This window comes from Bos indicus, chromosome 7 (assembly GCF_029378745.1).
Source record: "Bos indicus isolate NIAB-ARS_2022 breed Sahiwal x Tharparkar chromosome 7, NIAB-ARS_B.indTharparkar_mat_pri_1.0, whole genome shotgun sequence".
Classification (NCBI taxonomy): domain Eukaryota; kingdom Metazoa; phylum Chordata; class Mammalia; order Artiodactyla; family Bovidae; genus Bos; species Bos indicus.
The window spans coordinates 37,316,683-37,605,040 of record NC_091766.1 but is presented as its reverse complement, the minus strand read 5'-3'; the positions used below and the strand labels follow the sequence as shown (position 1 = coordinate 37,605,040).

Here is a 288,358-nt window from a genome sequence, read left to right as displayed (position 1 = left end):
TCCCATGAAGTGATGGGACCAGATGCCATGATCTTCGTTTTCTGAATGTTGAGCTTTAAGACAACTTTTTCACTCTCCTCTTTCACTTTCATCAGGAGGCTTTTTAGTTCCTCTTCACTTTCTGCCGTAAGAGTGGTGTCATCTGCATATCTGAGGTTATTGATATTTCTCCTGGCAATCTTGATTCCAGCTTGTGCTTCTTCCAGCCCAGCATTTCTCATGATGTACTCCGCATATAAGTTAAATAAGCAGGGTGACAATAATACAGCCTTGACGTATTCCTTTTCCTGGTTGGAACCAGTCTGTTGTTCCATGTCCAGTTCTAACTGTTGCTTCCTGTCCTGCATATAGATTTCTCAAGAGGCAGGTCAGGTGGTCTGGTATTCCCATCTCTTGAAGAATTTTCCACAGTTTATTGTGACTAAGCCAAAGCCTTTGACTGTGTGGATCACATTGGGAGTTAGGGCATCAACAAATCCTTTTTCAGAGGATACATCCATTCAGTCCTTAACACCTGGTTAATAAAGAATGTTTCCTGTCTCCAAGTTTAGAACTAATGGAGAAGTAAGACAAAAAGGATGTTCAAGAGGAGAGAAAAAATGTCATCTTTGTTGTCAATAAATTCTGGATTAGAGAAAGTGGCTTAGATGTGGGGTTAAAATAGACTTGCTAATCCTTTTCCATGAAACAGATGGATTACCCACCAGATTAATGAATAGCACATCAAACAAGGGCAGGAGAATATTAAGAATATTAACAGCCAAGATGGCAGAGGCACCAAAGAGAAGGGATAGGCACTGATAGGAGAGTAGAGACTCTCTAGGAACCTTACAGGGCCAGTCTCTTCCCCAGCAGAGGGAGAGCATCATGACCCACCTACAGATGGGCAGGGCAGAAGAGCCCAAAAGCATCTGGATTGAGCATACCTACTGCTTTCTCCCAAACCCCTTCCAAACAAATGACTCCTCTGGGGAGAAGTGAATAAGGCTTAGCAGGGGAACCTAAGAGTATGTCTCCAGTCCTGTGTTTCAAACTGTAGTTTAAGGCCATTAGTGAATTGTGAAATCAATTTATGGCAGAGTGGATATAGCCAAAGGGCAAATAAGTAAGTATGAGGATCACGTTGAGAAAATTTCCTAAAAAGCATGGAGAAGATATAGGTATTTTTAACATGATAGATATTAAAAATTTAGATATAGAAATATAGATGTTTTAAAAATATAGATTTAAAACTTTTGTATTAAGTGTGTGTGTGTGTGTTTGTGCTGAGGTACCAAATCTATATCTATATGTATTAAAAATAGACGTCTATATCTTCTTCATGCTTTTTAGGAAATTTTCTCAATGTGGTCCTCATACTTGCTTATTTGGTCTTTGGCTGTATCTGCTCTACTATTTACTCCACTCTTTGAAGTCTTTATTTCATCTAAGATATTTTTCATGTCTTGCGGGGAGCTGCCGGTGAGAACGGGGTCCTTTGTCCGAAGGACACAGCTCTGGGAGCTGCCTCAGTCCTTGAGGGTTTGCTTGCAAACATAGCTCTCTGTCCCGCCACCCCAGAGATTAGGTGCTTATTTACTGCCGGCACCTGGAGTTCTGTGCAAACTTCTCACGCACAGAGAAATGCTATCTGGTGTAAGAAATAATAACAGGGTGCCATTCCCATGCTCTCAAGATTTCTTGTGACTATTTGTAAGATGTATAGGCCAACCAAGAAAAAATGTCAACTGTCTTGTCTTCCTCACGCTTTTCTGTATAAATATAAGATGCTGAATAAAGTTGGGGTCAGACTGCGTCCCTTCGTGGAGACGTGTCTGAACCTCTCGACCCCATCTTTGTTGTAGTCTCTTGCTTTAGTTTCTTACTTAGCCCCACCGTGCACGTTCTCGGGACCTGATCGACTTTGCCGGCTGGCACCAGCAATGTCTGATTCTATAGTTGGTTCTTCTGTGTGATTCTTGTTCCTCCTTCATATTTCCCCAATCCACTCTTTTCTTTCTCATTTATTTATTTTTAAACATTTTATTGGAGTAGAGTTGATTTACAATGTGTTAGTTTCAGGTGTACAGCAGAGTGAATCAGTTATACATATACATAATAATATATCCACTCTTTCTCTAGATTCTTTTCCCATTGCAGAGTATTGAGTAGCGTTCCCTGTGCTATACAGTAGGTTCTCATTAGTTACCTATTTTATATATAGTAGCACGTGTATGTCAGTCCCAGTCTCCCAATTTATCCCTCCTCCCTTTACCCCCTGGTGACCATAAGTTTGTTTTCTACATCTGTAACTCTATTTTTGTTTTAGCGATAAGTTCATTTGTACCTTTTTCTTTTTAGATTTCAGATGTAAGTGACATCATAGGATATTTGTCTTTCTGTGTCTGACTTACTTCAGTCTCTAGGTCCATCCGTGTTGCTGCTAATGGAATTGTTTTGTCCTTTATAATGCCTTTTAGATTAGAATACTACTTAAAATGTGTATTTTCATTTCCTGTCCTGCCTAGTCGGTTAACTCTGCTGTTTGTGGATAAGGTTTCCCTGTGTATTGTCTTTCTTTGGCTGGGTGTGTGTCCCTCAGCTGTGTCTCTTATCTGGCCTGTGGCTTCTGTTTCTTTGGGGCCAGAACTGAGAGCCTGAGGGAAGCAGCAAAGCCCAAGTGTAGCTTGAACTTATTTTGGTGAGTTGAGGAGATGCTGGTGTAGTCTGGTCTATTTGGTCCTGAGCATCTCCGGAGAACTTCCCCGTACATCTCTCTGTCCAGATAAGACTCTTCCTAGAAAAGCTGCCACTCACGGCTGCTGTAACCTGGTACCTAGGGTACTGGGAGGGGAGAAAGTGTGGTGGAGAGAGGCTAAGGCACAGGCCAGCCGCTGCCCTGCAGTTGTTTTTGACACACGTACCCCCCAACCTCCTGAAGCTTGAAGCCACCCACAACCAGCCAGTACCTTCTCAGCCTGCAGTCATGATATGGTGATAGCTATGGGGCTGGTCAAGGTCTGTCCCAGGCAAGGTGGGGAAAACAAAGGTATATCTATCTGAAAACTCTGATAGGGCTCTGGGTTCTGCTCCTGGGCTACCATCATCCACACCCTAGCCTGGCCCTCTTCAGGTAACCACAGAGTTAGTTTCTCAGATCTGCCAACTTCCCTGTGACTCTCAGGTATCCTCCTGACCTAGGACTGGATTCCGCTATCTACCAATTTGTCAACTTACTTCCACCTCCTAAAAGAAAACAAGCCTGGAGAGAGGAAGTGACTCCCCCAACATTGTATAGTCCATAAAGGATGCAACTGGGGTTTGCACCGGGTCTGTGTGATTTCAAACCCATGCTTTAAATATCCTAGATCCTCCCTTATAGTTGCTGGAACCTAGGTTCACTCATTTTATCAGACTTTTCTTCTGAAGAGGAAGCGAAACTCACAGTTTGAAGTCTCTTGTGTGTCGGAAGAGAGAAGAGTAGCAGGGTTAAAAGTTATTAGAGCATAACAGAGTTATGTAAGAAGCAGTTAACAAAACGACTTCATACGAGGGGAGGCAGCTGACTGAGAAATGCTGAGTGTGATGAGAATTCAGGAGGGCTTCTACTGTCTAGGGGACCAAGATTGTTAAAGGGGAATCTCACAGTAATTTTCTTGGTGCTCTTAACCAAAAGGGCAGTGGCTGTAATGGCTCTAATGCCAAGGAGAGTATTCCATGCCATAGGATCCAGTTACTGGCTATAATACCCTGAGGGTCAATGGTGGTCCCATGTTTTTGGGTGAATATCCCCAGGGCATTCTCCTTTTTATATTACAGAAAGAGAAAAGGGAATCTGGTAATTGCAATGTCCAAGAGCAGGTGGGTTCATCAGATTCTCCTTTAAGGCCTTGGAAACTATGGTGTCTGATTCTTCTCATAAAATTGGATCCAGGTTGTTATTGTTTAGAAAGATATTACAGAGGTTTGGCCTTAAGAAATTGGTTATCCAATTTTGGCAATAACCAACTAGCCCAAGAAAACCTCCCAGCTGGCATTTGGTTTGGGGAAACTTGGGACACCATGAAGTCTATCTGGACCTGAGTGTAGCCCTTGTTTGGTATCAGATGTCCTAAATATCGAACCTGGGTTTGGACAAACTACAATTTTTCTTTGGTGACCTTCAGTCCCTTTGAGGTTAAAATCTTTAGCGGGACTTCCCTGGTGGCACAGTGGATAAGAATCCACCTGCTAATGCAGAGGACGATCCAGGTCTAGGTAGATTCCACATGCAGGGGAGTAACTAAGCCTGTGAGCCACAACTACTGAAGCCCGCGTGCCTAGAGCTGTGCTCCACAACAAGAGAAGCCACCATAATAAGTCCTCGCACAGACTGCAGTGAAGAATAGCCCCGCTCGCCACCACCAGAGGAGGCCCAGGAACAGCAACAAAGATCCAGTGCAGCCAAAAATAAATAAATAAAAACAAAAAACAAACAAAAAAAACAAAAAATTAAAAGTAAATACATAAAAGCTTTCACAAGTAGATGCTTTATTTCTGTGAGAAAGCTTGAGAAAGAGAAAAAAGAAGCAAATCATCTATACATTTCAACAAGGTAGAACATTTAGGGAACTTTATACCATCCAGATCAGCCTTTAGGATTTGCAAGAAATAAGGACTCAGTAAACTGTTTTTCTTCCCAAGTGAAAGCAAGGAGGTAGTGTTAGCTAGCTTCATCAACTTGAGTACTAAAGAATGCGCCGCATAAATCAATTACAGTAAAAAATTTACATCTGGTGGGGATGGATGTTATTAACATAAGGGGGTTAGGAACAATAGGGTGTTTGTTGCTCTGAGGTCCTGCACAAACCTCCACCCTTGACCGTTAGGTTTTCCCACTGATAAAATGGGAGTGTTACAGGGCTAATGCAAGGGCTAATGAGGCTTTGAGCCTTGCAACTGTTATGGGCCTTAAGCCTTGAAGAATTTCTTACAGGGTATTAATTAGTTCTGGGGAGAGGTTTTGAGGGGTCTATATGGATCTTGAAGGGAAGTGTACTGTGGATTTTGCAAACATTAGTTGGAGATTTTGCATAAAGAGGATGGTAGCTGATTCAATAGAGACAAATGATCAATGTTTCTAGAATAAGCTCTAATTCTATCAGAAATGGAACAGATAAAAGATATCAAAGGGTTATTTACTTCACCTGGTGGGTGACTTTGATGACTACTCTCAAATTCTAGAATTATTTCCATTTTGGGGGAGAAAGAAATTCTGGCATGATACTTCCGTAAGAAGTCTAGGCCTAATAAATGGATGAGTGGAGGAGCTATGAAGAAAAGGATGTACATCTTTCAAAGGACTTAGACAAAAAAAAGGGTAGTTTAAAGGACAGGAAGCTGTTGATGTTCATTAGAGATCCCCACTATTTGAACTGTATTAGTCCTCCAAGGCAGGGGCTGCTTTATGGTAGTGGGGTTGGGCACAGAAAGTGTGGCTCCTATGTCAACTGAACTAGAAGAGATCCATCCCAAGTCTGGAGGAATGTTTCTCCAAGCTGGGAGAGGGAGGGTTGGGAAGAGCCCTTGTACTTCCTTGGAGCCCCATCATTAACAGTTGGGAGAAAGTTGGAAAGGCTGTTTAGAGGGCTGATATTGTCTGCCATGTTTGAGTCTGTAAAAAGTGAAACTCGCTCAGTTGTATGCAGTCTGGGAATCGAATCAGGGTCTACTGCATTGCAGGTGGATTCCTTCCCATCTGTCTGTAACAACCTCTTTCTCAGTGTCCTGGCTCTTTGTAATAATAGCAGAAACTACTGGGTTGAGAAGATCCCCTGAGAAAGGAAAGGCTACCCACTCCAGTACTGGGCTTCCCTGGTGGTCAGACAGTAAAGAATTTGCCTGCAACGCAGGAAGACCTGGGTTCGATCCCTAGGCTGTCCCCTAGAGAAGGGAATGTCTACCCACTCCAGTATTCTTTCCTGGAGAATTCCATGGACAGAGGAGCCTGGCAGGACAGAGGACCCCATGCGTCCATGGGGTCACAAAGAGTCGGAAATGACTGAGTGACTAACATACTTTTTCACAGGGGTATTAATTTTATTTAGGGGACTTCATTTGTGGGGTTGAAGATTAAGAATTTTGGTGGTCTTCCTTCTAGGTGACTCAGGTAGAGTGTGAGGGCTGGTTTGCCAGATTACCTCAATCTGGAGGGGACACAGTTTCCTACTTCATCTTGGTCCTTTTATTAGAAGGGAAGGGACCTGGTTCAGCCCACTAATACAGAGTTAAAAGTTACCCATGGGGCATCAACAGCTGAAAGAAGATGAGAAATGCTTCAAAAAAATAATCTGAAGTTGATTATAGTAGTCATGAATAGGTTCATCAGATTTTTGTGGGCAAGTTTGAATTTTGTCTCAATTGATATGCTTTGAAAAAGCCCTAGAAATTGCTTGATGAAGTCACCTAGCAGTTGTCCAAAAGTGAAAAGTGCAAGTGAAAGTCACTTAGTGGTGTCCGATTCTTGGCAACCCCATGGACTATACAATCCATGGAATTCTCTAGGCCAGAATACTGGAGTGGGAAGGTTGTCCAAGCCTAATCATATAATAAATTAGTGGACTCCCAGTTGTCATTCTAGAGACCATTCATGATTTTTCCAGTTTTTTATCCAGGTTTTCATCCAGTGCTGGAGCCTGGCCTTCACTGACAAGCATATGAACTAGCTAATATAGGTCAGAGAAACCAGGTAAGTAAGTTTGAATGACTGTATTAAATTCCTCAGCAAATCTGTAAGGTTTTTCAGTTACTCGGGAAAATCGTTAACTGAACTATGAAAAATTGAACTATGTTCAATTAACCAGTTCAAGTAAAATTGAACTATATTCAGTTAACTAGTTCAAGTAAAATTGAACTGTGGCTTGAAGTTCAATTTAAGTCCAGGGAATATAAGAAATTAAGTGTTTAACCGCTGGATCCTCAAGAGGTTTAATTTTAAAGAGATAGGTTTTGATAGGTTCAAAGGAAAAGCAGGTATAGAGAGTTTCAGAGAAAAGAGAAAGGCTGGTGAGAGATTTAGCGTGGGGGACTTGCGAGTACAGAGGAGGTATGAGTTACTCATACGAGGGAAGGAGGAAGACGGCGCTGGAATGGAACCAATGGAGAGAGAGCACATGGTGCCAGAAGCAGAATGGGAGACGAACCAAGGAAGAAGAATCCCAGGCTTTGGGAAACATTCTGTTTTTCTTTGTTTGCCTCAGTTAATCTCAAAATCTTATTTTGCAGAGAGGTAATTTCAGACTCCTGATAACATTGGGAACCCTCAAAATAGACCTACTACTCAGTTCTGGAAATTTTTTGAGCTATTGTAGTCCAATATGGTTTTAAGGAAATTAAGTCTGAGGATTTCAAAAGTTCCTCTAAATGGTCATTGATACTCTAAATTGCCTTTGGTCAGGTTGGTCCATTTTTGAAATGTGGATGAAGAATTATCCAGTTTTTATTTATTTTTATTACTTTAAAAAATATTGTAGTTAATTAATTTATTATTTGCTTGGCTGCACTGGGTCATAGTTGCAGCATGCATGCATGATCTTCAGTTGTGGCATACAAACTCTTCGTTGTGGCATGTGGGAATGAGTTTCCCAACCCGGGATCAAACCTAGGCCCCCTGCATTGGGAGTGCAGAGTCTTAGCCACTGAACCACCAGGGAAATCCCAAGGATGATTCAGTTTTTAAATATAAAATCATCCAGAGTCCCTATAGTGAGGATACCCTCACAATATTCAGGTAACTGATAGCTGAGAATAACTCACAGGTTTTTCTGTAAAGGGACAATTTCAAAACAGCTCGAACAACTCAGTTCAAACAACTTGCAAGATGATATCATCCAATTCTAAGGAAATACCTTGGTCCCAGAGAAGCCAGGCTAGAGACATTCTGAGTTTCCAGAGAAGTGCCCCCGTTCCTAAAGAATATGCTGACAGTGGAACTGGCAGTTTCAGTGAAGCAGCTTCTGTTCCCAAAGGAAAGGGCCCACAGCCTCTCAGCCAGCTTCAACTGAAACACTGTGATCTCAAAAGTCAGACCAAAGGGCCAAGCAAGGACTCACATACAGAAATAAGACCTTAACCGCAAAGATGAAAGCTTTAAGTAGACCCCCACTCCAAAGCCTGAAGAGTGTCAAAGGCAAAGAGGTTGTCAGCTTGATCCAGGAGAAAGATATACCTTTCAAGTCCAGGGTTGGTGAGAAAGACAGCAAGTGGCAGTGGGCTCAATTGTGGGTGCTGCCCCTGTTTGCTCCCCAGTCTCAGAGTCAGCATGGGTCACCTCTGGCCCCTCTATGGGCCACCAAAATGTTGACTTAAAGCAAATAGACTGCCAGATATTTCTCCAGCCAAGGTGGGCTTATTCAGGATCAGCAGAGAATTGCAATTTGGGGTCTGTGGGAATTTACTGGGGGAAGCCATGTACAAGTCTTTGCATTGCAAGGGAAGAAGAACTCTTTTATAAAGGGGAAAAGGAAGCTGGGATGGCTACAGTAAACAAAGAGTCCATGGCTTTTCATTGGGTAAGTCTTTGTCAGGAAGGAAGAGGAATCTTTCTTCTTCCCTTTGGGCTCTGCTATCATCATCAACAGAGTGTGAGTCTCCTGTGTTTGGTCTCCTGACTATTTATTTGAGATTTCTGTTTATTAATTTTTTACACTGGAAATAAATGCCCAGAAGGTTCCCTCTTCTACTTAACTTTGACCTCATTACTGGCTATCAGATCAGATCAGTTGCTCAGTCGTGTCAGACTCTTTGCGACCCCATGAATTGCAGCACGCCAGGCCTCCCTGTCCATCACCATCTCCCAGAGTTCAGTCAAACTCACGTCCATCGAGTCTGTGATGCCATCCAGCCATCTCATCCTCTGTCGTCCCCTCTTCCTCCTGCCCCCAATCCCTCCCAGCATCAGAGTCTTTTCCAATGAGTCAACTCTTCACATGAGGTGGCCAAAGTACTGGAGTTTCGGCTTTAGCATTATTCCTTCCAAAGAACACTCAGGTCTTATCTCCTTTAGAATGGACTGGTTGGATCTCCTTGCAGTCCAAGGGACTCTCAGGAGTCTCCTCCAACACCACAGTTTAAAAGCATCAATTCTTCGGCGCTCAGCTTTCTTCACAGTCCAACTCTCACATCCATACATGACCACTGGAAAAACCATAGCCTTGACTAGACAGACCTTTGTTGGCAAAGTAATGTCTCTGCTTTTGAATATGCTATCTAGGTTGGTCATAATTACTGGCTATACTGACCCCTATGTCCTTAAGTCCTGGTTGGGAGCCATTATTTGTGCAAAGAAAATTCGTCTTGGAGTCAGCAAGACTTGATAAAGCAAAGCATAGTGGTATCAGAAAGACCTGGGCTTAGTTTCTGGACCCATGGGGCTTCCCTCGTGGTCCAGAGGTTAAGACTCTGCTCTTCCACTGCAGAGGGTGTGGGTTTGATCCCTGCTTGGGGAACTAAGATCCAACACGGTGCATGGTGTGCCTAAAAAGTAGAAAACAAAGCAAAAAAAAAAAAAGACCTCAATTTCTAGACCCTCGATGGCCTTCCTCATGCCACATAACCTCCCTGAACCTGTTTATTCAACTGCAAAATGAGGATAGTAATTGTGGCAGACAATGTTGGTGGCCTACCCAACAGCCATTCCTCTGTTTTTCTTGCTAACAGAATCCCAACTCTATTCTTGGTATGTGACCAGCCTCAAGAGGAGTCATGATTTAAAACTAGACTGGAGCCTTCCAATTCCTGTTGATCAGTGTCAGTTAGGGGGGAGCACCTGGCTCAGTTCTGGCCCAGGGGATGCAGGTAGAAGACTGCTAGCCTTCTAGGAAGTAGTATCGTTTTCCCTTCCCACAGAGAGTGCTGTCATGTGAGGAAGGTATGCTTTGTGAGCTGGGGCAACCACAGTGCAAACATCAGCTCCAAGCCTGCAAATGAAACCCTTGCTGAGGGAAGGCATGAGTGGGAAGGAAAACCCAAGTCTCTGAGGACATCATGGAGCTTCCAAACCAATTCTAGGTCTAATTTCCTAGACTCTTTGGTGAGTAAACAACAAATACCTTTCGGCCATTGTTAGTTGAGTTTTCCTCTTGATTGCAGCCAAACGTGTTGTAACCAATATAATGATGCTTCTGGATGAGGCAGTGTATGTAAGTCTATTCTTGTGCATGATGTAGGCACTCAAATGATGTTAACTTCCTCACCACCTTTGATGCTTCATCCTGCCCATCCTACTGAGAGTCAATTCCTAGGCAGATTGATAAGAAGTCCAGGTATCCCCAAGGAGAGAGGGGTCTGGGGTTCTCGAGGAGGAGATAGGGGTCTGGAATTCTCAAGGAGAGGAAAGGACAAACTTTTTTTTTTCTTTTTCTCTACATTCCTTAGTCTTAGTCACATAAAAACTTTTTTCTTCAGGCCTGGAACTGATGATTACACAACAAACAAGTAAGCCTGGAACTGATGATTACACAACAAACAACTCAGTTTAAACTCTGTACTAGGGATTATACAACAACAATGGATCCTGCTTGAGGACAGCTTCTTCCTGAAAACCTTCTGACTAATCCGATGTCTTAGAATGTATACTATGGGAGTGGGTCTGGTAAAATTTTACAACCTTGAGACATTCTTTTGATTTATTGTAATAATTAATTTAAAAGTGTATAACTCCCTTGCTAACACTAGCAACGGGGGCATTCTTCGTCCCCCTTTGATGTCTATGTCAGAAGTTTTCTCTGTCCCTTTCATACTCTAATAAAACTGTGCTATACAAAAGCTCTCGACTGATCAAGCCAGGTCCCTGGTCTTGAAGCAGAATCTTCTTCAGAGATCACAAATCCGACCCTGTTCTCTGTAAGCTATCACTACTGAACCCCAAGCCCTGCTGAATCCAGGAAAGTACTTTCTGTTCCAGCTTCCAGACTGACCGTGCTCCTGAAGACACGCCACTAGGCAGACTGGTTACTCCTGGTGACCTGGGTGCTCACCTGGGTGCTCCCTGCTTTCCAGTCCGTCTCCCTCCTCCTCTCTGAAATGGCAATTTCAAATCTTGATGTTCCTCTCTCTGCCCTTCACCTCCCCTCCCCTTCTTGGCTCACAGACAGAAGAAACAACTCAACTCCTACCTCACAGAGAACAAAAGAGCCAGCAGAGGGGGGCTTGCCAATCTTCTCCAACAACCCCCGTGAAAACTTCCTCCTCTCTCAGGCTGGCCCCTCACATGTCACATACTCTGCCTACTGCAGGCTGTTTTTTAGGTCGCCCCTGGCCTTTGTATGTTCTTTAGGACATTCCACTACAGACTGTACCAAACATATTCAAATGTGTTTACTTCCCATCTAAAACACACACACACACATACATACATGTTTGCTGTAAAACTTTAAAATAATTTAAGAAAGTTTTTCTTTAAAAATTACTTAGCTACAAATAACTTTTCTAATTTGTGATTGACTGTGCGTGTGTGTTTTTTTTTTTTGAGCACTAAGATGCTCATCAGGCTTCCCTCGGTGGCTCAGGTGGTAAAGAATCTGTCTGCCAATGCAGGAGACACAGATTTGATCCCTGGGTAGGGAAGATACCCGGGAGAAGGGAATGGCAACCCACTCCAGTATTCTTGCCTGGAGAATCCCCATGGACAGAGGAGCCTGATGGGCTACAGTCTATAGGGTCACAAAAGAGTCGGACATGACTTAGCAACTAAACAAAGATGGTCTTTGGGAGCATTTTTCAAGATGAGAAAAATCTAACTCCCAAATTGTTTTTAAATACAATGCCATCTTTATGAAAGTTAAATATTATCAAAAGGAAGTTGACATAACATTTAATTAAACATATTTTGATTCTGCAGTTAAAAAAATTTTTTTGAGCCAATCCTTTAACTTTTAGTGCTCAAAGATTTTTTTTTTTTGGTGAGTCCCTGAAAAGCCTGCAGGCTCTAGGTAATGGATCAAGTGCCGGGTGCCCCTTCCTGGGTCTCAACCCCTTACTCGCCTGCATCTTTCACATTTTCTTCTTTGCTGTTTCTTCCCAAATGCATTTAAATGTGTTCAAACTGCCATCAAGATAAACCCCAACCAACTCTAATAAAATCTGGCCTAACAAAGTCACGCCTGGCAAATCCCATGGACCGAGGAGCCTTGTAGGTTGCAGTCCATGGGGTTCCTAGGAGTCGGACACGACTGAGCGACTTCACTTTCACGTTTCACTTTCATGCTGTCACGCGAGTGTATGTTCCTCGGTTCTTTGTCTCGTCACAACAAAGATTTGGAGCAACGGACATTAAAGCCCTCGGCGCATCACAGCTCTCGGGTCTTGGACAAACTGTGCTACAGCTCTTAGGCAAATCAGTGTTACAGCTCTATTTTATTTAGAAGATAGCAGGAGAGAGAGAGAGAGAGAAAGTGAGAGAGAGAGAGAGAAAGAAAGAAAAGAGCACGCGCACTCGGAAGAGAGAGAGTCCGTGAGAAAGCGCTTTGGCTCCTCCTTTTATATGTTTTTTTCCTCCACCTGGGCCTGCCCTATGCAAATTGGGCTTAGCCAGGAGTGCTGTTTGTTCTGTTTGTTCTGCCTGAAGTCTTCACTCTGGTCCTCGGACCTTCCTTGTCTTTTAGCCACCGCCATTTTGGACTCCTTTTCCCTATTCTACCTACCTAACAATGCGCTGGAGAAGGAAATGGCAACCCACTCCAGGGTTCTTGTCTGGAAAATCCCAGGGACAGGGGAGCCTGGTGGGCTGCCGTCTCTGGGGTTGCACAGAGTAGGACACGACTGAAGCGACTTAGCAGCAGCAGCAGCAGCAACACAGTCACACCAGGGCCCACTGCAACTAACCTTTCTAACTCTACCTTACCTCCCCACTCAAGCTGACTACAGAGTTGCTTACACTATATCCACTTCCAGATGGCCCCTCACCCCCATTGCTCTCAGGGTAAAGACCAAATCCATACCTTCATCTATAATCCTTGAGCTGGTGGGGACTCTGCCAAGCTCAAGGACTCTGCAAATTGTTTCCCACCCCCCCCAATTCTACCTCCTCTGAGTTTCTCAGACACGAGCTTTCTCCTGCTTTCAGAAATCTTTGCCCTTGCTTTGGTGCCCCATGTGTAGCACCCTCTTCCACTCACTTCCTCACCTCTGTAGCTCACAGTCCTCTGGGCACCCTCCCCTGGTGTTTCAAAGTCAGACTCCCTGTTGCTATTGCTTCATGATGTTTGACTCTTAATTATGTATAATCCTTCATTCATTGTTTCTTTCCTCATATTGGCTCTGTGCTGTGTGCTCAGTCGTGTCCGATTCTTTGTGACCCTATGGACCCACCAGGCTTTTCTGTCCACAGGACTCTTCAGGCAAGAATACTGGAGTGGGTTGCCATGCCCTCCTCCAGGGGATCTTCCCAACCCAGGGACTGAATGAAGGTCTTTCGCATTGCAGGCAGATTCTTTACTGTCTGAGCTGCCAGGGAAGCCTAAGAATACTGGAGTGGGTAACCAACCTATTCCTTCTCCAGGGGATCTTCCTGATCCAGGAATTGAATCGAGGTCTCCTGCATTGCAGGTGGCTTCTTTACCAGCTGAGCTACTAGGGAAGCCCATTAGTTTGGTAGGGCTGCCCTAATAAAGTATCACAGACTAGGTGGCTTCAACAACAGAAATTGCTTTTCTCACAGTTCTGGAGACTAGAAGTGCAAGCTCAAGATGCTGGCAGGTGTGATTTCTTTTGCGGCCTCTCTCCTTGGCTTGCAGACTGTCTCATTTTCACTGTGACCTCACATGGCCTTTACCCTGTGCTTCTGTAACCCTAGGGCCTCTTAAAAGGACACCAGCCTTATTTGAACCTGATCACCCCTTTACAGACCTTACCTATAAATACTGTTAGTTCTGAGGCACTGGGGTTTGGGATTTCATCAGATGAATTTTGGGCAGACACCATTCAGCCTATAACAGCCAGGTACTGTATCTTTCTCTCCAGTGTATCCAGAGTACCATGCATAGCAGCTGACACAAGAACACATTTCTATCTAGCCAACTGCCCAGGACTAGCTGTGTGACAGTTCCTGGGTTCCTTCTGTTCTCTTCACCTTAGTTGCATTATCTATGATATCAGGTGGCCGAAGAGGGTTTCGAAGGACAGTCTGACAGTTGACCAAGCATCCTTAATTTCTTCAGTGGAATCTTTCCCCACTCACCACTAGAGGGCAGTGTTATTTCTTATTGCTTCTTCCTTGGGACAGTGCCTTCAACTGTCTTGCACAAGCAACCTCAAAGTGAAGATGCTGAGGTCAAGGACAGCCAGCCTCCCAACTATCAGCTGGGCGTTCAGCCCGGGGCTTGAATTTCAACTCTGCCACTTCCTGGCTGAGGTATCTTTTCCGAAGTCCCTTCGAGAGTGTTAGTTTCCTCTGCTGCTGAATGGGCAATGAAAATGGACAAATTCCTGGGCACTGAGAGGTGGCATGCCTCATCCATGATATTATAGGGGGCAGGTTTCCATATAGAGTTTCCAGGATAGAGACCCTAGAAATGAGAATGCCCCACTTGCTGCCGTCCCAGGGGCCAAGTTTCAGTCTGCTGATGGGTGGTGAAAATGCTGGCAAGTCTATCTGGGGTTGGACCTATCTGAGTGCTTGGACTGCCCAGAGAGAGCAGATGTCCAGAGGGAGGTAGGTGGGCAGAGTCTGGTCCCACCCTCTGCCCTTCTGTGAAGTAGAAATGCAGGACGATTTGGGGGCATCCTGGCTGGGTATAAGAGAGATTCTGGTTAATTTCAATTTCTGGGGTTCCGAGTTTATTACAGTATGAAATGCCCAAGGAGGTGCAAAAGAAAGTTCTGAGTCGAAAGTATTTAGAAAATTAGTTTCTTGCTAAGTGTATGTTGTAAACATACGTAAAAAGGCAACCAGATTCCCTGATGAGCCACACAGAGAGACCCTCGACTGTTCTCTGCCCCCAGATGAGAACCAGTAGTCAGACCTCGAAGACCAGCTTCCCAACAATGCTGCCACCCTTGGGGAAATGAAGTGGCCATGACAGAATTTAAAAATAGGCTTAGCTGAGAACCACAACTGGAGTCAGAAAAAAGAACAGAAAAGGCAGTGGAGGGGAACATCTGTTGCCATAAGAAATCCACCCCAGGAGCTGAGAAAAATGGCCTTGAGATCAAACAGCTCTGAAAGTACCCTTCTTGGGCCTCATGGAACAGCATTACCTAACAAGAAGGGAAGGAGGTGTTATGCCTGCTTAGGGACCAAGGATGCAGAAGGTCATAATTTCACAGCCTTGTCTAGCTTGAGTAGTTATGGCAAGCAGATTCTTTACCACTGAGCCACCAGGGAAGCCCAGTTTTAGGTATATGGAGAAGGAAATGGCAACCCAGTCCGGTAATCTTGCCTGGAGAACCCCATACAGAGGAGCCGTGCAGGCTACAGTCCATGAGATTGCAAAGAGTCAGACAAGACTTGGCGACTTAACCACCAGTGCTTTTTCTTATGGATAAGGTGATGGCACCCCACTCCAGTACTCTTGCCTGGAAACTCCCATGGACGGAGGAGCCTGGTGGGCTACAGTCCATGGGGTCATGAAGAGTCGGACACAACTGAGCGACTTCACTTTCACTTTTCACTTTCATGCATTGGAGAAGGAAATGGCAACCCACTCCAGTATTCTTGCCTGGAAAATCCCAGGGATGGGGGAGCCTGGTGGGCTGCCGTCTATAGGTCACACAGAGTCGGACACGACTGATGTGACTTAGCAGCAACAGCAGCAGCAGCTTTTTCTTAAGAAAAAAAAAGGGAATGTAATGTATTAGGAAAAATTCCATTAAGAATGGTTACATTTTTAAGTAAAATTTTTGTAGAAGGAAGTTTTTAATAGCTTTCAATCAGCTGTTCCTTAAAACTGGCTTAGGTTGGATATTACATTACCCAGCATGCTGGAAGAATGGAACCTTACTCTCCGTGACAAGCCTGACTGCCCTGGTAAGGGTACATGTTGCCTGAATTTCCCAGGACACATTGCCTTATAATGTTCTGAAGTACTGCTGGGTCATTTTTAGGGTGCTGCTTCTTCAGAGTAAAGGGAGTTTATTTAGGAAGATTGCCAAACAAAAATCTATTCTGAATGCACAGGCCTGTTGTTGGTGGTGGTTGGTGGTTTAGTTGCTAAGTCGTGTCTGACTCTTGCCACCCTGTGGACTGTAGCCTGCCAGGCTCCTCTGTCCATGGAATTCTCCAGGCAAGAATACTGGAGTGGGTTGCCATTTCCTTCTCCAGGGGATCCTCCTGACCCAGAAATCAAACCTGAGTCTCCTGCATTGCCGACAGATTCTTTACCAACTGAGCTGCAAAGGGAACGCTAACTGTCCTGTTAGCGTCGTTCTTCTTTGCGGAGTCATGGAGAAGTATGACAAAAGCGGCAGGCTTACCTGCAACAACGCGGACCTGTGGACTGCCTGGGCTGCTTCTCCTCCTGCCCCAAGCGTAACTCCAACAAGCGTGGCCCGAGTGCCGCTCCAGCAGCGCCATCGTCATCGAGTCTGGGGAGGTCATCAGCGTGCTGCCATTCTATGTCCCCGACTAGGAGCTGCCCTTGGGGCGGATCGGTTTTTTCTTTTTTGCATGGAAACCAGCGCCTTTCTCCTAGGTGAATTTTAGGGCTGGGAGAAAACGTTTTAAAAAACATACTTAAGACTTGTGTTCTCCGAAGCCATAGACCCACACAGAATGCGCCAGTCTTCTCTAACCTTCCTGTTGTGATGTCTGAAATTCCTCCCCCCGATAACTCAAGAGCGTGCCCATGGATGGATCTCAGTACCAGCACCTCCATCGCTACCCTGCTCTGAGATTAAAAATCTCTTTCCTCTTTGCTGGTACCTTAGGAGATGGAGTTTGAGGATTTTCAGAATTCTGTATCTGGGAGCTTGTTTTGACATAGAAGAACATAGATTCAGACATTTCTAATAGCTAGTTACCCTTAGAATCTCACATATCACCAGTTTTAAATCAGAATTGCTATTTGGATTGATTTGGCACTGTATACCCATAGTTTCATTTATTATCATTATTATTTTAATAATTTAAAAATGAAACTTGGTAATACTTGGCAACATTTTTATTAAAAATTTGTATTTTACTTGTAACATGGAAATATTGAGACTTGAATGTCCTAAAGGTCATTGGTTTACATTGTTTTTTCATTTCAGGATCAGTATTTCAGAATTTTTTTTTCCAAAAGGAGGAAACTTGAATTATTCTGTGGAAGCATGTTTTGTGTGTTGACTAACAGAGTGTACGGATACCCAACTGAGTAGATACATGATGTGGTTTTTTTTTTCGATTCTGATTCGTTGTTGGAGCTTTATAGAAACTTGTACTCAGCTTACTTTGCATTTGTTTTTATGAGTCCTGTTTAACTCAGTGGTTCTCATCCTTCAGTGTACATCAGAATCACCTGGGAGGCTGGTAACATGCTAGATTTTTCTGCCCCACCCCCAGAGTTTCTCATTTGTTAGGTCTGGGGCAGAGCTCAAGAATTTGCATTCCCCAGGTGGGGTTGATGCTGCTGTGTGGAGACTGGAAACATAGTTTCCAGAGTTTATTTTTCCTGTTTAATCATTTTCAAAAGTACTTATTACTGTACAATCCACATGCCAGGGAAGGTTCATGATAATTCTGGACTTGTTACTTAACAGTATGTTTTGGGACTAAAGTAACAAAAATCCTGCAAGTTTGCTGTGAGGCCAGTATTCCTATGTGTGCAGCAGGAGAACTGACTTTGTTTTTCACAGAATTTCCTGGATTTTCTAGACTCAACTTTGTACTCTGTCCTCCCAATTCACTACCTTTAACCATCACAGTCCTGGGAGGAAGAAATCAAATCACCCTAGTCAGGTCCTTTGAAATGCCTATCAGGAACATACAGCCCTGAGACCAGTCCAACGAAATGGGGGCCTTTTTTTTTTTGGTTTATATTATGTTTTGTTTTGAGAATAATTGTTATTTTGTAAATGACTGACCAAGTGAATTGTTTCCTTATTTATTTATTTTAGAATCATGTAATTTTAAAGTCGAAAAGGAAACTTACGGGTTGTCTTTAACTAGGGATTTGTCAATAGGTAATAACCAAGAGGCTGTTCTGTGCCAGGCATGGGGAGGGAGCTGTGAGTAGAACTCAGCTGGTCCTGTCCTCAGAGTCTATAGACTGAAAACAGTCTTCCTTTTTTTTTTTTAACAATTGAGGAAATTTAGACTCAGATTACAATGACTCAGTTAAGGACTAACAGAAGCCCTGGCAACCCCAGGGTTTTGAACCTTAAGACTAGGTCAGTTGTTGTCATGACACCACATAGGTCCCTAATGGACCTGATTGTAAAGCTCATCCAGGTGCTTCTAATGATGTGCATTCCTTAGCCCCACCCTGTACTTTGGGAATCAGAATCTCTAGGGAGGAGGCCCGGGAATCCATACTTTAAAACCAGCACCCCCAAGTAAGTCTCAAGATCAGGTAAGTTTGAGAAAACTGCCTTATTATATATATTTTTTTAATTTAAAAATATTTTTATTAACATACATGTATTTGGTCACTTCAAATCTAGAACACTTAGAATCAGCATGAACATGGTAAACTACTTTTCAGTGATAAACTTTTGAAATGGGGGAATAGATACTGAAGTGGTTCATATTCACCTCACCGTTCAATCTATATCTGTATCTTGTCCAGTGAAAACTCATTTTCATATTAAAAAATAATTGGGCAAATGAACATTAAACTGCCCTTCCTTTTTGTCTCCTCTTGTTCTACTGTCTTAAACATTAGTTGAGAGGATCTGGTTTAAAACATGTGTTGGCAAATTACGTTGGTAAGTTTTCCAAGTAAAGCAAAAAATAAATAAATGCACATATTTATTAAGCAGACATCTCATACTGCTGTTAAAGAAGCCTAGTAAAACCTTTGGTGAAGTCCTTTTTTTTTTTTTTTTTTTTTGTGAATCAGTTTATTTCATCTTGATCTAATGCTAATTCAATGCATTTTTTTAAAGCCTCTTGCACTAAATGATTATTGCAAAAATAAATTGATGTGAATTGTCAGAAACTTATTTTGTAAGTGTCTAGTTCTATCCCAGAGTGTACAAATCTCTTCAGTTCTCTGAACTGAATTCAGATTAACAGGGAATAGAGCTGTACCATTTGATTACATTAAGGAAATTGTCATGTCAGTGTAATAGGATTTTTTCTCTTTCTGCCTGGTGATCTTTCAGTGTTGACTGTGTGTCTTCATGAATATGTATAGAAACTGTAAGGAAAGTGGTTCCACATGTTGATTAAAATATTAACCAAGGGATTTAAAGTCACTCGGTACTCCTTTACACAATAAATCCAATGCAAATAGAATGTCATAGATCATTGATTTGCAGAATAGTTTACCTGTATCTAATTTGTAAGAGAATCCATACAACGTCTGAGACAATCCATCCACACCCAACCCCAACCCCCAAATCCAGTATCCTGGATCTCTTACAGGTATGAACGTTGGGATGTGAACTCAGAAAAATCCCGTAAGCTCTCCTTTATGTATTTATTTGCTTGTCCTGGAAAATGAACAATGCCAACTTGGACATTTTGTAGCTATCATGGATTGTAGTTCTATTATGCACTGGAAATGTAAACACTTATGTGGGCAGGACTGCAGTGTGTGGCCATGCAAACAATCGGCTGCTTTGTCCAGGGGTGCCTTTCATGTGGACGACACTGCCACCACTCCCCTGGGAGCGCAGTAAAGCGGCTCTTCTATTATAGCAGGTGCCCTTGATGTGTGACTTTCTTGATTGTCTAGTATTTATGGACATTTGGTATGTTCTCAGCATTGAGTGCTTTCTGTTAGCATATATCCTGTATAAAATAGGATTCCCTAGTGGCTCAGATGGTAAAGAGTCTGCCTGCAATGTGGGAGACCCGGGTTTGATCCCCGGGTTAGGAAGATCCCCTGGAGGAGGAAATGGTAACCCACTCCAGTATTCTTGCCTGGAGAATCCCATGGACAGAGGAGCCTGGCGGGTTACAGTCCATGGGGTTGCAAAGAGCCGGACGTGACTTTCACTTTTCACTTTGTATAAAATAATTAAACATCTCTACATCTTGCTTTTCCCCCTTCTACTGTTTTTTTTTCCTTCATTCTCTGTGGTGTCTCTAATGACATACTACAATTTCCAGGTTAGTTTGAACAGTACTCCAAATATATTATGTTGCCAAACCAGTTTTCATACTTTCTTTTTCATAATCTATGCTTTAATCCTAGATATGGGAAATTCTTTTTCATATTCACAGATTTACTAAAATTTTGCTTTTTCCATAATAATTTTTTTTCACTCTGTGGAAGGAATATGACTGTTTTATCTTCACTGTTCATGTCTAACAAATAGCTTATTTTGTGTTTATAGTTTGTAGTTTTGGCAACATTTCCCTCCTCACTCTCTATGGTTCTTTTAAAATTGGCCAATGCTTAAATCAGTTATAGTAAATTCAAAGAGATCAGGGACTGATTTTAATTGTTTTTTCTTTGATAGTGAGTTCAATGGCCCTGAGTGCTTAATAGATATGCTACTTAGTGACCATTCATTTGTTTGTTCAACAAGTACCTATCTGCCAGTTACTTTATTACAGATGGTGACTGCAGCCATGAAATTAAAAGACGCTTACTCCTTGGAAGGAAAGTTATGACCAACCTAGATAGCATATTCAAAAGCAGAGACATTACTTTGCCAACAAAGGTCTGTCTAGTCAAGGCTATGGTTTTTCCTGTGGTCATGTATGGATGTGAGAGTTGGACTGTGAAGAAAGCTGAGCGTCAAAGAATTGATGTTTTTGAACTGTGGTGTTGGAGAAGACTCTTGAGAGTCCCTTGGACTACAAGGAGATCCAACCAGTCCATTCTGAAGGAGATCTCTGAGTGAACTCCGGGAGTTGGTGATGGACGGGGAGGCCTGGCATGCTGCGATTCATGGGGTCGCAAAGAGTTGGAAACGACTTAGCGACTGAACTGAACTGAACTGAACTGAAGGATGAAATGAATAAGAAAAAAATTTCTTAAACCTGGGATATATGAAGTAGAAAGAAAACCCAGTCTACTTAAACTGTGTCATTTCTTGGATCCAAGGTCCCTATTCAGTCTGCCTACCTCTCAATTTTTCAGAGTCATCCTTTGTTTTATTTATCATGTCCATTCTTTTAACCTGTACTTACTGAGAGAAACAGAAAAAGTCCTTCTACTCATCTCTCTGGAAGTGGAAGTCCCTTGTGGTCTTCGATATGGAGGTAATGTTCATCTCACAAAAGGAATTGTGGATTCCTATCCATTTTTTCTTCTCCGGAAGGCTTTGTTTCAGATGACTGTGGTTTCCTTAAATATTTGCTGGAACTTACCAGTGAAGCCATTGGATCTGAGGTTGGCTGTTTGGTTGGTTTTGATAAGAAGGTATTTAATAATATATGCATTTATAAAAGCAGTTATATTCTATTTTATTCTATCTTAATGCCAATTTTGGAGAGTTTTATTTTTCTAGGATTTATCTGTTTAATCCATATTTTCAAATTTGTGAACATAAGTTAGTTCAAAATAAACTCTAATTATCATTTTCAGTATAAAATATTTCCCAGATTTTAGTTATAGACTGTTCAAAGGATAGTAGAAACCAATATCCTTTTAATAAACTCTGTTCCCCTTTAAGTTAGCCAAAGTAGGATTTTCTTGCTTATAAACAAACTATCCTAACTAACGCACATCCTATGCAGAAAATGGAAAGATGTGTACTTAATGGCAGCAATTTTTTAAAAACCAAACTCCCACTAGAAATGTTTCCCCTCTCTTTCCCAAGTTATACCTGAAGCCTGAATTAAGAGGTCTGAGTCAGACCTGTTTCTTGTCAACATACCTCTAACCAGTATGCTCCCTGTAGCAGTGGCTGAGAACGTGTTGATACAACTCACAGAATGTTTTCACTGAAATGGAATACAAATGACCTAGCTTTGGGGAGTTACTACAGCCCAGCCCCAGAGAGAGGAGACAGAAAAAGAGACAGGGAGGGAGGCAGGGAGGAATGCCGCTTTTTTGATCTACTTGAGATTCAGAATTCTCTTCTAGTTTGAAATTTTTTCTAATGTATTTGGCATCAGAGTAGCATTAAATTGTATGATTTCTACAACTTTTGCATATATTCTTGGAAGATGAGGCATTTGCATTTTGCAGTTTTTAATAATTCACTTTCCTAAAAAGCTTTGTAGAAAAAGTTGTATGCTTGGTTTTGGCTCCCTCTGGTGGCCAGTCATATGTACTTTAAGTTTTATGCAGAGAACAAAACTGAGACGCCACTATTGAAACAGATTTGGGGTTCCCAAGAGTTGACTCATTGGAAAAGACTCTGATGCTGGGAGGGATTGGGGGCAGGAGGAGAAGGGGACGACAGAGGATGAGATGGCTGGATGGCATCACTGACTCGATGGACGTGAGTCTGAGTGAACTCCGGGAGTTGGTGAGGGACAGGGAGGCCTGGCGTGCTCAATTCATGGGGTCGCAAAGAGTCGGACACGACTGAGCGACTGATCTGATCTGATCTGATCTCCCCGCAAAGTTTATTGCAATTTCTCCATTTAATGTTTCCAAATTTATGACAGTCTTCCAGTTTGGTAAACACATTTTTATTCCGGTGTTTTCTTTTGCTTCAAAGTTATAACTGAAAACAAAGGCTGTGCTGTGCCAAGTCGCTTCAGTTGTGTCCGACTCTTTGCGACCCCTTGGACTCTAGCCCGCCAGGCTCCTCTGTCCATGGGATTCTCCAAGCAAGAATACTGGAGTGGATTGCCATGCCCTCCCTCCAGGGGATCTTCCTGACCCAGGGATTGAATCCACATCTCTTACATCTCTTGCATTGGCAGGTGTGTTGTTTATCACGAGCGCCATCTGGGCAGCCTGAAAACAAAGGCTACGTTTAGCAAAAATATCAAGTTTAGAAAATATTTCAAATAAAATGTGTGACTCCATCTATGTCTCTTTCTCAAGCTGTCTGTGGTGAAGGTACCAGTTATGCAGACTGATGCTGTTGCCTGTTCCCATGGCAATGCCTCCTTCGGCCCAACAAGCTCCTTAGTCATTCACATGGCAACCATTTAAGCTTTAGCCATCTAAACTTACCATCTCTTCATCATCTAAGCAATGTTTCATCTTTCTTAGATAGGATAGAGGTCTCCCAACACAGATATCTTTGACATCCTGATTATCTTCCGTGCCTCAAATCTTCATAAAAATCTCTATTTTCTTCTTGCCCCCACTTCTTTATGTTCTCTCCTACCAAAGTCCAGTCACTTGGAATGACCTCTGGATCCAGTTTCCCCTGATTCATCTGGAGCCCCAGTGTATTAATCTTTGTGATTTCTCTTTCTTTTCTGTATCTCTTCAATCTTAGTCTTTGTTGGCTTTTCATGATCAGCATTTAGACATGTGTACATCAGCTATAGTTTTCAACTGCAAACAGTTCTGGCTAATTTAGGCCAGAAAAGGGCCCACCACACGTGAGGTAATGAACTGAACAAGAGCCTGCCTTGGAAAGAGCAGGTGCTCTGTGGAGCTGGGGAGCAGTGCACAGAGGACAATGTCCTCAGGACAAACTGTTAAGAGCTCACTGAGCTGGGAGAGAGAGCTGAGTTGTCAGGAGTCAGAGCAGCCGATTAAGGAGCCAAAAGGAAAGAGTTAAGTCATTATCACTTACTGTGATGGTAAAATGGTGGTGGTGGTTGTTTAGTCGCTAAGTTGTGTCCGACTCTTGAACCCCATGGACTGTAGCCTGCCAGGCTACTCTGTCCATGGGATTTTCCAGGCAAGAATACTGGAGTAGATTGCCATTTCCTTCTCCAGTGGATCTTCCTGACCCAGGAATTGAACTCAGGTCTCCTGCATTATTGCAAGCAGATTCTTTACCAACTGAGCTACAAGGGAATATGCAAGGGGTATGTTCCCTTGTACGGTCATATGCAAGGGGCTAAAACCAAACAAAGCACCAGCCTCCTGCCACCCCATTCTCTTTTCCCCACCGTGGAGGATTAGGTGGATCTGGGCAGTCTTGGGGGGCATCTTACTGTCCACAAATCCTGAACAAGAGTCTCCTACAGCTTTATGGACCCTGGGTTGGGTAGGGGATAGTGAGTGAGGATTAGGAGTAGACGAATACTGGGTATTGAGCCAGAGTGGGGAAATCTATCTTCAGGATTCCCTCCTCCTCCCAGGAAAGAGAGTTTGGCAGAGGTCTGCTCAAGTCCTCAGATAAAGAGACTAAGGATTGAAGGCCCTGGGGCTAGGAATGCAAATATGCAAAGCACAAGGTCTGAGAGGCTCTGACTCCAAAACCCAATTCTCCAAGCCAGGCTTCAACAGTATGTGAACCATGAACTTCCAGATGTTCAAGTTGAATTTAGAAAAGGCAGAGGAAACAAAATTGCCAACATCCATTGGATCATCGATAAAGCAAGACAGTTCCAGAAAAACATCTACTTCTGCTTTATTGACTATGCCAAAGCCTTTGACTGTGTGGATCACAACAAACTATGGAAAATTCTTAAAGAGATGGGAATACCAGACCACCTGACTTGCCTCCTGAGAAATCTGTATGCAGGTCAAGAAACAACAGTTAGAACTGGACATGGAACGACAGACTGGTTCCACATCGGGAAAGGAGTATGAACAAAGATGCATATTGTCACCCTGCTTATTTAACTTATATGCAGAGTACATCATGTGAAATGCCAGGGTGGATGAAGCACAAGCTGGAATCAAGATTGCTGGGAGAAATATCAGTAACCTCAGATATGCAGATGACACCACTCTTACAGCAGAAAGTAAAGAAGAACTCAACAGTCTCTTGATGAAAGTGAAAGAGGATAGTGAAAAAGTTGGCTTAAAACTCAACATTCAGAAAATTGAGATTATAGCATCTGGTCTTATTACTTCATGGCAAATAGATGGGGAAACAATGGAAACATTGAGAGACTTTATTATCTTGGGCTCCAAAATCACTGCAGATGGTGACTGCAGCCATGAAATTAAAAGATGCTTGCTCCTTGGAAGAAAAGCTATGACCAACCTAGACAGCATATTCAAAAGCAGAGACATTACTTTGCCGATAAAGGTCCATCTAGTCAAGGCTATGGTTTTCCAGTAGTCATGTATGGATGTGAGAATTGGTCTATAAAGAAAGCTGAGCACCGAAGAATTGATGCCTTTGAACTTTGGTGTCGGAGAAGACTCTAGAGAGTCTCTTGGACTGCAAGAAGATCAAACTAGTCCATCCTAAAGAAAATCAGTCCTGAATATTCATTGGAAGAACTGATGCTGAAGCTGAAACCCCATTTGGCCACCTGATATGAAGAACTGACTCATTGGAAAAGACCCTGATGCTGGGAAAGATGGTAGGCAGGAGGAGAAGGGAACCACAGAGGATGAGATGGCTGGATGGCATCACCGACTCAATGGACATGAATTTGAGTAAGCTCAGGGAGTTGGTGATGGACAGGGAAGCCTGGCGTGCTGCAGTCCACGGGGTCACAAAGAGTTGGACACAACTGAGCGACTGAACTGAACTGAATTGACTGTGTACCCAGGCCAGAAGGGCAGGGAGGGCGGCCTTCCCCGTGAGGCACCCAGGGAGAGCTCTTGTAACTACCCATGGTCAGGCCTGAAAAGTCACGTGTAGGTTTTTTTTTTCAAACAGGAGCTGGACTCCTCATCTTTGTGGGGGAGAATCAACTCTAAGCATTTTTGGTTTTTGGTCCTGGTGTCAGTTAGTCCCTGGGGTCAGAACCTAGCCAGTACAGCAGGCCCATCAAACAGCATAGAGTGGGAGAAGGGGATTAGCTCAGATAAAATCAGGGGCTGTTGCAAAAAAAGGTGAAAGAGAAGCGAGGCAGGTTAACTCAGTGTCATCACACTACCCATGTTCAAGTCTCTCCCTTAGAAAAACCAAAGCAAAACCTGTTATAGAAAAGTCTCTGATCCTGTCTATTGACCCCTCCCCTTTTCCCCAAAACTGAGCTTCTAGAAATAATGTTCAACACTCACAGTGTCCATTTCCCAGTCACTTATTTACTCATTTCTCAACTCACTATCTGAAATCAGTTCTGCCTTCCCCCTAGTCAACCAGAATTCCTAAGGACAGCACTGTGGTTAAAGTCCATGGACCTTTGAAGTGAAGTGAAGCCGATCTCATGTCCGACTCTGCGACCCCACAGACAGTAGCCTGCACCAGGCTCCTCTGTCCATGGGATATTCTAGGCAAGAGTACTGGAGTAGGTTGCCATTTCCTTCTCCAGGGAATCTTCCCGACCCAGGGATCGAACCCAGGTCTCCTGCATTGTAGACAGACGCTTTACTGTTTGAGCCACCAGGACCTTTAAATCTTTTATTCTGGTATTTGACTCTACTGGCTCTGTTCTGCCTTTGAACCACCTCTGCTGCTGCTGCTGCTGCTAAGTCACTTCAGTCGTGTCTGACTCTGTGCGACCCCATAGATGGGAGCCCACCAGGCTTCCCCATCCCTGGGATTCTCCAGGCAAGAACACTGGAGTGAGTTGCCATTTCCTTCTCCAATGCAGGAAAGTGAAAGTGAAGTCGCTCAGTCGTGTCAGGCTCTTCACGACCCCATGGACTGCAGCCCACCAGGCTCCTCCGTTCATGGGATTTTCCAGGCAAGAGTACTGGAGTGGGGTGCCATTTCCCTTCCTTCCTCTCGACTGTTATTTCCTAGTCTCTTTTGTGGTCTTTTTGTTATTCTTTCATCACAGAGTTTCTGTCTTCAGCCCACTTGCATACTCTTTGTTAGATTCAGTCATTCTCCATCTCTCAGCAGGACCAAGGTTAGGAGTCCTAGGTCTTGAATTAGCACATGGGATCCAAGTCCTGGCTCGACCCACAGCTTACTGAATCACCGTGGGAAAACCACTCAGACTCTCATTGTGAGTTTCCTTATCTGAGAGTGGACCTGCCAACAGGGTTGTTGTGGGATTTAATGAAACAATGCTCGCAAGGCATTCAAAACAATGCTGGGCACACAGTAAGTATAGCTTGATAAATGGTGGCTATCATTGTGTATTCAGAACATCTACCCTGCCCCATGCTCACATCAATCCTGGTACTTCTTTCTTTGTATTGTCTTTTTTTAGACCTCACATTCATTACATCAGTTTGTAACTTCCTTATCAGGAGGACAGTGTTTTGGTTTTTTTTTTAGTTATTTATTTATTTTATTTTTGGTATGTGGGACCTCATTTCTCCAGCCAGGGATCATACCTGTGCCCCCTGCGCTGGAAACAAAGAGTCACAACCACTGGACCACTAGGGAAGTCAGTTCAGTTCAGTTTAGTCACTCAGTTGTGTCCGACTCTTTGTGACCCAATGGACTGCAGCACGCCAGGCTTCTCTGTCCATCACCAACTCTTGGAGCTTGCTCAAACTCTTGTCCATTGAGTCCGTGATGCCATCCAACCATCTCATCCTCTGTTGTCCCCTTTTCCTCCTACCTTCAATCTTTCCCAGCATCACGGTCTTTTCCAGTGAGTTGTTCTTTGCATCAGGTGGCCAAAGCTTCAGCACCTGTTCTTCCAATGAATATTCAGGACTGATTTTCTTTAGGATTGACTTTTAGGTTTGATCTCCTTGTAGTCCAAGGGACTCTCAAGAGTCTTCTCCAACACCACCATTCAAAAGCATCAATTCTTCAGTGCTCAGCTTTCTTTACAGTCCAACTCTCACATCCATACATGACTACTGGAAAAGCCATAGCTTTGACTAGACAGACCTTTATTGGCAAAGTGATGTCTCTACTTTTGAATATGCTGTCTAGGTTGGTCATAGCTTTTCTTCCAAGACACAAGCGTCTTTTAATTTCATGGCTGCAGTCACCATCTGCAGTGATTTTGGAGCCCAAGAAAATAAGTGTCTCACTGTTTCCATTATTTCCCCATCTATTTGCCATGAAGTGATGGGATCAGATGCCATGATCTTCGTTTTTTGAACGTTGAGTTTTAAGCCAGCTATTTCAGTCTCCTCTTTCACTTTCATCAAGAGCCTCTTTAGTTCTTCTTTGCTTTCTGCCATGAGGGTGGTATCATCTGCGTATCTGAGGTTATTGATATTTCTCCCAGAAATCTTGATTCCTGCTTGTGCTTCATCAAGCCCATCATTTCACATGATGTACTCTGCATAGGGAAGTTGGGACTGTGCTTTTTGGACACCAGAGCCTTAGCACAGAGCTTAGCACAAAGAAGATGCTGCATAAATGCACATTGGATGAAGGTGATAGACATCATGGATTATGTATTAAGGGGAATATGAAAGTAAAGTTGGCATGGTTAGGAAAGGTCCTCTGGATTTCCTAGAGAGTAACATAAATTCTTTTCATTAAAATGCTTGGCTATCATTTTAATTTTTTCAGTCCCACCTGACAAATATCCCAAACCCTTGTTCAAATAAAATTCAAGAATCTATCAGACAAAAACTTTTCCTTTCCTTTGTCTTCCCATCACCATAATCACCACTACCACCATCATCACCATCAGTATTGTCTTCAAGTGCCTGATGTAACCACTGAGTAATAATCTTGAAAATTTGTTCAATAAGAATCTCTGCTGCAATTGGGTTCCCCGGGAAGTAGAATTTGAACTTCAGTTGGTATGTAGGAAGTTGGTTAAGAAAGGCTATTGAGTTCAACACCTGGAAAGGGGTGGGAGGAAAGCAGGACTAGCTGGAGGGAGAGGGAGGACCGTGATGCAGGCAGACCAAGCACTCAGCGGTCCCCAGGAAGCTCTGGAGCGGAAATGGTGCTCTGACTTTGTCCCCGTTTGACCTCAGGGAGACACAGAGGTGTCCCGGAGCAGGAGAGGAGACATTGCAGATGTGCATTCATTGAGAAGACTTTGGTTTGAAATGGGCCATGGTAGGAGCATTTACCTAAAAGAAATTGGAGACAGGCTGCCCTGAGAAATGGATGTGACCTTAAGCTGGATGGGGCTCTTTAGGAGAGGAGATCTCTGGAGAAGGCTGACAGCTTAGAGCAATAGCAACCTTCCCAGCAGCTATCCCAGGAAGGGGATACAGCCCACCTTCCTGGGGAAGGAAATGGGCTACTCAGCACATCACCCCCAACAATCCTGGTGCTCTAGTGATGCTGCTCTGAGAAAGCACAAGGAGATGATGATGTTTCTAAGTTTTATATGTGTCGTTTTGACAGCAGTGTTTCCTTTATAATTCAAAAAGTTGCTAATAGTTAACAGGTTTTTTAAAAATAATTTTTTCCTAAAAGAGTTTTATAAAACAGAAAAATTACAAGAACATTACAAAGAGTTCCCATGTACCTAACACCCAACTTCCCCAGTTATTAACATCTTAGGTTAATATAGCATATTTATTACAGTTAATGAGGCAATACTGATACATTACTATTAACTAAAATCCATACTTTATTCAGATTGCAAAAGAGAAACTACTTAATTCTAGATATAGAACTGAGAACGGACAGGTGTGTGGTTGGAACAAAGGAAACTGGGCGAAGAGTCAGACAAACCCCTTGCTGTTACATGTGACTCTAACCAGGCAGGTTGGGCCGTCTCTGGCTATATGGCTGGTTAGAAGCTCTGCTTTGTCTTTAATAATACTATGCTGACTGTTCTGGGGGATAGCAACTATGCCGTCTGGTCAATTTACTAATCTAAACAGTGTAGAGAAAGCTTTTAAAATCTTGTGTAAATAGCAGGTAGTTATACTGGAGAGATGTACAATTGCATTCTTTTCAATTCAAGTAGTATTCATCATTTATTTTGGACCTTTCCTTGAACACAAAATCTTAATTTTGACAGTAATTAATAAATTAATACTACTTACAAATTACCGTGAGAATGGTGTTAATACTTGGGTCACTCAAAGAACTTTTATTTATATGTGACCTCTTTTAGTAATATATTAAAAAATAATCTGAATGCACAACAAATTCACTTTGTTTTCATTATATTTTGAAGAACGACTTTCTTATTTTTATATTGATTAGAAATTCAAGCAGTACAGAGTGCAAAGTAGAAGGTAAAAAATTATAGAAAATCTTACCAACCAGAAATAATACTGTAAACATTAGCCGAACCAAATTCCAGTAACCTCTAGATGGATATTTTTCTAGATCTCAATCTATATGTAGTGTTTGAAAGCTATATATGGCTATACAGAATCTTTATCAAAGTGGATAAGGAAGGAAAAGAAATGGAAGAAATTGCTCTTTTTAAAAAGTTGTTTCTTTAACAAAGCTATGTGTATTCCTAAAATATTCTTCTCAGGCAGAGGTCACAAACTCAAGTGGCTTTAGAAGCAGTGGCAATATGACTTGTGAAGCAAGCAATGGATATTAAATTGCTAGTATTGTTTTCAAAATAAAAATCTCTCTGATTACATTGCCTATGTCATCACTGAGTAGGTCAAAGAAAATGAGGGAGCAAAATATTTTCATAGTCCATTAGCCATATTCAGATGACAGCTCTCTAGGTTGTTACCCTTGCAAAAATTAAAAAAAGATTAAGAAGTTATAGTTAATTTATTTTTTAAGTGATATAGTTCACTTAAGATAGAATTGATTGATACCATGTCATGAAAGATTAAGAAATCTGTACTCCTAAAATTTTATTTCACTTATCATGTGCATTATATAAATTAGTTCTCTTAGCTATATATTAATTTTACATTTTCAAACATTAAAATGTTTAGATTTAATTTTGTAAACATAATTCCCATTTTAACTCTTATTTCTAAATGGATTTAATGTTCACTACATCTTATCGCATATTCATTCCTGTGTTCTTTATTTTGTTAATCTTTAGGTTGGCTTATTTTTAACTATCTGCTTTCCCAAAAGAACTCTGAGAATTACAAATACAATCATATTTGAGAATATTTGACTTTTGCTTTAATAATTGGATAGCATCGTGGCTGAACATAATACGCCTTTCTCAAGACTTGATAAACATTGCTGTGGAGCAGTCTGAGACTTGTTGATTTCTTTTCTCTTGTGATTTACTTTCCTCACCTAGATTACTGAAGAATGTCTCCTTTTACTGAGTGTGATAATTTCACCAGAATTTTTTTTTCCCCTCCAGTATCATCATTCTATAACAGGTTCTTCCTGATAAAAATTTTACTCTTTCATCAAAGTAAAGAGTCAGTTTCCCCCACATGATAGGGAAATTGTGTTCTAGTGTATATCTGTTGTGCCTATTTTACAGAAGAGAGATAGACTCCCCAACCCAGTTTTCGTTTGCTGTTGAGACTGATGGTATCATACACACACTCTAAGAAGACATGAAAAGGTTTGTTACTCACATCATGTGGCTTTCTGGGGTGAGCAGAACAGGCTCCCAACAGGTCCAGCAATGTCTGGAGGGAGCAGGGAAGGTGGCTGGCTTGGAGTTTTATTGTGCTTGGGATGGGGGGTCAGGAGGACAGTTCTCCCACACAGGTGGGGTCTTGTGTGGTTTGAATGTCCTGCCAGAGCCAAAGGAGGGAGGGATGGCCCATCTTCATCAGTTTGCCCAGATGTGGGTCAGAAGGGAAGAGGGCTTGAAAGCTGTCAGCAGTCACATAAAAAATGGAGTCAGACTTGTCAGACTCCTTATTACAGTGACTGAATGTATCTTTGTGTCTGTTTTTGTTCGTTGTTGTTTTTCAGTTGCTAAGTCATGTCCAACTCTTTGCAACCCCGTGAACTGAAACACACCAGGCTTTCCTGTCCCCCACAATCTCCCAGAGCTTGCTCAAATTCATATCCATTGAGTGGGTGATGCCATCCCACCATCGTCTCCTCTGTCGCCCCCTTCTATTGTCCTCAGTCTTGCTTTAGGGACGCAGTTATTCCCAGGTTGACTTTTCTTTGCTCTCAGCATCTACTTTGTGTTTGTCTTTCTCCTTTGCATTAGCTATGGTTAGCCCTTCCTTTCTGTCAATATTTCAATTTGCAATTGTGCCTTCTCTCTTTCTTCCAGTTTCTTATTTATGTATTAGGAAATGATGCACTTTTAGCCCTCAATTTCTTTCTTTGCTTTTGCAATGTATTTTACATCTAATTGTGCTATTTCATCAAGCTTGTCTTTTAGCTCTTGTTCCACTGAATTTATTTTCGTATTAAGTTCTATCTTGAGCAGTCACATGGCAGATGGCATTTTCTTCTATTCCGTTATACCTTATTCTAGACTGAACTTTTCATCTGTTTCTTGTATGCCATATATTTCTGTTTTTTCTGCCTTATTGTTCTACTTTCCCCTCCCCCAGGGGCACCAGAAGACTAGTCCCTGGATGTTCCTCCATCTCTCATAGCATCCTGCATCTGTCTTCACAGATACATATTCTCTAAGGATGTCCCACGATTCTCCTTGGCTGGCAATTTACACAGCTCCCCAACTTCTCTTCCTCCCCAAGTTGGAGGTTATTAGGAGGGTTCTCCTGGCTTGTAGATGTCTTCTTTCCCTAGCACTGTTTCAGCAGTTTGGGGATCACCTCTAGGATGCATGTTAGGCAATACAGACGCTCTTTCTTGTCTTGGCAGACGCTTCTTTCAAGTGTGTTATTAAATGCTGCCTGGTGTTTCCCTGTTTGCTTGCTGTTGATGGATGGATTTTTTTTTCCTGTTGCCTATTTGTGGTGTTTACTGTTTTTATTTCCTTTACTAGTCACTGAGTAAAGGGGAGTCTGCAGTTGCGCCTCTGTAGACGTGTCTATGGAGAAGGCAATGGCACCCCACTCCACTACTTTTGCCTGGAAAATCCCATGGACGGAGGAGCCTGGTAGGCTGCAGTGCATGGGGTCGCTAGAGTCGGACAGGACTGAGCGACTTCACTTTCACTTTCCTGCATTGGAGAAGGAAATGGCAACCCACTCCAGTGTTCTTGCCTGGAGAATCCCAGGGACGGGGAAGCCTGGTGGGCTGCCGTCTATGGGGTCGCACAGAGTCGGACACAACTGAAGCGACTTAGCAGCAGCAGCAGCAGCAGACGTGTCTATATAGGAAGCACCATCTAATTCTTTTCAAACTGTGCTCACTGGTGAAAATTACTGAAGAAACCACTCAATGTTTCACACATCCTATGTGTAAATATCAATCCTGTGAATGGCACAGGTCTCAGAGGTTGAGAGAAGAAATTAGGTGCAAATGAAAATGGAGGGGTGATAATTTCAGATGATTTTCAACTTTAAGCTTGAGAACAGATTAGGAAGGGGAACTGTTCGTATATCACAAAGTATATTTTTATTACTTTTTAAAAAAAGTTTCCCTCCCATTCCCTTCCCCAGTCTCCAGTTAAGGGTGGGTGAATATAAATACTGTTTGTGTGAACAAATGTGGCCTGCACCCTTGATATTATTCCTTCTTTTAAAAAAATTGTACTTAAATTACTTGATTTCTTTACGGCTGCAGTAGGTCCTTGTTGCTGCGTGTGGGCTTTCCCTAGCGGCAATGAGTGGGGGCTACTCTTCGTTGCAGTGCGCAGCCTCCTCCTTGCGGTGGTTTCCCTTGTTGCGGAGCATGGACTGTAGGTTCACTGGCTCAGTAGTTGTGGCGTGTGGCCTCAGCAGTTGTGGTATATGGGCTTGGGTGCTCTGCAGCAAGTAAAATCTTCCCAGACCGGGAATCAAACCCCGTCCCCTTCGTGGGTGGGGACATGCTATCCACTGTACCACCAGGGAGTCTGATACTATTCCTTCTTTTCTCTTTCCCCCTAAGCTTCTTGCTTCCTTCTACACCACAGCCTGGTATGCAAATACTCAGGCAATAGTTTACGTTTATGCTTTCTTGATTCCTATCTTACATTAAATAGGAACAGTCACATAACCAACTCATAAACTGGAATATGTGACTTTAAAACTTCATTCCCCTGAGAATCTGGGGAGAAAATGTGGAAACATTACATGTTTACCATCTAGGAGGCTGTTTGTCCCTTATACCCCAACTGATTCACTTACACTTATGAGGCAAGTGCTGAAAACAGAGCTAAAAATAGGGCTAGAAAGTGGCACTGAGGCTGGTGTGGGAATGGGGAGGTGGCAGGAAGGAGGAAAACTGGGCCAGTGGCTGCTGCAAGTGCCTGTTCCAAGCAGCTGAATGTGGCTTTTGTATTTGCTCGTCACCTGGGGATGGGGCATGGGTGGCAGGCAGTTCTTGTCCTCTGCCCTGACGCGACTCTAAACAACCTTTGATAGTTACCTGAGAAACTCAAGGTGAGTTGTAGGATTACAGGCTTTTACGTAGTTAAGGACCTGGGCCAGATCCTCAGCTAAGCCATTGCCAGAATAATCTGAGGTTGTAACAAAATGCCTGTACCCCTCAATTTGATAATATATATCAAGAGCTTGCTTAAAAGGTCATTTCAGCTAGACTGGACTCCTTGGGCTCAGATGCTGTTCTAATGGTTGAGTAGGTGTTACCCTTCCTCCAAAGATAATTGTTCACATTTCTGGCTGGAATGGTTTTGGGCTGGATTCCTTGATGTACTCAGGGTTTACATAAGTTGGAGAAGACTTCTGGGGAAAAAAGGCCCATATTTTGGCTCTACTTCATTGAGTGATGAAGATATAGGTCATGCCTAGTGGGCAGACTGAGGTTACATTGCAGGACACTGCCATGGGGCCGTTGAGAAGGAAATCATCAAAAAGGAGGGGCTCCAGGGTCTTCCCTGGCTGTCCAATGGTTAAGACTTTGCACTTCCAGTGTGGTGGGTGAGGATTAGATCCCTGGTTATGGAACTAAGATCCCACACACTGTGCAGCACAGCCAAAAAAAGGGGGAGGGCTCCAAATGGGACAAAGGTCATACCTAGTTCTCAGAACACAGGGCAGCGGTGTAACCAACCTCACTCCAACCTATGTTCTGATATTTTGGTAAAACAGCTAGGCATATGTGAATTGAAAAAGCTGCATCAATTAAGAGCTGAAGCACTCAGGGCCCAAGCCATTCTTGTGTTGAGAGTCCACTCGGGGAGTAAAACTGTCTTCCAGCTATGTATCTCCACAGATACATTCAGCTCACTGTGTCCCAGGCTTCAGGCTGTTGCTGACTTTCTAAATAATGTGACCCATGGGAATGCTGAATTATTCTTGTGATCTTAAAGCCCCTGCCACTTGCTTCCAGCCTTGGTAGGGCAGGGGCTGGGGAGATCTTCAAGGTGGGTGTGGGCAGGGATTGGGCCGTGGGCCCTAGGACAGTTCCTACCCAACTTGTGGAAGCTCTGGATTTTCCAGTGACTGTCTAGAGGCTCCAGGTGACATACCTCAGGAGCTCAAGGGTGGCGTGAGCCATTGGACAAATTTGGACCAAAATAAGATGGCAGATTAGAAAGAGTTTGCAGACAAAAATTTCCTCTCCACTGCTATCTTTTGGCTATTGCAAGATGCAGTACCTTGAAATAGTTTCTCTCAGAAATAAACTAGGTTTTGAAGCTGTAATAAGCTGGATAACATGGAACCTTGTATTTGCTTCCCTCCTTCCTTCCTCTACCCTTGTTCCTGAAAGTGAAAGTGGCTCAATGGTGTCTGACTCTTTGCGACTCGATGGACTATACAGTCCATGGGAACTCTCCAGGCCAGAGTACTAGAGTGGGTACCTGTTTCCTTCTCCAGGGGATCTTCCCAACCCAGGGATCAAACCCAGGTCTCCCGCATTGCAGGTGGATTCTTTATCAGCTGAGCCACAAGGGAAGTCCAAGAATACTGAAGTGGGTAGTCTGTCCCTTTTCCAGTGGGTCTTCCCGACCCAGGAATCAAACCTGGGTCTCCTGCACTGCAGGTGGATTCTTTACCAACTGAGCTATGAGGGAAGCCCCTATGATGGAAAGGACACTTGTTCCTACTTTCCTACAATTACAGCCCCCAGGGAAACACTAGCATGTAGCTCAGTCTGTTACATGCTGAGTTATAATACAAAATATAATTTTATGTTTTATAAAACAAATATATAGAATATAAAACAAAATATACTTTGTTCTATAAATATATTTTATTTATATTATAATAATATAAAAACAAAGGTGAATTTGGCAGAAGTTTGCAATAGCATCAAGAGTATGGAAGAAACTTTGGGGCTCTGGGCAGGTTTAGTAGACATAATAGATCAGAGGCAGCAGATCTAGGCTCTGGATCCATTCTAAAGATGGGTTGACAAGTTTGGGGGTTAGGAGTAAAGTGTGATTCACACTATGCCTTTGCTACCTTACAAGTACAGGGGGCCATTAACTACAACTGGAAAATAAATAAAAAAAATAAAGAGGAACTTCTGCTGCTGTTGGAAGCAGTATGGGAACCTGCTGCAGTGGCAGTAATGTACCCTCTGATGGGGCCACCAGAGGGTGAACACACCTTAGGCGAAAGAGAACCATCTGGCTGACCAACTGGCACAGGAAGCAGCCGCCCAAGACAATATAGCAACCAAACTTATGGTAACACCTGTGGTGTCTAGCCTACTAACTGCCCAAGCAGTCTGAGTCTATGACAAGGAAGAAACCATCTGGGCACAAACTGAGCAGGGAACAGTGCGGGAGGACGGATGGTGGGAACTCTCAGATGCGAGACTCTTTGTCCCCTCTAGGTTGGCATTTCAACTGGTTACAGATTTCCATCAATCCGCCCATTTAGGGAAAACAAAGACGTGAGATTTTAGTCCTCTATTTTGTCATGCCACATCTAATAGCCTTGTATGCAGATGCTGCCGATGGGTGACCTGGGCCAAGAATAACCCAGCCCCAAAAGAGACAGCGCCAACTGGAATACAGTTAAAGGGGACTGCTCCATTTGAACATCTAGAAGTGGACTTCACTGAGGCAAAGCCATGCTGAGGATACAAATATTTACTGGTGATGATATGTACTTTTACGGAATGGGTAGACGCTTACCCCACCAAGACTGAAAAAGCGAAGGAAGTGGCCTGATTCTTGCTGAGAGACATTATTCCTAGGTTTGGGTTCCCTCTGAGTATAGGATCAGATAATGGGCCCGCATTTGTGGCTGACTTACTCCAACTGGTCTGCAAAGCAGTAAATATTAAATGGAAGCTACATACAGCGTATAGGCCACAAAGCTTAGGAATGGTTGAGAGAATGAACTGGACCATCTAGGTGACTTTGGCAAAATAGGTGCAAGAAACTGGTGCCCCTGGATGGACGTGCTGCCATTGTGTTAATGAGGATCAGAATGACCCCCCCGGTCACACGGGTGTTCTCCCCATGAGATAATGTTTGGGAGGCCTCCCCCACTTATTTGGGAAGAAAAGGGAAATTTATTACAAGGAGGAGGGGTTGAGGTGTGGCAGCAGCTGGAACAGTTGGGGAAGGTAATCCATGATATCACCCCTTATGTTTAAGAAAGAATTCCCTTTTCTTTAGTTATTATTATACACCCATACTCATCAGGAGATTTAGTATGGGTAAAGGATTGGAAATGGCAGACGTTATCTCCCACCTGGAAAGGGCCATACGCTATTGTACTAACCACTCCCACTGCAGTTTAAGTTGCAGGTATCACTCCCTGGATTTACCACACTCAGCTCAAGACGGCAGCGGAGGAAAAGGGACACCTTACCAGTCATACTAACCCAGAGGAACCACTGAAGACCCGACTCATCTTCTGTTGACGACTACAGATCCAGGATGGAACCACTGCAGATGATTCTGCTGTTCCTGATTGGCATGACCACCCTACCGGGACTGCAAACTCAGGATAATGTGTTCCTGTCCTGAGCCCACTCGTATGTGAACTTCCATAACACTTCTAACTGTTGGGTTTGTGGGGCCTTGCATTTGTCAGTGATGGATGGACTTCCTTGGTGGGTGTCTCCCCTCCACAGAGGGGACTTTTGCCCCCTCTGTTCCTTTTTGAGACAACAATGAGAAATGTTTCTTTCTTTGGTAACTCATAAACTGTCACTTCTTTCTTGGTGCAAACTGGACTCTAATCTGATTGATCAAGGCCACGGGGTGACATCTGAAGTAAATGCAAGCTTTACAAAAGTAACAAAAGCCTATACATTTTACTTAAAAAAAAAAAAAAGATAAGAACTCTATGGCCAGTAAAAAGGACCAATCCATCAGGTACTTTGAACAATTTTACCAGATATGGGATGAGTATTTTTGGATGACTCCAGAAAAAGGCCAGCCTGTTGTCCCTGCCCCTATCTGTTGGGAGGAAAGGGAACAGAATATTGGATTTGGTGACCGTCCCGTAGATCCAAAATAATTAAAATATGTGGGATACTTGTCCTCAGAGCAATGTGAACAAGTATTAGAGGTCACCTATCGCCCAGATTTACCAGCTCACTGGCCTGGCTCAGACTGGAAGAACAACCCTGGGATCTGATGGATGGCCCCTAAAGGCACCCAATGGCTGTCTGGATCGAATTTATGACCTTGGCTTCCAGCTGGTTGGGTTGGCTGCTGCACTTTAGGATTTGCCTTTGCTCATGGACATATTAAGCCATTCTTACAACAAGCCGCAGTAAATTTGCCTTATTTACATGCGTGGTGGGCAAGGTCCATGTTTTAGTGGTATGATTACATAGCTGCCTTGTTTGTACCATCTATAGGAACAACAGACATTATGATTAAAGTAGAAGCTCTAACTAACTTCACGAAACACACAAAGGCAATCCAAGGCAAAGGCAATCACGCAAAGGCAATCCAAGCTTTAAATGAAGAACAGATACAAATGAGAAAGGCAGTGATTCAAAATCAGATGGCTTTAGACATACTTACAGCCGCCCAACGAGGGACTTCTGCTATAATTACAGTTGAATGTTGGGTATATATTCCTGATTTATCTGGCAGTGTATCAGCCACTCTAGATAAGCTATGTCTAATGATATAGCTTTTTGGACGTCGATATTTTCTTGGATCAAAGGTGATTGGTGGAAAAATCTTTTTGTAATTATTTTGTTAATCATTATGTTAATTTGGGGGCCTTGTATTCTCCAGTGTATAACTCAATGTGTAACCTCCAGACTGATAGCCCTGCTGCAGTTACGTAGTCCCCGTGTACAATACATACCCATGACTGATCCCCATCATTAAAGATAAGATGAGCATCAGGAGGGGGGAATGTTGGGGCCAGTGTGGGAGAAGCAAGAGAGACTCCATCTTGAAGCCTGTCATCCATCCTAAAGACAAGATGTGAAATGGGCATGAACTTTGCCCAATAGTGAGGAAACAGTTGCTAATGAAAACCAGGTCTCCTGGAGATATCCCTCTCTACAGATGACAAATGGAGATTGTGGTTGAGCTCAGGCTGCCCCCATTAGATTAACCAAGGAGACAGCCCCCTTGATGTATAATCATTGTTTCCCCCCTTTAACCTTAATTGTTTGTTCTCCTGGCACCTACTTGTTGTAAAACTCAGTCATATACAACAGAGAGGTTGCTAACATGTAACCTGTCACATAGCGGGGGGTATAAAACTGGGCCGCTCAGAAACATCAGGGTCCTTGTTGGGAACTGATTCCCCTTGGACCCTCTGGCATAATAAACTGTGCTTCACCGCCTTGAGTGTCCTCCGAGGTGTGTTTTGCGACTCCAGATTCCACAACAATCTAGGCTCTGGATCCATTCTAAAGATGGGTTGACAAGTTTGAGGGTTAGGAATAAAGTGTGGTTATGGAATTACGCTCCAAGAGGTGCATATCCTGTTCTCTAGCATGTGGCAACATGAAGACAACTACGAGGGCTTGTCCACGTAGTTTTGGATATGGATGCCTATACTCCAGAGACTGGGGCTTCTCTGGTGGCTCAGATGGTAAAGAATCTGTCTGCAATGTGGGAGAGCTGGATTCAGTCCCTGGGTTGGGAAGATCCCCTGGAGAAGGGAACGGCAATCCACTCCAGTATTCTTGCCTGGAGAATTCCATGGACAGAGGAGCCTGGTGGGTTATAGCCCATGGGGTCACGAAGAGTCAGACATGGCTAGCGACATGACTTAGAGCGACTAACACACACACACTCCAGAAATTACAGAAATATTTTGGCTGACCGTCTCATTTAGGGGGTGGAATTATTCACTGCATCAAGCCTTTATAGGAAAAAGTAGTGATAAGAAGTGATCACTGCAATCAGTGAATATGAAGCAAAATAATGAGAGGCCTTTCTGCATCCACTGGACACTATTTTGCTAAAACCTTGGAAGTCTGTGCTTTGTTTTATGAGGGAAAGTAGAGTGATTCTTGTACATACAAATCAGGCTGTTTAATTCTCACCACAGCCCAGGGGAACAAACGTTATTCTCACCTCCATTTTGCAGATCAATAAAAGGAAATTGGTGCAGTCAACTGTTTTGTTCCAGGTTACATGAATTCAGTGCTCAGACGGTGTTGGATTCATGATCTCTGAAGAAGAATTAGCTTCAGGACCAGGGACCAGGCTTGATCACTCAAGAGCTTTTGTGTAGCAGAGTTTTATTAAAGTATGAAAAGGGAGAAAGCTTCTGACATAGACATCAGAAGGGGGATGGAGAGTGCCCCCCTCCCTAGTCTAAGCAAGGGAGATATATACTTTTTAAATTGGTTATTACAATAAACCCAAAGAATGTCTCAAGGTTGTAAAGATTTTACTATACCCACTCCCGTAATTTACATTTTAAGATTACAGGATTAGCCAGAAGGTTTTTAGGAAGGAGAAACATGTCCTCAAGCAGGATACATTGTTTTTATATAATCCTTAGAACAGAGTTTAAATAGTTGTTTGTTGTGTAAGCATCAGTCCTGGGCTTAAAGAAAAAAATGTTTTATGTAACTAAGACTAAGGAATGTAGAGGAAAAAAAAGATGTTTGTCCTTTTCTCCTCCTTGAGAATTCCAGACCCCTCTCTCCCCCTCTCAGAGACCCCAGACTTATCAGCCTGCCTTCGAGTTGACTCTCAAAACCGCCCTGATGCTCCTTGGCTGAAAATCCCAGCTATAGTTTTGATGGGAACTGAGGAGGAGATAAACTTCACCTCTTCCTCCTAGAGATTCAAAATAGTTTTAGTTGTTAGCATCTCTATTTTAGGCAATAAATCAAGACATAAGGGAAATGATTCAAAAGTTGAGGGAAATGGAACTCTATTAAAATGGTGTCGGGTAAGGTAATCTATGTTTGTATCAGAGACCTATAATTTATGTAGATTCACATGCACTTTTTTTTTTTTCAGATACTGCATGAATTGGAAAGTGTGTGGAGTGTTGTGGAACCAAATGTATTTGTATGTGTTCAACACGCTGTATAATTGACTCAATTATCCATGTGGGGATTATTCACTTTTAATTTGCAATCTGGCTTCTCCTTTCAGTTAGGATGTTTCAGGGCTGCTCTAGGAATGCCAACTAATTTAAATAATTTAAGTAAAACATAATTAGGTACGGAAATTAAATTCAATCTTTTCTCAGCTCCTGAAGATTCTGCAGCTGAAATGTAACTCTAATTCATCCACTGTCTTTTCATTCTCCAATGCCATTTTGCTACAGTGAATTTTACTGCTTTCCATAGGTTATTGCAATAGTTCCCTACCTGGCTTTCCTGCTTACCTCTTCCCTGTCCAACAACCATTCTGCTGACAGTGATTTTCAATAAACAAACAAATGCAGCTCTCATCACAAAACTTTCTTTGCTTGAAAACACTTTAGGCTCCCCATTTCTCATCAGATTGAATGTACATGCCACAACCTAATATTTAAGGCTTCTTCATGCCACCTGCCCCAGGAAGCTTTCCTGATCATACCTCGGGGATGTCTTATCACTCTTCCCACCTCTGAATCCTCATAATGCACTTGGTATTTTCCTCTAAGGGAGACTAAGGTATTCCTGAAGTCGTGCTGTCTTTCTACTCTCCCGTGAGTTCTTTTTATCTAATTAAAAAATTTTTTTGAAGTTTATTTGCTTTACAGTGTTACTTTCTGCTGTACAGCAAAGTGAATCAGCTATGTATAGACGTGGATCGCCTCTTTGCCACCGCAGAGCACTGAGTAGTGTTCCTTGTGCTATACAGCAGGTTCTCACTTGTTATCTACTTTTTTACATAGTAGTGTATACCTGTCTACCTCAATCCTCTAATTCATCCCAACCCCCCACCCCCCTTCCTCTCTTGGTGTCCATACATTTGTTCTCTACAGCTGTGTCTCCATTTCTGCTTTGCAGATAGGTTCATCTGTACCATTTTTCTAGATTCCACATATATGCATCAATATTAATTGAAGTCTTGATAGCTTATGGTGAACAATATCAGATTCATGATCTCCAAAGAAGATTTAGCTTTGGGACCAGGGACCAGGTAAAGAGCTTTTGTGTAGCAGAGTCTTATTAAAGTATGAAAGGGACAGAGAAAGCTCTTGAGTGACTGAATGCAGTCCCCAAAAGGGGAGCCTTGTCAGGGGTTTACGCCGACCTGCCAATACCAAGACACACCCAACGTCCCTGCGAGGGGAGCAGCCAGAAATGGACGAAGTGTGTGGACTGAACTTTCCTTTCTTGGTCACCTTTTCCTGGTCTCTTTGACCATTTCGTAATTGCATGGGGAATTAGAACTACTAACCTAATCTGTCAGATCGTAGACTTTCAAGGGACTTGTGATCCATGTTGTTACTCTGTACTTTTACTTAGACTCCATGTATGGAAGTGCCTAGCCTTCCTAGGAGCCAAAAGTTACAAGAGCACTTCTGGGAGCGAGGTGGAGCTCTAGCTCCAGGAACTTCTCTCAGGGTAGAGGTCACTCTCTTGGCTGCCTGCCTCAAGGGCCAGCGACCTGAAAGTGAGACTTTTTCACAGCTGTGCCTCCGATCTATGTGGATAAAAGCCCTGCTGGTGACCATGAGGACACAGATCGGGAACTGCAGAATCTGGTCAGATTGGAAGTGCAAGGGGTTTCTTCCTTTGGTAGCACTAGCTCTTAGTGGGCCAGAGGAGGCTCTCTGGTGGCTTTTGTCTCAACTCCTTAGATATTCCTTCTGTGGAATCTGTGGAAATGAACTGGAAGGATTGGCCCTAATAGCTTGAGGACAAAAATCACTTTTTCCTCGCTGGCCAACCCTTTTGCTCTCACATATAGTGATGTGGCAACACTCAGAGGAGATATCCTGGTTGTTGTTCATTCCTTTATGACTCATTGCTTCTACTGTGGTCAGGACTGTACTCAGGAATGAGCACAGGCACATATAAGATGGAAGCTTCCCCCAGTAGTCTCTTGGAAAATATTCTGGGAAAGCTACTCTGCTCTACCCCGGGTCACATCAGAACAAAAGGGCATATCAAACAAAGATCTTGGTGGTGAGGAACTAAATCAACTTGGGATGCCATCAGGTCTACCCTTGGTGCATCTCCACCCCACCTCAGTGGTAGAATCGGGAGGGATGAGTAAGGCACCTGTGTTGGTAAGCGACAGACTAAGTCCAACAAGGGAAGGAAATCTTCAGTGGAAAGTCTGTCTACACCCTCATCTAGACCAGGGAGGGATGCCTCTGGTGGAAAGAAGCCATGGCTGTGGATGCCGCTTTTTTCTCTCTTACAGATTGGAGCTAGCAGTTCCAGAACCACTTCTTTAAAATTTATTTTAAAAAACTGGGACAAGTTTGATCCCCAGAGTTTAAAAACACATGTCTGATCTTCTTCTGTGATACTGAATGGGCACAGTATCCTTTGGAAGATGGGGAACGTTGATCTGTTGAAGGGTTTCAATCATAATACTGTTTTACAATTAGATTGGTTCTGTAGAAAGCAAGAGAAATGGGTAGAAGTGACATATATGTTTCTCTTTATCTCTCTGTGAGACATGCCAGGCTTATGTCCTAAGAGTACAGATTTGGGTGTGAAACCTTCAGCTCCCTCCTCTTCTCTTACTTTGCCCCTGGATCTGGGGCTCGCAACTGAACAGGCTGAGAATCAGGACACCTTTCCAGGAAGGGTTGCTTCAGTCTTGGTAGAAATTCAAACAGTACCAATTCTGGTCAAACTATCTAGAAGATCCAACAAGTACACAGAAGCCTTTACAGGACTAACTTTATGAGCTTACTTGGAGATGTATGTCTTGGGACAGATGCTAACTCCTGACTCAAGAGCTTGAGTTTTGGGGGAAGCTACTGCTTTTGGAGATAAATGGTTTGAATGTGAGACAAGGGGAAACAGGGTAAATGAAATAGCCCTCCTCCCTCAGTTCATTTTAGTCGCTCAGTCATGTCCAACTCTTTGTTACCCCATGGACTACACCACGCCAGGCTTCCCTGTCCATCACCAACTCCAGCAGCATACTCAAACTCCTGTCCATCAAATGGGTGATGCCATCTGACCATCTCATCCTCTGTCATCCCCTTGTCCTCCTACCTTCAATCTTGCACAGCATCAAGGTCTTTTCCAGTGAGTCAGCTCTTTGCATCAGGGGGCCAAAGTAATGGAGTTTCACCTTCAGTATCAGTCCTTTCAATGAATATTCAGGACTGATTTCCTTTAGGATTGACTGGTTTGATCTCCTTGCAGTCCAAGGGACTCTCAAGAGTCTTCTCCAACACCACAGTTCAAAAGCATCAATTCTTTGGCGCTCAGCTTTCTTCATAGTCCAACTCTCACATCCATGCATGACTACTGGAAAAACCATAGCTTTGACTAGACAGACCTTTGTTGGCAAAGTAATATCTCTGCTTTTGAGTATGCTATCTAGATTGGTCATAACTTTCCTTCCAAGGAGTAAGCGTCTTTTAATTTCATGGCTGCAGTCACCATCTGCAGTGATTTTGGAGCCCCCAAAAATAAAGTCTGACACTATTTCCACTGTTTCCCCATCTATTTCCCATGAAGTGGTGGGACCAGATGCCATGATATTCATTTTCTGAATGTTGAGCTTTAAGCCAACTTTTTCACTCTCCTCTTTCACTTTCATCAAGAGGATTTTTAGTTCCCCTTCACTTTCTGCCATAAGGGTGGTGTCATCTGCATATCTGAGGTTATTGATATTTCTCCCAGCAATCTTGATTCCAGCTTGTGCTTCTTCCAGCCCATCATTTCTCATGATGTACTCTGCATAGAAGTTAAATAAACAGGGTGACAATATACAGCCTTGACGTACTTCCTTTTCCTATTTGGAACCAGTCTGTTGTTCCATGTCCAGTTCTAACTGTTGCTTCCTGATCTGCATATAGGTTTCTCAAGAGGCAGGTCAGGTGGTCTGGTATTCCCATCTCTTTCAGAATTTTCCACAGTTTATTGTGATCCACACAGTCAAAGGCTTTGGCATAGTCAATAGAGCAGAAATAGATGTTTTTCTGGAACTCTCTTACCTTGGACGTTACCTTGGACGAAGGGTATCTCCTCCCCGCCACCTCTCCTGACGTTGAACGTGGAGTACCCTCATCCAAGGTAAGGAGCAAGGGCTGTGCTTTTCTGAGGCAGCCATGAAGAGATACCTCACGTCCAAGGTAATAGCGGTGGAAAGAAGAGAAGCGAAAAGCAAAGAAGAAAAGGAAAGATATAAGCAAGGAGAGATAAGAAAGCCTTCCTCAGCGATCAATGCAAAGAAATAGAGGAAAACAAAAGAATGGGAAAGACTAGAGATCTCTTCAAGAAAATTAGAGATACCAAGGGAACATCTCACGCAAAGATGGGCTCGATAAAGGACAGAAATGGTATGGACCTAACAGAAGCAGAAGATATTAAGAAGAGGTGGCAAGAATACACAAAACTGTACAAAAAGATCTTCACGACCCAGATAATCACGATGGTGTGATCACTGACCTAGAGCCAGACATCCTGGAACGTGAAGTCAAGTGGGCCTTAGAAAGCATCACTACGAACAAAGCTAGTGGAGGTGATGGAATTCCAGTTGAGATCTTTCAAATCCTGAAAGATGATGCTGTGAAAGTGCTGCACTCAATATGCCAGCAAATTTGGAAAACTCAGCAGTGGCCACAGGACTGGAAAAGGTCAGTTTTCATTCCAATCCCAAAGAAAGGCAATGCCAAAGAATGTTCAAACTACTGCACAATTGCACTCATCTCACACGCTAGTAAAGTAATGCTCAAAATTCTCCAAGCCAGGCTTCAGCAATATGTGAACCGTGAACTTCCAGATGTTCAAGCTGGTTTTAGAAAAGGCAGAGGAACCAGAGATCAAATTTCCAACATCCACTGGATCATGGAAAAAGCAAGAGAGTTCCAGAAAAACATCTATTTCTGCTCTATTGACTATGCCAAAGCCTTTGACTGTGTGGATCACAATAAACTGTGGAAAATTCTGAAAGAGATGGGAATACCAGACCACTTGACTTGCCTCCTGAGAAATCTGTATGCAGGTCAGGAAGCAACAGTTAGAACTGGACATGGAACAACAGACTGGTTCCAAATAGGAAAAGGAAGTACGTCAAGGCTGTATGTTGTCACCCTGCTTATTTAACTTAAATGCAGAGTACATCATGAGAAATGATGGGCTGGAAGAAGCACAAGCTGGAATCAAGATTGCCGGGAGAAATGTCAATAACCTCAGATATGCAGATGACACCACCCTTATGGCAGAAAGTGAAGAGGAACTAAAAATCCTCTTGATGAAAGTGAAAGTGGAGAGTGAAAAAGTTGGCTTAAAGCTCAACATTCAGAAAACGAAGATCATGGCATCTGGTCCCATCACTTAATGGGAAATAGATGGGGAAACAGTGGAAACAGTGTCAGACTTTATTTTTGGGGGCTCCAAAATCACTGCAGATGGTGACTGCAGCCATGAAATTAAAAGACGCTTACTCCTTGGAAGGAAAGTTATGACCAAACTATATACCATATTAAAAAGCAGAGACATTACTTTGCCAACAAAGGTCCGTCTAGACAAGGCTATGGTTTTTCCAGTAGTCATGTATGGATGTGAGAGTTGGACTGTGAAGAAAGCTGAGCGCCGAAGAATTGATGCTTTTGAACTGTGGTGTTGGAGAAGACTCTTGAGAGTCCCTTGGACTGCAAGGGGATCCAACCAGTCCATTCTGAAGGAGATCAGTCCTGGGTGTTTTTTGGAAGGAATGATGCTGAAGCTGAAACTCCAGTACTTTGGCCACCTCATGGGAAGAGTTGACCCATTGGAAAAGACTCTGATGCTGGGATGGATTGAGGGCAGGAGAAGGGGACGACAGAGGATGAGATGGCTGGATGGTATCACTGACTCGATGGACATGAGTCTGAGTGAACCCCGGGAGTTGGTGATGGACAGGGAGGCCTGGCATGCTGCAATTCATGGGGTCGCAAAGAGTCGGACACGACTGAGTGACTGAACTGAACTGGAACTCTCTTGCTTTTTTGGTAATCCAGTGATGTTGGCAATTTGATCTCTAGTTCCTCTGCCTTTTCTAATACCAGCTTGAACATCTGGAAGTTCATGGTTCATGTGTTGCTGAAGCCTGACTTGGAGAATTTTGAGCATTACTTTACTAGCATGTGAGATGAGTGCAATTGTGCAGTAGTTTGAGCATTCTTTGGCATTGCCTTGCTTTGGGATTGGAATGAAAACTGACCTTTTCCAGTCCTGTGGCCACTGCTGAGTTTTCCAAATTTGCTGGCATATTGAGTGCAGCACTTTCACAGCATCATCTTTCAGGATTTGAAAGAGCTCCACTGGAATTCCATCACCTCCACTAGCTTTGTTCGTAGTGATGCTTTCTAAGGCCCACTTGACTTCACGTTCCAGGATGTTTGGCTCTAGGTCAGTGATCACACCATCGTGATTATCTGGGTCGTGAAGATCTTTTTGTACAGTTCTGTGTATTCTTGCCACCTCTTCTTAATATCTTCTGCTTCTGTTAGGTCCATACCATTTCTGTCCTTTATCGAGCTCATCTTTGCATGAGATGTTCCCTTGGTATCTCTAATTTTCTTGAAGAGGTCTCTAGTCATTCCCATTCTTTTGTTTTCCTCTATTTCTTTGCATTGATTGCTGAGGAAGGCTTTCTTTCTTTCTTTCTTTTTTTTTTTTTTTTGAGGAAGGCTTTCTTATCTGTCCTTGATATTCTTTGGAACTCTGCATTCAGATGCTTACATCTTTCCTTTTCTCCTTTGCTTTTCACTTCTATTCTTTTCACAGCTATTTGTAAGGCCTCCCCAGACAGCCATTTTGCTTTTTTGCACTTCTTTTCCATGGGGATGGTCTTGATCCCTGTCTCCTGTACAGTGTCACGAACCTCTGTCCATAGTTCATCAGGCACTCTGTCTGTCAGATCTAGTCCCTTAAATCTGATTCTCACTTCCATTGTATAATCATAAGGGATTTGACTTAGTCATACCTGAATGGTCTAGTGATTTTCCCTACTTTCTTCAATTTAAGCCTGAATTTGGTAATAAGCAGTTCATGATCTGAGCCACAGTCAGCTCCTGGTCTTGTTTTTGCTGACTGTATAGAGCTTCTCCATCTTTGGCTGCAAAGAATATAATCAATCTGATTTCGGTGTTGACCATCTGGTGATGTCCATGAGTAGAGTCTTCTTTTGTGTTATTGGAAGAGGGTGTTTGCTATGACCAGTGCGTTCTCTTGGCAAAACTCTATTAGCCTTTGCCCTGCTTCATTCTGTATTCCAAGGCCAAATTTGCCTGTTACTCCAGCAGTTTCTTGACTTCCTACTTTTGCATTCCAGTCCCCTATAATGAAAAGGACATCTTTTTGGGTGTTAGTTCTAAAAGGTCTTGTAGGTCTTCATATAATCATTCAACTTCAGCTTCTTCAGCCTTACTGGTTGGGGCATAGACTTGGATTACTGTAATACTGAATGGTTTGCCTTGGAAATGAATAGAGATCATTCTGTCATTTTTGAGATTGCATCCAAGTACTGCATTTCGGACTCTTTTGTTGACCATGATGGCTACTCCATTTCTTCTAAGGGATTCCTGCCCACAGTGATAGATATAATGATCATTTGAGTTAAATTCACCCATTCCAGTCCATTTGAGTTTGCTGATTCCTAGAATGTCGACGTTCACTCTTGCCATCTCCTGTTTGACCACTTCCAATTTGCCTTGATTCATGGACCTAACATTCCAGGTTCCTATGCAATATTGCTCTTTACAGCATTGGACCTTGCTTCTATCACCAGTCACATCCACAACTGGGTATTGTTTTTGCTTTGGCTCCATCCCTTCATTCTTTCTGGAGTTATTTCTTCAGAGATCTCTTGTAGCATATTAGGCACCTACTGACCTGGGGAGTTCCTCTTTCAGTATCCTATCATTTTGCCTTTTCATACTGTTCATGGGGTTCTCAAGGCACTCCAGTGGACCACATTCTGTCAGACCTCTCCACCATGACCTGTCGGTCTTGGGTGGCCCCACACAGCATGGCTTAGTTTCATTGAGTTAGACAAGGCTGTGGTCCGTGTGATCAGATTGGCTAGTTTTCTGTGATTATGGTTTCAGTGTGTCTGTCCTCTAGCAACACCTACCGTCTTACTGTAATAACCTATTGAAAAAGTATATAGCTGCCTTGCTTAGACTAGCAAGGGGGCATTCTCCATTCCTCTTCTGATGTCTATGCCAGAAGCTTTCTCTGTCCCATTTTATATTTTACTATAACTCTGCTACACAGAAGCTCTTGAGTGATCAAGCCTGGTCCCTGGTTCTGAAGCTAAATCTTCTTCGGCAATCAGGAATCCAACATTGTTCACCGTAAGCTATAAGTCTCTGCAGGAATTCACCTGCCCTACTATATACAGTACCTAGCTCAGTGCCTGATCCCCAGTGAGGGGGGCAATGAATACTTGCCCATTTAACTGCTGATCAACCCCCGAGGTCAGGAATTTTGGTCTTCTGTATCTTGAGTGTCTAGCATAGTGCCTGGCACACAGTAGGTGCTCAAAGAATACTGCTGTTGCTTAGTCCTTCAGTTGTGTCCGACTCTATGTGACCCCCATGGACTTTAGTCCACCAGGCTCCTCTGTCCATGGTGATTCTCCAGGCAAGAATACTGGAGAGGGTTGCCATGCCCTCTTCCAGGGGATCTTCCTGACCCAGGGATCTAACCCAGGTCTCCTGCATTGCAGGCAGATTCTTTACCACTGAGCCACGAGGGAAAACCCTCAGACAACACTACTGAATGAATAAAGGTATTAAGAGCACAGGTTTCGCTAGGGCACTGCAGAGCTCTAGGGGACAGGAAGGGCTGGTGGCGCTGGTCATTCGCTGGAGCCGCCCTGGGCTCCTTCGGAGAGCGTTCCACCGCTCGCCCAGCTGCAGCGCAGGCCAGACACTGCAGGCGGTGCTTAAACTTTTCCTCACCCACCAAAAAAATTTATTTGTATATGTTCAGTTCAGTCGCTCAGTCGTGTCCGACTCTTTGCGACCCCATAAACTGCAGCACGCCAGGCCTCCCTGTCCATCACCAACTTCCGCAGTACGCACTCCTAAATATATGTTTATACACATACCTAAAATACCTAAATATCATAAATAAAATAATACCTAAAAATATTCACACTCCATATCCAGGTATGTGTATATATAAAATAGGTAAATATATATCTACAAGTAAATTAATATGTGTACAGCCTTAACTCGGAACTGCGAGAGTGGCGCGGTGTAGGACTACTGAGAAAACCCCTTCGCCCCTCCAGGACTGCAGGAGCAGAGCGGCGCGGCCCGGGCGAGGCTTGGCCCTTCCGGCTTGCCGTCCGCCGCCGCCTCCGCCATTGGTTGGGCTCCAGGCATCTGACACGGGCGGCGGGGCCAGGGAGCTTCAAGGATGGCGGCGTCCGCGGCGCTGATTCTGCGGGAGAGCCCCAGGTAGCCCAGGCTGGGCGCGGGGGGACAGCGGTCACCGGGGTGGCGCGGGCAGGGCCGGCCCGAGGATGCTGCTGCTGTCTGTCGTCGGCGCGCCGGGCCGGCGGAGTCGCTGTGTGGGCCCCGGGGGAATGCGGGACCCTGGGCGTCTCCACCTGCACCGTGGTTCACTTGCGTGGGCTTACAGTCTGTCCGACAGCTGAAGTCAGTGCGTCAGTGTCTGGTCACTGTCACTGTTCCCCGAGGCTGGTATCACTGGTACCCAAGCCATGCTGGAGTAGTTCTGAAATCACGTGAAGAGGTGTTCCCTTTCCTTTTTCAATACTTTTCAGACTTTCTGATTACGAGAAAGACTCCCATTGGTCCTGAGTGGTCATTAATACTTAATACGTGTTAATACACCTTTTCAATCAAGATCGAATAGGCCCCAGGCCAGGAGTTTTTTGGCTGGTAACAGCATCTGACCACAATTTGGTAACATTGCTTTTGTTTCCCCTTTATTTACCTTTTGTTCATTTATATATTTAGTTCATATCTATTAATGGTAGGTAATGTCGGTGGTCTATAGTGGTGATATAAAGTTCTGTTTTAAAATTAGGCAAAAATGATTCCATGTAATGAAAGATAAATAATAGTGCACGTGGTGTGTGGATGCAGAAAAGTGCAGAAGTATCACTGAATCTGGAGAATAACTTCTTTGTGCATGGTGTTAGTTGTTCAGTCGTGTCCGACTCTTTGTACCCCATGGACTGTAGCCCACCAGCCTCCTCTCTCCATGGAATTCTCCAGGCAGGAATACTGGAGTAGGTTGCCATTCCCTTCTCTTGGGATCTTCCCAACCCAGGGATTGAACCTGGGTCTCCTGCATTGCAGGCAGATTCTTTTTTTTTTTTTAATTTCTTTTTTTAAATTTTATTTTATTTTTAAACTTTACAATATTGTATTGGTTTTGCCAAATATCGAAATGAATCCGCAACAGGTATACATGTGTTCCCCATACTGAACCCTCCTCCCTCCTCCCTCCTCCCTCCCCATAACATCCCTCTGGGTTGTCCCAGTGCACCAGCCCCAAGTATCCAGTATCGTGCATCGAATCTGGACTGGCAACTCGTTCCATATATGATATTATACGTATTTCAATGCCATTCTCCCAAATCATCCCACCCTCTCCCTCTCCCACAGAGTCCAAAAGACTGTTCTATACATCAGTGTCTCTTTTGCTGTCTCGTATACAGGGTTATTGTTACCATCTTTCTAAATTCCATATATATGCATTAGTATACTGTATTGGTGTTTTTCTTTCTGGCTTACTTACCCCTGTATAATAGGCTCCAGTTTCATCCACCTCATTAGAACTGATTCAAATGTATTCTTTTTAATGGCTGAGTAATACTCCATTGTGTATATGTACCACAGCTTTCTTATCCATTCATCTGCTGATGGACATCTAGGTTGCTTCCATGTCCTGGCTATTATAAACAGTGCTGCGATGAACATTGGGGTACATGTGTCTCTTTCAATTCTGGTTTCCTCAGTGTGTATGCCCAGCAGTGGAATTGCTGGATCATAAGGCAGTTCTATTTCCAGTTTTTTAAGGAATCTCCCCACTGTTCTCCATAGTGGCTGTACTACTTTGCATTCCCACCAACAGTGTAAGAGGGTTCCCTTTTCTCCACACCCTCTCCAGCATTTATTGCTTGTAGACTTTTGGATCGCAGCCATTCTGACTGGCTGCAGGCAGATTCTTTACGGTCTGAGCCACCAGGGAAGCCCATCTTGTGACGGGACAAGAATCTTTTTGAAGAGAGTTGTCATTTTGAAGTTTTTCCTTCTTTGATTGCGTTCTGACAGCCAGTTCCTTTTCTCACACCAGTGTCCTGGGTAACACACCACATCAGTAAACCATATCCAGTGTGGTGCAGTAGAATTGTTCTTATCACATAATTTAAAGTTGATTACAGTTTAAGCATTCCCTGGAGAAGGAAATGGCAACCCACTCCAGTATTCTTGCCTGGAGAATCCCATGGATGGAGGAGCCTGATGGGCTACAGTTCATGGGGTCGCAAAGAGTCGAACATGACTGAGCGGCTTAACTAACAGTTTAAGCAGGATTTTAAAACAACTGTGCACTTAGTGACCCCGAATTATATTGTATGTTAATGTTTTTTTTTTTTAATTCCCGTATCTGCAAAACATCAGTCTTTTTATCTGTTTTTGGTGTAACTGCCACTTCCCTCCCCCTACTCTTTTCAGAGTTCTGTTTTGAGTTACATGGATACATAAACTCCCACTCCTAAATTGATATTGTCCCCCACAGAGTGCAAGTTTTCCCAAGTAGTTTGTCTGGCCCAGAAGAAAGAGAAAATTTGCCAAATAGACCTTTTCAACAGAGATACTTATGGGGTATCTTTTGGAAATGTCCTGTCTTCTTCGCTGGCCATCATCTGTTTTTCTTTATTTCACTCAGACTTAGCTTAATAGCAATCAGTTGTTGAAATGAAAACTTACAGTCAGCTGTACTTAGAGCAATGACAGTACCACTTGAGGAAAACATATTTTAAAACTTTGTTTTATGAATTTCTTTAGCATGAAAAAAGCAGTATCCCTGATAAATGAAATAGATATAGGAAGATTTCCACGACTGCTCACCCGAATTCTTCAAAAACTTCACCTGAAGGTTTGTATGTTTGCAATATTATCGCTTATAATTTGTTCTTATGATTCTACTGCAAATCCAGGTTTCCACTTGAATAACTTTTTGCATGGTTTTTTTCTCCAGAAATACTGGAGAACACTGAGTCTCCAGAAAATTTGATGAATATCCTATGGTCAAAAGTTTGGGAAGTTCTGTTTTCATTCAAAACGATTTTTTTTTGTTAATATTATGGAACTTATCAGAGTATATTTTATGGTAGCATTAATAGTGAATATTTAAGGGTGACTATTGTGTGTAGAATTTTCCATATGTATTTTTTTTCCCATATGTATTTGACCATGGAATTGTTTTATCATGGTATTTATTTTGGGATTAAGACTCTGTGGAACATGCTTTGGGAAAATTCTGATATCACGATTTCATTCTTCCTCTTAAAAATAATTCTGTAGTCTTGCTGTCAACCAGTATATAATCTTTCTCTTCCACTTTTATTTCAAGGGTGTGGTTATCTTGAAAATATTGATGATTAGTAATTCACTACTTGGTCACCAATCTTAGTTAACTTCTTTATCAGGTTCTAGAAGAATTATGAAAATCAGACATAAGAAATACTTGATTCATTACAAGAAACTAATCCAAATGAATCTTTGAAATATAACTATTCATTCAGAGAAATAAAACCTGTAGCCTCTGGAGTTTGGTGTATTTGGAACATCACAATGAAAGTTTATTGGCAATGGAGAAGAAAAGAGTTAAAGACTATTGATATGTCCTTTTTTTAAATTAAAATATAGTTAATCTACAATGTTATATTTCAAGTGTAAGGCAAAGATATTGATATATATATGTATTGTTCCAAATACACCAAAGAAGTTAACTTTTGATTTTTATCTTTCCAGATCTTTTTTCAAGTATTAATAAATACAGATGTGCCGATGTATGTGTATGCATGTACACATAGAACTGTTTGGTTTGTAAATAAATGTTTTCATAAGTGGCATTGTACTGTGTGTATTGCCCTGCTGTTTACCTTTTCCGCTTACCACTTTTACCAGAAATCTTTCCTTGTCAGTCCATATAGTACTTATTCTTTTTAAGTATTGGTTTTACTTTTTACCTGTATATATATATGTTTATGTGTGCTGTGCTTAGTCACTCAGTTGTGTCCGACTCTTTGCAACCCCACCAACTGTAGCCCACCAGGCTCCTCTGTTCATGGGATTCTCCAGGCAAGAATACTGGAGTGGGTTGCCATTCCCTTCTCCAGAGGATCTTCCCAACCCAGGGATCAAACCCAGGTCTCTTTCCTTGCAAGCAGATTCTTTACTGTATGAGCTACAGGGAAGTTCTATGTTCTGTGTTTATGGTGTATGCTTTTTAAATATATAGAAAATTAACATCCACTTTCCATTAAAAATTTAAGTTTCTTAGACCCTTGATCTCTGATTTTATACACCTGGGTCTTAAATTTTTCTCCCATTGAGAGCATAAAAATGAATATATCTCTTTAACTTTTTCAGTGCCCAGATATGTGTGGGTTACTTTTGGTATAGAGGAAGAAGTTAACCTGCTGCTGTTTGGAAGCAAATACCATGACTTACATTTAATTTTTATCTGCCCAGGGTTGTTGTTAGATCAAGATGTTGAATATGTGTTTGGAACTTTGTTTTAGAGCTGTATTCTGCATTTGTTGTTCTGTTCACATATTTTAAGCTCCACCTTATTTTAAGAATGCATATCTCATGTACTAGTGGTTGGGGGGAGATAAATGTTCCCTTGTTCTCCTTAACTCCAAACCACTTTATGAATATAATGCTACTGGAGATCTTGAGAATGTCCCTTTTTTTGCTCTCTTTTAAAGAAATCTGCCTTTCTTGTACATATTGAGGACACTGAAGTTTATTTTTCTTTGTGCCCAGTCACTGTCTTTATTTTGTCAAAAACACCTCATTTGTTGTATGTTAAAAGGAATCAGTTCGACACACTTGGAAGTTAGATTGTACATATCCACTGAATTTAATGCAACATGTGGTTCAGTGATTATATGTGAGTAATACTGTTATTCTGTTCCTTATATTGATAGAACTCTGGTACTGTAGGTCATTGTTTCAAGAAGGTATGTGGTAGTCACAGAAACTCTGGAACTTTAAAATCAAAACATTGGTCTTGAGGTAAGTGACTGACATTTTAGCCAAATTGGGTTCATGCTTTTCTTAGTCAGAAAATAGGTAGAAGAGACTGGAGTTCCGGTGACTGACCTCCCCAAACCAAAAATGTGACAGTTCTGAGCTGCGCTTCTAAGAGTTCTAAGCTTCACCTCACTGCTGCTTCACTACAAGAATGCAGTTGTAAAATTGTATTTCATCCTAAGCCATCAAGGCAGGGACTCATGATACTTCTGAAACTTCTCCATGTAGCTGTTGGGGAGAGGCAGCAACTAGGAAAGTTGTTTTTGGTATGTGGGGATAAAGTATTTTTATTTGAAAGCAGTTCTAATAGTGTACATTTTTCATGTGTGAAAAACCAGTCTTTGGATCAAGGAGATTATTTTGGAAATGGAAGGAAGACTAGCCATGAGGTTGTACTCAGATGCCTCACTTCTGTTTTTCACATATTGCTTATGAAAGTAATGTGTGTAATGTGTAAGTTTTGGAAAATATTAAAATTATCAAAAAGATTTCTTGATTTATGTGTACTCTTGTAGTAACCCATGCTTTTGCAGAACTCATTAAAATGGAAATTAGTGGAATACTTGTTTGTAAGGTCTTTCTAACTAGAGCATAGAACACCTGAGGACACGGACCATCTGTGTAGTGCATAGAAAATACTCAGTAAATGTGTTTTGTTGTTCAGTTGCTAAGTCATGTCCAACTCTGCGACCCCATGGACTGTGGCACGCCAGGCTTCCCTGTCCTGATTGTTTGTTTTACTTGTTTGTATTTCTGCAGTAACAGTTGTGATTTCTCTCTTTGATCTTATGTTGTTTATTTGGGTCTTCTCTCTGTTCTTCTTGATGAGCCTGGCCAGAGGTTTGTAAATCTTGTTTACCCTTTCAAAGAACCAACTCTTGGTTTTATTGATTTTTTTTTCTATTAAAAAAAATTCTTATTTATTTTCTCTCTGATCTTTATTAGCTCCTTCCTTCTGCTGACTTTACATTTTGTTCTTCTTTTTCTAATTCTTTTAGGTGGTGGGTTAGATTGTTTATTTGAAAGTTTTATTGTTTCTTAAAGAAGGCCTGTATCACTGTGAACTTCTGTCTAAGAACTGCTTTTGCTGCATCCCTTAATCCACTGACTTTTAACAAAATAATACTAAGGCTCAAACTAGTTGCCACCTCACTATCTGTTGGGAATCTTGCTGCTAGGTAATGGAGGATGTAGATAAAGGTTCTTAAGGTTAACAGATTTTATCTCTTTAATCCTGCCTCTTATAAATGCTGACAGGGGCTTAATGCTGGGTAAGGTCATATATTGGGAGAGGTTTTGGGGTGTGTTTAGGGGAGGAAAGAAAGAGCTAACAAGGGAAAGGAACTCCCAGGTATTTTCTATCTTAAAATGCTATTCTCTTAAATGAAGATTTTGCTTGGGCTCTTAGAAAAGTTGCTGGGACCCATTATAATTGGTTAGTATTAGTACAGAGAAGGTGCTCTCTCCCACAATGTTTTATTTATTTTTTAAAAGATTTTATTTTATATTGAAGTATAGTTGATTTATAGTGTTACAAGTGAATGATGAAGGTGAAAGAGAAGAGTGAAAAAGCTGGCTTAAAACTCAGCATTCAAAAAACTGAGATCATGGCGTCCAGTCCCATCACTTCACGGCAAATAGATGTGGAAAAAATGAGAATAGTGACAGACTTTATTTTCTTGGGCTCCAAAATCACTGCAGATGGTGACTGCAGCCATGAAATTAAAAGACTCTTGCTCCTTGGAAGAAAAGCTATGACCAACTTAGATAGGATATTAAAAAGCAGAGTCATCACTTTGCTGACAAAAGTCCATCTCAGTTTAGTTCAGTTCAGTTCAGTCGCTCAGTCGTGTCCGATTCTTTGCGACCCCATGAATCACAGCACGCCAGGCCTCCCTGTCCATCGCCAACTCCTGGAGTTCACTCAAACTCAGTGTCCATCGAGTCGGTGATATCATCCAGCCATCTCATCCTCTGTCGTCCCCTTTTCCTCCTGCCCCCAATCCCTACCAGCATTAGAGTCTTTTCCAATGAGTCAACCCTTCGCATGAGGTGGCCAAAGTACTGGAGTTTCAGCTTTAGCATGATTCTTTCCAAAGAACACCCAGGACTGATCTCCTTTAGAATGGGCTGGTTGGATCTCCTTGCAGTCCAAGGGACTCTCAAGAGTCTTCTCCAACACCACAGTTCAAAAGCATCAATTCTTTGGTGCTCAGCTTTCTTCACAGTCCAACTCTCACATCCATACATAACCACTGGAAAAACCATAGCCTTGACTAGACGGACCTTTGTTGGCAAAGTAATGTCTCTGCTTTTGAATATGCTATCTAGGTTGGTCATAACTTTCCTTCCAAGGAGTAAGCGTCTTTTAATTTCATGGCTGCAGTCACCATCTGTAGTGATTTTGGAGCCCCCCAAAATAAAGTCTGACACTATTTCCACTGTTTCCTCATCTATTTCCCATGAAGTGATGGGAGTTCATCTAGTCAAAGCTATAGTTTTTCCAGTAGTCCAGTAGTCATGTACGGATGTGAGAGTTGGACCATAAAGAAGGCTGAGCACTGAAGAATTGATGCTTTTGAAGTGTGGTGCTGGAGAAGACTCTTGAGAGTCCTTTGGATAGCAAGGCGATCAAAGCAGTCAATCCTAAAGGAAATCAGTCTTGAATATTGATTGGAAGGACTGATGCTGAAGTTGAAACTCCAATACTTTGGCCACCTGATGTGAAGAGCTGACTCATTGGGGAAGACCCTGATGCTGGGAAAGACTGAAGGCAGGAGGAGAAGGGGGTGATGGAGGATGAGATGGTTGGATGGCATCACTGACTCAATGGACATGAGTTTGGGCAAACTCTGGGAAATGGTGAAGGTCAGAGAAGCCTGGCATGCTGCAGTCCATGTGGTGGCAGAGTTGGACATGACTTAGCCACTGAAGAACATTTTAGGGCTTTACTTTGTAGTATTGTGTTTTCTAAATGTCTATTTTTCATGTTATTATTTTCCACCTCCTATACGTCATAGAACTTAAGATTTAAAAAAAAAATGAAATTTGTTTGGCAAGATCCAAATAATGAACTGTTCTGTGATTTTAAGATATTGAAATTTACAGACACATCAGTTTATTTCAATGGTGGATTTACTTTTTTCTTTCAAGTTCTCATTTTCATATGAATAAATGAATCGGCTGTTGAGTATCTGCATTTTGAATACCTGAATGTATGCTAATAGATTGCTTTTTGTGTTGTAGGCTGAAAGTAGTTTCAGTGAAGAAGAGGAAGAAAAACTTCAAGTTGCATTTTCTCTAGAGAAGCAAGATCTTCACCTAGTTCTTGAAACAATATCATTCATTTTAGAACAGGTATTTTTATTGCCCCCGAACGGCCTAACCATGATTTTTATTTATTACATGTTTGCATTGCTGTGACATCTATAGCATTTTAGCTTATTTTTCTAAAGTGTACAGGTAAAAGCTGTGAATCTGTTTTATCAAAAATTTTGATGTGGTAAAAAAGTATTTGAATGTGTGTTTTTTTCTCATGGGATTGCATTCTACAACACAGTCTTAGTGTTGAATAGCATGAGTAAAGTATTAATATTTGACATTGTAAATCAAGACTTCACTGACTTAAGACAGTTGAAAAAGATTTAAATTTATTGTTACTTGGTATAGTAATTTGCAAAAATGCACACATTTTATTTAAGAAATTTAATAATTGATTCTGAGAATTTATTTGACTAGGATGATAAATAAAACATTTAGAAAAGCAATAGTTGTCAAAGGACGTTTTGTTATATAGTATTTCTTCCTACTGAGCTGCTCTTCTGCATCCCTTCTTTACATCTAAATTCAATTCATTGTTTAAGTTCCCTTCAGATCACATCTCCTCCCACTGCAGCCTGGACCCCTTATCCTCACAGTCCTCCCGTTATTTTGATTCCTTTTATGCTTGGCTCATCATGGTTGAGCCCATTGTTAGTCTTTTCATGAGTTCATGTATGTCAGTTACATCTCCTTCACTAGGTTTTGAATTTGCAGGGGGCTAGGATCACGTTTTTGGTGCATTGTAGCACATTGTAGGCTAAATCTATTAAGAATCTTAAAGTAGATTCTTAATAAATTCCTGTTGCTTGATTAAGTAGAAGAATACTTGTGAAATAAAAAGTTAAACAGTACTGCAGCTTTTGGGCATTCTAGTGAACAGATACAGTTGAGGACAAAATGCTAGGCTCTACTACATGCAGACTTACACACATTACAGATCTGTCCTCAGTGGACCTTCCGTAGAAGAAAAGGATAACCAGACAGGACAGAGCAGCATGGGGTTTATGAGAAAATTGTTTCATCATAATGTAAAAAAATAGAACAGGTATCACTGTGAAAAAAGTTTTCAATTTTTTATTATGTATTTACCTAGGAAATTGGTAGATGAAGATGGTTTTGAGAAAGTGTTCTTGGAAAAATTGTGTTAGTTGGGAAACAAAACCACTGTGTACTTATTTGAAATAATTAAGTGAAATAAGGAAATTAAATTTTAACTAGGATACCATTTACATAACTGGAGCAAAGAAGTTTTTCTGATAAGTAGATTTAGTATTACTTAAACCACAGGCAAAAATGAAGTTTAGTGTGAATAATTTGGGCCCTTTAATTCTGAATTTTCCACCCTTGGTTGTGTGTATTGTTATTGGTAAAATAATAAAAAATTTATGCAATAGAAATATAAAATTTTTAAACATTTAAATTATTTGAAGTAATGTTGTATTTAATTATAGCTCAAGGTCTCTGTGTGAACATTAGGGATATATGTAGCTTTTTTCCTCTTTACCAGGCAGTGTATCACAATGTGAAGCCGGCCGCTTTGCAGCAGCAGTTAGAGAGCATTCATCTTAGACAAGACAAAGCAGAAGCTTTTGCCAGTGCGTGGTCTTCTATGGGTCAAGAAACAATTGAAAAATTCAGGCAGAGGATTCTTGCTCCCCACAAGGTACAGGATATATTATTCAAAGGATATTTTAAAGTAATGTATGGCATAAATTATTATACCTAAAGTTTTTAAAGTGATAATTTTTGTAAAGAGGTAAATCAGGCAATAAAAAGTATGTATATGATATTCCTATAAAAGTATTTCCATGCATATTTGCTACCACAATGTGATTTAATTTTAATTCCCAATTTCAAATATGCTTCTGTAACTTTAGGATAGGAATGAGACCTTTTTTTCCTTCTGAGCCCTTGGTCAGAGTTGGTTATTCCGTTAACTGTGTATCTTATGTATAAGACTTACTATAATTTTTAAAAGCATTTATTTATTTATTCGACTGTGCCAGGTCTTAGTTGCAGCATGCAAACTCTTAGGTGTGGGATCTAGTTCCCAGACCAGGCATCATACCAGGGCCCCCTTGGTTGAGGGCTTAGAGTCTTAGCCTCTGGACCACCAGGGAAGTCCCAGACTTATTATTACTGAATCACATGCCTATTTGTTTTTGTGTGTTGGTATTAGGGCTTAGCAGAATGCCTTGTATGCAGAAAGTGCTCAGCATTTGTTGAATAGCAAAGAGTAAGCAAAATGAACTCTTTGGGAAAAATATAAAATAATAGCAGTATCACAAAGCTCCTTAATAACCTCTGCGTGTGTGTGCATGCTGAGTTTGCTTCAGTCGCGTCTGACTTTTTGTGACCCTGTGGACCATAGCCTACCAGCCTCCTCTGTCCATGGGATTCTTCAGGCAAGAATACTAGAGTGCATTGCCATTCCTCCTCTTGGGGATCTTCCCCACCTTGGAATCAAACCAGCATCTCTTAAGTCTCCTGCATTGGCAGGCGGGCTCTTTACCACTAGCACCACCTGGGAACCTCCAGGTTACTCTTGATGGAGATTAAGATGATCATATAGATTTTGCCCCTTTTTCTGTTAATATGTTGTTTTACATAATTGGTTTTCAGATTTTCAACCATTTTTGGGATAAATTTAACTTGGTTCTGGTATATAATCCTGGTTGTATATTGCTGTATTTGCTTTACTAATATTTTGGTAAAGATCTGTGTTCATGCGGGATATTGGTCTGTAGTTTTCCTGTGATGTCTTTTTTGGCATCTGGTTACAAAGTGAGTTCCCCTCTCCTCTTTTATTTTCTGGAATTATTTGTGAAGGTTTGGTATTAGTTTGCATTTTCACCAACATTATATGAGAGTTCCAGTAGTTCCAAATCCTTGTCAGCATTTGATATCATCAGTTTATATTAAAGCTATTCAATTAGGTTTGTAATAGTAGCTTATGTTTTTAATTTACATATCCCTAGTAACAAAGTATGATGATCTTTTTATGTACTTGTCATCTATAGAGCTTCTTTGGTAAAGTGTCTGTTCAGACCTTTTATGTAACTGTATTTCTACATTATGACAGATAAAGAATGATAGTAATATAAATATAAAGGACAATTATAAGTGTAAATCCCAGCATATCAAAATGCATGGGTTTTGGTTTTGTTTTTGGTTTTTTGGGTGTTAAAATTTGTAGAGGGTGTTTGGTTTCTTTCTGTTAAGTTTTGTGAATTTTTAAGTCCTCTGTCAGATATGTAATTTGCAGTTATTTTCTCCTAGTCTATAGCTTTCCTTTTCAGTTTCTAATAGTATCTTTTGCAAAGTAGAAGCTTTAAAATCTGATGAAGTTTGATTTATCATTTTTTTCTTTTATTAATATTGCTTCTGGTTTTGGATCTAAGAAATTGTAGCATAATGCAGTGCCACAAAAATTTTCTGTTTTTTTTCTTCTAAGTGTTTTATAGTGTTTCTAAGTGTTTCTTCTAAGTGTTTTGTGTTTTACATTCAAGTCTAATATCCATTTTGAGTTAGTTTTATGTAGGATATGAGGTATAGGTCCAAGTTCTTATATTTTTTCTGATATTAATGTCTCATTTGTTTCAGTGCAATTATTGATAACATCCTTTTGTTATTGAATTGCCTTAACTCCTTTGTCAAAAATCATTTGACATATTTGTGTGTCTCTTTCTGGACTCTCTTTTTGGTTTCATTGATCTATTTGTCTGTCTTTATTGCTGGTATCATGCTGCTGTAATTACTATAGCTTTGTTGTAAGTCTTAAAATCAAGTATTGTTAATCTGCTAACTTTGTTCCTTTTAATAATTGTTTTGGGTATTCTAGTTTCTTTACCTTTTAATGAAAACCTTTAAAAAAAATCTGCAAAAAACCCTCTGGAATTTTGATTGAGAACTGCAGATGGTGATTGCAGCCATGAAATTAAAAGACCCTTACTCCTTGGAAGGAAAGTTATGACCAACCTAGATAGCATATTGAAAAGCAGAGACATTACTTTGCCAACAAAGGTCCGTCTAGTCAAGGTTATGGTTTTTCCAGTGGTCATGTATGGATGTGAGAGTTGGACTGTGAAGAAAGCTGAGTGCCGAGGAATTGATGCTTTTGAACTATGGTGTTGGAGAAGACTCCTGAGAGACCCTTGGACTGCAAGGAGATTCAACCAGCCCATTCTAAAGGAGATCAGTCCTGGGTGTTCATTGGAAGGACTGATGTTGAAGCTGAAACTCCAGTGCTTTGGCCACCTCATGCGAAGAGCTGACTCATTGGAAAAGACCCTGATGCTTGGAGGGATTAGGGGCAGGAGGAGAAGGGGACGACAGAGGATGAGATGGCTGGATGGCATCACCGACTCGATGGGCATGAGTTTGGGTAAACTCCGGGAGTTGGTGATGGACAGGGAGGCCTGGCGTGCTGTGATTCATGGGGTCACAAAGAGTTGGACATGACTGAGCGACTGAACTGAACTGATGTTTAATTATAGATCACTTTGTAGAGAAATGACTTCTTAAGAGTATTGAGTATATCTCCATTTTTGTTAGGGTTGAACACGCTTAACCTTTTCTTTTCCCCCTTTGGAGTTGTTGTAAATGGTCCTGATTTAAAAATTTGGGTTTCCGTTGTTTACTGCTAGTATATAGAAACACAGTTGATTTTTGTTTATTGTTATTGTATTCAAGACCTTGGTAAACTTACTATTTAGTTATAGCAGTTTTTTTTGTTGTTTTCCTTGTGATTTCTCTACAGTCAGATTGTCCATGAAGAGAGTTTTCTTTCTTGCTTTCCTGTTTGCTCAGCTTTTGTTTTTCTTCCCTTATTGCACTGACTAGGACTTCTGGCATGATGTTGAATAGGATTGGTAACTTTGAACTTTGTTGTGCTTTGTTTCTGGTTTTAGAGAGAAGGCATTCAGTGTGTCACCCTAAGTAAGATGCTAGCTGTGGGTTTTTACAAAATGCGCCTGTGTTGTTTTCATTCCTTTCCTTTTCTTTTTGTTGACTTCTGCATTCAAGAGCTCTCAAGAAGGATGTGAAGCTCCATATCACTGCTTCATTTTTCATCATTTAAATTTTTGCTTTCTCCTATCCTATTTTAAAGGTTTATCCAGATTTTGTTTTCCATTCTTTGTTCCTGAAATTTTTTTTAAACATCTTCATTAAAAAAAAAAAATCCACTTGCCTTTGAGTATTTTCCTGTTTTATATTTATATAATTTTCTTCTGTTTTTCTTTCTTGTATTTATATAAGTACAGTATAGTTAAAAGTGGTTTTTTTTTCCACTTCTTTTTTGCTTCTTTTTTGTTTTTAATTTTTACAAAACCTTGTGTCAAGGGCTGACTTTAAATAGATCACAATGAGGGAGCTGCTGTCCTAGGAATGAAACCCTGACCTAGAAGCAGGTCAGCTACAGATGGTTTAGCACCAAGTTGCCCATGAACGCATGGTGTGTGATGGGCCAGGGGGTGTCCACCTTTCTGGCCATGCTGTGTGTCCCACAGTGAAGGGCTGTCCACACCAGACCCCAGTCCCAACGTGTGGTGTGGCACACTGTGCCCCAAGGGATGCTGGGTGTGGAGACAGGCTTGCTTAGGATGACTGAGGCTCCCGGGGTGCAGCCATATCAATTGACCCGGGGTCGGCTTCTGACCTAGAAGTGATCATAATGCTACAGATGGTGGCTTCCCCCTATTGGCTCTTCAGCCAAGCACATATGCCAAATGTCTGACCCTGTGGTTCCTCTCCTACAGAGCGGGGTTACCATGGCAACAGCACATCATTAGTAGAGTAAAATTTACCTATCTCATAACAGTCTAAGCCCAACTCACGTTCCATATTAGTGAGTGAACAATCCAACACTTGGTGAATCCTGCCTCTCAGTGATAGGAAGAGCTGACAAAGAAGGATCAAAAAGCGACGTTGCTGTGAACGCTTAGCCACTGCAAGCCAGTTATCCCTGTGTTAACTTTTCTGACACTTCCTGCTTAAAACCCCAAAGGTCAGAAGGATGTGAAGCTCTGCTTTCAGGGTCTTTATTCATACTGAAAATCAAGATCAAGCGAACTCTTGCCCTTCTTCTCCATGGGAGGTTTCTGTCCTCCCTGAGCTCATCTTAGGACTCTTTTTTTTCACTTCCAATAGTAAGTCATTGTTTAATATCTTCTGGATGATAGTTTGTTACTCTTTAAAGAATAATATTTCTTCCCTGTATTATGTTGTATTACATTAACTTCTGTCTTAAGAAGTGGTTTGATCAGTTGTCATACAAATTATGCAAAAAAATAGTTGGAAGAGCGTGATTAATTGTACATTGGTCCCTGAGAATGTAGAAAATTACCTTTTGCCAATACAGAGTATATGAGAGGATAGCTAATATCAATGCATTATTTTAATGCCTTCAATGCTTAATTAAGACTGTATAATAATAGCAAACATCTCTTGTGTTTATTGTGGGCCAAATATTCTACTCAGTGCTTTATAGTAATAGCTTGTAAAACTCATTAATAATTCTAGTTTATATTTAAAATTAAACTGAGACTTAGATTAAATAACTGATCCATGGTCAAGCTGCTAAATAAGTGGTAGAGTTGGGATTTGACAAAGTAGTTAACATTTCTAAACCACTGTATTATTCTCCCACCTAGATGTTAGCAGCAGAATTTTTCTGTCAGGCATTATGCACAGCGGTTTACACAGTAGGTATGTGTGTTGTATTTTTGAAAAAGAAATAAAACTTGAAAGTGTGCCTTAACTGTGTTAACCCAAGTGGTCCATGGTGAAGCTGAGATGGTAGTCAGATTCGCCCCTTTCTTAATTAAGCCTTGTTCCTTTTATGTCATGGCATCTCTTGCAGCTATAATGTTATCTTTTTTTTTTTTTGCCCTGATGACTATTTAGGATATGGTGACTAAAATAGCCATAGATGAAAATAAATCATGTCATATATTAAATTATAACAAAAATATATGGCAGTAGTTTACAATGGGCAAAGATTGTATTTACAGAGACTGATTGTTGTTTTACAGTAATTTAGAGGGTCTCATGAACTGTCTGTGCCATGCTTGCAGTGGAACATCCATGTAAGTAATTATCAATTCAGAGAGAGTCAGATTCAGTTAAATAACAAGCTAAAAAATCAAAAAGAGCTTATTTTTAATTCAATTTTTTAAAACACCTCTTTCATCTTCTGTTACTTAAATCTGATAAGTGAGAAGCTGATTAAAAATTAATCTGATAGCTTTTTGCAGGATATGATTGAAAGGATTTTTAAATTTTATCCCATCTCCTTTTTTTTTTTTTTTTAATACACTTTGTCTTAACCTCTTCAGAGACTGAAATGTTACCACAGCTTATTGGAATTTGTATTCTTCCCTCTTTCACCAGTGTTGATTATGTTAGCAGTGTCCTTCTACCAGGGTTTTCTGTTTGATTTTTGTTACAATGCCTGTGTGGTAACAAATTTATTGAATTATGAATACTCTTTCAGACAGAACTTGAATACTGTGTTTAATTTTAGTCCTAAAATTCTGGGAAGAGTTTCTTTATGTATATTCCTACTATACAAAATGTAACCTATATGTCAAATATTATTGAGACACATCTCTTTTTTTTTCTGAGACCTTAAGGAAAATAATTGAGTTGTTTTATGATTTAAAAAAAAAATATTTTTGTATTAGAGTTCACTTGTTCCTTAGTAATAGATTTGATAATGAGAAATATATTTAAGGCATATTTTTAGCACTGTGAGTAGCCTGCTCTTTAAAGCCTACATATACCGATTCTTTTTCTTAAAATGCAGTTGTATATTTATTAGGGAGTTTTTAAAGATATATTTGACAGTTGTATTTGCTTTGAATGCTCAAAATGTGTGTAATGTGATTTTCTCCTCCTGTTAATAGTGTTCTTAACTTTACCAATTATATGACAAATTTATTTATAATATTTACTCATCTCATTATATAGTGAAAATTCATCATGTCTTCTCTCATGTTCTTGAGAAACCTGCATTTAAAAATGGATGGGTAATGTTCTTAAGATAATAATGTTCTAAATAGTCTTTTAAAAAATTCTCTTTAATTCTCTTCCCCCCATTGTAGTAAGATTTACTTCACTGTTAAGTTTAGCAACTAATTGTTTGCTTTATTAACTGTTAAATATCTGTTTTTTAAATGCAATATAAGAAATTAGAAATTTCGATTTGACCTTTTAAAAATTTGATGCATTCTTTTAGTTTTATTATTTTCTTTAGTATTCATGTTTCATTTCTTTTGGAATTCTAAGAATGGATGAAGGGCTTTACTATAAAGAGAACAGAAAAAGCATACTTCATAGAGCTAAATCTAAATATATAGCTATGAATGCATATCTGAGTGCTTTTTTCAAGATTTATGTATTTATTGGCTGCATTGGATCTTAGTTGCAGCACATGGGCTCAGTAGCTGTGGTGCACTGGCTTAGTTGCTCTGTGGCATGTGTTCTCTTAATTCCCAGACCAGGAATTGAACCCGCATCCAGAGTCCACCTGCCAGTGCAGGAGATGCAGAAGACACGGTTTGATCCCTGGGTCAGGAAGAAGGATCCCCTGGAGTCTTGCCTGAAAAAATCCCATGGACAGAGAAGCCTGAATGGCTACTGTCCATTGTGTTGCAAAGAGTTGGGCACGACTGAGCGACTAAACATACAGGCACCCCTTAACCGGAAGGCAGATTTTTAACCACTGGACCATCAGGGAAGTCTCCTTTTTCAAGATTTAAATGCTTCTTAACATTATCATCTGCATTTATAGGAGAGGTATTTTGTTGTAATTATATCCATATACAAGTCAGATTTCTCCCTCTTTGTTACTTTAGTTGTTGACATGTTAAGAATCAAAAGAAAACCATAGTTTTTCCATGTGCTGGAATTGACTGAACGTCAATGTTAGGTTTAAATGCTCCTATATTCATTTGCTGTTTTTTATTGAAATATAATTTACCTGCAAAAAATGCAGATATTTTAAATGTTTAGTTTGATGAATTTCAGAAATTATATATGTCCTTTTAGTCATTATTCTTATCAAAAGAGGAGAAAATTTTCATCACCTGAAACGGGTCCAGTTTTAATTTTCTCCACCTTCATACTCACTTTCCATCACAAAAAAATTTTTTTTATGTTCTTAGTCTTATTAATAGTATAAATGAATTTAAATAAATGTGTCTGTATAGTATCTCTCAACATAATGTTTTTTTGGATTCATTTGTGTTGTTAGTTGTATCAGTAATTCTTTTGTTGCTGAGTAATATTTCCTTGTATGAAAACAATTTGTTTATCTGTACTCCTGTTGATGGACATTTGGATTGTTTCCAGCTTCTGGCTATTATGAATAAGAGTACTGTTAACAAATGGCAACCCACTCCAGTATTCCTGCCTGGAAAATCCCATGGCCAGAGGAGCCTGGTGGGCTACAGTCCATGGGGTCACAAAGAGTCAGACATGACTGAGTGACTAACACTTAACATTTGTGTACAAGTCTTTTTGTGGACATATGTTTTCATTTCCCTTGAGTAAATGTCTAGGAAGGGGGTGATTGACCCTTTAGCCAAATCTAAGGCTTTCTATATGAGTTTCAGCCACCCCATGCTGCATGGATTGGGAAGAGTCATAAAAATATAAAAAGGCAAAGGAATGTGAATCTGTCATGTTGTGTGGATCCCTTCCCTTTAACTTCTGCTTGCTTTTTAGTTATTCTCCAGTGCCTTCAAGTCTGTCTTTAAGCTAGCTTGTTTAGAGGTTGTGCTTTGTATTTGCAAGGGAAGTTTATGTCATATAAACTATTTCCTACCATTATCAGATTAGGAACTCCAGAAGTGCTTCTTTTAAATTGTAAGTCTTATTCTGTCCCTCCTCTGTTCCACATCCACCAGTCTTCCCATGTTGCTTATGATAGAAGTCCAAGTTCTTACAGTTGCCTTTAAGACCCTACGTGATCAGTAACCCCCTCTTGGTCTGCTATCTTGTTGACCTTCACCTGGCTCACTTGGGATAATTTTATTCTTTTTACCTCAGAAGCTCTTGGGTGTTCATGTGGTTGGCTTCCTTATCTTTTTCAGCCCTGTGCTCAAATATCATGTTTATCAGTGAGCCTTCTTGTAATCATCATAGTGAAAAGTGCTTCTACCTTTATGGTAATCTCTTACTTCATTTTTTTTCTACCATACTTCTTATTCTTATCTGACCCACTATGCATTGTACTTACTTTATTTTTTTTTTATTGTCAATCTCTACTACTAAACTATAAATTCCTGAAGGACAGGAATTTTTGTCTGTTTTGTTCACTACTGTATTTTCACTACTTTAAATGACCCTTGGGACTTGGTTCTCAGAAATTGGTTGTTGGCTGAATAAATGGACAGTATCCCTGCTTTTACAAATTGTGCTATTTTGAGGTTCTGTGTATAAGGTTTTCTCTTAAAGAGGAATATCTGTGTTTATAGGTGGAGGAAAGAACAGTAAAGAGAGAAGGGTATGGATTATATTTTGTGTTTCCTAGTCCTCTTTTGGAGAAGACAATAGTACTCCACTCCAGTACTCTTGCCTGGAATATCCCATGGACCAAGGAGCCTGGTGGGCTGCAGTCCATGGGGTCGCTAAGAGTCGGACACGACTGAGTGACTTCACTTTCACTTCTCACTTTCATGCATTGGAGAAGGAAATGGCAACCCACTCCAGTGTTCTTGCCTGGAGAATCCCAGGGACGGGGGAGCCTGGTGGGCTGCCGTCTATGGGGTCGCACAGAGTCAGACATGACTGAAGCGACTTAGCAGCAGCAGCAGCAGCAGTGCTTTTTTGTGTTTTCAATTTGGTGTACTTGAAACTTTTTGTGGTTCATTTATCTCATGATTCTTGAGTTTCACTGGAAACTATATTCAGTCATTTATATTTTTCCTCTTTAAAAGTGGGAATGTATATAATAAGAATTGCTTTAGCTTGGAATGAAAATTCTCCAGGGAAAAAAGGTGATGTCATTAGCTGTTGCTGCAGCAATCAGTTTAAAGAACTTTAGATCTAAAAGACCCTTAATCAGTCTAATTTGAAACAGAAATGTGTTCTATGCTTTATAAATAATTGACTAAAACCAGAGCCATTAACAAATTAAATAAAGATTTTACTAATGCCAAAGAACTGGGCTATTAGCAAAATTACTCTTATGTCATAGTATTCAAAGATGTGCACTTGCTAAATAGAATTGATGTACTTTTTCAGAGTGTGCCAATAGTGAGAGCATTAGTTGAATGACATTTCAGTGTCCTCAATCTTGTACTGTTGTGTTATATATCCATGGTATGCAGAGGTGGAAAACAGGCTGAAAGATAATTCATTGATGTTTTCCCTCATCACCTTATAACTTGGATATGATGACCAGTTAAGGTATTTGGCCAAGTCTGTGAGTCAAGGAATATAATTTTAAGTTTCATACCACCGTAGCAGTGATGCTATGTTGACTTTGGTAACTTGGATATGATGACTAGTTAGGTATTTTGGCCAAGTCTGTGAGTCAAGGAATATTGTTGTAAGTTTCATACCACCCTAGCAGTGATGTTGACTTCGGGAGCATCTAAACTTGAGGGTATAGGTTAGAGAGTATCCCTATGTTGCAATATTTGTAATGAAGCATTTATACCTCTTATGATGTCAGTACTGAATTGCACAGTGGTCATCTCTGAGATCCTGACCTTGTCTTTGTATGCTTATAGATGTTACAGCGTAGAATTCTTTCTCAGAGAGGCTAGTAGTAGTGGGGCTTCTTTGAAGCTTATTGCCTCCCCTTCTTGCCAATGACTAAAGGATGGCAAGGAGGTTGAAGATGTTCTCTGAATGCATCTATACGGTCCTCTGTTACAGCTTTTCGTATATTTCATCTGTCTGTTAAGAAAAAATGTTGTGTGTTGTTGTTCAGTTGCTCAGTCGTGTCTGACTCTTTGTGACCCCATGGACTGCAACACGCCAGGCTTCCCTGTCCTTCTCTATCTCCTGGAGTTTGCTCAAACTCATGTCCATTGAGTCGGTGATGCCATCCAGCCATCTTGTCCTCTGTTGTCCCCTTCCCCTTTTGCCTTCAATCTTTCCCAGCATCAGGGTCTTTTCCATTGAGTCAGTTCTTCCCATAAGGTGGCCAAAGTACTGGAGCTTCAGCTTCAGTGTCAGCCCTTCCAATGAATATTCAGGACTGATTTCCTTTAGGATTGACTGGTTTGATCTCCTTGCAGTAATAAATTATAATTTACATAGTAAAATCTATATCCTTTTAATTGTACTGTTCAGTGAATTTTGATAGAGGTATATCTATGATATCATTGTCATAATCAAAAGGCAGAGCTTTTACGTCATTCTCAAAAGTTACTTCATGCTCCTTGGCAGTTCTTTCTTCCTCTAACCCTGGCCCCAGGAAACCACTGATTTGCTTGGTGATGTTTGTTGGATTTTTAATCCATGGAATCATATACATGTACTTCTCTCTGGCTTTTTCCAGTGAGTATGATTTTGAGGTTCATTCTTGTTGTTGAATGTGTTAATAGTTTGTTCTTTTTTTTAAATCGTGGGTTGGTATTTTTTATTGCATGGTATTCTATTATATGAATATATCACAATTTGTTATCCATTCACCTGTTGATGGTATTTGTACTGTTTTCAGTTTGGGGTTATTTTGAATAAATCTGTTAATATTCTCATACCTTTTTATGGGCATATATTTTCACTTTGCCTGAGTAATTTCTTAGGGATGGATTGACTGAGTTGTAGGGTCAGTGTGTATTTAACTATGAGGAAACTGCTAAAGAGTTTTCCAAAGAAGTTATGCTATTTTACATTCCAGCCAGCAATTTTTCACATCCTGGCCAACACTTGGTATTGCCATTCTTTAAAATTTTAACATTTTAATGGGATAAGGAGATTGAATATCTTTTAATTTGTTTATTGTGTTTATGTGTTTATTGGTTTATTTGTTTTCTTTTGTGAATTATGTATTACAATCTTTGCCTGTTTTTGTAGAGTTTTTTTTTGTCTTATTGTGGTAAGAATTCTTTATATAGCTTGCATACAAGTCCTTTGTCAGGTATATATATGTATTGTGAATATTTTATTAGTCTGTGGCTTACCTTTTTCTTAATGGTGACTTTTGAAGAACAGAATTTTTAGTTTTGATGAAGTCCAGTTTATAGCCTTTGTCTTTTATGGTTCATTCTTCTATGCTGCTGCTAAGTCGCTTCAGTCGTGTCCAACTCTGTGCGACCCCATAGACGGCAGCCCACCAGGCTCCCCCGTCCCTGGGACTCTCCAGGCAAGAACACTGGAGTGGGTTGCCATTTCCTTCTCCAATGCATGAAAGTGAAAAGTGAAAGTGAAGTCGCTCAGTTGTGTCTGACTCCTAGCAACCCCATGGACTGCAGCCCACCAGGCCCCTCCGTCCATGGGATTTTCCAGGCAAGAGTACTGGAGTGGGGTGCCATTGTCTTCTCCTTCATTCTTCTATGGCTGTCTCTAAAATCTTTGCCTGTCCTAAGATCACAAAGGTTTTCTTTTCATGTTTTCTTCCAGAAGTTTGATGGTTTTAGCATTTGCATTTAGGTCTGTGATCCATTTTGAGTTCATTTTTGTGTGTGGTGTTTGTTAGGTGTTAGTCGCTCAGTCACGTCCGACTTTTGTGATCCCACCAGGCTCCTTTGTCCATGGAACTCTCTAGGCAAAAATACTGGATTGGGTTGCCATTCCCTTCTCCAGGAGATCTTCCCCACCCAGGGATCGAGCCTGGGTCTCCCAGGCAGGCAGATTCTTTACTGTCTGAGCCACCAGGGAAGCCCATTTGTTAGGTCGAGGTTGTTTTTTGTTTTGTTTCTTGCAGATATCTAGTTGTTCCAGCATCATTTACCTTGGTGCTTTCATTAGAAGTCACTTCGTGAGTCTTTAGGTCTATCCTTTGCCTTTGTCTTTATTGCTGTAGCTTTATATTCTTCAAGTTAGGTAATATGATTCCTCCAAGTCTTTGAAAAAAAAAATTGGTTTAACTCTTTTAGGTCATTTACATTTCTATTTAAAATTTAGAATCAACTTGTCAGTTTCTATTAAAAAAAAATTCCTGCTGGGAATTTAATTGGATTGCCCTAAATCTGTAGATCACTTTTGGAAGAACTGACATCTTAGCAATATTGAATCATTAAATTCATGAACATGGTATATCTCTCCATTTATTGATATCTTCTTTAATTTATTCAAGCAATGTTTGTAGTTTTCTAATGACCAGAATTTTCACAAATTTTGTTAAAGTTATCCTTACGATATAGACTGAATGTGTCTCTTCAAATTTCATATATTGAAACTTCACCCCCAACGTGATAGTATTAGAAGGTGGGGCTTTTGGGAATTAATTAGTTAATAGGAAGGGACGTAATCAGGGAGATTAATGCCCTTATAAAGAGAGAACTCCCTTGCCTCCTTCTGTCTTGTGAGGATACAACAAGAAGTCTGCAGTCTGGAAGAGGGGCCCTCACCCAACCTTCCTGGCACCCTTATCTTAGACTTCCAGGCTCCACAACTGGGGGAAATAAATGCTTGTTATTATTAAGCTATACTGTCTGTGGTATTTTGTTTTAGTGGCCTGAACAGACTAAGACACTGTGTATTTGCCTGATTTTGGTTGCTACTATAGATAGAATTTCATTTTTGTAATTTCCAGTTGTTTGTTTCTAGTATGTTGAAAACTGCTGATGTTTTATGTTAATCTTTTGCCATAACTTTCTTGAAATCAGCCATTAGTTTTAGTAGCTTTTTTGCAGATTACCTAAGATTTTTATGTACATGTTATGGCAAAGTTGTTTTTGCATATGCTTGTCTTCATCATGTGGCCTGGAGCAGAGATTTTAGTTTGATGATTTTTATGTCCCCAGCATCTGTGATGGTATAAAGGTCAGGTTCATGCTCTTCTGATTTTCTCCTTTCTGGCTGCATCTTTTAGTCAGTCATACTCATTACTGTCTTCTCATTTCCACAACCTCTAAGTTTTGTATTGTTCGAGGACTCAGTCCCCAGTGCTCTTCTCTTGTTCTTTTGTACTTGCCTGGCAATCACATTCAGGCTTCTGAGTTTAAAAACTATTTTCTAATAAAACATTTTTTTCTCTAGCCTATTTGATAATTTCATTGGATGTAGAATAGGCATCTCCAACTTAACTTTTAAAAAATGAACCGCTCTTTGGATTGTTCCTCTTGAAACTGTTCCTGTAGTTTTCCCATCTCAGGTAATGGTTAAGTTTTTTTTTTTTTTTTATTTGCACAGGTCAAAATGATCTAATTTTGCTATTATTATTTAAAAATGGATAGAAAACCAGGATGAAAGTATGGTTCTACTGAAAAGAAGCATAGGTTTCATCAACTTACAGAATTCACATAAAGATGGGAATCTTCTGAAAGCGACAGGCTTTTTTTCAAACTGTATGCTTGTTGAGTTAAGGCTGATATCTGATGTAGATAATAGTTAAGAAAACCACATATATAAAATGCTGGAGATTGATTTGTCTTAATGCCAAGGTATTATTTATTTTTAGCCATTAGGGATTGGAATTTACTTCATTAGTTTTTGAATTTTAGATATTCCTCTGGTTAGAACAAAAGGAGGGAAGCACTTCTATTCCTTCTGTTAAATTACTTGGTAATTTAATCCCCATTTACACTTTCATTGTATTTGCAAATTTGTTCTAAGTTCTAAACAAATAGATTTTTTTTTTTTGGAATCTGACTTTGTAAATTGGGCATTGCCAGCTTAAAGATGGGGAGTAAAACTTGGCATCTCCTGGAGGGCCTCCTAGTGACAGGTTGTTTAAAATGTTCCTGATTTGATTAATGGACCTAAATACCTGATTTGATTAATGGACCTAAATACCCTTCTTCATTTCTTCGACAGTGTTTTCTTTTGAGGGAAAAAGGTAAAAATTTGAGGTATAAACATCAGCGCCCCTATTGTTCACTGGTTTATAGTAATAGAACGTTTCCAATAAAATGTACTTCTAAATTGATGCTGTCGTCTTGTGTCCTTTGGCAGACTCTGTAGGTACATATATTGCTTAAGAAAATAAATCTCTTATTGATTGTAATGGAAATACTAGAAACTTCTCTATTTTAGACAAATGTAAAAGTACTCTGAATCTGTTATTTTAAAGGTTTAATTATATACACATTCATATACACATGCCATTATTGAGGGATCATAATTATGACCTCTTATACATTCATAAATTGATTTTCCCAGCAGGTATTGCTTTCTTGGTGATACAGGTTTATAAGGAGAAATGCTTCTAAAAGCTAACCTTATTAAGCAGATTACATTGAACTGAAAAATGCCCTTCTCCCCTGTATGAAAGATTTAGAAAAAGTTCTTATTTTATGTTTCATTCAATGTGTATAATTTTAGAAAACACAGAATAAACCAACTAGAATTTTTTTAAAGTGGGGAATTTCCTATAATTAGTCAGTAGATTGTATAGGAAGAAATCACTGAGGTTAAGAGAAGTGGTCAAGGAAATTGGGGAATAAGTATTTAGCTAAGCTTAAAAAATAGGTTAATGTTCTTGTATTAAATGTTTAGTCAACTTCCAGTTTTTACATAAGTATAAATAATAATGTATAGTTTCTGTAATAAACCATATATATATTGTATATGGAATATCTGCTTATAGTATTTACTAGTTATAGATGTGGATTATAGCAACAGAATATAGATAGTGCTTTCTCTTTTAGCAGTTACAGTTCTGTTTTTATGTATTTTCATGATTTATTATAGTAAACAGTAATTGTTTCATGAATACACACACACATAATTCCTAAAACTCATTTCAGTATTTCTGAGCAATATTTTTCCTACTTTAGATGGCCTGACCTGTTAGAGGTTTAGTGGGTAATAAAATCAATATGGAGGGTTTTTGAATTAGTATTTTAAAAGTGAAATTTAATAGAATATATGTATCATTGCTCTGGGTAAAAAATTGTCTTGTGACGCTTTTGTATATTTATATCAATTTGCAACATAAAAAAGTGTTTCTTACTATGTGATATGATCCAAGCAGAGGCTACTATTATAGGAAACCAGTAGTTAAAGTATGGTGATTAACTTTACGTTTTCATTTTAAGAGAGTAATTTTGACTGATTTTGCATGTACTTGGAATTGTGATTTACAAAGCAGTTACCAGAAGTTAAGCTTGGAGTTGTTACCTGGATGTTAGAGGGAGAATGACGTCTTTATACCTATTTTGAACTGACATCTTAGTGACATTGTCAGACAATAAGTAATGTAAGCGAGATGCCTAAGAACTATCATTTAAACAGTTTTGGCATGGGTTAGAAAACATTAAAAATATTAGTGGCTCATTTTCCTTGTGTTTTATGTTATGTAGGTGACATTTCAATGTACAATGTTGATTAAGGTGGAAAGACCCTCAGATTTAAATTTGGATGTGAGATGTCTAATTATATTCAAATGATTCCTGGTATTTTAATGTACATATGTTCGATATACACAATACAGAATTTTCTTTTAAATAGAAGCAATGTAGTTTAGCTAACTTAAGTAAAAATTCAATCTAGATTTTGTTTCCTATGTAATTAAAATATTGATAACTTTCGTATTTGTTTCTTAGTTATGCGTCTCAGATGAATACTTAAAGTGTACTATAACATTTTCACCTTGATAAAAGGCTTTTGTTTTATTCATATTTATATCACCAGTGTCTATTATAGATCCAGAAAATAATATATGTTTTAACCAGTTTAAGAAATTTCTTCTTTCTTCAACTTTTCTTTGTCTTTTAGGACATTGATGTTTTTCAAGTGTACATTCCTCTTGTGTCTATCTTTATATTTTCTGTTAGTTTCTTCAGGATCAAATTTAGTTATAATTTGGCTAAAAATGTGAATGGTATTTGCAGGATATCACACCTGGAGGCACAGCTTGTCTGTTTGCCACTGCTTGGTGATGTTAATTTTGATCTCTTGGATTTAGATGTTTTGCTTTTTTTTCTACTGTATAATTATTTTTTTCTTTTGTACCTAAAAAGCAATTGTGGGCAAGAAGCTTTGTGACTATTCATTTCAAATCAGACCTTCTCCACTTAAATTTAGTATCCATTGATGATTTTTACTAGAATTAATTTTTGTAACTTTTGATTTTGATATAATTTCTGGCTTAGAGAAAAGTGGCAGTAGTAACAAGCATAAGGAGCCTCCATCTACTCTTCTCTTCCCCAGTTGTTTACTTTGACACATTTTATCTGTAAAATGGGGGTAATAAGAGTAGTGCTGGTATTGTCTCCTAGTTTCACTGGAAAGATTTTGTTAGGTTTGTTTTTCTTATTGCTCTGTGTAACTGTAAAATATTAAAAAAAAAAAAATTGTAGTTCTCCTTTATTCCCTCTTCATTTGAGGTTTCTGGATACTGCTCTTTTTATATGAGATTTTATGTATGGGTGTGTGTATGTGCATATGTCTACATATGAGCGGCTTAGTGGCTGAACAACAACTACATATTTCTTTTTTTTAACTTTTTAAGTTACTGTTTCTTGTGGGCATGGGATGAATGCTTTTAAATCACAAAACAATAGAAAAGGCTCTAAAATTTAAGAAAGTCAGTCAACAATGTTTGTAGTTATGATGCTTTTATTTATTTATTTTTTTGGAAAAAATATAGCATTTAATGATCAACAGATACAAGACATGCACAGGAATAAATACAAGTAACAAAAAACCAAATGAATTTTTTTTTTAATTATTTTTTAAAATATAAATTTATTTTAATTGGGGGCTAATTACTTTACAATATTGTATTGGTTTTGCCATACATCAACATGAATCCACCATGGGTGTACACGTGTTCCCCATCCTGAACCCCCCTCCCACCTCCCTCCCCGTACCATCCCTTTGGGTCAACCCAGAGCACCAGCCCCGAGCATCCTGTATCATGCATCAAACCTGGACTGGCTATTTGTTTCATATATGATATTATACATGTTTCAATGCCATTCTCCCAAATCATCCCACCTTCTCCCTCTCCCATGTTATGATGCTTTTAAAATTACCTTTGCTGGTATTTTTTATTTGCTTCAGTTCAATTCAACATATAGAGTGTCTACTCTATTTCAAAGATACTATTAAAAATACTATAGGAAAAATTAGGTAATCAAAATGCCTTATATTTATAATGCTTTGGAGTTTCCAAAACAGTTTGAATATGCATTTTCTTATTTAGTATTGCCAATAACTCAGGAAAAAAGCAGATAATTCAGATAGATTTATTTCCACTTCCTATGAGGAAACTGAGATCTTGAAAGATTGTGACTTAATTATTAGGGCCACCTAGGTAGTGAGTAGTGGCTTAAGTATGAACTAAAGCATAAGCTTTAAGTTCAGTGATCTTAATTGCCCCATCCCACCTCTATGCAGTGACTAAGTATACATTCATTTGTGCAAAGACCTGACCATAGTGGGACCATATTTTAATTTATTCACTTAATATTTATCTTTGTCGTTTATCTTAAGTGCTTAAAGGACAGGTATACGATTAGTTAAATGAGATCAAAACAGTGTCTTATAGGTTCATATGAATACCTACAGGATGTTTTTCAATTAAGACTGTGTATCAAAATGCTTGGATATATGAGAGTAGTTGTGTCGTGTTTTTTCCTGTTATGTTGGAGAATCTATTGCCTGTAGATTCTGTTGAAAATAATTGTTGTTCAGTCTGCTAGGTTGTATCTGAGTCTGTGTTTACCCCGTGGACTGTTGAAAATAGTAGTGAGCTGGTGTTAGAGACTGTTTTACTATAGTTAGTATTAAAAATCAGTACATTACGGATCCTTGCTTCATGTGTACCATTAAATTGATTTTTTTACTTATGGTATTATGGATTATGTCTCTGCAGTATCTTTGCTCTTTTTACCCATAACCTCTTAAAGGTTCAGTGCCAGGAAGAACAGAACTGTATCTTTATTTTCTCATCACATCCTCTCTCGAATAGATAATACTTTCATTGCTCTCTTTCCAATTTGGCTTTGAGTCATTGCTGTGATTCTAGCTGTTGAACAGTCTTTCAAGTTAGCAATTAGTATTCCAGTTAAGTAAAAATTGTTTTGAGTCTGCCATTCTTACCAGTGTAGCTGAGGTAGTTTCAGTAAATCAATGACTAGAGTCGAGTTGTCAGAGGTATATGACAATTGCATGTCACAAAACTACCCTAAGTATTGATACTTTGGATTTACTGGAAATAAGATTTAAAACTTTATACTTACAGTTTTGATGTTGGAAAAATCAGTAATATGTCATGTTCAATAAAGCTGCATTTATGTTGCTTAATATTTTGAAACTTAAACTGCTTTAGTCTCTTTGCTGTCTTTGCCTTCCTGATTAAATTTTGCTGTTGTGTTAATTAATAAATTCAAAGGAAGTATTCTAATTAGTTTCTGTCATAACTGGGAACCATAGTAGGTTAGAATACTTTGGAAAGCATGATAACACCTGCTCACTAGTAAGTAGATATCAATTCTTTTTCTGGCTCTCTTCCCGTCTCACTAACTGTGTCTAAATGTGTGAACCTCTTACCATCTGGGCACTTCAGTTTCCCACTAAATTAAAAAAAAAAAAGTTTTACCTTGTTCTACTTATTGCAAAGAGTTTTGAAAGATAATGGGAGGTCATTTAGAGTAGTTATCACATATATATGCTATAACTATTTTTAAACACCATTGGCTTTAAAATACACTGTTTTAAAATAGTAATTTACTGTTTAAAAACCATTGACTCCTTTAGTGTATTTCATTGCCTAGTCTCAGAACTTTTATTTTTAGAACAGAATGTATTTAAAGACCAGTTTTAGGCTTGAATTTGACAGGCATGGCATGAGGCCAATCTAACGAGCCCAAAGGGAGAATGTGCAGAGTGTGCAGGTTGAAGGAGCCCAGGAACTGACTTTCCGCAAAGTCCAGGCTATCCATGTTCATTCCTGCTGACTGGAGATTTGCTTTAAGTTGAGTGTTTTCTTCCTTCTGTACCATCTGATTCCAATCTACACTTGTCTTTTGTAGCTTGAGACGGTTGGATGGCAGCTTAACCTTCAGATGGCTCACTCTGCTGAAGCAAAACTAAAATCTCCTCAAGCTGTGTTACAGCTCGGAGTGAGCAATGAAGATTCGAAGGTGAGAAAGAGTATCCCATTGAAATGATGTATTTTGTTTCCTACGTCTTGTACTTTATTGTTGGCAGGGTCTTTGCTCTCTGGATTGAAAATTAAAAAATAATTTAATTAAAAGTAGACAAGGATTAACAAAATGACAGATCTTTATTTGTGCAAGTTTTGATGTCAGATTTACACTTCACTTTTTTTATTTGAGAAACCAGATTTGCTTACAAGGTGGCGTTCTTGTAAGAACATGTTATAACATATTCTTTTGAATTCTGCAATGGGAAAAAATTGGTGGTAGTCATAATAAAATTACAATTTTAATGTTTTAGGTATTTGTGAATATTTCTGGTTTTGTGTTTTAACCTGCATACATATGGCAGAGGGAGTACTGTTGTCCAGCCAATGCCTGGAATATGAAGGTGACCTGAATTGTGTTTGTGTATGTATAGTATGTTTGTGGCTATGTTTAAATCTCAGCTCTTACAAAATAGAGTTTTGGATTAGTTTTATACTGCATGGTGATTTCTTCCTTAGTATTAATTTCAGAAAACTTCAACATGTTATCAGAGGTTAAAGAGTTGCTATGGAATAGTTTTTATTGTTACAGCATTTAAAGAAATGTATATTTCACATGTCAACCAGAGCTATTTTTTACATACATATATTTTTTACTATAATTGAGTATCCTTAATAGCGAGAAGAGGGAGTGACCTTTTTTCCTCAAATAAATGAAAATGTTCATTTTAAGACAAGTGAAATAGAGGTGAGAATGAGTTAGGAAGATCTGAAGAAGAGATTATTATGACTGTATGTGATCGGATAATAATGAAAGAAATATTATTTATTGAAATAATGGGCATTGAAGGGTGTGTATATTATTATTTATTTGTTAGCACTTTCACTATTTATTGGGTTGCCCAGAAAGTTCGTTTGGATTTTCCCAGATGAACTTTTTGGCCAACCCACTATTATGGATTGTATGTTTCTGTCTTTCGTAAGAACTGGCATAAGTGCCTATCTCTGGTTACATGTCAACAGAATTTTGAGGCATTTGAGTTGGATCTTAAGACACACAAGCACATACATACATAAAATTTGTTAATTTATTACAATGTTTCCAAAGAGTCATTTCATTTCACACATTTTCACCAGAAAATAACATAAACGTAACAATTAAGTGTTGAATTGACTGGTATGTTAAATATGCTCTGCAATTTAGTAGCTGTCTAACCTTGGGCAAGTTACCTAATCCTTATGAATTTTAGTTTCTTCATCTGTAAAATAGGAATAGTATTTTCTGCCTCACAGAGCTCTAAGGAAGATCAAATACTCATTGTTTGTGAAGTAAGTACATTATGTTCTATAAATGCTGGCCGCTGCCATCTTCATCATCATCACCACTAAAAGTTTTTTTGGGCTAATGAATAAATAAATCTCTTTGTTTTAAACCAAAGCTGTTACCAACTTTATTTCTTAAGGAAATTAACCTTTCCTCTTTTCTTTCAACCTTTCTCCCTTTTATTTCTTGATCATGTTTTTCATATGTGTGCTTAGTGGGCACAGGGAGGTAAAGGATGGCCTGGGAAGTCCTTTATTTTTTTTTTCCCCCTGTGAACTAAGGAAAACATTCCTTTAGGTTTAGGGTACTAATCTGGAGCTCACTGGTACGGACTGGGACTGCTCCATGAGGGAAAACATGCACCTATACATTCACACACACATGTATGTGTTCTCCAATGTACCTTCACTTTATTTCTCATGACTCTTGTATGTGAAATCTGAGTAGCTATGTGGAATTTATAGGTTGGAAGGGTACTGTCTTTGACCCCTCTATTGGGTATCTTTTAAACATCATCACTTTGGCAGGGATGGACTTTGGGATGCTTGACTTTGGATTGCTTGAGTCCTCCCAGCTTCTTTATTATGTCTTCAAAATGTGTCTGTGTCAGTTACATTTTTAGGCAGTAGGCATGAACGAGTAATGCTTCAAGTAAGAGAGTCAAGTTTTTAATTCATATTATTCAGGAAATTTCTACATATGTGAGATCCCAACTCATTTGAGACATAGGCTTGAGTACATTTGTATTTTTCTGTTTGTTGCTGTTTTAAAATTTTGAACAGACATTTGATTACCCTTAGGCTAAGTTGTAGGGAGAAGGCAATGGCACCCCACTCCAGTACTGTTGCCCGGAAAATCCCATGGATGGAGGAGCATGGTAGGCTGCAGTCCATGGGGTCCCTAAGAGTCGGACACGACTGAGCGACTTCACTTTCACTTTCCACTTACATGCATTGGAGAAGGAAATGGCAACCCACTCCAGTGTTCTTGCCTGGAGAATCCCATGGACAGAGAAGCCTGGTAGGCTGCAGTCCATGGGGTCGCACAGAGTCGGACACGACTGAAGTGACCTAGCAGCAGCAGGCTAAGTTGTAAAGAACCCTCCTGCCAGTGCAGGAGACCTAAGAGATGCTGGTTTGATCCCTGGGTCTGGAAGATCCCCTGGAGGAGGGCATGGCAACCCACTCCAGTATTCCTACCTGGAGAATCCCATGGAGCCTGGTGGGCTACAGTCCATAGGGTCACAAAGAGTCGAACACGACTGAAGCGACTTGGCACTCATACACATGCATGACTTGTACAGCTAGAGAACGATTTTCATTAACAGGCGCCTGGGAAGAGAGCTGCAGCACACAAATATACAAGTTATTTTCTTTTTGTATGCAGATTTAAGTGAACCTCTTTGTCTGTATTGCCTTTCTCTCCTGTGGCATTTTTATGGATTTGGCCCCTATTCTTTATACCTTGTAAACAGTAGACATGTAATGGAAGGTACGGTTATGATCAACCTAGATGGAAACATGCCCTCTCCACGTGATGTGTGCCCCATCTCTAAAGGGACAGTGAGCTACCACACCACTGTGCCCTCCATGAACTGATGCTGGGAGGCTTTGCTTTTTCTCCATGTTTTTATGATCTCTCATTCTGTTCTTTTTTCTCTTCTGAAATGAGAATTCGGAAATTCTAGACAGGTTAGAATATTAGGTTAAAGGAACTACGAGTATGGAATGTGTTTTAAATACCAGATTGGTTAAAGGAAGGGAGAACTTTTATTAAAAGGAATATTGAAAGTTATCATTGGTTAGTGTATGATGCAGAGTATCATGAAGAACAAAGTTGTCGTGCTTAAGAAATTGTCATTTTTTTTTTTTAAAAACAGGAAACAGGTAAAATTCTTTCATATGTATGCTTTATAGTGTAGTTATTTTGAAAGTACACATTATTAAAATAATTCTGAGAGGATTAGAATCAGTGCAAATTATAAGAGAATATTTTGGTAGTATTTACTTTTAAGCTGCTAAACTGAAAACTTACTGTAATTCAGTGTAAAGTATGGTTTCTAAGAATCTCTCTCTTCTTCCCTTCCAACATACACATGAAAAGGGTAGCTTGCAGTGAAGTTTTAATTGCTATCACTTTAGATAACATTGTTGTACTGACCTCCTTTCTCTTAGAACATTTCTGTCTCAAGGCTTTCCTGTTTTGCTACTAATTTTATCATGGAAACTGGATGATCCTAGCTTTTCTTATAGTATGTTGATAGATATTCTAGTCATTTTCAGTTAATTTTCACAGTGTTTGTCTATTGCATTTAGCAAAGTAAGATTATTTTCCTGTTCCACACATAGCTCAGAACAAGTTTTCTGAGTTTTTTGGCTTTTTTTTTGGTTTATTTCATTAGGGGGCAGTAGAGCTCTTTGCTTACCTAATCTCTGGCACTCAAAATGTTATTTGAAATAACATTCAAAGTAATTTGTGAAGTCAGTAGTTGTGGGAAATGCTAAGTGTTTACATTTCTAATCTGTATATAACAATAGAGTTCTCTTGTTTCCATCAACAAAATTAGTGCCTGTTAATCAGATATGTACAGAACAAATAAATGAAATCATTATGATTTCAATGTTTGCTAATTTATATGTGATCATTTCCCAAAATGAAATTTATTAAAAAGCCTTCCACACTGTTGATTTTTTGGTTACCTTCTGTCACTTGTATTAATTTCTTTATGAGAGAAGAGAATACAATATTCCCAAAGATAGTTGAATGGCTGTATTAGAGTATAACTAATTCCAGACTAGTCATAGACAGTTGAAATTTCTTTGTTTATAGAGAATAGCAATTTATACGTAACAGATCTGGTAATTTTGAATGGCATCAGCACTTTAACTTTGAATATCCTAAAAACACTAAAATATTTGAATTTTATTGTTAATCTTTCATTTTCCTCAGTAAATTTGCTGTTGAGAACAATCATATTTTGTTAATACAGCAATTCTAAATTCTTTCTGTACATCTTTTAAGAAAGAATCCTTGTGTTTCATTCTTTTTTTCTTCTTTATTTTGAAACAGCTGAGATAAAATCATATTGACAAGAAAGCTTTCTAGACTTTTATCTAACTGTTCAGTTGGATTGTGCTCACATTGTAGAAGGTTAATTATGATCTCCAGTGAACTTAGGACTTTTAATACTAATTTTAAAAATTAGAGGTCTTCATTCTTATTTGCAAAATGTATGACAAATTCTATTTAGATTGAGAAAAGGGGGAAAAGCCTTTTTTTAGTGCTTATTCTATGTAGATGTGGGCTTGCCTCTTTTAATATTTAAAACATGTCTTCCACGAATAAATTCTTATTATTATCTGTATTTTATAGATAGATGGAGAAATGGAGACGTGTATAATTAATTTATTTTCCTAGATTATTCCTAACTAATAAATAAGGCTTCCCTAGTAGCTCAGTCGGTAAAGTATACACCTACTGCAGGAGACCTGGGTTAAATCCCTGGGTCAGGAAGATCCCCTGGAGAAGGAAATGGCAACTTACTTCAGTATCCTTGCTTGGGAAATGTCATGGACAGAGGAGCCTGGCAGGCTCTAGTCCACGGGATCACAAAGAGTGGGACATGACAGAGCGACTAACACACAATAAACAAAGTTGGGATTGGAAGCCAGGCAGTTTTATTTCTGAGTCTTATGCTATACTTATTGCTAGGATACTGTATCATTTTGCTTATTTAATAATTTAACACTTATCCTGTAATATGTATATATGTTTCAGGGTGTTGAGGGCTTTTCTAAAATGCAGTGATTGTTTTATTATTGTTGTTCTTCATGAAGCTATAGTTATGTGGATTCTAAATTTCCTTTGCATTTTCTTTTTATTTGATTAAGTTGAAACAATCTTACACTTAAGTCAATGAAAGACACTAATACGTTCCTTTGTATAGTAAGTAAGGTTGTATGTTTTGATCTTATCCCAGTCAGTAGAGGCTGTAGGTATTGACAGACCTTACTGTAAGGGCTGTGTGACATCATTGATGTTGATGTGTTATGAGCAAAGAAATAGGGTATATCATTAAAAACACATCCTTAGCTGTGTATATATCAGGTTTTTCAGTAAGAGAAAAGCATATGTGGTTCAAATCATGAGCTCTTTGTATTAGAAGTTTATTTTGATTTCCTTAAGGACTGTGTTCATAGTGACTGATTTTGAAGGACCTTCAAATTTTTCTGAGCTGCTTTGATGAGCAGGTCTAAATTTTACAAATGCTGTATTTTTATTAATATATGTATAGTGAATATGTTTCAACATATTCTCTTGATAATTTAAGTTCATTTTTTCTCTGTTACAGTAGATGTACATATGTTTATAACGGACATTTTGGAAAATATAGGGAAAAAGCCAGTTAAAATCATGTATAATTCTAGAACCCACTTCACTTTTCACCCATAGGCTTGTTATTTTTGCTGTATGACCTTCCAGTTGCTTTTTCTTATACCTTTGTTATGAGTGATTTTTTAAAAAAATAGTGATGCTTTCTTTTGGTTTGGGAAAAAGAATTGAAGTTTTGTTATTACTATTCAATACTAGATGTGGTATGAGAAGATAATCACTTTCATCAGTCAGAATTTTTTCCCTTTTTACACAGTATACTATCTTACGATCTGAAAAGTTACTCTGTAAAGTCTTGGGTATTTTACTCACTGATTTTGACCAGAAATTTATAAAATGAGCTTTGTCTAATGAGCAGGTTTGTATCAAGATACTAACTTTTATTTGTGTCATTTGGGATGGTTTTTTTTATTCAGGGTTCATAAAAATTTTGAGATCGGTCGGTGGTTTTACTTTTGACATGAAATGATTGATGAATATTGCTTATCTTTTTAAAAGATTTTTTGGGGTCTTTTTTAATTACCTAAGTTGTAATTGTTTATTGTGAAAATTTTAGAGATATAGAAAGAAAAACTCAGATTTACCACGACTATGCAGACATCTTTTATTTCAGTTTTTGTTCAATAGATACTTTCTTTTGCAAGTCTTCTTTGATTTTCTATTCTGCTTTTTTCACTTAACTCTGTAACAGATCTTTTCCATATTCAAATGAATGAATGAATGAATGAATGAATAAAGCATCTTTGGAATTTATGGTTATTCTTCAGAAGTATAATTGCTGGGTGAAGGGTCTAAATAAAAAAAAAAAAAAAGATCTGACTATAATTAGATAATAGGCTTTTCATAATCATTTTAGGAGCATTTTAGGTTGCCTTTGAGAGATTTAAAATTTTCTAGAGAAAGGTATAACATTACTATCTCAAAAAGAAGTTCTTTGATAACTAGTTAATTATTATACTTTGGATAATTTTAGGAGACCAGTGAAAGCCCAGGTATTTTTATAATATTATAGAGCCCTCTCATTTATAATTTCTTTATTCCAATAGTATACACATTAAACAAGCTTTTGTTATATGTGTTCTATATTATTAAATAACATGTGAAAGCAATCTTATGAAATATTCTAGCAGCTTAGAGAAAATAAAACAGCCCCTGTTTGGTAGACAATTGAACATGTACTTTGGAAAAAAAAAAAAAGCTTGATTCTTTGAAATCATATTTACTTATTTAAATATTTCTAAGACTTTGTAGCTCTAGTTTTCTGATTCCTAATTTTGTTTTCTATCCTTTTTCATTGTGATGAATTTCTCAGTGATAGTATCCTTTAAGGTGTCATGTTTTCTAAATGAGAGCAATACAGAGATGTCTTTCCTCAATTTAGTGTTTTTTTTTTTTGGCTTATTTTTAAGTTTCCTGATAATGTGACTTTCTAAAAGATCTTAAGTATTCAAGTATATTGAAGTATTCACATTATATGTGTACAACTCCTTGATATCACAAAATGAACCCCTTTGTATGTGTGTGAAGAGTGTGTATGTGTAACCCTTTATCTGTATTTTAGGCTGCCTCATGGAAAGTCCATATTTATCCATAATAAGACTTTCTAAGCTAGCAAAAATATTGTTTTAGACACTATATATCTTTGAGTGAAAACAAAGTATTAGTACAAAGAGTATGGTGATAGTTAGATAAAAATGTCTTGTAGGAGTAAATCCTTTTAAAAAAAGAATACCCCATTCATGCATTTCATAATTTTAAAAAAATCATCTTTTTACTGAAATTCTTTTCAAAAATTTTGTGAAATTCCAAAGTAGGGAAACAAATAGTATTACCCTCACTTGCCTTTCCTAACTTCTGAACCTCTTTATTTTTTGAAATCCAGTGGCAATTGATAATTGTAGAATTCCTCAAATATAGTATGTTTGAGTACCTTTAAATTTTCTTTAAAATATTTTTATGGGTTAGAAATAATACTAATGTAAATGAGTGGCTTAAGTATTTTGAAATAAAAGTGTTAACAATGAATTAGACATCTAAACAAATAAAATGCTGGTAAGTTCAGTAAGTTAAATAAGCAAACTTCTAAAATATCTCAAATTCAATTCAAGAAACACTGTTAAACACATTTATTATTCATGGGATGGGCCTAGTGGTAAAGAATCTGCCTGCCAATACAGGAGAAAGCAGGAGACATGGGTTCAATTCCTGGGTTGGAAAGATCCCTGGAGGAGGAAATGGTAACCTGCTCCAGTATTCTTGCCTGGGAAATCCCATGGACAGAGGAGCCTGGTGTCCTGGAGCCCATAGTGTCGCAAAGAGCTGGACACGACTGAGCACCTGAACACGTACACACGCATGTGGGATACTAGGCAAGGTATTTTTGATATAGACAGATTTTACTTTCCATCGTGGGGCTTACGGTCTAAAAGGGAGTGCATATTCTAAGCCTGTAAGTGTAAGTTTAGTGACTGTTACAAAGAGGAAATACTGAAACTGTGGAAACTGACAGCAAGGAGTTGGAGACTGCAACAGAAAGGGGAATTTGAGGTGGAGGAAGAACACATGAAAAAAGAGAGCCTTATCTTTTGGGCTTGTTGAGTATGAGATAGCTGAGAGATGCAGGTAGAGATTTTTGCATGGCAGTTGGTGAGGTAGGGGGCGGGTGATACATCAGAAATTGAACCTTGGAAATCATTGAGGTTTTGATTATAATTTCAGTTATGAGATGGAAGAGCTTAGTTGCTTAGGGAAGGAGTATAGAACCTTATGAATTCCCAAATTTAAAAGGCAAATAGAGCTGGAGGAACTTTTCACAGTGATTGGGAAAGGAGCGGCCAGCAACTGAAGGGAGAGAGCAGTTCTTGGAGGGTGAATTACTTTACATGCTGTAATAGGTAAAAGAGAGAATGAAAGTTACTAATTTAACCCTCACAGCTGGGAATTAGGTACTAATATTTTTTCCTAGTTTGTAGATTGAGAACCTAGTCTCAGTGGTTAAATATCTTTCCCTAGATTGGAGACCCAGGTTCAGTCCCTGAGTTGGGAAGATCCCCTGGTGAAGGGAATGGCTACCCACTCCAATATCCTTCCCTGAAGAATTCCATGGAGCATGGCAGGCTACAGTCCATAGGGTCACAAAGAGTCGGACATGACTGAGCAACTGACTCTTTCACTTTCAGATTGGATTTTAAAAAGTGATGTAGGCAAGATTTGAACTTAGGTTCATCTGCCACAATAGCCTGAACTTACAGTCACTACATAGCAGTTAAAAAAAAATGAATTTAGCACCATAGGGGTCACTGGTGATCACCGTGTGGGGCAGGAGAAGGAGGTGTTTCAAGATGGAGGGCGATATTGAATACTATTCAGAGGTCAGAAAAGAAGAGCAGACATCTACATGACTGTTGGATTTGGTTAGATGGACTTCGCTGATAACCTTGACAATTGTAATCTCAGTAACAATTGAGAGGGAAAAGAATCCTGATTGGAATAAATTGAGGAAAGAAAATGAGGTAAGAAAGTGAAAGCAAAATAGAATAGTCAGTGTAGAGGAATGTGGATTCAGTGGCAGAAGATATTAGAGAAGGTTTGTATGCCAGTGCCACATCTATTGGGGGAAAAATTGATGCTCCTGGACAGAGAAGGGTATGAGTTCCTTAAGAAAGTGAGAAGAGAACCAGAGCACAAATGGAATGGTTGGACTGTGATGAGAGTAGGAACATACTATTTGTTGTAACAGAAAAAACAAAGAGAATGGACCAGGTAGGTCGTTTTGGTGGTAGGAGAGAAAGCTGTAACTGATTGCTTCTGTTTTCTGAATGTAGTTATTTGTTGGGGGAGTGGATAGGTCTTGGAGTTTTGAGAACAGAGGAAAAGGTATGAAGTAGTTATTTTGGATATTGGGAAAATGAACAACCTAGTTATTTTAGACTGTTTCACTGTTACCTACCAGTGCTCATTGCCCATTTGAGCTTGTGACCACAAATTTGAAATGAGAACTGTTGGAAGGGTATACATTTTCCTTCATCCATTTTTAGTTGCTCTAGTGCAGATGTGAAGTAGGTAGATACTTAGGTTTAATCAGGGTTTCATCTTTGCCAAGTATATCAGATGAAGAGAGAAAGGGACAAAGGACTGACTTTGCATACAAGGGAGTGATTTTGGTGATGGACCATAGATTCTAAATCGGGTCAGTTGGAAAGTGAGGATTTGGTGTATGTTGGGGGTGACATGATGGCGAGTGAGAAATTGCCTGATGATAGAACTGGAACCCTTGCCGCACCCTCGTTAGAGTCATTTGGGGTACAGAGGACCCTCAGACGCCTTAGTTCCAGGATCACGCAGGAATTTTTTGTTTGAATCTTTAGACCTCTGAATAGTATTCAACACCGCCCTCAATCTTGAAACACCTCCTTCTCCTGCCCCACACGGTGATCACCAGTGACCCCCATTACGCTAAATTCATTAACATTAACTCAGCATCATCAGTTCTATGTTTTAATTCTAGAGCTGAATGGTGTTTTTGAGGATCTGAAGATAGTTGTTCAGTTAGTGCACAGAAAATAGCCAATTTCAGTCACCATATCATTTAATGGAGAATGGTATCCATAGGCAGTGGGAACATAACTAGGGCCATAGATGGAATAGGGTTGGTAGAGCAATTATTGTGTCACTTATCTCACTTCCTGCTACTAGCAAATACAGAGAGAATTAATATAATCTAATTTTTTACAAACCTTGATAATCTTCTTGTTTCAGGAAGGTTTGATCCCCATGTCTAATTAATGAGGTAACATATCATACACAGTTTTTAAAACATCATATTAAGCTTTTAAAAATTCTTTTGTTGGTGTTCTCTGGAGTTTACGTAAACTTTACGTATATTCTGTAACTGTGCTGTTAAAACTTCGGTGAAACTCTGTACGTTTGTTGTTGTTATTGTTGTGATTAGTTAACCAAAACATATAGCTGACAGATTACATATAATGGCTGAAGATGAAATGTAATAACAAGTAAATGTGTAGACAGAAATTCTTACTTATTAATTTCATCTTTAAAGGGCAATTTACCCAAACTTATTTTAGGGAATTTTAGTTTTATCTCTTTTTTTTTATTCCTTTGTATTTTGCTGGATTTACTTGAGTAATTTACATTGTAGAAAAATCAGAAAATGTAAGAAAATAAAATTCGTCTATAATTCTATCTAAAGATAATAATTTTGAATAACATACTTAATTGGCATATAGCTTTCCAAATCTATCAATTATAAAGTATTTCCCACCCCCTCATGGAATATTACATTATAAATATCTTTTTCAATAGATGAAGTTTTAAATGGCTGTGGAATATTCTATTTTTTGGTAAATATGGTTTATTTTGTCTAGTAATTCTTTAGCAGTATATTTGCTTTAAAGCCATGTTTAAGCCAGTTGACAGATACTAATATATTGGCTGAAGTGAGGGAGGTAGATCATGGAAATGCTATCCATGTATTAGAGACCATTTTGATAGCTGCTACAGTATTTACTTTTTATTGCAGGATAAACTGTTTTTTCTAATAATCATGTTTCAACATATAGTTTAAGGTGCCTTTTAAAATTGTCTATGTGTGATTACTAACTGATGACGTTCTCAAATGAAGAGAATTTGCTTCCTCCTTTCCTTTCTTTTCCCCTCTTTCCCCTTCTTTCTTTCTTTTTTTTAATAAACAAGCAAAAGTGCAGTTTCTTTCAGAGTTACTCCATTTTATCTGAAGGAGTTCCAACCTATCCATCTTTAAAGGGCAATTTTATCCAAACTTAAAATACTGCCACTTCTTTGGTAAGGGCAATATAATAAAAGCTCTGAAAATCACCCTTTAATAACTATCAGCAATAAAACAAATAGAATTATTCATATGCAACTTTATTTATAGAATGAGCAAAGGCTGATGGAATTTTCCAGCAAAAAAGAGACCTTAAGTGGATTTGGCAATGGATTCTTAGATATAATCCCCAAAGCACAACAAAATAGATAAATTGGACTTCATCAGAATTAAAAATTTGTGCATCAAAAGACATTATGAAGAAAAAGGAAAGATAACATAAAGAATGAGATAAAATATTTGCAAATTATATATCTGATAAAGAATTTCTATCTAGAATATGTGAAGAACTCCTAAAACTCACCAACAAAAAGATAAACAGCTCAAAGAATGGGCAAAGGACTTGCACAGACATTTCTCTAAAATAGGTATACTAATTGTCAACATGCACATGAAAAGATACTCAACATCGTTAGTCACTAGGGATACACAAAACAATGAGATATCACTTGACACCCATTAGGATGGCTATAACTAAAAAAATAAAACAAGTGTTGGTGATGATATGGAGAAATTAGGGCCCTCATATATCACTGGTGGAAATGTAAAGTGGTGCAGCCACTATGGCAAGTCGTTTGTTACTTCCTCATAAGTTTAAATATAGAATTATCAGATGACTTAGCAGCTTCACTCCTAGATATATACCCAGAAGAAGTGAAAACAAGATTCAAATAAGTACATCTATGTGCATGTTTATAGTAGTACATAATAGCATCCCAAAAGGTGGAAACAACTTAAATATGCCCATCAATGGATGAATGAATAAACAGGTAGTATCTGATCTGATATACATAAATGGAGTATTATTAGCCATAAAAAGAAATGATGTCCTGATTCATGCTACAATATATTCAGTTCAGCCGCTCAGTCATGTCCGACTCTTCGCAACCCCATGAATCACAGCACGCCAGGCCTCCCTGTCCATCACCAACTCCCGGAGTTTACTCAGACTCATGTCCATCGAGTCAGTGATGCCATCCAGCCATCTCATCCTCTGTCGTCCCCTTCTCCTCCTGCCCCCAATCCCTCCCAGCATCAGAGTCTTTTCCAAAGAGTCAACTCTTTGCATGAGGCGGCCAAAGTATTGGAGTTTCAGCTTTAGCGTCTGTCCTTCCAATGAACACCCAGGACTGATCTCCTTTAGGATGGACTGGTTGGACCTCCTTGCAGTCCAAGGCACTCTCAAGAGTCTTCTCCAACACCACAGTTCAAAAGCATCAATTCTTCGGTGCTCAGCTTTCTTCACAGTCCAACTCTCACATCTATACATGACCACTGGAAAAATCATAGCCTTGACTAGACGGACCTCTGTTGGCAAAGTAATATCTCTGCTTTTTAATATGCTACCTAGGTTGGTCATAACTTTCTTTCCAAGTAGTAAGCCTCTTTTAATTTCATGGCTGCAATCACCATCTGCAGTGATTTTGGAGCCCCCCAAAATAAAGGCTGACAGTGTTTCCACTGTTTCCCCATCTATTTCCCATGAAGTGATGGGACCAGATGCCATGATCTTCGTTTTCTGAATGTTGAGCTTTAAGCCAACTTTTTCACTCTCCTCTTTCACTTTCATCAAGAGGCTTTTTAGTTCCTCCTCACTTTCTGCCATAAAGGTGGTGTCATCTGCATATCTGAGGTTATTGATATTTCTCCCGGCAATCTTGATTCCAGCTTGTGCTTCTTCCAGCCCAGCGTTTCTCATGATGTACTCTGCATAGAAGTTAAATAAGCAGGGTGACAATATACAACCTTGATGTACTCCTTTTCCTATTTGGAACCAGTCTGTTGTTCCATGTCCAGTTCTAACTGTTGCTTCCTGACCTGCATATAGGTTTCTCAAGAGGCAGGTCAGGTGGTCTGGTATTCCCATCTCTTTCAGAATTTTCCACAGTTTATTGTGATCCACACAGTCAAAGGCTTTGGCATATATATATATATATATATATATATATATACGTACCTTAAAAATCTTTTTCTTAGGGGAAGAAAAGCCACTGACTTGTATACTTTAAAAGGATTAAATTAGTACATTTTAGAGAGACAGAGGCTGACTAGGAATAGTTTAACCCTCTCAGTTTACTGATAAGACTCAGACCCAATGAGGTTAAATGATTTATCACTTGATTAGTGGCATAGCCAGATGAGACCCTAGTCTGACAGAATTGGGGGGCGGAACATAAGATTTAAAGTGAGATGATTGAGTTTAAATTCTAGACTGTGGTCAAAAATCTGAGTTTTTCTGCAGTAAATTTCTCAATTTGAACGTGTGGTTGGTAATACCTGCCTCTTAAGATTATTGATAGAATTACATGAGATATCTCTGAAATGCCTATTAGAATGACTATCACATAGTAGGAATTTAGTGTAATTGAATTTGAATTTGAAGTCGTATAGTTTAACATTGTGTAAGGAATATAAGTTATTTTGGAAAATATTTTTAGGAAAAGATTACTTTAGAAGACAGTTGAGTACTGGCTTGATGGCTTATATAGTATTTTGCTCTTACTTAAAAAATTGTTCAGTGTTACAATATTGTCCTTTGTAACCAGGCTGTTGGAATTGAGATTGAATTATCTGTAGCCATCATTTTTTTTTTTTTAACAAATTATTGTTTCTTTTCTTTTAATTAGTAGAAAAGATTCCCGAATGAATATAGAGGAAGAATGCCACTTCCTTAATTACTAGTATTACGTTATAGTCTACTTGAACTCCCTGTGGGATTTTTTTTTTCACCCACAATGACCTTTTATAGAGTATGTGCTCTGAAAGAACAAGCCCACAGGGATAGTATGGCATTGTGCCAATTACAAATGTAATTTTCTATTATATTAAACCATCTTTGCTTTTATATAACTAGTCTCAATTATAATACTTTGTATTTACTTGGTAGCTTTTAGCTACGAGGCTCAAAACTCTACAGAGACTCAAAGCACTCCAGTGAGGTAGGCATACTATAATCATCCTTTTTAGTTAAGAAAAGAGGAGGATGATATTATTTGTGAATGCTTCAGTAACAGAAGAAATAATCTACTAAAAATCTGTCACTGGTTATAGGATTTGTTGTTCAGTCACTAAGTCGTATCTGGCTTTTTTGCAGCCCCATAGAGTGTAGCCTGCAAGGCTCTTCTCTCTGTGAAATTTCCCAGTTAATACTGGAGTGGGTTGCCATTTCCTTCTCCAGAGGATCTTCCCAACCCAGGCATCTAACCCACATCTTCTACATTTTCAGGTGGATTCTTTACCACTGAGCCACCAGGGAAGCAGTTATAGGATAGTCTTATTTTTAACAAATGAAAATTTCTTCTTCCTCATGTAAATAATGTTTAGATTTTTATCCACATTTTATTTGTTTGGGTATTTTCTCTACTTTTCAACTGATTGTACTGTATGTTGACTTTCTTTGACTCTAAAGTACAAGAAAATATGAACACTGTAAGCGTGTACCTAAAGTAGTTTGATTGAATGATTTAGATTTATCAAATATTTTGCTGTAGACAGGTAAGTAATTTATAGATTTATTGACAAATTTTATATTTAGATATAACTTGTACATTTCTTAGCTTTGAGATGGGTATTGTGTATTCACTTATGAGTTAGTTACAGTCAAGTCCTTAGGTATTTTAGGTTGGCATGCTAATGACTAATAATATAATAAGACTGCTGCCATTAAGTGTATTTACACTTCTCTTTTATGGTACATATGTTCTTTATGAATTAAGTACTACCTATAGGACTATTCAGAGAAGGCAATGGCAACCCACTCCAATACTCTGGCCTGGAAAATCCCATGGACGGAGGAGCCTGGTGGGCTGCCATCTGTGGGGTCGCACAGAGTTGGACACGACTGACGTGACTTAGCAGCAGCAGCAGCAGCATAGGACTATTACATAGAATAATAAGAACAAGTTTAAAAATATGTTTTAAAATGGGATCTAATTAATGGTAATTCCTAAAAAAAAAATAAAGATTTCTCATAAGGAAATTTTGTTTATTTAAGAAGTAAACTCATAAGTTGCCTTGGGTCAGTTCTTATGAGAGGACAACTAATTTCTTTATGAAATTATATGAAATTTGCAAGTGGCCAAGATATCTCATTGTCTCTTTTGTAAGTACTGCCACTTTATATTTTTCTGAATTCTAGACGTTCTAGGTAGATCGAGCTCATCAAAGCTGAGTGTCTTGATGGCTGCAGTGCATAGAGAGTAAGCACTATGTCTGGTAGTACCACATTTAAACAATTAAGAAGATAATGATAATAGATAACATTTATTGACCATTTAATATATGCCAGGTATCCTATGTGCTTTTATACTTTGTCTCATTGGACCCTTGAAATTAATAAACAATAAGTCACATTTTTAAATTTGCTCAGAAGGACTGAAAATAATGTACAGTTTAATAAAGTAGCCACTCTGCTTCCAGAGTGATTCCTTTGCCATCTGTCTTTAATGAGGTCCATGAGTAGTGCCTATTCTCATAGTCATTATGGTTTTATCTTGTTCTTAAACATTTTGTTTTGATAGTCATGAAACTCTCCTGAGGGTAGGTGATTTATCTCCATTTGCCATGTGTGAGAGGTGAGAGAATGACCTTGATACAGGATTGCATTGAGAGTTGTTCCTGTTCTTTTCTGGCAGGGCTGTCTGGGTGAAGTACTCATAGTACTCGGGAATCAGGGCATTGCTGGTAGTAAAATAGAATCTGTACTGGATTTTTCTAGATTATAACTGCTCAGTTGAAGTGCGAGTAGGTAACAGGTTAGCTGATTGACCTCTTCTCTCTTGGGGCAGTCAAGCAGTGTGTGGGGGACCTGGAGGTCTTAGCCTGTCACCTAACCTCAAGCTGCCTTGTTGGTTAACCACATTGTAGAGTACAATGAGAAACCTGTATATGGGTCAAGAAGCAGCTATTAGAACCGGACATAGAACAACTGACTGGTTCAAAATTGGAAGAGGAGTACGATAAGGCTGTATATTGTCACCTTGTTTATTTAACATATGTGCAGAGTACATCATGTGAAATGCTGGGCTGGGTGACTAACAAGCTGGAATCAAGATTGTTGGGAGAAATAACAGCAATCTAAGATGTGCAGATAATACCACTATAATGGCAGAAAGTGAAGAGGATCAAAGAGTCTCTTGATGAGGATAAAAGAGGAGAGTGAAAAGCTGGTTTGAAACTCAGCCTTCAGAAAACTAAGATCATGGCATCTGGTCCTGTGACTTCATGGCAAATAGAAGGGGAAAAAGTGGAAGCAGTGACAGTTTATTTTCCTGGGCTCCAAAATCACTGCAGATGGTGACTCCAGCCATGAAATTAAAAGATGCATACTCCTTGGTAAGAAAGCTATGACAAACCTAGACAGTGTATAAAAAACAGAGACATCACTTTGCTGGCAAAGGTGCATATAGTCAAAGCTGTGTTTTTTTCCAGTAAGCATGGATGTGAGAGTTGGACTATATAAGCCTTCTTTATGAAGGCTGACTGCTGAAGATTTGATGTTTTTGAATTGTGGTGGTGGAGAAGACTCTGGAGAGTCCCTTGGACTGCAAGGAGATCAAACGAGTCAATCCTAAAGGAAATTAACCTTGAATATTCATTGGAAGGACTGTGCTGAAGCTCCAATACTTTGGCCACCTGGTGTATAGGGCCAGCTCATTGGAAAAGACCCTGATGCTGAGAAAGATTGAAGGCAAAAAGAGGGATGACAGAGGATGAGACGGTTAGTAGGTCTCACTGACTCAATAGACAGGAATTTCAGCCAGCTCTGGGAGATAATGGAGGACAGAGGAGCCTGGTATCACAGGGACTTGGACGTGACCTAGTGACTGAACAATAACAACAAAGAAGTGTAAACATCATCATTTTTTGTCAGCGCTGGAATGTGAGTTAGGCCTCAGGAAACTGTTTCAGAAATGTGAAGCCGTAGAAATTATATAATATTTTATCTTTTTTAGTATATACTTCTCTCCTATTTAATTGCTGATGAGATGTTGAATTTAGAGCTTGAACCTTATACTTAGCAGCTTAACGGTAGCCACTTTGCATAAAAGTATAAACATTTCCTAACCGGATTGTGTTTACCAGTCATTTGTGTCAGTTGATGGAGGACAAACTTGACCTGTTTACTTGAGAATGCTTTTCACCTGCAATTTTCTTTTTGGGGAAGTTTGGTTTACAAGTAGTTTTAGCTAATTATTGAAACTCTGTGACATAAAAATTCTTTCAGATAGTTTATAATTAATTTATGTTAAGCAATTCGTAATTCAGGTTGGCCCAAGTCTTTACATTCAAAGAGTGCCTTTATTAACCCACATAGTTTCCCCTAATCCTCATTTCTCTCAGGTTCTCCTATAAAACTTATTTTTCTTTTTTGCATATTAATGTTAAAAAGAGTGATGGATGGTTTCTTCTGTTTTATTTTTTTCTTTTACATATACAGAGGCTTATGGAGAGATGGATTTTACGGTCTGTAAGGTCAGTGGAGAAGGTGGTGATCTAATAGAGATAAGACTCTAATATGAGGAGGGAGAGGAAATTCCTTAGGAAAGTACCACATGGGCTGTCGACATAAGATTTCTTAGTAAGTCAGTTTCAGTCATATTATTTTTCTTCAGAAGTTTGTTGGAACTGTTTGCTGTTTCTTTAGTTGGTCATTTAGATTTGGAGTGCATTTTTGTCTTTTAGCCCTAGAATCACCTTAGCACACATGAGATGTCAGCTAGCATTGACTGAGAAAACAAGATTCACATTTTCCATCTCACACTCACACTGACTCCAGGACTTACCCTTGTTCAAGGAATGGTGGATCTAATTGCTTGCATTTTTAAATTAGTATTCTATCTCTGTTTGCAAAGTGTATAGTTGAAGTTATGTAAGTGAATTGTGGTTAAATTCACATAAATATGTCATTGTGTTTTATTAACTGATGACTCGTATGTGCTTTGTCCCTTTTATGTTTTACTCACTTACGCATTCAGATTCTTCAGGTTCTCTTGTCTTAGAATTTAAAAGTACTACTATGTACATTAAAGAAGGTCACCTACCTGTTACCAATCTCTTACTGATTTATAGGATTAGAGCCTGTTAGAGAAAAGTTTCTTAAACATAAATTCACTGATAATCTATATTTGTCAAGTAAGTATAATCTTATAAAAATCTTGTAGGTAAACAAATATTCAGTGTGTCCAAATGAAAAATGGAAGGGATAAGATAGTATAGATGATAGGTACTAACTTTAAAATTGACTGGGAGGCATGTGACTGTATTGACCTAGTTGGTGCCAATTTGAAGAATTCTAGTATGATTCCCTGTTTTCCTTCAAGTTGTATTGAGTAGGGTTCTGTTGCTGCAAGCCAAGTTGTTTTAATTGGATTTAGATTCAGGCATGACTATCTCCCATGGCTTCTGTTCTTGTAGGCGCTACTTATACTGCTTTGTACAGTAGGGGCTTGCCTTTATTTATATTCATAGTATTAATCACCTATTAATTTTTCATTTTAGGTCATTAAAACATGTCACATTCATTAGTATCGTAATTAGAAAATCAATTATCCTCCTAACTTAAGGACCAAAAGATTTGAGAACAACTGTGGTATTTAATTTCTTATATTTAAAAAGGTCTGACTGAAGATTTTAATTTTAATTTTGTCCCCTTGTTAATATTGTTGTAGGGAGGTTTAGTCTTTGTTACTAAATACACACCTTATTAAATCAGTGTGTGTCCTGGGACAAGACATTTTTCTGGATCCCAGTGATTTCTACCATCCAGCTAAAAACTATTACATTTGATAGATAATAGAGAATAAGGTGGAGGACTTTGGAGTTGGCATTGACATGTAGTACAAAGATCACAGACTTTGGGATCACATTCTTTACCTTTTGGGGACTAGTTGAAGAATCTTGGGCAGGTTACTTACTTGATTGAAACTCAAGTTCTGGTCTGAAAGTTTGGAAAATAATAGCAACCTCCCAAGGTTTTTCTGGAATTAAATACAGTGTATGTGCGTTCAGTCGTGTGCTCCTTTGTGACCCCATGGACTGTAGCTAGCCAGGCTCCTCTGTCCATGGGATTTCCCAGGCAAGCATACTGGAATGGGTAGCCATTTTCTCCTCCAAGAGATCTTCCCAACCCAGGGATCAAATCTGCCTCTCCTTTGTCTCTGGCTTTGGCAGGCGGATTCTTTACCACTGCACCACCTGCTGCTACTGCTGCTAAGTCGCTTCAGTCGTGTCCGACTCTGCGCGACCCCATAGATGGCAGCCCACGAGGCTCCCCCGTCCCTGGGATTCTCCAGGCAAGAACACTGGAGGGGCTTGCCATTTCCTTCTCCAATGCATGAAAGTGAAAAGTGGAAGTGAGGTCGCTCAGTCGTGTCTGACTCTTCGTGACCCCATAGACTGCAGCCTACCAGGCTCCTCCATCCATGGGATCTTCCAGGCAAGAGTACTGGAGTGGGGTGCCATTGCCTTCTCCACTGCACCACCTGGGAACCCCTTAAATATGGTAGGAAGTGTAAAAGCATCTATTACAGTATAGCACATTGATGTCTTCATTTCTTAAAGAGATCTTTCCAGTTTAGGGCAGGAGAATCAAAATGCCTAGCTCTTTATAAGGCCGTTGTAAGCTGTTTATAAGGCCTTTTTATTGTTAAGTTTTGCCAAAAGTGGAACTAGTTGTGAAAGTAGAAAGCATAAAGAAAATAATTTCTTCTTATCCTTTTTTTTTTTTTTAATATTCTTTTTATCTTTTGGATAAATTTAGGGACAAAATGTTTAAGGGAAGATTAGGTCTATTAGAAGACCTTACTGAATTTTGTTCTTTGGTGCTGGTGACCTTTCGCTAGCAGTTTGAACCAAGTGAAAAAGGTTAATAAAGCTGTACAGTAAAACAATCTGACTAAAAATAAAGCTGCATACTTAATAGAAAGCCTGTGCCTTTGCTTATAAGTGGGAGAATATAACTTTGAATGTTTGATGAATGGAGAACTTTCATAAGAGTTGTAACTTTACCTGTTCAATTTTAAAATAAAAAAGTTCAAAATGTACAGATCACCAGGTAAGAGTATAAATTATTATGGGAAAGTGTGTATAAAATAGAAATTAGAAGGTTATGGTCAGCCTAATGTTACATCTATAATGAAGATATAAAAAATTAAGTGAAAGTATCTTCCAGTTTTGTATTTTTAACCAGAGAAAAGTTATTTTCTGTGACTACTTTTATTTACAAAAAACAGCCACTGACTTGCTTCTAAAAAATTTAGATTATTTAAGTCCTGTAAGAACTTCATCTGAAATAGTTTTAGCAGCATGCAGTGTCAGTAATTATCATGTGAACTCAGCATGACATTTGGCTCTTCTGAAATCGGTTTGAAATTTGCTTGTGCAGTTTTACCCAGTTACGTTAGTGACCTTGAAAGACAATACCAGTCACAGCAGTGCTCTGTGAAAGAAGTTTCAGTAAACTGCAGTTAATTTAAAATTACTTATGATTGTCACTTAGTCAAGAGAATTGTTTAACATGGCATTTCCCTCAATTGAAAATAACATAAGCTAAGAAGTAGATTTTAAAAATATTATTGGTGAATTTGCTTCCATAAAACCAGGAGAGTAAAATTGTAATGTTCTGTGGTTGGTATAAAGAAAATGTTTAAACTTAAAATGTAAATTTCAATTTCTCAATAATGTTCTGCAGAAATACTAACCCTTAAAATATACACTAAAACGTGGGAATAGGGGACACATTTTTCTTTTAGCCTCAAGTTCCGGGAACTGATAAGAACTTCACAGTACACCCATTTCCCTCAACCCCTAGCCTTTTGCTCTTATTATCATACATTTTTCTTAAATATGTTATAGGCCTTTCACTATACTAATATATTTGTTAAAACAAATAATTGTCTTTTACAGAAATTTAAAGTCCCAAGTCAGTTGATTTCAGCTATGGAGATTTTTTCTGAGTGGGCCTGGCCCAATCAGCTGTTCACTTTAAAAGCAGAAAACTTCCTCTGGCTGGTAGCTGAAGAGAAATCAGAAAGATCTGAGGTGTATGAAGGACTCTGTGTGTTGCTGGTTTGAGGATGGAGACACTGGTGAGAAAGAATGAGGGCAGCCCCTAGGAGAAGAGAGTGTTTTCTGGTTGACGGCAAGGAAACAGGGAACACAGACCATTAGCTACAAGAGCTAGGTTCCACCATCAACCTGAATGAGCGTGGAAGCACATTCTTTCCTGGAGCCTCCAGGTAAACGCCCTACCTGCCTGACACCTGATTATACCCAGTGAGAGGCCAGCCAAGCCTGTCTCAACTACCGACCTGTAGAACTATGAACTAGTAACTGCATCTTGTTTTAAGCCGCTCAGTTTGTGGTAATTAGTTATATAGCAAAAAAGAAAAACAAATATACTTTATAAGGTCTTTTGTCAGTCTGAACATTTCTATGAGGCTCTGTCTTAGCTGTTTCAGAAGTCTTAACATAGCATACAGCCCTACTCTGGATTTGATCTTTACCTGAAAGCCGTTTCATTATTTGAGAATACTTTTGTCACCTGGAGGCGCTTGTAACTTGGCATAGCTTTACTGTTTAACCCAACAAGTCCTCGCTCTTTTGGAGCTAATAGTTCATTCTTTTTTTTTTTTTTTTTTTTTAAGATGTATTTTATTTATTTTTGGCTATGCTGGGTCTTCATTGCTGTGCAAGGGCTTGCTCTAGTTGTGGCAAGCTGGGGCCACTCTCTAGTTGTGGTGTGTGGGCTTCCCATTGTGGTGGCTTCTCCTGTTGTGGAGCACAGGCTCTAGGCACATGGGCTTACAGCGGTTGCAGCACACAGGCTTATTTGCTCCTACGCATGTGGGATCTTCCCAGACCAGGGATCGAACCCGTCCCCTGCATTGGCAGACAGAGTCTTAACCACTAGACCACCAGGGAAGCCCTAAAAGTTCATTCTTTAGTTCATCTCTTTCCTCTCGTGTGTTACATGCAATGAGAAGCCCAGTGGCACTTTTAGTCATTGAGTTAATTAGGAACATTTCCCACTTTCGAACAACAGTATTTCTAAACGTCTCTCCAAAACAAAACAAGGAACCTCTTTCTTGCAGCTTCCAATCACATTTTAGTACTTTTAAACCCTCACCAACAACCCCTTCTGGGCCTTTTCTGTTGTTGTTGTTGTTTAGTCGCTCAATCGTGTCTGACTCTCTTGCAACCCCGTGGACTGTAGCCCGCCAGGCTCCTGTGTCCATGGGGTTCTCCAGGCAAGAACACTGGAGTGGGCTGCCATTTTCTTCTCCAGGGAATCTTCCTGACCCAGGCATTGAACCTGGGTCTCCTGAGTTGGCACATGGATGTTTTATCCCTGGCCATGAAGAAAGCCTTCTTGGCCTTTGAGGTTCCCACTAACACTGTACTCAGTGCCCTTAAGGCTTTAACTCAGTCTCCACCTCAATTCAGAGAAGGCAATGGCACCCCACTCCAGTATTCTTGCCTGGAGAATCCCATGGACGGAGGAGCCTGATAGGCTGCAGTCCATGGGGTCACTAGAGTCAGACACGACTGAGCGGCTTCACTTTCACTTTTCACTTTCATGCATTGGAGAAGGAAATGGCAACCCACTCCAGTGTTCTTGCCTGGAGAATCCCAGGGACGGGGGAGCCCGGTGGGCTGCCATCTGAACAGCCGGCACGACTGAAGCGACTTAGCAGCAGCAGCAGCAGCCACCTCAATTCAAGAGCAAGCATCTGAAGGTAGAAGTGCGTGACATTTTTATGACCTTGACACAGAAGTCACATAAGCATAATTTCTGTTGTTCTCTACTGGTTGAAGCAGTCACAAGGTCTGCCTTCAGCGGGGAGGGGAACTGACCACACTTCTGTACGGGTGAAGTGTTGAGGTCATATTGAAAAAGGGGCTTCTTGGGTAAAAGATACTGTGTTTATATTTGGAGAATTAAATCTACCACAGAGCTCAGCATTTTAGCTTGCATTTTAAAATTGCATTTTATTTGATTTGTAATGGTCTTTCAGAATATAATGCTACCAACCCTGTAGCCCATTTCACAATTAAAGATTTATAGGAAAATCTAAAGTTTTATTTATAATAGTCTTATAGCATATCCAATACTAACATCAGCTAACTGGTACATTCTTTAATTAAAAAATTAAAAATTAAATTTAATTAAAGTTATTATCTGGTAATTCAAGCTGAAATTAGTCAAAGCTATGGTTTTTCCAGTAATCATGTGTAGATGTGAGAGTTGAACCGTAAAGAAAGCTGAGCACTGAAGACTGGATACTTTTGAACTGTGGTGTTGGAGAAGACTCTTGAGAGTCCCTTGGACTGCAGGGAGATCAAACCAGTCAATCTTAAAGGAATTCAGTCCTGAATATTCATTGGAAGGACTGATGCTGAAGCTCCAATATTTTGGCCACCTGATGCGAAGAACTGGCTCATTGGAAAAGACCCTGATGCTGGGAAAGATTGAAGGCAGGAAGAGAAGGGGACAACACAGGATGAGATGGTTGGATGGCATCACTGACTAGATGGACTTGAGTTTGAGCAGCTCTGGGAGTTGGTGATGGATAGGGAGGCCTGGCAATCCTCCCTATCCATCCATAGGGTGCAATCCATGCAATCCATGGGATGACAAAGAGTCGGACACAACTGAGTGACTGAACTGAACTGAGCTCAAGCTGATTTTTTCTTGTTTAATGAGTTTAGATTTTTAAAGAAAAGTATTCTCTTAACCGAGTCAATCTGTAACTCTCTTATACTTCGTGTTACAGATTTCAAAAACTGTAGAATATAAACTGAACAAATACAAGTTCTGATGCATGATTTTTCAGCTTTTTTTTTTTTTTTTTTACAATGGTGCCTTTTTCTTTAAGAGAAGTTTCTAAGTATAGCTTATTATTATTTTGTATTACACATATCTCTTCTCACCAAAGTCAGGCTGATCGTCAGCTATGGTACCTACTGAAACCTTGAGGGAAGGTTCTCTCAGTCTCTTGTGGCTTCTCTCATTTCTGGACTTTCCCTGGTCGAAAAAGTCTAGGACTTTTGCTTTCAGCTCTAGTGGGCCTAGGAGGCAATTCTGCTCAAACGTTTCTCATCACAGTAAGATTTAACAAGGAACTTCTGAAGAAGTAGATAAATGATGGAGGAATAATATTTAGCAGGAGTTTTTGAATCACTGTTGAACACACATCTTAAAAAAACTATTACTGAAAGTGAATGGTGCTCCTGATGAGAGACAGTGACAGTTCATCTCATCTTATAGTGCCTGCTAGATTTTACTGAATCGTTAAGCAAACACAGGGAATCCTCTTTGCACCTTCAGTCTTAAACAGGCTGACAGAATGAATCAGTGTTGCTTTGATTACATGAATTAAATAAAATCTCTGCAGAGCATGTCATTTAAACAGAATAGTTCTGTCTAACGTGCTCTCGGACCTGGACACATTCCTAGTTCTTTGGCTGTCGCAGTCTGTCCTGTGGCCTCTCTGATGCACGTCTTTTATGCATGCTGAATTATGTATGTACAGAAAAGCGCATAAAAAGCAAATTTACAGTTAATCACAAAGCTGACATCTGTGTAACTACCATCCAGCTCCATTCCAGATATAACTTATTGCCAGCTTTCCAGAAGTTTTCTCGGCCTGTCCTATATAGTTTCCTCTTCTTTTTCCCTCTTACGTAGTGTACCTTCTATAATATTGTTTGTTTTTATTGACTGTTTTATTTTTGACGTTATTTAAAAGGTATTACATTATTTTCTTGTGTTGCTTGCTTCAAAATTATGTTTTTGATGTTTATTCTTATTGCTGTGTACACAGTTTGTTCATTTTCATTGCTGTATAGCACATTATTATATGAATAGATCACATTTTATTTATTCATTACAATTAAAACATTTTATATTCATTACATTGTTGATAGGCATTTGGGTTGTTGCCAGTTTTTAGCTATTATGAGTATTGCTGCTATGAACATTCTGATACATGCCTTTTGTTGCATAGGAGCATCTGTTTCTGTTGGTATCTGCCTGGGAGTGGAACTGCTGGGTGTTATGATATATGCCAAAGTCACACTTAAAATTGTTTTGAGACAACATTTCTTTCTCTAGACATATTTTGGGTTTGTCAGACTGTGAGACAACTCCTTTAAGACTATAGAAGGCTTTTTATTTAGTTGAGAGGGTCTTGTAGGCCCCTTCATTTTTCTCGTAGAGACATTTACAAGGGGTTTTTACATTTTGATTTGGCCTGCAGTCCCAGACTATATGTTTGGAAAATGTTTTGCCAGCTGAGAGACTGGAGGTAAGAAGCACTTGTTATTTTTCAACCCAACAAGTCCTGGCCCCTCTTTATTCCTTCTAAATTTTGCTTGTGAGTTGATCACATTTTTCTTTAGCTCATCTCTTTTTTGCCCTGTTACCTTATCATACACAGCTGGGAACAACCAGCTGACTTTTAACACTTGCCTGGAGATCTGAGACAAATCTCAATGTTTATTAAGTAACTTTTTCATCTTCGAGTACTATAGGCAACACAGTTTTTGCCATTTATTTTGTTACTACATGGCATAAGTTTCCATTTGTTTTCAGCCTCCAGCGAAAATTTTTGTAACCTTTTTCAGCTTTTGCTAAGAGTTTGCTCACCATTTTTTAAGCCTTAGGCCACTGTTTGATTTCAAAAACAGTATTATATACTTTATGTTTAAAATTATGGCTGTACCTCTTTCTGGTACCATCAGTTAGCTACTGCTGCAGAAGGAACCACTCCAAAACAGTGGTTTAAAACGGTACCCACTTATTTCTGTTCGTGGGTCTGTGTATGGGCAAGGTAGTTTGAAGCTCATGTGTCAGCAGTTTGCTGGCAGCAGGCTAGTTTACGATGGCTTTAGTCACCGTGCTGACTCAGGTCACCGTGCTTCACGTCTTCCACCATTTGGCAGGTTAGCCTGGGCTTGTTCGCTTGATTCACAGGGAGCATGAACTGGCACAAGGCCTCTTGAAACCTTGGGGCTGAACCAGCACACTGTTATTCTCAACATATTCTATTGGCCAAAGTCAGTCACACCTACAGGCCAAATCTAAGGAGTAGGGAAATAGATTCTAATTATTGATGGGAGATGCTGCAGAGTTACATTTTAGCAATAATGTCTGTAGTAAAGGGTGGAGAATTGGAGTCATCTTTGCAATCTTCCGAAGCATATACATGTTTAATTTTAAAGTAGTTGTAGTTTATACTCATATCAACAGTGTGTAAAAGTTGTGTTCTACATGGTCATCAGAACTTAGTAATGCATCTTTGTTACTTTTAGCTATTTTGGTGATTGTCCAGTGGTATTTTATTGTGGTCTTAATATTTCTTTACTTGAATTTCTAATAAGATGGTTTTCCTTTTTTCCCCCTTTTATTGGCCATTTGAGTATATACTTGTTTTAAAGGGGAGGGGAGAAGTGCCTCCAAAGGCTGAGTTTATTTCTAGGCTGCTCCTGGATCCTTGACTGTAAATCATTACTTTGCTGTTAGCCCTCCAGTGCCTTCAAGTAAATGTTTTAAAATTTTTGCTTTTAATTATCTTTTGGTAAATTTTCTTAGTTAATCCTTAGTGGGAGGGTTAGTCTGAGTCTCCCATTCCTAGAAGTGGAATGTTTGTATTCCTATGTCTTTGGAGTTTTGACTTTGATGAATCTGGGAGCATTGGGGGTGCACATCTAAAGTTTTAAGGGTTAATGTACAATACGGAAAGACCTTTTGTGAGGTATCATTTGCCTTGCAAACAGTGATTTTTTTTTTCTTCCTGAGGCCTGACTGATTTGTTGGCAAACAGTTTTGTTGTGTTTGACATGTAACAGGTGCTAACGTCTTTTGCAATCTTGTCTCTGGGAATAGAGGGTCTAGGTCACTATGTTCATTAATTAAGTCCAGGAAATTTTATTTCTCCTGTGGCTAATCATTTACATTTGACATGAGTCTGTCTTTTGTGCCTCTAGCTTCCTCACTTCTACCTTTGTTCTGTGTACTTTATTTTTCATGTGGCAGTCAGAATTTTTAAACGTAATTCAGATTATGTTATATCTCTGCTTAGTATACTCTAAGGGCTTCTCTTAACTCAAAGACCCAAAGGCCTTAGTATAGCCTGTAAGATCCTATCAGATATAACCCCATGCGTGCTAACTCGCTTCAGTTGTGTCCAACTCTTTGCAACCCTATGGACTGTAGCCCACAGAGGACAGGCTCTTCTGTCCATGGGGATTCTCCAGGCAAGAATACTGGAGTGGGTTGCCATGCCTTCCTCCCGGGGATCTTTTTGACCCAGGGATTGAACCCAGGTCTCCCGAATTGCTGCTGAGCCACAGGCAAAGCCCTCATGACCCCATGCTGCCTGTTTAATTAACTTCATCTGATACCTTTCCTGTCTGTTCCTTCTGCTCTATGCACAGAAGTTGCCTTGTTTTTCCTGGTACACTTCATGGCCTTTGCACTTTCTATTTCCTCTTTTAGAATGCTTCTTCCTTTGTTAGCTACATGGATTGCTATTTCCCCTCTCTTAGGTCTCTGCTCAGATATTTTTCTTGAAGAAGGCAATGGCACCCCACTTCAGTACTCTTGCCTGGAAAATCCCATGGAAGGAGGAGCCTGGTGGGCTGCAGTCCATGGGGTCGCTGAGAGTCGGACACCACTGAGCAACTTCACTTTCACTTTTCACTTTCATGCATTGGAGAAGGAAATGGCAACCCACTCCAGTGTTCTTGTCTGGAGAATCCCAGGGACGGAGGAGCCTGGTGGGCTGCCGTCTATGGGGTCGCACAGAGTCAGACACGACTCAAGTGACAGCAGCAGCAGCAGCAGCAGATATCTTTCTAGAGAGAAACCTTCCCCAAACACCTTACAAATAATTGCAGCATCTCTCCCATCACTCTTTATCCCCCTTAACTCACTCTGTTTTTCTTTACATTACTGTCATCTCCTAACATAACTATTTATTACTACTTTTATTTTCTGTGCCCCTGTCTTAGAAAGTAAACTCCATGAGAGCAGGGACATGCCTAAAACAATGTCAGCCACACAGTAGACCTTCAGTTAATCTTATGTGTGGATTTAAAAGCAATACAGTTATTTTAATTAAGCAGTTACTATTAAGAGAGCTTGTTGTATAAACAGCTATTTTATTGAACAAAATATGTCTAATGGTAAATAGAAAATTCAAATTTTGCATGTTAACAAATCAAACATTTTGATTATTAATAAATGGAGTTGCGGATGGACTCATATGAAAGGTTTAATAAATTTAATATTTAAAATAGTGTTTTCAAAGTCATTGGAGGGTCGTTTTCTAACTCTGTGTGCCTATACCTTACTTCCTCTCTTCTTCAGCAAACAACAAATCTCAGAATGAGGTATGGGATTTAGGTTATATTTTTATAAGTTGTACAAGTATTTTTTGTGTTCTTTGTTAGACACATCTGTTTGAGTACCACTGGTTTAAAGTAAAACTGTAATCATTGCTGAGTTAGGGACAAATCTATATCATAGCAACAGCAGCTGCCTATTTCCTGAATGTTTACTATGTGCCCTTGCTTAAAATATTTCATCTGATTTACTCTTCCCAGTAACTCTGTGAAATAGATATTATCTCCATTCTATAAATGAGGAAACTGAGCAGGATCATATGGCTGCTGAGTCAGCTAAGCTGAGATTTGAACACAGGTCTGACTCCAATTTAACAAAGTGTTTAATATGTATAACCCTCTCTGATTTAGAGACAAAATTATTTCAGTAATTGATTTTCTATATAAAATGGGAAAAAGGTCAGAAATGAGGATATGACATGTAGAAAACATGTTGGAGCTAAGCAAATATTTATATAAATTTCATTTTTTGAAGAAAATCAAGAACCAAATTTTGCATTAAAATAATAAAACTTGAAGATTCTGATCAAATTATAGTCTTTATATTTTAGATGAATACAATTATATATTTCTGTTAACAAAATGTGTAGTCTTTTTTTTTTTAACTGAAGTATAGTTGATTTACAGTATTAGTTTCAGGTGTATAACTTAGTCATTCAATATTTTTGTAGACTATACTCCATTTTAGGTTATCATAAGACAATGGGTATAATTCCCTGTGTATACAGTGTATCCTTGTTGCTTATCTGTTTTACATAAAGTAGTTTGTATCAGTTAATCCCAAATCCCTGATTTGTCCCTCCTCATTTTTCCCTCCCCTTTGGTAACCACAAGTTTGTTTTCTGTATCTGTGAATCAGTTTGTGTTTTGCATATACATTCATTTGTATTATTTTTCAGATTCCATGTATAAGTGATATTATACAGTATTTGTTTTTCTCTGACTCATTTTTGTGTTGTTGTTCAGCCTCCTCGTCATGTCCAACTCTTTGCAGCTTCTTTTACCGAGCATAATATTCTCTAGGTCTATCCAGACTGCTGCAAATGGTAGTATTTCATTCTATTTTTTTTAATGACTAATATTCCTAAAATCTATATTCTTAATAAAGTATGAATGTTTGTTCAAAAAGCATTATGTACCAAGCTCTGTGATAGGTGCTGAGTGGATAGAAATGTATATTCAAGTTTTTCTTTTGGATAGACTTAAATTTTTCTTTTGGGTATAATAGATAAAGGCTTGGAAACAATACACTTAATTGGAAAATATGTTAAACACCTAAAATGGTGCCTGACATACTGCTGCTGCTTCTACTGCTGCTAAGTCGCTTCAGTCGTGTCCGACTCTGTGCGACCCCAGAGATGGCAGCCCACTGGGCTCCCCGACCCCCGGAATTCTCCAGGCAAGAACACTGGAGTGGGTTGCCATTTCCTTCTCCAATGCAAGAAAGTGAAAAGTGAAAATGAAGTCGCTCAGTCGTGTCCGACTCTTCGCGACGCCATGGACTGCAGCCTACCAGGCTCCTCCGTCCGTGGGATTTTCCAGGCAAGAGTACTGGAGTGGGGTGCCCCTACTAGAAACTTACAAATAAGTGTTGAATTAGGGAGGTTTATTCATAGTGCAGTCTGATATACCATGTGTGGTACTGATTTTATATAGATTCATAGGGACGTGTCTGCTGTGGAGTATATATTTGAATTAGGCCTTAAAATGTGAGTGAAAAAAGAAACGAATAGTCTGAGTCGGGGAAGACTATATCCAGTGACTAAATTTCAGTAAGATGAAAACCTATATCTGTTGCCCACAATGATTTACCTCCCTTGTAGCTTAAACTAAAAACCCAACCAGTTAGAAGGCATTTCATTTTCTGTATGAGTAGATTATTTCAATAACATTGTATTATGACCTTAAAGGGAATCACTGACAAATCGGGATATTATATATATGTATAAAATTTGAGAAATGTAGATGCCTACTGTAGGCAGAAATGTAGATTGCTTTGAGAAATGTAGATGCATAACCCAGTTGCATCATATAAAATGTAGTAAAGCAATCAGGATGCTCTTTAATCCCTAAAAGAGAGGATTTGCCTAATATTGTTGGCCTAAAAGAATTATTTCATAAAACTTTGAACTTTATTGCCAAGTGATCATTTAGAATTTTCAAGTGTCTAGTGAGTATGCTCCTTTCTTAAGACTTGTAGGACAGTTCAGGGTAGAATAATGATGGAGCAGGGATTGGAGGCTGTAAAGTACCTAATGCGATGTCTGATAGATTCAGTTCAGTTCAGTCGCTCAGTAGTGTCCAACTCTTTGTGACCCCATGGACTGCATCACACCAGGCTTCCTTGGCCATCACCAACTCTTGGAGCTTACTCAAATTCATGTCCTTCCAGTTGGTGACGTCATCCAACCATCTCATCCTCTGTCATCCCCTTCTCCTCCTGTCTTCAACCTTTCCCAGCATCAGGGTCTTTTCCAATGAGTCAGTTCTTCATATCAGGTAGCCAACATATTGGAGCTTCAACTTCAGCATCAGTCCTTCCACTGAATACTCAGGACTGATTTCCTTTAGAATTGGCTGGTTTGATCTCCTTGTTTTGCAAGGGACTCTCAAGAGTCTTCTCCAACACCACAGTTCAAAAGCATCAATTCTTTGGCGCTCAGCTTTCTTTATGGTCCAACTTTGCTCTTAAATGGTAATGAATTATGTAAGTCAGTTCCAAGTGCCATTGGACAGCAAAGAGCAAGTTATCTTCCTCTGTCTGTCTGCTTCCCACCTTAGACTCTTGATCCTATCCTCTGCCCAGTGAGTACATGAATTAGAAATAGAGTATGGAAGAGATGGGGGCAGGGTGTTCAGGGCTGGTGCACTGGGATGACCCTGAGGGATGGGATGGGGAAGGAGGTGGGTGGGAGGGCCAGAATGGGGAACACATGTACACTCATGGCTGATTCATGTGAATGTATGGCAAAACCCACCACAATATTGTAAAGTAATTAGCCTCCAATTAAAAAAAAAAAAAAACTAAAAAAAAAAAGAGAGTATGGAAGAGATTATAGTACTTAGGTTATATGTGTCTCAGATTTATTTTGATTTTTCCTGTTGGTCACTGTTGAAGGACAAACTATGAATTTTTTAAAAATGTAAATTTATTATGAAAATTTAGTTTAAATTCACTTATTTATATTTCATACTTTTTCTGGCATTGAGCTAGTCAATTCATTATATACTGACCCTCAAATGGTAACTTAGCATCCAAATATCAGATCCTGCCTCAAAACATGAGAAAGACAAGGTCCTTGCACTCTTTAATTAAGTGTGGTAGATAAGGCTGGAAAGACAGGAAAGCACCTGAAGATGGATGAGTCTCTTAGTAAATGTGAGGTAATAGATCTGTATTCTTTAAGCACTCTTTCAATTGCTTCAGATATAAAGATTTTGTTTGAAGGAAAAAACCTGTAAGAAGGACTGCTCTCTGTGAAAATACATAGTAATACTGCAGATGTTGATCTCTTGATATCAGAAGCTTCTTTAACTTACTTTTAAGCCTCTGAAATTGTCTTTGTCCTCAGGGTCTTGGAGCATAAGAACCTTAGGAAACGTGCGTTCTTTTCACTTTGTGCTGAAGTTCGGGAAAGTGAGTAGGGCACTGTTTTAGGTTCTGCTTCACTCCCGTGGGAAGCAGCTTGCTTTAGTGCATTTGTTCTCACTTGCCAGTCGGAGGGTCCATTGTGTGGTGAAAATATCTGTAAGATTGTCAACTGTTCTTTCTTCAGAAGGCTTGCATCTTATTTTGAGATTGTCTTTCTTTTCCTTTTTGTTAAATGTTAATATCCTTCTCTTTTATACAGTAATGCTGATGGTAGATAGTAGGACTTAAAATACATATAAATTCTTAGAAAGTAAAATGTTGCTAGCACATGAGGACCACCGGTGGTGTGTGTGTGTGTGTGTTGTTCTGGTTTATGAAATCTGAAAATCCGGAAAGTGCTAACTTAGTAGAAAGATCGTAGGCTTTGCATTCAGCAAACCTGGTTTAAATTTTTTCTCTGCTATGGTTGTTATCTTTTTTTATTTCTAAAATGGGGTGTGAATACCTGTCTCCTATGGTTGTTGTGAGGATTGTCTGAGATAATATAAATGTAAATGTAGTGCCAAGTGAATAATAGGAGCTGAATAAATTTAGTTTCTTCTTTCTTCTTTTTTTTTTTTTTTAGTTTCTTCTTTCTTAAATGGTTGGGGGTAGAGGGAATCTCAAGTAAAGTTACCACTTAAATTGAATGTAAATCCAAGAGGAAAAAAATGAAGAAAGGAAAAAGCCTTGGCATTCCACAGTTTGATGAGCCTCTTAGTAAATGGGTATGAGATGGTACCTTGTACATATTTGGAGTTTAATACATATGTATTGATTTTAAAATGTTGAATAGTGGAGTTAATACATGTTTGAGTGATAAAGAAAAATCCAATTTTGAGAAAAGTTGGAAGATTTAAAATTTTATTGTTATAGTGAAGTGAATCAGGAGGTGGTCAAAACACTGTGGTGAAGAACCCATCGTTTATATTGCTGTGCTCAGTCTCTCAGTCGCGTCCAACTCTTTGTGACCCCATGGACTGTAGCCTGCCGGGCTCCTCTGCCCAAGGAGCTTTCCAGGCAAGAATACTGAAGTGGGGTGGCATTTCCTACTCCAGGGGATCTGCCCGACGCAGGGATCAAACCCACCTCTCACATCTCCTGCATTGGCAGGTGTATTCTTTATCACCAGTGCCACCTGGGAAGCCCCATTTATATTACACATTTTAGGAAAGTATTACAAAAATTTCCAATCTCATTATTATACTTATAACAATAACTTACAATAATTCACATATGTGTTCTTTTTTGTTTTATTTATTTATTTTTTTGCACTGTGATTCAGTATTTTTGCGGATTATATTCCATTACAGGTTATTATAAGATATTGGGTATAATCAATTCCCCATGCTATGCTGTATATCTTTGTTGTTCATCTATTTTATATATAGTAGTTTGTATCTGTTAATCCCATACTTCTAATTTGTCCCTCCCCTTCCCTCTCCCCTTTGGTAACCAGAAGTTTGTTTCCTATATCTGTGATTCTTTTTCTTTTTTTAATATACATTTATTTATTTTAATTGGAGGCTAATTACTTTACAATATTGTATTGGTTTTGCCATACATCAACATGAATCGGCCATGGGTGCACACGTGTTCTCCATCCTGAACCCCCCTCCCCCCTCCTTCCCCATTCCATCCCTCTGGGTCATGGGTCATGCCAGTGCACCAGCCCCGAGCATCCTGTATCATGCATCGAACCTTTTTGTTTTTTGTTTTAAAGTGGTTTCACACGTTATTACCATTGATGTTTCTAACTATGTATGTACTATGAATGTTAATACTTTATTAAGATTAATAGATGAGAGAAAGCTGAAAGATGGTTAAGTGACTAGCATAGTTAGTCATGGTTAGAAAGTGATAATCAGAACCAAATGCTAAGATAACTGATATCATTGTCTTTAATTTTTGTTGCTATTATTATGACAAGGACAACTTTATGAGGACCCAGTGCATTTTAACTATTTTATTTTCTCTTTGTCTTCTATGGAACATTTTAATCCTTATTTTATAAACTCAGAGTCCGATAAAAAAAAAAAGTATGATTTCCCCAGGGTCACATTAATGACCTTATAATTCTGAAGCAGAGTATATCTAACCGCTGAAGTCCCTGTTTGCACTGAGTTGCAGTGACAACAGTTGATGCCATGGCAGTTGGATAAAATCAGTCAAAGGAAATGTTCCTTGGCGTAGACAGTTGAAATAGATGACCTAGATACCCTTTTTCAGGTTTATGAGCAATTGTGTTTCTTGATTATTTTAGAGAACCTTTTCAAATTGCTTTAAACACCCGGAAATTTCTGTGTAAAATAATTTACCTGGACCAAACATATGCAAAGTAGCTCTCATTTAGTGACATACATATAGATATAAATATGTATATACAGTGTCAACTGTATCTTGTATGTAAGATATATATGTATCTTACATACATATCGGAGAAGGCAATGGCACCCCACTCTAGTACTCTTGCCTGGAAAATCCCATGGATGGAGGAGCCTGGAAGGCTGCAGTCCATGGGGTCGCTGAGGGTCGAACATGACTGAGCGACTTCACTTTCACTTTTCACTTTCATGCATTGGAGAAGGAAATGGCAACGCACTCCAGTGTTCTTGCCTAGAGAGTCCCAGGGATGGGGAAGCCTGGTGGGCTGCCGTCTATGGGGTCGCACAGAGTCGGACACGACTGAAGCGACTTAGCAATGGCAATACATACATATAGTGTGTATGTTTACAATTCAGTTGAGCATTGGTAGCCATTGTCTCTATATGGCAACCCACCCCAGTGTTCTTGCCTGGAGAATCCCAGGGATGGTGGAGCCTGGTGGGCTGCCGTCTATGGGGTCGCACAGAGTTGGACACGACTGAAGCGATTTAGCAATGGCAATACATATATATAGTGTGTATGTTTACAATTCAGTTGAGCATTGGTAGCCATTGTCTCTATATGGCAACCCACCCCAGTGTTCTTGCCTGGAGAATCCCAGGGATGGCGGAGCCTTGTGGGCTGCCGTCTATGGGGTCGCACAGATTTAGACACGACTGAAGCGACTTAGCAGCAGCAGCAGCAGCAGCATAGGCTGTGATCTAACCTAGTAGCTTGTTTGGTAAATTTCTTTGCTCTAAGAAAGAATGTATTTGTTGGAGGTGGAGAGTAACCATGCCCAAGCCCAGCTGGATGGATTATGTATATTCATCATTCTCCACAATTGAAGTTGGTTAATTTAGAACTAATTTTGGTTAAAGACTTTAAAGTATGGATATCACAGCAGTATAATGAGCAGCAAAAATGTGCACCTTGATATCTGAAAGGACAGTTTGTACGCTCTCATCAAATCTGCCTGAGATTTAAGAAGCATACGTCTTTTGGAAGAGATACTAGTGCGTGTCCTGATCAGTGTTTAATTATCGCAGGAGGACAACGAGTAGGATCTAATTTGGAGCATCTATTTTAGATGCAGCACCTTGTCCCCAACAGTCATTCATCTTCCCCCGCCTCGCGCCCCTTTTCTGTGTATATGTGTGTGTGTGTGTGTGTGTGTGTGTGTGACAAAAATTGAGCAAATGTTGTTGGAGTGAGGGGGCCAGGCAACTGATGGTAATTTGGCCTGTTCATGTTGTTGCTGAATTGCTAAATTGTATCCAACTCTTTAAGACCCCATGGACTGTAGCCTGCCAGGCTCCTCTGTCCATGGGATTTTCCAGGCAGGAATACTGGAGTGGATTGCCAGTTCCTACTCCAGGGGCTCTTCCCTACCCAGAGATCAAACCTGTGTTTCCTGCTTAGTCACTCAGTCATGTTCTACTCTGGCCAATTTATATTCCTCCCTTAATTCCTAGAAATCTCTGCCACCGTTGGGACTCCTTACTACTTCTTCAGAGGTTCAGATAAGAAAAGAGGAATCTTTTTACTTTAAGAATCAGTTAAAGGGAAATAATTATTTACTTCAGTGAGAAATTTTGAAATAATACAGCAATTAAGATATATACAAATGCTTTTAATGTCAAAAGATAGAACATATCTGTTAGAACATCTTATCTAGTGGTCTGCTTAGATGTTTTTAAAGTATCTTCCTAAGTTTTATTTTTTAAATGTTGTTTTTTTCTTCTTGAAAGCATCTTCTAATAAATAAACATACACACTCTAAACAAAAAACCCTTGAACCGATGTGAGGAGAAGGTCTTAATTATTTTGTGAATAATTTGTAGTTTATGGTTGGGTTTATTTTGTGACCTTACATTCTTGAACTAGAGAGTACTTTCACCAAATAGTGCTATTTTACTTTTAAAACCATTTTTTTTGGTATAGAATACTTTCTGTGTTTTCTAAGATAGATTAAATGATGTATTTATTTTAATTCAGAAACTAAATGATGTGCAAAGAAAAAAACTCACCCAGTTTCTGTTTGAATGAAATTTATGTTTAAGTTTTTGGTTATGTCTTGTATGTTAGTCAATGACTCCTCCCACTGAAGTAATGGATTTATAGCTACACAAGGGCTGATTGAGATTACTCTATTTTCCCTCACTAATAGAAACAAACTGTGGGTTAGTCTATATTTTAAATTACTGATTAAGTTTCCCTTTACCTCCAGGTAAGTGTGGGTAATAGATAATGGTTTGTACAAAGTTTTGGGTAGATCTGTGATGAAATTTCATTAATTTAGAAAAAGTCCTAATGAGCATACCCAGGTTATAAAATATTTATGTCATGACTGCTAATGAAATGAAAACAGTAAGTTAACTAGTACCTGTCTAGCTTTTAAAACTTTGATTATAAAAGCTAACTGTCATTGTTTACAAATGACCACAGATATCTTTATTTCAAGGAAATTTTGGGATGCTTCATTTATTTACTGATAATATATGAAGTAGTAAAAAAAAAAAAAAAAGGAAAAAAAGAGTGTTTTTCTGGGCTTTACCGCTTACTAAGAAACTCAGTTTTATAATTTTGTGGGGGAAAAGTATATACATTCTTAGAAGGGGTTATGTTGTACAGATCAAATACATTTTACATATTATACAGCCACTTAATAAGCTATAATATACTCTTGGTAAACTAGAATGAACAAAAGTTGCAGTCTGAACGCTGGAATCTTTAAAGTTCTTGGAGGCTAGACTGAAGCACCCCCTACAAACTTGGAAATGAAGAAAATACTTTATCCTCTGAGAGTTATCTTCTGTGTACACAAAATGAATCATGGCTAAAAAATGGAAAGTCACTGATAAAGTCAATATTTATCTTAGTCTGTAGCTTCTAACTTCTTCAGTTTATCAACATATTTAAAGAAGTATGTGCTCCTTTGAAGCTGATGAAGTGACTTTGTACTGCTGAAGCTCAGAGAGATTTCTGAGACAAGAACTATAATTGTCAGTGCATGAGGAGAGGAAATTTAACTCAGGAAAGTCTGAATAATCTTCTTCCATTGTTGAAGGAGTTGCCTGTGGTGAGAAGGATATTTCAGGCCATTAAAATACCCTGTTCATCAAGCTCCCCAGGTTTTGTTTCTTGGCTCTAAGGACAGTCTTCACTAGGAATACAGTTGACCATATCATAGTTTTGGTAAATGTTCAGTTCAGTTCAGTCGCTCAGTCATGTCCAACTCTTTGCGACCCCATGGACTGCAGCACGCCAGGCTTCCCTGTCCATCACCAACTCCCGGAGTTTACTCAAACTCATGTCCATCAAGTCGGTGATGCCATCCAGCCACCTCATCCTCTGTCGTCCCCTTCTCCTCCCACCTTCAATCTTTCCCAGCATCAGGGTCTTTTCAAATGAGTCAGTTCTTTGCATCAGGTGGCCAAAGTATTGGAGCTTCAGCTTCAGCATCAGTCCTTGCAGTGAATATTCAGGATTGATTTCCTTTAGGATGGACTGGTTGGATCTCCTTGCAGTCCAAGGGACTCTCAAGAGTCTTCTCCAACACCACAGTTCAAAAGCATCAATTCTTCAGCACTCAGCTTTCTTTATAGTCGAACTGTCACATTTATACATGACCGCTGGAAAAACCATAGCTTTGACTAGACGAACCTTTGTTGGCAAAGTAACGTCTCTGCTTTTTAATATGCTGTCTAGGTTTGTCATAACTTTTCTTCCAAGGAGTAAATATCTTTTAATTTTGGAGCCCAAGAAAATAAAGTTTGTCACTGTTTCCACTGTTTCCCGCATCTATTTGCCATGCTGTTGCTACTGCTGCTGCTAAGTCGTGTCAGTCGTGTCCGACTCTGTGCGACCCCATAGACAGCAACCCACCAGGCTCCCCCATCCCTGGGATTCTCCAGCCAAAAATACTGGAGTGGATTGCCATTTCCTTCTCCAGTGCATGAAAGTGAAAAGTAAAAGTGAAGTTGCTCAGTCGTGTCCAACTCTGTGCGACCCCATGGACTGCAGCCCACCAGGCTCCTCCATCCATGGGATTTCCCAGGCAACAGTACTGGAGTGGGGTGCCATTGCCTTCTCCACTATTTGCCATGAAGTGCCTCTTATTACTAATTAGCTATTCTTTTAGGTGTTATGTACATATATATTAGTTTGCTAAAGCTGCCATTACAAATAGCCCAGAGTAGGTGGCTGAAGCAACAGATATTTATTTCTAGTAGTTCTGGAGACTGGAAAGTTTGAGATGAAGGTGCCAGTAAATTTAGTTTCTGGTAAGAGTCGGCGAGGAGATCAAACCAATCAATCCTAAAGGAAATCAGTCAGACTGATGCTGAAGCTGAAGCTCCAATACTTTGGCCACCTGATGGGAAGAGCTGACTCATTGGAAAAGTCCCTGATGCTGGGAAAGATTGAAGGCAGGAGGAGAAAGTGGCAATAGAAGATGAGATGGTTGGATGACATCATTGACTCGATGGACATGAGTTTGAGCAAGCCCTGGGAGATGGTGAAGGACAGGGAAGCCTGGCGTGCTGCAGTTTGTGGGGTCGCAAAGAGTCAAACATGACTTAGTGACTGAACAGCATCAAGAGGGCTCTTCCTGGCTTGTATACATCTGCTTTCTCCCTAGGTCCTGCATGGACTTTTCTCAGTGTATGTGCTCAGAGAGAGCAGGGTAGCTCTCTGGTGCCTCTTAAAAGGACGCTCATTCTTTCAGATTACGGCCCCACCTTTATGGCTCCATTTAACTTTAATTACTTCTGTAGGGGTCTCATCCAGCTACAGCCACACTGGGGTAGGGCTTCAGTATGTGAATTTGGGGGCATAAACATTTAGTCTGTAACGCTTGGTTACCATGTGTCCGTCCCAGAGAGATGACCCGCCCTTATAGCTTTTTTTTGTTTGTTTTTAATCCTATTAGGTTTGGGGACTTCCACTGCTAAGAGTGGCAAACTCTGGCGGCACACTTGCTATGCATATCACTTTTTTGCTCTTTGGAAGCTATTCTGCATCACTTGTGTCACACTTACACACTATATGGCTGGAAAAGCCAGCACATTAAAATATTTCTGCTTCAGGTTTGACTCTAGAACCTGTAGCTCTATGAACTTGAGTCTGTTTTTACTGGTCATGATTCTTTAAGAGGAAAATATGTTAAAAACTGTAAAGTAAGATGCAAAGATGAGGTTTTTTTTGTAAAGATGGGCAGTGTTATTTTCTTATTATTTGTAGACTTAAGGACTTGAACCAGGCCTCCTAATTCCAAGAGTAGAACTCTATAAGTGATCAAATATGCCTATTTCCCCAGAAATAATTGTAATTCTCTATGGCCAGTTCATCTGGGGAAAGTCCCCTTTAATTTTGTTTATACCATCTCATGCAAATAAACCAAAATGCTGTGCTTTGTTTTGTGAATTTTATCTAAATTTAGCTGCTGGTGATTAGTGCTCAAAATAGTAATGATATGTCTAGAGCTTATAGAAGAATAATCCAAGACTGGGAAAAAGCATCTCTTAGCCCAGCCACTTTATATATTGCATTGAGAAGTCTGTAAAATGTTAAGGCAATATCCCATATTGGCTTACTAACTGGCACTTTTATAGAGAGAAATCTGATTTAAGTTAATATCTCAGGCTGGATAGAAGTGGGGAGAAAAGCAGAGAAAAGCTTTTGATTATGACAGGAGTAGGAAGCATATTATTTAACTACCTCAGTGATAGCAAGAGTGAGCGAGGTAGGGAGAGGGAGAGATATTATATGAGGAAAAATTCTATATTGATGCTAGTTATATTTTGCAGGAATGTTGATGCTGCCTTTTTTTCCTTTCTCTAAACTTACTACCTTGAATTATAAGGCCTTTTTAGCTTTTTGGTTCTACAGAAGCATAGGACTTCCCTCAAATTTAACATATTTGCTCAGACTGACTACTTCATGGTATCTGTCCTAGGTAGAAAATATTTAAGTGCTTTTTCTTCAGTCCTACAGTTTTAGGGTGATTCCTTAGGAAACAGAGCTGAGTTCCCCTTTGGAGAAAAGCTTTACTTTGAATAAATAAACTCTATCTCTGCACACTTAGCTTTAAATACTCACTTGCCATAACTTAAAATTGAAATGGGCTTCCCTGGTGGCTCAGCTGGTAAAGAATCCACCTGCAGTGTGGGAGACCTGGGTTCGATCCCTGGCTTCAGAAGATCCCCTGGAGAAGGGAAAGGCTACCCACTCCAGTATTCTGGCCTGGAGAATTCTATGGACTGTATGGTCCATGGGGTCGCAAAGAGTTGGATACAACTGAGCAAACTTCACTTTCATTTTCATAACTTAAAATTCAGAAGAATACACCCTATAATTGAGAAGTATTTGAGTTCCATTTGTTTATACCTGTAAAGAAATAATACCTTAATTTCTGTGAAAGTGAAAGTCACTCAGTCAAGTCTACCATGGAATAGATTATACAGTCCATGGAATTCTTCAGGCCAGAATACTGGATTGGGTAGCCTTTCCCTTCTCCAGGGGATCTTCCCAACCCAGGGATTGAACCCAGGTTTCCTGCATTGCAGGCAGATTCTTTATCAGCTGAGCCACAAGGGAAGCCCAAGAGTACTGGAGTGGGTAGCCTATCCCTTCTCCAGGGGATCTTCCCGACCCAGGAATCAAACTGGGGTCTCCTGCACTGCAGGTGGATTCTTTACCAACTGAGCTATGAGGGAAGTCCACTTAATTCTCTAGTTCTTCCATTTCTCTAATATTTAAATGTATATTATTACTATGCGATAGGGAGAGCAAGTTAGAAGTGAGGAAAATGAGGTGAAAAGGAGACAACTGCTTAAGTGAAATGGTGGAGTTGAAATTAGAAACCACCTCTTTTTGGATTATCTTCCTTTACTCTTTGCAGTACTAAAAATCAAGTCAGTTCAGTTCAGTTCAGTTGCTCAGTCGTGTCTGACTCTTTGCGACCCCATGAATCGCAGCACGCCAGGCCTCCCTCTCCATCACCAACTCCCAGAGTTCACCCAGACTCACGTCCATCGAGTCAGTGATGCCATCCAGCCATCTCATCCTCTGTCGTCCCCTTCTCCTCTTGCCCCAAATCCCTCCCAGCACCAGAGTTTTTTCCAGTGAGTCAACTCTTCGCATGAGGTGGCCAAAGTACTGGAGTTTCAGCTTCAGCTTCATTCCCTCCAAAGAAATCCCAGGGCTGATCTCCTTCAGAATGGACTGGTTGGATCTCCTTGCAGTCCAAGGGACTCTCAAGAGTCTTAGGTCTTATTATGTGATGCTTTCTTAGATCTGTGACTCTAGGTTCTCTTCCACATCTAAGATTCTGTCATTACTTAGTAATATTGAAAATAAAACGTATTTAAATATTTTTCTAAAGTAGGTGGTTATATCAAATGTTTGAATTACTTATAAAATTATTGTAAAAGTACCACATATTAAATTAAATACAGTAAAGTTATATATATATATGAAGTTATATAAATACAGTAAAATAAAATACAGTAAAGTTTTATAATATACAGTGAACTCTGTGCTACAGCACAGATATCCTGAAGATATCCCCAAATGTTTGTTTATATGTTTGCATATGCACATTTATTCACATATGAGTGCATATTTATGATTTCCTATTTCAGTTCAGTTGCTCAGTCATGTCTGACTCTTTGCGGCCTAAATGATTTCCTAAATTGGCATATAAATTTATGATTTTTGAAATTAGCATGTAAAGTTTGCTCCTTGGAAGTAAAGCTAAGACAAATGTAGACAGCATATTAAAAAGCAGAGATGTCACTTTACCGACAAAGTCCGTGTAGTCAAAGCTGTGGTTTTTCCAGTATATGTACGGTTGTGAGAGTTGGACCACAAAGAAGGCTGAGTGCTGAAGAATTGATGCTTTCAAATTGTGGTGCTGGAGAAGACACTTGAGAATCCCTTGGACAGCAGGGAGATCAAACCAGTCAATTCTAAAGGAAATCAATCCTGAATATTCACTAGAAGGACTGATGCTGAAGCTGAAGCTGCAATACTTTGGCCACCTGATGGGAAGAACTGAATCATTGGAAAAGACCCTGATGCTGGGAAAGATTGAGGGCAGGAGGAGAAGGGGACGACAGAGGATAAGATAGTTGGATGGCATCACTGACTCGACAGACATGAGTTTGAGCAAGCTCTAGGAGACGGGGAAGGACAAGGAATCCTGGCATACTGCAGTCCATGCAGTTGCAAACATGTGAATGTGATGTGAATGAATGACTGAACAACATAATATGGATAATGGTGCCTTTTTTTTGAGTTCCTGCCTTTTTTTTGAGATGTGAATGAACGACTGAACAACATAATATGGATAATGGTGCCTTTTTTTTGAGTTCCTGTCTCTGAAAATATTGTACCATTCTAATTCCTAAGAAGCACTTGAAATTATGGTACCAGGAAATATAGCCTCTATGGCAAAATTTGTTTTCTAGCCTGCTGAAAGTGCTGCAAGTGTCTCAGTAGTGTCTGACTCCCAGGGACTGCAGCATGCCAGTCTGTGGAATTCTCTAGGCAAAAATACTGGAGTGGATGGCCATTCCCTTCTCTAGCGATTTTCACAACCCAAGGATCAAACCTGGATCTCCAGCATTGCAGGCAAATTCTTTACCACCTGAGCCACTAGGGCAGTGTGCTTTCTAGCCTAGATAAGGCTTTTTGTAGTTGGTTCTGCTTTTTCTAGTAACCTTAAGGAGAACTGGTTTGATAATAGGATTTTAACACAAAGTTTGATGCCCTGACTTTTTCTCAGGGAGGGTCAGGTACAGTTAATTGATGAAAGCAGTCACCAGAATGTATTCAGGGAAATATCTCCCTTTCCTAAGAGTTCAAAAACGTAATATTGTGTCTTAATGCTTCAGTTGCATGGTATTCTATAAGGCACCTAGACCAGAGACATACGGATTTCAGATATTCTATGTTAAAGGGATACAAAGTAATGAAGTTTTAAAATGTAATCTTGTCTCCATGTTTATATGTGTAATTTTATAATCCCAGAAACAAAATAATTGAAAGGAACCAATATATAAAGAACAGTGTTTTGCTATAGAAATTCCTAAAAAAGGTGAGCTGCAGTTTGCCTCTCTTTCCACAGAGTTATTTTCTGAAATACTGGTTATAATTAAGCATTAGCAAATACATTATTATGGGCTTCCTAAAAAAGAAATTCTCAGATCCTGTTTTATCTTTTGCTTCTTAAATTAATTGAAGAAAACAGAAGAAAAGGAAAGGAAAAATATAAACCCCTCCTCATACCCTGATTTCATGATTTTGAAAATTATGAAATTATTTTAAGGTTTTATTATTTAAAAGGGTATTAGTTACCCTAAAAGAGTTAATTAGTCACAAGTATTTATTAAGGATCTATTTATCAACACTATGCTGTGTCTTGTTGAGTTTGCAGAAACATAGAATACATAATTTTTATCCTTGGGAAGTTTATAATCTAGTAAGGAAGATTAAATAACACCTTTAATATATTATTAAGCATTAAAATAGTAAGACAGTGAATATTGTTGGAGTTAAAAATTTTTTAAACCAAAAAAGATTTTATAATTTAATTCAGCTTCTCATTTTACTGATGAAGAAATAGCAGTCTGGACTAGTTACCTCAAAAATCTGCCCAGAGTCACACTCCTGGGTCATGCAGAACCAGGGTTGGAACCCACATTTCCTGACTGTAGCTGAGTGTTTTCTGTTTGGAAACACCTGTGAGCCTATGTGGAGTGGGCTACATTCAAGACATGTGGAAAAAGTGAGATGCTGAAGGGAATGGGTAGGTGGTGGAGTGTTCCCTAAGGCAGAGAGCTTAGGAGATTTGGGAAGAATAAAGAGAGCAGCCTAATGAGAGTGGAAGGCACGTAGTAGTAATTGTTAGTAACCTGGGGTTGGATTAAGGAGATCCTTGAAAACCATGTTGTTTTTATGCTGTAGACACTGGAATGCCTATATAGATTTCTCAAACAGAATGACTTAATACAAATTGTATTTGGGGAAGATCCTTCTGTGATGGTGAGCATGAAGGGGGCAGAAAGGCAGGGTAGGTTGAGTTATGAGGTTGTGATTGGAGGAATGAAATAGAAAATTCAAATCCACAAGACATACCTGGGGGAAAAGCAATAGATTTTAGTTTAATACAGAGAATGAAGGAAAGAAGAACATAGAAGAATAGTATTTCCATGGACAGAAACAATCACTTGGATGAGGACTAAGATGAATTGGGTTTTTCGTGTGTGTGAAATTAAGTTGTAAAGGACTTTGGAAATCATCTGTGCTGAATTTGAAGATAATATTAGGTTATATAGGTGAATATATTCCTTTGGGAATTAGAAATATAACAGTAAATTGAAAGGACCAAAGTATAGATTTTTAGAATCTTGTCTGTATGATCATGTTGAAATTGTTAAGATATATGAGCTTACTAAAGAAACGGATAGAAATAAACAGTAGAAGATATTGAAGGGGCGAGGGAGAAGTAAAGCAACTAAAAAGGAGACAGAAAATGTGGAGGGAAAATAGTTAAGAGCACCATCGACTTCGGTCCCACATAGACCTAGGTTGAAGTTCATCCTTTACCATCCTTTATATTGAGTAAAGAATCTTATTTTATAGACTCAGTTTTTTTCTTATGTGAAATGAAATAGTAATAGTACCTACCTTTTTAGGTAAGAATTACTGTGATCATTAAATAAAGTCAATAAAGAGCTTAGTTCAGTGCTTGACACTCAGGTATAGTCAATAAACCTTATAAGGTAGAATCTACCTTATAAAGAATCTTCAAAGAATAAAGGAATGCCACTGGGTCTGAAAAATAAAAAAGAGACTAACAAATAATTCAGCTAAAAGGTGAATTTTGGATAAAGCAGTATAATAGAGTCATAGTATAGTTATAGCACATTTCTCTGTAGGTTGTGTAGTGGTAAGTCAGCTTTGAAGTATAATTAAGTATATTTTGAATCAAAGAATAAGGACCAAGGAAGCTTTTCTTACTTGTTTGTTTTCTTGATATTAAAAAGATTAATCCTGAGTGCTGATGAAGGCTTACCGTAAATGTATTAACATTTAATCTAAAATATGGTTTTAGGTTTTCATTTGAGAGTTTTCTTTAATCTTTGGACAATCAGTAATGAAGTTTTTTTTTTTTGTTCTAATTCAGGGTTAATAACCATTTGTACTTAGAAACTGACAGGTTATCTGTGTACATTTTTCAATTATACAAATAAATGTTTTTGAGTGGAAGGCTACTTATTATGAGGTTTATAAAAAGTGGTATGGAATATGATTTAAATTTAATAGCAATGGTGGTGGTTTAGTCGCTAAGTTGTGTCCGATTCTTGTGACCCCATGGACTGTAGCCTGCCAGGCTTCTCTGTCCATAGGATTTTCCAGGCAAGAATACTGGAGTGGGTTGCCATTTCCTTCTCCAGGGGATCTTCTTGACCCAGGAATTGAACCCTGGTCTCCCCCATTGCAGGTAGATTCTGTACTGACTGAGCTACGAGGGAAGCCCTTAATAGCCATAATATAGCTGAATTTGTAATTGTCAGGGCTCTATTGCTTAGAATGAACTTTTAGCACCAAATTCCAATGGAATAGAGGTGAGTGAAATAGGAGAAATGGACATTTTTTTCCAGTTCCATTTTTATCCTATATTTTCTAGAATATATGGATTAACTTTTTCACAGTAGACTCTAGTGGTTCCTCACATTGTTAATAATATTACCTAAATGAGATTACAACTTGTGACATTTTCTATTAGTAATTCTTTCATAAATGTTTCAGAAATCATGAGCTTTTTATCTTTTTGTGGCATCTAATCATACAGTTTGTTTGAAAAATAAACATAGTAATAATAAAACAAAAAAGAGAAATTTTCCTGACTAAAAAACAGTGAGTTTTTAAAAACTATTTTCATAAAGTCAGTCCTTTTGATTTGGGACATTTAGGGGGATTTGGAGAAGGCAGTGGCACCCCACTCCAGTACTCTTGCCTGGAAAATTCCACGGACGGAGGAGCCTGGTAGGCTGCAGTCCATGGGGTCGCTAAGAGTCGGACACGACTGAGCGACTCCACTTTCACTTTTCACTTTCATGCATTGGAGAAGGAAATGGCAACCCACTCCAGTGTTCTTGCCTGGAGAATCCCAGGGACGGGGGAGCCTGGTGGGCTGCCGTCTATGGGGTTGCATAGAGTCGGACATGACTGAAGTGACTTAGCAACAGCAGCAGGGGGATTATGTATCTTGTAATATCCTATTGGCTGACTGTGTTTTTATTCTTGTCATATAAAAAGGAATTTTTTGTTGTTATTTTGAGGAGAAAATGGAGAAATGTTTGTTTAGACATCCTTATTATTCTTGCCATTCATCTATTTTAATCACAAATTAATTTTATTTCTCAATTTTACTTCTTTGTTAGATAAATTGAGATCTTTAAAAATATGGCCTTTTTACAGACCAAGATTGTGTTTTGTATCTTTCATGTTTTGAGCTTGTATGAAACAACAAAATAAAGAGAATTAGAACTAAGCTAGTAATTTGTAACTAGTGTGAAAGAAATTAGTAGAAGTCAGGATAGTGTAAACCTATGTAGAGCAACTAACACACACATACATACGGTGTGTATTACTTCTGAGTCACTAATTTTAAAGGCATAGAGCACCGTTAATCATGAAAATCCACATAAAGAAAGAAGGAAATAATAATAGGAGGTCTGTTCAGTTGAATTCAACAAACATTTTTAGAGAACTATCATTCTAGAAAAGCACTGTGATCCTGATGCTGCTGATCCAGGAACATACTTTGAGGACCATTGTTACAGATCTTGACAGACCCATTTGAAGTTATCCAGATAAGACTGAGAAGGAAGGCTTTTTAACTTAAGAAAGTGATCTTCCACTTTCTGGGCATGCGTGGTCTTGTTTACCACAATGGTATTGTGTTATGAACCTGGCCACCATCTCAGTATGTTTTCATCTAAACTTTCTATTCTTTGTTCATTTATTCAGTAAATGTTCACTGAATATCTAATAAGGGCTAGGCATATTTAGAACTGGAGATAAAGAGTAAGACAGACATAGCTCACATAGCTCTTGCTGTCATGGAGCTTTCATTCTCCTGGGGGCCATATATACATAAATAGGGAATCAGGCAAATGATGTAGTTGCCAGTCGAAGTGTGTCTATGAAGGGCACAAACAAGGGGAGGAAGACTGAGTGTCAGAGACCAGACTCTGTTAGCTATGGTGGTCTCTGAAGAGATGACATTGAAGTTGAAACTTCAAAAGAGAAGGAACTAGGTTTACTGATAGGAGTGGGGTATTATTTTAGTAGACACAGTTAAATATTTATAGACCCTAAGGCAAGATGAAAATCTTTATTCTAGGAACTGAAAGTAGACTAGCCTGCTTATAAATTTGGGGAAGAGGTAAGGCAGAAAGAGGAGAGAAATTAAGGGCAATCCTTGGCTTTCTGGTTTATGTAAATGGATGAATGATGGTCTTGTTTATGGAAATGAGAAGTGTGTGTGTGTGTGTGTGTGTGTGTGTGTGTAGGGTCAGGGAGAGCTCAGCTGTGTTTTGAAACTTTGGTCAAAGAAGCAGTCAGTTAAGGTAATTAAAATCATTGCTACATTTAAGTCAGATTATACAGTAAGATTACACAGAAAGGGCTTTCATTATTGCTAGGAAGATTAAGAAATTCCCTAATTTTGGGGGTGTTTAAAGCAATATTGGTACCCACAAAGATTAAAAAGTTTAAAAGTCAAGTGAAAGATTAAAATTCTTAATCAAATGGAAAAAAGGCAGATTGTCCAGAAGGTAAGTGAAAATATAAAATAATATGTAATCACATAGATTTGGTAAGAGAGGCCTTTGGCTCTTCAGAGAGTATAGAAAATAATTACCATAGATACAGAATATCTAACATGATAGTTAAAATATGAAATGTTAGTATTCATAGAGGATACTAAAGGGACAATGTCAGAATTGAAAGGAAAAAACAGTTTCTATGACCTAAAAATCTTAGCAGACTCCTTGAGAATAAAATGTAAATGCCTAAAATAGTTTTTAAAAACTAGGTTTAGCTCGCTCAATGCTTTAGCATTGACTACTCATTAAAATGAAAATCAGTCTTGTTTTTATTTTTCATGTGATATTTCCCAAATCTCCAAGGGACCATCGAAGGATTTAAATAATCCATATCCTTATGAAAGTGAATTATAGGCGTCCTTGAATTTAATAAGGGTAAAGACTTTCCAAGTAGTCTTTAAACTCACAAGTTCAATTTAAACTTGTGACTTTCTTGCAGAAGAAAGCTCTGTTCTGAGAGAACACTGTTTACATTTAAAAGAAACAGACATTGGTGTTTTGTTCACAAGAGTATGTATTCATCATACTTAACCACAATGCCATGAAATTAAAAGACGCTTACTCCTTGGAAGAAAAGTTATGACCAACCTAGATAGCATATTCAAAAGCAGAGACATTACTTTGCCAACAAAGGTCCGTCTAGTCAAGGCTATGGTTTTTCCAGTAGTCATGTATGGATGTGAGAGTTGGACTGTGAAGAAGGCTGAGCACCAAAGAATTGATGCTTTTCAACTGTGGTGTTGGAGAAGACTCTTGAGAGTCCCTTGGACTGCAAAGAGATCCAACCAGTCCATTCTGAAGATCAGCCCTGGGATTTCTTTGGAAGGACTGATGCTGAAGCTGAAACTCCAGTACTTTGGCCACCTCATGCGAAGAGTTGACTCATTGGAAAAGACTCTAATGCTGGGAGGGATTGGGGGCAGGAGGAGAAGGGGACCAGAGGATGAGATGGCTGGATGGCATCACTGACTCGATGGACATGAGTCTGAGTGAACTCCGGGAGTTGGTGATGGACAGGGAGGCTGGCAAGCTGCGATTCATGGGATTGCAAAGAGTCGGACATGACCGAGGGACTGAATTGAACTGAACTGAACCACAATGCCAGAACACATAGTAAACATTTTATCTATAGTTGAATGATAAGTGAATGAATAAATATAAATTTTAATTCATTCAGTTTTGGACTTTCTGGAAAGCTGATAATCTACAAAGCAGTTCATTTGTGGTATGTGAGGAGATCTCTTTCCCTTTAGTGTGGTCAAGTATTGTCCAGTAATAGGGCTATACCTAGGCTTCCCTGGTGGCTCAGATGGTGAAGAATCCTCCTGCAATGCAGGAGACCTGGGTTCGATTCCTGGGTTGGGAAGATCCTCAAGAGGAGAGCATGACAACCTACTCTAGTAATTCTCGCCTGGAGAATTTTATATACAGAGGAGCCTGTTGGGCTACAGTCCATAGGGTCGCAAAGTCGGACATAACCGAGTGACTAACACTTTCACTTTTGGTGCTATACCTAAATAGTATTAGTGTTGATCAGAAATGGGGTAGAACATTTTTGAGATTGTATTTCCATGCATTACAGAGGAGACTGGTCTTATTTCAAGCCAAATGTACATTCCTTTTAGAATTTGTATAAATTTTAATTATTTTGATCAGTCTCCTATTTACAGCTAATAATATATAGTTGACTGTCTTGTTCCTACGTTCCAAATATGAAAAGATTAAATTCATGATGCTTTTGAGAAGAAATACTATTGGAAGTAGTTATATGGATAATAAGATAGCCCAGGACCTCATTTTACTTGAATTATTTTTGAAAGTTCAGTAGATGTATTTATTACTCTAGTCACGTGTAAAAAAATGACAGCTATTCCTACCTGGTCCATAGTTCTACATTAAAGAAAAACCTAGCATGTTAGTTCTTTTGTGTTTACTTCCTAGTTATGTATCCATACTTCCTTTATTTTGCTTAGTTATGTATCTGACTTTTTTTCCCTTGAAGCTCTTGATTAAAATCAACTTTCCTCTAGAATAATTAAAATTAACTTGGGCTCCTTTTTCTCATGATCTTGTTTTTTAGTAATTATTTCTCAAAATTTGTTTCCATGAATTTTGTTAGTTTTATATAGCCATATTTTACTGGTTGTCATTTCACCTCCAGCCAGCCTTTCTGGATTAATGTTGCTGGTTTACCCTCACCTCTGGGATAGAACCTCATAATCATGTAGATGTAGAACAGTACATAAAGAACACTCTTTAGTGTTTAGCAGCATCAACTTTTATTCTAGCAGCAGTGAAGAGAATCATTATTTACCAAAAGAAAATAGATTGAGCAGAGATCTGTTAGAATGACTATGTTTTGTGCTATTATTAGATTTTAAAAGTTACATGATAATTCTCAAGGATTGAGCTGCTTTTAATGTTTTTTAACGAGAAAACATTTTATGGGCTTTTAGCCAGGGAAGTTTATATATAAATGGTAATAGAGGAACAGTGTAACATTTATGAACTTGGAGGCAGTCTGATGTAATGGACTCTGGGGCTTTGGGATCAGATGCTTTGAGTCCTGACCCTTTCACTTAATAGCTTTGTAACTGTGGGCCAGTTACTTGACCTCATTGGACCTCAACTTCTTGTTTTGCAAAATGGAAATAATATTTATTTACCAGAATCTTGAGATAATTAAATGCAAGTATATACATAAAATGCCTAATGAAACTTTGGGCACATACAGATTTTTCTGCAAAGACAAATAGATCCTATTGGTAAGTATAGAAAGGGAGGTGTGAAAATATTTCTTCATGATTTACTAGAGGTTTATGCTCATAGATCTCTATACTGTCTTAACCTAATGATCCATAATGACTCCAACAAGGAAGTGTGTTTTAAGAAGGTGTGGAATTTTTACTCTTTTGTTCACTTTGAACAGAAAGTCAATTTGTGCTCTAAGGTCTCTGGGAAAGATGGAGGATGGGCAAGGGGAGTTTAATGGGCCCCTGGTTCCACTTCCACCTTCATTTTCCTGTTTTACCTTTTGTATTTCTGTAGAAGATACTGTTTGAACAAATGAATCAGTTCAGTTCAGTTCAGTCGCTCAGTTGTGTCCGAATCTTCGAGACCCCATGAATCATAGCACGCCAGGCTTTCCTGTCCATCACCAACTCCCGAGTTCACTCAAACTCATGTCTATCTAGTCGGTGATGCCATCCAGCCATCTCATCCTCTGTCGTCCCCTTCTCCTCGTGCCCCCAATCCCTCCCAGCATCAGAGTCTTTTCCAATGAATCAACTCTTCGCATGAGGTGGCCAAAGTATTCAAGTTTCAGCTTTAGCATCAGTCCTTCCAAAGAAATCCCAAGACTGATCTCCTTTAGGACGGACTGGTTGGATTTCCTTGCAGTCCAAGGGACTCTCAAGAGTCTTCTCCAACACCACAGTTCAAAAGCATCAATTCTTCGGCACTCAGCTTTCTTCACAATCCAACTCTCACATCCATACATGACCACTGGAAAAACCATAGCCTTGACTAGACGGACCTTTGTTGGCAAAGTAATATCTCTGCTTTTCAATATGCTATCAAGGTTGGTTGTAACTTTTCTTCCAAGGAGTAAGCGTCTTTTAATTTCATGGCTGCAATCACCATCTGCAGTGATTTGGGAGCCCAAAAAAATAAAGTCTGACACTGTTTACACTGTTTCCCCATCTATTTCCCATGAAGTGATGGGACCAGATGCCATGATCTTGGTTTTCTGAATGTTGAGCTCTAAGCCAACTTTTTCACTCTCCTTTTTCACTTTCATCAAGAGGCTTTTTAGTTCCTCTTCACTTTCTGCCATAAGGGTGGTGTCATCTGCATATCTGAGGTTATTGGTATTTCTCCCAGCAATCTTGATTCCAGCTTGTGCTTCTTCTAGCCCAGCTGGAAGAACGATATACTCTGATGATGTTTCTCATGACTCTGCATATAAGTTAAATAAGCAGGGTGACAATATACAGCCTTGATGTACTCCTTTTCCTATGTCCAGTTCCATGTCCAGTTCTAACTGTTGCTTCCTGACCTGCATATAGGTTTCACAAGAGGCAGGTCAGGTGGTCTGGTATTCCCATCTCTTTCAGAATTTTCCATAGTTTATTGTGATCCACACAGTCAAAGGCTTTGGCATAGTCAATAAAGCAGAAATAGATGTTTTTCTGGAACTCTCTTGCTCTTTCAATGATCGAGCGGATGTTGAGAATTTGTTCTCTGGTTCCTCTGCCTTTTCTAAAACCAGCTTGAACATCTGGAAGTTCACGGTTCAGGTATTGCTGAAGCCTGGCTTGGGTAATTTTGAGCATTACTGTACTAGTGTGTGGGATGAGTGCAATTGTGCAGTAGTTTGAGCATTCTTTGGCATTGCCCTTCTTTGGGATTGGAATGAAAACTGACCTTTTCCAGTCCTGTGGCCACTGCTGAGTTTTCCAAATTTGCTGGCATATCGAGTGCAGCACTTTCACAGCATCATCTTTCAGGATTTGAAATAGCTCAACTGGAATTCCATCACCCCCACTAGCTTTGTTCATAGTGATGCTTTCTAAGGCCCACTTGACTTCACATTCAAGGATGTCTGGCTCTAGGTGAATGATCACACCATTGTGATTATCTGGGTCATGAAGCTTTTTTTGGTACAGTTCTTCTGTGTATTCTTGCCACCTCTTCTTCTTTTTTTTTTTTTTCCACCTCTTCTTAATATCTTCTGCTTCTGTTAGGTCCGTACCATTTCTCTCCTTTATCGAGCCTATCTTTGCATGAAATGTTCCCTTGGTATCTCTAATTTTCTGGAAGAGATCTCTAGATCACAAAAGAATCAGTGTTTTTCAAAAAAGTTTGGAAAAACAAGAACAGACTCAAGCATACTATTCCTTGACTTCCCTTTCTTTCAGGTGCTACTCTGTTTTCTCCTTAGCCTTGGTAGCAAGGAGGAAGGAGGAGTTTCCCAGGCTGTCTTCTTGGTTTAGTTCTCAGCCAACAAACCATCATAGAAGAAGGTTTCTATGCAAAGAGGGCACTCCTGGTGGAAAAGTTCCTTGACCTGCTTAGCTCTGGGACTGATCTCCACACATGCAGAGGCACATTGTGGGCCATCATCAGAAACTTTCCAACTTTGAAATAACTAAAACAGACATCTTGCCTCTGATTACTTTCTCCTAATTGCCCTTCTTGAGAACTCTGTTGTTGTTTAGTTGCTTAGTCGTATCCAGCTCTTTGCGACCCCATGGAGTGCAGCACACCAGGTTTCCCAGTTGTTCACTATCTCCCAGAGTTTGCTCAAACTCACACTCACTGAATCGGTGATGCCCTCCAGCTATCTCTTCCTCTGTCGTTCCCTTTGCTTCCTGCCCTCAGTCTTTCTCAGCATCAGGGTCTTTTCCAATGAGTCACTTCTTTGCATCAGGTAGCCAAAGAATTGGAGAAGGAAATGGCAACCCACTCCAGTGTTCTTGCTTGGAGAATCCCAGGGACGGGGGAGCCTGGTGGGCTGCCATCTATGGGGTCGCACAGAGTCGGACATGACTGAAGTGACTTAGCAGCAGCAGCAGCAGCAGCCAAAGAATTGGAGCTTCAGCTTCAACATCAGTCCTTCCAATGAATACTCAGGGTTGATTTCCTTTAGGATTCACTGGTTTGATATCCTTGCTGTCCACTGAACTCTCAAGAGTCTTCTCCAGCACCACAGTTCAAAAATCTCAGTTCTTTGGGACTCAGCCTTCTTTATGGTCCAACTCTCACATCCATACATGACTACTGGAAAAACCATAGCTTTGGCTATATGGACCTTTGTTGGCAAAGTGATGTCTCTACTTTTTAATATGTTGTCTAGGTTTGTCATAGCTTTTCTTCCAAGGAGGAGGCGTCTTTTAATTTCATGGCTGCAGTGATTTTGGAGCCCAAGAAAATGAAGCCTGTCACTGTTTCCATTGTTTCCCCATCTATTTGCCATGAAGTGATGGGACCGGATGCCCTGATCTTAGTTGTTTGAATGTTGACTTTCAAGCTAGTTTTTTCACTCTACTCTTCCATCTTCTTCAACAGGCTCATTTGTTCCTCTTCACTTTCTGCCATAAGGGTGGTGTCATCTGCATATCTGAGGATACTGATATTTCTCCCTATAATCTTGATTCCAGCTTTTGCTTCATCCAGCCCGGCATTTCACATGATGTACTCTGCACATAAGTTAAATAAGCAGGGTGACAACGTACAGCCTTGACATACTCCTTTCCCAATTTGGAACTGGTCCATTGTCCATGTCTGGTTCTAATTGTTGCTCCTTGTCCTGCATACAGGTTTCTCATGAGGCAGGTAAGGTGGTCTGGTATTTCCATCTCTTTAAGAATTTTCCATAGTTTGTTGTAATCCACACAGTGAAAGGCTTTAGCATAGTCAAGCCTGCCAGGCTCCTCTTGTCCTTGGGGATTCTCCAGTCAAGAATACTGGAGTAGGTTGCCATACCCTCCTCTAGGGGCTTTTCCCAATTCAGAGATCAAACCCAGGTCCCCCACATTGCAGGTGGATTCTTTACCATCTGAGGCACCAGGGAAGCCCCATGAAGCAGAAGCGAAAATTTGAATTGACCCTTACTGTTTTCGTTTTCTTCTTTATCTAAGACTCAAATCCGTCACTTACTCTCTTTTCAGTGTCCTAGTCTTCCCTGAACTCACCAGCAAGAATTCTGCTTCTGAATAAATCTATCTGACTTTACTTTGCCATCAGGCATTAAGTGTTGGAGAAAATAATACACTGACTAATGATGATGAGTTGCCTAATAATTTCTTGAGCTCTGAGTTCCTTCTCTACCAGTTACTCCCTCTCCTTCATTATTCTCTCTGTTGGTGTCATACCATCGACATTTAAGTGTGTTCAAATGAATCCAGGCATCAAATGGAAGTAAGGAATCCATCTGCTATTTGAGATCCCACCCTCTTTCTCATAGTCTCACAAACTTTTTCAACACAATGTTTATTTTCATGGTCTTTAGACCATTCCAGTGCTGTTTCTGCTTTGTAAATTTATTTTACCTTCCTGCTTACTAGTGTTTAACAACTTTATCTTTACTTTATGAGAGTCTCATATCCCCAGTGTTATATTCATATCATTCTGTTTCCTCTTTTCTCGTTATATGTACTCCTTCACTTCATCAGACATACCTAAATTTTTTCTTGCCTCTCTGGGTTTTACAGGTTCTGTTTCTTCTACCTAGAGGACTCTCTCCTTGACTTCCCCAAGTCCTTGAGCATACTGTTCAGTTATCAAAATATCATTTCTTAAGAGATTTTCCATGATCAGATCTGACCTGATGTAGTCCTCCTACTTTATACCTTTCTCTTTATAGCCCTTGTCACAATTCTAGTAATTTATTTAATGTCTTTCTTTGTATATCTTTTAATCTTAGCTTCTAGAGAGTAGGTATTTCATTGGTTATGGAGCCTGATATTTGTAAGGAGCTCTAGAAATATTTGTTGAAGAAATGACTGAATAAGTGAACAACTTTATTTCTCCATAGCTCTGTAGATCAGAAGGCCTCTGACATTAAGAACTTCTTTTTATTGACAGCGTAATAGGTTTTAAGTGGAAGTTCAGAAGTTAGCTCCTCTGCTGGAGGTACTAAGCAGTGTACTGTAGTGCGTAATGGCTGCATAGCATGTACATTCTTTCTTTACCATCCTCTGCTGCTTTTTGCTTTTTAAAAAGCTAGAAATATGTAATAATTTCCAACTTTTTTATTAGGAAGCCGAGTATTTTGTTACTTTTAAATTAAATCATGTGTTTATGGACTGCAATTTAAGTGTATGCCCCTAAATGAAAAGCTAACATATAGATAGAAGATTTTTATCTATTTAAAATTTTTTCCCTAAAAATAAAATATACTTTAAAAGCAGTTAAGAAATGTATATATCCAAAAGAGACAACAGTAATTCTGTTTTCTTCCTATATTTTAGACTTTTATTAGACTTTTTCAGCCCCTAATACTCTAGTAAATAAAATGTTATAGAACTTTTGTAATGAAGAACTATTTGACAGCTGAAAGTATAGCTACAAGTATGTAAGATAAATTAATGAGTATATAAAGGAGTGGATAGCAGTGATGTTGTACTCATTTTGTAAATTTCTCATTTCTGCCCAAAATGATAATAGTATGTACAGTTAAGTACCATTGAATATTGCACATATGTACAGAGATTGCTTCCATGTATTATGGATTAGTAAATAGTGTGAGGTGAAATTCTGAAGATATTTAGTGTTTAAAAGTAACCATTATAGTATTTCCACAGCTCCCTTATTGCTGTAAAAATAATCGCTATCAACCTATGTACATATGACTATGACGAAAAAGAGTGACAGAATTTGAACTATCACCCCTAAGTAGACTAAATGATCTCTAATTACTTCATGTATTGGCATTTACATGTAACTATATTCCTAGCATATTCTAATTCAGACTCACAATAGAAATGTAGGAATGAATGTAGTTTATTTAACTGAGTTGAGAAAACATACTGTAGTAATTAAATTCTGTCTTTTTTTTTTTAAACATAGCTTTTCTGTAAGTTAAATTGCTGGCTTCCAAGTACTTTAAAACGACTGTATATTGTAAGTCAATTTTTCCTCTTAAATATTTCCTTTATATCTTATACTTTATTTTCTTTAAATTATAGCTCCATGTCTTGGGTGAAATTCTAAGAAAATACTAATAGACTCTTATCCTGTAATAATAAAAAAAAAAGTAGTGTGGTAATATAGGAGCCAAGTGACAGCTTTTCCCTCTAAGTGTATAGATCCATGTTCTGGATGGGTTTCTTTACGAGTGAGATACATCTTTTTGTCAGATTACAACAGAATGTTGACTCGGTCAGTTTCCTGTAGCTGTAATGGAAACTAACCTAGATGAACATTGGTACTTAATTTGCAGTAAGTGACTGGCTACCTTACCCCCCGCCCCCATTATACTCATGGTGGAGAAAGAAATATTAATAACTTGTCCACGACCTGCCATAATCTACCCCAGAAGGTCAAATTTTGATTGTCTCCTGCTTATTGTTTGCCCAATCCAGAGATCGAACCAGGTCTCCTACATTACAGGTAAACTCTTTACCATCTTAGCCACCAGGGAAACCCCTTATTAAGCTTATTTGACTTAATTATGTTGTAGAGGCAGAATATGTTTGGAGGGGAAAGAGATTGAATTTATTTTTCAGGAATTCTTTCTACTGGCATTGGAGCCAAGAGTTGATTCAGAATAATCAATTCTTGCCTGTTTTTTTTGGCCATGCCATGTGGCATGCAGGATCTTCCCTAACCAGGGATTGAACGTAGGCCCCCTGCACTGGGAGTGTGAAGTCTTAGCCACTGGGCCATCATGGAAGTCCAGTTTTTACCTGTTTTTTACCAATAGTTATGTGATTTGGGAAATACCTTTGTTGTTTTTAATGAAGATGATCTATCAGTCATATAGTATCATGTTAAAAACATTATTTGCCACATAGTGGTTTAAGCCATGCTTTTATGAGAATAATAAATCACATTTATCAAGGGCTGTTTATATGTTAGGGTTTATTCTAAGTGCCTAAAGTCTTACTTCTACTGTGGAAGCCAAAATGCTACAGATCATCCCTCTCATAGCTCTTGATACGGCTAGAGTTATGGCACATGATTTATGCTCAGATGGCTAGAAAACTCTGCGTGAAACTTCACATCTGAAAAAAGCAATACAGAGAAACAGGGGACAGTTACAGATGAAGCACTGGGACCAGCAGTGGGAGTGGTGCCAACATTCTCGGCAGAGGCTTTGTGAGCCAACTTTTCTTTCCTTCAGCGTGGATTTTGGTGGCAGTTCTAGCCTCCTAGTGCTCTTTAGTTCCAGCTTGTTTCCCAAGTCTATTTCTTCAGCTTGTTTATGTGTCCTTTTCTGCTTAACTTAACAGAAATTGCACTGTTCTTGCAGCCAAGAACTCTGGTACAATTATTAGTGGCAATAATTGGGCTTAATCTTTAACTATTTGGAAATATATTCCATTTGTTTTGGTAGCCACAGCTGTCAAAACCCTGAGTTTCAGTTAACACAATAAAAGGGAATTTGAAAGGGGGAAAATATAAGTTTTAATTATTTCAGTAGTGGTATCAGAAGGAAACAACGAGCATCTAATTAAGAACACTTCTCAAGAAATTGTGCATATATTTTCAGCACTCTAAAAACCTTCGCATTGTTTTTGTAGTTGTTATTTTTGTTCGCATCATTTTTATTTTCCAAAGAGGTAATTTGTATTGGGGATGTATTTCTGGTATTCTGAAAAATGTCCCTTTGATTTTCCTTTGAAGAATCCACCCCTTCCTTGCTCTTAAGGGTAAGGCCACACCTACCAGCTGACTCAGACATGGTGTGTGTGACCTACACCTAAGCAGGCAGCACACTGTGTCTCGTTACAGGCACCGAGGGCTGATTGGATGAGTATATATCAGTGTGCATTGAAAGATGGCTGTAGCAGCTTCAAGTACTACAGTGCCTCACACATCACATACAATTTGAGAAGGAGGCCAACATATCAGAAAGTAGAACTGAGAGGATGAGGGGAGAGAGCCATGTGGGACATATGTAGTCTATAGGGAGTACTTGCTGGAGAATAAAGTCATCACGAAGGAAAGCAAAATCGAACATTGTGGAGTCCTGATGATATATCTTGAAGCCTAAATCCAGCTATGCCTGAAGCCGTTCCCATTTCTACACTTTTAATCCTTTGAGCCAGTACATTACCTTTTTTTGCTTATGCTAGTTTAGGGGGTAGGTATCTGTCCTTGGCAACCAAGAGTCCTAGTTTCTTTGGAATGTAAATGCTAAATTATCTTGAATTGGAGTCATGGATTTTTGCCACCATATGTTTAAGGTTAACTTTTTATTTATAAGTTGCATATACCTTTTGTACATGAAATATTAATAAGAAAAAGCAACGAATACTTGAAGGTGAAGAACTAATCCAGAAAGAAATGAGCATGAAAATTCACACCTTAAATTCTAGAAAACTTTGAGCTAGGGGCATTTTTGCTTTCTGTATGACTTCCTTGTAAAATACAAGTTGAGAGACAAAAACTTAAAAAGAATATTTTAAGTCCTATAAAATGTATATTTTAAAAAGTCAAATTAGGTAGTGTGATATTTTCACAGTCCGTTGGTCGATGCCAGAGGGTTTGGGGAGGAAAAGACAAAAAGTAGTTTCCCCCCTCCTTCCTCTCCAAAGAATAAAAAAAATAAAAAGTCAAATTAAACACATTTCAAACATTTGCTGAATTTGATTCGTGATAAGCACTTTGCTACATTTTATGCTCTATTATTGCCTTTTATATAACTTTCTAAAGTTTTGACATTATAACATTGTGGTTTTCTGTCAAACGTCATGACTGAAAATATGGGCTTACAGATGAGAGTCATGGCTATTTCCAGATTTTTGCACATAAATATTTTAAATAGGAAAATGTATATATTAATATTGCCTTTAACAGTCCAAACTGTATTCAGTATCCTTATATTTTCCCTTTGCTAATTATCCTTAATCTGAAATTGGAAGTAATTTTATTTCCTTCTTGCTTGGAATGGATAAAGAAAAGAACTAATGAAAGCACTCCAGGAGGAAGATGACCTCACGAGCAAACTCTCAGAAACCCATGTTAGTAGAGATTGTTTTGGGTTTGTGTGTCAGAGATCTGACACACATTAACTTAATCAAAATTTACTGGCTCAAATAGCTACTAGGAAACAAGAGGTGAATCTCTAACCTAATCATGGCGGGATGCAGGGGTTCAAGCGATATCACCAGGGCTTCGTCTCCACATTGTTCAATTTTACTTTCCTCTGTGATGACTTTGTTTTCTGGCAACTGCTCCCTGTGGACTGTGTGTCCTAATGTCTGTCATTCTTACAGTTCCAGGCTTCAGATGAATGTGAATGACTATTCAATACCGTGACAATTAAATATGTGGGGGTGGGGACCCAAATAACTATTGACCTTGCTTAGTTCTCATGGCCACCAGGTTTAGGGGATGGAAGGCCCCATGACTGATGGCTTTGTCAGTATCACACTGAATGGAATTGTAATATTTCCCAAAAAGAAAAGATGCTAGTCAGACAGGTATGGATGTCTTCTTCCAGAAGGGTTCATCTGCTTCCCATTGCAAGCTATTCTGGTTACTCTTGTTTCACTATCTAACATAACCATTTTTAAGTTCAGTTGAATTAAATTGCCTCCTTTTGAAAAGATGAAAATGCTACTTCTGGTAGGATTTGGTTATTTATATCCAGTGCAAATTAGATCAGAAAGGTTTCTTATAGTGTGTAGCTGGTGTCACCTATTCTGAAGGACTGGAAATTTTGATTCTGAAAAAGAAAGTAAGTATTTTGAAACTTGGCAATGTTGCAAAGTGGTAGATAGCATGAAAGCCGTGTGGACCTGGGTATGACTTTGCAACTTCCTAACTATGTGCCCTTAGGCACGTCACTTAATTTTTCAAATCCTCATTTTTTTTAAACTATAGGATAAAAATAATACATATATCATAGAGTAGCTATGAAAATTAAATGAGGCAAGTAAAGCATTTAGCACAATACCTAGCACATAGTGGGTACTTGGTAAGTGATAGCTTCCTGGATATTATGATTCCCACTAGTAGTAACAATAGTAATAAATACTGTCCTTGGCCACCCTTGTTCTCAAATGGTTCCCAACTACCTAGGATTAGGAGTTTGAAAAGGTTCTGTAGTTCAGTTACATTAAGGTTCACATCAGATTTTACAAATGAGTCAGAAAGTCTAACTGCTGTTCATAATATTGGTTCTATGGGGAAAATGGTCTTGAAATTGAAGAAAATATATTTTGTATAAGTCATTCTTCAGAGGAATTTGCTTCTCTTTGCTCTGTTGTTGTTGTTTATATTTAGTTTTTCCCTTTATGAGGGCCAGACAAATAAGTAAGGATCAGAATCTATTTCATAAAATACTAGAATTAAAGTGTACCTAGCAGAATGAAATATATTTGCAGAGACTGTTGATGGCCATAAGAAGTTGTGTCATAGCCATGTGACTTGTTTGTGGAGGTGTTGCTTGATCTGGAGCCTAATTAAGACACAGATGAAATTTCAAGGCTTTTTGCTTTGTTTTTGTAGTCAGGTGTTTAACATTTGGCTTTAAAAGTCCTGTCATAACTTGTGGCCCTTTACAGTGATGGGGTGATTGACTCACGAGGAAAAGTGGTTATGGTAAGCAGGCAGAGAATTCAACTGCTTTGTTATTAATGAGAATAAATTCATAGATGAATAATCTAAGACACACATAGCTAAAATGATGATTTTCTAGTATAAAAAACTTAATAGCCAACTCTCAATAGCCAACTTAGTAGCCAACTCTATCTTAATAGCCAACATTCCCATCTCTGGTTAATTTACGTGATTATCACACAATATTAAGAAGTCAGAGTTATGGAGTTGATATTGTAGTGGCTTACTTGTAAGAAAGATATTTTATTTATGGCTATAGACAGTACATGGCATACTTCTGTTCAAGGATCCTTCCTGCTATTATTAATCACAGAAATACTATATCTCTGTGTGTGGATGGCTTCTCACCACCTAATATAATGATCAGAAAAATAGTGATAAACTCTAAATGGTGATTAATTTTTATCTTTATATATAAAGGATACCTTTTCTATATATATAAAAGGATAGATTTTCAAATTTACCAGGGAAAAGGAGACACTAAGCAAAACCTAAGAAATAATGGATATTATTTGTGTGACATATGATTTTCTAAATAAAGCTTAGAAGCATCACTATACCTGTTCTTTAAATATGTGCAAAAATAACATCTTGATAATAGAAGTTTTCTTTTTATAGATTGTCAGTAATTTATACCAGAAGTTGATAATTAAGGAAGGATAATTGTTCTGCCAAATAAATACCTATCCTTTTTTAATCTTTCTTGCAGTAAACACTTGTCAAAGTGTTAGTCCCTCAGTGATGTCTGACTCTTTGTGACCCCATCGAGTGTAGCCTGACAAGCTCTTCTGTCCATGGAATTCACCAGGCCAGAATACTGGAGTGGGTTGCCATTTCCTTCTCCAGGGTTATCTTCCTGACCCATGGATTGAACCCAGGTCTCCCGCATTGCAGGCAGATTCTTTACTGTCTGAGCTACCAGAGAGGTCCAAACACTTGTGGTATTTTTAATATGTGGGGTTGTTTGCCACATTTTGCAGAGTCTAGTTCACAATCATAGTCTTCAGTTTTAGAAGAGACCATAAAAGGTCATTCCATTCATCCCCTTCCACTTGATGGTAATGTACTTTGCAGTTTAATCTGAAATTAACACCTTAGGCAACATTTTTTTTACTTTCTGAAGTGTCATTTGATTTCACGTACACAAGTTTTTTTGTTTTTTTTTTGTCTTTCTTGCCAATAAGAATTATAAATGTTATTTTTATAGAAATAGAAAAATCTGTGAAAGAACTCTGCTACTTTTCCTATCTTTTCTAAAAGTGCGTTCAAATGTAGGCACCTATGGAAAGAGCCAGTTAGCCTTTGAGTAGAATCCAGTTCAGATACTGAAGCACAGAGAGATTACGTGATTTGCCTGTGTTATATATTGAACTATTAGTAGAGTAGAATTGAAATTGTTGTGTGCTGGAACCAAACTTGGGTCTGCTTGCACTAAGGCCAAACTGTGGTCCCCGGGTTGTGGCGAAGTGCAGTCTTTATTGCAGGGCTCCAGGCAAGGAGGTCAGGACAGCTAGGCTAAAGACACCCAAACTCCCCAGGAGTTTCAGCAAAGCATTTTTAAAGGTGAAGTGAAGGAGGGGCATCCCAGGGTCTGTGGTCATCTCGTGCACAATTCTCTGATTGGATAATTGTGAGGTAAAAGGGGTGCTATCACAGGGGTTAGCATTATTAGCCCTTAGGCACTGATTGATCTGAGGAGGGGTGGCACGGGAGGAGCTTTGTGGTCACGATCATCAAGTGGTTCTTACTTCTTTTTGTGGTGGTTTTAGCATTTGTCAAACAACTCAGAAAATGTGCATCAGATACTCTTATCTAGGTACTTCAGAGAGTAACTAGAGCAGAGGATAAGGGTGAGGTTCTGTCTTGGGAACGCCCCATAAGGTCCTGCTCCATTATCATAGACTCTAATCCCCAAGTCAGTTCAGCTCAGAGCCAGAGCCATGGATGCTTTCCTCGTGGTTATTGTGTGAAAGGCTTGATTACCAGAGATGTAAAGAGAGTTGTCTCAGATGGATCTCTTTGCTTCTCTTCTCTAACTTTCTCTTCTCTCTCACACGCATAGTCTTAGCTTGAGACATACATATGTATATATGTATATATCTGCAACCACATATATGCATTACCTTTTACAGTTTTGATGAGTTTTTTTTTAAACTTCGTTTCACAGCCTTAAGTCAAGTTATCCTCAGAAATGTCCATTGCTTGTCTTAAAGAGAAAGACATTAATAGTAGTCATAGCTGGAGAGATAAGAGGAACACAGAAGGAGCAGGGTAATTTCAAGTACATTTTGGTATTTTCCTTGCTGTATATTAGAGGTGTATGCTTTTAGTAGGTGATTACCTTTAGAAGTCAGTCTCTTGCCTTTGACTGAATATAAAGAATTGTAAATATACTGTATTGACACTGATTGGCTGCTGTGGAAATCATTTTACTGTCATGAACTGACACTCTGACTACACTGCAAAATTAAATGAGAAGAATGACAGCTTGCTGTTTGGTTTTAAGTCTTTAAAGCAATTGCCAGGAAGGTTTTTGGTTTACACAGAGTTACACATTCAATATGACAGTAATTCAAGTCTATGTCCCAACCACTAATGCTGAAGAAGCTGAAGTTGAATGGTTCTGTGAAGACCTACAAGACCTTCTAAAACTAATACCAAAAAAGATATCCTTCTCATCATAGGAGGCTGGAATGCAAAAGTAGAAAGTCAAGAGATACCTGGAGTAACAGGCAAATTTGGCTTTGGAGTACAAAATGAAGCAGGGCAAAGGCTAACAGAGTTTTACCAAGAGAATGCATTGGTCAAAGTAAATACCCTCTTCCAACAACACAAGAGATGACTCTACATGTGGACATCACCAGATAGTCAACATTGAAATCAGATTGATTATATTCTTTACAGCCAAAGATGGAAAAGCTCTATACAGTCAGCTAAAACAAGACTGGGAGCTGCCTGTGGCTCAGATCATGAACTCCTTGTTGCAAGATTCGGACTTAAATTGAAGAAAGTAGGGAAAACCACTAGGCCAGTCAGGTATGACGTAAATCAAATCCCTTATGATTACACAGTGGAAGTGAGAAATAGATTCAAGGGATTAGATCTGATAGACAGAGTGCCTGAAGAACTATGGAAGCAGGTTCATGACACTGCACAGAAGGCAGGGATCAAGACTATTTCCAAGGAAAAGAAATACAAAACAGCAAAATGGTTGTCTTACAGATAGCTCTAGGAGGAGGCCTTACAAATAGCTGAGAAAAGAAGAGAAGCAAAAGGCAAAGAAGAAAAGGAAAGATATACCTAACTGAATACAGAGTTCCAGAGAATAGCAGGGAGAGATAAGAACGCCTTCTTAAGTGAACAATGCAAAGAAATAGAGGGAAACAATAGAATGGGAAAGACTAGAGATCTCTTCAAGAAGATTAGAGATACCAAGGGAACATTTCATGCAAAGATGGGTCGATAAAGGACAGAAATGGTATGGACCTAACAGAAGCAGAAGATGTGAAGAAGAGGTGGCAAGAATACACAGCACTATACGAAGAAAGGTCTTAATGACCTGGATAACCATGTGATGGTGTGATCACTCACCTAGAGCCAGACATCCTGGAGTGCAAAGTCAAATGGGCCTTAGAAAGTATCAGTATACTCCACAAAGCAAGTGGAGGTGATGGAATTCCAGCTGAGCTATTTCAAATTCTAAAAGATGCTGCTGCTAAAGTGCTGCGGTCAATATGCCAGCAAATTTGGAAAGCTCAGCAGTGGCCACAGGAGTGTAAAAGGTCAGTTTTCATTCCAGTTCCAAAGAAGGGCAGCGCCAAAGAATGCTCAAACTATTGCACAGTTGCCGCACTTCACATGCTAGCAAGGTAATGCTCAAAATCCTTCAAGCTAGGCTTCAACAGTACGTGAACCGAGACACTCAAATGTACAACATGGATTTAGAAAAGGCAGAGGAACCAGAGATCAAATTGCCAACATCTACTGGATAATAGAACAAGCAAGGGAATTCCAGAAAAATATCTACTTCTGCTTCATTGACTATGCTAAAGCCTTTGACTGTATGGATCATGACAAACTAGGAAATTCTTAAAGGGATGGAAATACCATACCTCCTTACCTGCCTCCTGAGAAATCTGTATGCAGGTCAAGAAGTAACAGTTAGCATCAGACATGAAACAACAGATTGGTTCCAAATCGAGAAAGGAGTAAGTCAAGGCTGTATATTGTCACCCTGCTTATTTAGCTTCTATGCAGAGTACATCATGCAAAATTCTGGGCTGGATGAAGCTCAAGCTGGAATCAGGATTGCCGGGAGAAATATCAATAACCTCAGATAGCCAGATGACAACACCTTTATGGCAAAAGCAAAGAGGAACAAAAAAGAGCCTCTTGATGAAGATGAAAGAGTAGAGTGAAAAAACTGGCTTGAAACTCAACATTCAAAAAACTAAGATCATGGCATCTGATCCCATCACTTCATGGCAGATAGATGGGGGAAACAATGGAAACAGTGACAGACTGTATTTTCTTGGGCTCCAAATTCACTGCAGATGGTGACTGTAGCCATGAAATTAAAAGACACTTGCTCCTTGGAAGAAAAGCTGTCACAGACCTAGAGAGTGTATTAAAAAGTAGATACATCACATTGACAACAAAGGTCCATATAGTCAGAGCTATGATTTTTCCAGTAGTCATGTATGGATGTGAGAGTTGGACCATAAAGAAGGCTGAGCACTGAAGAATTGATGCTTTTGAACTGTGGTGTTGAAGAAGACTCTTGAGTCTCTTGGACAGCATGGGGATCAAACCAGTGAATCCTAAAGCAAATCAGCCCTGAATATTCGCTGGAAGGACTGATGCTGAAGCTGAAGCTCCAATACTTTGGCTCCCTGATGGGAAGAGCCGACTCACTGGCAATGACCCAGGAGGAGAATGGGATGACAGAGGATGAGATGGTTGGATGGCATCACCGACTCAATGGACATGAGTTTGAGCAAACTCCTGTTTTCACAAACAGGGAGATTGTGAAGGACAGGGAAGCCTGGTGTGCTGCAGTCAGTGGAGTCCCAAAGCAGTGTTGGATACTAGTGAGCAACTGAACAACAGCAACAAAGTTGCCCTGCCTGTAAGTAGCAGAGATGGGACTAGAACTTGACTTTTGCATTCTCAGTCAAATTCTCTTTCTACTGCACTGAATTCACTTTCTTGAAAGTGAAAGTGAAGTCGCTCAGTCGTGTCCGACTCTTTGCAACCCCATGGACTGTAGCCTACCAGGCTTCTCTGTCCATGAGATTTTCCAGGCAGTAATCCTGGAGTGGATTGCCATTTCCTTCTCCAGGGGATCTTCCCAACCCAGGGATCAAACCCGGGTCTCCTGCATTGTAGACAGACACCTTGCCGTCTGAGCTACCGGTAATATGAATGGTTCATATTAGGTAAATTTATAAGTTATTGTTTCTTTCTTTTTTTTTTAAAGTTATTGTTTCTTATCTCATATTCACTTAGATATTTTCTCATCCCTTCTTTTCTGTACCTTCTGCTTTAAGTTTTCTTTTGGATCTTATTCCTGATTATGTTGATTATTTAGAGAAATATCTGCCATCATTCTCTATATTATAATCAGAAGGAGAGTTGGAACATAAATGTTTTCCCTCTTAAATTCATTTGAATAACAGAATATGTTAAGTCAATTGTAACATGCAAACAGAACCCTCATGTGGTGAAACTGCTTACATGCTTAATAAGGATTCAACACCATAGTTGCAAAATTGAACATCATTGTACTCCATCTTAATGTTAATATTTGATCTTACTCATAATGGTTGTTTGTATGTAAACTTTTCATTTACTATAGAGGTCGTAGTATAGGATATTAAAGAAGACATTCGACTAAAACTTCATTTTTCTTATGAGCTCCCACGTACCCATAGCAATTTTAGACAACACATGCTGTTTTACTGGAAGAGTAACTAGAGGATATAGTCTGATCACTCTGTACCTCCCATGGTAAACCTTCTGTTTGTTTTGTGAATTTAGTGGTTAAAGATGCATGATAAAACTTGTCATCTCTGTTAGATGCTGCTAGATCAGATGTTAATAAAATGGCTGCCTAGCTTCTGTAGTTCTTCTTTTTATTTCATTAAATAATCAGTTTCCTAGATGGTCATACATCTGGTGTGTCCAGAATCTTCTTTCTCTGAAACACTCAAATCTACAACATAAGTTTTAAATTCCAAATTAAAGGGAGGAGGAGGATTATTCATAAGTGAAAATGTTCTTCAAACTTATGAAAGAAAACAGAATTTTTCGTGGAAATTTATTTTCACATTTCTGACCATTGTATGGTTTTCCTAGCAGTACAAAACAATTCCGTGCAGTCCTCTCATTTAATTGTTGAAGCAGAAAAGTACATTAAATCTTAATTAGCCGTACTACTGTTGGGGAAAAAGTTACATATTCAGTTAAGATGATTTGTTGAGAAAATACATATATGTATACATATACATTTGGATATATGTGTATTTGTATATGCACATATATGTATATATACACACATGCATATGTGTGTGTTTTGTTTGTATGTATATACTTAATATTCCTTTCCAAATACTATTCTGTTTCATACCTTGGAAAATATAAATAACAAAATATAAGGTGAAGATAAATTTAAGTTGTTAAACCACTTTTTTTTTTTTGCCTTTAACATCACAGATATTAAGAAAACTTGAGGACTTTTAATTTGGTTTAAAAAATTTTTAGCATCTATTTGTTTTTTATTTTGTTTTCTTGACCTGCTCAATTACATATTTGCTTCCTGTTATTCTCAGGGTTTTTTATTTCTCTAAAACGCTTTGATTTCCCCTCCACTGATTCTTTTCCCTCTGTTGTTTATGTACATCACTTACATGGTAGTATCTAAAAGACAAAAAGCAATTTAGACATAAAGTTGAATAACATTTTATTGTTCTTAATTCTGGAGATTGTTTACTGAGGTTATTATTTGTTGCCCAGTTATCTGCATGTCAGGTATTCAGGATGTCAGTCACCAGACACTTCACATTGAGTTCTGGTGGGCTTATGGTTGTGTATTTTGCAGAATTCATGAAGGCATTTTCTACAGATTTATCATGAATTTATGGTCATTGGAACTGTCTATACTTCCTAATCCATTTGTTCCACGGAGTAGTCTTCGAGTCAGAACAGCAGTTTCCATTTCCCTTATGGGTAAATGAACCCACACATACATTTATCATTGATCTCTAGCACTGGAAAAATGTAGAAAGTGGATGTTTGCTCTGTATTCGAAGGAGGGAGAATATTTGGGGAGAGCTTTTCTGAAAGCAGAATTGGTGGAATAAAAATTTATATTCACCCTAAGGGAGATAGACTGTCAAAAGCAAACTAACCTCTTTGGTGGATGTTTGAATCAGGGATATAGTCCAACCACAGTAGAGTATTTAGTTTGACTTTTCTTTGAGAAGCAGGGGAAACCTGTGGTTTTGGGCTGGCAGGCATGAGGACGCAATCACCCTCTCCTCTCCCTTCCTTTCCCCCAAATTATAAATAGAAGTGTGTCCAAATAACTGCAGAGATACAATCTAGCTTCTCCCTTTTCCTGTTTTAATATGCTTTTTTATTTTTTAAGAATTAAAGTTAGCAAACTTGAGAGAGAATCTAAAAGTACTTTTTCATTTTTTTTTGACTTTTAGTTGAGTTACTCGAATTAGATGCAATTATTGCATTGCCATGTCTATTGTATTATATGCAAGTCTAGAATACTTGTTCTTTTTACTCCTGTAATCTTGGAATAAACACTTCATTTTTAGCCATTACAAATAACAATAGCTGTATTTTTAATTAATGTGAATTGTATTTTATTTTAACTAATAGTTTAGATATATCTATATATCCAAGTCAATCCACTGAAATGAATAATCCTCTATATCAGGAAAGGACATCAGTAAGATTAGAGATTTCTTGACTTCCTTGATCCTTCTTATTAGTCTTTCAAGAGATTGCATAAAGATGATACAGGTGTTTTATTCATCAGGTTTTCTTCATTGATTTTTTGGAACATTGCATTATCAGAGAGAGAGGGAGGGAAATCAGTAGTTTTTCTGTATCACATTGCCCACCTTTATCATTCCCATTCTTTCTTTTGGCCATTATTTATCAGGGACCTACTGTGACCCAGACATTATACAAAGCTCTGACAATAAGTGACCATAATCATTTCAGCCATTATGGACCATTAGTAGAGAAGGTCCATAAATCAGGATTCCTGAGTCTCACTGCCTGGGTTTTACTCTTGGTTGCACCACTTCCTGGTGATGTTGGACAAGTCTCTTCATCGTTGGTTTTGATTTCCTTCTTGCTAAAATGAATATAACAGCTCTAAATGAGAAAAATGTGTGGATTAAATGAGGTAATACATGTAAAACATTTAGCACAGATGTTAGGAGAGGAAACTTATAGTTTAGTATCTCTAACCCTGTTTAAAAAAGTGATTTGACTAGCTTTATTTATTTGGTTATAATGTTTCTATTTCACTTTTAGAGCCTTTTCCCAGTGTAGTGCCCTCTGAAATATACTCTGGTCAACTTTTCTGTTTCGAAAAGCTCCTGAAAGTCTATCATGTCTTGGAAGCTTCCTCATTTAACATCTCTTGGCCAGACATTTCTATCCATGTAACACTCATGACCCTTGTCACATGCTGGCAGTGATGTACAGTTACTTCTTCCTTGACATGTTGCTTCTTTGGATTGTTCATTTGCTTATTTGAAATGTGACTCCTGGGTATCTTTTTCAGTTATTTATTATCTGTTTCTTGTTGTAAATACCTTGAAGGGAGGAAACCATAGCAGTCCGCACAGTAGACATTTAATAACTGAAATAAGTTGAAACAATTTCCATTCTCAATAGAGGAGAATATAGCTTTCTTTCACCAGGCTGTGTGGTTGAGAATAGGACTATCAGAACTGTTCTACTGTCTTAGCCTTTAGATGCAGGGGTGTACCAAGTTCAACTGAACCCTTTGTAAAATGAATTAACCTCTTTCATTCTTAAGCGTCCACAGTTTAGACTATATTTTACGGTTTCAACTGTGTACTGTTTCTCCAGTGTAGCTCATTTGTTGGATTAAGCTTTGTGAATTTCTTTTATTGTGAATAGTAATTTTCTAAATTTTTTACTTTTGTTTTGCTTTTTGATTCTGTTTTCTGTGATGTTAGCATGCTCATTTTTGACTTCTTTCCCATAGCCCCTTGCTTTCTTCCAAGTCTTACTCTGAAGCCTTTTGAAGCTCTACAATTAGATTACATTTATTGACCATCCTATCATTAAGCCATATTTTCTTTTTTCCTTTTTATTTGCAATTTATATATTATATGCTTTATTTTGACTCATTTAATAAATGATTAAGTCTCCTGCTTATAATTCTGTATGGAAAATTTCATTTTCATTTATTTTTCTTCCTTCTTGTACAAAAACTGGAGATCGAGTGTAAAACTTTCTGGATAAGTACATCCTGAGGTTTTGTATGTGTGTGAATGTATACTCAATTGCTTCAGTCTTGCCCGACTCTTTGCAACTCTGTGGACTGTAGCCCACCAAGCTTTCTGTCCACGGGGATTCTCCAGGCAAGAATACTGGAGTGGGTTGCCATGTCCTCCTCCAGGGGATCTTCCCCATCCAGGGATCAAACCTGCATCTCCTGCATTGCAGGCAGATCCTTTACTGCTGAGCCACTAGGGAAGCCCACAAGACTTTGTATACTTGGCCCTTAATATTTTCATTGCTTTTTTTTTTTTTTAAGAGCAAAAGGTTGTCACCTGATTACCAATCATATAAGATGCCTGTTTGATGTGACAAATCTGTCTGTTAAGACTGATTTTCCACTTAGTATTTCCTGGCAACACAAAACCAAGTATAGAGCACTCTGTGCCATTTTTAGTTCTTAGGATGTAGCATGCGAGACAATTCTCATTTTTAAGAGCAAAAATAGACTAGGAGAATCAAAAAGACTTATGTGTTATTTCTCCATTCATATGGTTAATATAGGCTACTGTGTGTTGGTATTATTGAATCTCAACCCAAATTTCTTATCTCCTGTTGAATTGTTATGAATTCAAATAAAAACACTAAGAGAAAAAGTTAACATTAAAAATACAGAGGCAATTGGTAGTTAGCACAGGGAGTGAAATTTTACCTTAAGTCATAGTATGCTCATTAAAACATTTAAAATTTTAACTTCCTCAAGGTACCTCTTAAAGGATTTGTAATTTTTTACTTAAAAAAAATTTCTTTTTATTGATCGATCTGTTTGTCAGTCTTTATTGTTAGCTACTCATTCATTGAAATAGTGACATATTAACTAAAAAAATAACTTCTCGGGGACTTCCCTTGTAGTCCAGTGGTTAAGAATCCACACTTCCAGTGTATTGTTCTTGATATTCATTCCAGACATTACATATATCAGTAGTTTGTTGCTTTTTTGTTGCTGAAAGTATTCCATTTTATAAATGTACCAGTTTGTTTATTCACCTGTTGAAGGATACTTGTTTTCCTTTTTGTTGTTCAGTTGCTCAGTCGTGTCCAACTCTTTGCAACTCCATGAACTATGGCATGCCAGGCTTCCCTGTCTTTCACCATCTCCTGGAGCTTGCTCAAACTTATGTCCATTGAGTTGGTGATGCCATCCAACCATGTCATCCTCTGTCATCCCCTTCTCCTCCTGCCTTCAGTCTTTTCTAGGATCTTTTCCAGTGAGTCAGCTCTTGGCATCAGGCGGCAAAATTATTGGAGCTTCAGCTTCAGCATTAGTCCTTCCAATGAATATTCAGGGTTGATTTTTCTTAGGATTGATTGGTTTGATCTCCTTGCAGTCCAGAGGATTCTCAAGAATCTTCACCAGCACTACAGTTCAAAAGCATTATTAGTTCTTTGGCACTCAGCCTTCTTTATGGTCCAGCTCTCACCTCCATACATGACCACTGGAAAAACCATAGCTTTGACTAGATGGACCTTTATCGGCAAAGTGATGTCTTTGCTTTTTAATATGCTTTCTTGGTTTGTTATGGCTTTTCTTCCAAGGAACAAGCATATTTTAATTTCATGGCTGCAGTCACCATCTGCAGTGATTTTGGGGTCCAAGAAAATAAAGTCTATCACTGTTTCCATTGTCTCCCCATCTGTTTGCCATGAAGTGATGGGACCGGATGCCATGATCTTAGTTTTTTGAATGTTGAGTTTTAAGCTAGCCTTTTCACTCTCCTCTTTCACCCTCATCAAGACTCTTTACTTCCTCTTCACTTCCTGCCATAAGGGTAGTGTCATCTGCACTAGCTGAGATTATTGATATTTCTCCCTGAAATCTTGATTCCAGCTTGTGCTTCATCCAGCCTGGCATTTCACATGATGTACTTTGCATATGAGTTAAATAAGCAGGGTGACAATACGCAGCCCTGACACACTCCTTTCCCAATTTGGAACCAGTCCGTTGTTCCATATCTGATACTAACTGTTGCTTCTTGACCTGCATACAGGTTTCTCAGGAGGCAGGTAAGGTGGTCTGGTATTCCCATCTCTTGAAGAATTTTCCACAGTTTGTTGTGATCCACACAGTCAAAAGCTTTAGTGTAGTCAATGAAGGAAAGATAGATGTTTTTCTTGAATTCCCTTGCTTTTTCTATGATCCAGTGGATGTTGGATCTCTGGTTCCTCTGCCTTTTCTTAATCCAGTGTGGATTAAGACGCTGGATTATCTGGAAGTTCTTGGTTCACGTATTTTTGAAGCCTAGCCTAGATTTTGGCAATTATAAGTAAAATGACTATCAACATTAAAAAAAAGAGAATCCACACTTCCACTGCAGGGAGCATGGGTTCGATCCCTGGTCAGGGAACTAAGATCCTGCATGCCATGAGGCACTGCCAAAAAAAAAAACAAAATAAAGAAACCTTCTAAGCACTTGATGTTATTAAGATTATAGATATATAATCTTTATATACACACACACATATGTATACACACACATATATATGTAAATACATACAGATATGCTGCTGCTGCTAAGTTGCTTCAGTCGTGTCCGATTCTGTGCGACCCATAGACGGCAGCCCACCAGGCTCCCCTGTCCCTGGGATTCTCCAGGCAAGAACAGTGGAGTGGGTTGCCATTTCCTTCTCCAATGCATGAAAGTGAAAAGTGAAAGTGAAGTTGCTCAGTCGTGTCCGACTCTTAGCGACCCCATGGACTGCAGCCTACCAGGCTCCTCTGTCCATGGGATTTTCCAGGCAAGAGTACTGGAGTGGGGTCTATGTTTATTTGTGGTATTTGTAAATTTTTTCCTCTAAGAAGAAGAATATTTATTTACAGAGTTATTGTTGACTGATTGTTGGAATGACAACAGAGGAAGATTTGAAATACATTCTAAGTATTACTATAGAAGATATACTCAGTACTTTAACAACTATCTAAAAACCACCTAATAAATGAGTGTGTATCCGATGGCAGGTATTCATACTACAGACTTATTATTAGATAGAGTTATTCATCCAAACATGTATGAATAACTATCATAATTATTGTATTCACACCCCATACCCATATCAAATCTGTCAACAAATCCTGTTACCTTACTTTCAGAATATGTGCTAAATGTAATTATTCTCACTACCACCTACTTCAAATCAGATTTCACTTTTTTTTAGAGATACCTGACACATTTTATCAAAATTGGGACCCTGTTTCCCATCTCCACATTCTTTCCCCTTATTTCATTTTATTTTTTTTAGTAGAGCTTTCCACTTTTTGATATTATATCTTTTTTAAAAAACTTATCACCTGTGATTTATTGTTTGTTTCCCATTAGAATGTAAGTACCATGAGGGTGAGGAATCTGTCTTATTAATCCAGTGGTCACTAAATGTAGAACAGTGCTTGGCACACCTTAGGTATTTAAGAAAATGAATACAGGAAGGAACAAGTGCTGTGGAGACACAGAAACTTGATGTGAGCCATCTAACAATTTTCTGCTTAGCATATTTTTTTTTAATTAGGGAGTGAGTGAATGAATGAATGAATTCAAAAATTAGGCTTTGGTAGTCCACTTCGGAAAAATTATTTGTCATTATCTACTAAAATTGAACATACATATACCATGTAACTCAGAAATTCCACTTCTAGGTATATACCCAACTGAAATGCAGATATATATTCACCAAAAGCCATGAATGACAGTGTCCATAGCAGTGCTATTCACGAGAGCGCAAATGTAGAAACTGCCCATATAAACAGTAGAATGGATAAATTGTAGTATGGTCATATAACAAAATACTATACATCGTTGAGAATATATGAAGTATAGTATTGTTAGATTGTGAATGAATTGTATAAATATAATGTTGACTGAAAGAAGTCAGAGGCAAAATAACACATATTATATAATTTTACTTATATAAAGTTCAGATCTGTTTTTATAGTGTTTATCCTTGAAAGGATGGCCCTGGAAGGGGAATGAGGAGGGACTTTTAGGGTGCTCTGGTGTTTTATATCTTAAAGATAGTACAACATGCCATTAGTGCAACATGACAGTCCTAGCCTTAAAAGAATTAACTTAATGAAGGAGCAGCTAACATTAGGCTAAGTGAAATAACTGATGTATAAACTGCTTTGAATGAGCAGAGGATGAAATAATTTCTTTTTATTTAATAGTTTCCTCAAAAACCAGGTAATTTAATGACGAAGAGGTTAAACTCTTTTTAACAGATATAGTCATAACTTATGGCAAACTAGAACATTCCTTAAGAGAGAGAAATTTTATTTCAAAAGTTACAAACTGAGTTTTTAAATGTTTTGAATCACAGCAAGTTGGAAGTGATCAATAAAAAATGTAAACACTATTACAATACAGTGTCAACACTAAGAAAAATAAAATTTTATATCAATAATATCATTGATGAACCAATGGAATGTCAGGTGACAAACATGGATGAGATAGTGTTGGCACAACCATCATATTGACAGAGATGTGAAGGTCTGCTGCTGCTGCTGCTAAGTTGCTTCAATTGTGTCTGACTCTGTGCGATCCCATAGATGGCAGCCCACCAGGCTCCACTGTCCATGGGATTCTCTAGGCAAGAGTACTGGAGTGGATTGCCATTTCCTTCTCCAAGGCATGCACACATGCTAAGTAGCTTCAGTAATGTCTGACTCTATGCGACCCTATGGATAGCAGCCCACCAGGCTCCTCTGTCCACGGGTTTTTTGAGGCAAGAATAATGGAGTGGGTTGCCATTTCCTTCTCTGATGTGAAGGTCTGATATTTGCCAAATACTTAGGCAGGGAAATTAGAACTTGTATACATTGCTGGTGTCAATGTAAATTGGTACAGTCCTCTTTGAAAAGCAGCTGTATGATGCCTAGTAAGTTTGAAGATGCACAAACCCTATGGCCCAGCAGGTTATCCTTCCAGATGTCAACCTGAGCAAATATTGTACATGTATGGTGGAACTGAGCAGAACCCTGCAGGACTCCCCAAAGTACAAAGGCTTCTGTTTGTCCCTGGCCTCTTGTTTGTAGAGAAACAGAAATCTCTCAGTCATCCCTGAGTCACAAAAGAGCAGGCTTGAGCAGTTAATGGTTGGGACAATAGAGTAATAGACTCAGTGTCTGATGCACATTCCTTAGTTGTTTTAAAGATGCTATCACCACCATCAGAGGGAAAAAGCTAACTGCACCATGACCAAACTGTAACCGGAACATAAGCTGCTCCATCGTGAGCAGTACTGAATCTATAGCTAGCACTATTTGAAGAACTGATCTTCAGAGAATGAAATTAACACAATTGCTCTTAATAATCTATATGTTTGTGGGCATCAAAATAATTATACCTTGTTTTGCCTGTATATATAAGAAGGCAACTAAAATTGTGAGCAAAGAGGCACCACAGACCTGTCTTCCACTCTAGTTATACAACATCATATGTCAGTGTGAAGAAATTATGGAAGATGGACTTTTCCCCCTAATCGCATAGAAATGAAATGTTGTCTGACAAGTAGGGATTTGTAAGTAGCTCTTTTAGCTCTTTGCCCCTTTCCTGTTTGTCAATTTTTGTCCCTGTTAAGCCGTAAGTATAAAAATGAGAGCACTAGGTAACATTTAACCTAACTCCTGATTTACATTCTACTAAATGCACACAATACCTTGCCTAACCTGTTGATTCTTTCCCTCGACTGAAAGAAGTAGGAGTGAAGAATTAAGTAGTTAATTAAAGAATGCCTTGCTCTCTAACTCCAGCAGCCCCCTTAGCAATCCTGCAGGCAGACCACATGGGCATAATAACATCTGAAGAAAGATAGTTAACTGTCAGCCATCCTGCACACAATGGAAAATGATGCAGAACCTAACCATCTGCTTCAATGATTAACTGAGATCACGTCCCCCTTTTCCCTTTAAAAATCACATAGCTGAGCAGAATCTTTAGAGTTGGTTTTGGGGACATGAGTCCACCATCTCCTTAGTTGGTAGGCTTTCTTATTAAAGTAACTTTCTTTCTGCCAACATTTGCCTCTCCACTATTGGCTTTTGAGCAGTGAGCAGCTGAACCTGAGTTCATTAACAGTAGGATGATTGTTACATTTGCAATAGTGACAAAGTGAAACCGTATTATGGCCTATTCTAGCTGGTTAAGTAAGTTTCTTTAAAAGTTGACATCATATAACAGTCAGAATGGTAACATGACAGTTCCATCTTGCCAAGATTAATAAATTTCAAAAATCAGTGCATATTAAAAAGAAAAATTGCAAAGAAACAAAAATTGTGTAAAAATTTGAAATACAGTAGTATTAATTTTTAATGTAATGAAAATATTTGCTAAGTCATGTCCAACTCTTTGAAACCCCATGGACTGCAGCACACCAGGCTTCCCTGTCCTTCACTGTCTCCTAGAGTTTGCTCAAAGTCAGTGATGTTATCTAACCATCTCATCCTCTGCCATCCTCTTTTTTTGCCTTCAATGAAAGTATAAAGACTAAAATATTCTCATACCTTATAAAGTATCTCTACTGAGAAAATACCGTACTACAGTTTCTTTCTTCTGCAAGAGTATAACTGGAGGTATGGGGAAATAAAATGAAGTATAAAAGTTTATGTTATTTGAAATTGCCATTAACTAAGCAAAATTTCAGTTTTAATGCCTGATACATTGCTAAGAAAACTCAGCAGCAGCCACAGGACTGGAAAAGGTCAGTTTTCATTCCAATCCCAAAGAAAGGCAATGCCAAAGAATGCTCAAACCACCACACAATTGCACTCATCTCACATGCTAGTAAAGTAATGCTCAAAATTTTCCAAGCCATGCTACAGCAATACGTGAACCATGAACTTCCAGATGTTCAAGCTGGTTTTAGAAAAGGCAGAGGAACCAGAGCTCAAATTGCCAACATCCTCTGGATCATCAAAAAAGCAGGAGAGTTCCAGGAAAACATCTATTTCTGCTTTATTGATTATACCAAAGCCTTTGACCGTGTGGATCACAATAAACTGGGAAATTCTGAAAGAGATGGGAATACCAGACCACCCGATCTGCCTCTTGAGAAACTTGTATGCAGGTCAGGAAGCAACAGTTAGAACTGGACATGGAACAACAGACTGGTTCCAAATAGGAAAAGGAGTACGTCAAGGCTGTATATTGTCACCCTGCTTATTTAACTTATATGCAGAGTACATCATGAGAAACACTGGGCTGGAAGAAGCACAAGCTGGAATCCAGATTGCCGGGAGAAATATCAATAACGTCAGATATGCAGATGACACCACCCTTACGGCAGAAACTGAAGAAGAACTAAAGAAGCTCTTGATGAAAGTGAAAGAGCAGAGTGAAAAAGTTGGCTTAAAACTCAACATTCAGAAAACGAAGATCATGGCATCCGGTCCCATCACTTCATGGGAAATAGATGGGGAAACAGTGGAAACAGTGTCAGACTTTATTTTTGGGGGCTCCAAAATCACTGCAGATGGTGATTGCAGCCATGAAATTAAAAGACGCTTACTCCTTAGAAGGAAAGTTATGACCAATCTAGATAGCATATTCAAAAGCAGAGACATTACTTTGTCAATAAAGGTCCGTCTAGTCAAGGCTATGGTTTTTCCAGTGGTCATGTATGGATGTGAGAGTTGGAGTATAAAGAAAGCTGAGCACTGAAGAATTGATGCTTTTGAACCGTGGTGTTGGAGAAGACTCTTGAGAGTCCCTTGGACTGCAAGGAGATCCAACCAGTCCATCCTAAAGGGGATCAGTCCTGAATGTTCATTGGGAGGACTGATGTTGACACTGAAACTCCAATACTTTGGCCATCTGATATGAAGAGCTGACTCATTGGAAAAGACCCTGATGCTGGCAGGAGGAGAAGGGGACGACAGAGGATGAGATAGTTGGATGGCATCACTGACTCAATGGACATGGGTTTGGGTGGACTCCGGGAGTTGGTGATGGACAGGGAGGCCTTGTGTGTTGCAGTTCATGGGGTTGCAAAGACTTGGACATGGCTGAGCGACTGAACTGAACTGGACATTACCAGGAAATCATGTTATGTGTAAGAGCTTGGTAATGATTATTTAGCTTGCTATTTTTATTCATTAGTGTATTAATATAAATTTATGTAAAGGAATTTCTAGTGAGGCTCAAATCACATACATAGATGAAGTTTTTCAGTTGCTTTTCAAATATGTGGAAATTTTAAAATACATCGATTTTGAAGGTCAGAAAAGTTTGATGCATATCTGTTTGTAACTGCATTTTATATACACACTTGCATGCAACAATTCATGATATAAGGTTATATTATACAGTGATATTTGAAACTTTAAATATACATATAAGATAATGAAGTGTAGTGGCTAAGAGCAGAGACTTGAACTGCATTTGAATTCTAGCCCTGGCAAGTTGTAATAATTTACCCATTTAAGCCTTGGTTTTCTTAGGTCTTGTTAAATAGAGATAATTTCTACTTCATTTTGTTGATTAAATGAGAATTTGTGTAAACTACTTAGTACAGTTACACAGCATACTCAGGAAGCCATTGATATTTTAATTCTAACTTCTTTCTCCTGAAAAACAATTAGATAAATATGATTTGAGTTTCTGATTTAGCTCTCAAAGTTGATGAGATTCATAATGTAACTCAGAGTAATATAAATACCTAGAGTGAAACAAGCATCTGTAGCAGTGGTTTGATGGAAAAATATAGCTAGAGTTTCAATTTGAAAAGCCCTAAACTTTGTCCTTTGGTTACCAGACTTACTGTGGATTTAAAAATCTGCGGATGCTCAAGTCCACTGTATAAAAAGGTGTGGTATTTCATGTAACGTACACTCTTCCTCCCATACACTTTAAATCATCTCTAGATTACTTTTAATACCTAATAGAATGCAAATGCTATGTAAATGGTTATGAATACAATGTAAATGCTATGTGAATAGTTGCTGGTGCATGGCAAATTCAAGTTTTGTTTTTTGGAACTCGGTTATTTTTTTTACAAGTGTTTTGATCTGGAGTTGATTAAACCCACAGATGCAGAACCTGCTGATATGGAGGGTCAACTGTACTTTCCCCTCTTAAAGTTCTAGAAGTAAAAGTGGTAATCCTCTCCCCAGGCACCCTTCTGTCTTGTGAGGAGTAAGAATGAATATACCCGCATATCTAAGCGTGTGGTGGTGGCCCTTTTTGCTTGGGGCTGGGGCTTTTTGGGGCTTATAAGAGGAATGAAGATTAAAAAAAGAGGTTCCAATGACAGGAGGCACTGAAGTGCATGTTGTCCTGGCGGAAAGGATCTTGGGGTGAGGAGGTGAGTAATGGAAGATATAAAATGGTAGGCCAGGGTTATAGGTGTAATAGAAGTTCTGATTTTTAAAAAATAATCATTCCAACTGTACACTATTTCAAGAAATACTCTGGGTATTTTGTTGAAATTATGATAGAAAATGAATATATGACATTTTGGACTTCCCTGGTGGCTCAGATGGTAAAGAATCCACCTGCAGTGTGGGAGACCTGGATTTGATCCCTAGGTCGGGAAGACTCCCCTGGAGGAGGGCATGGCAACTCACTCCAGTATTCTTGCCTGGAAAATCCCCATGGACAGAGGAGCCTGGTAGGCTACAATCCATGGCGTTGCAAAGAGTTGGACATGACTGAATGACTAAGCACGGTACAGCAAATCACATTTTCTCATCCCAATCTTCTTTAAGAAAATTAAATGGATTTCTAATTGTTTTAACATGAAATTGTTGTGTAAGTTAGAACAGACATTGAAGGCTATCAGTAAACCCAATTAGAACTTTATAAGAAATAAAGAATTGTGTAAATATATCTGATATTTAACTTGTTTTAGGGTGTCTATAATAAAATATCCGTCACACAGTTATTTGTGGTCAGTGTTTTCAGGAATAAACTTGGTGTATCATATTGATTTCTCTTAGAAGATTGGGTTTGTATCTTTTATCTCTATAAACTACACTATGATTAAAGTTCCTTCTAGAGGATGTGAATTTAATAAATATGTTAACAAATAGCTATCTATGGAGATCGTATACTTTATTTCTTGTTATCTTTTAGAGACTCGTCGTGATATTACTTGCCAAGGAGGCTTAGGATATGAAAGCACAGTGTACTCTTTTTATTGTGAGAAGTTCAAAGACCTTCTGAATATATTAATGATTAGCACCAAGCACTCCTTGATATTTATTCTACTAATAATGAGTTGTAAAGATGCCAGAGTCAAACTGAGAGGTGAATGCCAGGCTCCTTCACTAGCTGGGTGATTTGCTATTTCATATCCGTTTCCAGCTTTATTTTAGTTTGATTCAAATGTGGGCCTCTACAGAATGGCCAGTTACCACCGGCCTTGACCCTTTGGGTCACTGTGAAAATACTCACTGAATATCAAAGGTCTGTGTAAGGATATTTAATCTGTATGGGTTCTGTCTCCAGAAGGTCTGTGAAAGTCCTGAAATTGCTACATTTTGTGTATGTGCACATACACATTTTTTTTCTGAGAAGATGTCTGTATCATTTATGAGTACTGTCAAGTCTGTAACCCAAGAAGGGTTAAGTACCAGTGGGTTCATTTTGAAACCTTTTCAGAAGTGTCTTACATAGAGTAAACGTTTGCCATCTCATTTCCTTGATATACAGCATGTACCTCTGGAGAAATGAGGATACCACGTGTGTTTATTTATCAATCTTATTTTAATTTTACAGTCCAGAACATTTGTGGCCTTTTCATAATATAGTGGTATTTCTTTTTATGTGCATTCATATTTTAATGCAAATGCAGTGTCACTGAGTGAATGTGATTGATAAAATGTGAATGATGCTTTGCATAGTTTTATTATTTATGTACCTGAGTTCATTATTAAAGGGGGAAAGAAGGAATTTATCATATTTTACATGCAGTTTTTTCATGGAGTAGAACAATTTTAAAAAAGTTTTGGACTGTATAAAATTTTCATATTCAGAAAATATCTTTTTTTTTATAAAGAAAATACTGGTTTTTATGGAAGTACTAAACCCTAACACGTTCTGTAGAAATAGGATCTTATCATACAGAAAATGGTAGTATCATATATAGACTAAACCATGGTTGATTATTATGAGGGTATGTGAATATTTTGTCCTATTTGAACTGGACTTGGTGATAGAATCAGAATTCTTTAAAACTTAGCTGTTGCTCCTTGGATCTTTGTGTTGCCTAAAGGGAAACAAACTTCCTAGAAAGTGGAACTCTAGAGTTGAAGATGAACAAGAAGATTAGAAGATGTAATTATGATCTGACATTAATTAATATTTTTAATTAGACAATGAGTAATTTATTTCAAAATTCCAACACCCAAGGTCATAAAATTTATCACTACATTAATGAGCAAATGTGGAGTTATTTTGCTGACTTAGGAATTAAAATTTTAAGGACAAGATTTTTATTCTGTCACCAAAGAGAGCACAATGGTTGTGTTAATTAGTGAAAATACTAGAATTAGTAGGGGTGTTGACTTGTTACTGGCACTTTATCATATTACTTCATTTGAGATAAATAATACTGCCATTTTGATGAGGAAACTGAAACAGAGTAGCTTGTTCAAGGTGTTCTTTGAGACCTTTAAAACCAGGCAGTAATAGGTGCTCAGTATTTGTTAAGTTGAATTGCATTGATATCTGTGAATCTCTGCTGCTAAGTCACTTCAGTTGTGTCCAACTCTGTGTGACCCCATAGACGGCAGCCCACCAGGCTCCCCCATCCCTGGGATTCTCCAGGCAAGAACACTGGAGTGGGTTGCCATTTCCTCCTCCAATGCATGGAAGTGAAGAGTGAAAGTGAAGTCACTCAGTCGTGTCCGACTCTTAGCAACCCCATGGACCGCAGCCTACCAGGCTCCTCCATCCGTGGGATTTTCCAGGCAAGAGTACTGGAGTGGGGTGCCATTGCCTTCTCTGGTGAATCTCTGATCCCTTCCCTTTTCAGTGTTTCCATTTCCCCATTTATCTGTGGTTAAATCAAGGTCTAGGCTCCCAGGCCTTTATATATATATATACGGAAATGTTCCCAGTGAAATATATACCATCCTGTCAGCAAGCTTTTCTATCATTTGGGAGAAATGTGACCTATATTACATAACTCTGTGTAAAAGGTGAGTGCAGTAGATTTCTTATACCTCTGTTTCTTCTTATTCATCACCAATTACTAGACTGAAAATTGGTTGAAATACTGAAGGTCTTTTCTGTATAGCTTTTTTTTTGTCACTAGAGATGTTTCCTTATTTTTCTTAATAATTTGGGTAGTTAAGCCATCTGTAATATAGTTTTTACTTTGATTTGGTTTCTTTAGAGAGAGTATATTTTGTAGATATACCATAATTCTACTTTTGCACTCTCTCATTTTGCTGTAACCTTGTTTTAAAATAGTGGTTAGTTAATTCTGTGAATGATATCAAATTTGTGTGTTGTGGAATATGAGAAAAAGAAATGAAAATGTTGTATAATGAGCATTTTATAAAGATCTAAGCCTATGAAGAAAGTTTATATAATAGATAATACCTCAGCATATTTTAAATGTTATAGCTAGTATTAGTGCCTTATAGTCAAGTTCATTTAGTTGAAGGGAATATGATAGAAAATACTATTAAGTGATACCCTACTCCATCTAACTTTTATAGAAGGGAGCAGTTCTTAAAAGTTTGTGAAGATATCATATTTTGTTTATGCAGGTGTGTGCTTAGTTGCTCAGTTGTGTCCGACTCTTTGTGACCTCATGGACTGTAGCCTTCCAGGCTCCTCTGTCCATGGGATTCTCCAGGCAAGAATACTGGAGTGGGTTGCATGCCCTCCTCCAGGGGATCTTCCCAACCCAGGGATTGAACCCAGGTCTTCCGCACTGCAGGTGGATTCTTTACCGTCTGAGCCACCAGGGAAGCCTATGCAGATGTAGTGCTGGTGCTGTATTTAAAAATAAATGGCTTTTTTCCTTATTCTCATTTCCTTATAATCACTATTTTAATATGGCCTAATTGTTTAGGTCAATCTAGTGTGTGTTTTTTTATTTCAAATGAAGATTTCCTCTGTGAAGGAAATTTTGGTTGAGTATTAGAAGATAGACTGAGTATATAGAAGAAAAACAGTATTTTTCCTGTTTAATATAGAGCTCAGACTGGAAAAGTCACTCCTGAAGTTGCCCCTGGGGAAAGGAGAAGCCTTATCATTTACAGAATTGATGCCACAGGGACAGTTGTTTTAAAGTAAGGCAACCCAGACCATTGTAGCATTAATAACTTTTCCCAGTTAGATTAGAGGTTTAATCATAAAAGAACACAGTGTCCAGTATTTTTGACACAAGGTTTTTGCATATAGAAGAAGCATTTTTTAAGGCAATTCTTTTTCCTTAGATTTATATTTTTAGCCATTATGTAAAAGTTTTTATTGTTGGAAAAGGAATAGATAGCAAACTGATCAGAAGATTTTACATTGAGGGGAAAATTTGAATTTTTAGTGTAAATTTTGTAGTATTTGTTAGTAAGATTTTCTGTTGATTCAGGAGATTTTTTACTTCTGAATGATATACTTTACAAGAGTGAGGAAAGGCTGATCACATAAAATACACATAGCATGTATATAATATTTATATGAACCAGAAAGTTTTGTTCTTATGCTTTCAGTAGAAACATAAGACAAATCTCATGTTCTCATTGAAACAATTTCCAAAATATTAGGTTGTGTTTTTAATTAAGACTTGTATTTTCACCAAAATTATTACAAACTTCATAGTTAATCACCAGTAAATTTTATACATGTCCAGATAGAACTTTCTAAAGTGGATATAAATTAAATATAGCAGCTCTATATTTTATTTAAGTTTTTATTATAGCTTATAATTTCTGTGCTGTATCTTTAGTACAAAAAAGATGAACATTTAAATTAGGACTAAGATTCAGAAAGATGCAGAGGGGGTGCCGATGATAGATTTTAATAGATCCTTTTGAAGGTCCTTTTGAGTAAACATAGTCATTAAATAGCCATGTAAAAAACCCAAAGATGTGTATATTTTTATGAAAGAGTTTTTAAATTCTGAGATATAAAAGAAAAAAAAATCCACTCTGATTCTACCACCCAAAATCAACTGCTTAACAGTGAACTTACAGATTTTGATTCCTGTGTAGATTTGGGTTGTTTATAAATTTTCACAAAAATGGTTTTGCTTTACACAGTTTCTGAAGATACTTGCTAATGACAACATAACACAGTTTTCTAAATAAATTGACCCAACTTGGTAGACAAAACCTACAGTATTTTTATTTGAAAGTTCATGAACAGAATATGGGCTAGCTTTAGGAAGGAGTTTTTCTGATTGAGGTTTGGGAAACATTTTCAGAAAACAGGAAAAGTGGAACCATATTTCCAGGAAGCAGTATCTTGATGAGAGAAGGATATAAGAAGGAATAGATATCGTAAGAACCCATTAGGCCCAATCTTGGGTAGTAAAATATTAAAGACTCAAATAGAACTTCCATTCATTCTTTTGTGGTTAGAAAATTTTAGCTAGCCTTGAGTAGGTCCTTGACTCCTCCCTGATGTGAACCTACTTAGAGAGCTTTGTGGACTGAATTCTGTTACCCCCAAATTTATATGCTGAAGCCATAGCCTCTAATATGATTGTATTTGGAGATAGGAAGGGGCTTTAAAGGGTTAAATGAGGTTGTAAGGGTGAGTCCCTAAACCAATATAAGAGATGTCCTCATAAGAAGAGGAAGAGACACCAGGATTGCATGCACACAGAGAAGAGATCATGCATGTGACAGAGAAAAGACCAAGCGAGAAGACAGCTGTCTGCAAGGCAAGTAGAGAGGCCTCAATAGAAACCAACCATGCTGGCACCTACATCTTGAGCTTCTAGAACTGTGAGAAAGTAAATGTCTGTTGTTCGGGCCACCCAATCTGCAGTAGCTTGTTATGATAGCCCTAACCAACTAATAGAGAGTAAAATTGCTTTGTCTTTTCTTTTTAAAGAATAATGGGTCCCCAAAGAGATCAGTTGCTAATCTGTGGACCCTGTAATGTTATAAGGAAAAAAGATCTTTGTAGTGTTAAGTTAAATGTCTGGAGATAGATTATTCTGGATCGTCTGGATAGGCCCTAAATACAGTAAAAAAATGTCCTTATAAGAGAGGGCTGAGGGAGATTTGACACGAGCGGACATAAGAGAAGCTGGTGGTGTCCCTCAGGTAGAGACCAGAGTGATGATGGCCACAAGTCAAGGAATACTGTCTGTCAGTAGAAGCCAAAAGAGGCAAGAAATAGATTCCTGGAGGGAGCATAGCCCCCTGACACCTCGATGTTGGCTCCGTGTCACTGTTTTCAAGTTTTGTGAGTGAATAAATTCCTGTTGTTTTTAGCCATCAAGTTTGTGGTAATTTTTTACAGCAGCCATAGGAAACTAAAACAAATAGCTAGTAAAAATACCAAATAATTTTTAGCATCTGTTGAAGCAGTCTTAGGATTTTGTGCCCTGTGATATTTGCTTCTTATTTTATAAAGTAGGGAGTTATGTTGGTTATTTTTCTCTTGTTGAGCCATCATCTTATTCTTGGGTAAACTGATTATTTAAATATACTAGTGAATTTGATAATATTTTGATAGTTTACTTAGAATTTTTTTTAATTAAGGAATGAAATTAGTCTCTATTTTTCCTTTTTTATACTGTTTTTTGGCAAGTTTTGGTCTTAAGGTTATCTCAGATTTGTTGAATGTGTGGCTAGAATCCAGATTATCCTGATTTTGAAAGCCAGACATCAAAGCTGAATCTTCTGATATAGGCAATTGTGAGAGCTATTGTTGGTTCTTAATCAGTAGAAGCCTCATGAAAGGGGTAGTTTAGAAAATAAGACATAACAGTGCACTTAATAGTTGTCTATAGTTATCTATGAAACAAGAGTCAAGTCTTACAGTCTCATATAAGAAACCCAGGAACTGAGTTTCTTGAACATATTCCACTGTGTTCATGTTCTTTAGGAGACTTACATGGGTTTTGAAACATTCCATTGGGAAGCCAAGGAATTCTAAGCTACTTATGAGTGAATGACTGCAAGGTGACCGTACTTATCTTTGCCTTTTGATTCTTTTTTTCCCTTTTGTTCTTGGAGAGAATCATAGGAATTATAGGCATCATAGAGTCATAAACTTTGGGAATGTTAGGGGATGATACAAAAATGTCTGTGTAGATCAGAGTTTCTAAACTGTGGCCTTGGATTCTGTGAGAAAAGCAAGAGAGAGATATTACTGAGGATCCATGGATCCATATGTAACCCAAGCCTTCAGTTCGGTTCAGTTGCTCAGTCATGTCCAACTCTTTACGACCCCATGGACTGCAGCATGCTGGGCTTCCCTGTCCATCACCAACTCCCAGAGCTTACTCAGACTCATGTCCATCGAGTTGGTGATGCCATCCAACCATCTCATCCTCTGTCGTCCCCTTCTCCCAAGCATTTATCTCAACACTAAATAAATAATATTAACATTCACCTGTTAGTCCAGATTTTCAAATATGCACAATTATTTCATTAAAAAATCTGTATCATCAAGTGAACAATTATATTTTAAAATTTGTGGTATGTTTGGTTGTTAATGTTTTGAAGTACCGTTAACCTGCCTACTATCCCATGGTAGTTTGTAAATTTTTGGTTTGTTTTAAAGGGACTGTCTTCTAATTAAACACCAATTGCTTTATCTTACTGTTGAGGATGTTCATGGTTAGGCTGTCACTCTTGTTTACACTGCTAGTCAGTCAAACTCCTGGTCAGAGCCTCTGTGTTCCAGATTCCTTAAAAGTTTTATGAAGAAGCTTTCCTAGATTTGTAGTACTAATTATTAGTCTTTAACTGAAAAAGTAAGGATATCTGCATCTTTTGACCTTGGGCTGTGCATTGTGAATTTTATATTGCTGCATTTTGAAAGTTAATGAGATATCTTCTGCTTTTATAAAATTATTCCTAATTTTTTTTTCATACTTTCAGTTTAGTGAACTCTTTGAGATGGTCCAGCTGATTGTTTTGGATGTAATGTTTTAGTTCTAGGCACCATTCTTTGTTTAAATGGATAGCAAGTCAAGAAGCAAATAAGGGTGAATTTTTGGAGTCTTTTGTTTATTTTTCAGAGTTTTTCTTACCAGAGAGAAAATAACTAGGCAGGAAGACAGTTCAACGCCCCTCCAAAAACAAAACAAAACAAAACAAAACAAAACAAAACTGTGTAGCAGGTTTGTGAGATGTACTGATTCCATTGATCTGTGCATGCCCTTTAGCGAGAAGGTGGATATGGGTAAGCCCCAGCACATCAGCCAGCACTGATAAGTGTGTGATAATTCCAAAGAGAGATATGGTGAAAGGGAGAAAGAAAATGTTAATGTTCCCTGGGATACTGAGGAGGGCATAGAGCACAGTTAAGAAATTATGATGACTTACTCTCTAGTGATAGTTAAGTCCAATTGAAACCTCTTTGTTCTCGTGAAAGTATTCCCAGAGTTGTAAAGAATAAATAGTAAGACAGCTTATGTGGATCTTAAAAAGGTTAGTTTTGAGTATTGGAATTAAATTTTTCTTGCACTGTCTTCTTATTAATGAATTATTACAGTTCTTTACATATTCTAGATACAAGTACTTTATCAAATTTGCAAATATTTTCTCCCAGTGAGTGGTGTGTCTTTTCACTTTCTTTATGATGTCTTTTTCAAAAGCGGAAGTTTTTAACTTTGATGATCCAGTTTATCAAATTTTTCTTTTATATGATTGTTTTTAGAGTCTTATCTAGAAAATTTTGCCTAGCTCAAGATCGAAAAGATTTTCTTGTATGTATATTTTCTTCTAGATGTTTTATAGAGGAAAAGGTAGTCTTTCAACAGGGAATGTTGGAACAGTTAGATGTTTGCATGAATTAACCTTTTCTCCAGATGATTTTGGGTTTCACCTTTGTCTAAAATCAATTTGTCATAAATGAAAGAGTTTGTTTCTGGACTTTCTCTTCTGCTGCATTGATGTAGAAGTTCATCTTTAGACCAGTTCCACGCTATTCTGATTATTGTAACTTTATAGCAAGTTTCTTCAGTTGGGTTGTGTAATTCCTTTGACCTTGTTCTTTTTTTTCAAAATTATTTTGCCTGCTTTACATTAGCATTTCCATATATAAATTAGAACCAGCTTGTCAATTTCTAAAAAAAATATACTTATTGTGATTTTGTTAGAGATTGCATTTAATCAGATGAAGTGGGGAAATTTTCCACTTTAACAATATTGAGTCTTTCAGTGTATAAATATGGAATGTAGCTATGTATTTTCATTTTCTTTAAATTCTCTTAATCATGTTTGGTAGTTCCTAGTGTGTAGATCTTGTGCTTTTGTAGCTAAATTTATAGCTAAGGAATTTTTTTAAAGCTCCTGTGAGTGGAATTATTTTCTTAATATCACTTCTGAATTGTTGGTAGTATATAGCACTAAAATTTACTTTTTAATTTTTATTGGAGTATAGTTGATTTACAATGTTGTGTTAGTTTCTGCCATAGAGCAAAGTGAATCAGTTACACATACACATATATCTACTCTTTTTTATTCTATTTCCAAATATATTATTACAAAGTATTGAGTAGGGTTCCCTGTGCTATACAGTAGTTTCTTATTAGTTATTTAGTATCTCTATAGTAGTGTGTATGTGTCAATCCTGTTCTCCCAATTTATACTTTAATATTGACCCTGTAGCCTGTGACTTTGCTAAATGCATTTCCTGGTTCTAGTGTTTGGTTTTGAAACTTTCTTAGGAGTTTTTACATATGTCTGAGAATACAGACATTTTATTGTTGTTGTTTTAAAGACGATTTTGCTTAATGTTAGGATTGCTGTTGCACCAGTTTTTTAAAAATTGGAGTCATGATATAATCACCATTATATTACCTTATGTCAGTAATTAAATTTCATAGACTTTATTTTTATAGCAATTTTAGGTTTACCAAAAAACTGAACAGAAAGTAGAGTTTCCATCTATTCCATCTCTCCCTGCATAGTTTCTCCTATTTTAATATCTTGCTTTAGTGAGTCCTTTTGATTCAACTGATGAACCAACATTAATACTTTATTATTAACATAAACTCCATACAGTGAGGTAACGTTTGCTTTAAGTAATCATATATCTTCTTTAAATTAAGAGAAGAAAGGAAAATTTTTGCACACTCTTATTTTTACCCATATTTTACTCATACCCATCTTTTCTGTAGACCTGAGTTGCCTTCAGTCATTCAGACTGAAGAATTTCTTTTAGTGTTTCTTGTTATTCAGGCCTGCTGACAACATATTCTCTGTTTTTGTCTGAACATGTACTTATTTTATTTTTATTATTGAAGGATTGGACTTCCTGGAAATAGAATTCTTGGTTTCTGTACTTTGACTGTGTTGTTGCAGTATCGTTGGCTCCATAGTTTCTGAAGAGAATTCAGCTGTCAGTCTTATCATTTTCCCCTTAATGGAATTTCTCTGGCCCCTTTCAAGATTTGTTTTTTATCTTTGACTTTCAGCAGTTTGTGTTATTTTTAGTATAAATTTTCCTTGTGTTTACCTTAGCCTACTATATTTTCCATCAAATTTGGGAATTTTCCATCCATTATATCTCTGGATTTTTTTTTTCTCTTTTATCACCTGTCCTGCTGAGATTCCAGTTACATGTATTACATGTACTATCTCATAGGCCTCTGATGTTCTGTTCATCTTACTTCAGTCTTTCTTCTCTTTTACCTTTGGCTTGGGTAATTTCTATCACTCCAACTTCAGTTTTACTGACTCTTCCCCTACCATCTTCACTTTGTTGTGGTGCTCATTTGGGGGTATTTTACTTCAGTTACTATACTTTTCAGGTCTGGAGTCTCTCTCTCTTTTTTAAAATTTTTTTTGTTTCCTTTTTTTCCCTTGAGATTTCCTCTGTATTCACTCACTAATAGCATGTTTTCCTTAAATTTCTTGATCATAGCTTCTTTGAATTACTTATCTGCTAAATTCACCATCTGAGACCAGGGTATACATTTTTGCTGAGTATTAATTCACATGTCTGGAAATTCTTGCTCCTATACTGGATATTGTAGGTTCTATGTTGAAGTAACTCAGCCTTCTGTCAAATTCTTTAGAGGACCTTGAGTTTTCAAACCAGTAGGCTTGCTTGATGGAGTAGGAAATGGCATCCCACTCTAGTATTCTTGCCAGAGAATCCCGTGGACAGAGGAGCCTGGGCTCACAAAGAGCTGGACATGACTGAGCAACTAAGCATACAGGCTTGCTTGAACTGAAATTGCAAATATTGTCTTCTGTGCATTTTACAGCTTCCTGTTAGTGTTGTTCTTGTTGTTTTTAAATAGCCCAAACCCTTGTAGGTCTCTCTTGTGACTACAAACTTTGGCCATTAGCCCCAAGATTTGGGCTAAAATGGTGCTCATCATTTGTATTGTTTCTTTGCTTCTAAGGGTTCCCTCTTAAATGATAGTAGCTGTGATGACTTTGGGCTCTCTCCTCTGATAGTTAAGTCTGTCCAGAGTCATCTTTCTCACACTCAGACTACAAATAACTGATGAATTAACTCAGTGAATAGTATCATTACGAAGAAAATTCTGACTTTTTTCTCTTCCTTCTTTTTATCAGGCTTTATGGGCCTCCTGTGTTCATGTGTAATTTTGATACCAGCCAGGAATTTGTGTAGCTTATGTTCTGAATTTGGGTCTGAGGTTGACTTTCTGTCAGGATTTCCTCTTTAAATTTTCAGTTGCTTTTCCAGCCCTAAACTCTTAATTTCTAACATGTTTAGCTAGAGTGGCTGCCTTTTCCCCCCCTCCATTTTCTGCAACTATAGTTGTAGCTGTGAGGCTTGATCAGTGCCTGGGAACGAGTAAGCCTTGAACTCTTAACCATTCTACTTTCATTTTTAAAAATTAAAATGAACTCTCTTCAGCCTTACATATGCTTTTGAATACTTTCCAGTGTCTTAATGTAGTTTGTTTGTTTGTATTAATCTTTTTTTTTTAATTTTATTTTATTTTTAAACTTTACATAATTGTATTAGTTTTGCCAAATATCAAAATGTATATGCCACAGGTATACTTGTGTTCCCCATCCTGAACCCTCCTCCCTCCTCCCTCCCCATACCATCCCTCTGGGTCGTCCCAATGCACTAGCCCCAAGCATCCAATATCGTGTATCGAACCTGGACTGGCAACTCATTTCTTACATGATATTTTACATGTTTCAATGTCATTCTCCCAAATCTTCTCACCCTCTCCCTCTCCCACAGAGTCCATAAGACTGTTCTATACATCAGTGTCTCTTTTGCTGTCTCGTACACTGGGTTATTGTTACCATCTTTCTAAATTCCATATATATGCGTTAGTATACTGTATTTATGTTTTTCCTTCTGGCTTACTTCACTCTGTATAATAGGCTCCAGTTTCATCCACCTCATTAGAACTGATTCAAATGTATTCTTTTTAATGGCTGAGTAATACTCCATTGTGTATATGTACCAAAGCTTTCTTATCCATTCATCTGCTGATGGACATCTAGGTTGCTTCCATGTCCTGGCTATTATAAACAGTGCTGCGATGAACATTGGGGTACACCTGTCTCTTTCCCTTCTGGTTTCCTCAGTGTGTATGCCCAGCAGTGGGATTGCTGGATCATAAGGCAGTTCTATTTCCAGTTTTTTAAGGAATCTCCACACTCTTCTCCATAGTGGCTGTACTAGTTTGCATTCCCACCAACAGTGTAAGAGGGTTCCCTTTTCTCTGACACTTAGTGTGACCAGAAGTTGAACATATTAATCTCTATTGATTTTAATGATACTTTTTTTTTAAAGCCACTACACATTCAGTGAAATTTGAGTGAAGTTTTAAAATATTCATTTACACCTCAGTTCTCCCAGGTTCATGTTGACAGTTTATATACTTTCAAGGGACAGCAAATTTATGTTTTAGCTGCTAGACTCTTAAGTCTCTGTAAGGTGTGTCTGTACGTGTGTGTTTGCGTGCATGTTCAGGTGTGTGCGTGTGTGTTTAGTAGTCTAATTAATTAAGGTCATTGTTCATTCTTCACCTCTGTCAGATTTCTAGGCATGTGATTGGAAGTTGCTTGGCATTGGTCTTGGTGATATTAATTGGGGGAGTTAAAAAACAGTGCAAATATTCTTATTCCTAAAGGAACATTTTGTGTCACACTGTGTTGTTGGACACTTTCTTCTATTAGCAGTTCAGTCGCTCAGTCGTGTCCGACTCTCTTTGTGACCCCATGAACCATAGCACGCCAGGCCTCCCTGTCCATCACCAACTCCCGGAGTCCACCCAAACCCACGTCCATTAAGTTGGTGATGCCATCCAGCCATCTCATCCTCTGTTGTCCCCTTCTTCTCCTGCCCTCACTCTTTTCCAGCATCAGGGGCTTTTCCAATGAGTCAGCTCTTCGCATCAGGTGGCCAAAGTATTGGAGTTTCAGCTTCAACATCAGTCCTCCCAGTGAACATTCAGGACTGATCTCCTTTAGGATGGCCTGGCTGGATCTCCTTGCAGTCCAAGGGACTCTCAAGAGTCTTCTTGAACACCAGAGTTCAAAACCATTTTTATATTTTCTCTAAGGTTAGCCTTGTACCTACTAATATGCAATCAATTTATTGAATTGATGCTAAGTCACTAGAGTCGTGTCCGACTCTGTGCGACCCCATAGATGGCAGCCCACCAGGCTTCCCTGTCCCTGGGATTCTCCAGGCAAGAACACTGGAGTGGGTTGCCATTTCCTTCTCCAGTGCATGAAAGTGAAAAGTAAAAGTGAAGTTGCTCAGTCATATCTGACTCTTAGCGACCCATGGACTGCAGCCTACCAGGCTCCTCTGTCCATGGGATTTTCCAGGCAAGAGTACTGGAGTGGGGTGCCATTGCCTTCTCCGAATTTGTTGAATTACTCCCAGTTTAAATCAGTAAACAGTGTGTTACTATCCTTAGTATTTGATGTAGATTAATCCTCCCATTCACATGTGGGAATGTGCTTTTCTGATGAAAGTGGGCCTTTTGTCTCTCTAGCTTGTCTAACATGTTACCTCTATTAATGTAGTTTCATAAAAAGTGTTACTTTCATAAAAAGAGCTACTTTCTATTTGTGGTGCATGGGCTTCTTATTGCGGTGGCTTCTCTTGTTGTGGAGCATGGGCTCTAGGTGCGTGGGCTCAGTAGTTGTGGCAGGCGGGTGCAAGCTTAGTTTACCCCTTCTCCCCCCAGTTTGTGGAATCTTCCCAGTCCAGGGATTGAACTCCTATCCCCTGCACTGGCAGGTGGATTCTTAACCACTGTACCACCAGGGAAATCCTGCAAGTTCATATTTTAAACTTTTACTTAGAATGAAACATCAGTAAGTTTGTGGTTTTTCTAACAACTGTAGAAGAAATTAATTCCAACATTAATTTTCATTTTAGAGCATGCTTACTTTATGCAAATTATCTGTAAATGGAAAATAAATATGGAGATGAGCAAGTAAGTAACAGGAATCAGCTTAGACATGATTGTGAGGTATGGTGGGGACACTGAAATGCCCCAAATGATGGAGGGATTCCACTCTCTCTCCCTCTTTCTTTCTTTCCCTTCCTCCTTTTGTCCCCTTCCTTTCCTCCTCCTCCTTCATTTTCATCCTTCTTTATTTAATTAGTGGGTTATTTAAAATACTTGTTCTAAATCTTATTTCTTTTCCTAAATGACGCTTTGAGTGTGCTAGGACTTGGATATTTGTCTTGAAGAACTTTTGGTATAATATTACCTTAAAATTACTCAAGGCAAAAACCTAGGGTTTATTCCTTATGTCCTTTTTTCTGTATCTCCATTCATTTCTTAGCTTTATTTCTTCTTTCTTCAGATTTTGTCTTGAATCTACTCTCATCTTTTTGTATCTCCTGACACCTATTTCAAAGTGTTATCATTGTTTAACTTTCCTGACTCCTACTGGAGCCCCTCTAATTTGTTTATACACAGTTTATGCACAGTTTAAAGTTGACTTTCTTAAAATGTTATTTAAATCACATTACTCCCTGCATAAAACACTTTTCAGTAACTCTGTATTGTCCTTAGTATAATAACTGGATTCTTTTCTGTGGCTTATGATTGAGCCCAGTTCTCTAGCTCCCTAGCCTGATCTTGTTCATTGACCACAATCACATTGATGTCCTTGGAGTTCCTCAAATGGTAGTATTTTTCTTCTGTAGTTTATTTCACATCCTTTTTCATCTGCCTGGAACTCTTTTTCTGGCCTTGCACATGGTTTACTTCTCTCACTTTCTCAACTCAGATGTTATATTCTTAGAGAGGCATACCCTGAGCACCATGTCTGTCCCAGTTCATTGTTAGTTTCCTGCCTTTTTTTTTTTTTTTTTTTAACCAGCTTGCACTTACTTTGCCTATTTTCTTGTATTTTTGTCTTTCTAAAATTTAAATTTCATGAGAGTAAAAGACCCTAAACACTCTGTCAGGTTCATGATAAGCGTTCGGCTTTTACCAACTGCTTGAGTGAAAGTTAAAGTTTTTGGGCAAGTAGCTCAGCTTAAGCTAGAGTCTGTGTGTGGGGGAGAGGAGGAGATTTGTAAAGTGTGATTAATTAATTGAAAGAACCTCTAAAAGGTAATCATCTAGTCTTACATATTGGATGTGACCATAATTTAATTTTACCACTTAAATTTGGCATTCAGAATGTAACACTAGACTATAAATGTATCTTAAAACTTTAAGTGCTAGTGTTCCAGACTACTTAACAACTAAAAAATTTTTTGCTTAAAGGTGAAAGAATTATCATTTTTAAATGATTGTGCATAAATTAGCTTGACCATTTTGTATTCGATCTTCTCATTTGTAGCATTTTGTGTCATGTATGCTTATCATTTATTACTTACCTTGAGGCTGTCATGTAGTCTGTTTCCTATGGACTACTAAGAGAGTTTTTATAATTCAAATGATAAATAATTTTCTAATTTTCACTTTTTTACAAGCTGAGGAGTGGTTGGGTTTGAAATGGATACAGACAGTTGAATATATTAGTGTGATTTGGTTGTGGGAAGGATCTTGAAGTTGTGGGATCCACCGTCTCATTCATTCATTCAAGATGTGGAATGTTGAGTTCCTAAGGTTTGAGGAGAAACAAGAGGTAAGCCCGATAAGACATAAGTGATCTTCCTTTCTTACCCTCACTCTGAGTCACTTGAATTTGAGCAAATTCATCTTCTGCCCTTTTTCTGAAGAGTACTGACTCTTCTTGCTATGGGTAGAAAAGTTGGAAAATTGCAGCATATAGCAGAAACACTTTAGGTACTACACAGCTCTATGCAGGGCACTTGCAGTTCACGGTTTAATTTCATAGCTCTGTTGCTGCTTCTAGCTTTGGCTGATGATATGCTCAGGTTTCCCCTCTGTGCACTCTCAGAGAAGCTGCCGAACAGAATGCTTCTGGGGCTGTTGTTGTTCAGTCATGTCCAACTCTTTGCGACCTCATGAACTGTAGCCTGCCATGCCCCTCTGTCCATGGGGCTCTTCAGGCAAGAATACTGGACTGGGTTGCCAGAGGTCCTGCCAGAATGCCCCTAAGCTGCTGCCACCACCACTTACCTTTTATGTAAGGTAAATTCTAAGCTCAGCTCCATTATTAATTAAGGAAGTTTAATAATAGCACCACCAACAACACCATAACATTATTGTGAGAATTCATTGAGTTAACGAATAATAAAGTATTAATATTTTTCACAGCAGCTGGCACTAGGCAAATATCATTTATTATGGCTGTTATCATCATTAAGATAACCATTCCCCTCCTCACCACCTCCCCCCACCCCACTGCCAGTACCATTAAGGATGCTATCAAGTGGTCATAGGGGAGAAGACTGCTTTTCTAAGCATTCTGGAATAATACGTCTCTTGTAGGGTATGTACTCCTTCCCTGACTTCTACTCTTTTATAAATCATCCTTTTAACTTTGTCACATCTGTCAGATTAGAACATTCTCAGAGGTTCAAGACATACATTATGCCCAACCTCAGTGTCTCCATGCCTCACCATTCTGGAGATCCATGCACAGTCATGTTAATGGTAATAACTCAGGTATATTGGCTCATGTCCTGTGTGAATGATGCAAGGCATCCGCCTTCCTGTAAGAGTAAACTTCCCTAGTTTACTCTGATAGTCCCCAGGGCTCTCTCACGAGTGCACACAGGCTCCACACTTTCCTTTACTCTTGTCTTCTCTTGCAGTTGCGTGAGGGCACACCCTCACCACCACCTCTGTAATGTATGCCCTGTGTAGCTGCTTTCTTATTAGAGACGCTGTCTCTTGATAATCTCACAGATATAAATTCTGGAGCATGTAAAATGGCATTACATTTATCATAGTTTATCATAACTATGCTTGGACTCCATGTCTCACAGAGTGCTTTCTGAAAACAATTTTGCTATAGATTCATAGACATAAACATAGTCTGTAGACATAGACATTCCCATAGGTTCGGCCTTATCTTTTCTCTACCCTCCCCTACCACCCTGCTCTCAAGTCTGCTTCCCTTAGGCTTCTGGTCCCTGTGCAAGTCAGGTCAGTACACACAGCTTATATATGTCGCCAGCTCTACTATCCTGCTATAGACATCAAGGTACCTTTGAATTCTAAAGTAACTTTAGCACTTAAATTCTGTGTCTGTTCATGAGAATAGTAGTTGTATGATTGATTATAATCCCTAATATGCTATTAGGGGCTTTACATATAGGCAAATTGCTGATTTTGACAGTTAAACATTAAACACTATTTTCAGATTTTTCTCTTATTTCACATCTATTTCACACAGATTCACATTGTTTCTGTGCCCTAGGCCAAGGTACAGGTAAATTTACTGCTCTAACGCATACTCTATCTGCCTCCCTCTAACTCTAAAAAGCCTTCCTAGTTGACAGCAGTGGTAAACGGGATCCATTTATATCTGTATTACAATTTCACTTATCCTTGGCATAAGTTAGAATGATACTTGAAAAGTGTCTACTTAAGTACTGAATCCAGTCCACAGACAGAAGATGTTTTCTCTTTATTTCAGGGCACTGAGCCTCTTACCTAATTTTCTCATTAATGGAGCTTTGCATTTTCAATCAACATGTCTTGGATTCCTTTGAGAAGACATTATTATTCCTACTAGTAGTTTTAATAACTTTCTGGCAAATTGTGATTACTCATCCTCTTTATTCTCCAGCAGTTCATTATAGATATTTTTCAGTTTGCCTTTTTCTGTCTTTCAGAGTTTCTTTGAAAGACTCCTTTATTTTATATCTTTAATTTGGTGCTATCAGCACAGAAATGTTGTTCAGTTCATAGTCCCTGATAATTTAACATAGAATAGTCAGTCAGTTCAGTTGTTCAGTTGTGTCTGACTCTTTGCGACCCCATGGACTACAGCACGCCAGGCTTCCCTGTCCATCACCAGCTCCTGCAGCTTGCTCAAACTCTTGTCTATCGAGTTGGTGATGCTATCCAACCATCTCATCCTCTGTCATCCCCTTCTCCTTCTGCCTTTAATCTTTCCCAGCATCAGGGTCTTTTGCAATGAGTGAGTTCTTTACATCTGGTGGCCAAAGTATTGGAGGTTCAGCTTCAGCATCAGTCCTCCCAATGAATGTTCAGGACTGATTTCCTGTAAGATTAACTGGTTTGGTCTCCTTGCAGTCCAAGGGACTCTCTAGAATCTTCTTCAGCACCACAGTTCAAAAGCATCAGTTCTTTGGTCCTCAGCTTTCTTTATGGTCCAACTCTCACATCCTTACATGACTACTGGAAAAACTATAGTTTTGACTAGACAAAGTGATGTCTCTGCTTTTTAATATGCTGTCTAGGTTGGTTGTAGCTTTTCTTCCAGGGAGCAAGCGTGTTTTAATTTCATGGCTTCAGTCACCATCTGCAATGATTTTTGAGCCCAAGAAAATAGTCTGTCACTGTTTCCTTTGTTTCCCCATCTATTTGCCACGAAGTGATGGGACTGGATGCCATGATCTTAGTTTTTTGAATGTTGACTTTTAAGCCAGCTTTTTCAGTCTTCTCTTTCACTTTCACCAAGAAGCTCTTCAGTTTTTCTTCGCTTTCTGCGTAAGGATGGTGTCATCTGCATAGTTGAGGTTATTGATTTCTCCCAGCAATCTTGATTCCAGCTTGTGCTTCATCCAGCCCTGCATTTCACATGAAGTACTCTGCATATGAGTTAAATAAGCAGGGTGACAACATACAGCCTTGATGTACTCTTTTTCCAATCTGGATCCAGTCTGTTGTTCCATGTACGGTTCTAACTGTTGCTTTTTGACCAGCATACAGATTTCTTAGGAGGCAGGTCAGGTAGTCTGGTATTCCCATCTTTGAAGAATTTTCCACAGTTTGTTGTGATCCACACAGTCAAAGGCTTTGATGTAGTCAATAAAGCAGAAGTAGATGTTTCTCTGGAACTTTCTTGCTTTTTCAATGATCCAGCAGATGTTAGCAATTTGATCTCTGGTTCCTCTGCCTTTTCTAAATCCAGCTTGAATATCTGGAAGTTTTGGGTTCACGTACTGTTGAAGCCTGGCTTGGAGAATTTTGAGTTATTACTTCGCTAGCACGTGAGATGAGTGCAATTGTGTGGTAGTTTGAACATTCTTTGGCACTGCCTTTCTTTGGGGTTGGAATGAAAAGAAATTCCATATTTATGTTTTGTGTCATATGCCTCCCAGACGCAGGTCCACTATTACTTGTGTGGAGTAGGGAATGTGACCCGAAATACTAAGACCACCCACTTATGTGATTTCACTTCTTTTATCTTCATTTCCCAAGGTATTGGCCTCAGGATTTTTTTTTTTTTTATCTTGTGATACTTCAGGGCTTAGCTTTCTGATTTGATTGGTGATGCTGAACATTCATAGCTTTTCAGTTAGTAAGCAAGAAACTTTAAAAGTCATTATCAGTGCCTTTTGTCATGAAAAAGACAAGTAGAAGGAATTAGTCTTTCTCACCCTAGGATGTCAGTGTGTGTATACCAGTGGGAACCAGACAGCATGTCTAGGTAAAATCACTTATCACAATGCAGCTACTTTTTTACTATGGTAATTTTAGCTCAACTAGGTCATGTTATAAATGTCAACATAGTGAGAGAGGGAATAAAGTGTCATCCGAATAATACACATGTGCTTACATTTCAGTGGAACTTAAAATCTTTTATGGGAATCAGGATTAGAAGGGTGATTTTTTCATTGTAGCAATAAATATGAATATAGTTACTGTCACTGTGACTCTTTTCTTAACTGTTCAATTTGGCCTCATCCCTGGTTACCTTAAATTAGAAAGAAATTCTCAGTTTTGCCATGGGAGGTTAGTATAGATAAGAGTTTTTCAGCCAAATCATTGTAGTTGCTTGATAAAAAAATACATTTCCAATAAACCTTTAAAAACTGTGTTAAGGGAAATGAGATCTAATGTAAGCCACAGAACCACCACTTGATATTATATTAACATTACTCATATTCTAGGCCAGAGTTTAAAAAAAATTTTATTCATTGTTGATTTTGTACAACACTAACTAGATGTTAATTTTAAATTATTTAGGCAAAGTAATTGAAGAAAGGAAATATCTCATTTTTCATGTTCATATATAGTAATTTTTTCCATTATTTCAAGATAAAGAATTATATATATAAAAGGTTCAGTAAAATAGATTTGTCAACCTTTAATAGGCCGATACTTCTTTTTTTCCTTCAAAGTTTCAATTAAACCCGAGGAAATAATATAGTCCCACTATGATTTTAAATGAATCTTTTCATGGTTGCATAAATTGTGATTTGTCATAAATTGTAGGATTGTGAATGACAGTTATGTCTGGATTCTGATCCTTTTACTTTTCTGATTCATGCTTATTAAAATAGGACCTCTAGGATCACTGTGATTAGTTACATGTTATATCTTTGTTAGTTACATGTTATATATTATAACTTAGCCTTGATTATAAGCAAGCTTTAACTATTTAATTCAGTTTAATCTTTGCATTTGTAGAGAAAAAATTCTTCACTGCAGTAAATAAGCAGTAAGGCATACCTTATATTTTGAAGATTAACTTAACTTGAGAATCATACTTTTGATTTTGACTTCCAACTTCTGATAGGATTAAGGTTGATTGTTTTATCTTCCTGTGAAATAGTATAAAATAAATGTGTACTTACGGATGTTGCAGTTTAGAGTAGAAGAATTTCACTTTATAAGAAACGAATTTGTCTTCACATTTAGGCATAAAAATGCCAGTATGTAGAGGACATTTATAATTTATTAACTTAAAAAATATTTTTATTATTTCCCTTTTTACTATTTTTTTTATTCCTACTTACAGAATGAGATACAGGTAGTGAACTTATATTTAAGATTGATCATTTGTTTTGAATCAGGTACAGACTAATAATGACTCTATCTAATGTAGATATTTTGGGTTCAATCTCTAGGTGATGGATATTCATGTGTAATAAAACTCACTGCTTGATTTAGCATTGATTGTCATTGTTGTTGATAATCCTGGCAGGAGCAGCATTGATTGAACAAATGTGAAGATTGAATTTGCCTTTTCCTAGCAAGGTAGTCAGAGAAGCAGGATGAAGTATAAAAGCTGACAGCACCACAGCATTAAATCTATTCAACTGTACTTCAGAAAAAAGAAATGGCAGTGATTAAGGGTACCATTCAATTCAACAAGCATTTATTGAGCAGTTCTATAGCCCGACACAGTGTTAGCTGCTAATAGATACAAAAGGAAAAGACAGTATAATTTGCCCTAAAGAAGTTTATCATGTAATTTGGGAGACAAGTCATTCATATATGAAACAGCTGGAGAACAAAATATGACAATATATAATCACGTGTGGATTTGTTTGTGCAACAGAAATACAAGCACAGTTATTTGTCCAGCACGTGAAAAGAAATACCTGTGTGATGTGAAATTCTGTGTGGTGACATAAAGTTAAAATAGCCTTCTCTCTTTGCTTCTAATATCCTAAAAACTCATTCACTCTATTTTTGCAGTAAGTCTTCTATATATTCTAAATACAGTTCATTTTTCCAATATCTAGGTATTCTGGATCGTGTTTTTTAGAAAGTAGGCCTCAAAGAGCACAATCATCTGCTTAACTTTGTGTAATGAGACCATGTAGCAAAGCAGCCTCATTACGTTCTGTTTATGTTATTTTTTTATTGCTTTCTCAGTGGTAATGGTCTAGAAGATTTTTGTTGTTGTTGATAATCATGGTAAGAACAGTTAACGTGAGATCTACTCTCTTAACAAATTTTAAGTGTGTAATACAGTATTGTTAACTGTCTCATTATGGTTTTGATTTGCATTTCCTTGATGACTAGTGATGTTTAACATCTTTTTATATACCTATTGGCCATTTGTAGTATTCTTTTTAAAAATTTTTATTAGAATATAATTGATTTACAGGGTTGTATTAGTTTCTGCACTACAGCAAAGTGAATCAGTTATACATATAAATTGATTTACTCTTTTTTAGAGTCTGTTCCCACATAGTTTATTTCAGTGTGTTGAGTGCAGTTCCTTGTGATATTATATAGTAGGTTCTTATTAGTTATCTATTTTATGTATAGTAGTGTGCATATGTCAATCTCAGTCTCCCAATTTATCCCCCCCCGCCACACATATTTTCCACACCTTTGACTCTGTTTTGCAAATAGGTTCATTTGTACCTTTTTTTTTTTTTTTTAGGATTCCACATATAAGTAATATGTGATACTTGTCTATCTGACTTAGTTCACTCAGTATGGCAATCTCTAGGTCTGTCCATGTCGTTTGTAAGTATTTCTTAGAAAAATGTCTATTCAGATCCTTTGCCTTTTTCTTAATTAGTAATTTATAGTTTTGGGGTCTTGTTTTCTGTTTCATTGTTTTTGCTAGTAAGTTAGAGTTTCTTTTATATTTTGAATATTAACTCCTCAATCAGATACATGGTCTGCAAATATTTTTTCCTATTCTGTAAGTTGCTGTTTTCACTTTTTAATTCCTCCCTTTACTGTACAGAAGCTTTTTAGTGTGATGTACCTGCATTTGTCCATTTTAGCTTTTGTGACCAGTCTTTTGGGTGTCCTATCAAGAAATTATTGCCAAGAAGCGTTTTTTTCCTGAATTTTCTTTTAGTGGTTTTACATTTTTGGGTCTCATGATTAAAGCATTACTTCTTTTCAGTTGATTTTTGTGTACAGTGTAAGATAAGGATTCAGTTTTATTCTTTGGCATTTGGATATCCAGTTTTCCTAACACGGTTTACTGAAGAGACTCTCCTTTTCTCCTTAGTACTCTTGTTGAAGATTGGTTGACCATATATACATGGGTTTATTTCTGGACTCACTGTTCTCTTCCATCAGTCTGTATATGTGTCTTTATGTTAGTACCTTGCTGTTTGAATTATTGTAACTTTATCATATATTTTGAAATCAGGAAATGTGATGCCTTCAGCCATGTTCTTCTTTCTTAAGATTGTTTTGGGCCTCCAGGGTTTTTGTGTTTCCATACGAATTATAGGGTTGTTTGTTCTATTTCTGTAAAGACGGCATTGGTATTTTGAAATGCCATTGAATCTGTGACTCACCTTGGGTAGCACAGACATTTTAACAATATTAAATGTTCCGAGTCTTTCCATTTATTCGTATCTTCTTTAATTTGTTTCATCATGCTTTGTGCTTTTCGGTATACAAATCTTTTACCTCCTTGGTTAAATTTATTCCTAACTATCTTATTCTTTTTGATGGTATTATAAATGTTTTGTTGTTGTTGTTAGTTTCTGTTTTGGATAGTTCCTTTTTAGTGTATAGAGATGTGACTGATTTTTGCATGTTGATTTTTTTTTTAATCTTGCAGTCTTATTCAATTTCTTTATTCTCTTCAGTTTTTTTTTGTGCAGTCTCTAGAGTTTAGTCATTTGGAAACAGATAATTTTACTTTTTCCTTTAGTATGCTCTTAAGATACTTTTAAGACTCAGCTTTGACTGGGAAGCACTCTCTCTTCTGTGCCTCTCCTTAGGTATTTCTCCATTGTCCCTCCAGACCTGTTGTACATTTATCATATGTCATTGTATTTTAATATGTTTTAATAAATTAATCTGTCTGATTCATTAGATTGACATTTTTTTTTTACCATATCACTAGAACTTCACTTATTTCTCAGTACATCGTAGACTCTTAAACACTTATAGGATGAATAAAATATATGAATTTGTTATTTATTAGAATACTAGTCCTTTGGCCACCTCATGCGAAGAGTTGATTCATTGGAAAAGACTCTGATGCTGGGAGGGATTGGGGGCAGGAGGAAGAGGGGATGACAGAGGATGAGATGGCTGGATGGCATCACTGACTCGATGGACGTGAGTCTGAGTGAACTCCGGGAGGTGGTGATGAACAGGGAGGCCTGGCGTTCATGCGATTCTGCAAAGAGTTGGACACGACTGAGTGACTGAACTGAACTGAACTGAAAAAATCTGTTATTGCATTTAGTTCTTACAGTAAACATGGGGTACATTCCTATCGTTAAATGTCCAGTGGATATGGATCTTTAAGATCCAATGATGTATACAAGTTAAAAATAAAAAGCCCACCTCTTTTACAGCCCCATCTCTACCATATACTTTTCTCCAAGAAAACTAATATAAAAAACCGTGTTGTTCATTTCTCCACACCATCAACAGTTCTTGAAGTTACTTGAATCAGTTCAAATATCAATGTGATATGTAGGTATAATATGTGTGTGGTATATCATCCTCATTAGAAACAGCTTTTCTTTTTTTTTTTTTAGAAACAGCTTTTCAAGTGTTAAATGACATTGCCTTCCTCCCAGTTTACCACTTAATGATTTCAGATACAGTTTTAAATTGCATTAAAAAAATTTTTTTTTTAGTCCTTAATTCCTTTTTTTTTAAGGTTATTTCTGAGGCTGGCTTGGAATAGTACTCCCTATTACTCCATACTCTTAAAAATGGTTTTGCCAGCTCTTCAGTTCAGTTAAAGTTGCTCAGTTGTGTCCGACTCTTTGCAACACCATGGACTGCAGCTCTCCAGGCCTCCCTGTCCATCACCAACTCCTGGAGTTTACTCAAACTCATGTCCATCAAGTTGGTGATGCCATCCAACCATCTCATCCTCTGTCGTCCCCTTCTCCTCTGGCCGTCAGTCTTTCCCAGCAGCAGGGTCTTTTCTAAGCCAGCTCTTAGAGCCTTGTAAAATAAGATCAAGCTGATTCTACAGCCTATTTGTGGTAGATATAGTGCTATAATTTTGGCTAAATATAATTGACATGAAATAACTATAATTGAAATAGTTAATTGCTAGTTCATCTGGAATTTTCTGTTGCAGTTTTTCATAATAAGAGTTTTTTAGTGTCAGCTACTTTATTTTTGGCCCAACTGTATTTCTTAAGTTCTTAAACATCAGATTATTTGGAGAATCATACCCTCTCTGGCAAATGGGAATTCTTCTATTTTATTGTTTTGAACTGTATTTTCCTCAAAGTCAGTATTTCAGCAATGAAGGTATCTAGGTTTTCACTTCTTAGGTGGTTTTTCTTGGCAGTGAATATAAGAAATTCTCCAGTTCAATTCAAAAGAGTGAAATTTAAAATTTGTGTTTTTGTTAACTATGCTTTCCCTAATCACATGGTTTTTGGCTTTCTTCTAACTGTAGTATGGTGGTTTAGTCACTAAGTCATATCCGACTCTTTTGACCCTATAAATTGTAGCCTGCCAGGTTCCTCTGCACATGGGATTTCCCAGGCTAGAATATTGGAGTGGATTGCTATTCCGTTCTCCAGGGGATCTTCCTGACCCATGAATAGAACCTGGGTCTCCTGCATTGCAGGTGGATTCCTTATCAACTGAGCCACCAGGGAAGCCTTAGGGTAGTAGTCTTAAAAGCTTTGAAATCATATCTAGGATACTGTGTGTTGCAATACATAGTAGCTGCTTCTGCTAAGTCGCTTCAGTCGTGTCCGACTCTGTGCAACCTCATAGACGGCAGCCCACCAGGCTCCCCTGTCCCTGGGATTCTCTAGGCAAGAACACTGGAGTGGGTTGCCATTTCCTTCTCCAATGCATGCAAGTGAAAAGTGAAAGTCAAGTCGCTCAGTCGTGTCCGACTCTTTGCCACCCCATGGACTGCAGCCTACCAGGCTCCTCCGTCCATGGGATTTTCCAGGCAAGAGTACTGGAGTGGGGTGCTATCGCCTTCTCCGATATAGTAGCTACTACTTCACTTTTCTCAGTTTATACATAGTATGGTTAGTATCTATTATAATTTTAAAATATGTCAAGTTTTTTCTCTTTTTTTCCCCAAAAGTTCTTGGATATCATAGTCACTTCTGGCTGTGTCCTTAATTCCTGTCTATAGCATTATTTTATAAACATAAATGAGAGGATTAAAGGAAATGTTTTTTTAAAAACAAACATTTTAATTAGTATTTGAAAATTCAAGCAGTTTCATCAAATGTGGCTCCCAGTAAGTTCCTTCAGCTTAATCAGAATTTTATCAGCTTATTAAGGTCCACCTTAAATGGACCTTCAAATATTTTTTGAAGGCTTTCCATTCTTTTTGCTTTTTCATTTTGTTTTCTTTTTGCCCTCCAAATCTCTCCTTTCTCTTCCTGTGTTTTTTTCCCGCTTATCTATCTTTCTTTCTCCATCTTACCTCTTCCATTTCCTCCCCTATTTTTCTGCATTCGCCTCTGTTCAGCTCCTTTCTCGCATTGATGCACTTCATTCATTTGCCGTCTGTCCTCCCTTTGTACAATGTAAGAACGTACATGCCCTGTCTCATGTCGTGATCTCTTTTTGTTTGTCTGCCCTTCCTTGTGCTCATTTTTATGAAACAAAGTTGAAGGGGAATAGGTTTGGATGGGAGAAATAGAGGTTTGTTTTACAAAAATATGTGTTATTAATTCCAACAAATCTTGTGAGAATTGTTAACTACAAGTATATAAAATCTACTGTGATCCTTGCATGAAGAGTTATGTTAGTATCGCATTTTTGGTTGAAAGCCATGATTCATACAGACTGAGAATATGTTTGACATGTAAAGACACACTTTACTGTTCCCTTCTCTTAAAGAGACAACAGTTAAAAACATTGATCTCTATATAGAAGACATTGTTAAAAATCAACTTGTTGTTGCAATGTGTTGCTATAGGATGCTAGAATTACTTTAAGCTTGAAGCAAAACCAGAACCAAATACTTGGAAAGCTAAATGCAAAGGCTTCAAGGAAGTTTAGGATCATCTAAATGGTTAGCCTAAACAACTGAAGACTTTAAACAGACCTGTATTTGTAAACAACAGAAATGATGTCTGGTTTAAGTATTATTCAGTGGTATTTTATCAAAGCTGAGTCTCCCTCACAATCCTGGTTCTGTGCTTTGCTGGGCTTATTCCCTGGGAGTTGCCCCATGTAATACGTTTTGGTTTTCATATTGTTGCCAGTGGAAATGGGTCTTTATGGCTTAAGTGGGTTGATATTGTTTGGTTGAAAATGAACTCCTAGGGAGCCTACACATTAAAAAAATTTTCCAAACCAACATAATGTGGAAATGTACTGCTAATCCTGTTATAGAATAGTGGGTACTTATGAGGTTCTCAGAGCAGAATCTTGAGATTTGTTGAATAAAACTTAATGGGAATTTAAGCTGGTTTGTAACTATTAACAGATGTAACTTTTAGAGAAACATTTTCAAATTACTTTAATCTAGTTAAAACTGGTCAGGGCAATTATCAAAGAATTGAAAGTTGCTCCGGTTAGTTCATTGAAAACTCCTGCCTTTTAAACTATTAATCATAAAAATGCTCTGTTCTTAATTGTCATGTGGTCCAGTAAATATGAGCAGTTTTTCTATGTCACCAGTGCTGTTAACAATCAGGCTGATGACTTAATGTTTCATTATGGTGGTTGCAAGTAATTCTGGAAATAGTATTTTAAGAAATGTCTTGCTCAGAAGCATCATTTCTTCCAGGAAATAGACTTTCATTTTGATCTAAAAAGTTCAAGGATATGGCATCCTGTTGGAGCTCTGGGGTGTTACTATTTTCAGACCTTATTTGTGTGCAACATGAGCCATATTGATTTCCAGATAATATGAATTTATTCAAAACAGGAGATTATAACATTCTAGGGGCAGATTGTTTCTAGCTTTATTAAATTTATTTTGATTACAACCGAGAAAATTGCTTTGAAACAACTAAGATATTCTAGTCTGACCCCTTAGCTTTGCTGTCATTTAATCTTTCCCAAGGTTTCTCCTGTTATCCTCTCTTTTCAGTAGGAGATGATGGTATTGGTACAAATCGAGAGATGTAGGATTTAGCATCACTGCTGATTTACAAAAAATGCAAAGTGTCTTTTTTTCTAAATAAATATAACCAAATGAACTTTACTGAATAATAATTTGACCATGTAATAAAAAGCAGGGAATATTTTCTCAGAGTAGTTAAGTTTCAAATATTGCATACATTTTTTTTTCAAATAACATCTATAGTTTAGAATAAAAGCATGATGGGGTATTGTTTTTTGTCAAAATTCCTGAAATTACAGTGGAAATAAAGTAAAAATAAATCATAATTTTTATAACTGGAACATTAAATCTGTTTTTAATAATACTACCAGTCAAAGGGGAAATGCTCAAATTTAACCATTACTGTTCTGCCATGCAGTGAAAGTGAGAGTTGTTCAGCCGTTTCAGACTCTTTGCTCCCCCAGGGACTACACAGTCTATGGAATTCCCCAAGCCCCTTCTCCAGGGGATCTTCCCAACCCAGGGATCGAACCCAGGTCTCCCACATTGCAGGCGGATTCTTTACGAGCTGAGCCACAAGGGAAGTCCCTTTTACACATACTGGGAGGTCTCTGCAGTAGTCTACAAAATCCTAAATGACGTGGTCCCCTCGAGGTTTTCTCTCTGGTCTTGTTTTCTACCACCCTGTCTCCCTCACTGAGTTTACTTCAGTTGTGCTGGTTGTCTTACGGTTCCTCCAGCATTCCAGGAACTTTCTGCTTTAGAGTCTTAGTACTAGTTGTATCTCTCGCTGGAATCTTCTTCCTTTAGACAGCCATGTAGCCTTTTCTCAGTGCTTGCACGTCAGCTTCTTAGGCAGGCCTACCTTGATCATCCTGTTCAAAAATCACAACCTTTACGCTCCCACTGCCTCCAGCGCCTGAACTTACTTCCTGTGCTCCACTTTTTCATTTCAGTAGCATCTCTCACTTTCTAACAAACTGTAACATGTTCTTATTTTTAAAGAACATAAAGTGTGAAATAGAACAAAACACAGAAGCGTATTCAAAGATAATGAATGGGCACAAATAATGTATGTCAAATCCAGAGAGGAAGTTAAGGAAATAATAATTACAAAATCATAAGATCTAAACAAAGGTATTAATCTTTAGATAGAAGGGCTGAGCAAGTATCAAACAGAATGAATGAATATAAAATACTCCCTTGTAAATGCATATTTTTGGCATTTTAGTCTACTGACACTAAAGAAGAAAGTCCTGAGACCCTGAAGAGAAAAATAAGTTACGAACAAAAAAACCTGAATTAGACAGTTATTAACACGTCACAGTGGCAGCCCTGAATACTAGGCCATAGTGGAGAAAATGTTGTTAGGGTTCTATAGGAGAATGATTTTGAAACTAGAAGTTTATATACTGAGCTAAACTGTCCGTGAAATGTGAAAGCAAAGATAGATGAGGCAGACTTGCAAGAACTCTAAAAGTGCATCTCCAATAAAACATACTAGGTGATAAGAGGAGAGGAAAGCAGCAGTGACTCTAACCCGAGTATACAGTGAAATACCCCAAAAATATAAGTGACAGGTAAGCAGTTATTATCCAAAAAGGCAACTGATTCAAATTGAAACTCAAAATCTAACAAACAAGCAGCAATCCTATGATTAGCAGTCAAAGGGAATTACAGCTTTTATAATGCTGAATCCTGAAGAACCAGAAAGCTTCCTCAAAGGAATTAAAAGTATTCATTATCAGCCTGTTCTCCATTTAATGTTTTTAACCGATGAGCTTCTTATTATTAGCTCATACTCTCTCTTCTTCATTGTACCTGTGTCGTTTTTTTTTTGTTTTTTTTTTTTAAGTAAATGAGTAGATTTTGGCACATTTCACAAATGGAGAAAACTGCAAAATAGGTATAAAAAGCACAGATCTGAAATATAGAAATGATTGACCTCTATGTCGTATTACAAAAATAGTACCTTCAAGGTGGAAGTTCACGGTTGGGATGTAGACAGTTGGTTAGTTGGTTAGACCAGGGGAGGGTTTTCCAGCAAAATGAAAAGTCTCAGACCTGCAGAGATGGCCGAGACCCAGACTCTTTGCTGAGTGACTGAGTTAGTAGAGTTGTGTCCTCTCTTTCCCAGGACTCCCAAGGCTCCACGTCAGCTTCTTCCTGTGCCCCTACCAGCCATTTATACTTCAAAGAATCTCTTCTTGAAAGGAACTCTAAGACCCTTTTAAAATCTGTGTTCTTTGTCCTTAGAGCTGAAATTATCCTTTTGGGTATGCTTTCAGAACTCATACTTTTTTTTTTAGCTAGTTAATAACTCGATCTATGTGTAAATTATTTACAGATGAATGCACTTCCAGCCAAATTGCCTTATTTAAATGTATCATTACTGGACACTTCAATAGCTTCTCCATTTGAACACCGAATTTTACTTCATTTCAAATATATTTGCATAAGCAGCTTATATCATTCCTTACTCATCCATTTTATGGTATTAAAGTAATAATTTTACCCGTCTTCAAAACAATATGCATTAGATTATTACTCCCTCGAGAATTTATATGTGAACTGGGGGTATTTTTTTCTCTTTATGTGACCTTTTTTTAATGATTATTACAAAATTGAAATCGTATTCTTTTTCATGCTATCTAGGACTTTTTGCCTGTTTTTAAAGCAGGCAAGTCTTTTAAATGCCTGGCTTGCAAGTGTTAGCTAGCAAAGCTGCCTTGTTGATTGGCATTGCTGTTCAGTGACACTCTCTGTCTTTCCCTGTAAGTATTTCCAGGAGGAACCCATTACATGACTCTCATGCTGCTGGGAGTTTCCCTATCTTCCTTTGTCGTGTCTGCCTCCACTGTCTGTTTGGCTTCCATAGCAGATGTTATTCAGATTGGATTCTTCCCAGCCACAGTGCTGGTGGGAATTTTAGCCTCTTTTCTCTCCCTTTCTCTCTGTCAGTAAAGACCCTGACCCTTTAGAAATGTTAACCTCACTGATTATGACCCTTCTGTTTTTGTTCATTACTTTTCACCTCTTAACGTTAATGCCAAATATTTCTCCCGTTACCACAGATTCTTCTAGAACCCTTAAAGCCCCAAGTTCAGTCTTGGTTGTCTGTGCAAATCCCTTAAATGGCTCCCTATCTGAAAACAGTAGCCAAAATCTCACAGTGCCTTTATGTAAATAAAGCCTCTCCCTCTCCCTCTCTTACCTCATCACCTCCCTCTTACTTAACTGTATTCCAGACATTCTTTCTCCTTGTTGTTTCTTGAAGATACCATGCACACATTCTCCTCAGGAATATTGTACTTGTTGATATTTCTGTCTAGAACGTTCCACTCCCAGATATTCTCATGGTTTATCCTTTCACTTCTTGCAGATCTTTACTCAGATGTCACCTCATCAGCGAAACCTTCTCTTTACACCCTAAGAATAACAGTGCAGCGTATTTCCAGTATATCTCATGCCCCATGGCTTCAGACAAGCCCTATGTTTTATTAGACAGATTATGTATTTTACTTATTTATTGTCAGCTTCCACCAAATGAAAACTTCCACAGGAGCAGGGAACTTTAGTTTTATAAACTGTTGAATTTGAAACACCTAGAGTAATGCCTGGCCTGTCTTAAGCACTCAGTTAAGTATTTGTTGAATGAATGAATATTATGAATGCTCCTGTGTTCACTATTTTATATGGATATACATTTTAGCTAGAGTTGACCAGTCTTTTCTGTTATGAGCAGAAATTACAATCGGATTGCCTGGGTTCAAATGTCATTTTTGTTACCTTGCACAAGTACTTAATTTCTCTGTCTCATTCTGTATCTCATAGGTTGCTTGAGGATGAAATGAATTAATGTATGTAAAGCAATTTTAATAGTATACAGCACACACAGTATTCTATAATTTGATATTAAGGAAATGTTCAACAACGTCAAAGTTGGTTTTGTCTTTTCTTTCAGCTTACTTAGCATTGTTATTTCTGAATATTTACACTAAGGCTGTTTTAAGGGAGAAGTCTCAACACCAGGGATTGAATTTTTTTTTAACTAGATGGAGAAAGACAAATACCATTTTTAAATCATGATTTTGATACTTTAATATAAAAAACTTTTTTAGGACAGAGATGTTCAACTTGTATATGTTCAGTATATACCCACTACTGGGCCCCCACTTGTGACACCTCAGAGCCCTTCATTTCTAATCACAGTTGCTTTGGTTTGACTCAGTTTGGTTCAAACCAGTATGACAACAGATAAATCACAAAGGGCAGGTTAAACTTACTTACTGCTGGTAGGAAAACAAATATGCAAACATAACCTGGACTTCTGAAATATAATGTATAGTCCTGACAGGCTGTGTCATGTCAGAAATAGGGTTGCTACCTTTTGCAATGTGGCGGTGAAATCTGTGGTTCTCCAGCTCCCATATACAATTCAGTTCAGTGTGAAGGGGCTTTTTAGCTTGACACAGTTGTATACCACTGATTAAGATAACCTCTTTGCATTGGAGGGAGTGTCCTTCAGTTTCAGTTCAGTTCAGGTCAGTTGCTCAGTCGTGTCTGACTCCTTGCAACCCCATGAATCACAGCACGCCAGGCCTCCCTGTCTATCACCAACTCCCGGAGTTCACTCAAACTCATGTCCATAGAGTTGGTGATGCCATCCAGCCATCTCATCCTCTGTTGTCCCCTTCTCCTCCTGCCCCCAATCCCTCCCAGCATCAGAGTCTTTTCCAATGAGTCAACTCTTCGCATGAGGTAGCCAAAGTATTGGAGTTTCAGCTTCAGCCTCAGTCCTTCCAATGAACACCCAGGACTGATCTCCTTTAGGATGGACTGGTTGGATCTCCTTGCAGTCCAAGGGACTCTCAAGAGTCTTCCCCAACACCACAGTTCTAAAGCATCAATTCTGTGGCGCTCAGCTTTCTTCACAGTCCAACTCTCACATCCATACATGACCACTGGAAAAACCAATACCTTGACTAGACGGACCTTTGTTGGCAAAGTAATATCTCTGCTTTTCAATATGCTATCTAGGTTGGTCATAACTTTCTTTCTAAGGAGTAAGCGTCTTTTAATTTCATGGCTGCAATCACCATCTGCAGTGGTTTTGGAGCCCCAAAGAATAGTCTGACATTGTTTCCACTGTTTCCCCATTTATTTCCCGTGAAGTGATGGGACTGGATGCCATGATCTTAGTTTTCTGAATGTTGAGCTTTAAGCCAACCTTTTTACTCTCCTCTTTCACTTTCATCAAGAGGCTTTTTAGTTCCTCTTCACTTTCTGCCATAAGGGCAGTGCATATCTGAGGTTATTGATATTTCTCCCAGCAATCTTGATTCCAGCTTGTGCTTCTTCCAGCTCAGCATTTCTCATGGTGTACTCTGCATATAAGTTAAATAAGCAGGGTGACAATATACATCCTTGACGTACTCCCTTTCCTATTTGGAACCAGTCTGTTGTTCCATGTCCAGTTCTAACTGTTGCTTCCTGACCTGCATATAGGTTTCTCAAGAGGCAGGTCAGGTGGTCTGGTATTCCCATCTCTTTCAGAATTTTCCACAGTTTATTGTGATCCACACAGTCAAAGGCTTTGGCATAGTCAATCAAGCAGAAATAGATGTTTTTCTGGAACTCTCTTGCTTTTTCTATGATCCAGCGGATGTTGGCAATTTGATCTCTGGTTCCTCCGCTTTTTCTAAAACCAGCTTGAACATCTGGAAGTTCGCAGTTCACGTATTGCTGAAGCCTGGCTTGGAGAATTTTGAGCATTGCTTTACTAGCGTGTGAGATGAGTGCAACTATGCGGTAGTTTGAGCATTCTTTGGCATTGCCTTTCTTTCAGTTTAGAAGAAATTATTTTTCTGTATATCTCAAATAGTTCTATATATCTCCAACTGAACTTTTCTGTTAAAAACATTTCGTTTTTATCGTCTTTATTTTTTAGTTTCTGAATTATATTCAAGTAATTACTCCAGTATTCAGGTTCAACTGTTATTTCCTGATTGATTTCTTTGGAAACTTTTTAAGTAATATAGACTTTAAAAGACTTATATAAACTTTTTAAGTTACATAGTAAAATAAATACTATACTTGCTAATGATGATTTTTAAAGCATGAGGACATTTTAGCTGTTATACTAAAACAATTCTTGCATGAGGACATTTTAGCATGAGGACATTTTAGCTGTTATACTAAAACAATTCTAGGATTCTGTGAAAAGTTAGAAGAAAAACTTGCCCATGTTTAAGAAAATAATAAATTCATCTTCAGAGTAAAGCTGCTAAAGTTAGCTTTTGGTCTCCGTATGTTTTAAGGAAGTATGACATACATACAGCTCAGTGAGTTATCACAAAATGAACACTCCTGTGTAACCACCAACCACTGAAGAAGGGAAGTGTTATCTGCATCCCTGGAACCCCTCTTTCTGATTCCTAACCACTGCCCCTTTCCTGCTTCCCAAAGTTAATCACTCTCCCATCTATCCTAATATCGTGGATTAGTTTTGTGTAAATTGAATCAGTCAGAATTCACTGTTTTGTCTCTGGGTACTTTTTCCCCACAACATGGCATGTGTGTAATTCCTCCATGTTTTGTATAGCACCAGTTCATTCCTGGCAGCATAGTATTCCATTGTGTGACCATACCATGGTGTGTGTAACCATTTTTCATATTGATGGAAATTTGAGTTTGTACTATGATTGGTACACATACACATGCATCTCTGTTGAACATATACTTAGATGTGAATTGTTAGATCATGGGTTCAATTTTAGTAGATAATCAAGTTTCCCAAAGTTGCTGTACCAATTTGCTTATTACCAGATGTGTATGAGAGCTGTGGTTGATACATTTCTTCTCCAAAACTTGATATTATCACTGTGTTTAATTTCAGCCGTTCTGGTGAGTTTGTAGAGAGACGTTGCAGTGAGCTTTCAATTTGCTTTTCCTGATTGTTAGTGAGTTAAGCACTTTTTGATATGTATATTGACCGTTTAGAAACCCATTATGTAGAGTGCTTTTTCAAGTCTATTATCTATCAAGTTGCTGTTTTTCATATTTATTTGTAGATATCCTAGACACATCCATTGTTGATTGTAGATTATAGTTTCATGCTTTGTGGCTTGCTTTCTGTCTTAAGGCATTTTTTTGAGGAAAATAAATTTTTAATTTTAATATGATCTTATTTCTCTGATGTATTTCTCAATCTTTTCCTTCATGGCTCCTACTCTCTGTGCCCTATTTAAGAAGTAATTACAATCTTCTGTCATGAATATTTTCCAATGTTATAGTTGGAAAATTTTATTGTATTACTCCAGTCTTCCCTGATTATATACTCTATCAATAAAAATTTAGGTGTATGCCCCCTTCTATATACATGTAATTTATTTATATGGATCATATGTGTACAATATACTCACTTTTACATAAAAGAGGAACAAAAAAAAAGAAAATAGAAAATAATTATGTAAGTATGTAAGGAGTTGTGTCCTTTTTTCCACACGCTAGTATTATGATTGGAGAAGGCAATGGCACACCACTCCAGTACTCTTGCCTGGAAAATCCCATGGATGGAGGAGCCTGGTGGGCTGCAGTAGAGGGGGTTGCTGAGAGTCGGATATGACTGAGTGACTTCACTTTCACTTTTCACTTTCATGCATTGGAGAAGGAAATGGCAACCCACTCCAGTGTTCTTGCCTGGAGAATCCCAGGGACAGGGGAGCCTGGTGGGCTGCCGTCTATGGGGTCGCACAGAGTCAGACACAACTGAAGCGACTTAGCAGCAGTATTATGATACAACCAGTATTATGCTTTTTCTGATTTATACACACTACATTTTATGTCAGCCTTTTTAGAATCAAATAGTATTATCAAGTAAGTTATTTAAACTGTTGAGTAGGAAACTTAACCTGTTGATAGTCCAATCAGAAAACTTTATTTGGAAATTTTTAATTGATATAAATTTGAGAAAACATGTTTTCTATAAGGCTGTCTGCCTTATAGAGAAAATTTATTTCCTCAATTTTCACACACCATAATTTAGGTCTCAAATTAGTTAAGCATATGGCAGACTCAGCAAATACTTGATTTTTTTTTCCAAAATGTAGATTTAATCATTTTATTACCCTGCTTTGAGTTCTCAAATTTAACAGACATCTCCTTACATTAAATATTTGTCTAAAGGTTTTCTTATTTTTATAAGATTTGCTCAGATAGAAACTAATCACAAAAAGTTAAAGAATACAAATTGCACAGATTTCCTTCTTTTTTATTTAATAACTTAAAAAATTAAAAAAAATTGTTCTATTTTTCAGTATGTAAGTTTGTGGTTTAAGATGGCTTTAGTCACTAAGCCAAATAAATATCCTCCAACTCTCTCTCTCTGTCTCAGAAAGCTTCTTATATGTGGGATTGGCAGTCCCCATATTAAACTGTTTAAATGGTGTTTTAGAATTAGATCACATATTTTTTTCTGCAAGAATTGACATATTTTAAAAGAAAAGAAATGCAGCTCTAAACACTCAGATTTGGCTGTTTATTCGACCTTCTAATCTATACATATATTGACAATTTAATTTGAAATCTTTACCTCCCTCCCCACCCCCAGCAAAAAAAAGAAAATAAGGAGCTATTCTGGTTCTTAAATTATTATCCTTTTAGTGTTAGAATATTCCTCTGTATCAAAAATAAAGTCTTATGAACTTTTTCTTTAACCTTTATGTGAATGTAAGGTCCCAAGAAAAACAGTTTGAAGAAAATCTATTAATTAGGTTTCACGGAGAAGGCAATGGCACCCCACTCCAGTACTCTTGCCTGGAAAATCCCATGGACGGAGGAGCCTGGAAAGCTGCAGTCCATGGGGTCCCTGAGGGTCGGACACGACTGAGCGACTTCACTTTCACTTTTCACTTGCATGCATTGGAGAAGGAAATGGCAACCCACTCCAGTGTTCTTGCCTGGAGAATCCCAGGGATGGGGGAGCCTGGTGGGCTGCCATCTATGGGGTCGCACAGAGTCAGACACGACTGAAGTGACTTAGCAGCAGTTAGGTTTCAAAACAGTCAAGAATGAGATAAGTTTCCTGGAATTATTCAAGCATCTGGTTTCCTAATAACCTCCACTATGTAGCCATTAGTTTTCTTTGTTTGTTTGTTTGGAGAATAATTGCTTTACATCATTGTGATGATTTTTGCCATATTAGCTATGAGTTTTTAAAAGTTAAACAGTTATCAGAAAAATTGAATTCTGAGGAGGTGCAATTTTAATGCATTTGAGCCGGAGTAAAAAGTTTTAAGTTTGGTTGTAAAGAGTGGAAAACAAAGGCAAAAGTTTGATATGGTTAAAATTTATTGTACTAAAGGCAACTTCTAGAGTATAATACATTTTTTAATATTCATACATAGTCTGAAAGTTGGTAAATTGTGTATGTTAGTGTCATAAGAGCAGTAGTAGTTATTAGGATAGTGAGCTTACTAATTGCAAAATAGGTAAGAAATTAGATGAAATCTGTTGGAAAAGCATTGTAAGTATCTCAAAAATGTAAAACACAGATTTGAAACACGAATTTCAAACTGAACTATGATGCATCTAGCCATTTCTAGACCATGTAATCTTTTTAACTCCAAAGAGGGGTGCTCATGAAAGGCCACTGTAAGAGATCCCCTGTAATAACTGATGAAGACTTTCTTATCACTGAGAGATTGCTTTTGATAAAAAAAAGATTGTGTTTTTTTTTTTCCTTCAGATTGTTTCAAACCAGTATATTTTGGGGTACTGAAGTCTGCCAGGTATAAATTGATCTTTGAATTCACCTGTGCTACTTTTCACCAGAATTTCATGCTTTTTGTCATGTATTGCTTTTCTTCAATGAATAAAGGATCAAAACCTGAGTATTTACCCCTATGTCCTGTGCTCACATCAGAATATTCATTAAACAGTTATACCTCTGTGACCTTGAATTCTCCATAAATAAAAGTTTAGAGTGCATAAATTGACTTCCATGTAGCTTTGGGGCAACACTGAAAGTTTCAGTTCTGATATAGATGAACTGCAAGGCACCTCTGTGAGGAATAGTTAGAAAAAATGTAACATGAAAGTTAGGAACGGAAACTGGATGACAGACACAGAATGGAGATTTTTACGACAAAGACTTGGGAAAGGTTAAGAGAAAATAAGTTGGACCAGGTGTGCCTGCTCCTAGATAGGCATCAGGATAGCCTTCTGCAGCTTTCTTTTTGTTGATGTAATTTTGTTTTGTCTTAATACATCTGCCCTGGCCTCAAGATGCACAGCATCTTTGGGAGTGGCTCGGAGGACAGAAAAATTGTATTACAATTTTTGGTTCTGTTAGAGTCGAAGTTGAGAACTGTTGTAGCATGGCTATACAAGTCATCTTATTTTTTTGTTTTTTTACTTTCCCACCAATCTTTTAAAACAACACTAAAACAAAAACTAAAAAATAGTACAATATCCATTATTACAATTTTATGTTGTGGTAAATTTCAGTAATACTGTCTTTACCAATTTTTATTGTTTGTAGTGAAGGAATATTAGACTAGTTAGTTCATTATCTTCTTCCTTTAAAGTCAAAATTCCTACCCTGTTATTCTGTTTACTTTAGTATATTCAGGACTCGTGTGTTGGGGCTGTGTCAAATATATGAATGATTACAGGTCCTTCCTTTTTATTGAAAAATTCTTTACTTTTTGTCTTATGACAACAAGTAGGTTCCGAAACATTATTCCAGTGATTACTGTGCCCTAGCATTCTGTCAGACATCTGGGTAGATAGATGACCTGGCCATGGTGAACTGCTGAGTCTCATATTCTAGTGTTCATTTGTCTTAACATTGGGTTTTAAATCTAAACATATTTGTCTGATGTAGGATTTTGAAGTTACCATGATATAAGTAAAAAGTAACTTTTATTTGTAATGGTAATAAACTGTTGAAGTATTAGTAAATAAAGAATTGAGAATGTGAAGTTGACTAGAGAATTTTGAAATGAGGAAGATACTTAAGGTCAGTTTATCCCCTCTCCCCAGCCCCACCATGGCCCTCCCTCCCTCTCCACTGCATAAAATTTGAATTCTAAAAGATTAATAGATATTCCAGTGTGGCTGAGATGGTCTGTGGATTTACATCAAGTAAACTATATTATTTTGTGATTTTAAAAAACAGTTTTTCTCTTTCTATACTTAATTAAAATCTTAAAGTGTTTAATACAGTGCAGATTTTAAGCTGCCTTTAGATGACTTGTGCTTCTTATTATATTTTTGTTTCTTTGTGGTTTCTGGGCTTGAGACCAGTTCCACATCTGATTTTATGAACCAGCAATGAGACAATGGCAGTAAAGTTTAAATCAACATATTGATTCAATTAATTGTGCTTCACATAAGTCACTTAACAGTCATATTTGTTATTCAGTGGTATGTTTGTCATAAAGTTAATATGTTTCCACAGTTTTTAAGGATTGTACTATTGCTATTTTTTCAAATTTGATTTTATGAATAATGATACTATATATTCCCCCCAAACTTCCCTAAGCAATTGTAGTTGATCCTTTTTACTTATGCCTTCTTTTGGTGGGGGGAGCATAATTTTTACTTTCAGACATCTAGTTTTCATTATCTTGCAGCTTATTGATAATTATTCAGTTGTTGAGATAATTGGGAAAAAAATGCGTTTTATCTTTTAGTTTGTAAGGAATCCTTTGAACTTGAAACAGAAGCTGTCTTTTTGAAATTCACTACATGGATTACGTTTTCTTAATTAAGCACTGAGTGTCATAATAGTAAATTTTTACCCTTCAGGTATAAAAATGCCTGATTTCCCATTTGTAGACAATTTATATTGAATTGAAATGCTGTGAAGTTTTAAATTTTGGGGGGATCTCAGAAAAGTTAGCTATTCTATTATACACGTGAGCAGGTAAGGTTTTTGTGTATAATTATATTCACCAGATGGAAGTAGTCTTGTTGACAAGCTCAAGAAGTAGTCCTACGTAGGGTAAGATGGAGGCCTGAGCACACATGTTGATTTTCCTGTCCCTCCTGAGACGTCACTAAAATAGAAGCGTAGAAGCACAGAAAGAACAGATTGATGAAGCAAAGAAAATCAGAGACTCACTAGTACTTGTTAAGTTTTCAACAAATGACGGGAGAAGGAAAGATGAGAGTGAGATGACTGATGAAGCAAGCTGTGAGGAGGCTACAGAGGAGGTGAGAGGAAACTGACCAGCCTGTCTGAGCCTGAAAGAGCCTCTGAACTGAGAATCTGCCAAGTATGAAGTCGGGCAGGAAGAAGACGTAGAGCTGAAACAGGAGGATTAATCAAAGGTCTGTCCATGAAACCAGAACAGTTGGCTCCCCTGCTGCACTTCTCATCCCCAGGCCAGAAACCAGAGCCTCATCTCAGAAGGAAGGCAGTGATCCATATGGGAAGGAGTAAGGTTTCTGTTGTGCATCTTGGCACTCTACAAGTAAGTCTGCATTATTCTGGCCTTTGAGGGACTGCAACCTCACAGCTGGCTTCCTGCACGCTCACTGTAGCTCTAGAGTGAAGCTTGCCTATGTCCAAACACGCTGATGTATACAGGGCTCAAGTTAATGCTGCCAAGGAGGCAAGAAGACAGATGAAATCTGTTTTCATTATTATGTGTCTATTGTCTCTGAAGCCCTCGTATTATTACAAGTGCTTAAATTTCTATGTTCTTATCATCATTTTGATTGTTCATTGAATATTTGTCCGCAATGTGACAGATTTTTCACAAGTGGAAGCAGATTTTATTTTCGAGAGTAATTCATTTTTGGTAAATCAGTCTTAGAAAGCTACAAAAAACTGCTTTTTCCTCCCAAGATGTTTTAATTTTGCTAATATATTAGTGGGATATGATTTAGGAACAATTAGTCTTTATATTTCATAATCTTAGCTTAAATTTAATGATAGCATAAGCTAACACTGATATTTAATAATGTGCACATATTATTCAGATTTATTTGGCCTCTTGGGTTATATCATTTTTTTTTGCCTATAAGAGATATAGAATGCTTTATTAAAGCAGTGAAAAATGTTGATCTCCTTAAGTGGAAGACAAGAACATATTTCTTGTCTTTAAAACATTTAGTTATGTGAATTGAATTGTAGTGTTCAGAAAATTGCAGTTAGACTCAATCTTAATTTTTCTCATTTCCTTAAATTTTCGTGGCTATGCATATGGACTTATTTTTGTATTCATTTTCAGCTAAATAAATTTGTCCAACTATGCATGACAAATTACCTTCCATAAAAATTTCCAAAAGCATTTGAAAAATATCCCAAGGGTGGTTAAGTCTATAATATTTTACTTGATTTAAATGTTGTACCTAGCTTTCTGGATGGATATATGATCAGAAGAAAGAATCTAAAATTTAAAGAAAGTTAATTATACTGTTGTAAAAGTCCAAAATGATCTTGTATCACTAAATGAGACGGACCTTGGAGACTAGTGGAAACTTTAAATGGTAGTTTCCAACTTCTATTCATTTTGGAGTTATTCAGTGTATGAAAAATATAGTTGTTCCTAAAGGTCAATAAACATGGACATGATCATGCTGAAGTATATTTTGGATATTGGTTTTAATCTGTAATAGACTTTTGTATTCTGTACTTTGGGTGCTATAGAAATTACCATTCCCATGCATTCTCATGACAGTTGAGATCTGAAAAGTCTTAATTAATGGTCCTTAGTTTTATGTTTCAAGAAGTTGGAGGATAGGCATTTCCCCCCTCTGTCTTATTTTGACTTTAGAAACAAGATACAAACAAGTTCTTTAGATCTTGTGAAGACCCTTAATAGATACTTGAAAATATGGCTTGTTATTGTCTACTGAGTAGAAAGATCTTTTTTCTTCTATTTAATATTTAAAATTTCTGTATTAACCCATTTCCAGACACCTTGTGCTGTAGAAACATTTATTTATTTTCATATGAAATTTATGAAAGGAAAATGCACAAGAGGGCACATTTTAACAAAACAAGGAAGACAAAACAGCTTTTGACACTTGGCCTGTCCTTAATGAATACATTGCAAATTGAAGGTTTGTTTAGATCTTTAAAATTAACTTTCATGAACATTCTTAGCAGTGGACCCTCTGCCTGAAATCATGGTGCCAGTTTAGGTCTTCGAGTTCTTTTTTGTAAATACAAGTGCTTTTCGGAGAAGGCAATGGCACCCCACTCCAGTACTCTTGCCTGGAAAATCCCATGGATGGAGGAGCCTGGTAGGCTGCAGTCCATGGGGTCGCTGAGGGTCGGACACAACTGAGCGACTTCACTTTCACTTTTCACCTTCATGCATTGGAGAAGGAAATGGCAACCCACTCCAGTGTTCTTGCCTGGAGAATCCCAGGGACAGGGGAGCCTGGTGGGCTGCTGTCTATGGGGTCGCACAGAGTCAGAAACGACTGAAGTGACTTAGCAGTAGCAGCAGTTCTTTTCAAAATTAGGTAAATTTCTTAGGAAGAAAAATAAGACATCAAATTTATTTACTGAACAAAATGAAAACTATTGTAGTTCAGGTCAATTCTAATCGGAACATTTTAAGAGATAGTTTGAATATTCTCATATATGGACTGTTTTAACATAATGTAACTCTAATATAAAGCTTCTGTGGTCAAATGAACTTTGGGGGAAGTAATTTTCCAAGAATTATTACTGAAACTTTCTGAGTTAGAAATTCATATACCTGATTTCATTATATGGTTCCATTCCATATAGGATATTCAAAGCCGTATATAACCATTTTGGTCTAATTAGTTTTAAAGAGGGTTTAGAACCTTTTGGAACAGTACAGTGGTGACGTTTACTCATCAGTAAGGGCTTATTGATGTACAAGTGTGGGTATATGTAAAGAAAAGCAAGTTCATATTAAATCTAAAAGCATAGAAATTAGATCCTTTTTTCTATTGTCAAGCATCTCTTTGTGTAAATGAATAAAAGGAATATTTTGAGAATATCCAAAAGCTTTTCTCTTACTCTGTATTCTTATTCTTTTCTAAAAATGTCTGGAGTTTTAATATATATGCTTGTATTCCTCCCTGACAGTCATTCTAAAATACTTTTGTACTTTAATTTCAGATTGTTATTTCTTTTTAACATTATGTATCAGTAATGATTTAAATTTAGTTTTACAAAATTTAATTTAGTAATTTAGTAAATTTGGTTTTACTGCTTTGGGACATTACAGTTTCTTGTATTTTTACATGTTCCTCATTTTTTGGTTTTCTAGAATTGATTATTTAATAATTATTTTTTTATATTAAAAAATATTTGTGGCCATGCTGAGTGAATAAATATTTGCAGTGCTCTGGCTTTATCTAATTGTAGAAAGCGGGGCTCCTCTTCATTGTGGTATGTGCACTTCTCCTGGTGACTTCTCTTAGGGAGCGCTGGCTCTAGGGTGCGTGGGCGTCAGTAGTCGCAGCTCATAGGCTCTAGAGCATGGGCTCAGCAGCGGTGGTGTATAGCTTAGTTGCCCCACGGCATGTGGAATCTTCTCAGAGCAGGGATCAGGTCCGCACTGGCAGGTGGGCTCTCAACCACTGGACCACCAAGGGATTCCAATAATTCATTTAGATTGTACCTGAAGGTTTTGAACTAGTCTGAGTCTTTGAAAGAAAGAAAGAAAGTGAAGTTGCTCAATCATGTCCAACTCTATGACCCTATGAACTCTGTCATAGGAGAGTTCCTATGAAGATAGGCTCCTCTGTCCATGGGATTTTTCCAGGCAAGAATACTGGAGTTGATTGCCATTTGCTTTTCCAGGGGATCTTCCCAACCCAGGGATTGAACCCAGATCTGGATTGCAGGCAGCCTCTTCACTGGCTGCAATGAAGAGGTCTGAGTCTTTGCATGACTAAAAATGTGTATTTAATCTCTTGCTTGATTTCTAATAGGGCTTGACCAAATTCTACATATAAATAATTTTGTCTGAGAATTGAAGACTCCTTTATTGACTTCTGACTTCCCTGGTGGCTCAGATGATAAAACGTCTGCCTACAATGTGGAAGACCCAGGTTCAGTCCCTGGGTCAGGAATATCGTCTGGAGAAGGAAATGGCAACCCACTCCAGTACTCTTGCCTGGAAAATCCCATGGACGGAGGAACGTGGTAGGCTAAAGTCCATGGGGTTGCAAAGAGTCGGACATGACTGAGTGACTTCACTTTTCACTTTCACTTTTTATTGACTTCTGTTACCTGATTTTGCTAGAAATAATTCTGATAGCAATATGTTTTTATACTTTTGTAAATAACCATTTTCTCCTTCCTTCTGCCTATTCCCCCCACTGAAGATTTTGAAATTTATATCCATAGCATCCTGATAGTACACTTAGGATATGATTAAGTGTAGTTATTAATTTTAATTGTTAGTGTTCTTCAGATGCCTCTGCCCCTGAATCTATCTTTAGGTAAGAAGGAACTTTTCTTCCTTTATTTCTCTGAGTACTTTTTCATCCAGTTCTTTCTGTTTTGTCATTCTGCTAAGTAATTTTACTGGAGTTTCTAAATCTACTGGAGCTTCTAAATCTTACCTTCCATTTCTCTTTATATGTTTTCTTCATTTTACATTGGTTATGGAGGATCTCTTGTCCTTGTCTAATGCAGTAATTTTTCCTTTAGCTGAACCCTTTAAATTATCAGTCTGTTTTTTTAGGCTTTGTTTTATCATTGCTTTATCAGGCACATTTTTAATTACATATAACTCTTTTTCAAAATAGCCTGTTGTTTTGTTGTTGTTGATGTAGTCTTTTCATTCCACTGAGAATGCCAACTATATTTAAAATTTTCTTCTGTGTCTTCTACTCCGCCTGAATGATATTTCCTCATTTTAAATTCAATAGCGTTGTTGCTAATTTTTCTTTAAATGGTTAGTGATTCTTGGTTATTAGTATGTGTGGTTGAAAGCATAGATGGAGGAGTTTTCATGCCTGGAGAGTATTTATACTCTTCAACCAGATGAGACTCCATCCCTCGGGGCGGGGTGGGGCGGGGGCGGGTAATAAGATTCTTATTACAGAAGTCTTCATCCAGTGACTGCAGGGCCAAAGGAGGAAGCACTGCTGGGCAGGGTGTTCCCGTTGCAGGATTTTGACCTGTAGGTTTGGGAGTGTTTTCCCATAAATTGCTTGCCTTTATTTGCTTTGTTTCTCTCATCCCACCATCTACTCTGGGACTCTGCACAGATAGAAATCACATTTGAGAAAAGACACACATGCTTTTGTCGGCTGTACGCTCTATGTTTCTCTGGGGCTCTACAATCTTTTTTGCTTGTTTTAGATTTAGTTTTGCTGATTTGATTTTTTTTCTTTTAATTAAATCTCCTCTGATTTTTAGTTTATAGAATTTCCTCAGATTTTCTGGCCTGCAGTGGTATTCTTTCTTGTTTTACTGCACTATCAATGTTTCTTCCTTTAAAAAATATTTTTTGTGTGTGTACAATTTGAAGGAAGGCGGAAGAGGTAAATGTGTCCTTATTTTTTGTTAAAAGTACAGATTTCAAAATGAAGACAGACTGAAAAAATAAAACTATTTAATGGAGACTAATCAACATTTTAAAAGAAGGAAAATGTACTGAATGTTTATAGTACTTAATGAGTTTATAAAAGCCATTTATTTGTCATTAACCTTCTTCATGAGTTCATTTTTCTTCCCCCCAGAAAACAAATCAAAGCTTACTGACTTTGGAGTAATTTCTTGGGCAATGTTTATTGTTCATCATCCTATTTAAGAGGAACTTGCATAAGTGGTATTTTTATTATGGTAACAAATGGATCATTTTGCTATATTCAGTATTGACCCATTTTATTAAGTGGACATGTTATTTTCAAAAGTCACATGACTTGTCAGCATTTTTATTGATGAATTTTAACTTAGCAATGTTAAAAGAAGTAAACCTTAGGAAGTTTAATGGGGATTATAAAAGAACTTTACTGTTTTGTCCTAGACAAGATTCAGTAAAAAACAAAAATCAGGTATTATATTAATAGTCATACAAAGTAATAACCATCTGTACAAGTAAATTAACTACCTATTAAAATGGAAAGATTGATTTTTATAACCTCATTTTAACTAATTACATTTTTAAGAAAATGAATGTAATTTTAAATTAGGACTTGAATGTCATATTTTTCATAATTGTTTTTGAAACAAAGTTTGCTAATAAGTGTTTAGAAGAGAATAAACATTATTTATGTAGTTGTGTTTTATTTATTGTATATGTACTATATGTTTTTTCATTAAATTCTTTAAAAATAGGAAGATGTGGAGTAGCGTTCTCTTTTAGAAGTTAGAAATTATTAATAAATCATTAAGATTGCTTTTGTATGTGAATTTCATGATTTCGTTTTTGTCTTTTACATTTTTTTTAGCAAAACCAATTCCTACTTTAGAGACCTCAGTAACTTGTAGAAATTTGTTCCTTTTCTTTTGAAAGTGCACCTGCATCCAAAACTGATTAAAAACATACTTAAAAAGAAAACTGCTGTAATGAATCACATTTTTCAGTACTACCTAATTTGTCAATATGACTGCTTTTGATTAAAAAGAAGTTGATTACAATGTTCAAAACTGTTTATTGAACAGAAAAGCTGGATACAATCAGAAATAAGAGGTTTGCCTATGGAGATACTGAATCTGAAAATCTTGATGTAACAATTGCTATTTCCTTTTAAGGTTTTACTAATCCTTCTAGGGTAATACCAAGTATAAATGGTTCTTCTACAAGTTTTGGGAGGATATTCTTGTTGGGGTAGGGGGATGGTGATGCTTTTATTTAACATTTATCATTTTAGTAAGATTAGGGTAATGTTCAGTGTATTTTTACCATATCTTAGTAAAACTCTTTTATCAAATTTATCAGTATAGCCTATAGCTGAGTATTTCCAAAAATATATTATCATGACTAGAAATTTTTTCATTTTGTTGCATTTATTTGGCATCTTTCTGATTATTGACAAAAATACTTGACTCTGGCCTCTTCTTTTCTTTGTATCCTTTTCTCATTTTATTTTATTTTCTCAATTTTATTTTGATTTTTAACTTTCACAAATATGGACATATTTTATATAAATCCATATCTCTGGCTTCTTCATTCCTATCAATCAGCATGGATTTTTTAGTGCCTGACTTTTATCTTCACTTATTAACTTAAATTGTTCTTATTTATAGTTACAGCAAACCCAGTGCTCCTGTTCTGCATCTTCTTGATGTCTCATCAACCTCTGGTATTTCTGGCCAGTCATTCTTAGTGTTTTGACTTCAGAAATGTTCTTTTTTCCTTAGTTTTATAATAACTTTAGTTAATATTTGTTGAGCACTTAGTTTGTGTCATTCACTATGCCAAGCATTTTTCATGTCATATAATCATTGCTACAGTCCTGAGATTAGTTACTCTTATTATTCCCAGCCACAGAAAAGGAAAGTGAGGAACTGAGAGATTAATTACTTAGGGTGAAGCCATTCAGCTAACACGTGATGGAGCCAGGATTGGAACACAGTCAGCCTGATTCAAGAGCTGGTACTTTCAACTTCTGGATGTTACATTGCTTTCATAATCAGTGTTTCCTCTCATCTTTTTCTGTTTGAGTCTAGGTGTTGATGATTTCATTTCTCCCACTCTTACCTATTATGTTAAGTATTTCTGTATTCCTCAAAACTGTCCAAATAGCAGTTAATGGAGTTTTCATCCCACTTGGAGTTATGGAAAAATTTATTTTTGTTGTCCTTTGAAATTAAATTTTAAGAGAGCAATCATTAAAGGGTTCAAAGTTAGACCTAAAAGGATGCAGAAGTGACCTATATAGGTGTTTTTTTTTTTTGAATCATATCCATAATTCTTCAGTTTCCTATTTGCTAGTACTATAACAAGACATTTTTATGCTTCGATTTCATCATTAGCAGTTAAGATTTGATCTTCTTAGAGTTGTGGAGACTGAATTTAGGGCCAGATTTCTCAGTGTTAATTATTTGAGAGTGTGTAACTCAACTCATTATAAAATGGATGACTGTCTAAATGTTAGTTGTCAAGTTCTTGGCTTTGCATCCCCATTCTTTTACTTTAACGGAGCTGAAGATAAAATGCCTATTAATTCTGTTCTTTACATTTTGCACCAACTGAAAGAAAATAATTTTTTATGACTTCAGTGCTTATTTCCAAAATAATTTAAGGTACGAGTTAGGCCCATTTGTACAATATTTGGCAATATTTCTATGTCAAATATTTTACAACCTTGCATTTAAAATGTACCATGTATTATCAGGAACCATTGTTTCCTTTTTTAAAAACGAGTATAAAATTAATAAACAGTGCTTTGAAAATTATTTCTTTAGTCACTGTAATAGGAACAGTTAATGTAGCGAGGAAAAAAAAACTTGAAATAAGCTTTCATAGTTGGCTGTCATGACTAAAAATTTCTGTGTTTTTATAGAAATTTAGTAATATATAAGCAGGCTTTTATTTATATACACACACGTTTTAGAAAGTGAGTAGTTCTTACTTTGCTCTTTGAGGACTTTTAAAAGCATGTTTTAAAAACTGGATATATTTGACTTACTTTAAAACAGTCCTTGAGACGATTAAGAGTAGAGAGAGCTGGACATTGTCCAGAGTGTGAGCCTATACCCTGGTGTTTAAAATACTGCCTTCAGAGCCTTTAACTAATAATAGCATGGTCCCTAAATCAAATTAACAGTTTCAGGTCCCAACCACTTGCTGGCATTTAGGATCCTTCTGGCTCTGCTTTCTCAGGTATACATTTTCCTTGGATGAATCCTAGTGATTAAAATGCAGGCCGTGGTGCTGGGGGAAAAGAAGGGTTTTATTTTGTAGATTTATTCAACAGTAATTGAGGTCAAATTTTGAATGTATGTTTGAAGCCATAATATTGTTTAATATTCTAGTTCATTCTTTTTAGTATTTAAAAAAATTACTGCTTAGTGAAAGTTCACTAGTCAGAATATTCCTTCATTAAAATCTAGCTCTGTCATGTTACAATTCATTCCACAGCACCACACATCACTGTTACCTCCACCATAGCACTTAGCATGCAAAGATTTGATTTTCTACTATTCTCAGTCTCCTGTCTTATCAGGAGAGAAGAGGGCATTAGCTGCAGTGCCAGGTAAAAGACAAATCAAAGTTTAATTTGAAAATACCAGTCTGCAATCTTGAGACCCACCTGTTGGCAAACAGGAGACAGCATTATGATCTCCTTCATGACTTTTGGGTCTGGGCCTTGCACCATATTGCTAATTTCTCACTTGCTTTTCTTAGCATGTTTTTTGCCTAGTTAGCTTGGTGGGGAGAGAGAACATTTCTGTGAGATTTTGCAAAACGTTTTCAGCAACTTGAAAGATGTGTCATCTAAATGCAAAACATGGTCAGTCCTGTTACTCTAAGGCTTGGTTGAATGATTTGTCTTGCTATTGTAAAGAATATTTACTTCTTTAAAGCAAGTCTGTGCCAAAGCCTTTGACTGTGTGGATCACAATAAACTGTTGAAAATTCTGAAAGAGATGGGAATACCAGACCACCTGACCTGCCTCTTGAGAAACCTATATACAGGTCAGGAAGCAACAGAACTGGACATGGAACAACAGACTGGTTCCAAATAGGAAAAGGAGTACGTCAAGGCTGTATTATCGTCACCCTGCTTATTTAACTTCTATGCAGAGTACATCATGAGTAACGCTGGGCTGGAAGAAGCACAAGCTGGAATCAAGATTGCCGGGAGAAATATCAATAATCTCAGATATGCAGATGACAGCACCCTTATGGCAGAAAGTGAAGAGAAACTAAAGAGCCTCTTGATGAAAGTGAAAGAGGAGAGTGAAAAAGTTGGCTTAAAGCTCAACATTCAGAAAACGAAGATCATGGCATCCAGTCCCATCACTTCATGGGAAGTAGATGAGGAAACAATGGAAGCAGTGTCAGACTTTATTTTTTTGGGCTCCAAAATCATTGCAGATAGTGATTGCAGCCATGAAATTAAAAGATGCTTACTCCTTGGAAGGAAAGTTATGACCAACCTAGATAGCATATTCAAAAGCAGAGACATTACTTTGCCAACAAAGGTCTGTCTAGTCAAGGCTATGATTTTTCCAGTGGTCATGTATGGATGTGAGAGTTGGACTGTGAAGAAAGCTGAGCACAGAAGAATTGATGCTTTTGAACTGTGGTATTGGAGAAGACTCTTGAGAGTCCCTTGGACTGCAAGGAGATCCAGCCAGTCCATTCTAAAGGAGATCAGTCCTGGGTGTTCATTGGAAGGATTGAGGCTGAGGCTGAAACTCCAATACTTTGGCCACCTCATGCAAAGAGTTGACTCATTGGAAAAAACTCTGATGCTGGGAGGGATTAGGGGCAGGAGGAGAAGGGGATGACAGAGGATGAGATGGCTGGATGGCATCACTGACTCGATGGACATGAGTTTGAGTGAACTCTGGGAGTTGTTGATGGACAGGGAGGCCTGATGTGCTGCAATTCATGGGGTCGCAAAGAATCGGACACGACTGAGCGACTGAATTGAACTGAACTGAAAGCAAGTCTGTACTGTGTAAATGACAGATAGTGCTTACCATACATGAGTTCATGTCTTAAAACCTAAGATACTATGTTCACAGTATTTGGCATTTCGTTTTCGTATATTCATGAAAACACGTAGTGAAAATATTTCTCATACTAACATTATGTTTTAATCTCTGGATTAGGTCACCAGTGAAAATGGATCTAAATAGATTCATCCTACTCAAGACATTTTATCTACTTCACAAAACAGTAACACACTTTTGCATTGTTTGGTAGTCTGTATATAGAAGACATTACATCTAAGAATAACTGGAAGATGTGGTTTTAGTGTGAACCAGTGTCATGTGTAGCTCAGCTGGTAAAGAATCTGCCTGCAATGCAGGAGACCCCAGTTCGATTCCTGGGTCAGAAAGATTCCCTGGTGAAGGGATAGGCTACCCGCTCCAGTATTCTTGGGCTTTCCTGGTGGCTTAGATGGTAAAGAATCTGCCTGCAATATGGAAAACCTGGGTTCGATCCCTGGGTTGGGAAGATCCCCTGGAGAAGGGAATGGCTATCCACTCCAGTATTCTTGTCTGGAAAATTCCATAGGCAGAGGAGCTTGGCAGGCTGCAGTCCATGGAGTCTCAGAGAGTTGGGCACGACTGAATGACTTTCACTTTCAATGTTATGTGGGAAAGGAGACCTAATCTCCACATAGTCCTGCCTAAAATGTGATTCTCTACCTACTGGCTTTTTATCACTCTCTTGGAAAGTCAGGATTTTTCATGCAGTTCTAATAGTACTGTTGAAATCGACCTTCATTATAGTACAGTTGTCTCTTGGTATCAATGGGGGATTGATTGCAGGATTCCCTGCGGCTCCCAAACTCTGAGGATGCTCCAGTCTCACAGTGTGCTCTCAGTATCTGCTGATTCCACATCTGCAGTTGGCTGAACCCTTGGGGTGCAGAACCTATGGATAGAAACCCTCCAATGGAGAGGCCAACTACATAGTGATTGAAAAAACTCCATGTCTAAGTGAAGCCGCTTAGTTCAAATCCTAGTCCTTGAAGGATCAACTAATGTATATGTAAATGTATCTGGAAAGGGCCTCTCTGACAGCCCACAGGTATGAAAATAGCTGTCAGAACTGTAACCCGCATTTAGGTGAGATCTAAAGGTTGTTACACCCTTTCTGAAAATGCAATTTATTTTGGCAATGTTTACATAACTCTGAGTATTTAATTATTAATCTACTATTAATACTTGCTCATGTAAAATGTTACATTTAAGAGAGATTTTGGTTTTCCCTGATCAGTATATTCCACATGGCTTTATTTCCCACTTGACTTGAAAAGAAAAAAAGATTCCATTCAGTTTAATAAGCATTTTATTAAACATTTGTTATATTCAAGGTCCTGGGCTAGGTCCGTGTGTAGAGCATAAAAAATGATGGGGTGATGGTGATGACAAGCATCACTGATTTCTTACTGAATACCAGGCCAGGCATCTGACCTAAGTGCTTCTATACATAATATGTATTTCATCCTCATATCCCTGTCCAGCACAATCTGGAATCAAGATTGCCTGGAGAAATTTCAATAACCTCAGATATGCAGATGACACCACCCTTATGGCAGAAAGTGAAGAAGAACTAAAGAGCCTCTTGATGAAAGTCAAAGATGAGAGTGGAAAAGTTGGCTTAAAGCTCAACATTCAGAAAACTAAGATTGTGGCATCTGGTCCCATCACTTCATGGGAAATAGATGGGGAAACAATGGAAACAATGACAGACTTTATTTTGGGGGGAGCTCCAATATCACGTCAGATGATGACTGTGGCCATGAAATTAAAAGATGCTTGCTCCTTGGAAGAAAAGTTATGACCAAACTAGACAGCATATTAAAAAGCAGAGGCATTACTTTACCAACAAAGGTCCATCTAATCAAAGCTATGGTTTTTCCAGTAGTCATGTAAGGATGTGAGAGTTGGACTATAAACAAAGCTGAGTGCCGAAGAATTGATGCTTTTGAACTGTGGTGTTGGAGAAGACTCTTGAGAGTCCCTTGGACTTCAAGGAGATCCAACCAGTCAATTCTAAAGGAAATCAGTCTTGAGTATTCATTGGAAGGACTGATGCTGAAGCTGAAACTCTAATAATTTGGTCACCTGATGCAAAGAGCTGACTCACTGGAAAAGACCCTGATGCTGGGAAAGATTGAAGACGGGAGGAGAAGGGGATGACAGAGGATGAGATGGCTGGATGGCATCACCGACTCGATGGACATGAGTTTGAGTGAACTCCGGGAGTTGGTGATGGACAGGGAGGCCTGGCGTGCTGCAGTCCATGGGGTTGCAAAGAGTCAGACATGACTGAACTGAACTGAACTGAATCCCTGTCAAGTAGGTGCTATTACTACCCCCATGTTACAAATGAGACAGGCAGAGAGCATTTCATAATTTGTTCAAGATAGTGACTTCTGAAGATGGCTTTGAAACACAAGCAGTTTGATGCCAGTGGTCACACACTTAAGATCCTATCCTAGAGCAACTTTTGTCCTGCTAGACAAATGATGGTACATTCACAGGGAAAGTACAGGACACGGTAGAATGTGTTAGGTGCCGCACCACTAGCTGAAGTGTGGGAAGAACTCAGAAGGAGACCTGTGTGGGAGATGGGGGAAGGCCTCATGTAAGAGGGGCTTCAGTTGAGCCTTGAAGAATGGCAGGATTTTGCCATGTGTAAGTTAGAGAAGTACATTCTCACTGAAGAGGAAGTGGGGATAAAGGCATTGATTTGAGAAAATACACAGGTGTTCAAAGGTAGTAATTGGCACATTTGTATGGCATCCTTGCAGAGGGAGCAGGAAGAAGATGATTCAACTTGCATTATATAAAGACTAAAGTGGCAACCTGGGAAATTTGAACTTTTGCGAATAGTGAAGAATCTTTGGAGGGTCTAAACTCTAGAAAAGAAGTTCATGATCAGAATTGGATGGCTTGAAGGAGGAAGAGAAGAATGGCCATGAGACATTGAAACATGGTCAGAGAGCATATTTAGTAATTGCATCGAATATTTAAAATATATTTTTACTCTGTAACTAAATGAAAACTTAAGATGGCCAACGTTAAATTGAATATGTGGAAAAGAAAAATCTTTGTGCTTACACAGACCCTTAAATAAAATGCGTAGATTTTCATTTAAACTTGAAAACTCAATTTTCTGGTATTAAGTTATAGATTCAAAATACCAGTCAAAAGTCTAAGTGTTAGTTGTTCAGTTGTGTCCTACTTTTGCGACCCCATGGACTGTAGCCCGCCAGGCTCCTCTGTCCATTGGTATTACCCAGGCAAGAATACTGGGGTGGTAGCTATTTCCTCCAGAGGATCCTCCTAACCCAGGGATAGAACCCAGGGCCTCCCACATTGCAGGTGGATTCTTTACTGCCTGAACCACCTTCAAATTATAGATTTTTTTTTTTAAATTATAGATTATTTAAAAATGGAATTTTTACATTTTCTTTTTTAACTGTAGGCTACTATTTGAATGGAAAGTGATTATCCAAAATGAAATCTCAACAAGATTTAACATTTCTTTTTTTTATAATGATGTTATAAAATATCTTATAGATTTTAGTGTTTTACATCTATCTTAGAAGATACTCCTTTAAGCTGAATAAATAGGTCTGAGTTGATGCAACAGAAATAAATCTACCTTCTAAAGAACTACTCCTATTATGCTCTTTAAATCTCTTTCTATAACCTGACAATATTTAAAGTACATCATTAAAGTGAGTTGTACTCTGAACAAAATTTTATTTTTAGTCATGTGAATGGTCACACGTGAATATCCTGTACTTCAAAGCAGTGTAATAGTGTTCTCTGAACATAGTATTTCTAGAAGAAAGACTTCCTACATGCTTGCCAGTTGGAAGGCTGATACAGTTGGAGAAATTTGGGCCACTCACCAAACTTATGATTTCCTAACCCATTTTGTGAACCAAGTTATACTGAGGTCATTATGCAGACTGTGATTTCTCCTTAATGATTTTCACATTTTACTTTATAGGTTATGTTGACCTTTGGATTTCAGGCAGTAAATAAAAATCTTACTTAGATTAAGTTAGAAAAAAATGAATTATTTTGAACCATATTTTTGTCCAGTATCTTTTTTCAGACATTTTCATGTTGCTTTTTATGATTTTTATGTAATAAAATGTCTTTTTAATTTTAGATTTGTCCCTTATCTTTTTATAAAAGCACCTCTAAATACAGTATGTTGATTCTTTTCAGCTGTTTTAGCCTCTTCCTAATAAGCACCTCCCTCTCAACTTTCCATGAATGTGCTATGTACTGAGAAATGCTTTTTAACAATTATTTTGGTTCTTTAGATTGTAATCCATCTTTGCTCATATACATATAGATTATTAAAGAAGATAATGATCTTCTACCTCTAATGATCTATGTCTTGCCAGTGTTAGTTTTTTACCTAGAGAAATAAGGAACAGGAATGGGAGAAATAGTGAATACTCTTCTTTATTCCATTTCTGTATATTCAAGTCCCATCTCCAAATACTAGGTCTAATTTTACCTCTATTACAAATTTGAAGTGAAGGTAAAAGATATTAATTTCCATTTTTCCCCTTTATTTTCAACTTTCTAATCTAAGGTTAATAACTAGAGGGCATTTAAAAAATCATTCTTCTAATCTTCATGTAGTTAAGAATTATATTTGTACATTTTTAAGTCTTTTGTTTGTTTCTCATTTCCTTCTTTGTATTTTTGTTTCTGCCAGTTTTTATCCTTCTTCTAAAGGTAAAGAGATGAGATGCTTGGTGGCAAATTTAATTGTATTCTTTATCTACTCTTTTTATGGGCAAAGTCAGTCAGTTCAGTTGCTCAGTCGTGTCCGACTCTTTGCGACCCCATGAATCACAGCACGCCAGGCCTCCCTATCAATCACCAACTCCCGGAGTTCACCCAGACTCACGTCCATCGAGTAAGTGATGCCATCCAGCCATCTCATCCTCTGTCGTCCCCTTCTCCTCCTGCCCCCAATCCCTCCCAGCATCAGGGTCTTTTCCAATGAGTCAACTCTTCGCATGAGGTGGCCAAAGTACTGGAGTTGCAGCTTTAGCATCATTCCTTCCAAAGAAATCCCAGGGCTGATCTCCTTCAGAATGGACTGGTTGGATCTCCTTGCAGTCCAAGGGACTCTCAAGAGTCTTCTCCAACACCACAGTTCAAAAGCATCAATTCTTCAGCGCTCAGCCTTCTTCACAGTCCAACTCTCACATCCATACATGACCACAGGAAAAACCATAGCCTTGACTAGAGTGGGAACCTAAATTATATTTGGGTGTTGGATTACTTGAATATCAGCTCTGTTAGTCCCTGTAAATTTTAAATATTTCATAGTTAGAAAGGAAAAGGTATACTGGGAGAAGTTTATGGAGAGCTTTGACTTCTAGTCAAAAAAAGATAGACCTTTAAGTGTTGGTAATGAGGGAGATACTGACCATTTTTATTAGAAGAGCAACTTGATAAAAGTGGCACTTTAAAAAACTGAATATGGCATCTGTATTTAGCATGATCTAGAGAATGATGAGATTGAAGAAAAAAAATGTATGCAAATTCAACATTCTACACTTGATCTTAACCAAAAGGTCAAGAAGCAATGCAAATACAGCTTTCTAATTTTTGAGAAATTGGTGCTTAGACCAAGTAGTGGCTTGTGAAATGGGAAGGAAAGGGGAAGGGTTGCTGCTTTCTTTAATATAATAATGTTGGTAAGCATTCCCAAATGCAAGTGTTACTAATCCTGCCTAATGTACTTCATATACTTCAGAACCTATCTCATATCTAGTTCCTGCTGCATAAATGTAAGTGCTCTCCATTTCAAACCAAGACCAAACTGAGAGCATGGTCAGTAATGTGGTTCTTAATCCTAAGCCACCCATGTGGAAGATCATCTTTTATGAAGGGCATCAGTTAGCTCTGTTACCATTAATATGCTTTCCAATTAGTCTGGCCCATCTCAAAAGAGCCTTTGTCTGTTTGGAAGAGTTCTGATTTGCAGCATTGTCCTTGGCTACTTCTACAAGTTTCTGCAAACTTTTATTTAAGCCAGTGTCTTCATAAATGTCTAAAAGAGAAACTCTTAAATGATTGTTTCACCCCACTTTAGGTAACATTGCTCCACACAAATAATCTGTATTTTTACAAAATCATTAACTTTTTCCAACTACATGACACAACTCAGTCTTTGGTCACAGCTTTTGGGTAAATTCCACCAGCCTTATTGATTTTATATTTGTTAGAGCTGACTTGAAAGTGAAAATCACTTGTTATAACTTTCAGTTTAGTTCAGTTTAGTCGCTCAGTCATGTTTGACTCTTTGCGACCCTATGAACTGCAGCACACCAGGCCTCCCTATCCATCACCAGCTCCCAGAGCTTGCTCAAACTCACATCCATTGAGTCGGTGATGCCATCTAACCATCTCATCCTCTGTCATCCCCTTCTCCTCCTGCCTCCAATCTTTTCCAGCATCAGGGTCTTTTCCAATGAGTCAGTTCTTCTTATCAGGTGGCCAAAGTACCGGAGTTTCAGATTCATCATCAGTCCTTCCAATGAATATTCAGGACTGATCTCCTTTAGGATGGAGTGGTTGGATCTCCTTGCAGTCCAAGGGACTCTCAAGAGTCTTCTCTAACACCACAGTTCAAAAGCATCAATTCTTTGGTGTTCAGTTTTATTTATAGTCCAACTCTCACATCCATATGTGGCTACTGGAAAAAACATAGTTTTGACTAGATAGACCTTTGTTGGCAAAGTGATGTCTCTACTTTTTACTATGCTGTCTAGGTTGGTCAGGAGAAGGCAATGGCATTCCACTCCAGTACTTAACGCCTGGAAAATCCCATGGACAGAGGAGCCTGGTGGGCTACAGTCCACGGGGTTGCTAGAGTCGGAAACGACTGAGCGACTTCACTTTCACTTTTCACTTTCATGCATTGGAGAAGGAAATGGCAACCCACTCCAGTGTTCTTGCCTGGAGAATTCCAGGGACAGGGAAGCCTGGTGGGCTGCCGTCTCTGGGGTCGCACAGAGTTGGACACGACTGAAGCGACTTAGCAGCAGCAGCAGCAGGTTGGTCATAGCTTTTCTTCCAAGGAGCAGGCGTTTTTAAATTTCATGGCTGTAGTCACCATTTGCAGCCCCCCAAAATAAAGTCTTTCTCTGTTTTCATTGTTTCCCTGTCTATTTGCCATGAAGTGATGGGACTGGAGGCCATGATCTTATTTTTTTGAATGTTGAGTTTTAAGCCTACTTTTTCACTCTCCTCTTTTACTTTCATCAAGAGGCTCTCTAGTTCTTCTTCGCTTTCTGCCATAAGGGTGGTGTTATCTGCGTATCTGAGGTTACTGATACTTCTCCCAGCAATCTTGATTCCAGCTTGTGCTTCAGCCAGCCAGGCATTTCTCATGATGTACTCTGCATATAAGTTAAATAAACAGGGTGACAATATACAGCCTTGATGTACTCCTTTCCCAATTTGGAACCAGTTTGTTGTTCCATGTCCAGTTCTAACTGTTGCTTCTTGACCTGCATACAGATTTCTCAGGAGGCACATAAGGTGGTCTGGTATTCCCATCTCTTGAAGAATTTTCCACAGTTTGTTGTGATCCACACAGTCAAAGGCTTTTGTGTAGTCAATAAAGCAGGAGTAGATGTTTTCCTGTAACTCTCTTGCTTTTTTGATGATCTAACCAGATGTTAGCAATTTGATGTCTGGTTCCTCTATCTTTTCTAAATCCAGCTTGAACATCTGGAAGTACATGGTTTATGTACTGTTGAAGCCTGGCTTGAAGAATTTTGAGCATTACTTTGCTAGTGTGTAAGATGAGTGCAATTGTGCAGTCGTTTGAACATTCTTTGACATTGCCTTTCTTTGGGATTGGAATGAAAACTGACCTTTTCCAGTCCAGTGGCCACTGCTGAGTTTTCCAAATTTGCTGGCATATTGAGTGCAGCTCAACTGAGATTTTATCACCTCCACTAGCTTTGTTCCTAGTGATGCTTCTTAAGCCCCGTTATCTTAAGGCCCTTATCACTTTGGAGCTACACGAAATTTAACCTGTTCTTAAATAAAGTTATATTCTAGTCACCTATGGAATAATCTGTGTATTAATTCCCTGTTCCATTAATCTGTGATTTTTGAAGCAGCTGTATGTGACCTGTCAAAAAAAAAAAGTGATATTTGATGGATACTCTTAGCATTCTGTCATTTTTTTCTCGTCCAGGTTAAGAAATGTCTTTGAAACCCCTGTTTATTTTCTAGAACTGTGAAATGCTAGAAATTATATAAAACGGTTTCAGGTTCACAATTACTATTGAGAACTTTTTAATATGTTATTTAAAGGTTTGTTTTATTGGCTTGGCCTAGGTCACAAAGCTCATTAAGATTAATGACTAGGCTTCTGAGGCATATAGCTTCTCTAATCATCAACAGATACAAAATGTTAAACCAGACTGTATAGCTTTATTATGTTATGAGTCATTTCAGGCAGACATCACATGTAACAGGCAAGAGCCGAACAGTCCAGTTTTAATGTTTCTGAGTCAAACCTTTGGCTTTTATTTCTCTTTGTAGATAAACTATAGAGTGTTAAAATTGACATGCAAGCATATTTTATAGACTTTATATGAATATATAATTCATTAAAATGCTTGGAAATACTCATTCAAAACATTTTTTGTTAATCAAATTTAGATAAAGGATAAACCTGGAGGCACAATTTACTTTTTTAAAACTACCAATTTTAAAATCACATTTTTCTTCTCTTAAAGAAGTTTGCATGATGTGAGATGTTACTGTTGTTTGAAAATTTATATAAATAGGAGCTGCTAAGTGATACATTCTGTTTATTCCAAAGAGATGATCTAACAGTCTGTAGCTGTCTCTAGCTTTTCCTATAAAACAGCAGTGCATCAAATGGTAGTGAAGAGGGCCTGAAATTTCATCCTTGAAATGAATAATTATGCTTTATTCAGTACAGCTGATTTTACTTTCTTCTACTAGCATATAAACAACAGGTCCTTTTAAACTAGTAGTAGTGAACATAATTTGGAATAGGAATGCTTATTAGGTCACTTTTGTTAAGTAGAGCTAATAATTTGAGGCATTTGTGTACAGTAGGGATTGGCAAACATCTTTTATGTAAAGGGCCAAATAGTAAATATTTTTTTAACACAAGAGCAACCACAGACCGTACATAAACCATACATAAACAAATGAGTGTGGCTGTGTTCCAATAAATCTTTATTTATAAACACTGACAACAAGCCACATTTAGCCTGTGGACTATAGTTTACCAACCGCTGGTCTACATTCATTTGAATTCTTCATTTTCTATGCACCTCTTTAATCCACTGGTGTTGGCTTCTTCTTACCAAAACACCAAAAATACTTTGGCCCATGTCAGTAGCATTTTCCTTATCACTGAGTCTAAAATAAAAACTTCCTAGTCCTTTTCTCAGTTGGGTTTGGGGAGCCTTTGACACTTGAATTGCTCCTTCTTAAAATTCTTTTATCTTTCTTTAGGGTCCATGATAGCACTTTTTGAGTTTTTATCCTACCTCTCAAGACACTTGTAAGGTTTTGTTTTTGCAAGGCTCTACTTTTTTTTTTTTTTTAATAGCCAGTTCCTTAAATATTAGCGTGCATTAGGAATCGATTTGTTTATATTTTATATTGTTTCCAGAATAGGCAGTCTGTAGGCACAGAGAGTAGATTGCTGTTGGGACAAGGGGTTAGGAGGGAGGTTTGGTAGATGATAGCCGAAGGGCCCATGGCTTCCTTTTGGGGTGATGAAAAGGCTCTAAAATTAATTGTTGTGATAGTTACATAGTTTTATGAATATACTAAAAAACCAATGAATTATACACTTTAAGTGGGTGCATTGAATGGTGTATGGAGAGTGTCTTGGACAGCAAGGAGGTCAAACCAGTCAATCTTAAAGGAAATCAACCATGAATACTCATTGAAAGGACTGATGCTGAAGCTGAAGCTTCAGTATTTTGCTCACCTGAAACAAACAGCCAACTTATTGGAAAAGTCCCTGATGCTGGGAAAGATTGAGGGCAGAAGGAGAAGAGGGCATCAGAGGATTAGATGGCTGGATGCCATCACCGATGCAATGGACATGAACTTGGGCAAACTCCAGGAGATGATGAGGGACAGGGAGGCCTGGAGTGCTGCAGTCCATGGGGTTGCAAAGAGTTGGACATGACTGGGTGACTGAACACACACAAAATGATGTATGATCATCTCCATAAGGCTGTTAAAAGACTATAAGTTAAATTCTCCAATGTTGTTATTTTTCCCAAGTTAAAAATTAAGCTCACATTCCACCCTTTGCTCAAGTACCATAGTACAGACTGAACAATCTCCCAGTGCTATCTATTTTGAATTCATAGTAATAACCCCTAGACACTACATTTTAAATGTAAAATGAAAATCTTATTTATGAACTCCAGATACACTTAGGAGTATAGAAAAATACCAGCTTGTTAGAACCATTTCATTTTTAGAGTATGCATTATTAGTTCATTTGATGATTCCAAGAGGAATTTGCAAATTATAATCAGGTAATTAGGTTAGCAGAGAACTAATGTGGATGGGAAAAAATCAGCTCAGTCTTCATCTGTCAGCATTACAAGTTAAAAATTTGTAATCGAACAACATGATTACAAGTTAACAATTTCTTCTAGATGGTTGTTGCCTTAAATTAACCTCATAATCAAATTAGTTACTGTGCCTGCCTGTCTTTAGGGTTTTGGGCCCACATGTGTTGAGGGTGAAATAGGGGGTTTCCTATTATTATGCTGCAGGTTAACAATAGGTTTTCAGATGCCCCTTACATGAATCCAATGACGAATCCAATGCCCTTCATAACATGAAACAAATGTTGAACCTACATTTTTTAGTATGCAGACGCAGAGCTTCCAGCTAGGTGGTAAGAACTGTAAATTGTAACTGAATTGTGAAATTAATGCTCATTTAGGTGCACGTGTTGGTTCTTTTTTAAAACCTTAACAACTGACCTGACAGTATGAGATGGAAAAAAAATTAAACCAACATATGTTTTTAATTGCTTTTTTTTTTTTTAGCACTGTGAATTACATTAGGTTGCTTAATTTAGGATGCAAAGTGTGCAGTAGCTGCTGAAAGTACACACGCACCATCCAAATTTCTGTGAATTTACTCTCGGTATGGTAAAGTGACTTTATGAACAAAGAAGAAACCCCGACTTGGATACTGAGCTCATAGTCTTTAAAACTACACATTGAAAACATAATATGATTTCCATTTGGTATCTAGTTTACCCGGAATCCCTCAGCTAGGATGCTAGCATATGTTTTGAGAAATTAAGTAATGTCACTACTCCTAAATCTGTAGTGATAATGCTTTAGTAATCAGATAAGTACTTATAATTAGAATAAAGTATAATTTTCAGAAAAAGATAACATCACCTATAATATTTATTACAGGAAAAAAGCTCCATTTTTTGCTATCAGTGCTCTTTTTAACATAATTTCTTACTGTATTTAAGAAGCTTCATGTAATCATATTCAAAACCTCTTATCTTGCTGATTATATTCAGCAACCATAGCTAAATATTTCAATACCAAAGCTGAAAATCATAGTGACATATCAGCATACACATAATAAATTATAGTTAATGAATACTATAGGAGCCACATTTTGATTGGTTCCAAGTTTGTGATCTGCTCAGGCATAGCACATTGTTAATTTTTAAGAGGAGAAAAAATATGGTGATGATATGATTGCCAAGCATATTGTTCTGTCTACACAAGAATGAAGTAATATTTTAGCCAGAATGAAGAGAGCATATACAGATAACAGAGTAAATGTTCTAAAAGCTGCAGTATATATCCCTGATTAAACATTTAGTGACAATATTTCGTATATATTTTACATGATTTTTATATTGAATAAAAGTTTCTGGCCAAAAATGGTTCATTGTTATGTTGAGAGCCACAACTACTGTGTTTTTAGCTGAGTATGTATTTACAAAACCTCCTGTCTTCAGCTTTCACTTGTTTGAGGAAGAGGCCTTCAAGCTAAGTAGAGAATCAGTTCTTAGAATTTAATTATTGTACTACTTGGTCCACGTATTTACTGAGTATGGGAGAGTTATAAGACCTGGAAAACTACTCTCAGCATAGGGGGCAAACACTGTAGAATACTTGGAAAACATTGTCGTCAGTTAGACAAAATCCATTTATTCTGATATTCTCCATATATATTATTTTCCTCTCCCAGTGGGTGAAAGGGAACATATTTAAATTTAGCAACCTCCCCTTCTTAAAATTAAGCTTAATAAACATCTATTAAGTTATTAAGTACTATGATCAAGTACTGTACTAAGCTGTTAGATGCAAATAAGGGCAAGCCCCTCTCTTGAACAGCATACCATCAACGGTATTTGATTGGCCAAAAGGTTTTCCTGTAAGATAACGGGAAAATCTGAACAAACTTTTTGGCCAACCCAATATAAATGTAAGTGATTGCATACAATGGGAAGGGAGTTTGTGGGAGAATAGATACCTGGTGGGCTTCCCAGGTGGCTCGGTGGTAAAGAGCGTGTCTGCCAGGCACGAGATGTGAGTTCAGTCCCTGGGTGGGCGGATCCCCTGGAGAGGGAAATGGCAACCCACTCTAATCTTCTCACCTAGGAAATCCCATGGACAGAGGAGCCTGGTGTGCTACACCGCGTGGAGTCGCAAAAGAGTTGGACATGACTTAGCGACTAAACAACAGTGATAGATACATATATATGTAGGGCTGAGTCCCTTTGCTGTCCACCAGAAACTGTCACAACATTGTTAATTGACTATACGTCAAAACAGTATAAAAGAGTTAAAAAATTTGTTTCAGTTGCTAAGTTGTATCCTACTCTTTTGTGACTCCAGGGACTGTAGCCCGTCAGGCTCGTCTGTCCATGGGATTTCCCAGGCAAGATTACTGGAGTGGGTTGCCATTCCCTTTTCCAGGGGATCTTCACAACCTAGAGATCAGACCCACATCTCCTGCTTTGGCGGGTAGATTCTTTACTACTGAGCCACCTGGGATACCCTTTAAAATAAAATAGGGAAAGATAGAAATATACATCGGGTGCGGCAGTGTCAACTGAGCTGAGTATTAAAGAATCTAGCCAAATGAAATAGCTGGTATATGTCCATGTATGTATGTCCACACGCACACCCAAGAGCAACTGGGAGCATTACTGGGAGAAGACAGGGAACAGCATGAACGAAGACCTGAAGCATGCAGAATGCTACAGCTACTGCTGGGGCATGCAGTGCGTGAGGAGGATGTTAGGAGATGAGGTGGAGTCATGGGTCAGGTCGTGGAAGTCTTGAATGCCATGCTCATGACCTTGAAACTTGCTTTCGCTGTTTATATACTGCCATTATTCCTAAACAGATAAGCATTTGGTCAAACCTTACATTGCAAAGATTGGAAGAAGACAAGTTATAATTAGGTTGGTTTGACCCTGTGGAGATGCTGTTCATAGCTTGGATTCCATGTGTTTGTTGCAGTTGTCCTTTTATAACTTCTGTCAAACTTGGATACAAGCTCAGGGTTTTCAGTTTGCCCACTGCCCTCCTCAAACAGCGGGGCCAATGCCTGTGAGATTTTGGATCCTGCTAGACCGGGCAGTATTGTAATGAAGAGACTTTGGAATCACAGGACTTGAGGGAGCAACAGAAATCAGCTCCATATGCAGGTGAAAGTAGTAATTTTTCTTGCTGTGTTTCTCTGTATGATGCATTATATTCGTCGGGCTAACATTGTTTGTATGTTTCGGACTAACATTGTTTATGTGTTTGGAATTAGAATTTTAAACATGGCAATTATGTTAACTTTGTGAAATTTTCACAGTAGATTTTTTAAAAAATAATATAACAGAGACAAAGAGTTGCTTTTTTTTTTTCCTGGAAATTTTTGAGAAATTTAAGATCTTAACCTCACATTTGGACTGCAAGAAGATCCAACTAGTCCATTCTGAAGGAGATCAGCCCTGGAATTTCTTTGGAAGGAATGATGCTAAAGCTGAAACTCCAGTACTTTGGCCACCTCATGCGAAGAGTTGACTCATTGGAAAAGACTCTGATGCTGGGAGGGATTGGGGGCAGGAGGAGAAGGGGACGACAGAGGATGAGATGGCTGGATGGCATCACTGACTCGATGGACGTGAGTCTGAGTGAACTCTGGGAGTTGGTGATGGACAGGGAGGCCTGGCGTGCTGCGATTCATGGGGTCGCAAAGAGTCAGACACGACTGAGCGACTGAGCTGAACTGAACTGAACTGAACCTCACATTTTACATCTCTTACTTGGCACCTTATCAGCCATGTTTATTGAACTATTTATTTACCCTCAGTAGAGCATTTATGTATTTCTGTATATAATGAATTAGAAAAGGGAAATAATTGTGCAAATTCATGGGGAGAAGTCTTTTTCTGTAAGTTAGCTTGATACACAGGTGAAAGCGCTATTTTATCTTGTTACCATAATAGTGTAGTGGAAAGAACAATGACTAGTTCCAGTGCTGCATACTTTGCATGAGTTACTTCAACTTTGTGAGACTAGTTTTCTCATCTGTTAAATAAGATGGTTGAGTTAGGTTACTGCTAAAGCTTTTTCTTACTGACATTTTGTTGTCCTCTACCTCAGTTCCCCGGTTTACTTTGTTTATGGAGGTTGCCTGTCAGCATCCTTAAGTCATAGAATTGATAAGAACCTTGGGCAATTGTGTAGTTCAACCACCTTGCAGAAAAATGGAAATTTGCTCTTTCCCTCTACCTAGAATGTTTTACTCGCACCTTTTCAAGCTGGCATCCTCTGAATCAAGCTGATTATAACATCTAGTACCCCTTTTGTTGCCAGGATTAATTCCATTGGTCTGATAATGGATAGGGAATCCTTTTTTTCTCACTATTCTATGTACATTCTTATAGTTGGAAGCTTAGCTATAAAGGACAACCTGCCTACCTAGAAAAGGATCTTTCTTTGGTCAAGAGTGTACTCATTCCTATGGCTTATCCATTTCTGCATCAGTACTGTTTAAATGTTTATTGAATTACTGAATATTATGGGTGGTAGAAATGGTTAATGCTCATATATATGAGTAGAATGGCACTGACTATTCAGTAATAGTGTAGATAGTCAGCAAATAATAAGAGACAGTGGAATATTTTTACAGTGATCTGTAACTGTATATAGTTGTAGAGTATAATTTATAGATATATTTATTTAAAAAATGGTGTCTAATGATTTTTGTTTTGTAAACCACTCAGTGGAATTTAAAATATTATTTAAATTTTATATCTGTCCATTTCTGTAACTGAGGAGAAAATTTCTTTAAGTACCTAGGAAATTATTTTTAGGTTTAACTAAGACAAGAGATTAGTAGTATTTCTTTTACTGGAATCCTCTACTCCTGATTTTCTAGGTATAAATATAATTGTATGGTTTCTAATTCTGATGTCCTACTTAATTTTAAAAGCTAAGCAATGTAAATTTGGTTTAATTCTTATCTAGTTTATGTCTATATTATTTAGAGTTTATTATTAGATAATTTGTGATACGACTAATGCATTTCTGTCTTGAAAAATATGTATATTTTCCTAATTTCTCACAAATGGGAAAGCAAATGATATTCTTACTGTCAGCTTCCATCAAGTTAGACCTCTCTGAAGACCTTACTAAATTTTATTTCCATGGGAATTTTGCTAATGGGTATAAGCAACATTATCTAGGTACTCATAGACAGGATTACAAATCAAAAATAGAGGAAATAGGTGAACAAATACATTTTCCTTCTCTTTTCAGAAATGGGCAGAATGTCAGTCTTTGTACCTTCATTTTCACTTTGCAGTGTTTTCAGATAGGGTGCGGAAAGTCTGTTTGGTATTAATGCATGAGACCAGCTTAGACAACATAAGTCATGCATTTCCTAAATGGGCTCTTGGTTATATTCTCATATATATAAAGCAGAAGAAAGAGAGTAAATCTTCTAGTCTGTATATATTTAGTTAATAGTATTAGTGACTTTAATGAGTCTTACTGGAACATTGAAGGCAGGCCACCCAGTTTTATTGCCTGTGTGCCAACTTACTAAATTATTTGGATTCATGTAATAAATACCTCCAGTTTCACATGCCATGCAAAAAACATTTATGAACCTGGTGATAATCATCAGTTACGGAACACCTACTTACCCTAAATATCGGTGTTCTGAAGGGGTCAGTCCCAGGCTGCCCTCCCTGTTCACACTGCTTTCTTCTCCTGGCAGTCTTCTTTGGTTTAAATAGCAATATATCATTAACTCCCAAGTGTGTATCTTTTTCTGGCTTCCCAGGCTTATTTCACATATTTTGGGGGAATATCACAGACTATCAAACTAACTGTGTCTGAAACTGCGCTTTTGAGTCTCCCTTCAAATCTGCTCCTCTGTAGAGTTTCCTATCTCAGTTGCATCCGCCAGTTTCTCTTGCTGGAAACCTGAGAGTCATTCTGACTCCTTCTATTCCTTCACCTCCTTCCCCAACCCAGATCTGTTCCTGAATGCTATCTCTTCTACCTCTAAACCATTAAAATTTTTTTTTCACTTTTCTCTATCACTGCTGCCGTCGCTATCTTTGCCTAGACAAATGCAATATAACCTCCTAGTTGATTCTCCACATCTAGTTTGTCCAGCTCTAATCCATTTACAAATAAAAGCTGAAGTGAGTTTCTAATATGTAAATACAGTTACATCATTCTTGAAGTTCTCCAACGACTTTCCATTGCTCTTAGGCTAAAGATCTTCTCTTCTTTCTATCCCAGAAGAGACGGTGGGGCCTGTATTAGTTTGCTAGGGCTTCCATAACAGTGCCATAGACTGGGTGGCTTATAATAACAGAAGTTTATCTCCCCACAGTTCTTGAGGCTAGAATTTTGAGATCAAAGTGTCCTCAAGATTAATTTCTTCTAAGGCCTCACTCTTTGCCTTATAGATGGCCATCTTCCTCCATTGTCTTCATAGAGCCATTCCTTTCTGTGTCTGTATCCTCATCTCTTCTTATAAGGAAAGGAGTCATATTGGATTAGGACCCACCCACAGGGGTTTTTCTTTTTATTGTTGAATTGTAGGATTTCTTTATATATTCTGGGTATCATATTCGTATTAGGTAATGATTCATAAATATTTTCTCCTATTCCATGGGATAGAATCTTCTCTTAAATCTTCAATGTTATCATCCCTTTGAGACCCTTTTTGACCACGTAACCTTGAATCTCTACCTACCTACCCCCAGACACACATGACTTCTTGCTTTTTCTTCCCAGCACTTGTCATCAATAAACATTTCTATGTGTATGTTGTGAATTATGGTGATAATTTTATTATTGTTATTGTTTTTTATTACATTTCTTATTGTCTGCTTTCTTCAACTAGAATGTGAGGGATTTTGATTTCTATTGCTCCTTGCTATTTATGTAGTATCTAGAACAGACTTTTTACACCTTTAATAAAAACTTATTGAATAAAAATGCATGAATTTAACACGTAACAGTGCTTTTTTTTTAATTGGTAAAATATAGCACACACGCAGAAAAATAGCACAGTAATTTGTCAAAAAAAGGAGACACCCTTATATCCAACACCAAGATCAAGAAATAATTATTGCCTAATTTGTAATAATAATAATCAGAAGAAATGAGAAGCCTCCCTTATGCTTTCTCCCAGTTACTGCCTCCTCTGTCGAGTCACCCAGAGGTGATCAGTGTTGTGATACTTCAATAATATTTTTGTTGCTTCATTACAGTTTTACCACCTAAGTGTTTCTAAAACCTTTTCTGTTGTTTTTTTAGAATCTTCTTATGCATGAAATTAGTCACACATGTTCTTCTGTGCCCACTCCTAATGTTCAACATGGTTTTGTTAGAGTCATGAATGATCCTGTATTTGGCTGTAGTTTGTTATCTGTTTGAATAACATTCCATTGTATTCCTGTACTACAATTTACTTACATATTCTTCTGTTGAAACAAATTTTTATTATTTCCGGTTTTGGTTCTTTTGAATCATGATGCTGTCACTATTCTTGCATCTATCTCATGGTGCCCAAATGTGTATATTTCTATTGAGCTCAATATTAATATTTAGGACTGAATTTCTGGGTCATAGGATGTATATAAATATTCAGCTTTAGTAAATAATTCCAGACAAGTTTGCAAGATAGTTATACATAATTTTATCCCTTTCAACATATATTTTCATGTTTTTCTCTGTTTGGATATCCTCTTCTTGCAAGTGCCTATTCAAGTCTTCTTGTTGCTCTTTTTTTTTTTTTTAAATCAGATCAAGCCTGTCAGTGCATACTGCCCATGAGTAGCCTTTCAGCTAGGAGAACTGCCAGGAAACCTCCCAAGAAAAAGGCTGTTCCTAATTATTTGTCCCTCACCCCCAGTCCTTGCATTCCATCACTGGCCAGACTTTTGTATCATTCACACTGGCTAAATCAAATTTGGCCTCTAAGGGTCTCCTGATGATTTGCTCCTTCTCTCCAGCCAAATGCTACCACCCATGTGACTTTTTTTTTTTTTAATTGAGATATAATTTACATAACATAATATTGGTTTTGGGTGTACAACATAATGATTTGAACCTTCTGTACATTTTCTGAAGAGTAAACAATGGAATTAAAGAGTTTATTCTCGTTTGATAAGCAAATTTGTGACTTTCTGGTTATATTCTCAAGGAAAGCTCAAGTGTGTGTTTTCTTCTTAAAAATGGTATAATCCCAGGAAAGATTTTGATCAGGTGTACTCATAATATTTGTGGAACCTGAAGGAAGAGTAAAAAGGGAGGCCATCGTTCATTCTAAACTTAAAGTCATAAATAAAGCTACCAAACTGTTAAATGAAGTGTGATCTATACTTTTTTCTCAGTAAAGTACTTCTATAATATCCTGAAAGGTCAGATTTGCATTTAATCTTCTTGGACTCTGTGGGCTTCCATGTTAGATAGAACATGACATAGTGGGAAATTGGACCCTGGCCAGCCCCACCCCCCTTTCCTTTTTATCCTACACACCTCATCTCCATCCTTATTTCCCTAAAACTTTTAACCACTGCCCCTGGCTACCCCTTTGGTAAACACAGATTCTCAAAATCTAGGATAATCCTCCTTACATATAGACATGAAACAAAACCATTCCCTCACTTTGTCGTATTCTCATGGTCTTCTCTAAGTCATTGTATGTCTAATGGGAAGTGATCATGATGGTTAATAGCTACCAGTTGTTATGCCAAACATAGGGAGTTTTATATCAACGTATCAGTTCTTTTCCTTCTTGGGGCTATTTCAGTAAGGCAAGATGCTCAAGTTAGTTGACCTTTGAACAATACAGGTTTGAACTGTGCAGATGAAAAAAATCCACATGTAATCCACTTACATGTGGATTTTTTTCAATAAATGCTGTGGCACTACATCATCTGCAGTTGTTTGAGTCTAAGATTGGGAGCCACAGAACTGGAGGGGCAGTTATGGGACTTCATCCACAAAATTTGGTATACACAGCAAGTCCTGGATCCAGTCTCCCAAGGGTACCTAGAGTCTACTGTTATGGATGGATGTGTGAGTATAAAAATAAACATCTCTCTATATATACACACACTCATGCACATGCACACACACACACACTCATCGCGCACACGCACACACACACATTGTTTCAGATATTGTTATTTTAAGAAGTATTTTTTTTAAGTTACCTTCCTTTCCTTTGCTAAATGTAACATGAGTAGAAAATACCACCTTGAAAGATGGCAAAACAAAATAGAGGAAACAAGAGCCTAGCTTGGCTGCTACCTCTAAGTTACAGCAAATCAGTTGTTTACACGCTGATTCAGTCTTCAGTCTCTCCTAACTTTTGGCTGTGGGGGTAAAGAAATGAACTTGCTTCACTTTTCCCTAGGGTAAACCTAGGCTTATCATCTCTTTAACTGCTGGAGGAAATATGGAATAGCTGGATAGTGCTGGTTCAGCCTTTGGAGGTTTCATGTTATGAGCCAATTAATCAACTGATTTTTCTAATATGATTGAAAAATTGATAGTTTTTAAAAAATCATTTGTAAAGGATACAGCTTTAAAGCCAGTAAGCTGCTTCATTCATTTTAAAACTTAAGTACTTATGTGAGTGTGTAAGAGAAACCAAAGAAAGGTATTTGAGCCTGTGTGCTTAGGCTACATACATCTAAAGGGAAGTGCCATTTCTGAGCAGAGCCCCATTGACTCTCCTGAAGTTAGGTAGAGAAGACCTGGTTTGAAAAATGTTGGCTTTCTAAATAGAAATGGAAATCATTAAAACAAGTAAAACCAAAAAACAGTGAGCCTAGAAACTTGGAATTAATATAATGTTGGCAATGACTGTAGGCAGTTAAGCACATGAATCAATGTCTGTTGGCAGCAGTTTTCCACTTGTTCAGTTCATGGTGCCTGTTACGTCACATGAGCACGACAGTGTGGTCGGAGTGGGCAACACATTCCTGATGTTCTCTCCTCGTTAATTTTCACTTCCCAAAGGTACCTTGAGTAAAATAAACATGTTGGAACACTTTTCAGAAACTAGTTTGTTTCCTCAGTTTACAAAATCAACCCCAAGCAGATTGGGGTGGGTTGAGTTAAATGTTGCCCTCTACTCCACCATCCTGTGTACATACGTAATATCACTCAGTATCTGTAGCATCCTTAAAGAGTTCTCTATTGCATATGAGGGGAAAGGAAGGAGCATGTTTAAGTCCCAGCTTTGAAGCTGTTGTGTTAATTGTTAACTTTTGCTGAGTCTGTGCATTTAAAAAGGTAACCATCTCAGCAGGTTAAGATCATAACTGTTGGTTGATGCTTGGAGGCAGCAGCTGTGCTGGTGTGCGGCATTAATGGCTGGATGAGTTCAATCAGATATGCTGCCGCCAGTGTCTTTGTGTAATGGTATTTACCAGATTTCAAATGGACTGCTGAGAAAGATGAAATATAATCTCATGTATTATCTCTGTCTTGAAAAAAATAGATAATGAAAGTGTTCCCTTGTTGGCCTGTATTTTGTTAACCTTTGTGGAAATCAACTTAAAGAACAGATACTCCTGTAGAGTTGAAACCTTTTGTTACAGTGGAGTGTTATTAAATGTGTATTTTGAGTCCTTGGAACAGTGGGGTTGAGTAGACCAGGTAAGGTGTTTTTTTTTTTTTTTTCCTTTTTTAAACCACTCAGAGAATAATATGACATATTCTGAGGCTAGCTGGAGAGAAAAGAAATGCAGTGTAAACTGTATAAAACTAAATTTTTTTTTTCTTTCTCCCTTCCTTCCTTTCTTTTCTTTACAGAGCCTGCAGAAAGTTCTTGTGGAATTCAGTCACAAGGAATTGTTTGATTTCTATAACAAGGTATGTATTTTTTTCAATAATTTCCTATATGGGGGTTTTTCACAATGTTTCCTCTATTTCATGAATTCTTATTTTTAAATGCCCTATTGTGGAGCTATGGAGCTTGAGTTCCTTAAACTTCCCTTGTGAATACCTCGTGTTTCACAGTAGGAAGCATTGCTGAGATGAGGAAGATCTGACAGACTAAATCAGGAAGAAAATGGATATGGTTTTAATTAAAACAATAGGATTGTTGTTTTAATGTAAAGCACTGAGTAATAAACTGTGTAGTATCTAGCCACACTGGCCCTTAGATAATGTTAAATATTTTAATTTCTTGGCCCAAGGGAAAAGGAACAAACCAGGTCTATAAAGATTTATCTTTGAGGATATTTCATGTTTCTTTTTAAATGCTGATTTTTGTAACCCAGGAAAATGCACTGTTCCCTCTACCACCCTCCCCTCCAACACCCCATACAAATTTTATGTAGTGATCATTTAAAATAAAACAGCTAGGTGCATTGTAAGCAATAGTATTTAGAAATCCTTCTTTACAAATTTGGAAACTTCACAAGCTGGGGTTCTAATAGCTTCACATAAAAAGAAAAATTTTCCAAGTGGTGTATTTATTGCTCTGTGAGTAGATTTAAAATGCAGAGCTACCAGTTGCATTCTTTTCCTTCATTTGCATATTTCTAAACAACACTTCATATGAGTTTCTCTCCTTTCACCAACTCTCTCTCTCTTTTTTTTTTTTGTCTCTGTAAACAGCTAGAGACCATACAAGCACAGCTGGATTCCCTTACATGATGTTCTTGAAGACTGGTTTCTCTATCACACTTCTGCCACCTCCTTATTTTACTTTGAAGATTAACTGCCAGGTTGTGTTTTCTGAAGGATTCAGTTGCTTTCTTCTTGTAAATTATATGGCTTATTGCTTCATAGACAAATAACAGCCGAGGAAGATCATTGTTCTGAGTACCGATGTTCTAATATACATTCTCTAGTTCTGTGTGCCAAAAGCAAGCAGTTGTTTAAGAACATTGTTTTAAAGGAAACAAAAGTGGCTATCATGTGGTTTTTACTGCTTATTTTTTGCTTTATTGCCTGACCTGTTTATTTTTTACATACTTGATGATACTTGGGTGTATTAAGGAGGACCTGTGGATACAATATAATGTGTACCTTAGAACACAGAATGTCATTAATTACATTAATAAACATAAGACAGTAGCCACATTCAATTAAATACATTATGGCATTTTTTTTCCTTTAATATAATGAGTATATTTTGAAATTTTAAAGAAGCTAGTACTAGTTTATAAGTCAACTCTAATGAGCATCTCTGTGTGCTTAATTTTTTTCTCTGAGTTTAATGATTTAATAACAGTTTACATTTTTGTGTGCTTTTCTTTGTACTGCAAATTAATAATAATTCATAGCATGGGAGACAGATTCAGATCATGAATAAAAATAATTGTAATGAGTGCTAAATGAATATCCTTAAATTTTTAAAACATTTTTATATTCTCTTTCTGTAAAGATGTTAATTAATTTCAATCAATGAGATTTTTATGTCTTAGAATTAGTTGAACTTAAGTGCACAGTATTTTATGCTATGGCTATATATACATATGAGTATAGTTGGCAGCAGAAAATAATCACTTGAAGTTTTTATGAATGAAAAGTCTGTACTGTATTTTTTCTAGGGAGACAGGCAGACAGCAAGGGAGGGAGGAAAGAAGGAAAACGGGAGAGAAGGAGAAAATGAGAGAAAGAGAGAACAACAGAGAGATTCAAATATGACTTCACATGAAAGAATTTGATTTCAGAAATAGCCTATGGTTAAACAGAACCATTGAATTTAAATCACAGTCCTTACATGAGGTATCTGAGTAATACAAATGTTAAATGTCTCCCAAATAAATGTTCAGTATATGGAATTTATGCCCTTATTTATTTATATGTGTGTTTGTATGTTGTTGCTTAGAAGGATTGGGTGTTTGGATTATTTCAGAATGTAAATATTATAGTGGCTGTCCATAGTTGATTGATTTGAAAAGTTGTTAAACCTCCATCGATAGCATATCTAGAAGACACTTTTATAATATAACAGGATTTGTTTCCATATATAGCTTGCAGGACCTGTCTTATATTTTTATGCACTGTTCTGCTGGTCCCCAGAGGAACGTACCTGACTGCTATAAACATTTTGGTAAATATTCTTTCAGACTTCTTCCTATGTACAAATAGACATCCATCATTTCAAGCTGACTTTGTGAGGCCTTCCTGACAGTGACCATATGAATAGGTAGACATTTTCATTGGTATGATGCCGACTTAATTCCCAGTGTAGGTATCTAAGTGAAATGTGACACATCATAATGAAATTTTCTATTGTAGCTTAAAATAGTGGTAAATAGTTTTCTCTCCATTAGTTTAGTTCAGGAAAGTCTGACCAAAGGCATTGAAGGAAGGATAGGTCATTGGAGGTCTAATTCCAGCTAAGAACATAATTATTCTTGAAGCATATTTAGTTGCAGACAATTTTAGTTCTTCAGTCACTACCATTGTTATGATACACAAGTAAAAAAGAAGGTATCATTCCCAAAGATTATTGTGTGTTATTTTTTCACAGAAATAAGGTGGGTGGAGTAACAAGTAGAAACCGAAACCTTCTTTCTCAGCAGATAAACATGTTTTATGTGAATGCTTGTCATGAGGATTGAATAAAAATATAATTACTTGTTAGAAAGAAGTATTGCAAATAATATTTGCAATTCTTTGATTAGAAAATCTGATTTTTTAAATTGGGAAACACCAAAAAATCATAAAGGAGTAACCTAAAGTTATATACTCTCATTTTTCAGAAATGGCCATTAATGACATTTCAGTAGATTTTATTGAAAGTTATTTTTTTTTCTATTCACATATCTTTCTCTACTATCATTAAGTAGTTCTTCATTTGAATGGATAATTATTAATTATCCAACCTATCAGTGTTGGCCATTTAGATGATTTTCAATTTTAAAAAATACTAAAGAACTCACTGGTGAAGATCATTTTAAATAAACCCTAGACCACATTTTTTCATTATTTTATTAATTAATACAGATTCCTAGAAGTGGGATTATTATGCCAAAAGTATAAAGATTTACTTTTTATTTTTACTTTTAATGGAATTTTATTGTAAATATAAAATTGCCTATTTTTTTAAAATGTGTAAAAAAAAGGTTTCTCCCCAGGAGTACCCACCTAACTCATTGGAAACATTTGGTTTTTATCATTTCATAGGTCTCATGTAAATGTAAACACACATCCCTCTTTGTATTTGTTTTTTTAATTTATATTTATTTTAAGGCCATTTTTGCATACTGATAAATTACTTTCCCAAAGGTTCATATCAGTTTATGCTCATACCAACAATAAATGAAATTCACCTGCCTCAAGCCAACTTAATCAGCCCTTCTTCCTACTGTACGTTTCATTCTCAACATTATTTTCAGTTTGGGGGTGGGTTTTGGGAAGAGTGTGGAGTGAGAGTGGGTTGGATATTGGAGTGTCACTAATTACTTGGCATTTATTATGTTGATAATTCCAGAGATATAGAAGAGGAAAATTTCTTCTAAAATCAGGAAATGTGAAAAACAGTTGCCCAGTAGCTAAGTGAAGTCAGACATTTATTTATTTATTTCCTTCCTCAACAAATATTGTATGACTGCCTATGGTGGCAGGAACTGTGTGTACTCTAGGTACTGTGCTAACAATGATGAGCAAAACTAATACACTTCCTGGCTTCTTGAAGTGTAATGTGTTAGACAGTCAGTATAAAAACAAGCAAAATGTAATAAATTGTGAACAAGTATGGGATGAAAAATAATTGGATTCTTTTAAGAGAAAATAAAAGATAGGACCAAGTTTATATGGGGCATCAAGGAAGGATTCTCAAACGAAGTGAGTTTTTGGTTGAGTCCTGTAGGATGAGTTAGAATGAGGCCGTAGCAGAATAGAGTGAAAAGCATTGTAGATAGAATGGCCAGTGCAAAATCCCAGAGACTGGAAAAGGCTCAGCACATTCCAGGAACCAAAGATGAGTGTGGTTGGAATGTCATGACAAGGGAATACTGGAGTGGTTATCAGTTCAGTTCAGTTGCTCAGTCGTGTCCGACTCTTTGTGACCCCATGAACCGCAGCATGCTAGGCCTCCCTGTCCATCACCAACTCTCGGAGTCCATCTAAACCCGTGTCCATTGAGTCGGTGATGCCATACAACCATCTCATTCTCTGTTGTCCCCTTCTCCTCCTGCCCTCAATCTTTCCCAGCATCAGGGTCTTTTCCAGTGAATCAGCTCTTCACATCAGGTCGCCAAAGTATTGGAGTTTCAGCTTCAGCATCAGTCCTTCCAATGAATATTCAGGGCTGATTTCCTTTAGGATAGACTGGTTGGATCTCCTTGCAGTCCAAGGGACTCTCAAAGAGTCTTCTCCAACACCACAGTTCAAAAGCATCAGTTCTTCTGTGCTCAGCTTTGTTTATAGTCCAACTGACATCCATACATGACCACTGGAAAAACCATAACCTTGACTAGACAGACCTTTGTTGGCAAAGTAATGTCTCTGCTTTTCAATATGCTGTCTACGTTGGTCATAACTTTCCTTCCAAGGAGTAAGCGTCTTTTAATTTCATGGCTGCAGTCACCATCTGCAGTGATTTTGGAGCCCAGAAAAAGAAAGTCAGCCACTGTTTCCACTGCTATCACCTAATGTCTTACACATGTATCCCCAGGGTACTGCCTTCTGCAGGCTACCATCATCTTTGCCCTGACTACCCTGCTTTCTCCAGCCCCACTTCAGTCCAGCCTCCACACGGAGCTAATATTCTTCTTCTTATTACTGGAGTATAATTGCTTTCCAATGTTGTGTTAGTTTCTGCTGTACAATAAAGTGAACCAGTTATACATATACATATATCCCCTCCCTCTTGAACCTCCCTCCTGCCCCTGCTCCGACCCCGTCCCGTGCCTCTGGGTCATCACAGAGCACCAAGCTGAGCCCCCTGTGCCATATCACAGCTTCCCACTAGCTATCTGTTGTACACAGACATTGTGTATGTACAGCATATATGTCAGTGCAGCTCTCTCAGTTCAGTTCACTCTCCCCTTCCCCCTTGTGTCCACATGTCTGTGTCTCTAGTCCTGCTCTGCAATAGGTTCCTCTGTGCCATTTTTCTAGATTCCATATATATGCATTAATATATGATATATATTTTTCTCTCTCTGGCTCATTTCACTTTGTATGACACTCTGATTCCATCCCAATCACTACAAACATTAGCCATGTTAATTTACACTACCTCCCTGCATTAAAACTTCAAAGACTTCCCGTTAAACTTCCAAGTAAAATTTAAGTGTTTAGAACCTCAGGACAGACTAAGAGTCGTATACTAGTTTTATTGCCTTTTGTGCTACTTAATTTGCTTAAGCTCAGTTTCCTAATCTTTGTGATGGGAATAATAATAATCTAAATTACATGGAATTATTATGAAGATTAAATGAGATATTTCAAATTAAACATTTAGCATAATTCCTGATTTACAATAATCATAAGTGTTCATTGTCATTTTCATAATCACCAAGAAAATGACTAGGCTTTCTGTTGAAATTATTCCATGTAAAGTGTGAATTAAACCTGGAGAAAGCTTACTATGAAGCCCCTTCACTTTGTAGTTAATTAGTGTTCTAATAACAACTCTATCTTATGGTAACTAGATTTGAGCATATTGCCCAACTATCCCATTCTTAATTCTTTTAAATAACAAGGTAATAGGTGTGTTATAAGATAGTACCATCTTTCTCCATAGCTCTCCTAGCTCTGAGGATTCTTCCTCTCTAACGCTATTCAATGATTTCTTACCTCTTCTCACCTTAAACAATGGCTTCTGCACCTTATTTATTTTACCAGGTGTCTGTAAACTATGCCCTGTGGGCCTAATCCCCACCATTTGTTTTTATAAAGTTTTATTGGAACACAGCTCTGGTGGACAAACGCTCAGTCATCTTTGTCTTTTGCTATTTATACCCAGGTCAAATCCTGTCCCTTTGAGTGTGGGCAGCACCTGTTAACTTGCTTCTAGCCAATAAAATATGATAAAGGTAATGGGATGTCACTCCTGTGACTGTTATGTTACATAAAATTCTGTCATGATACCAAACTCATTTAGAGACTCTCTCCCTTCTTGACTTTGAAGAAACCAGCTGCCATATTGTAAGAGGGGCTCTGGACAGAACCACATGGCAAGGAACTACAGGTGACCTCTAGGTGCTAAGGGCAGCCAGCAGCCACCAGGAAGCTGAAGCCCTAAGCCCTCAGTCTTGCAGCCACAAGGAAATAAATCCTCCAACAACCGGAGTGGGTTGGAAGTAGATTCTTTCCCAGTCAAGCCTCCAGATGAGAGCATACTCCAGTTGACTGTGATTGCAGCCTTGTGAGAGCCTATATGAAGGACCCTGACTCTGGACCTGATCCATGGTAATTGTGAGGTAATAAATGCATGTCAATTTAAACTTCTAATGTTATAGTAATTTGTTGTGTTGTAATAGATGACTAAAACTAGTCATGTTCTTTCATTTACATATAGTCATACAGTCCATGGCTGCTTTTGCAATACAGTAGTAGAGTTAAGTAGTTGGAGCAGAGAGCATGTACCCAGGAAGCCTGTAATATTTACTTGTTGCTTAGTTGCTAACTTGTGTCCAACTCTTTTTGCGACCCCATGAACTACAGCCCACCAGGCTCCTCTGCCCATGGAATTTCCCAGGTAAGAATACTGGAGTAGGTTGCCATTTTCTTCTCCAAAGGATCTTCCTGACCCAGGGATCCAACCCACATCTCCTGCTTGGCAGGTGGATTCTTTATCACTGAACCACCTGGGAAGCCCATAATATTTATTACCTGGCTCTTTACATGCAACAGTTACAGAGCCATTTCTTATATATCACACATTTTTAAGGTATCCCTAGAGGAATATTGCAGTTGGTAGGTATGTAAATTCGTAAGACAGATATGGTATATATTTCTGTAGCATCACTTTTATTTTCATTTTTGCCAGCCACATGGCCATCCACTTAAGACACTGTGGTTTTTCACAATCTGCAGCCATGTGACTAGGTCTCACAAATGAAAGTGAGTGGAAATTATATTCATCTTCACTTTTCTTTGCCCATTCTGACTAAAACATAGATTTGATGGGAGAAGAGAATGGCAACACACTCCAGTATTCTTGCCTGGAGAATTCCATGGACCAAAGAGCCTGACGGGCTACAGTCCATAGGATCACAAAGAGTTGGACATGACTTAGTGACTATCACACACATGGTTTTAACTGAGAAGATAAGGATGATGCCTTAAGGGATAGAGAGCAACAAGATGGAAGGAGGCTGGTCCCCAAATGTGCTTATGGGGCAGTACTGCTGATATGCCCTTGACAAGCTTTTGCCTCCAGACCCTTACATGAGAGAGAAGCATTTTGTTTAACAACTGTATTTGGTGTCATTTTAGTACAGCATCTTAGCTGGTAGCTTCAATGGGGTACCATGATTTTAATTAGCCAGTAATTTAGAGCATGTGTATTTTTAAAGAGAGATGAATATTTTACAGCATATAATTGGAAATGCTCTTCCCAGGTGGCACAGTGGTAAAGAATCTGCCTGCCAATGCAGGAAACACAGGAGACCGTGGGTTCAACCCCTGGGTCGGGAAGAGCCCCTGGAGAAGGAAATGGTAACCCATTCCAGTATTGTTGCCTGGGAAATCCCATGGACAGAGAAGCCTGGTGGACTGTAGTTCATGGGGTCATAAAAGAGTTGGACACAGCTTAGCAACTAAACAACAACAATCTAGTTGGAAGTACATATAAAAGTTACAGAGAAAATGGGAAATTTCCAAAAAAACTTTGTGCTCACAGCCTGCAACTTCAGGCTAAGCTCTTAGGACTACTGGAGGATATATGAACCCCTCCCTAGTGTGGTTATTTGGAAAGTTTAAGAAACCATAGGTATATGTTCTAAATTTCCCCCAACATTTTACATAATCTGTTTTCCACTGTTGAAGAAGAGGGCCAGGACAGTTCTGACTTGTTCAGGCTCATTAGTTAGAAACTGCTCAGGAATTAGAATTTAAGTTTCAAATGAGTCAATTTTGCTTCCCTAAAACTTTGATTTTTGTCATCATTATGCAAATAGTTCTACTCAATACACCAACCTCATTTAATGCTAATATTAGGAGCACATTAATTTGAGGGACTTTATAGTAAGGCTTAATGGGATTTATAATTTTGGAGAATTTCAAGGCTTTTTCATTGCTTCCTTCCTTCTCCCTTCCTGCTACCCCTGTCAAACATACTCTAGAATCTTATCAAAGGTCTTTTGCTTTTGTCTGAAGTGTAATAAGGTTGTACTAGCTGACTCAAGACCTATGATCCAAATCCGAGTGCTGAGAGTTTTCATTGCTTGCTTTCTTTGTTTTATTTGAAATAGAAAGTTATTAGTTTTCATTTCAAAAGAAGTGTGTGCAAAGACAAGAAAGTTGAAGCAGGTCCAGGCTGTGTATCTGTAAGGAAGAGGAGGTTACAGGATTAGAGAAACTGTTTTAATCTCCAAAGCTGGAAAAATAATGAATAGATAATAATGTTTCCTTAGTAAAACTAGAGTACAGTCATTTTTAGCATCTTTTAATGAGTATGAGAATCTCATTCTATAAATGACTTGGATTTTAAAAAATTTCTCTTCAAAGGAACCTAGGTAAAGGAAAGAAGGGGAAAGCATTTAAGAGTAAATTTAATAGTTGAATTTATTTCTGAAGTTTTGAATAATACAATACATCCTTCCTGAATTGTTTAAGGAAAAGTCAATGATACAGGTTTTTCTCATGTTTAATGTAGATTTGCTGGGAAGTGTGGAGCTCAGTGATATCTCAAGGTGGTTTCCCGTGTCTCTTTACTTCTAGAATAACCAGATTTTCTTGGTGCTCTTTCTAGTCCACAGTTCACATTCTTCCTACAGTTTCAACCAGGCAACCTATGAACAAAGCAAGAGGCTGTCCCCAGAAACAGGCTGCTGTAGCACTTCAACTTTGGAAGGTTCAGCGTTTCTCCTCCTTCAGGAATGCTGTTATGCTCTGGCAGCAGAGCACAGTAATTTTCCAAATGATCAGATAAAGTAGTGACTCATGCATCCCAGACCATGTGCTCTGGTTTGCACTCCAGCCTCTCTATTATGTGCTGATGTAAGTAGTCCTGGGAACATCAGGGTATTAAAGACATGTTGGCTGAATGAACTAATGGGGCCCACTAATAGTTCTTCTCCCTCTGCTTCTCTTATTTGCACTGTGCTATCTGAATTCTTAAAAACAAACAAAACCATTATAAACCTCAGATTTACACAAGTAGGTTTCAAATAGCTTTAGCCAAATATATTGATAATCTGCTTAGGGAGTAGCCACTTCTCTTCTGGGGAGGGTTGCCTAAAGTCACTGATTCTTTCCTTCACCACACAGGAAATATATATGAAGAAGAATAAAAGCCTGATAACCTGCTAGAGACCCAGATTTCTCCTGTTCAGAATGCTGGAGCAAGTTCTCCTGCTGCTGGGAGGAGATTTATGGTGGTCATGAAGTTGACTTAGACATGCTTCTGCTACTGTTGCTACAAAGTCTGAAAAACAATTATGTTCCCATGAAATTCAGAGGTGATTTATGTGACAGGGTCAAATGGCACGTGCCAGAAAGACATCGGCAACATGCTGACATTGAGATGTTTGTTAAGTATGTATAGATTTTGTGAGCTCATTACCCAGATTTCAGTTTCCTATTGAAAAAGTTGTCTTGATTAAAGATACATATAAACACCCTGTTTACAAAGAAGCTTTCCCCACTAATCTGGGCAGTTCAGTGACAAAGTTTTAGAAAGGCATCTCCCCTTACACAACACAGATTGTCCAGCTTGTATTTGTGATCACTTAGAACAGAAGTCTGAAAAAGTTCATATAGATAATGCAGAAGCCAAGCAAGTTTCAGTAGAAAGCTGTTCAGTAACACTTCAGTTAAAAATTTCCCTTTGTTTCCAAGACTGTGTGTTTAGATGTAGAATCCCAGTGTGAGGGATCAGTTTCTTCTTGATAGAGTCATGATTTATAGCATCTGATTTTTCTACCTCATGGCAGAAAAATGACTCATGACTCTGTGTCAGAGTGTTGGTGTTCCTTACTGCAGAGTATGTCCTGTACTTGTGTGACCTGGAAGAACTAGAATGGTGATACATCATAGCCGGTTGGGTGCACCCACTTTCTGTACGTGAAAATCACCCAACACAGGCAGTCCCTACTCAGCAGGCTTGAGGGCCTCTGGGAGCGGCCCCTGCTGTCAGATGTGCTATTAATCTCCCTTGTACGTTTGCAATGCAGGAGGCACAGGAGATGTAGGTTCAGTCCCTGAGTTGGGAAGATCCCCTGGAGGAGGACATGGCAACCCACTGCAATATTCTTGCCTGGAGAATCCCATGGACAGAAGAGCCTGGCGGGCTAAAGCCCATGGGGTCGCAAAGAGTTGGACACGACTGAGTGACTGAGTACATGTTTGGGTCAGCGGTCTTATAAAGTTCTTCTGGACTGACTCAGATGCATTGGTAGGTGCCCTGAGCTGGTGGGTCAGCAGGGTGTGACCACCATCTGTAGGGTTATTCCTCCAGGCACTCAGGGAGAAATTGCTCACATGTTCTGATTTTATAGTGCTGTGGTTCTTCTCTACTGGCTTCTGGGAACCTCTCCTCCTGTCTCAGTTTCCTGGATTATTTTCCTTGAGTTAATGCCATTTCCATAAATGCATTTGGATCCCTTTCCTTTGGGCTTTACATTCAATTAAATTTATAATCATTGTGGTCTCAAAAATGTTTTTATTATTTCTTATAATTAGCTTTGTAGTCTATGCTGGGGGGTCTAGGGTTACAAAAGTATCTACTTGAAAACGTGGGACCTCAAAAAGTCAAGTTTTCTTTCCATAGAAGCATATTTTTTAAGAAGTACAAAATCCTCCTATAATTAAATGATTATTCCTTATTTCATCACCTAAGACTGAATTACATGTATTTTCAGTTCAGTTCAGTTGCTCAGTGGTATCCGACTCTTTGCGACCCCATGAACAGCAGCATGCCAGGCCTCCCTGTTCATCACCAACTCCTGGAGTCCACCCAAACCTGTGTCCATTGAGTCAGTGATGCCATCCAACCATCTCATCCTCTGTCGTGCCATTCTTTTCCTGCCCTCAATCTTTCCCAGCATCAGGGTCTTTTCCAATGAGTCAGTTCTTCACATCAGGTGGCCAAAGTATTGGAGTTTCAGCTTCAACATCAGTCCTTCCAGTGAAGACCCAGGACTGATCTCCTTCAGAATGGACTGGTTGGATCTCCTTGCAGTCCAACGGACTCCCAAGAGTCTTCTCCAACCCCGCAGTTCAAAAGCATCAATTCTTCAGTGCTCAGCTTTCTTTATAGTCCAACTCTCACATCCATACATGACCACTGGAAAAACCATAGCCTTGACTAGACCGACCTTTGTTGGCAAAGTAATGTCTCTGTTTCTTAATATGCTGCCTAGGTTGGTCATAACTTTCCTTCCAAGGAGTAAGTGTCTTTTAATTTCATGGCTGCAGTCACCATCTGTAGTGATTTTGGAGCCCAGAAAAATAAAGTCAGCCACTGTTTCCCCATCTATTTCCAATGAAGTGATGGGACCGGATGCCATGATCTTAGTTTTCTGAACGTTGAGCTTTAAGCCAACTTTTTCACTCTCCTCTTTAACTTTCATCAAGAGGCTTTTTAGTTCCTCTTAACTTTCTGCCGTAAGGGTGGTGTCATCTGCATATCTGAGGTTATTGATACTTCTCCTGGCAATCTTGATTCCAGCTTGTGCTTCTTCCAGCCCAGCGTTTCGCATAATGTACTCTGCATATAAGTTAAATAAGCAGGGTGACAATATACAGCCTTGACGTACTCCTTTTCCTATTTGGAACCAGTCTGTTGTTCCATGTCCAGTTCTAACTGTTGCTTCCTGACCTGCATTAGGCTTTCCTAAAGAAGCCGCCTCTATTTCATAAGCTTCTCTGAATAGGTTTTCAAATAGAACATGTTTGTGGGTAGAGAGTGAATGTTTTATAGGGAAAGGAATGTTTCTCTACCTACTTTGCTATTGTCTCCCTTTCTAGCTCCCCGACAGCCTTTAAGAGTGAAGGATTTGCCATTCTGTTTGGTCAACTGTAAAATCCTGGCTGATGTTTACGGATGGGCAGGCTGCTATAAAAGCCCATGTTTGTGCGGTGCTGGTCCCCTTGCACTTCCTGCTTTCACTCTGTGGGTTGGACTTGCCGGCAGCACCTGGAGAAAGAAGGCCTAGCCTTTCCTTCTCTGCCTCGACAAAGCATCATTGCCGTAGTTTTGTGCTATATGGTGGGCAGGGACTAGTGATCGTCCAGAATTTGAGCTGAACCTGAGGTGTTGGGGGGAGGTGGGGAGGGTTCTTAAGAGTGAACCATGTACTCTAACCTAGTCTGAACAAGCTCTGAAAGGTAATACTAAAGTGTCTCTTTGTTTCTCATTTGCTATCAGTCTTTCTGTGTGTGTGTGTGCACCATTAAATGCAATCACAATTTCTCCTCTGTCCCTTATAACTCTTCTTAGCAAATGTCTTATTTTTCAGTGGTAAACATATGTAGAGAGCTATGGACCAAAATACGAAAGCATCATCCATACCTTAACTCCCAGGTAGGCGTTGAGTGAGAGAAGGCTTTAAAGTTAATAGCTGACTCCCTCTGAAGAAGACCAGCTTGACATTCCTAATAAAATACCCATGTCTCTGAAAACAGGGGAGACATTGCTAAGTCAGTTTCAAAGGCCACAATAGAACAGTGAAACCAGTTCACTGAAGGATGGAAATTGACCTCAACACTCACGACTTCCTCTGTGTTTCTAAAGACTTGAACCTCAGCCTCTCCCTCCAACTCCCTAGGAAGCTAAAGAGGTATGGAATGTACCTTTGATAGCCTGATGTGATTTTGTCTTTTGACCATTTGCTGAATTTGTGGAGGGAAAAAGAGCAATTGAAAAGGGCTCCTCTCTTTCCAGACCAAGCAATGACAAAGCAACACAGCTAAGTAGGAAACTGAGCTATGAGATATTAATTGACTGATCAAGTTACCCTATGTGCTCCAGTAACAGATGTCCAAGCCACTTCAGAGCTACCTTTTCTTAATGTGTTTAGTTATCTCTGAGTGGGGATGATTCACATCGTATGAAACCCATGGGATTTGCCTCAGGTAGGGGGAATGACTGAATTAAAGACTTATTCCGTGTATTAGTTTCACCCTGAAGTATCTAACCCATACCAGTGTGTGTCAAAAGCAGCGCAAACCGATTTTGCAGCACCGAGTGGTTTCTGCCTCAAACGATTAACCATTGACGCGCCCACATCTGTGAAAGTGCTGACTGGCTGAACGTCATCCACAAAATGTCTTATAGGCAGAACAACAACAACAAAAATTTCTCATTAGTGACGTTTAGCGTTAAAGAGCATGCAACATTTCAGTTCCTTTGTAGGGGACTCTGAAATGTCCCAGGATATGTTCAGAATAATTAAACTTGCTTGCTTTTTCTTCCTCTTCAGGACCCATTGTGGGGAAGGAGAGGCAGATGGCAGGAGGTTGTCTCCCAGACCAGTCAGCGTGTCCTCAGTTTTCGTCCCTCCAGCTGTTCCCAGCTTGTTCCCAGCTTTTTCCCAGCTTCCTCCCCACGTGAATCCGCAGCAGTCTTAGGATCGGGGGTGGGGGCCACAGACCACCAGGAACGGACCCTTTATGCAGAGACTCTTCAGACCTCAGACAGCAGTGCCCATGGTGTCCAGACAGAGCTCTGGTCTGTGCTGCTGTGAGGTTTCTGATGCAAAAGTACAATAAATAAATGAGTAAATTAGCAGTTGCTATGCATATGTGCCTAATTTCTTCATTTATTTATGTTTTTAAGGAAGTAATGGAGAAAGGAATGCACAATGGCTTGTGTGCATATGTGCATTTAAAGATGTTGTATTTAATGAAAAATGGCTTTTGCTGGCCCTATGGTTATCATATTCAAGTAGGATTCTGACAAGACCTTAGCTGGGCAACTCTGCCTATTTATTCATTCATTTATGTCTTTAGTTATCCTCCATCTACTTAATAGGCCAGCAAGTGAGGTCTTTCTAGAAGCTCCTTGAGCTGATACAACCATAAAGGCATTGCCCCAGGACCTCAGGAAGAGGCTGATCAGGGAGGGGGCAAAGAGGATTTCCCTATTGACTGCTCCAGCAGCTTTCTGACAATAGGAAGAAAGATGGGGAAATATCAGTGGGGGCCACTCTGAGGAGCTGAGGTTGGTCCTTGCTTGGTCAGACACAGCTTTACCTTCAGCTTCAGTTCCTCAGTTAATGTGATTGTCAGTGAGTAAGTAAAAGGGTATAGTTCTGGTAACTCCTTACTTTGTGCCAGTTCAAAAGATACAAGACAGGGTCTCATCTCTTTGGCCTTAATACCAGGGGAATATCGCCCCTTGGTGGGACAACACACGAAATACTGAATACAGTTAACAGCCATGCCCATTGGAAATGTGCAGTGCTTTACAGTTGACAAAGTCCTTCATACCCCTCATCTTATTTGATCCTCACAGTATTCTTATTTAGTCAGTTGGACAAGTGGTATTTCCATTTTATAGATGAATAAACTGAAACTGAGACACCTAAGTCACTAATCCAAGGTTACACGTTGTGCTCAGAATTCTGACACCTGGTTTGGGGTTCTTTTGATACCAATTTTTGCCTCTCACCACCAAATGTCCCCTTCAGTACCTGCTCTGCAATAATGGTTGGAATCCCTCTAAGTTCTTCTCCTTTCCTGAAAGCACTGTGTTCAGCTTTCTCAGTGAAGGGCTCTAGAGGGACTGGGTGGGAAGAAAAGGCTTCTGCAGGTTCCACCAGCTGACCCACTGGTCACCAGTGTGGGTGTGAGGGTCTCTAGAGGTCTGTGCTCTGCCCCAGCCAGGGCTGCAGAGCACACAAGCCTTCAGCCACCTGCAGCCCTGGCCTAGCCTGTGGCTAGCCTGTCTCCTGTGGCTCTCCCAACAAAATACTACATCCCTAAGCTTCTGGCCCACAGCATCACCTCCAGCTCCTCTGCATGCCCGCTCACCTGTACCCTAGCAATGACTCACCCAAGGCCCCCTGCCCCTTAAGTTTGCCCTCCTGACATTGCATGTCCCAAGCCTCCTGCAAACAATGGTGTTCATTCTACAGCTGTACACATGTGGTCACTGGCTGTAGCTTACTTCCCAGAGGGCAGCTTCCTGCTATCCCAGTGACTGTAGACAAGCTCTGGTCTATAACAAATTTTTCTTCCATTCAATGGACGTCAGCTGCCTTCTCCAACCAGGTATGAACCCTAGCCTTGAGGTGGATGGGGGCTTCCCCTTCCAAGTTCATCCTTCCTTGAACTCTCCTTCAAGCCTGTTAGTTCAGTTCAGTTCAGTCGCTCAGTCATGTGTCCGGCTCTTTGCGACCCCTTGGACTGCAGCATGCCAGGCTTCCCTGTCTATCACCAACCCCCAGAGCTTGCTCAAACTAGTGTCCATTGAGTCGATGGTGCCATCCAACCATCTCATCCTCAGTCGTCCCCTTCTACTTCTGCCTTCAATCTTTGCCAGCATCAGGGTCTTTCCCAATGAGTCAGTTCTTCTCATCAGGTGGCCAAAGTATTGGAGCTTCAGTTTCACCATCAGTCCTTCCAATGAATGTTCAGGACTGATTTCCTTTAGGATTGACTGGTTTGGTCTCCTTGCAGTCCAAGGGACTCTCAAGAGTCTTTTCCAACACCATAGTTCAAAAGCATCAGTTCTTCGGTGTTCAGCTTTCTTTATGGTTCAACTCTCATATCCATACATGACTACTAGAAAAAATATAGCTTTGACTAGATGGACCTTGGTCTGTAAAGTAATGTCTCTGGTTTTTAATATGCTGTCTAGGTTGGTCATAGCTTTTCTTCCAAGGAGTAAGCGTCTTTTAATTTCATGGCTGCAGTCACCATCTGCAGTGATTTTGGAGCCCAGAAAAATAAAGTCTGTCACTGTTTCCATTGTTTCCCCATCTATTTGCCATAAAGTGATGGGACCAAATGCCATGATCTTCGTTTTTTAAATGCTGTTTTAAGCCAGCTTTTTCACTCTCCTCTTTCACTTTCATCAAGAGGCTCTTTCATTCCTCTTTACTTTCTGCCATAAGGATAGTGTCATCTGCATATCTGAGATTATTGATATTTCTTCCTGTAATCTTGATCCCAGCTTGTGCTTCATCCAGCCCAGCATTTCGCATAATGTACTCTGCATATAAGTTAAATAAGCAAGGTGACAATATACAGTCTTGACATATTCCTTTCCCAACTTGGAAGCAGTCTGTTGTTCCATATCCAGTTCTAACTGTTGCTTGTTGACCTGAATACAGATTTCTCAAGAGGCAGGTAAGGTGGTCTGGTATTCCCATCTCTTGAAGAATTTTGCAGTTTGTTGTGATCCACACAATCAAAGGCTTTAGTGTAGTCAATGAAGCAGAAGTAGATATTTTTTCTGTAATTCTCTTGCTTTTTCTATGATCCAGTAGTTGTTGGCAATTTGATCTCTGGTTCCTCTGCCTTTTCTAAATCCTCAAACCTATGGTACCCTATAAAGTTCTCTTTTGTCTTGGTGGTGGTTTAGTTGTGAAGTCGTGTCTGACTCTTGGTGACACCATGGACTGTAACCTGCCAGGCTCCTCTGTCCATGGGATTTCCCAGGCCAAAATACTGGAGTGGGTTGCCATTTCCTTCTCCATGGGATCTTCCCTACCCAGGGATCAAACCCTGGTCTCCTGCATTGGCAGGTGGGTTCTTTACTGACTGAGTCACCAGGGAAGTCCTTTCTTATTAGAGTTACTGTTTTATTAAAACTTGATAATTCTTTATGTGAAACTTTCCCGATTTAAATCACTGTGTGGTTTCTCTCTCTCCTGATTGATATACTCACCAACTGTTGTGGAGTCACAGACAAGGTCCAAGAAATAGTTTAAGTTTCTTTTGGGCCAGATGTTGTCATCTGTCTTTGATCACTATAAACATGTGCCTATTTTGATGCCTGACACATAGAAGACCCTGCATAAGGACCAATTAACTAGCACATTTTAAGTTAAGTTCCATCCCTGTTTGATGGAAGTAAAAGCAGTCCACTGAGAGAGCTAATATGCAGGAAGGAGTCAGGAATTTGTTTATGCATGTGATTATTCACTCATTTGTTCAGTGAGCTTGATCAGATGTCATTTGGGAACAGCAGCATTGGCTCCAAGGGCAGGTAAAAGCACCATTGACCCTCAACTGGGAGGCCAAGTAAATGGCTGCTACTAGAGGGCAAGCTAAAGAACATTCTGGAAGATGAACAAAAACAACATGGAAAGACCCAGAGGAACTAAGGAAATACCAAGTGGTCTAACCACTTGTGAGGCTCTGAGAAGGTAAGTGACATACCTAAGGTTATGAGGCCCCTGCTCAGTAGAGCCCAGAGCAGAAAGCAGGTCTCATGCTCCTTCGCCATCCCATCACATTGCTTCTTCAAGTGAGATGAGAAGGAGTGGTGATATACACCATCATCTCAGGGAATGCAGGGAAATACCCCCCAAATGATTGTCCCTTACCTGGTTAGTTCAAAAGAGTCTAACTAACTTCCAACTAACTTCTTGGATTTGGAGGATCCAAGAAGTTGCCCTGCTAATGCTTTTACCTGTTGGAACGCAACTAGCAGACTATCAAATACATTCAATTTAGGGTTTGATACCTTTCCAGGTAATTGTCCACCTGTTAACTCACAGCCTCCTGAGCATTTGGGGGAAACCCAAATGTTCCGTGTCCAACCCTCCTCAAAACATCACTGATTTTTCTGAGGTGGTCTTACACCCCCACAGAAAGCCTCTCCATCACTCCTTTCCAACATCTGCTGCCTAATTGTCCTAACGATTTTCCTTTGACGTGTTGATTTACTTAGCAGGACATTTAGCTATTTCTAATCACGTGTTGGTCCAGGGAGCCAAGGTATTTACTAAGGGGCAGGGGGAGCACCATCAGATCCTGTTCTACATACTCCTCTACAGCTTTCCCCCAAGCATCATTTCTAACTTGAATTCTATTAATACAATGAGTGTATAGGCATATGTGACACATGTGTGTCATTAATATTTCATTAGCCGATGGGTCACATATGAACCAAGGGGGAGTGTGGACATAACAAGAGCTGTGTGAGTTAAGCCATGTATAGACTGTCTTTGTTGGCTGTCATCGAAAAGGAGCTCATGCTGGTTAGTTGATTTCAGATGTGCATACACCTATGTGGTGGGAAGCAAGAGACAACATGGGTCCAGAGAAAACAGTCCCACCTGTGAGTGTCCTGAGAGAGGCCAGGTTTTCTGCAAGGAGTAACAGTGAAATGCAAGTTGTACTTTGTACATTGTCTCTGGCTGGAGCTGCATTTTATTGGGAGTTATAGATACCCAGGAAATAACATTTCCCTCACTAGGGAATCTGCAATGCTCCAGTATTCTTGCCTGGAAAATTCCACGGACAGAGGAGCCTGGAAGGCTACAGTCCATGGAGTCACAAAGAGAGACACGACTTCGCGCGCGCGCGCACACACACACACACACACACAATCTGCTACAGTGAGGATGGCTCTTTTTACCTGGCCCAGTGAGATCAGTGAGGAAGGATACTACCCAGATTTGCAAATGCTTGTATTTTGCACTTCATAACCTGTGCTTGCTCTAAGAGCCAGTATGAGGCACTTCCTGGCCTGGTGATCTGTCTTTAGGGTCACTGTTTTTCTTCCCTCTCTCCACCCCTGACTCTCTCAGTCCTTGCATATGTACTGCTCTAGAAATCTAAGGAGTCTCTGGGAATACAAGCATCCCACAGAGAAACTGCAGGTTAACTTGAAGATCAGCACAAAAAAGTGAATATCACAATAAAGCAAAGCACACACATTTTTTGGTTTCCCAGTGCATATAATAGTTCACACTATTCTGTATTATATTGCGTGCAATTGCATTATGTCTTTAAAAAATGTAAGTAACTTAATTTTAAAATAATGCTATTGGAAAAATGGTGCCAACAGACTTGCTCAATGCAGAGTTCCACAAAACTTCAATTTGTAAAAAAAAAAAAAAGCAGTTTCTGTGAAGCGCAGTAAAGCAAAGCACAATAAAATGAGGTATGCCTTTATTCTTTTACTTTTGTCTTATTTATTCCATCAAGAGACACTGTGCTAAGCTCTAGGAATACAATAGCTTTTCATGGGACTTCTTTGTTAGCCAAGTCCCCATCACCCTTTCCTAACAGTTAGGATAGGATTCTGTAAACAGAGACATTCCAAATAGTTGACTTCTAGACCTGGAGTGTTAATGTTTTTGAGAGAAAGGCTATGATCCAGCAGCTGGCTAGAGCTTAGGCTTTAGAATGGCCTAGCTTGTTTCATGCAGCACATCATCTTGGATGTTAAGATCCCGCTGTCTAAAAACTAAATATAAAAGTAACTAGGATTTATTTTTTATTTTTAGTCAAATTTTTTGAAATTTGATTTAAGTTCAGTTCATGTCATGTCAGTCATGTCCAACTCTTTGTGACCCCAGGGACCACAGCAAGCCAGGCTTCCCTGCCCATCACCAACTCCCAGAGCTTGCTCAGACTCATGTCCTTCAAGTTGGTGATGCTATCCAACCATCTCATCCTCTATTATCCCCTTCTCCTCCTGCCTTCAAATGATTTACATACAGTAAAATCCACTCATTTTAATTGAACAGTTCAATAGATTTTGACAAATGTGTGCACAATGTAACCACTATTCCAGTCAAGAGACAGATAGATACAGATATAGCTATCATCCCCAAAAGACGCCTTTGCAGTCAATCTCTGCAGTCCCAGACAACACTGATTTCTTTGCTGTCATTGTAGATTAGTTTTGCCTGTTCTAGTATTTCATGTAAATGGAAAGCATACAGTATGTGTTCTTTTGTGTCGAGCTTCTTTTATTCAGCATATTTTTTACTTTTTACTTTTATTGATTTTATTTATTTTTAGCATTTTTTTAGATTTATCTATGTATGTGTCCAAAGTTTGTTCCTTCTTATTGCTGAAGAGTATCCCATTGTATGGATATGCCATAAAATGTTTACCTTATGATGGGATTTGTATTAATTCCGGTTTGGGGTTATTATGAGTAAAGCTGCTGTGACTATTTATGCCTGTCTTTGGGAGCACACATGTTTTCATTTTTCTGGTGGAAATGCCTGTGAACTAACAAACAGTATGGAAAGTGTGTGTTTATAAGAAATTGCCAAGTTGTTTTCCAAAACAGTTGTACCATGTTACATTCCCACCATCCATCCGTGAGGACCGTCATTAAGTCACATCCTCACCAACACTTGGTGTTGTCAGTCTTTCTAATTTTAGCTTTCCTAGGTAGGTAGTGGTTTTAATTTGCTGTAATGACCAAAGATACTCAGCAATTTTTCATGTGCTTGTTGGTCATTCTTTTAAGAATTGTCCTTTCAGATATTTTGCTCATTTTTTGTATTAGGTTGTCTTCTGAATAAGAGCTCTTTGTATTTTCTGGAAACAATTCTTTTGTCCGATATATTTATTGAAGATACTTTCTCCCTGTCTGTGGCTTGCCTTCAAAAGCAGAGAGCTTAATTTTGAAAAAGTCTACCTTTACCAATGTTTTTCTATTATGGTTTGTGCGTTCTGTGTCCTAAGAAATCTTTGCCTTCTTCAAATTCACAAATATTTTCTCCTATATTTTCTTTTAAAAGTTTCATAATTTTAGTGTTTATGTTTAAATCTATAATTCATCTTCAGATAACATTGATAAATGATGTAAGGGCCAAAGTTCATTTCTTCTATAAATAGAAATCCAGTTTTGCCAGCATCATTTGTTTAAAAGAGTATCTTTTCCACATTGACCGTTGATAATGATCATCTATTCTGGACTCTCTGTGTGGTCCCAAGTACGTGTTTATCCTCAAAATCCACACTGCTTGGTAACTGTAGCTATAGAATAAATCATGAAATAAACTTCATTATCATTTTTCAAGATTGCAGAGTATTCTAGGTTCCCTATATTTGTCTCTAAATTTTGGAATGAACTTGTTAATTGCTCAAAGGAAAACAAAAAGCAGTGGATTTTGATATTGCATTTAATCTATAGATAAATTTGCAAGAAAATCACATTTTAACAATACTAAATTCAGTTCTTAAATTTCTCTCAACAATGTTTTGTCATTTTCAAGGTACACATTTTATACTTGTTTTATTAAAATTATCCCTTTGGATTTTGTTCTTTATTCCTATATTAAATGGTGTTTTTGTATTTCAGTTTCTAATTGTTCACTGCTAATATGTAAGAATACAACTGATATTTTTATTTCAGTCTCACATTCTATAACCTTGATAAATCACTTATTAGTTCTAGTAGCTTTTTGAGAATTCATTTGTATTTTCTGCACATGTGATCATGTAGTCTGGGGAGAATGAATGACAAATTTACTTCTTCCTTTCCGATCTCTACAGTTTTTTTTTTTTTTTTTTCTTGTTGTATTAGCTATGAGCTCCAGGACAATATTAACTAGAAATGATGAGAACAAACAACATTGCCTTGTTTCTTATCTTTCAACCATTAACTATGATGTTAGCTTTAAGTTTTTGGCATATGCCATTCACGAGACTGAGAAAGTTCTTTGTTGAGAATTTTTATCATGAATGAATGTTCAATTTCAACCTATACTTTTTCTGCATTCATTAAGAGGAAATTATGTCTTATTTCTTTCTTATTCTACTGATATTATGGATTACATTGATTTACATTGATTTTTGAATGTTTAGCCAAATGTACATTTCTGGGACAAACCCAGGTTTCTCGCTATGTATTGTATAGGCTGGAGAAGGCAATGGCACCCCACTCCAGGACTCTTGCCTGGAAAGTCCCATGGAAGGAGGAACCTGGTAGGCTGCAGTCCATGGGGTCGCACAGAGTCGGACACGACTGAAGTGACTTAGCAGCATTGTATAGGATTAGTATATCGTGCTTAATTCATAGTGTATGTGAGTTGACAGCTTTCTCGATGAGTCCATTTAAGATCTTACTCCATTGTCTTCTTGCTTGCCTGTTACTCACAAAACATTAACTCTAACTCTTATCTTTGTCCCCTTATCGGCAGTGTGTCTTTTTTCCTCTGGCTGCTTTTAAGATTTTCTCTTTGGTCTTTGGTTTTCAGAAGTTTGACTGATATGCCCAGGTTTTTGGGTTTCTGTTTTTATTTTAATCCTACTTGATGTTCTCTGAGTTGCTTGGATCTGGGTGTGATGTCTGTCACTAATTTTGAAAAATCCTGACATTATTTCTTCAAGTATTTTGACCTATTCTCTTCTTCTTGAGGAATTCTAATTTTGCACCATCTAGTAGTGTCTCACAGCTCTTTGATGTCTAATTATGTTTTTCTTTCCCATGTTCTTGTGTCTTTGTGTTTCACTTTGGATAAATCTTGTTGACTTATCTTCAAATTCACTGACTTTTTTAGGTCTACTGATGGTATATTGGAGGCATTCTGCATCTCTGTTACTCTGTTTTTTATTCTTCTATTGCCATGTATTTTTTCTTATACTTCCCATTTCTCTGTTGACATTGTCTATCTGATCTTGTATAATATCTACCTTTTTTATTATGGCATCTAACAGTATCAGTCATGTATGTGTGCTCAGTTGTGACTGACTCTGCTACCTCATTGACTGTAGCCCACCAGGCTCCTCTGTCCATGGAATTTTCAGGTAGGAATCCTGGAGTTGGTTGCCATTTCCTACTTCAGGGGATCTTCCCAACCCAGGGATTGAATCTGCATCTCTAGCATAAAAGCTTTAAACTTCCTGTCTTATAGTTACAACATCTGTGTCATACTTGAGTCTGGTTTCAGTCATTTCTTTATGTCTTTGTACATTGTAAAAAGACCTCATGTGTTCATGATGAACAAAATATGCTGAGTTTTTCATTTGCTTCAGGTTTTAGTATAGCTCAGAATAGCACTATTACTGATCTTTATTTAAAATTTTGATATTTTATCATAAAATTTTTGCACTAGTTTTAAAAAATAATGCACTGTAATATTATGTATCTTGATGGCAGAATCCCCTTAATAAAACTTGTGCCTGAAGAAGGTGCTTCACTAGGCTACCCAGTTCAAGGACTTTTCCTTTCTTTATCCTGAAGCTGAAAATACTGAAATTTTAATAATTTACATTGAAATAAGTAAGCCTATTATCAATGCAGAGGGATTTTAAAATGGAAAACATTCTGAAAATTTCTGTTTTTGACAAAAAACAGTAAAGCACACAATGCACCTGAGCTCTTAGTTCAGGAAAAGTGTGCCTTACTGGCTTCTCACAGAGGGGCCTCATAAAGGTTTATTTCACTGCCTCTGAGAATCTGTCAGTGAAGGCTGAGTCAGGTACAGAGTAATGTTTTTAAAGATTATCTATTAGCTCTCATTTGAATACAGCCAGAAAGATTCTGAGGCCTGTTCTCCACAGAAAAGGTACCCAGGACCAGTCAGTTCCTACAGTTGAGAATGTTTGCTCAGTCACTTCAGTTGTGTCCGACTCTTTGTGACCCATGGCCTGTAGCCTGTGAGGCTCCTCTGTCCATGTGATCTCCAGGCAAGAATACTGGAGTGGGTTGCCATTTCCTCCTCCAGGGGAATCTCCCCAACCCGGGCATGGAACCCAAGTCTTCAGTGTCTGCTGTGTTTCAAGCAGATTCTTTACTGTTTGAGCGTATAAAGAAACCAGTGCTCTGTGACCACTTCTCAGCATCTGAAGCTTGAAAAGGCACCACTGTGGAAGAAAGTGCTCGGATAATATCTTCACAGCTCCTAACAGTGAGGGGAACGAGGAGGAAGAAATGAGCCTGACGGTAGCACTTTGTGTCTCCTTTCTCTGACCTTCATGAGGTTTCCAGGCTCTTCCCACATTGTGGGAATCACAGAGTGGGATGGGAAGGCCCTGAGTGACTTTCCTCCCCCTAAAGCCCAGGAGGTCATGTTTTGAACAGGAATATGTGCAATTGCTTGTTATTTGGCTGTTGTGCTTTAGCACTGTAAGTCTCACTATGATTTTTCCCCCTGTTAACTCTTTACATTAGAAAAGATTCAAAGAGGGGGGAAAAAAAAAAAAGCAAACACCTTTTACGTGTCAGTGCTGGTGAGATAACTGACAATATGAAACTGAAAAGGGCCACCTCCTTAACAATCCAGGAAGTGAGTCCCAGGACAGAAAAAGCCAAAGAGCTGTTTATGATTTGATAAAGGATTCTGCAAGCATCATGGTTCTAGACACTGTTCTGGGGCTTCAGAGATAAAAGGACTCTCCCCACCCTCTGGCCTTTTAGTCAAATGTCAGGACACTTTGGGTCCAAAACACAAGGCTGTGTGACTAGAGGATTTAAGAAGTACAGTTAAGATTTCCTTTCTCCTTAAGTGACATTTTTCATCATTAAAAGCTTTCTTAGTTATAGGGACGAGCTTTCTAGAACCTATTAACAGTTCCTCTGCTTTAGGATCAGTGACTGTCCCCACCGAATCTTTATGGCTGTGGTGGCTGAATAGGCACAAGGTCGGACACGACTGGGTGACTTCACTTTCACTTTTCACTTTCATGCATTGGAGAAGGAAATGGCAACCCATTCCAGTGTTCTTGCCTGGAGAGTCCCAGGGACAGGGAAGCCTGGTGGGCTGCCGTCTATGGGGTCCCACAGAGTCGGACATGATTGAAGTGACTTAGCAGCAGCAGCAGCAGCAGACTCCCCTTAGGAATTAGATTAGCTGTTATTAAAGCATTTTCTACATTATTGTAACTGTTTAATTAGAAAGTGTTTTTTCATTGTTCAGTTGCTCAGTCATGTGCAACTCTTTGAGACCCCATGGACTGCAGCATTCCAGGCTTCCCTGTCCTTCACCATCTCCTGGAGCTTTCTGAAACTCAAGTCCATTGAATCGGTGATGCCATCCAACCATTGCTGTCTATTGTCCCCTTGTCCTCCTACCTTCAGTTTTTCCCAGCATCAGGTTTGGTTTTTTTTTTCTCCAGAACTATAGAATTTCCCCTGATCAGAGCATGCTAGAGCAAAATTCAGTATAGCCTCTAAGGAAATGTTAACTTTTTTACCAAGTGTTACTATTGTCATACATTACTTACCTCAGTGCCTCCCAAAATTTTTTTCACATCATGCTATGCGTAGAAAATACTTGTCCATTGGAGTAAATTGTAGAGAAGGTATAAACCCTCAACTAGGCTGCTTACAGCTTGAAAAATGGAAAAGATGGACCTGCCAGTGGGAAAGAACTACATCCGTGAAAATACAGGCAGTTTCTCCCTCACTTAAATGCATGGGAATCTGGTTGGTGGTCAGGTACCTGCCAGATAAGTTGCTGAATCTTATATCCTGGTCCATCAATAAGGGGGCATAATCCTTGACGGACTTGTTATTTTTGTTTGTTTCTTTTTCAGTTGAAGTATAGTTGATTTACAATGTTGTGTTAATTTCTGCTGCACAGCAAAGTGATTCATATGTATATGTACGTATATATATATATATATATATTCTTTTTTAACATTCTTTTCCATTATGGTTTATTACAGAATATTGAATATGGTTCTTTATGCTATACAATAGAACCTCGTTTATCCATTCTGTATATAAAAGCTGCATCTGCTAATCCCAGCCTCCCATTCCAACCCTCCCCCACCACCTATTGCTCCCTTGGCAACCACCAGTCTGCTGTCTATGTTCCTGATTTTGTTTCTGTTTCTTAGGTTTATTTGTATCATGTTTTGATTCCACGTATAAGTGACGGACAGGGAAGCCTGGCACGTCGCAAAAAGTTGGACACGACTGAACGACTGAACTGAACCGAACCGACAAGTGATATCATACAGCATTTGTCTTTCTCTTTCTAACTTCACTCAATATGACAATCTCTAGTTTCAGTCATGTTGCTGCAAATGGCATTATTTTGTTCCTTTAACAGCTGAGTAGTATTCTATTGTATTTATATGTATGTACCGTAACTTCTTTATCCATTCATCTGTCGAATCATGCTTCTGGGCTCTATTCTTTGTTTCTTCGTCACTGTGAGACCACCCTAAAGCCCTGCTTACCCTTTTTGGTTCACTTCAGAATTTGGCAAATGTCTTTGGAAAAAACTGAAGGTATGTTGAGGCCACTCAGATTCTTAGCCCTGTGAGACTGCCAAAAAATTCTTCTCGTTTCTCTCATTCTGCTCATGTTAAGCCTGAATCAGGTGCTTGACCTTTGGCCAAAATCAACAAGTCCCTCCACAGAAAAATAAGCTATAGAAGGTCAGTTCATTTCTCTTCCTTATTTCTCTAGAATCTTAGCCCCTATAATCCTCTCAGATGTCTTTATACAAGTGATTTTCTTAAAAAAAAAAAAATTATGTGACCTTTTGTTACAGGGGTTATCTGTTACAGTAGGAGCCTTAGTATGTCACAAACTAAAAGCAAGTCTATGGGAAAAAGTAATAAATGTGTAAATGAAACCAGAGAGAAACCCGAACAGACCAGTTACAATAATGTGCCATGAAGAGAGGACTATGGTTCACTTTAACCTCTGCACTCACTCTTGACAGGAGAAACAGGAAAGAAAAGAGAAAGAGACACAATAGTTAAACATTCTATACAATCTCATGTCTCCTTACCTCATCACAGGCTGTTCCCTCTTTTGGAAATGTCCCACAAGACATGAGGACAGGTGAAAACCAGTTAGACTTCACATTTTGACCATGAAGGTAGAAGACGAGTATATGAGGGAAAACATGTGTTTGAGAAGAGCAAGTGTGAGCTCCGTCTGTGTCCATTTTCTTGCCCACCACTTCAGCAAGGAAAGAGGGAGGGCACATGTCTTCTCAGAGAGAGGGCCCCTGGGGTTCTGCCATTGATCACGCATCACACGTGTTGAGCTTCTGCTCTGCCCAGCAGAGCACTAGGCGCCGAGGATACAGGAGTAAAAATGAAACCCAAGTCTCCACCCCTGAAAGAGCTCCCAGCTCATCACAGCTTGTTCTGCATTTTTGAGGACCTTGCTAGCGGTTGCTAAGGGAAGAGTTTTAGTAATATGCTTAGTGAGATAGCCTTTGTTTCTCTTCCTGCCGGTGTTGTCTGCCAACTTTCTTTCCAGCCAACCAGGCAAAAAGCTGTAAGCAAGAGAAATGAGAAAGTTTTGTGTTTCTCATAGCTTGAAACTGACCCCACAGGCCATTAGCCGCTGCTAAACATCAGTATCATTCTCAGTTTTGCCTCTGTGTTGAAAATGGGAAAGGAAATCTTTTATGGCAATCATTATATCAACCAGATACAATCATGCCTGGGTCCTTCTTTGCTAAGTTAAATGGGAGATTACTATCTAATAGTTTTCCGGGTAGTAATAGTTAAATTATGAATTTGTCTTTGAATAAAATGTTAACACAACTGGCACGCAGAGGTTTTAGAGATGTAAATTGTATCGAAGAGACAGTCCCAATTGTGTAGCTTAAAAAACATCAAATTCTACTTGCATTCATTGCCAGAAACTTAAAAATTAAGTTTCTTTCCCTGGAGTAGTTTAGCTATAAAAATGGATACTTCCAGTATCTGCCTATCCAAAATTATTCAGTTGATTTAATCCCCTCAAAATTAGGAGATTTTTACCATGGGATTTAGCCAGGAGATTTTTCCTCTGCTGATACCAACATTTAAAGTGATTATGTGTAATCTATTTCCTTTCCACTATCTCATTTCATAAAATACTATTTTCTCGGTTTCTCTATCTTCAGCAGAAAGGAGATCAGGATTTGGCTCGGTGCCATTTATTAGACAAAATAGCTCTAAGAATTGTTGCTGAGGTCTCTCTGGCAGTGGATTCTCTTTCCAAAATCCTGATATACCCTGACTAGAGCTGTTCACAGATCAGAGGAGAGTAGCTCTTGGTCTTGACCTAAGAAGATCTGGATAACCTGAGACATTTGGAGATATGGTCAAAGGTCTTTCTAATAATATATTTCTTGTGAATATTTCTGTTGTGAGTGATAGGAGGCAAGGAGAGGAGATGGACAGTGTTGTTTTGTTATCCCTAAATATTTTCACTGTCATGCCGTGATGGGAATTGACCCAACTAAGCCCTCTTCACAAAGGCATAGAGTCCACAATAGATTTTATAAAAATCTTTTTATATTTAAAAAGCTGGGCCACTTGTTGTGCTCAAGTACTAACTCCCTTCACCATGTAATCCTTGCTTTACATAGAGTAAGAGCCAGAGAACTGATGTTGGATATAAAGCAACTTAGATATGGCCTTGAATGGTATGTTTTCAGGAATATGGTCTAAATCTTCAAGACATAAATATTATTAAAAATAGCCTTTGGTTCCTTGTATCTTAGAGAAATGTGAAGTTGAGGGCAAGAACATGGTACAACATTTCTGTATCTCTTTCTATCCCCATTAAACATAGATCAAGCAGCTTCTGTTTCTGTCCCTGAAGGATTAACTGCTACAGAAGTGCACATAGGGGTTTCTTGGGTTTTTGGTTGATTAGCAGTCTGTGCATGTTTGGTTCAAAGAATTAAAAGGAAGCATGAATGTAATAGGAGAGAAATGGAAAACATCCCACAGAGTTAGACAAGAACAACCTCCAAGGTAAAATAATTACAAGGAAACTGTAGAGTAAGCAGTTCCCAGAGCTCACACAGGACTGAAGAGTGTTGACTAATGTCCAGCAAGAGTAAAGAGACCTTGTTGAATTGACATTTAGCAGAGACCTCAAAAGGGCCAAGTCTTAGAAGGGGGTTAAAAGAGCTCTAAACAAGGGCTCTTCTAAGCCCGCTTTAAAAGAACTTTTAAAAAGTACTTCAAAAGGGTCAAATCAATGTGAGAGTAACTTAATTACCTGCCAGGAAAAAAAAAAAATTTTAAAGAAACTGCCAAATTTTTTTCAAATTTGACAAAAATGTTGAACCCACAGATCCAAGTGGCTCAGTGAACCTCAAGCAGAAGAAACAGACACTAGTTGGGTTTTACCTCCAGGAGCCCTGCCAGGTTCTCATGGTGAATATTGGAGAAAGATCCCTCGTGCTTTTGGAAAGGGAAGTAGAAAAGTAACCATTTTGAGATATGCCAGAACATTCTCTTCTTAGTGAAGTCTGCCCTTAAGATAAAATATTTCACCAGAGACTAACTTTGCTGTTGTTGTTCAGCTGTTCAGTCATGTCTGACGCTTTGCTACCCCATGGACTGCAGCACACCAGGTCTCCCTGTCCTTCCTTTACCATCTGCTGGAGCCTGCTCAAACTCATGTCCATTGAGTCAGTGATGTCATCCAGCCATCTTGTCCTCTGTCATCCCCTTCACCTTCTGCCTTCAATCTTTCCCAGCATCAGGTTCTTTTCTAATGAGAGTAAGGTCTTCACATCAGGTGGCCAAAGCATTGAAGCTTCAGTTTCAGCATCAGTCCTTGCAATAACTCTTCAGGATTGATTTCCTTTAGGATTGACTGGTTTGATCTCCTTGCAGTCCAAGGGACTCTCAAGAGTCTTCTCCAATACTAGAGAGCCTAACTCATTGGGACTTTATTACCTCTAAACCAACCTAGGGCTATGACAATTCCCAACTCCAGGCCCCTCTTAGCCATCCTGTTCCACCTAGGAGGGGAAAACAACTGAGAAGCCCTTGTGAAGTTCACAGTCACAGACTCACTAGAAGACTGAGTCCCACTCACAGAACTAGAGAATGCTTCCTCTTTCCTCATATTTTACCACATCATAATTAAAGGCCTATTTACCAGAAGTTTTTTTGCCCAGTACAGCAAGTCTGGCTTTCAACAAAACATTGCAAGGCATGTAAAAGGCAAAAAACACAGTTTGAAGAGACAAAGCAACATTACAACCAGATTCAGACATGGAAGGGATGTTGGAATTAGCGGACTGGAAATGTAAAATAACTTATGATTAATATCCTAAGGATTCTCATGGAAAAAGGAGACCACATGCAAGAACAGGTAGATAATGTAAGTAAGCAGAGATCTAGAAATTCTCAGTAAGAGTAAAAAATAAATGATCGAATTTAAAAACACTGTAATGGAATGAATGAACAGTGCCTTTCATGGGCTCATTAATAGACTGTCATGGCTAAATAAAAAAAATCTCTGAACTTAAGGCTGTATGGATAGAAAATGGTGAAACCATAAGGCAAAGAGAAAAATGACTGAAAAAGCAGAACAATATCCAGAAACTGTGGGATGGCTACAAAAGAAAAAAGAAAGGAGCAGAAGCAATATTTGAAGTAATAACGATTGAGAATTTCTCCCAAATTAATGTCAGACACCAAGCCTAAGAACCAAAGTTCACAGAGCACCAAGCAGGATAAATGCAAAACTAAACAAACCTCCCCCTAAATCCACACATTCAAAAAAGTAAATGAAAAGACTATACCTAGGCAAATCATTTTCAAACTGCAGAATTTAAAAGATAGAGAAAAAATCTTGAAAGAAAGCAGAGGGGGGCGAAAAACACATTTTACTTATAAAGGTGCTAAGATAAGAACTGTAGCCAATTTTTCCTCAGAAACCATGTGAGCAAGAAGAAAATGGAGTGAAATATTTAAAGTGTAGAGAGAAATAAAACACCAACCCAGAATTGTGTCCTGTGAAAATATCTTCAAAAAGAAGAAATAAAGCATTTCTCAGACAAACAAAAATTGACGGAGTTTGCTGCTGGTGGATCTGCCTTGCAAGAAATGTTAAAATAAGTTCTTCGAAGAGAAGGAGCATGGTATAGGTCAGAAGCTTGAATTTAACATAAAGAAAAGAAGGACATTAGAGATAAATTAAGGAATTACAGAAGGAAAAATAATTAGAGAAGGAATTCCAATAGAGAAGAAATGAAAGAAGGTGAAAAGCATCCTGAGTAAAAATACATAGTACACACGGAGATATAAAATATGACAGCAGACTTCTCAAAAACACGTTCAAATGATATCTTTAAAGTGAGGGAGAGAGCTGTCAACCTAGAATTCTAAACCTAATGAAAACATCATTAAAAGATGAAGGTATGGAGTAGGCAATGGCAACCCGCTCCAGGACTCTTGCCTGGACAGTCCCATGGACAGAGGAGCCTGGTGGGTTACGACTTGCTAGAGTTGGACATGACTCTAGTGAGTGACTGAGCATGCTCGCATATATAAAAGAGGACATATCAACAGCACTTAGATAGATGGAGAAATATTGAAAGAACGCTTCCAGCCCTCCCAGAGGATCTCTGTGTGCTCCTTTCCACTCACTGCCTCACAAAGGGAATCACTATCCTGACTTCTAAAACTATAGATTGATTTTGCAACTTCTAGAATATCATATAATTGAAAGTACACAATATGTAATCTTTCATATAGGTCTTGATTCACTCAGTGTTTGCACCCATGTTGTTGCATGTATTTAGAAGTTCATTTGTATTATTACCGAGTAGTATTCCATTATATGAATGAACCAGAGTTTGTCTATTCACCTGTTGATGGACATTTGCATTTGGACTATTTCTAGGTTTTCCAGGTTTTGATTGTTATGAATAAAGCTGCTGTGAGCATTTGGGTACATTAAAAATATATATATATGAAGATAAAATACAGAATTTCAGACAAACAAAAACTAAGAAAATTCATTGCTACCAGATCTGCTCTGGTAGAAGCACTGTTAAAGGAAGCTTTTCAGACAGAAGTGAAATGGTTTCTGATAGAAATTTGAAATCACACACATAGACTCATGAAGAACACTGGAAATGGTAAATAATGTGAGTAGATATAAAAGAAATACATTTTCTAATTTTTCCTGTCTTGTAAATATAATTATATAAAACAAAAATAGCAACAGTAGGCTTTGAGGCTTATAATGTATGTAGTAGTGAAATGTATGAGAACAAAGGTTAGGAAGAGGGAAACGGAAGGACTGTGTTGTAAGAGTCTTTCACCATATACAGATTTGTACAATATTATGTGAAGGTAGACTAGTAAGTTGGAGATATATATGGTAAACCTTAGAGCAGATACTAAAATTATTCAATTAATCCTAAAGAAGGCAGGGGAAAAAAGACAAAGAAACAAAAGAACAAAAGTTACAAACAGAAATCAAACAGGTATATTGTAGATATAAACCCAGCTATATTGATAACTGCATTAAATATAAGTGGTCTAAGCACTGAAATTAAATAAAACAGATTATAAAATAAATAAGAACCAACTTGGTCACAGTTTAGAAGAAACACACTTTCAATATAAAGACAGAGATAGGTTAAAAGTAAACAGAGAAAAGATATCCCATATAAACATGAATGACAAGAAAGTTAGAGAGGCTGTATTAACATAAGATAAAGTGGGCTTCGGGATAAGTACCATTCCAGGAATGAAGAAGGCTATTGCATTAAGATCAAGGATTCAATACAAGAAATAACAGTCTTATATGTAAATGTACCTAATCACCTTTAAAAAAAAATGAAGCAAAAATTGATAGAACCAAAAAGAACAAAACACAGATAGAGCTGAAGATTTCAGTTAATAAAACTAGTAGACAAATGAAATTCAGTAAATATATAGGAGATCTGAACAATACTATCAGCCAACTCAACCTAATGGATATGTAGATGACGTGCCATCCAAAATGAAACAGAGGAAAGAAAAGGATTCAATGATTTTATGTGTAAAAAATAAAATTATAAAATTATGAAGAGAAATCAGATGAGTTTTATTATATTTTTAATCTTAGGATAGAGAAAACTTAAAAGTATGTTGATGCAACTCATGGAGTTTAAAGAAAAGAATGATTAATAACTATATGAAAGTAAAAATTTCTTCATGGTAGAAACATCATAAGTAAATTCAGTGGTACATAGACCAAGGAAAATATTTGCTACTCCTACCATATAAGAAACTGATAGCCATTATATATAAAGTGCTTTTACAAATAAGAAAAGGACCGTAACCCAATAGAAAAATAAAAGACAAATAGCTCCTAGAAAAAGAAATGTTCTTAAATACATAAAAGTATAGTCAATATTATGCACAATATTAATTTTCACCTTCAGATGATGAAGATTGAAATGTTTGCTAACTTGCTGTGTGGGTGAGGACAATGTAAAGCTATAATGGATGTCTCTTCCCAACTCCTCCTATAGTGAATTCATGTTGACAGCTTAAAATCAGCCATGACGAAAGTACTGTTTGTATCTTGGAAACTGGCATATGCTACAAATCGAGTTTTTTCCTTCCATGAAAGTCTATTGTTAATCATTTACCAACACACTACCAGGTAAGGGTGGAGGCAAACAGCCTCTCTCATACTAATGTTTTTTTTCTTTTAATTTGGCTGTGCTGTGTCTTAGTTGCGGCATGCGAACTCTTAGTTGCCCTGTGTGGGATCTAGTTCCCTGGCCAGGGATCAAACCTGGGCCTCCTGCATTGGGAGCGAGGAGTCTTAGCCACTGGACCCCCAGGGAAGCCCCTACTACTGTTGTTTTAAATATAAATAGCACAGTCTCCAGAAAGCCTTTTATTTAAATGCAGCAAAGTTATCAACTGCACAGTTTTTAAAGCCAGAATGCTACTTCTAGGTACATGGCCTAGTTTCTTAAAATTATTTATGTAATTTAGTTTTGGTTGCTCCGGGTCTTCATTGCTGTGTGCAGGCTCTCTGATGGTGGTGAGTAGGGGCCTCTTTTCTCTGCAGGCCAGGGGCTGCTTGTTGCGGTAGCTTCCTTTGATGCACAGCACGGGCCTGGGCACAAGGGCTTCAGTAGTTTTGGTGTGAGGCTCGTGGGTGTGTGGGCGTCAGTAGTTGTGGCTCTCGGGCTCTAGTATGCAGACTTAGTCCTTGTGGTGCGTGGGCTTAGTTGCTCTAAGCCCATGGGCATGTGGACTCTTCCTGGACTGGGTATTGAACATGTGTTCCCTGCATGGGCAGACGAATTCCCAGCCACTTCACCACCAGGGAAGTCCTGGCCTGGTTATTTTTGAACACATGTGAAATCATATATATATATATATATTTTTTTTTTTTTGGTATTAGCACATTGCTAATGTGCTAATATTGACAGTATGTCTGTCAATAGAGAATTGTTTTTTTAAAATGTAGTACATTTTATACAATGAAAAGTAAAGCAACTGTTAACATAGATGAGAGCATCCTTTATGTCCTAACATGAAGTGAGATCCCTGCAATATTGTTAACTGAAATAAGAGAGATTTTGAGAGAGAAGCGAATGTATTTACATAGATTTGCTTCCAAAGTCCTGTTCACAAGACGCGTCAATCGCTTCTGGGGAGGACGCTTGGAGGATGGGGTGGGAGGGAAATTTCACCGTGTTTAAAGAAATGTTAAACTTTGTAACATTTTAAATTTTGTAAAATTCACAGTATTTCTTATTTAATAAATAACTAAAATTTAAATTTCAGTGCTATAGAAATGCTTACTGATATCCTGTGAGACAGGCTATTTTATATACTGTTGACGATACTGAGTTGGAATAGTCCCTATCAAAAGCAACTTGGTAATCTTAATCAAAATCATTAAGTAGTTCTTCCTCTGTAATAGAGCAGTTACACTCTTTTGGTATCTATCTTGAGAAAATAAGCAGAGATGAAAACAAAGATTTATATATAAGGTGCTCATCATGGTGTTATTTATAATGGTGAAAAGTTAGAAATAACCTAGATGTTCAGTGATATGGAAATAGTTAAATAAATTTGGTCTAGTCATACAACTGAAAGAATAACCATTTAAAATAAAGTTTTGAAAAATTTTAATAGCATAGTCAAAACATTATAAATAGAAAAGCAATTTCACACAAGGTGACCCTAATTTTTCTGAAAAGCTACGTGTATACTTTCACATGCTTATATACATATACACATACTTATACACATACAGGGAGAGGATCTGCAGTATGTTAAGAGAATTATCTCTGGATGATAACAATACTGTGGAATTTTAGTCTCACCTTGATATGATTTTCAGTATCTTCTTGGTAATTACCTGTGCTCTACAAATCTTCTGTGATGAGCATGTATTATTTTTCCATCGACTTAAAGGGGTATTTAGAAAACTTTAATTTTTCTAAGTTTAAACATTAAATTCAAGTTTAAACATATTTAGTGTTTTACAATATCTTAAATGTAAAGAAATACCTTGTGTCCTATTGTACACTCTGTATATTGTTACTAAATAAAATGTGTGGCACTACAAAACATCTATAAAAATGAAAACAAAAATACAAATATACCCCCTTTTTCCAAATTATGTTGTAAAAAGTAGGGGTTCTAGAAAGAGAAGAGTTCTGTGATCAAAAAATTAAAGAAACATTAAGCTATATTTCATGGTCTCTTCCTCCTAGAGACATGTAATTAATATTCAAGTTTCTGAGTGATCCTGCAATAAGGAAAATTATTTAACTCTTTATGGTTTCTTTCTCTTTCTCCTCCCTTCCCTGCTCTAAATATCTAAATATGATCTAGTGTTCCAGAGAGCATGGTTGAGAACACGATGACCTCAGGAATTTGGGAGACCCCTTTCCTAGATTGCTAATATTTTTGTCTGTTTCCTTAGCATCGGTTCCCTGTAACAGTGACCACTAGAGTGAGAGCTCTTCCCCAAGGCAGGAAATCTCACCTGATCACTTCACTGTTCTGAGAACGCACTTCCACAGCTGTCATTCCAGCCCACCAGCATATCAGAAAGAAAGGACCAGGAAATGCTTGGATACACATTTAAACACTGCACTTGTGCTTCTGGTAGGACAAAAATTATTTGCATATAGTTTTTTCCCCATTTCCAGCATTTCCATTTCCTCTAAAAAAGGAATCTGGTTTTTCAGTTTCCTCCGCTCAGTTCTCTCCTTTTCCTTGCTCTTCAATGCAGTCTCTGTCATTTTTAGAAGTATTCTTTAGGCTTTAGAGATGCAGATTTGGGGGAAAGAAGAGGCAAGGTGTTGGGAGGAATTTTGGAAGAGAAATACAAGGTAGGGGGGATATGAAATATAAAAGAGAAGTAGGAGAGAGAAAATAGAATTTTAAGAATTTATGTTTTGAAATGTATATTGTCTTTGTAGTGCTCAAGAAATGATAAATGTGTGAGGAGGGAAGGAAGGAAGTTGAGTGGACTACCTTGAAAATTCTGTCTTGGTCGCTAAGCTAAAGTTCTTTGATTGTAACATATCCCTTAGATGGTGTATGATCAGGTCACCCAAGATGGCTGTTCTCTTGCTCTCTGTACATCCTCTGTTGACCAGTCCCTGCTTCACCTACACCTACTCACATGGCTGACCTTCCCTCTAAATCACTGAGCCTAATCAGGAAATGTCTACGCACTGGCCCTAGCTAGTGACTGTTCTAATCTTTGATCACAGCCATCTCCACTCTGTCTGATAGTTTGTTAAAGGGGTGGTGAAGTGCATACTCCTCTGCTGGTTTCCCTGGTAACAGATGAGCCAACCTGACATCCCCCTATGGTTGGTAACTTCCCTCTGCCCCTGTAGCAAGACCACTGCCATATCCTGCCTACCATTTGCTGCACACGGTGGGGTGTTGTTCTAGGGCGTTGTTTCAGACATGTGAGCTCCCCTCATCCGTTAAACCATTGATGTCTCTGTTGCTGACTCCAGGCTCTTTCTTGGGTCTTGAGGCTTGGCAGGCACAGGGCTTGCAGGCCAGCAGGGTGCAACCCAACAGATGGACTGCACCAGTCACCTTTAATGTTGTAACAGCTTTAAATGTACACTCTCTAAAGCTTTGAACACTGTAAATAGAAGAGTGTATGGGCTTGGGAAAAAACTGCTGAGATACTGCCAATCACTCAGGCTCATTGACCAGAAAGAAGAGAAAGGAAGTGAAGTGAGCAGATTGCACAGCATCAAGAGCTCTGAAATTAGCATCCTAGTCACTCAGGTAGCGGCATCCTAATCAGAAAATGCAGTTTAGGAGAGACTCTGAATAACCCTGCATCCTGAAATATTGCTTTCCATTCTGAAAGGAGACCTAACCAAAAAGTTGAATTTTCCATAGGACAAACTGATGAAGAGAAAAAGCAGGACAAAGCCAAGGCTGAATAGAAGAAGTCAGCAAAAGGGAATCCAGATAGCTCAGTAGACAGTAAGAGTTCAATAGCGCCATTTGAAAAGAAATGCAAATAATAATGCTCTGAGCATCAAAGAAGGAAAATATTGATAAAACTCAGTGCTAAAAAGGATGCCAATGCATAAGGCCATTTTATAAACTGGGACTGTGAATTGGTAAACCTTTATGGAATGCAGTTTGGCAGTATGTAACAAAATTTAAAATTTTAAATGTATATATCCTTGAAATGGTAATTCTCTTTGTAGGAATTTTCTCTGAGGACATAAACAAGTACATAAAGATGTATGGCGAGGAATGCATTTGACTCAGTTCTGATGAGGCGGATGAACCTAGAGCCTATTATACAGAAAGAAGTAAGTCGGAAAAAAATATTGTATATTAATGCGTATATATGGAATCTAGTGAACTCCGGGAGTTGGTGATAGACAGGGAGGCCTGGCGTGCTGCGATTCATGGGGTCGCAAAGAGTCGGATACGACTGAGCAACTGATCTGATCTGATCTGATCTGATGGAATCTAGAAAGATGGTACTGATGAATCTATCTACAGGGCAGCAGTGGAGACGCTGACATAAAGACCAGACTTGTGGACACAAGGGAAGGAGGGAGAGGGTGGAACGAATTGAGAGAGTAGTGTTGAAACATATACATTGCCACATGTGAAACAGATAACCATTGGGGGTTTGCTGTATCACACAGGGAGCTCAACCCAGTGCTCTGTGACAACCTAGAGGTGTGGGATGGAGTGGGAGGTGGGAGGGAGGTTTAAAGAGGGAGGGAACATATATACCTATGGCTGACTGATGTTGATATATGACAGAAACCAACACAATATGTGAAGCAACTATCCTCCAACTAAAAAGAATACATTTAAATTAAAAAAAGATGTAGGGCAATAGATTTTTTAAAAGCTATTTTTACGTAATAGTAAAAACACCCTGTGGATATTTAATTATCCATTGGTAGGAGCTTGGTTTAATAAATTAAATGCATCCATACAGTGGAAGTTATGGATGTTAGAGCTGGACCATAAAGAAAGCTAAACGCCGAAGAATTGATGCTTGTGAACTGTGGTGTTGGAGAAGACTCGTGAGAGTCCCTTGGACTGCAAGGAGATCCAACCAGTCAGTCCTAAAGGAAATCAGTCCTGAATATTCATTGGAAGGACTGATGCTGAAGCTCCAATACTTTGGCCACCTGATGCAAAGAACTGACTCATTGGAAAAGACCCTGATGCTGAGAAAGATTGAAGACAGGAGAAGGAGATGACAGAGGACGAGATGGTTGGAAGGGATCACCGACTTGATGGACATGAATTTGAGCAAACTCCAGGAGTTGGTGATGGACAGGGAGGCCCGGCGTGCTGAAGTCCGTGGGGTCACAAAGAGTCAGACACAACTGAGTGAGTACCACTTTCGTGACTAGTATGATTTTGATTACATCATTTAATATCTCTGTGCCTGAGTTTCCTAGTATTTAAAAAGTTTTTAAAATCTCCAAAATAAGCTTCATAATCTGTAAAAGCTATTTCAGAAAGTATGACAGAGATTGAATGAATGAATATATTGAAAGCCCATATACATACTAAGTACACAATAAATGTTAGATATTATTATGCAAACATTATAGATAACATCTGTCTATATTAACATAGAAAATTATCATGTTGAGCAAAAGTTACAGACTAGTTAGTAATACAGGATTTATATTTATGTAGAATGTTTACCTTTATGTAGAATATGTTTGTATGCATAGAATTCTGAAAAGATGTTTACTACAATTTTAGTGCTGATCTCTGATAGTGGTATTTCAGATTATTTTCTTTTCTTTATTTTCTGATCTGGTATTTTTTATTAACAGATAAGATAATAACTCCTGAAATGGCAAGCTAGGAAATTTAAATCAGCTTTTCTACTGGGAAAACAAAAACTCCAGATAAAATATGAAAATCACAATTTTAAAGCCCTAAGGAGCTAGTTAGATAGGGAGGAATTACCAAGCCAAAATCTTGGAAGAAGTAAAGTGACTCACTCAAAGCAACTTTGATTCGGAGAAAATTTGCTGATATGTTAGGAAACAACTGCTAACTGAGCTGCGCTTTTGATGACTGCACGTGACAAGGGGAAGGGAGGTGAGAACCAAGGTTTTGAAGCTCAAGATAGGGGGTCTAACTCTCGTTATTGTTGTTCAGTCACCCAGTCATGTCCGACTCTGTGACCTCATGGACTGCAGCATGCCAGGCCTCCCTGTCCCCACCATCTCCTGGAGTTTGCCAAAGTTCATGTCCATTGCATTGGTGATGCTCATTCTTACGTAGACCTGTTAGGCTGGTGTCTTGATCGGCTTTATCGTCAGAGTAAGGGTGCACTAAAAGTAATTCTCTCTTTATTCAGTTTCTTTCTTTGTTTCCTTCCTTCTCTTCTTTTCTTCCTCCCTTCCTCCATCTCTCTCTCCCTTTCTTCCTTCCTTTCTTATCCTTCCTCCACCTCCCTTCTCTTTCTCTGTTTCTTTTCTTCTAAGGTTTGCAGCCTGATTTAACATCATCTGGACAATCCAAAAAAACCATAAAGCCCTGAACTTGGATTCAGGTGGTTCCAGACTAGTGATGAGCAAGAGCAAACAAAAATCCTCTCTTAAAGGACCTTTGTAGCTTATTTTATACAGAATAGCTTGTATCTCCTAATCCCCTATCCCTCTGTTACCTCTCCCCCCTTTCCCTTTTACCACTGGTGGCCATTAATTTGTTCTCTCTCTCTGTGAGTCTGCTCCTTTTTTGTTATATTTACTAGGTTGTTGTATTTTAAGACTTCACATAACGAGTGATATCATACAGTATTTGTCTTTTTGTCTGATGCATTTCACTTAGCCTAATGCCCTCCAAGTCCATCCATGTTGTTGCAAGAGGCAAAATTTCATTCCTTTCCATGGTTGATTAGTGTTCCACTGTGTATATATATATGGAGAAGGCAATACCCCACTCCAGTGCTCTTGCCTGGAAAATCCCATGGACGGAGGAGCCTGGTAGGCTGCAGTCCATGGGGTCACGAAGAGTTGGACACGACTGAGTGACTTCACTTTCACTTTTCACTTTCCTGCATTGGAGAAGGAAATGGCAACCCACTCCAGTGTTCTTGCCTAGAGAATCCCAGTAACAGTGGAGCCTGGTGGGCTGCCATCTATGGGGTCGTACAGAGTCGGACACAACTGAAGCGACTTAGCAGCAGCAGCACTGTATACATATCTTCTTTGTACATGCAGCTCTCTTTAAAAATGTTTTACTTTAAAATTTTTCATTTTATGTTGGAGTACGTTCGATTCACAATGTTTTGTTAGTTTCAGGTGTATGGCAAAACGACTCAGTTATACATATACATGTATCTGTTCTTTTTCAAATTCTTTTCCCAATAGGTTATTACAGAATATTGAGCAGAGTTCCCTGTGCTATACAACAGGTTCTTGTTGGGACCATTCATCTCTTGATAGACATTTAGGTTGCTTCCATATCTTGGCTATTGTAAATAATGCTGCAGTGAACACTGGGGTGCATGTATTTTTTAATTTTTAAAAATTAATTAATTAATTTTAAATTAATGGTTTTGTTTTATTTGAACACATATCTAGGGATGGAATTGCTGGGTCATATGGCAGTTCTAAGCACCAAGAGTATACAAAGTGAAAGTCACTCAGTCATGTCCAACTCTTTGCGACCCCATGGAATTCTCTAGGCCAGAATACTGGAGTGGATATCCTTTCCCTTCTCCAGGGGATCTTCCCAACCCAGGGATTGAACCCAGGTCTCCCACATTGCAGGCAGATTCTTTACCAGCTGAGCCACAAGGGTTCTCTTTACTCCACATCCTCATACTTACTTGTGTGCTTTTTGATGATATACCATTCTGACAGGTGTGAGATGATATCTCATTGTGGTTTTGACTTATATTTCCCTGATGATTATCGATGTTGACCATCTTTTCATGTGCTTGTTGACCATCTGCATTTCTTTTTTGGAGAAATGTCTATTTGGGTCTTCTGCCCATTTTTAAATCAGGCTGTTCTGTTTTTTTTTTTTTGCTGTTGAATTGTATGAGGTGTTTGTATATTTTGGATATTAACCCCTTATTGGTCATATCATTTGCAAATATTTTCTCCCACTCAGTAGGTTGTCTCTTCATTTTGTCCATGGTTTCTTTTCCTGTGCAAAAGCTTTTACATTTAATTAGGTCTCATTTGTTTATTTTTGCTTTTATTTTCTTTGCTTTAGGAAACAGATCAAAAAAACAAAAGAAAACCTATTGCCACAACTTACGTCAAAGAATGCTCTGCCTATGTAAGATAGCCTTCTTGTGAGTTGAGACAGTATGGTGAGAATGTCATCTGTCAGTGTGGGGAGGGTGGGTGCATGAAAATTGTCTGAGGTACACCTGGAGCCACAACAGTCTTGGGAAGTATATTTAGAGAGAGATACTAGATTGTCATCAAGGAAGGTATAGCAGACATCACTTTTTTTTTCTTTTTTTTGCCTGTAATCACCCTTCCTTTCATCTTGGAATAACACTTCCCTTTGGGGACCTTATCGTACGCTCCATCTATGTTACTTTCAATCATAATACCCAGCAGTCATGGAGATGGGCACATAATCTGTTTGGGCAGGTGTAAGAAAACACCACAGATGGGTAGCTTATAAACAGTAGGAATGTATTTCTTCCAGTTCTGGAGGGTAGCAGATTGGAGTGCCAGTGTGATTGAGTGAGCAGCTTCTTCCAAGCTTTGGACTTCTTCTTGTATCCTCACAACAAGAGGGTAGGGGCTAGGGAATCTCTCTGGAGCCTCTTGTATAAAGTATAATGCCATTCCCGAGGGTTCCCACCTCATGACTTAAGCACTACCCAACCATCCCACCTAGGAATACCATCACCTTTTCAGGTTCAGATTTCAACATATGAATTTGAGGGCGGAGACATAAATATTCAGACCATAGCACTAAACCAAGTTATTCAGAAGTCTTCCCCAGGGTTTTCTTTTCTTTTAATTGGTGCCATAGAATGAGTTTAATCCTTCTTGGATAAAAAGATGTGAACTATGGGAGTGGCTGATGGCCTATTTTCAACCATGTGAAGGAAGCTGATCTTAGAAAATGAGCTGGACACCAGAGGGGATCAGAGAGGGAATTGGAGAAGGAAACACTTGGAAGTATTCAAGTCCTTTGTTCCATTAGCCCTGAGGGTCAGCTTCATCCCTCTCTTTCCCTTCTGTTCCAAAGATTTACCTTTTTTGCCACAGCCAGTTGAAGTCCTAATTGTTCTGCCAAATCAGAGGGAAGCAGCAGGGCAAGCAAGAGAGCTGTGTCTAAGGGTGAGGTTATTAAAGCTGAGCTGGATAAACAGATCAGAAGCCAGGGAGTGGAGGCAGGTGACACTCACTGATTCGGAGGGGATCAAAGCAACTGAATAGTAATTGACTGGAGTTGCTTCAGGGCCCATTTTTTGGGTTGCTGGTGGTGGTGGGTTTTTTTTTTTTATTATTTATTTTGTTTTGTTTTGCCACCTACATTTCATATGGGCTTCCCAGGTGGCACAGTGGCAAAGAATTCACCTGCTAACGCAGGAGCTGCCAGAGACTCAGGCTCAATTCCTGGGTTGGGAAGATCCCCTAGAGAAGAAAATGGCAACCCATACCAGTATTCTTGCCTGGAAAATTCCATGGACAGAGGAGACTGGTGGGCTATAGTCCATGGGGTCACAAAGAGTTGGATATGACTAAGCACACACCACTGATAAGGAGGGGATCAAAGCAATTGAACTACTGACTGGAGTGCTTCAAAACTCATTTTTCTGGGTTTGTTGGTGGTATATATTTTTTTAATCTTCATTTTTTTTTTGTTTGCCACCTACATTTCATGGGGTAAAGCCTAAAGAAGCCTTTGAATGTTACACAGAACTCTCAGTACCGAGGCCGCAAGTTATCTGTGGATAGTTACGGAGAAATGAGAGAACTAGATTTTAAAATAAAGGGTTTTCTGAGATGATACACAGAAAAACATAAATTGAGAGGAACAGTTGATGTTAGTCAGAAAGCATTAATTTATACCTATGAATTTTTAGTTACTAAAATCTTGCTGGATATCCATGTTGACTCTTAGGGGCTAAAATTAGCACTAATTTATGCTGTGGTTGTTAGGAAGAGTCAGGTATGTTTAGAAAATGTTGCCCTAGATGGGAATCAGCGTAACATCAGTCTCAGTTTAGCCCCAGGCTCCCTTAACGGCAGCCACTCACTCTGTAGGCGTGTTTCCCATGAGGGATTTGATGGAGACTTTTCTTGTAGAGTTTATTGCTGAGACATGGTATTCATGCCTTGGCTTTGTACCTTGTGTTTCTTCCCTCATCACATGCTGCCTCCCCCTGCCAAGTTAGGGTGGCATTATTTCATAGCTTTTAAGAACAGACATTTCACCTTCCACATGGTTTTAACTGGGGAGAGTGTCCTTGTAACACCCACTCCTCACAAATATTGATATTTGACAACAATACATGTTGTCAAGCACAAGTCCTAGTACAAGAAACGCTTAGTAAGAGGTAGGAACCCCAGCTAGCTAACTTGGGATCAGCAAAGAATTAAAGTCCTGATCAGCAACCAGAGTGCAGGGCCAGTTGGGAAACTGGCTGCATGCCTGGCATCAGGAAGGGAGACTGCCCTTAAGCCTTGGGGCTTGGCTTTTCCAAGAGCAGGAACTGGCTTCCCTCACCAGTGGGATTGGCAGATCCCAATATGCTGCCATGCTGGATGGTGGCAGGCAACATTCTGCCTGCATGGAAGGGACAGGCCGCTAGTCTTTGTTCTTAGCAGCTGGATTAGAAGGGCTGGGATAGACTAGGTTGATAAGTAACTCACCTGGAAATTCTAAAATTTGAGATCATCCTTTCTTTTTGGGTGCGTGCACAGAAAAAAATCTAAAATCCATCGTGGAAAGCATGATTATTTGTTTTTATAAAGCTATGACAGCAAGATCAAACTAGTCAATCCTAAAGGAAATCAACCCTGAAGATTCATTGGAAGGACTAGTACTGAAGCTGAAGTTCCAGTACTTTGGCCACTTGATGCGAAAACCCAACTCATTGGAAAAGACCGTGATGCAGGGAAAGATTGAAGGCAGGAGGAGCAGGGGGTGACAGAGGATGAGATGGGTGGATGGCATCACCAGCTCAATGGACAAGAGTTTGAATGAACTCTGGGTGATAGTGAAGGACAGAGAAGCCTGGTGTGCTGCTGTTCACGGGGTCTCAAAGAATTGGACACAACTGAGCAGCTGAACAAAATGAAGTGTTTCTCCCTCTATGTAGTGCTTTCAAGTATTTCTCCTTGTTCTAAACAAGTAAACACTCTGATAGTTGAGATCTCTTCTCTTCTGCTGGCATTTTTTTCAGTTCCCTACCTCTACATCCCTTCTGGACATCATTCTGGATTTGAAGCCCCATGGAGCAGAGCTGAAAATGTCTACCTGTGGTATCTCTTCCCAGAACTGTCTGTGTCACAGCTGCATCCACAGCCGCCCAGAGGAGTTTGGTCTCGAGGGGATTCACTGAGCACTTCTGAGGTCCCAGGCACCGGGGCAGATACTGGACACATGATCCTGGACAAAACAGGATTGTTCCCTGCTGTCACAGAGCTTATCTTAATCAGCTGTTGTTATGAAACAGGTGGCAGGCTTTACAAGAGGTCTGGTAAAATTCTGCCTTGAGCACTGGAGTACCCTAAGGATTTAGAAGGATGTGCCAGTCTCAAATACAACTGTGACTGTGCTTCACCCAGTCAGTTTAGGGTGAGTGATGTAGGTATTAGAGGCCAAAGTGGTTTAGGACCTGGGAGTCCTTCTCAGGGTCTGCCCAGTGCAGAACTCTTTTCTACATGGTAGGATGTGACTTCCCCTTTGGCCTCAGGGATGAACATACAAAAAGAGAAAACAAGGAAGACAGAGCTTCTGGGCTACTGTTCATCAGAAAAGTCAACTTTATATTTCCAAGCAGATTTATCCTGACAGTTTTTCTTTCCCACTGAACTCAAGCCCCTGTCTGGGAGATATGAAGTCCAAATTGGGTCTCAGAGCAGTTTGATCCCTAACAGATGGACTGCTGTTCCTTTATACTCTCCTGTTCAGTTTCTTGCAGAAAAAGATTCTTGCTCTGACTATTTTGCTGCTGGCCAGAGATGATATTTTGTTCTTAGTTTCTGAGTAGCTGCATTTGGGTGATTCAGGATGGAATGAAGAGGAGAAATGCTATCAGGTTGCCCACTCATGGTTTGGAGGCCCATTGCTGTGAAGACTGAGGAGCCAGGCAGAGGCAATTGTGGGCAGAATCAGGGGCTGCATATGTTGGGTGGGAGGAGAAGGGAGTGATCAGGGACAGTGCTTGAGCTTAGGGGTCTTGAGGAATGAAAGGACAGCACAGTAAGTCTGGCCAGATCCTATCTGTGAACTCAAACCAAAGGGAAGGGAATTCACTCTTCCTGAGCTGGGCTCTGTATACATGTCATGCTACTTAATTCTTTGCAGAAAGTTGAGCACCATGAGGACCTGAAGCCGAAGAGACTAAGTCCTGTTCCTGAGGCCACACAGAAGATGTTGGCCTCAAGTTTAAACTTGGGCCTACTGATTCCAAAACTGGTACCCTGTCTGCCCCACTAAGCCCTCTGGATGGAGAAGAGCCCCTGATCACCTGCCATTCAGAACAATACCAGTGATGTTGTCCTAGGGCACAGAGGACGAAGACTCAACTCCCTGCTGCCTTTCTGTCATTCAGGGGCTAGTCTCTGGCTGTCAGTTTCTGTTGACTCATCTCCCGGTGCAGAGAAGGCAATGGCACCCCACTCCAGTACTGTTGCCTGGAAAATCCCATGGATGGAGGAGCCTGGTAGGTTGCAGTCCATGGGGTCGCTAAGAGTCGGACACGACTGAGTGTCTTCACTTTCACTTTTCACTTCATGCGTTGGAGAAGGAAATGGCAACCCACTCCAGTGTTCTTGCCTGGAGAACCCCAGGGATGGGGGAGCCTAGTGGGCTGCCATCTATGGGGTCGCACAGAGTTGGACACGACTGAAGTGACTTAGCAGCAGCAGCAGCATCTCCTGGTGTTTTTCTGGCAAGCAGCCAACCCATTCATTCCCTATAGTGGGACCACCATAGGGCCATGTAGGTGCCTAGAAAAAGCAAAATTTTCCAGATCGAGGTTCATTCTCAGACTGTTAAACTAGATCCTCCAATACGAGTGATAGCACGTGGCCTGGTTCACTTCGATTTCAGCAATGTGGTCCCCTCTCTCTCTCGCTGTGAATGCTTGAGTTCTGTAGCTCCGGTCCACGCAGAGGAATGGTTTACAGACGATGCTGGCCATACTTGAGGGGCGTGGGGGGTGTCAGACATGGGCAGGAGTTGTGATCTTCCACAGCCCCAACATGGATGTCAGCCAGATTTTTGGGGTGTCACGACTAGCTCCTGAGACTGAGCCTCCTGTGGGACCCTTCCTTTCCAGGTGGGATCCACCACTTCCAAGGGGCATCATCTCTGTAACGAAGGGAGAGTAAACAGGAAAGAGGAAAGGCTGTCCTTGTGAATCAGAGGCTTGAGAAGGGGTGGGAAGCCAGCTCGGAGATTGGGCAAGGCTTTGGAGATGGTGAAGAACCACAGCTGGGTGATCCTGTCCGCTATGTGGATGCGACACAGTTGATTCTCCTATGGGCCGATTTTCTTTTTTTTTTTAAATAGAACACTTCCCCTGCTAATAAGCTAGCAGAGCTCTGTTCCTCTCTTTATAAGAGGGTGCGGATGACGTAGTTCTATCAGCACTTCCCTGTGTTTTTTCAACTGTAGCTTTTTCATCTCACACCTTGCAGCTACAGATTTATTCTTCATATTCACTCCTCTCCTGCCTCCTTGTTTAAATCTTTCTAAAAAACTCAGCGCAAACGTGCTGCCGTTGATGGAGCTCCAGCTATGTGCCAGGGGTCTGTTTAGCATCATATATGCACTTAGCTCATTTAATCTTCCCAGCAACTTTAGGTGTACATCTCCAGTTCACAAATGAGAAAATAAGCCCAGAGAGGTTCAGCAACTTGCTCAAGGGTGCACAGCTTCTTATAAGTGGTAGAACTGGGATTTGAGCTTAGATCTGTCTCGTCCCAAGGACCGTGCTCCAGGCACCCCCTTCTGGCAGTGTCCTACTCTGTGAGGTTAAGAGGCTCTTCAGGTCTCACTCTAGTATCTGTGATGTTGGTGGAGGGAAAAGGAACCCTACCTGCAGCGGGGGCTCCCAGGGAGTGGCAGGGCCATGTAACTGGGACTCCGGGTCTTGGCTTTTGGCAGAAGCTCCTCCAAACCTGCTTGATGCTCCAAGCAGGCAGTCAGGGAGCCTCCTGCCCCCCTCAGGGAGGCAGCTGCTATTTTCAGCTCTGTGATGTGAGCAGGCCCCCCAGAGAAAGAATTATTGCAAACCTGGCCTTTTCCCCTCTCTGTTCCAGTGACTGCAACTCCTGGCTGCAGCTGGAGGTCTAGATTGCAAGATACGGAAAGAGTTGGGCCCATTTTCTGATCACTTCTTGGCAGTGAGTGCTCATGTTTTTACAGCAGCCACAGGCTGCTTCCTGGAGTCTCCTTCCTGGAGACTCTAAGGTGGAAATAAGCAAACTCACCTCTTCCCACTTTCCTGGCCCCCGTCAGGCAGCTGTCTGGATTTGCTGTGGTCACAGCCTCCCTTCACTGGGCAGTGGCCCTCATTAGAAGAGGTTGATTTCAGGGCACTCCTGGAAATGTGTTGCAGGTGGGCTCTAGGGCACTTGGCTTGTCTGCTGCCTCTTCAGCTCTGTTTGCTTTGTCTAATTGTGTTTTCTCTGCCGATTTGTCTCTTCCCCACTTTGTCTGAGGTGCATCTGGTACCCATTTGGCTGGGGAGGGAGCAGAAGCAGGGTTGTTAATTGACTGCTTGGCACAGGGCTACAAAAAGTAAACTCAGGAGAAAGACAAGGTCTGAGAGCGTGGAAAATGTGGTTGGTTGAAGCCCTTGCACATAGCAGAAATCCCACAACCTCCATCCTTCTATCTAGGTTCTGTCCAGAAACGGGACAGGCCAAGTAAAGGACTTTGATGTGATCCTGAAACTGAGTGGCAACTCCGACTTCAGCAGAAGCCCCAAAGATGGCCCATTGTCCTTTCCAGGGCTTCTGGGCAGGTGGCCAGGGTACCACGAGGCTTTGCTTGCTGGGAGGGGAGAAGGGAAGGGCTAGAGAAGATCACCTGTGTCTCTGTTCCTGCTTTCATCTGGTTTGCAGTTGGGCATCTGGTTCAGCAGGAATTTTGGCTCCCGACCCAGGTCTTGTTACAGGACGCCCGATAGAAGTAAAGGTGAAGCGCTTGGAATCCCCATTCCTGGCAGGGACCCAGGGCCAGCCCAGCCACAGCGGGGGCCACTCTCAGCCTGTTCACCTGCCTGCTTGTCTGTGTCTCTGACTTTGAGAGACCAAAAAGAGCAAGGGTCTCAGAGTCACACTATTTGGGTTTCAAATTGTGTTCCTGTTTTATGTGTGTCATCTGATAAGTGCCTATTCATTTTGGAGCCTCAGTTCCCATCTGTAAAATGTGACAAATCACACTTTTCTGAAGAGTAAATGAAATGCTTGAAAGCATACCTCTCTAAAGACTTCACACATATTACTTCATTTATTCCGTACAAACCTAGGAGGAAGTAGTATTATCATCATCATCACCATCCTGCTTTATGGAGGAGGAAACTGAGGCAGAGACAGGCTGGGACCTGGGACCCACCACCGAACTGCTTGCACCTGGACAGTCTTCTCCAGCAGCAGCATACAAAGAAACAAGTTGTTTATTAACTAAGTAGTGTCCAACTCTTTGCAACCCCATGGACTGCAGCACGCCAGGCTTCCCTGTCCTTCACTATCTCCTGGAGTTTGCTCAAACTCATGTGCATTGAGTCAGTGATGCCACCCAATCATCTCATCCTCTGCCGCCTGTTTCTCCTCTTGCCTTCAGTCTTTCCCAGGAGTCTTTTCCAGTGAGTCGGCTCTTTGCATCAAGTGGCCAAAGTATTGGAGCTTCAGTTTCAGTATCAGTCCTTCCAATGAATCTTCAGGGTTCAATCCCTTTAGGATTGACTGGTTTGATCTCCTTGCAGTCCAAGGGACTCTATAAGAGACTAAAGAAACTATAAGGGACTCATGTGCAGCTGGGGCAGTTATGAGCCATAGGATACAAAAAGGCCACAAACCAATTGCTGTTTCTTAGGTGCCTGAAGCAAAAGCAGGGTACTGCACATGATCCCAGCACACAGCACCACCACGGGGGTGGGCAGACCATCCAAGCTAGCCAGCTGCTGCCCCACCCAGGGACCTGGCCCGTGTTACCTTATCTAAGGACCTAAGCAGCTCCTCTCCAGCAGCCAGCAAGGATACCTGTTCCTTGTCGCTCCCTCATGCTGCCGCATGGACCCCAGTAGAGGTGTGCCTGCCTGTTACCAATTTCTATTGATTGAAGAGTCCAAGGGCCCAGGTCAGTAACAGAGAAGCTAGTAGCTTATGGTCTTACCTCTAGGTAGTGGCAGAGCCCAGACCCCAGGCAGCAGTGACACCCTGAGCCTGCATCCTGAGGCTCTGCTCTTCTGCCTCTGGGAAAGCAGGGAAGCCCCTGGGGCCTGGGCAGGGAAGGCTCACGCTGAACACTGGCCCTTCCGCTTACTGCCTAGGGGCTGCTGGAGCTGCTCAGGGAGTCATCTTGGCTGCTCTCTGCAAGGACAATGATGTGGGGCCAGCAAACAGTTCAAGAACAAGCGTGAGGAGCCTAGGCTGCTGGCTCAGGAAGGACTTTCGAGGCGCCAATACAAGCAAGGTCAGTGGGGAGCCTGAGGGGCAGAAGCGGGGACTGGGGAACTGGGACTGCCCCGGCCTGTCCTCTTGCGGATGCTCTTGAAATCTACACCGTCTGCTTCTGATGGGCTCTGAGGAGTCGGGAGGTCAGACCTGATCACTTGCCTTGGTGGTGATGGCTGTGTTCTCCAGGCATCTCCAGACTTGGGGTCCCTCCAGTGGTTTCTCCTGCCTCAGCCACCTTCATGAGAGTCACCTCCTCCCCTCTTAGCTTTTACCCCAGGCTGATGTTTTCACACTTCTTGTGCCACTCTAGGGCCCTGTTGCCCTGAGGCTTGACTGCAGCTCACCCGCCAGGGAGGGCAGGAGGGGTGTGTCTGAAGTCAGGGCATCCATGGAAGTGACTTTCAGTGCTTTCTTGCCCAACAGCTATGGTGAAGAGGCGACTCAGCAGTCATGAGCTGGTAGGTGCAAAACATTGAGGATGAGACCTCACGGGGGATAAAGGTGTTTGTCGTGGCCTAAAGCCATCAACTTACAACAGCTAAGTGTGGCCAGAGCATGAAGAAGATGGAAAATGGGTGGGAGAAACAGATGATGAGTATCAGTCATGGCCTTGAGATCAGCTGGGGCAGGGGACCAGCACTTGTCTCTCACCCACTTGCATTAAAAGTCTGTCAAAGGTCACAGACTTGAGTAAAGACTCAGTTGGACTTAGAGGGTCCCTGACAGATACGAGAGGTGCAGGGGACATTCCTGTGCCTTCGTTCAAATCCCCTCAGCCTCACTTGCTACCTGGCTGACTGTTTCAGGGACCAGGTCTGTTCAGGCTTCAACACAGCTCAATCCATGGTAGGGTGACTGTGTCCTGCCCCAGGGCTTCCTGGAGCGGCTATGTGAATGTCAAGTTCACTGGGTGCTCACCCAGGGATAACCAGAGATGTAGGGCAGTTAGTGCTGGGGGCCACCTGTGGCCAATGGAAGACAGGCGCCTGTGGGTAAATGCTTACCCCTTTCATCCCCTGAGCAGAGAAGCCTGAGCTGCTTCCCATCAGGCTCTATGGAAAGTCCCACAGGATGAATCTTCTGTTGTCCATGGGGGTGGTCAACTCAGTCATGGGTCTTTGGCTTTCCCGCTCTTCTCTGTCACTTCTTAGGACCAGTGTCTGGACCCCTAAGGTCACTTCCCATATAAACTACCTTCAGGGAAGCCTGTGTCTCAGGCACCACTTTTAGGGGAACTGGAGCTAAGACAGCTTTGTGTAAAGTTGTAAGAGGGAGGGAAAGGTGTGGAACAGTCCTTTCACAGAGTGGAAACATGGGAACATTGGGGAAGTAGCACAGAACTGCCAGATGTGCTGGGGTCCTGTTTGAGTGTGTGTGTTCAAGGTGAACCCCCAGCTCCTCTGTATTTTCTACCACAGCTTTGAGTATCTCAGTGTAGTCACAAAATCCATGGATATGGATTTACTCTGGAATAGGCTCTTGCCGGATGAAATTTGATGAAAAGAGAAAGGCAGGAAAAAGAAGAGAATTCCCAAAGCAGTAGTTTTAATGGTAACTCTTGGAATTAAGTAGAACAAGGAGGAAAGTGAGAATATAAGGGGAATATATATATATATTTAAAGGTGGGTGGTAGGTTGAGTGGATTGATATCAGAGAGTGGTGACGACAGAGTTTGGGACACAAGCATGAGAGTGTGGGTCAGATGGCATAGGGATTAAAGATTGTTAGAGGTGAGGGGTCATGGGTCTCAGAAGGCCAAGTATTGGATGGGTCACTATTCCACAGGGTTGTTAAGTCACCAAGAATGGTGCCAGGAATAGGGTGGAGAGTGGGATGAATTGGGAGAGTAGGACTGACATATATACACTACCACGTGTCAAACAGATAGCTAATGGGAACCCACTATAAAGCATAGGGTGCTCAGCTCGGTGCTCTGCGATGACCTGTAGGAGTGGGATGGTGGAGGGGTGGGAGGGGGGCCTAAGAGGGAGGGGATATATGTGTTCGTATAGCTAATTCACTTTGTTGTACAGCAGAAACTAATGCAACATTGTATAGCAATCATACTTCAAAAAAAATATTACTGGAAAAAAAAGGACAGTAGTTTGGGAGATAACAGTAGCAAGTCCAGATGGCAGGTCATAAAGTCTGCTGTGAATTTCAGAGGACCTGGGGGTTTTGAGGGAGGAAGGAAGATAACTGAATTGCAAGTACAACAGGACACCTCCCCCATCCTTGAGCCCCCTGGGACATAGTCTCCCCTACATCCCCGCACTTAGAAGTGAGAATGGGGGTGGGGCCGGAACGACCTCCACTTAAGAGGCTGCGGATGAGGTGGCATTTGCAGGGGACAGCCAAATTTCCATTAGGGCAAGATATGAAGGGACCTTACAAAAAACAATGAAAGATACAGGGTACTTGTTGATGACAGATCCCGAGTGTCAGGGTACATAGTATGTAAAGCTTGGAAACATGGACAGGGAGTGAGAAACAGAGAGAATACTCACCTTGTATTGTAGGAGTAGGATTATTGCAACTTTGAGAGAGAGTTTAATGTGAAGGGGCCAGTAGAATGTTTGGGGAAGATGCTGAGGCTGAGGCTGATGACGGTGATTGTCAAAGTGGTAAAGTTGAATTATAGGGAATGTGAGAAGAAGCACTGGTCTGGGAGACCGTCTTGCATCTCATTCTGGCTCCACTGTTAGTTAACTGTGTGGCCTAGACAATCAATCACATTTTCTCTCTGGGTCGGGATTCCTCCATCTATAAAATAACATGGTTAGACAGCATCACTGGTTGTCAACTTTGAGGTGGCAGAGTGGTCATACATACAAAATAGATGATAAATTTTCTGAAACAACTTTTTAAAAACATGTGTATTTGTTCCTCCTCAGCCCCCATCCCCAAGAGGTTGTATCTCATTCTCTGGGGGCAAAGACCCAGAATGTGTATTTTGGAAAAAGCGCCCCCCCCGCCCCCCTACCCCCAGCCCCACTGGATGATTTAATAAGGGCCCGTCCCCCCAGCCCAGTGTTCTTTCTTCAGGGAATTGCTTTGCTGAGAAGCTAGTCTTTTCTCTCCCAAATGTCATCGCTCAGAAAGTGATAGTGAGAAAGATGTGGTTAGTCAGAGCTGGGTCAGGGCGTTTATCAGAGGCACCAGATGCCCTGAGCTCTGCCCTTGGTGGGCAGATGGCCAAAGAGCCGACAGCTTTATTTTTACAGCTTCATTCTTTGGGCCTGTCCCCATTCAAATGCATAAGGATGAGAACTGAATCTCAGCTCAGTTTTGTTGCTGTTTTTTGGGGTTTGGGGTGTAATATCAGGCCACACCATGCTGTTGACCAACCTAAGCATTGGCTCTGCTTGAGAAGGGTGCTGCCTTGGCCGGTAATTGGGGGAAGCACAGGATATATAGGCCCAAAGGTGGGGAGTGAACTCAGCGCACTGACTCACCCTATATCCATAACACCTAGAGATGTACTCAGCACATAGTAGGGACTCAACAGATACTTGTTAAACTGAAATCTAAGGGGAAAAAAAGGAGTCAGACATGACTGAGCAACTAACATTACTACTACTACTAAGAAAAAGCAGTAAGAGATCAGAGTATAGCCATTTAGGAGAATTCATTGGCTTTCAACCACAGGAAAGAGAATGGCTTCAGAGAAGTACAATTTTATGCTAAGTCCAGCTAGCATTAGAGTTGAAGGACAGAATAAAATTTAGATCACTGACTTGCAAAGACTTGAGAGTTAATTATCTACAGAACTTCTCTGAGCAAATGTTTCTAGTAAGAAGAAAAATGATTAAGAAAGTGATCAACAAATAACAAAGAAACCATAGACCTGTAAGATTAATAGTTAAATCTGAAAAAGTTTTAGATTCAAGGTAAAAATCTTCCCAACCAAGGGACTGAATCCACATCTCCTGCATTGCAGGCAGATTTTCTACTGCTGAGCCACCAGGGAAGCCCTACTATAACTAAACTAAAATTAAAACCCCAAGTGATTTCAAGACGGTGGGGTTTGGATGGAGAAGACCGTTAGAGCTGACTAATACTGAAATTGTATCAAATCACTAGATAACTTTCAGGGAAATTATAGAGATATTAACAAATACCATAAGGTCATAGAAAACATACTTAAATATGTGTTAAAACATAAGAATGATCAACAGAAAAATGGAAATAGGTTATATAATGTCCAAAGTATTGGAGGAAAAAAATTCAAAGTATTTAAAATCAATTTAAACATACAGTTTAAAAAAAAGGGAAATGAAGATTTTTTAAAAGTAGGATACATGGAAAAGATAAGGTTGTAGAAATCCATTCATTCATATTAGTAATCATGATACTTGTAAATGGATTACATTTCCCCTATTGAAAAAGATTCACAGATTGGGTAAAAGAAAATCCAGTGTGGGTCATGATATGAAGAGATTGGAAAGCACTACTCCCAGGTGCTGCTAGCGGTAAAGGACCTGCCTGCCAACGCAGGAGACATGAGACGTAGGTTGGATACCTGGGTGGGAAAGATCCCCTGGAAGAGGGCATGGCAGCCCATTCCAGAATTCTTGCCTGGGGAATCCCATGAACAGAGGAGACTGGTTGGTTACAATCCATGGGGTTGGGAAGAGTTGGACACGACAGAAGTGACTCAGCATGCATACAGCACACACATACTTTCAGGATATACACCCAGGAGTGAAATTTCTGAAACTCTCTGACTCAGAGAGTATGTGCCTATTTGGTTTTACGAGGTGCTGCCTCACTGCTCTCCAAGTTAATTGTATTAATGACCTTTAGAGTCATATTAGAGCTCCCATTGCCAAATCTCGATATTGTTAGGCTTCAAA

At 38.8% G+C, this 288,358-nt stretch overlaps 1 protein-coding gene across 3 annotated transcripts; it reads left to right on the top strand.

The window, feature by feature from the left end:
• Positions 1-50,643: 50,643 nt before the first annotated feature.
• COMMD10 (COMM domain containing 10) lies at positions 50,644-235,901 on the top strand. Of its 3 annotated transcripts, XR_011567613.1 has the most exons (8): positions 50,644-50,792; positions 53,376-53,466; positions 58,881-58,991; positions 60,463-60,618; positions 80,060-80,170; positions 99,924-147,480; positions 233,251-233,310; positions 234,061-235,901. XR_011567613.1 is itself a non-coding variant. In XM_019964670.2 (7 exons), the coding sequence occupies exons 1-7, from the start codon at positions 50,752-50,754 to the stop codon at positions 234,097-234,099; spliced, it is 609 nt and encodes a 202-aa protein (XP_019820229.1). In that variant the 5' UTR covers positions 50,645-50,751; the 3' UTR covers positions 234,100-235,901. The 3 variants fall into 3 exon arrangements, 2 of the variants coding, with proteins under 2 accessions (XP_070649392.1, XP_019820229.1); XM_019964670.2 differs by lacking the exon at positions 99,924-147,480 and having other exon boundaries at positions 50,645-50,792; XM_070793291.1 differs by lacking the exons at positions 99,924-147,480; positions 233,251-233,310; positions 234,061-235,901 and adding an exon at positions 98,191-99,910.
• The last annotated feature ends 52,457 nt before the right edge of the window (positions 235,902-288,358 follow it).

What these genes read in the sequence shown, in the direction of transcription:
- COMMD10 (XM_019964670.2), top strand. Translation starts at nt 50,752, where the DNA reads ATGGCGGCGTCCGCGGCGCTGATTCTGCGGGAGAGCCCCAG. An exon ending in ATTCTGCGGGAGAGCCCCAG is followed by an intron (nt 50,793 to 53,375) that starts GTAGCCCAGGCT and finishes GAATTTCTTTAG; the next exon opens with CATGAAAAAAGCAGTATCCC. An exon ending in TGTTTGATTTCTATAACAAG is followed by an intron (nt 233,311 to 234,060) that starts GTATGTATTTTT and finishes CTCTGTAAACAG; the next exon opens with CTAGAGACCATACAAGCACA.